The sequence below is a fragment of the Ylistrum balloti genome, unplaced genomic scaffold (genome assembly GCF_031769215.1).
Source record: "Ylistrum balloti isolate Yb309-2 unplaced genomic scaffold, AGI_CSIRO_Ybal_v1 Utg369782, whole genome shotgun sequence".
Classification (NCBI taxonomy): Eukaryota; Metazoa; Mollusca; class Bivalvia; order Pectinida; family Pectinidae; genus Ylistrum; species Ylistrum balloti.
The window spans coordinates 2,754,853-3,040,164 of NW_026781970.1; the positions used below are offsets into that span (position 1 = coordinate 2,754,853).

The 285,312-nt window shown below is 33.9% G+C and overlaps 12 protein-coding genes across 20 annotated transcripts in view; 7 read left to right on the top strand and 5 right to left on the bottom strand.

Moving 5' to 3' along the window:
* LOC132544197 (monocarboxylate transporter 14-like) overlaps positions 1-1,039 on the top strand; it is a 6,464-nt gene extending 5,425 nt beyond the window's left edge. Inside the window, exons 6-7 of the mRNA XM_060207765.1 lie at positions 314-439; positions 780-1,039. Coding sequence (XP_060063748.1) covers positions 314-439; positions 780-1,039 — 386 coding nt within the window. The remainder of the gene's footprint in view (positions 1-313; positions 440-779) is intronic.
* Positions 1,040-3,689: 2,650 nt separating this feature from the next.
* Positions 3,690-43,342, bottom strand: LOC132544212 (ubiquitin-associated protein 2-like). 6 transcript variants are annotated; one of them, XM_060207783.1, is made up of 26 exons: positions 43,304-43,342; positions 41,182-41,340; positions 40,242-40,322; positions 39,849-39,959; positions 39,372-39,729; positions 38,599-38,626; positions 36,065-36,147; positions 35,693-35,742; positions 35,380-35,480; positions 34,566-34,674; positions 33,610-34,119; positions 33,319-33,473; positions 32,897-33,113; positions 32,516-32,621; positions 31,087-32,123; positions 29,428-29,587; positions 28,954-29,039; positions 28,292-28,369; positions 27,857-27,947; positions 26,168-26,337; positions 25,495-25,591; positions 24,643-24,729; positions 24,092-24,159; positions 23,313-23,366; positions 11,925-12,101; positions 3,690-5,089 (listed from the first exon to the last, which is right to left on the bottom strand). In XM_060207783.1, the coding sequence occupies exons 2-26, from the start codon at positions 41,299-41,301 to the stop codon at positions 4,976-4,978; spliced, it is 4,248 nt and encodes a 1,415-aa protein (XP_060063766.1). In that variant the 5' UTR covers positions 41,302-41,340; positions 43,304-43,342; the 3' UTR covers positions 3,690-4,975. The 6 variants fall into 6 exon arrangements, with proteins under 6 accessions (XP_060063766.1, XP_060063769.1, XP_060063765.1 ...); XM_060207786.1 differs by having other exon boundaries at positions 33,074-33,113; positions 36,065-36,156; XM_060207782.1 differs by having other exon boundaries at positions 3,690-5,086; positions 36,065-36,156.
* A 2,475-nt stretch (positions 43,343-45,817) lies between these two features.
* LOC132544130 (AP-5 complex subunit beta-1-like) lies at positions 45,818-65,422 on the top strand. Its single transcript, XM_060207701.1, has 25 exons — positions 45,818-45,934; positions 46,608-46,702; positions 47,757-47,886; positions 48,947-49,078; positions 49,522-49,634; positions 50,007-50,052; positions 50,547-50,702; positions 51,168-51,242; positions 52,560-52,697; positions 53,038-53,191; positions 54,030-54,183; positions 54,813-54,902; positions 55,850-55,985; positions 56,826-56,961; positions 58,098-58,204; positions 58,740-58,809; positions 59,246-59,309; positions 59,904-59,965; positions 60,177-60,250; positions 60,508-60,583; positions 61,101-61,130; positions 61,652-61,715; positions 62,055-62,225; positions 63,648-63,760; positions 64,119-65,422. The coding sequence occupies exons 1-25, from the start codon at positions 45,818-45,820 to the stop codon at positions 64,271-64,273; spliced, it is 2,658 nt and encodes an 885-aa protein (XP_060063684.1). The 3' UTR covers positions 64,274-65,422.
* Positions 65,423-68,058: 2,636 nt separating this feature from the next.
* Positions 68,059-72,684, bottom strand: LOC132544140 (TM2 domain-containing protein 3-like). Its single transcript, XM_060207710.1, has 5 exons — positions 72,580-72,684; positions 70,221-70,498; positions 69,870-70,029; positions 69,154-69,229; positions 68,059-68,797 (listed from the first exon to the last, which is right to left on the bottom strand). Exons 1-5 carry the CDS (start codon positions 72,665-72,667, stop codon positions 68,632-68,634), a joined length of 768 nt encoding a protein of 255 aa, XP_060063693.1. The 5' UTR covers positions 72,668-72,684; the 3' UTR covers positions 68,059-68,631.
* Positions 72,685-72,808: 124 nt separating this feature from the next.
* Positions 72,809-81,489, top strand: LOC132544146 (6-pyruvoyl tetrahydrobiopterin synthase-like). The gene is made up of 6 exons (XM_060207720.1): positions 72,809-72,933; positions 76,969-77,048; positions 77,352-77,374; positions 78,067-78,123; positions 78,745-78,815; positions 81,037-81,489. Exons 1-6 carry the CDS (start codon positions 72,851-72,853, stop codon positions 81,164-81,166), a joined length of 444 nt encoding a protein of 147 aa, XP_060063703.1. The 5' UTR covers positions 72,809-72,850; the 3' UTR covers positions 81,167-81,489.
* Positions 81,490-83,383: 1,894 nt separating this feature from the next.
* Positions 83,384-87,358, bottom strand: LOC132544198 (uncharacterized protein K02A2.6-like). The gene has a single exon (XM_060207766.1). It carries the CDS (start codon positions 87,356-87,358, stop codon positions 83,384-83,386), a length of 3,975 nt encoding a protein of 1,324 aa, XP_060063749.1.
* A 1,618-nt stretch (positions 87,359-88,976) lies between these two features.
* LOC132544200 (uncharacterized) lies at positions 88,977-91,723 on the top strand. Its single transcript, XM_060207767.1, has 2 exons — positions 88,977-89,054; positions 90,577-91,723. The coding sequence occupies exon 2, from the start codon at positions 90,593-90,595 to the stop codon at positions 91,721-91,723; it is 1,131 nt and encodes a 376-aa protein (XP_060063750.1). The 5' UTR covers positions 88,977-89,054; positions 90,577-90,592.
* A 3,578-nt stretch (positions 91,724-95,301) lies between these two features.
* LOC132544201 (uncharacterized) lies at positions 95,302-132,792 on the bottom strand. Its single transcript, XM_060207768.1, is given in 31 exon segments — positions 95,302-96,408; positions 97,344-97,424; positions 100,117-100,178; positions 100,508-100,631; positions 100,975-101,112; positions 101,539-101,629; positions 101,932-102,052; positions 102,463-102,581; positions 104,997-105,184; positions 113,633-114,052; positions 115,376-115,558; positions 117,963-118,014; positions 118,148-118,308; positions 118,702-118,818; positions 120,303-120,404; positions 120,607-120,667; positions 121,644-121,744; positions 121,978-122,118; positions 122,204-122,362; positions 122,637-122,679; positions 124,374-125,358; positions 126,528-126,618; positions 127,010-127,081; positions 128,521-128,665; positions 129,260-129,341; positions 130,077-130,173; positions 130,730-130,801; positions 131,513-131,626; positions 131,875-131,933; positions 132,080-132,161; positions 132,649-132,792. Coding segments are annotated over 31 exon segments (4,587 nt in total). The 3' UTR covers positions 95,302-96,228.
* A 2,144-nt stretch (positions 132,793-134,936) lies between these two features.
* LOC132544153 (tRNA (adenine(37)-N6)-methyltransferase-like) lies at positions 134,937-140,679 on the top strand. The gene is made up of 4 exons (XM_060207727.1): positions 134,937-134,997; positions 138,805-138,983; positions 139,450-139,607; positions 139,717-140,679. Exons 2-4 carry the CDS (start codon positions 138,820-138,822, stop codon positions 140,562-140,564), a joined length of 1,170 nt encoding a protein of 389 aa, XP_060063710.1. The 5' UTR covers positions 134,937-134,997; positions 138,805-138,819; the 3' UTR covers positions 140,565-140,679.
* A 326-nt stretch (positions 140,680-141,005) lies between these two features.
* LOC132544128 (homer protein homolog 2-like) lies at positions 141,006-192,639 on the bottom strand. 3 transcript variants are annotated; one of them, XM_060207698.1, is made up of 9 exons: positions 192,566-192,639; positions 157,583-157,739; positions 154,480-154,611; positions 152,334-152,519; positions 151,355-151,497; positions 150,746-150,902; positions 149,642-149,761; positions 147,232-147,312; positions 141,006-147,000 (listed from the first exon to the last, which is right to left on the bottom strand). In XM_060207698.1, the coding sequence occupies exons 1-9, from the start codon at positions 192,574-192,576 to the stop codon at positions 146,803-146,805; spliced, it is 1,185 nt and encodes a 394-aa protein (XP_060063681.1). In that variant the 5' UTR covers positions 192,577-192,639; the 3' UTR covers positions 141,006-146,802. The 3 variants fall into 3 exon arrangements, with proteins under 3 accessions (XP_060063681.1, XP_060063680.1, XP_060063679.1); XM_060207697.1 differs by lacking the exon at positions 192,566-192,639 and adding an exon at positions 175,450-177,081; XM_060207696.1 differs by lacking the exon at positions 192,566-192,639 and adding an exon at positions 175,438-177,081.
* A 122-nt stretch (positions 192,640-192,761) lies between these two features.
* Positions 192,762-228,130, top strand: LOC132544117 (aryl hydrocarbon receptor nuclear translocator homolog). Of its 2 annotated transcripts, none has more exons than XM_060207684.1 (16): positions 192,762-192,872; positions 205,935-205,983; positions 211,429-211,500; positions 212,824-212,993; positions 213,550-213,629; positions 214,425-214,517; positions 216,293-216,410; positions 216,752-216,781; positions 217,643-217,837; positions 218,166-218,343; positions 218,688-218,794; positions 219,130-219,280; positions 219,498-219,688; positions 220,272-220,465; positions 222,017-222,086; positions 222,471-228,130. In XM_060207684.1, the coding sequence occupies exons 1-16, from the start codon at positions 192,830-192,832 to the stop codon at positions 222,821-222,823; spliced, it is 2,094 nt and encodes a 697-aa protein (XP_060063667.1). In that variant the 5' UTR covers positions 192,762-192,829; the 3' UTR covers positions 222,824-228,130. The 2 variants fall into 2 exon arrangements, with proteins under 2 accessions (XP_060063667.1, XP_060063668.1); XM_060207685.1 differs by having other exon boundaries at positions 212,824-212,981.
* A 1,879-nt stretch (positions 228,131-230,009) lies between these two features.
* LOC132544207 (protein FAM227B-like) lies at positions 230,010-248,416 on the top strand. The gene is made up of 17 exons (XM_060207775.1): positions 230,010-230,099; positions 230,585-230,726; positions 231,222-231,330; positions 231,489-231,632; positions 232,073-232,143; positions 232,633-232,782; positions 233,238-233,336; positions 234,324-234,428; positions 234,895-235,021; positions 235,328-235,453; positions 236,225-236,478; positions 238,296-238,450; positions 238,738-238,815; positions 239,577-239,727; positions 240,649-240,657; positions 244,931-244,963; positions 248,248-248,416. The coding sequence occupies exons 2-17, from the start codon at positions 230,595-230,597 to the stop codon at positions 248,320-248,322; spliced, it is 1,818 nt and encodes a 605-aa protein (XP_060063758.1). The 5' UTR covers positions 230,010-230,099; positions 230,585-230,594; the 3' UTR covers positions 248,323-248,416.
* Positions 248,417-285,312: the final 36,896 nt, after the last annotated feature.

Consider the following 285,312-nt stretch of genomic DNA (forward strand, 5'->3'; position numbering starts at 1 on the left):
CAACAATATATACTTTTCAGAAAAGATTGTAACGGATACAATAATCTTTGTGATAAGCTGACATTCGTTGCAATTTCATGCGATTTATGAAACTCGTCAAGTTAAATTGCCATGAAGTGGAAACTCCTGAAAGATCTTTCTATTTTTAAAGGGTCAGATACCGTTTTTGAAGATCGGTTCTAAAATTGTTAATGACATTGCTTAAAGTGAAATTTTTATTTCCAAAGTATAAACTACTGCAATATACTTGAACGTATTCCTTGAAGTTGTTTTTTTAAAGACAATACCTTACGATGGTTGTTTGACACCTTAGGGACCTACCTTCTTCTGAAACCGATAGTTTTGGTGGACATTGTTGGCAAAGAGTCATATGCTTTAGGACTAGGGTTTTACAGACTATTCGCGGGCACTGCAGTCCTCACTGGGCCCCCATTAGCAGGTAAACTTCAGAATAACTTTCTGCTCTTTAGAGCAATAATTTTGTCAAAAAGATAATCTAACAGACAAACAATGCTCCACAAAATTAAGGGGGATGAGATTAAGTAATGAAAATACATTTATCGGTCAGTAGAGAAAGAATATCCTGTTACAATATAACGATGATTCAATCTCGAATTGTTACCTGATCTCTTTAACCCCCTATTCGGGTATCTATATCTCAGTTTTTTTCCTTATTCCTTTATATATAGATATTTTAGAATTCTAATGCAATTTGTGTAGCAAATTTTCTTTTATTTCTAGTCGCAATACATTTCTTATATCATGTTCCATCCATACAGGCTGGATAATGGATATACGTGGACATTTTGACTGGCTGTGTTACTACGCTTTAGCAGTTTTTACATTTGGAGGTTGCTCTTTAATTATATTCAACATTTTCCTCAGAAGACGACATACTAAACCATATGAAGAAGATTACTGTGTTGTTTCTCAGGAGGACACGGTAGACAACCATATCAATACAGATATATCATTTACGACAGAAAAAACATCAAAGGTGTCCCTGAACACGGAAAAACAAGAGAGTACATCAATGTAAGATTAGGATACAGAGGCGCATGTGTAGGGATGCTGGCATCCACCTCTTCATATAGTGTATAGATGTTTTATACTTGATGTTTAGAAAACGATTTAAACCTTAAAAGAAATAACTTGTTCAATTTGTTCTTTTTCCTAAACTAAATACTAACGCATGAATAAGTACAAAAAAGCAATAAACATAAAAAAATCCACAACAGCTAAAACGAACAAAGTAATCATCTACACAGACAAGGAGGATAGCAAAAGAAGGCTAGATTTTTTTTCGTTTCACCAATGACATATGTATACGTTTAATCTTAATGATAATTCATATTCTCGAAATGTGGGTCGAGGTTGTAAGAACGAAATACCAAACATCAAACTTGTCTAACTTCAAGATTGCAGATGATAGAGATTGCGTGTGAACTTCTGTTCAAGCGGTTTACCGTAAACTGCAAACCACATTATAATTAATTCGAATAAAGGCACAAATCAGATGTGCTTTAAGTTCTTTAAAAACAATCCAATATCTAAAATTGTGGCATTTATTGATTTTTGACATTAGTACACCTCCCAATCAGGTTTTTGTCATTTTTTGGAACAATTAGGATTTCCCCCACGTCAACTCATTGGTTTCAACGATTTAGTCGTTTAGAATCACAGACGATTCCAAGAAGGACGAACTAACGGTTCAAGATCGAAATCTTATATTAAGGACGCATTAGAACGCTCCTTTCATAATGGGATTTGTAAACCTTCCCATATTGTTTTAGTCATTGTTTACTTTCAAATAATTTTGACCACCTTACATCTTTAAAACGTCGTAAATTTCCATCCTTTAGACCCTAACATCATTAAAGCGTCGTAAGTTTCCATCCTTTTGACCCTAACATCATTAAAACGTCGTAAATTTCTATCCTTTAGACCCTTACATCATTAAAGCGTCGTAAGATTCCACCCTTTTGATCCTTACATAATTAAATCCACGTAGGTTTCCATTCTTTTCATCCTAACATCATTAAAGCGTCGTAAGTTTCCATCCTTTTGACCCTAACATCATTAAAACGTCGTAAATTTCAATCCTTTAGACCCTTACATCATTAAAGCGTCGTAAGTTTCCACCCTTTTGATCCTTACATCATTAAAGCGATGTAAGTTTCCATCCTTTTGACCCCAACATCATTAAAGCGTTGGGAATTTAAGCCAAGATCTTGTTTTATGGAAAAACCGAATCCATAACAGCTTCATGCACCTTAAGACTCAATAGTTACTGTCCTTACACGTTTTTGGGCTATGTACATAGACTTTTGATCATTATGGATGTACCTAATGAAAAACCAGATACAAAATGTTAACAAGTTTATTTTCAGCAATACTAAAGCCCTGCTATTTATCTTTCTTAAAAAGATTTCTTGTAAATTATTACCCTCTAATGTATATACAGCTAATACCATTTAGCTCTGGTATGTCTAAAATTATAGATTTTAAAAAGATATCCCAGTGGGATCCTGGTGCCCACCATTGTATGATCTTCACTGGCTCTTTATCAGCTGGATCATTACCCATCTTTCCTCTTCTATCCGGTCTAACAAGAGATCAATAGGGCCTATATCGATTCCATTGACACCAAGAATGCCAAATATTTTTTTCTATAATCCAATACTTCTCAAGAAAGAAGTGATAACAAACTTCAAACTTCTGAAATTCAATTCGACTGCCATTTCTTCCTCTCTTTTCTGATCAGTTTGAAAAAGATTAACGAGCACAACTAGGGACAAAGGAGAGTCTATATATTAATTCTGGGCAAGATTAAAATGATGTTGGTGGCTAATAATCTAAAAATTAAAGATAGTGGCTTTCCTGAGCGATCTTGGCACTCATCCTTGTATTTCATTGGTTTTATACAGGTTGGATCTTTCCCCTCTTTCTTGCCTCATTTGTTGGTCACTTATGATACTTTCCATCCATTAAGAACATCTGATTCTACCATACCTCAGTGTTGAGATGATTCTTGAAATCCGAGTCAATATGACCCAATCAGCCAGGATCACAATGGGCATACTATCAAGCTGTCATCCTATACTTATAATTCTAGCCAACTTTCAAATATTTCCAATGAAAATTATGCTCAAAAATCAACTTTTCCTATGTAAACTATAGTAAAATTTGCCTCTCCCAACGGGGGAAATGTCGAGACCCTGGGGCCATGAAATTCACAATTTTGGTAAAGTACCTAGCATTCTACCATATCTGGGTGTTGAGATGATCTTTGAAAGTTTAATCAATTCAACCCTTTTGGCAATGCCCTCCAGGTCCCTGTAGGATGGGGACTGTACAATTCACTATTTTGGTTCATATTAGGTCAGGTAAGGTTTCTGTAAAATTTGATTGAAATCAGTTCAGGAGTTTTTGAGAAGTCAAAAATGTTAAAAAGTTTATGGCCCAACAAAGGTGATCACAATAGGTCACCATGAGGCTTTGTCTCAGATGACCTCAAAATAGCAGGAAAAAGAATTATTAAAGGACAGGTGGCTTGACAACAGACCATGGATGGTAAGCAATCATGTAATGATGGTGGGCTAAAAATAAAGAGCAATGCTCATTATCTGTTTCTATTTTATATCGAACCAAATTTTATCCCAGACAGATAAATGACAGACACAATAAAATCAGTATTTCATTCAGTTTTTTTTTTATTATTATGAGCACAATAGGAAATGTAAGTTACTTAATGGCTCCAGTTTAAAAAAAAAAAAAGGCAAATTCCTCTGAACATACTGGATGATAAAGATATATATATTTATATATTTACAATACAAAATCTTCAGAAACTCTACAATATTCTATTCACCAGGACAAAAAAAATCTGGAATTTCTTTGACTAATGTTCAATGAATTTGTACACATGCACATCTACTACAAATTATCATAATAATATAGTCAACACAGGTAAGTCAAAAAGGATACAATGATCATAATATTAATAATGAAAAACATTTTTTTTTGTGAGCACACATTTAAATAAATCAAATTAAGGTGATACACAAAACTAAACCTTGACGTGACCCTTTGATACCTTTCCTAGTTCCTTTTTGATATTTCAACTGTCTAGTTCAGCGAAGCTGATGGACCCTGTCCAAATTCATATATCATATATACATATTTTCATTAAGCTATTAAACATAATGCTTTCAATGGGTTATTTACATCTGAATAAAACATGATTTGGAAAAATATGAAATGGATAAAGAAGGAAAATAGACTTAATAACCTGGACCTACTTAAACGTGATCCTTTATATCGAACGACTTTGGTTAGGGTCCACCAGGTTCACTACGAACTTGTAATGCATCACCTTTAGGTGAGCCTTCTGTTATCGCTTGGTAAGGCACCATCTTTGACTTATAGTTTCAACTTAAATCCCTTTTAAGGAATCTATAGCGAGGAATTTATGTTACGAAATTCCTATTAACATTGTATCCGTTTCCAAAGGGAAACCATTTTTTCCGTTTTTTTTTTTTTTTTTTTAAACACTTTATAAGAGTGATTGATCTTAAAGACAAGCCCCACCATATATTTATATGTATTAATAACACATTATACAACCCCTAGGAGAGAAGCGTTAGATGATTGCCTTGCACATTCTTAAGGCTTGGCTCAGAATGATTTAGAGAGACATAGGTTAATCTACAACGCTGACACAAACACACACACATCTCAAAAGCCATGTACAACCGCAGAACAGCATTTCATAAACTGGGATTCTAGTATCAATGTTTAAAATATACCAACACTAGAAAGATACACAAGATTCAAAACTTCTCGCTACAAACAAACACAAGATTTGGTAACCATCATTAATCATTATCACCAGCAGTGGTGGCCTCCCTATTCCATTGTGACAGCAGTCTGCCTGTTATAACTGGAAACTCAGGATCCTGCTTCCAGCAGCTGTCTAGTAGTTCCAGTTTGTATTCCCGTATGCCTTGGCACCTCCAGCCTTTGCCTGGGTGCTGTTTTGTTGGCTATGTACATGGGAGCCTCGTGTTGACCCAGTTGTGGAATCCTGCTGAAATATTGAAAAAAGATGTTCAGTGACAAATTCTCTGAAGACACAAAACATTCCATTGCTGGACAGTCTACCATATAAACAAGTTCAAATTACATACAGCTCTGAAATCCACCTGATATGATTGATATATAAATGCACCATATTCAGCGGTCACAGAAACCACCAAATGGATTGGTTTTCATCCTAGAAACAGGTGCTTATACTGCAAATTTTCTGTGGTTTTCCTATATAGAGCATTTGAATGAGAGTATAAAATTTTATAAACCTGCATTTTTACATGCAAATTGAAAATCTCGCTGCAACACTGACATAAACAAAGATTTTTTTATCAAAAACAACTGAACTACTTGTGGTCATAATTTATAATAGATGGACACAGTAATACAATATACTCTCCACTTTTTGAAAAGCCTCCTGATCACACATATAAGTATTACCGTTATGTATTCAATTGGAAGAGTTTATCAGCTGATCTCAGAAATAGTTTGGTGAAATCAATGTTCATCATACGAACGAGACTATTTATTTCATCATTGTATCAGCAAATCTACAACTCTTTGCTTCTCTACAGACAATGAAGAACATAATTGATCAGTACACATGTAATTGCCTACAAGCTGATAACTGCTTACCTCTAAAGCTTCTAAAACATATGTTTACTACATATTAAGCAACCATCCTTAGAACAGCTATTCAAAATCTTATTCTTTTCTAGATATGAAAACAACTTCAATGAAATCAAAAAGAGTATGGCATCCTTTCCCTACTTCAAGAACTGTATTGTAAAATCTGACATGGATCACAAAACATTGCTAGACTTAACAAATCTTTTAGATGCTTTTTTAAAATCATATTTATTTCAAAACATCAAATTTTGCACCCAATGATCAATGGCATGCAGTCCCAGAATGAGTCAGGCACATTAAAACATACATCTACAGAGGCATCCTCCAAGACCACAGAGATATCTTTATCATAAAACCTGAAATTTCCATAGAGGAAACTACTCTGTACACTATGTTTGTTATATCTGGATTTTATCTAATTGATTTGGTATTGGATACTTTTTCTAACAATTCATCAAAGAACAGTCCCCACCAAGTGTCAAATTATATGCAAAATAAACGACTTCCATTAAGTGATTTTGATACACAAACATACTGCCCAACCAAAGTGAAGCCATATCTATTCCAATTTTATTTATCCTGAAAAAGTCAAACCCTTCAAAATGGAGGAAAGAGTTGGTGCAGAAACCATAATGCAATTGTAGAGAAGTTATGCGTGTGTTCTGACCACCACCAGGTTATATTGTAGAGAAGTTGTGTGTGTTTTGACTACCACCAGGTTATATTGTAGGGAAGTTGTGTGTGTTCTGACCACCACCAGGTAATATTGTAGAGAAGTTGTGTGTGTTCCGACTACCACCAGGTTATATTGTAGAGAAATTGTGTGTGTTCCGACCACCAGGTTAAATTGTAGAGAAGTTGTGTGTGTTCCGACCACCACCAGGTTATATTGTAGAAAAGTTGTGCGTGTTCCGACCACCACCAGGTTATATTGTAGAGAAGTTGTGAGTGTTCCGACCACCACCAGGTTATATTGTAGAGAAGTTGTGCGTGTTCCGACTACCACCAGGTTATATTGTAGAGAAGTTGTGCGTGTTCCGACTACCACCAGGTTATATTGTAGAGAAGTTGTGCATGTTCCGACTACCACCAGGTTATATTGTAGAGAAGTTTTGCGTGTTCTGACTACCACCAGGTTATATTGTAGAGAAGTTGTCTGTGTTCTGACTACCACCTGGTTATATAACAAGGTAGTAAGAGTCGTACATGTTGATATAGCATCACTTGATATGACCGCCAGTCTACTGTAGTCACAGTACGGATGCTTCTTTGTCACATTCTTAAAAGTACTTAAATATCCAAACAATGTGCAATCTTTTATCTCTGTAAAATACCTGGGCGACATTGACTTTAATCACTGATCATATAATCTGTGAATTAATTCTTGTTCTAGTTCCAAAGAAAATCTTCCAAATCCTCAGATATAATAATTTATTTGTGTTTAAGTGAAAACTGTTGAACTCCCATCAGGAAAATGCCCTCCTTTCTGACTGACCTGTTGTGGAGCATATAGTTATATGGGAGTTAAATTGGTTCATTCATAAATGGGGCAGCACCTTTGGGAGTCTGTGTGATTACAAAGACATATATTGCTAAATGGTAAAACTATTCCTTTATTGGTTACAAGTTATACTGGCTGATCTCAGAAATAGTTTGGTGAAATCAATGTTCATCATACGAACGAGACTATTTATTTCATCATTGTATCAGCAAACACACAACACTTCTCTACTGGTGGTTGATAAAAGCACAATTGTCTGCCTACAAGATGATGACTTTGATTCATGTGTCCACAAAAAATTGTTTCCTTTATATCTAGAGTAACTTTCTTTCAGAGCAGTTGTAAATATATCAAATTAGAAAAAAACCCCATTTTCCTTAAGAACTGCATCATCGATATATAGCCTCAGAGAACATGAAATATTGTGAGTCTATGATTAACTTGTAAAGTCCATACAGGAAGAATTGCTCTTCATCAATGGTGGTTATGACCTTGGACAATCCAATCATGACCAGCAAGGTTAAAGAAACTTTATTACTGTCTGTCTCCTGACTACCTTCAGATTACATAACCAGGAAGTAAAGAGTCCTACATGTTGGTATGGCATTGCCTGATATGACTGCCAGTCTACTGTAGTCACATTATGGATGCTTCTCTCAAACAATATTCAATATCCAATATGCAAATCTTTTAACTCTGTAGGGTACATGTCTAAATACAGCACACTAGTTCCAAAAACGCTGCTTCAAAGTCCTGAGACTCCAGACACAATTTTGTGTAACAGTAATTTACATATTAAAGAAATAATAGTGACCCTTTACAGTGAAAATCATAAAAACTCCTGTCAGGAAAATATCCCAATTTCAACTGACTTGCTGCATGTATAGATCAGCATAGAGAGTCTATTTTAACTGTATATGATCAGTAGGAAATCAGATGTCTTATTTTTGATAGGTGAATAAACAGTACAAATGTTCATGGTAAGAAGGTGTCTTGCTTATAATCTAAATGAGCTGATCTCAGAAATAGCTTGGTGAAATCAATGTTCATCATACGAACGAGACTATTTATTTCATCATTGTATCAGCAAATCTACAACTCTTTGCTTCTCTACAGACAATGAAGAACATAATTGATCAGTACACATGTAATTGCCTACAAGCTGATAACTGCTTACCTCTAAAGCTTCTAAAACGTATGTTTACTACATATTAAGCAACCATCCTTAGAACAGCTATTCAAAATCTTATTCTTTTCTAGATATGAAAACAACTTCAATGTAATAAAAAAAAATATAGCATTCTTTCCCTACTTCAAGAACTGTATTGTAAAATCTGACATGGATCACAAAACATTGCTAGACTTAACAAATCTTTTAGATGCTTTTTTAAAATCATATTTATTTCAAAACATCAAATTTTGCACCCAATGATCAATGGCATGCAGTCCCAGAATGAGTCAGGCACATTAAAACATACATCTACAGAGGCATCCTCCAAGACCACAGAGATATCTTTATCATAAAACCTGAAATTTCCATAGAGGAAACTACTCTGTACACTATGTTTGTTATATTTGGATTTTATCTAATTGATTTGGTATTGGATACTTTTTCTAACAATTCATCAAAGAACAGTCCCCACCAAGTGTCAAATTATATGCAAAATAAACGACTTCCATTAAGTGATTTTGATACACAACACACTGCCAAACCAAAGTGAAGCCATACCTATTCCAATTTTATCTATCCTCAAAAAAGTTGAACCCTTCAAATTGGATGAAAGAGAGTTGGTGCAGAAACCATAATGCAATTGTAGAGAAGTTGTCTGTGTTCTGGAACCACCTGGTTATATTGTAGAGAAGTTGTGTGTCCCGACTACCACCAGGTTATATTGTAGAGAAGTTGTCTGTGTTCTGACTACCACCTGGTTATATAACAAGGTAGTAAGAGTCGTACATGTTGATATAGCATCACTTGATATGACCGCCAGTCTACTGTAGTCACAGTACGGATGCTTCTTTGTCACATTCTTAAAAGTACTTAAATATCCAAACAATGTGCAATCTTTTATCTCTGTAAAATACCTGGGCGACATTGACTTTAATCACAGATCAAATAATCTGTGAATTAATTCTTGTTCTAGTTCCAAAGAAAATCTTCCAAATCCTCAGATATAATAATTTATTTGTGTTTAAGTGAAAACTGTTGAACTCCCATCAGGAAAATGCCCTCCTTTCTGACTGACCTGTTGTGGAGCATATAGTTATATGGGAGTTAAATTGGTTCATTCATAAATGGGGCAGCACCTTTGGGAGTCTGTGTGATTACAAAGACATATATTGCTAAATGGTAAAACCATTCCTTTATTGGTTACAAGTTAAACAGGCTGATCTCAGAAATAGCTTGGTGAAATCAATGTTCATCATACGAACGAGACTATTTATTTCATCATTGTATCAGCAAACACACAACACTTCTCTACTGGTGGTTGATAAAAGCACAATTGAAGATGATGACTTTGATTCATGTGTCCACAAAAAATTGTTTCCTTTATATCTACAGTAACTTTCTTTCAGAGCAGTTGTAAATATATCAAATTAGAAAAAAAAACATTTTCCTTAAGAACTGCATCATCGATATATAGCCTCAGAGAACATGAAATATTGTGAGTCTATGATTAACTTGTAAAGTCCATACAGGAAGAATTGCTCTTCATCAATGGTGGTTATGACCTTGGACAATCCAATCATGACCAGCAAGGTTAAAGAAACTTTAACTTCTGACTACCTTCAGATTACATAACCAGGAAGTAAAGAGTCCTACATGTTGGTATGGCATTGCCTGATATGACTGCCAGTCTAGTGTAGTCACATTATGGATGCTTCTCTCAAACAATATTCAATATCCAACATGCAAATCTTTTAACTCTGTAGGGTACATGTCAACAGCACACTAGTTCCAAAAACTTCAAAGTTTTAGACTCCAGACACAATTTTGTGTAACAGTAATTTACATATTAAAGAAATAATAGTGACCCTTTACAGTGAAAATCATAAGAACGCCTGTCAGCAAAATATCCCAATTTCAACTGACTTGCTGCATGTATAGATCAGCATCATAGAGAGTCTATTTAACTGTATATGATCAGTAGGACGTCGGATGTTTCATTTTTGATAGGTGAATAAACAGTACAAATGTTCATGATAAGAAGGTGTCTTGCTTATAATATAAATGGGCTGAACTCAGAAATAGTTTGGTGAAATCAATGTTCATCATACGAACGAGACTATTTATTTCATCATTGTATCAGCAAATCTACAACTCTTTGCTTCTCTATCAATGAAGAACATAATTGATATACACATGTAATTGCCTACAAGCTGATAACTGCTTACCTCTAAAGCTTCTAAAACATTTGTTTATTACATATTAAGCAACCATCCTTAGAACAGCTATTCAAAATTATATGCAAAATGAAAACAACTTCAATGAAATCAAAAAGAGTATGGCATCCTTTCCCTCCTTCAAGAACTGTATTGTAAAATCTGACATGGATCACAAAACATTGCTAGACTTAACAAATCTTTTAGATGCTTTTTTAAAATCATATTTATTTCAAAAAATTTTGCACCCAATGATCAATGGCATGCAAAGAGAGTCAGGCACATTAAAACATACATCTACAATCCTCCAAGACCACAGAGATATCTTTGTGTGTGTTCCATAGAGGAAACTACTCTGTACACTATGTTTGTTATATTTGGATTTTATCTAATTGATTTGGTATTGGATACTTTTTCTAACAATTCATCAAAGAACAGTCCCCACCAAGTGTCAAATTATATGCAAAATAAACGACTTCCATTAAGTGATTTTGATACACAACACACTGCCAAACCAAAGTGAAGCCATACCTATTCCAATTTTATCTATCCTCAAAAAAGTTGAACCCTTCAAATTGGATGAAAGAGAGTTGGTGCAGAAACCATAATACAATTGTAGAGAAGTTGTGTGTGTTCTGACTACCACCTGGTTATATTGTAGAGAAGTTGTCTGTGTTCTGACTACCACCAGGTTATATAACAAGGTAGTAAGAGTCGTACATGTTGATATAGCATCACTTGATATGACCGCCAGTCTACTGTAGTCACAGTACGGATGCTTCTTTGCCACATTCTTAAAAGTACTTAAATATCCAAACAATGTGCAAATCCTTTATCTCTGTAAAATACCTGGGCGACATTGACTTTAATCACAGATCAAATAATCTGTGAATTAATTCTTGTTCTAGTTCCAAAGAAAATCTTCCAAATCCTCAGATATAATAATTTATTTGTGTTTAAGTGAAAACTGTTGAACTCCCATCAGGAAAATGCCCTCCTTTCTGACTGACCTGTTGTGGAACATATAGTTATATGGGGGTTAAATTGGTTCATTCATAAATGGGGCAGCACCTTTGGGAGTCTGCGTGATTACGAAGACATATATTGCTAAATGGTAAAACTATTCCTTTATTGGTTACAAGTTAAACAGGCTGATCTCAGAAATAGCTTGGTGAAATCAATGTTCATCATACGAACGAGACTATTTATTTCATCACTGTATCAGCAAACAAAGACTACCGCTAACCCATTCTAAATACTATCCCATTGCAAGCGAAAATCTCTGCATAATTGTCAGAAAAATCCCCCTTTTCCAACTGACCTGCTGCATGTTAGGATGGAGCATCTGGTTATGTGGGGGCATCATTGGTACATTCATGAATGGGGCAGCACCATAGGGAGTTGTGGGGGCCCCTAGTGGTCCAGCCTGTGTTCCTGTCGCCAGGGGCAGATTGAATGGGGGTGGTGTTCCTGCATGGAATCCTTGTTTGTCAAATGCCTGAAATGACAAAAGAAGAACATGAAATCTACTATACACTGTGATAACTTGAATTTTTTATAATCAAATTTATAAAAGGTTTAAGACATCATTGTACCCTGCGTATACAACAAAGTGTTTTAAATATGTATATATTTCTGTATGATGTACTTGTGAAATAAAAACATGGTGATGAGAGAGGCATAGTTGATATCAATACTTAAAAACTTAATAAAACAGAAAGAAATTATGGATTTGTAAAGCTCACAAAGTACATTCAGGCATTGCACTCAAGTAAAATACTGAACTCACAATTAGAAACTTCAAGTTCAAATATCGCTTTTCAAAATCATAACTACAAAATGTGATTTAAGAGTTCCTAATGCTAGTCTTGCTTGTAGAGTCTATGTGAGATGTTTTACAAATCACTAACTGGTGCTGATATGTGCATTTCTGTGTGATAGTCACATTTGTCACCAAGTGTCTAAACATTTTCTACCAAGCAAATATGCTAGTGCAGTCCTATCTGGTGTTGGGAGGGGAAACCCTTAACACAAAATAGTGCTCTTTATTAATCCAAGATGACAGTTTTCAACTACCATCTATTGAATGCTTCATTTATTTTCAGTATTCATAGACTTAAATCAATAACTTAGTAAGTATACATTAAAAAAAAAAATGAAATAAAAATAAAAAAAAGCTGTACATATATAATTCCTCAATAAACAAAACACTATTGAGAAAGAAAGAGCAAATTCCCATATGAATGCACAACATTGGAATTTTATCAAATTTGCTTCCAGTCTTCAAAAATATTTATCAGATATTAAGAGCTAAATAGGTTATGAACTTTCAAGTTATAATTATTAATTTTTCATTGTTTGTACACTAAATGCAGCTTTCTGAGTCATCTTTTATTTTTCCCCCCATTTCTTGATGAAGAAAAAAAAAAAAAAAAAAATAAAACATCTAGCTCCTACCATTTGATAATGATTAGAGAGTCAATGGCAACATGCCACCTTTCTGGAACTTCTTTTTTGTATGAATGGAATATCTGTTTACATTCAATGATGTAAAAAATAAATGGACTTCAACATCATAATGTTCAAATATCTCACAACGTATATAAACAATAAACAATGAATAAATAAGGGGAGAAATATTTTTTTTTTTACACATTTTGGTTTGGAATGTGATGGGCCCACTCATTATTGAATTTTGAAATAAAGAAAATGATGGGAATTAGCTGTCAATGATGTCACGTCATGTCTAGCCTGCTATTGCATATTTGTTATAAAATAATCTGTCATTCAATTATCAAATATATACATTTATATGTTATTACTATGCTTGAAATCTATTATGAAATTAGCATTCATTCAATTTGCAAAAAGGTTTTTCTTTCATACCAGAATGAAAATAAAAAATATTACTATCAAAGCTTAAATAATTTAATTCATAATAAGCAATCTTTTTAGTGTAACAGTGACCTGGAACTCAAAATCACAGTGATCATGACTTAATTACACTTATTGGCACATTGCTAGTCAGTAAACATTGTTTTAAATATAAAGTTTCATGTCTTTGACACAACCATTCAAAATGCATAGTCTGGAACATACAACAACTTTCTGAATCATGAAATGTTTATATTTCCAGTTGCTTTAAACATTCTGAATGTCTAAAACATTACTGTAAAGCCTGGGTAAGGTACTAAATTTGATCTTTCGATCACCGAAAGGTCAAATCATTGATGTATTACTCCAATTTAAAACCTTAATAAGTGTTGAACTCAGAAATTAAAACATAGGTAATCACAGGGTTCATCCAAATTAGACTGTCATGTTTTTCTTCATCATTGTTCAAACACTTGATATGTATATCTGCTCCGAAAATACTAATAATTTGATTTTACTTGTGACAAAGTTTTTTGATCTGTGATGTGTTCTGTCCTGATTCAAATTTAACACGGTTAATAAATATGATAGGTCACAATTTTACGTGACAATATCAGAACCTTACAAATAGTTTTGAGAAAGAATATACCAACCATATCCCACTGCATGTATTTAAGTATATCTAAAGGTCACATTTAACCTTGATCTTTAACTTTCTTTCTAATAGGGACACATTTGCCACCTGTTGCAAGCTGTTGAAGGATAAAAACAAAGCACAGAACCAACACTCTAAGCTTAACAGTGATTCAACTTTCTAAATTAATATGTTCTCTAAATTTGGATAAAGTAACGAGTGCTGACCTCAGAAAAAAAAGAAGTATGAAATCAGGAAATAATCATACGAACGAGACATATATTTCATCATTGTACCAGCACTATTCATCGATCAAATCTTTACTATCTTGTAACTATAATATCACTGTAAAGGGAAACAATCAAACATACACAAGGGTAAACAACCGACAAAAAGGTGTAAAAAAAATCCAATTTCTTTGGTGAAGTTTTGGTCCAAAAACTAAGTTTAACTCAAGACTACTTTTCTAATCCTAAAATGTTTAACACTATGGCACAGTAGTTTTCTATCACATACAGTTCCTAGTTAGCCTATAGGCCAATAATGTTTTTATTTCAGTAATCATTGCTATCATCTAAATTAGACATCATCGATTCAACACCACCATTTATCCTTCTAATGTGTACATTACAAGTTTTTGTTGAAAATCAGGATATCATTTGGTTGCTTGAATTACAACTTATTACAAAATCATTTAGGGATTATATTCTAAATGAAACAAAGATTATTCTAACAAGAGGCCCATGGGCCTTAACGGTCATCTGACAAAAAGCAAGCCAAACCTAGAAAGTGGTTGAGGTCATTCATTTGAACAAACTTGGAAGCCTCTCCTCCAAGCATCTTACAGGCCCAATATCAGCACTCATGGACTTTTGCTTGTTGAGAAGAAGTCGTTTGTATATTTTAACATATTTGACCCCTGTGACCTTGAAAGTGGGTTGAGGTCATTCATTTGAATAAACTTGGTAGCCTTTCCTCCCAGCATGCTACAGACCCAATATCGGCACTCATAGACTTTTGCTTATTGAGATGAAGTCCTTTGTATATTTTAACATATTTGACCCCTGTGACCTTGAAAGTGGGCCAAGGTCATTCATTTGAACAAACTTTGTAGGGCTCCATGCCAGCATGCTATGGGCCAAGTATTAGCCCCCTAGGCCTTCTAGTATTTGAGAAGAAGTTATTTAAAGATTTTGACATATTTGACCCCTGCGACCTTGAAAGTTGCTCAAGGTCATTCATTTAAATAAGCTTGGTAGCCTTTCCTCCCAGCATGCTACAGACCCAATATCGGCACTCATAGACTTTTGCTTATTGAGATGAAGTCCTTTGTATATTTTAACATATTTGACCCCTGTGACCTTGAAAGTGGGCCAAGGTCATTCATTTGAACAAACTTTGTAGGGCTCCATGCCAGCATGCTATGGGCCAAGTATTAGCCCCCTAGGCCTTCTAGTATTTGAGAAGAAGTTATTTAAAGATTTTGACATATTTGACCCCTGTGACCTTGAAAGTTGTTCAAGGTCATTCATTTAAACAAACTTGATAGCCCTTCATCCCAGCATGCCACAGGCACAATATCAGCAATCTGAGCCTTTTGGTTATTGAGAAGAAGTTGTTTAAAGATTTTAACATATTTGACCCCTGTGACCTTTAAAGTGGGCCAAGGTCATTCATTTGAACAAACTTTGTAGGGCTCCATGCCAGCATGCTATGGGCCAAGTATTAGCCCCCTAGGCATTCTAGTATTTGAGAAGAAGTTATTTAAAGATTTTGACATATTTGACCCCTGCGACCTTGAAAGTTGTTCAAGGTCATTCATTTAAATAAGCTTGGTAGCCTTTCCTCCCAGCATGCTACAGACCCAATATCGGCACTCATAGACTTTTGCTTATTGAGATGAAGTCCTTTGTATATTTTAACATATTTGACCCCTGTGACCTTGAAAGTGGGCCAAGGTCATTCATTTGAACAAACTTTGTAGGGCTCCATGCCAGCATGCTATGGGCCAAGTATTAGCCCCCTAGGCATTCTAGTATTTGAGAAGAAGTTATTTAAATATTTTGACATATTTGACCCCTGTGACCTTGAAAGTTGTTCAAGGTCATTCATTTAAACAAACTTGATAGCCCTTCATCCCAGCATGCCACAGGCACAATATCAGCAATCTGAGCCTTTTGGTTATTGAGAAGAAGTTGTTTAAAGATTTTAACATATTTGACCCCTGTGACCTTTAAAGTGGGTCAAGGTCATTCATTTGAACAAACTTGGTAGTCCTTCATCCCAGCATGTCACAGGCCCAATATCTACACTCTGAGCCTTTTGGTTAATGAGAAGAAGTTGTTTAAAGATTTTAACATATTTGACCCCTGTGACCTTTAAAGTGGGTCAAGGTCATTCATTTGAACAAACTTGGTAGAGCTCCATGCCAGTATCCTCTGTGCCAAGTATTAGCCCCCTAGACCTTCTAGTATTTGAGAAGAAGTCGTTTGAATGAAAAGTTTACGGACGGCGCACGGCGGACGGCGCACGGCGGACGGCGCACGACGACGGACGAAGCATGATGACTATAGGTCATCGGACCCTTTGGGTCAGATGACCTAAAAAGTAAAACAAGACAAAACCTTGTTACCATAAAAAGATTATATGGCTGAACTCAGAAATTGTTGTCATTTCATGTTTAATCATTTTAACGAGATTCAATGTTTTCTTCATCACTGTCTCAGCAGCTTAATCCAAACATCAAGATGATTTACCAATTACTCCCAATCAAATGAAGGGTCATCTCTTATCAACAGCTAATATCCAAACCGTGATTATTTATTGAACTCCTTACCCTACTAACACCAAGGCATTCAGCAAACAAAACATTCTAAACCTCGAACCTCTTGGATAAGTTTGATCTTTATTCTCAATGCCAATGTTTAAAGCTAAGGTGTTGACTTCAGAAATTAAAACAAAGTAATCACAGATATCATCCAAAATTGACTGTCATGTTTTTCTTCATCATAGATTCAACACCTAGTTTCTATTCTCGACCCTCTAAAACCTATGGCGATTAGTGTTTTTCAGAAAGTAATGCGATTGTGCCATAGTAGGCGTGTCCTTGGGGAAGACAATTGACCAAAGTTGCTCTGGATGACATGAAATGGGCCTCCTGTAAGTTGCTCATTGGGGTAATCACCAGCTAATACAAGGAAACCCCAGCTCAAAATGACCCTTGCCAATCATTGGGCAATTAGACGAGCAAACAAAAATACATTAAATTATCAAATATATACATTTATATGTTGTTATTATTATGCTTGAAATCTATTATGAAATTAGCATTCATTCAATTTGCAAAAAGGTTTTTCTCTCATACCAGAATGAAAATAAAAAATATTACTATCAAAGCTTAAATGAGTAATTCATAATAAGCAATCTTTTTAGTGTAACAGTGACCTGGAACTCAAAATCACAGTGATCATGACTTAATTACACTTATTGGCACATTGCTAGTCAGTAAACATTGTTTTAAATATAAAGTTTCATGTCTTTGACACAACCATTCAAAATGCATAGTCTGGAACATACAACAACTTTCTGAATCATGAAATGTTTATATTTCCAGTTGCTTTAAACATTCTGAATGTCTAAAACATTACTGTAAAGCCTGGGTAAGGTACTAAATTTGATCTTTAGATCACCGAAAGGTCAAATCATTGATGTATTACTCCAATTTAGAAACCTTATAAGTGTTGAACTCAGAAATTAAAACATAGGTAATCACAGGGTTCATCCAAATTAGACTGTCATGTTTTTCTTCATCATTGTTCAAACACTTGATATGTATATCTGTTCCGAAAATACTAATAATTTGATTTTACTTGTGACAAAGTTTTTTGATCTGTGATGTGTTCTGTCCTGATTCAAATTTAACACGGTTAACAAATATGATAGGTCACAATTTTACGCGACAATATCAGAACCTTACAAATAGTTTTGAGAAAGAATATACCAACCATATCCCACTGCATGTATTTAAGTATATCTAAAGGTCACATTTAACCTTGATCTTTAACTTTCTTTCTAATAGGGACACATTTGCCACCTGTTGCAAGCTGTTGAAGGATAAAAACAACGCACAGAACCAACACTTTAAGCTCAACAGTGATTTAACTTTCTAAATTAATATGTTCTCTAAATTTGGATAAAGTAACAAGTGCTGACCTCAGAAAAAAAAGAAGTATGAAATCAGGAAATAATCATACGAACGAGACATATATTTCATCATTGTACCAGCACTATTCATCGATCAAATCTTTACTATCTTGTAACTATAATATCACTGTAAAGGGAAACAATCAAACATACAGAAGGGTAAACAACCGACAAAAAGGTGTAAAAAAAAATCCAATTTCTTTGGTGAAGTTTTGGTCCAAAAACTAAGTTTAACTCAAGACTACTTTTCTAATCCTAAAATGTTTAACACTATGGCACAGTAGTTTTCTATCACATACAGTTCCTAGTTAGCCTATAGGCCAACAATGTTTTTATTTCAGTAATCATTGCTATCATCTAAATTAGACATCATCGATTCAACACCACCATTTATCCTTCTAATGTGTACATTACAAGTTTTTGTTGAAAATCAGGATATCATTTGGTTGCTTGAATTACAACTTATTACGAAATCATTTAGGGATTATATTCTAAATGAAACAAAGATTATTCTAAAAAGTGAAACAAGACATAACCTTGTTACCATAAAAGATTATATGGCTGAACTCAGAAATTAAAAAAAAGCCGAGGTGTTGACCTCAGAAATTAAAACAAAGTAATCACAGATATCATCCAAAATTGACTGTCATGTTTTTCTTCATCACAGATTCAACACCTAGTTTCCATTCTCGACCCTGTGAACCTATGCTGGTTTGTGCTTTTCAGAAAGTGATGTGATTGTGCTTTAGTAGGTGTGTCCTTGGGGAAGACAATTGACCAAAGTTGCTATGGATGACATGTAATGGGCCTCATGTAAGTTGCTCATTGAGGTAATCATCATTTAATACAAGGAGACCCCAGCTCAAAATGACCCTTGCCAATCATTGGGCAATTAGTCGGACAAACAGAAATACATCCTCTTAAGATGGATCTGTATCAAAGAAGTGATTCTATTTTTTTAGACTGGAAACTCCAAATTCTATAATCTCACTCTGATGTCTACAAGCTATGACAAAATCAACAAGGTTGATAAAGTTATTCAAGAATTTAGATTTACCTTATTAGTTTGGATCATAAAAAGATTATATAGCTGAACTCAGAAATTGTTGTCATTTCATGTTTAATCATTTTAACGAGATTCAATGTTTTCTTCATCACTGTCTCAGCAGCTTAATCCAAACATCAAGATGATTTACCAATTACTCCCAATCAAATGAAGGGTCATCTCTTATCAACAGCTAATATCCAAACCGTGATTATTTATTGAACTCCTTACCCTACTAACACCAAGGCATTCAGCAAACAAAACATTCTAAACCTCCAACCTCTTGGATATGTTTGATCTTCATTCTCAATGCCAATGTTTAAAGCTAAGGTGTTGACTTCAGAAATTAAAACAAAGTAATCATAGATATCATCCAAAATTGACTGTCATGTTTTTCTTCATCATAGATTCAACACCTAGTTTCCATTCTCTTCCCTCTTAACCTATGGCGATTAGTGTTTTTCAGAAAGTGATGTGATTGTGCCATAGTAGGCCTGTCCTTGGGGAAGACAATTGACCAAAGTTGCTCTGGATGACAAGTAATGGGCCTTCTGTAAGTTGCTCATTGAGGTAATCACCAGCTAATACAAGGAAACCCCAGCTCAAAATGACCCTTGCCAATCATTGGGCGATTAGTCGAACAAACAAAAATACATCCTCTTAACATGGATTTGTATTAATGAAGAGATTCTATCTTTTTAGACTGGAAACTCCAAATTCTATAATCTCACTCTGATGTCTACAAGCTATGACAAAATCAACAAGGTTGATAAAGATTATTCCAAAATGAACATTTACCTTGTTAAGATAGGTTGGATCATAAAAAGATTATATGGCTGAACTCAGAAATTGTTGTGATATCACATTTAATCATGTTAACGAGATTCAATGTTTTCTTCATCATCGGTTCAGCAGTTTCATCCAAACACAAGATAATAAACCAATCAGTACTCAAAAACATCATATAGTGACATCAAAAGCAAAACAGGAATTCCACACACAACTACTCCATAAATTCATATGAAGTATTCAATGCTCTTGTTCAAAATGACTTGATTCTAATTCATCAGCTGATTTACATTCCCTCTACAATTTTTTTAAAATCAGAATTTGGTATATTTCTTGAACATCCATCAAATTAGTGAACCTTCATTTAGAACATACTAAACCACAGACCTATTGGGAAAGTTTAGTCTTTATTCAAAACACAATTTTTTAAGCAAAGGTGTTGACTTCAGAAATTAAAACAAAGTAATCACAGACATCATCCAAAATTGACTGTCATGTTTTTCTTCATCACAGACTCAACACTCAATTAATGCATCTAAACAGATTAAACACAAGAGGTTATGATATCTGGTCTACAATCTGCTGCATGATCAACCATTATCTGTCTGAATTAACACAACAGATCATGAAGGAATCCTCATACCCATCATCACATGGCCTATACATAGTTGGACCTCCCCCGTTCTTTTCTCTTACTAGTTTTCTTTTCAAAATCCAAGATGGCTGTCTGACAGCCTAATTTTAATGAATATTTTGCAATAATATTTTTGACTGTTGAAAGTCGGTGACCTATCAAAGTTCACTGCACATTTCTGAGGTTGAAGTGATCGTTTCAAAAGATTTGAACAAGATTGTGTGGTATCTGAAGAATAAGTACAAATATGTTTCCATTTTTCTAAAATTTTAAATACTGACGTCATAAAAGCTGCAGAACTCAGAAATACCACTTAAAATCATTTATTATCAATGTAAAAAGTTTTAATATCATCACTGTTCTGCTCCAGTAAAATTTTAAAGTGGTTATACAAAGTTTCAGAAATCAAGATAAAACCATGATTTAAATAGGAAACGGGTGTCTCTAGAGATTCTAAATACTGCTACATATTAACCATGGTACCATTTCTACCAAAGTGAGATGGTTGGGATCCAACATAACTTCAAGCAATATTCTTGTCATTAAAATGAAATTTACCTTTACTTCTGTCAAGTTTGTGAGAGTAATATCAGAATAATTGTCAATTAAAAAAAAAAAAAAAAAAATTAACACATCAGCTCAACATTTGACAACATGACCATTTGATATCAATGTAACTTACAAGATGTATATATTCATTAGTATGCAGAACTCAGAAATACCACTAACAATCATTTGTTATCAATGTATAAAAGTATAAAATCATCACTGTTCTGCTCCAGCCATGAACAGACATTTCAACTTTCATTTTCTTTACATAACTTTATCAATATCAGCAAGCAAAATACACCCCCTCCTTTTTGAGTAAGTAACATTTGCTTCTGACATGAAATTTGCCATAGCATATGAATTAGGGGTTGTTTCAAACATTTTTCTAGGAAGAATTCTATGTTTTGTAACATAACTGCCCGACATTGATAAGCATTCAAATGATAACAAGGTTCTGTAAATGAAATACAAATTGAGGTAGACAACAGCAAACATCAGAAGTGTGACTGTTACATATATATAAAAAACAACAACAATGATCCGTATACATTTTGTTGTCTTCCTAACACCAACAGTTAGGAAAACACTCCTTACCTCACATACTCTACAGATGTCACCATGTTGTGTCTTATCCAAAAAAAAAAGGCTCAAAACACTCCCTACCTTTCCTACTCTTCAGATGTCACCATGTTGTGTCTTATCCAAAGCCAAAGGCTCGAAACACTCCCTACCTTTCCTATTCTACAGATAACATCGAGCTGTGCATTATCCAAAGCAGCAGGCAAGGAAAACACTCTCTACCTTCAACACTCTAATTCTGCAAAAGCTAATACCTCTGGACCCTGTGACAATTCATCACAGCATAAAAGAAAGATTTAGGCTAAAAGAGACAAGGAATATATTGTCATTATTACCACTAAACTTGTTAAGTTTTTTTTGTTTTGTTTTAAGGAAGGGTGGGTGGGTGGGTGGGGGTTAGTTTTTAATGAATAGAACTTATACAGTCCAGACTCTTAGACAGTTCCCATAAGCCCTTAACTCTACCAATACCAATGATATTTCAATATCATGATGTCCTGAAGTTAAGTACAAAGAAAGTAACAAATGACCAAATTCACTGACCAGCCTATAACAAATCTAAAACAAACTACATCCCATACCATTGTGGTGCATTTATCAAGCTTTTTGGACACAATGAAGTTTTCTGGGGAACAAATGAGTATTATTGAAATCAAAATAAATGCTGTCGAAACATCTATTATCAAGTCCAAGAAGCAAGCACACTACTTTTGACATGGGATGGGCTTATTTCCAGATAATGGAAAAGAGTATTTGGTAATCTTCTGAAAAACAAGATATGGTTGGTTTCAATACCAGAAATAAGCTTATTGATGAATAAATACAGAAATTTCCATTGTAAATCTTGTGGATGATTTCCTTTAGCCAGTGAGAAGTTGGCTGAAGTTTTACATTCTTAAGAAGTTTTGCATTCTTGTCAAGTCACTTCAGTAAAGCCAACTGTTCACATAGATTTCACACATTTTGATTTCTTTCAAATATTGTACACACAATTCATTTACCAAGTCAGGCAGCGTGATCATTGAACAATAAGCAGTGAGTGCCAAATAAAACAGGAAAGCGACAGAAATTTGATCATAATACAGCAACAACAACCAATCACCAAGTTAATAAAGAAATCAAAGGAAATCAAAATTGAAAAAAAAAAAAACAAAAAAAAAAAAAAACACAAAAAGTACAATACTGTTTCTTTTCTTTCTTTGAATGAGAAGTTGGGGGTTTTATTTTAAAATCTGAACCCGACATAAATGAAAAAATGTTAAATACAGAGACAGGTCACCTTATAAACTGAAGGTGTGCAAAATGTATGAACAACAGGAGGGCAGCTATGTCTGCTACTCAGCTCTTAGTCTATATCACAACGTCACACATAAAACTTGGCAAAGGATGAAAATGAACATACTTCACTACTGCTCCGATGTGGATATTTCTTTACTTTATCAGTAAGAAGTATCATCTGAAACAATGTGCATCTTTGTGAAAGCAATGTCACTGACTGAACTATTTGTGAAGTTATGGCTCAAGAAACAGCAGTATATCTTGCATGCAACAGCCTTAGATATGATGATAACTATGTAGATTTTTCTTATTTTTTGTATCAATACCTGGAACTTCACAAATTCAAGCACAATTTCCTTTAATATTTAAATTTATGTTTCATTGCCTATTCAAACACAAACATTTTTCTTTTATATATTTCCTTTTTTTCTTTTTTTAATTTTCTGTTACAGCGAGTGGAAAAATAAATTTTTTATAAGGCACTTCTGGCTCCTTTATTTATCTATAGGTAAAACAAATGCCAAATATTTCCGGACACAATGGACTTGATCTATTATTCTGATTTCAATGCCCTTTACTGACACTGAATCTTATTATTTTTGGAAATCAACAATGAATAAATAACATATCCTGAACATGAACAATCTGGACATGAAATGTAGTAAGATTTTCAAACAATTCATAAATAGTAATTAAGATGACAGAGTATGAAAAAACATTTAAAATAAAGTCAATAATTTCCAGCAAAAATCGCAATTAGGCATTTTGTAAAACAGCAAATGAATGATTGTAAAATCAACTCACCTGATGCAGTAAATTGTTAATAACACACATGTACAACAGAAAACTTAAATAGATGTGTGCTAGGAGCCAGATATTTCAGTGGTATAAAACTATACAAACCTGTGTATGGGACTTGCCATAGCCTGATCCAGGCATATCAGCAGCTCCTGGCACAGATGCAACAGATCCTAAATGAAAATATAGCAAGTTCTTGACATTGGTATATGAAACTAAACCTTACATGCTGATATAAATGACACACTGGACTGTCTAACATGAATGGTCCCACCCAATGAATGCAAGTGTCAATGTTTGATAAGTTTCCATAAATAACTACGATGACTTTAACATTGAACCCTGAAAATTAAACTCATCCAAGGTATTTCCATAACTGACCTTTGCATAACTAATGTATGATAAAAAAAAAAAATTAAGAAAAGCAGGTGATATGGTTAGGGATAGGATGGATATGGGTAACAAAAACATCTGTGTTGTGAATACCTGGAATTTTCCGTAATATACCCCAGGAATATTTTGACCTTAGTCACTTTTACTGATGAAAGATGATGTGTTAATTAGCTGGTGTTAATTGTGTTCAATGAATTTATATAGATGCAAAATCTTGAAAATCAATAAAATCAGTTCAGTAAATAAACAACAAGACTATTTACCTGATACTCCTGAAACTTTGTTCTGTGGTGGGTTTCCATATGATGATTTGCTAAAATCTGTTCCCTGTGTCAGATCTTCATATCCACCTATGAACAGACATATGGACAAAGTATTTAAAAGTTGGCCACTTTAACTATTGTTTTCTGGTTAGGAATTGAACATCATCACAGAAGTTGAAATTTTCAGACCTTAGGTATGTATTTCTTGACATTTAATGAAGGATTATAATCAAATTTAATTTTGACACAGGAAAGAGTGTATTTTTTCCCAACCAAATTTTAGTTTTAAAGGATGATAAATCATGATTTCTGAACATATTTTGAAAAGATGCTTCAATTATAACAACTGATATGTATCAGCTGGAGTCGTGTTGCTACTACAGTCTGCTCTGTTTTGCAAATTGCCTCAGACATTTTTAAAATTGTTTCTTGGGTTATTAATAGCCCATCAACAGCCAAGATAGTTTTAAGATAGGGGTTTACTTGTAGTAGTTGATATTTACTTCACTGAACAACATGTGGGAGGCCCATTGCATGCCATTCAGATCGAATGAGGTAAAGTGTCTTGCCCATGGACATAAACATGAGCATAAACATGTCTGTTACTCAGCTTTCAGAGAAACAATATGCCATCGGTATGGGAAGTCATACTACAGAAACAGAGCTTCATCAGAGGTTGCATAGGCAAACACTACCGCTATAGCTACCATGGCCCTTGAATATTTGTTTACTAAGCCATAGATATGAAAAACATTACCACCAAAAGCATAGATGGAATACAGCATTCATTTACAATAAAATGCAGAAATTATTATCTAAAACTGCTTGCTTTTTAACACATTTCACCCCTACCTTTATTGCTGGCATAAGCATGTGATGCACCATAAGTTTTCTGGTATTGGGTGTTAGCTGTTGTTCCAGCATGGGCTGTATTTGTTACTGGTGGCACCTGCAGAAAAGAATACAATTTGTACATTATCATTATGTATTATGTGACAAAAAGATGAACCACATACATAAGACTGTTCAAAGAATCAGATATTCTTTAAAACATATAAAGGCAGCAAGAGATTGCAAAACATACAGAAGTTCAAAAGCGTTCCTTTTTTCAAATTTTGAGTAAATATCACTTTTAATGCTGTATTTATAAAGAAATGGGTATCCTTATGCAAATTTGTTATAAAACTCACAAAATCCAGCTGCAGTATATTGAAAATGCATCAGACACATACATATTATTTGAGTAAATTTCACAAAGTTATATAAAATTAAGCAGTATGTGTAACAGCAATAATAAATTTGTCAAATTCAGCAATATCATGTTGTCCTATACTCAATGTCTGATATCTGTTTCTCTTCTGTCAAATAGTCTGATCATTTATTGCATAGGGTCATAAGAACATCTAGATATGTTCTCCTTTCTGGCCAGTTTGTTTGACTAAGGGAAATTATATGCTTCAAGCATATAAAGTTATCAACACCTCATGATAACATTTTTTTTACTTTCTTTCATTTTTTTAATTACCGGAAACATTTGGGCAGGGTACTGGAATCCTGAAGGTAAGACTGATGGGTAGTAATAGCCATATGGGACATTGATGAAATGTTGCTGTTGATGAGCAGACTGTGTTGACTGTTGCTGAGAAGCAGGAATGGGAGACTGGGCATCCACTCGACCAATCTTGTTGTCTGCTGCTGTAAACAATAATCAATTTAATCATTATTCAGTTGAACACATAAAGGGGCTACACAATAGAAATTGTTGAATGCTAAGTAGATATAACGTAATATAATGGAATTGTTGCAGAAAACATTTAATTTGGTCCCATTTTTCTGTCTTCTGATGTGGTCTACACTAACTTTCAACATGCTGTGTCAATGGCTTTTCCAGATTTCACTGTGTGATTTGAGCTTTTGTTTTGGGGTTTGACCCACTAATGTAAACAACAGGAAATAACAAGAGTACCACAAAGCGTTACAAAATACGCCCGTGAATATCCACAACAAAGAAGATAATTCAAGAATTACAGTCCTCCACCTGGTGTACTTTGATGGAAGTCAAAGGTCGAAAAAAGTAGGAATTTATGAGACGATCCAAAGACGTTTTTATTTCACAGAGCCTTTGGCAAGGTAAAATGAAAAATTTGACACGATCATAAATCTCACATCAAATGGAAACCAATATAAGATCCTTTTCATCACATGATCAAATATTCACTAAAATTTATCATAAAAATATTGAGTTATTGAATACTTTTGGAATGGTTCTGTATATATCATCTAATTAACCTCCATTCAGAAAAATAAAATCATGTTATAGAGATTAAACCTGCAAAAGTTCATAAACATCAGTTAGAGTAAATATTCAGACAAGATTTTTATATTTCATATCAGGGTAATTAAGCATACAAACTTTCATAAAGATCGGCTGAAAAATGTAGGAGATCTCCGGACAATATTTCTATAGTGAAATAAACAAAGGGCCATAACTCTTGTTCAAATCACCAAATCAAAACCCAGTTCAGGAAAACACAACTTCATATCATGGTGTTAAGTCAACCAAGTTTCATAAAGATTGGCTAAAAAATGTAGTAGATCTCCTGACAAATGAAAGTTTACGACGGACGGATGGACAGAGCCATACCATAATGTATCTGCCTTTGAAGGGCGTATAAAAACCTGTATAGAAGCTGAGTATTTATGGATTAGAGTTCTTACCAGAACAGTAATAAATCCTGATATATCAAACCATTTTTCTAGTAAAATGGCTTCAATCTTTTCAACAATGATCGTCAAATATCCTTCCTGTATAATTCCCCTTTCCCTTTGATGTCATTAGTACTTTTGCGGTATGTATTGAAGGTATAAAAGATGTCATCACAACTGATGTAAATATGCAACTATTTCAATATCTTTTTAGTTAAGGACTATTCCAGTAAAACATCTATCCCTCCTCAGGATTCCAGGTTTTGTTTAGGGATGCCACCCACAGAATATCATCATTTGCTTCCAAGTAGAAGGCAGAAACCAAACCATGGATAAAACTTAATTTTTAAGTTCCAAGGTCAAGTAGATGTTTTACTGAAATAGTCGTAAGTGTTAATCCTAAGGATTATTGTACTGTAAATATTATATTTGCTGTATTTCCACATTTCTAAAATAACACTGTTTGCAAATACTTTCTATAATTCACTTTTCATCATAAACCTCATACCAGAGTATGGCACATTTGCTAGTGTGGTCTGTTCACGTCCAGTCATGGTTGTTGGGACACCAAATCCTGTCATATCATAGTTATAATTTGCCTGCAAAATAGTGCAATCATCAGAATGAGAAATAAATTGCATTATATTCAGCTTAATTAAGAGATGCATCATTTTCACAAAAGTACCACAACTTTTACAGGTAAAATGCAAAGACATCAAGTGTCTCTCCAGTTAAAGCAAATGATATGAACCTTAATAAATTGCCATTGACCAAAAGGTTTATCAATCAAAATGTAATTTTAATCAGACATTCAATATGCCATTTAACCTTAATTCTTTAAAATTATCTTGTATTTTAAAAAACAAATTATTTATCCTACTTACAGATCTTGGACACATGATTTACTTTACCATCATTACCCTCTAAAATGTCTTTCACTCACCAGGGTTGGGGGTAATCTCTGTTGGAGCTGAAGCTGAATCTCGTCTGTGTAACTAGCATAAAGCGGCTGTTGCAGTCCCTAAATGGTATAAATAAATAATAATTTAACAAATCAGTAATTACTAATGAACAACAAAATGTTTATTTTCCATTCTATTTGTCTCATTTTTCATTAATTCTCACATGAAATAATGACTTTTCTTCAATTTTTTCCCCTTTTCTCTTCCTCTTTCATTAAGTTCCTGCCAATTTCCTAATAATTTTGCACTAAAAGGCAGTGTATTTTTCTGCATTAAAGGAGTACTGAGCATTGCATAAAAAAGTGATGAAGTCTATTTAATAGTGTACAAAAAAGTGATGAAGTCTATTTAATAGTGCACAATTCACAAGCATTTCATTAGTCTAACAACTTTAACTGTCATCCTAATTTATATCATTCAAAAATAACACATCTAACTATAGGTTGTATTTTACTTGAAACACACCAGATCAAACCACAAGGAATATGATTTGAAGGAAATAAAAATGCAATACAAGTCCATAATATATTTTAACAGAAAACTTAACAAAATTTAAGATTCATATATATATTTCCATAAAAAATTAACCTTCCCAGGAAAGCAACAGATTACAAATGTGCAAATAAGGACAACGGTCACTTACAAAGTATTGTGGCATAGTTCCCTGTCCCATGATGTACTGGTGACCTACCAATACACCTGGAGGCAAACTTGGAGTGTTCTTTGTGGCTGTAAACATAGTAATATCTCATGAAGACAGCTTCAATAGTCCACAATGACTTACGACTAACATTTCAAACATTCATGAGTGTGGCGTTTACTTGAAACATAACCATTTCAAGTTCACACACTTCAGCATAAAGCATACATTCCTGCATGAAATCAAAATCACTCTGATCTATGGTATAATATATATACTGTAGAAAATTTCTTTCAAAAAAGTTTTTAAAATCTGTTGTTCAATCCACATTTAGTAAAAAAATTTGAAAAGACTTTTACTATGCAAAGGCAAATAAAGAAACAACATTTCAGTAATTACAACAAATAACAATCATCATAATAACATTTAAGATATTGAATTGATCTTCTCTATGTTCAAATTCATAAGCATACTCACTGCTTGTTGAGGGAGCAGTCATGACTTTGGTTGAACCAACTGTAGTTGTTAATGCACTGGTAGATGCAACAGATAATGGAGTAGTTGTTCCTGTTGCCAGAGATGTTGTTATTGTTGTAGTTGTTAAGTTACTCGTTGTTGTAGATGTAGAACTATCATACTGAAATCAACCAGAAATAATGACACAAATTACTTCTTACTCGGTGATCAATCTACAATTTATTTTCACAAGTCCTTTTCAACTTTAATACTAAAACTTTAAGGTCCCACAATGTAAAATTGAAGTATTTCCAGAAATTCTATTAGTCCATGGAAGTTCAATGAATACAGACTCAAGATTTGCATGTAGATTGATCATTGCATACTTCAAGGGATAGCTGAAGGTAGGAAGGTTGGTTATTAGAGGACATTATGTGCTTTCTTTCTACATTGTATAAATGTGGCATGGTTTAGAACCAGTCATTGTCTTCAAGTAAGATAAATGAAGAAATACAACCCCCCCCCCAATTCAAAAATATGTGTGAACTTTCTGATACACATGTATTTCCAAACCTCTCTTTGTATACCTCAGCTGTGCGTGGACGAAGTAAATTCTCAAGTAACATTTAACACCATTAGAATCGGTTGTACCAATAAAGATAGGAAAACATCTCAGGTTAATGAATTTCCCCCTCATTTGAAAATGTACAACTTTTTGAAAAAAAAACCCCGTCTTAGAATAAAATGGAATGCCACGAAAAATCATCAAAAATATTAAAATGTGTTGCCACTTGGGTGTATATTCCTTTTAAACGCAAAATTGATCCCTGAATGACATCATGAATAAATATCCATTCAGAAAACAGCAGATAATGGACAGACTTAACCATAAACTGACCATAGAATGATAAAGAACAGGGAAATAAAGCCGTCAGCGTAAATTAAAAAACCAGAAGATTAAATTTGGCTTGTTTCCACAAAATACATAGGCATTAATTGGGCACACACCAATAAAGGTTTCAGAGACTGATGTATTCCACAACAAATGAACCAATGGGACCTTGACACTCATCCTCAGAGGATCTTTACTTGTTCTATAGAAGTGTAATATTTTGTTTTCCTTTCCTTTTGATTATGTTAACAGTAAATCCATCATGGTCATTGACTCATTTGACATATATCAATTCTAAATCTTAGTGTCTGTTATTAAAACCACCAACTAATACTGATTAAACCAATTATATGTAATGATGAAAATATTTCTAATATATGTTTTGCTACTGATCTTGCAGTCATTCTCAAAACAAGAACTTCAAGAGGGATCTTTGAGTACATGTCTATGACTTTCAATATATCATAAATTACATGATTTCTCTTTTTTCCTTATATATACTTTTTGTTGTATGATAATTTGGTAAGATTGTTTGGCAAGGGAAAAATATGCATGAAACTATCAGCTTTTCTTCTTCAATCAGTATACAAACTATCCAAACAAAACAGTATATTTTGTGACAACAACCTGTGTAAACATGAAGTTCTCTTTCAGAAAATTAATCATTTGTTTATAATTACAGACAATTGATGTCAGATGGCTAAAAGACAGACTAAAAAATGATTTGGTTGAACTACAATGTGTTAAATATTTGAAACATGACTGATACAAGGTTTGACCAATATTACCTGGGGTGATTGCCTAGTATCCAAAGGCGAGTCTTTCACAGTCATCTTAGACAAAGTTTCACTGATCTTGTTGGCAGACACTCCAGAGAGTGGTGATGTTTGCAAGTTTGATGGCAAGCTGTTTTGGTGTGGTGATGCACCATACCCCTGAGAGGTAGTGTACACCGATTGTGTCTGTGTGGCAGGTGTTGACAGAGCCGACTGACTGTCTCTTTGGTAAGAAGTAGCACTAGACTGTGTTACAGAAGCCTGGAATGATGTGCCGGTCTGCGAGTCCCTACTCCCACTAGCTGGATATGACCCTGACTGGCTCACGCTGGCCTGAAATGAAGCCGATTGTGAGTCTCTACTAACACTTGTTGGGTAAGATCCAGCTTGTGAGTCCCGGGCACCATGAAAAGAGGATGAGTTTGTCTGTGGTTGATATGACGTAGTCTGTGATGAGTTACCTTGATGATAAAGTGAATTTTGATTGGAGTGAGATTGATACGAGTTTGTGGCTGATGACTGATACAGATTGCCTTGATTTTGCTGACTTGATCCACTGTAGGAGCCACTTCCACTCGAGTACGAACTAGCATTCTGGAATGATGACCCAGCCGACTGTCCATAATTCTGGAATTGAGTCTGACCACTATGGAACTGATTCTGGCCAGATTGATACTGATTTTGTCCACTTTGGTACTGAGTCTGCCCACTAGGGAACTGGTTCTGACTAGTTTGATACTGGTTTGAGCCAGTCTGATACTGGTTCTGATAAGAGCCTGGCTGTGATGAGGATGAATGTGAGAATCCTGACGCACTAGAAAGTCCAGCTGAATTTGAAAGACCAGAATTATTTGTAATTCCTGTTGAATTTGAAAGACCTGCTGCATTAGACAGTCCAGCACTACTTGAAAGCCCTGTGGCACTAGATCGACCAGAATTAGTTGATAGTCCTGTCTTTTGCGATGGATATGTTGTTGATGCATAACCCTGCGTAGATGGACTGTAAGAACTTAAGTTACTGGAATCTGGCTTGGATGTTGCCAATGGTCCTAGAAATAACAAAGAGCATAATTTCAGTTCAAACATGAAAGGAAATTCTATATCAAACTACCGATACTTCTTGATCTTTTAAAAGTACATCATTAGCTGTTCAAGACTAAGCAAAGATAATTCATCATTCAGGTAAACTTTAATCCAATCTGATGTCACCTTTCAGTTTTTTGTACAAAAAATTGATTGTTTCCTGATGGTTTCAATATATTTACCTCCAACACTGGGTGAAATTGACTATAAAAGGTCAATTTGAATTGGTACAATAAATGTTTCGAGTCTTATTATAAATAATATATCATAAAAATTATCAATGGTGTGTTGAATGCAAGACTTCAAACATTTGTTTTGCTGCAAATATTCAACCAAAATAAAAATAAACAGAACTAACCTGAAGTTAGGGAGCTGGAGGATCCTGGATGCTGAGAGTTGATCATTGGACTGGATTTCCGGTCAGACTGAGATGGAGGGAACGGTATAGGCTCTGGTGGACTCATCTGAAATACCAGAATCACATTGGATGGATACAAGTGAGACATCTGTGATAGCACAAATATTATACAAATCACATAATAGCACAACTTTTCATACTTCTGAACATGAAATATTAAACAAGTCGTTAAAAAGATCCATTATACATCTACAAATATTTTTATCAATGTGAGTACAAGGTCCTCTGGCAAATAATTTCTACATTTTACTTGCACAAGAGATACCATTCCCACAATGCTGACATAAAAAGAGAGGAAGACTTTTACAAAAAAGTATCTACCTTGTTCTGACTACGTGATGCAGAGTCCTTCTTGGTAGGGGTGGTGTAGGGAGAGGCTTGGAAAATGTTTGTCCTAGGAGAGGTCTGGTCACCCCCTGACATAGCAGAGGTACTGTTAGCAGGTGGTGTGGTCATTATGGAGGAGGAGATCACAGACTCGCTTGGTTTACTACTCACCTGCTGAGGGGGCAGGTGACCACTTATTGTTTGAGTTGTACTGAAAGGTAAATAAAGATTACATTAGAAATCCATTGTACCCAAATAGAGCTAGGAAACGGTCATTTACATTAAAACTGAAAGTAATCTAAATTCTGATTGAAAACCTACACAAATTCACATTGAATGAAAAAAGATTCCTTGGAAGTTGGATGGAAGGTACAATTTATGCAACTGGTTCTTTTAGACTGATAAAACCAACTTACCTACAAGCATCAGAACTGCTCATATTACTTGTAACAGAAGACTCTCCACCAAAACTAAAAGGTGAAGCATTATCAGATCCAAATTCCCAAGTCCCAAATTGAACATCCAATCTTGTTGTCATGTGTCCAGGCATTTCTACTGCTGAAGCTGGAATCTATAAATATACAGCAAAGAAATATGTATTCAATAGACTACTGATATGCAAATTTTTTGGAATAAATCTTGAAACACTTTCTTTTAATGTTATGTTAATTATTGAACAAGCATGATGCAATTGATAAGAATGGTACCTTAGATGGTGGTGGTAGTTTTGTTCTTTGGGACTTCGGTCGCTGTTGCAACCCTGACTGAGAAGAGGGAACTGGATCCACTTGTCCACCACTATTTTGTTCTAGGCTCGAACTGTATACAGATCCTGTGTTCTGACTGAAGCCGGATGACTGACTCTGACTGTAGGCTGATGATTGGTTCTGACTGTAAACAGATGATGGACTCTGACTGTATGTCGCCTGACCTTGACTAAATCCTGTAGCTGTCTGACTATACCCCGGTGGACTCTGACTATAAGCCGCTACACTCTGGCTGAATCCTGCAGGGCTCTGACTGTAAGAGGTTTGATTCTGACCAAATGACGACACCAATGCATTAATGGCATCAGACGAGGACTGTTGCGAAACCGAAAGCTGATTGGATAGTGATGAAGATGGCAGCTGGCTGGACAAGGATCCAGATTGCATGTGATTTGTCAATGCTGAGCCACCCAGCTGATTGGTCAGATTTTGTCGTGGTGATGATCCAATCTGTATTAAAGGTTAAGTCACAATTAATTACACAAATATCAGTATATGGATTACAACTCTCCAACCAACTGGAAAAGGAAAGAAATGAAAACAATCCAGTGGTATGAAGTCATAAATTAAATATTTCAAACAAATATTTTTAGACATAGATCGTTTTGAAATACAAAGTCCCACACAATGAGCAATGCAGTATATTCCAGAGGAAGTGTCTATCATTCGCTTTCACTGAAAATACTTGAGCTGTTGAAATTCCTTTGGTTTTCATTGCTTGAAAAATTGAAATTGTTTTTTGAAGATTAATGTTTTAATGTGAAAGGAAATGAAAACAAGAATGTCTTGCCTTTTCTGCTTTGTCATTTCCTAATTTCTGAACTTCTGTTACTTTTTGGTAATGGTAACATAAAAAATATCCTTCAATCAAATTTTCATCGAGTAGATATACATACCCCTATAGAATTTTTTATACTTTCTGTGGCCTGCTGGTTGTATTGTGTAATGTAAGCAGATTCTGGCGGTTCACTGGTTGGCTTTTGTAAAAGAGCACCCAGATCTAACCTGTGAAACAATGAACACTTTATGAACAAATGCAATTTCAAGTCCTTGCAAATTGTAGAAACACTGAATAACTAATGACATTGAGCATATAATCAGAAACAACATTCCATTCCATTTGTGTTCTCAACTGAGTCAAGCATTTGCCTTATCCAAACTTTCATTAAATTTCTTAATTCTAAAGTTCCAGAATATGTTGCTTTTGTTGTCTACCAATTACAAAACAATATTTATCTAGCAATACATTCAGAGGCCAAAACAAAACTCCTTCACAGACAGACAATGGGTTTATATACATGAATGGACTTATTACCAAACATAATTATAACTGGTTCAATACAGGAATTTGGGGAAAAGATACCCGATATATTTCATATGAAACAGTCCTGCTACTTTTTATTGCAGCATTTCACTCCTTTAACAAGCATTGACTGACATACAGGTAAGCCTATTTTTACAACCGATGCCTTTTATTAAATTGGAGGAGAAAATCTTGCTTGTTTCTTGCTTTCTTTTTAAATTTTTTCCTCATCCATACTCTTCATATGTATTCAGTATTAATGTGTAGTTTTAAATTTAACTTTGGACATAGTTTGCAATAATTTGTAAAGACATATGTTTACCAACCATTTTCTGCGAGTCTGTTCATAGACAGTTTATCATGTGACTACATTGAATAGAATCATCAAACAAAACTTTCAATATTACCTCTGTCCAAGAGTATTTGTTGTATCAGCCATTGGTGTTGTATTCTCAGATATCTGATCTTCCTGTGTGGTTGTTGCTGTGAAGACTTTAGTTTCTGATAACTATTTCAAAAAATACAAACAAAAATTTTATTAGGAAAACATAATCTTGCTTACAGGTACACAAAATACTATATCATGTGTCTTTTGGTGTTTTGATTTTTTGAAGGCATCAAATTAAATTGTCAATTCATTCTTCTAAATGCGTGAAATGGCCTTGATAGATTCACTGAAGCTTGATTCACAATAAAACAAAACAATGAATAAATTCTTACACTTCCAGTCCATGTATCATCATTCCAATCTTCCATAGACTCCCAGTGACCTAAGCAAAAAAAACCCCCATCAATTATAAATAAGATTTTTCCTGCACACATATTTTATCAATTCAAAATAACCAAATTGTAATTTCAAAGTAAATCATATCAAAATTTCTCATCAGGCAGTTAACACTTTTATTTTGTTCCAGAACAACCATTATTGTTTGTTCCTATAGATAATGTATTGCAAATTGTCTTTTCTTTTATTATGGTGAACTTTTTTCATACTACACTTGAGCTGTGGATGCAGTTACAGAAATATCTTTAAAACTTGCAATACACTGTATACATTAAAAAAACATATTTTACACAGAACAAAATTCTTACTTGCTGCATTTTCTTTCTCTGCATTGGCTGCCGTTTCATTTGTCCATGTATCTATTTGAGGCCCTTTGTCAAACCTAGGATTCCTGTTAAAACTATGGAAATAAGCTTACACTGAATTGTTAGCGATCAATTAGAAATTTTGACTTCATTACTGATTCATATCATTATTATTTAAATTTGACTCAAAGTCAGTTCTACAAAAAATTCCTAAGTAGTTTGAATTAATACAAAATGTTTAGGAAATCTACGTATCAAAGTTTGCAAATCTATAATTGGTATATATACAGTGGAACCCTCTTACTTTGATATTCTATTTTCTAGAAAAAAATATTAACTTGGATATCATAATAACTAAGAAAGCAATATTAAGATATAGGTCTGGTCCTTAAGTGGGATATTCTCCAATCATTAATCAATAGACAAACAACACCATGTTGATATAATCTCTGGATCGGTAAATTATAAACAAATTAATTCTCTATATATATATATAAAAAAAGGAAGTTCTTCTGAAACAGTAAATGTTGGTCAATACATAATGTGATTTGTTCAAACCAGTTGTCAACACAGTAACTAATCATATCATAATGGGAATCAATCTCACTGTCATATCTACTTTCAATTTTTTTTCTTATAGGTAGCAGTAGATTCTTAGTGTAGATATTTAACGAGAATGAAGTACCATAGGTCAACAAACATCATTTGGCAAAGAAATGTATGTGCTTTGCACATTGTTTTGGTGAAAGACAGGATGTGTAAATTGGTTTGGTCCACTTTGTGTATCTGCACATAGGCTGGCTGATAACTTTTAACCTTTTTTCATTGGATGACGTATATACTCATTAACTTGTTCTCGTTGGAACATATAATTGTGATTCATGTTGTTGTGTAATATGACAGAAGAAATAGCAAATACAATAACAATTCCCACCTTTTAACAATGCTGCGAATAATACAGTAAAACATGGATAAGTCAAAGTAGAAGGGACCTAACGAAATATTCAACTTATCCATGGTTGTATGAATGATGACATCGAAGATTGGCCTTATTTTCATTGGTTGTTTACCAGATACGAGTCTCATAGAATGATGTGACAGTAATGAATAAGTAATACATACATAAGAACATTATAAACTTTCATACACTAACGATATCTTTAATTTAAATAAGTAGTTATAAGTACTAATATAAAACAAAATGAAATAATGTGAAACACGTTACTAAATTGCAGCACATGTTTATCCTTAAGAGTAACAAATCCTGTCAATAATATTTAAAAATAAAACTCAATAAATACGTTTTCACGAACATTCTACATAACATTGATAACCTTGATGTGGTTTACCAAAAGGTACAGTACTGTACGAGGGTAACCGTATAATAGAGTATAAAACTTGCACTTTTTATGAGTAGATGTATATCCAGTAAATGTATTTAAAATCACAAACAAATGTGTCAGTTACAAACAAGTGGTTTTTTTCATCTGCATCAGTGCTGTAGTTATCATTTATTTTTTTCCTTTTGGTTTCTGGCAGCTATGTGCATAAAAAAGTAAACAAAACACATTAGATTTTGTTTTAAGATTGGCTGTCTAATTCTGAGTAAATTCAAACTTTCTCCTGTATACCTGTGTAAATGCAGGAATTACTGTTCAATCAAAAATTACAATAGGGCTCCTAAACATAGATACGACTGACCGATTAGATTCAGTCATGGGACGGAAGCCAGGAAATTTCTACCGGAGACAATGTGATGCCTGAATGTTGGACACAAAAATGGAAATTTTGGTAGAATTTAGAAGGGAAGGATCACAAAATATATTCGACATAAGCACAGTATTCGACTCCACAGTGTTTGAATCATCCATGTTTTAATTTACTCGGATAATGAAGAGAAAAAAACTGACCGAACAAAACATTCAACTTATCTTATGTATTTGATTCAAGCATGTTCAATAGAAGTGAGTTTTACTCACTGTATATCATTTGACTATCATGTGAATTTACATGCGTTTGAATCACATCAAGATATCACTTTCCAACTATTTCTACAGACACCAAAAGATGTGGTCCACACACTCACATGTGCTTTCCGAACAAATTAACCTGGAACTGAAGATAGTTATAAATCCCTTTGAAAATTATTAACAAAATAGGATAAAATTCAACAGGATTACGTCTGGGGGTTTCACAATGTACAACCTATCTTCTGTTAGGCTGCTAGAACTGGTAAGGTGGGCTCTAATGTTTATTGGCCCTATCGATCACGGGTTGCCCTTTGTGTCCACAGCATACCTAGACAGGCGTGCAGGGTGACCTTGGACAGTAATAAATGTCACTGTGACACATACTAGAGATTTTGGCTGATAGTATTTTTAATAAGCTGGATATGATGAAATACCACATTATAATAAGTGGGCTCCACTGTATAAGGCCTCCTTTATATCCTGAAGAGATAATACCTGTAAATTTTCTAAACATAGTCTTTGAAACTCAACACAAGTTGACAAACTAAGGAATCACAATAAGCTTACCTTCCTCTTCCTCCTCTTCGAGGCCCTCCTGTCAAAATAAAAATATAAATAAAAATAAAAATAATTGTTTTCTCTTGTTACTTAATGGAAAGAATTGAATATGAATAAGATCACTTCATAATTAACTAGATCCAACGATGCAATTAGCATCTATATAATTAATCAGAAATTTGGTAAAACAACAGCAACATATCAATCAAAAACTTTTATTATTTATTTAAACAGTTAAACTTCAATGTTTCAAAGTCCTAGCCCCCAGTCAAAAAACCTTTGATACATCAAAATTTCAAATCATTCATGGTGGGTTATAGTGGTGATTTCATGATCATGACTTTAGTTGATGACAATATTTCTACCTGAACAAACACAGAAAATACCAAAAACACAAATTTAAATGAAATGAGGAACTTTTTTTATCTTAAAACATTTTCAGATATCAATGAGAAATCAACAATGCATGCTTATGTTTATGTACAGCATCAAACTGGTCTTCACATGTTACAGTAATTATTTCAAGACTGTGATACATAAATGTTAAAGGCACTAATGACTTAAAAGGAAGCAAACTAATTGACAAATTTGAATCTTTTAAGTTTGATTCATGGACATTTGACTGTATATATATCATATGGGCACTGCAAAAACTAAAATGTGACACTTGAGAACTTTTCTGACAATTGTTTCTTGTAGTATGTACTCTCACCAAGTCTTATTATTCTTCATCAGCATTATCGAGTAGACATGCACACTTGTTGAAATACCATTTCACTTACCCCTCCCTCTTCCTCTGCCTCGACCTCGATTATCTGTATCTCGATCCTTATCAAAGGTCCCAAAACCATTCTCCTTATTGTCATGATCATTGGTATTTTCTCTGTTTCCTCTGAATCCACCATCCCCTCTCTCCCTTCCTCGCCCACGAGCCAATCTTGGTGGACGACTGTCAAATCGTCGACCTCTGCGGGAACTGCTTTCTGGTCTGTTGTCCCCACTTCTGTCTGGCCTCTCACGTGGTTCAAAGTTCTGTTCAGTTTTGTCAGGCTTTTCATCAACATTATTCTGTGGTGGTTCTGTCTTATTTGAAGGATTTGCTCTTTTCTTTTTCTTTCCACCTGTCTCTCTCCACTCACCCTGAAAAGATTTAAATGAATGAAGATACTGAGGGGAAATTTGCTATAAAACTCCATCTACTGATTATATTGTACCTTCCTTTTAAAAGAATAGAACATCATAACATCAAATCAATATACCTGATAATTTTCTCCCTCTAAGAGCATGTTAATTGCTCCTTCAGTATCTTGTTGGCAATCATGTAATGCTATTTCACATTCAACTTGGGCTTTGCCTGTCAAATCAATTATCTGGAAAAATACAAACAAAGAAATAATCAGTTTTATATATATTTGTAAAATCTCACATACCTTCTGTCACAAACTGAACATATCTTTCCATGGTATGTAAAGTATCTCTAAATTACCACCATCGGAATTTATACATGCCTTTTCTTAACTATAAAAATATTTAACCATTAAAACTTAAGGGGGAGTTGAAAAAATTGGTTTGAAATTAGAATTTGTAAAGTAATAAGACAAACATCATTGTAGTGACCTTAACCTCCAGAAGATCCATATTGGGATACTTACTTGTTGTACTTTCTGTCTGAATATAGTTTCATCCTCGCTGATCTGTGAGATCTGTGCTATTCGCAGCTGTTCTGGTGTTGCCTACATTGTACATTGAATGCTTCAATTACTTTTTTAATTTCAAAATGAAACACAAGACATTAGATAGATTGCGACAAAACATTTTCGTGGTTCCATCTGTTGTCAAAAGTAATTCAAATTGCTATTTAGATGCCAGCTCATAGATCCAGTATTTTTTCTATTGTATTTTTGAGCACTGTGCCTGTATCAATTCAATGGGAAAGTAATGAAATGCTTTTCTTCATTTGGGGCAAAATGGCAGTTTTTAACGAGTGGATCCAGTCTGTTTTTAGCTGTAAAACAGTTTAGAAATTCACCAACATCGGACATTTTTCTATTTCAAATAAGTTGTATTGGGCTATACATGTAATTAAGCAAGATGCATCTCTTCTTTTTTTTTCTAAAATTTCCTCTTCATAGAGACCAAGGCTAATGCAACTTACAACTTAATGGCAAATTCTGTTCAATGTATATCGATTAAATTGATCCTGCTTCTGGAGGAATCCATTCCTTCAGAAGTGGAACATTTCTTTGACACAAGGTAAGTTGATGTAATTCATTTAGTCAAAAGTATCAACCATATAAAAAGACTTTGTCAATACCACTCCAATCATACCTATAGTCTATATTCCTTGGAGAATACCTAATCTCATTTTGTTTAAATTCAAATTTTGTATAATTCTACTGAAAAGTAATCTTCACAGTGATGTTTACAGCTTCATTATATGTCAAGTACAATGCATTGCTAAACATTTCAGGAAAAAATTGGCCAGGTAAATTCCACATGCCATAAGGCTAGTAGCCAAACTGCTACTTAAAAGCTGTACTACTATATTAATCACACATATCAGATTTCCTAATTAGCTCGTTTTCTCTCTACCTGGTGCATCTTTGAAGAGGATTCATCTGTCTTCACTTGCGGCCGTGATGCAGCTTTTGCATTTTTGTCCTTACTGGGCCTATTGCTAGCACGGGATGCGCTCACCGCTGTGCTCATCATATACAGTATTTACACAACTTTATATACAATAACAGGTATCTGAAACAAATAGAAAATCAACTGAATGTTGTATGCTGATTGGACATAAATGTTGAAAAATTACTGTCATGAAAATATACACCATGTAATTTTGATCTGATACTACAATCATGCATTAAAAACCAATATACAATTATTAGAGTTACCATTCTTTTTTGAACTGACACTGTTATGTTTTCTCTCCTTGCAGTTTACACGTTTTGTTTCAAATTGGGTAGGTTTAATTGTTATGCATTAAAACATGCTAATCGGCTTGCTGTAGAAATGGTTAAAAAACCCTACCATATTACTGGTAAATGTTGGGATTTATTCCCTTATTTCGACATCACTTCATACAAGAATATAATAGTATCATCACAAACCATGTATACTCAATGTTTATCTGTCCGTCATTATCCTATCTCTCTTCTAAAATCACCTTAACAAACTATATGCATTTGGAGTCATGTTGTGGTTGTTTTCGAGAGTAACTTTGAGAATGGTACTGTTGTTAGTTGATATCACATATAATCTTAGTAGTCTTGGCTAGGGCCGTCAAAGTTGCAGAATTTTTACCAGGATTATCCAATCTTTGAAACATCATCCATATCCAGGTACTCAAAATAATCAAGAATGATTTTGTGCTTGGATAAAGTAGGGTAAAAAACTTAAAACTAAAAAAACACTTTATCCAAATAATGAAAATCTTACTTTTTCCTTTCATTACCCGACAGGTATAAATAGTAAACTAATATGTATATATCCCTCATGTTTACATTATTAGGGAAATATACATATTAGTTTACTAATACATGTTTACGCAAAGGTGACGCTGATCAACTAATCTTAAACAAGAAAAAGTGGTGGCCAGGATGAAATGTTACTGAAACAAATGTTGCTTGTAAACACATTTCAATAATATATCATTATTATCAACACACAAGGTGATTATGAACATTTCCTGAAACGTTATCTGTATAATCAGACTGTTGATACATGCTTTGAGTTCTCAATAAACCCAATACATATCTGGGTACACCTCAATTCAGGGCTGCAGGGCATTTGCCGTAGTCTACAGCGGTGAGATAAGTCCATATTTGATGGTGATGTGTCCAATTTATAATTTTTTATGATGAACGAAAACCCTACACTTTTGTTAAACAAATGTATCTAATGCACTTTTGATATAGTAACTATAGTAGTGGATTTTTTTTTGTAAAAACCAGATTACAGTAGCTGGTTCTCAACCCCGACAACCCTTTCCATGTTGCTACTGAAATTCAATCCATGAAGTATTTATGAAAGAAATTCCAAGTAATAGATAAGATCAAATATTAGAGATAAATTCAGTATATACAAGTCTATCTCAGCATTACAAATATTGTATGATGTTCGCGTTTGTGACAAGGGCATTGAAGTGCGATGTTCTGTGCGCAAGTAGCAGTTTTAAAAAGCGGCCTGTAACCAAATTTCCTTCATTTTCATATAAAGACTTTCACTGGAATCATCTCTTCTAAAATAAAACTGATTTTCACATCAACACGCGATATTTGTCGTCTAAACTTCGTCCGTTGTTTCTCGAGGGTGAGCAAATTCAGCAACACAAAACCATGCATGTCAACAGACTATAACGACAGATGATCTACCAGTAAAAACGTTACTTTTACCAGTAATATGTGCCCAAAGAGTGAAATATAACAAATAATTCTGCATAAAGTATTATACAATCAATAAGAGTGACTAGGTTTGCTGGATTTCGACGATTTGCTACGTAACAAAACACCTCGTTCGGCACCATGTGACGCCATGCTGGATTTCCTCATCAATTTTCTGAATATATTGGAACTGTTCTACGATATTTTCATAAGAAAGCTATGAATTTTCAAAACCATGATAAACTTATCTTTGGCAAATACTCAAAACAAATCATATCTTTGAATTAAATATAACGAAATACAGCAAATAGTCCGACCACATTCATTACCTAGGTCTGCTCTCACAATGGCATCGGGTCACGTGATTATACCTAGAATTCGCGCCGCCATATATAAAATTTCCGGAGATGACGTAATGAAGGAATCCCCCTTCACATACATAAAATAGACAGTTTTGATGGATATTGATTAGATGTGTTTCTGCAACAAAGATTATTCTATTAAATAAAATGAATTCTAGACAAAGTGCATGTGTCGTATAGGAGTATTTTGCTGAAAATACCCCTATTTCCGGTCAATCCTCCGAACGATTACGAATGTTAATGATATGTAAAGGGAAACAACTGCAAAAACGACAAGCGTGTACTTGCTAAAAAGACGAAGCATATTATGTCTGATCACTAGAGCATGATGTATTCCTGTGGTAAACAAATTAAGACATGCATGTCATTACGTGTTTGGCAGTGTTAATTTGTTTATACCATATACATTTCTGCACCATTGAAAAGCAAACATAAACCAAACGTTAAATACAAAAATATCACGCTTGATGTTAGATTCAAAGTATATATACTTATGGATACGAGCACTTGCTGTTTTTAATCAACTGATTCATCGTGTTTTTTCTATTATATACACCAGAAATTAATTGAAAGCCAAAAGGAACCAAGAACATTATCGTTATCAAACATGCAGGGCCCTTTTCTTGGTTGAAGGGATCAAGTTTGATAACAGACCTATCCATATAAACAGAACCCACAAATCTCAAAATTTATTTATTTGAATAATTTGTATCTGATAATTAAACTTCTCGGAAATTAAAATGACATTTAATTTCATTTTAGAGAGATTTATTAATCCGGCACACATGAGATGGAACTGATTGTTCAACTACTATCGGATCCTGATATCACAGTAGGTTGCATTCATGATACAACGAGACAATACCTATTTTAAACATATCCTTTTTTTTTTGTTTCAAAATTTGGCAAGCAAGAGAATTGGGCACAAGCCAAAATGACAACTTATTGAAGACCTCTCCTCCACAGTTTAATTCAACAAACAGCAAAATATGCGTTTTGTATTATAGAACGAGTTTTGAAATCAGAAGAGTGAAGGAAGAAAATACTTGTACACCATGTTATTCCCCCGCCTCACAAAAAAGAAAACGGCAAAATTGGTGTGTTAAATTTGAATGTGTAGAAGTACACAACTCGTCATTTCAGAATTTTGACACACAGCTTTTTGTTTACATGTAGTGTTAATTTTGATACTTTTTAATGTGTTTTTAATTTTTTTAATGCAATAACTTATTTATGTAACTGAGGTTTGACACCTATGTGTTGGGATAGTATTAACTTAAGTGATACTTTTAAATCGATTCGATCCCACATTTGTCTGTGACAAAATCAAAATATAATATATATATTTATGAAAAAACAATAATAAATTCTGTTGCGATTAGTCTAGACTTGAAACGTTAAGTGATTGGACTATAATCAGAGACATACGTCTCTGCTATAATGAAGACCGTTTTTGGACTCGCGTTCTACCGGCGAGTTTCCCTATAAGAGCCTCGATTTCTTGCAATCTGTTTGACTTGACATCTCAGGAAAATTATGTCCTTAATTTCTAATTCTTATTCTAGTTTTCTTTCCGCCTATAGAATATTACCATAATCTATAAGCTAATAATCTCAGGGAATATTCATTGAAAGACATTGATAAACGCCGAAAAATGTTTTTTTTTCTCTCTCTCGATGACATCACCAGACATACCTCGGACATGATAGATGTATATGAGAGAGTATGTTGACATATATAGGGATTATCAAGGTCTAAGCAGGGACGTATAACACAGTTTTATATGTTCTTGGTATCAGATGTCCCTTGCATTTTGCTAATTTGGTGAATAATTAAGCATTAACGAATAATTGGTACATGTCGCTTGTTAAAACTGAGCAGGTGTTATCACTACTATACTATATGATATAACAGGTGCTATTGTTACAATGAATAGGTGATATTATCAAATCGTTTTATTGGTACCACTAAATGTAGCTGCTGTCTCTGTTGAGCGGTTTTGAAATGCATTATTTAAACATTTCAATGAAACAGTACAAGCATTCGACTACACCGTAATATGGTTGACTGCCGACAATCATTGAATCATTTGGAAGCTTTCCCCTGTATTTTGAAATATGACATCTATCGTTGTCTTATTCTTGTTTGAGGTTTCAGCGTCAAGACAGTACCCCGAATTCAACTTATTTTTAATGGCTAGAAGCTGACACTATCTGCGTTTGACCTTGCTTTGCATAAAGAACGGACATTTTCAAATATTTTGCAAAATGAGATAAGGTATCAATAAAATAAATGAAAACAATGAAATAAAAACAGCTATCAGTTTTACATGTTATTGCCGAATATTTGTGAATGATAATGATAATACTTATTTTTGTCATTTGCATAGAAGCGTATACTCCGGATTTCTTACTGTGGGTTTATAGTTTAGAATGGTCTAGTCTCTTTTTACCTTCAAACGGAGGAGAGGACCAAATAAAAATGAGTGGGGTGTCAGCAGACTGGGAAAGGAAATTACAGACCATTCGGGCAAACATTGCAACAGGCAATATTGAAAAACTGTTTGGAGAAGAATATATCGTCATTGATCTCTTGAAAGTAATATAGAAATGTTTTAATACATATCAGTGGTATGGAACAACCATTTTTTGGTGATTATGATATGATCACAAGACATTCATGATTTCTGTCGTCTGCACATGTCTAGTTTTTTGTTACAATAATAAGGAAATTGATATTGTTTAGAAAATATTCATCTCTCATTACCCTTGATTTTCAAGCACTCTCTTGTATAAATACTGTGTCAAAGCTGTATGTCTGGTTTCAATTTTAAAATACATGGGAACATTGATTATTCTTTACCTGGCGGTGTTTTTTCTGTGTATATGTGCTCATATGTGCTTGATAGAAAGACATTGCACATTGTCATTGCTAGATAAACTGCATAGATCAAATTTAATGCAAATAGCTGGTATGTCAAAATATTTTGTTGCCACATTAAGGACTACAACCATCATCAGATGGTTGGCTTTTCAAATTGGTCTTTGTTTTTGCTTGGATGCCAGGTTATCCTAACATAGAAACTGAATTATTCACATCATAGAAAAACGAAAAATATCAAAGGCTCTTATAGCTAATCTTTCATGTATCTAAAAATTCAATAATTCTGATATTTTGTCTCACTTTGAGAACCGAAGAATCAAATATATTATTGTGGAACTTTTACAAATGATGTTAACATGAATTCATTATTTGCATTTTGATTTCCTAGGTCTTGTATGAAGACTCATTAGATGTGTCATCCAAGGTAGAGCTGCTTGTTTTGCTAGAGAGCTATGGTGGATATGGAGGAATACAGTCAAGCAGGTTTGTCTTATTTAAAGGACTGAAATTTGCTGTTTGTATATTAGTTTTTTATATGCCTGTCAGAATTGTGGACATGATGTAAAATGGTACAGCATGTCCATTCTTCCACCATAAACTTTTATTTGTGTTCTGATCTCCTCTATCAGACTTCAATCTCTTACAAACTTCCATTCTCTTTAGAGCTTGGCATGCTTCAAAACATCAAAACATCAAAACATATAGCACTCTGTTCCCTCCTGGCATTTTTACTCATAGATGTTTTTACCATTTCCATATTTATATTAGATTTAATGCAATAAATTATGAATATTTCTTTGGCATGGTATGGGCAAATATCATTCCACTTGTTCTAAAAGGGAATAATGTTATCATTGGTTGGTTGGTTGACAGGTTTTCCATCTCCGTGACTCCTCCTGTGTCTGGGTATTGTCTCACCAATGAATGTGGGATTTTACTTATTTGATTAGGAGCATCCTTTTGTTGATGCAAACACAATGCTACATTTCAGGAGAGAGTGAATAATCTTTTAAAGTATGTGGAAAAGATGCAATAGGGGGAATGAAGGAAAATTAATTTTGGAAGTATTTGTGTTAACATATAGAAGTCAAACTGCATGTTATATTATGGAAGGGCAGAATTAATTTTGTGATCACATTTGTCTGGTGTTGTGCAATTGTAAACAATTTTCGACTTCTTCTCAAAAAGCCCTGAATCAGTTTCATTGAAATTTTGCGGAAACTCCCCCTGGCCTAAGATGAACCAAAATATTCAACTTTAATATTATTTTGATAGAAAAATTAGCATTTTTGAGCATAACGTTTATTAATTATTTCCCATCTGAAACATCTTGGTAAGAATGATTAATATAGGATGACTGTTTTACTGGTATGCATGTATTGACACTGGCTTACTATTTTCATTGTCACAAATTCTTTTTCATGACATTTGAAAGATACTTAACCTTTAACCTTTATATGCAATATTGCTTATCTCAGGGCCACTAGGCCTCTCGGTAGATATGTGGGATGGATAACCATTATATATGTTCATTCAGTGTTGACCAGATTGTTGCTTCCTTGTTGGATGTGTTCCACCAGTACCATGGTAGAATTGATGGACAGTCCTTGTTCTTGGAGCAGCTTCTTCTGACCATTACTACACTGCTTATCCAGTATGACCAGCTGGTATGTTGACTATTTTTGTGAGATAGAAGAAAAAGATTATACAGGCAATATACTAGGCTATGAGACCAGGTAAAAATGTTAACTATGCTTTTAGAAATATAAATCGAAATTTGCCCAAGCAGATGTTAAAAAAGGCAGAAATGCCTGAACAGAATTATATATTTTATTCAAAATGATAATTAAAAAAAAGATATGGAAAAATGACAGTGCATTCTGAGCTTGCCTGTAGCCAAATTTTGTGCGAATATACAAAAATTTGAATGTGACCTGCACAGTTAAACTTTAGAAATAGATAGGAAACATATGAGAGACAAATGCTCCTCCTGCTACTTGTTTCAACAATTTTTATATGCCGGTCGAAAGACAGAATGTATTATGTTTTCACGCAGGCTGGCGGCCGCACATAAGTTTCCATTCAATAACTTGAATGATTTTTTTTACAGATTAATTTGAAACTTCACATGAAGATTTATTACCATAAAAGCCAGGTCAGATTTGATAACAAAAAATTTTCACCCATTATTTACAGAGTCATGGCCCTGGGTATGCTTGCAAAATAGGTTTCCGATCGATAACTTGTGAAATTTTTTACAGATTAATTGGAAACTTCACATGGATGTTTATTACCATAAAAGCCAGGTCAAGAGTGATAACCAAAATTTTTCGCCCATTATTTACAGAGTTATGGCCCTTGGTACATTTGAAAAATAGGTTTCCCCTCAATAATTTGAGTAATTTTTCATTTATTAATTTGAAACTTCATATGAAGGTTTATTCCTATGGATGAAACCTTTCTGCCAATTGTCAATGTCAGTTTGTATAAGAGTTGTCAGTAATCCTTCCTACGAATCAAAAATATCCTTTCCTACAAATCGTCTTAGCAGTTTTTGCACAAGCACTGTTAACTTTATAGAAATGCAGTAGATAATCTTGGAAATGAATTTTACAACCTAGAAACCATACTTATCTGCCTGAAATTCATCCAGTTACGGTTGCTCAAATTAGGACGGGCATATTTTGTAACACCTTGTTTTTACTTGTTTCTTTTTAATTTTTCGAGGATGGTGACCTCTTCAAACAGTCCTGTGATTCTATTATGAATGTTGCCACATCACCAAGCAATGTTTCTGACACCAAGAGACTCCGATCATGTGCTTGTCAATGCCTCATACAGTTTGAGGAATGGTTGCCTGTGAGTAAAGTGAATGTTTTAAATGTGAAGATTGCATACCTGTCACTTTACTTGGGAGCTACTGAGTTCAAAGTTCAAGCATCAAGGTCTTTTAAGTTCACACAATAACTGACCTTGATATATTTTCAAGATCAATGAACTGAGGTCAGATATGTTAAAAACCGTTTAGAATCATGCCAGCTTTTGAACAAAGGATATATAACACTCAGTGATGATTGAAGCTTTATTATGTTAATGTTCATGTGAGCAATACAGGCTTTCTGATCTTTTCGCTTTTTAAATTCTTAACATAGTATCATATCATGAAAATCTACACCTGATAAAATTTTGATGGTCATTGGTCATCATGAAAGATTCAAAGTTATTTAACACTACCATTTTTTATGAAGAAAGGAATACATATATATTCATTCGTTGTTTTAAAACAAATTTAATGCTTTAAGGGCTGTCTTTGGAAAGGAAAGGAAACACTTAGGAGGATTTTGAAATTGGAGCGATCAGATATATACCAAGACTACCTGCTGTTGATCGTCAAGGTGGTGGAAAATGCTATATGGTCAGTGTAGTAGTTGTATATCAGTGGCAGTGATTCATTATTGCTGAGTGAAAAATTTTAAAAATTGAAAGTTGTTGATAGCTTTAAATTTTCGAAATGTCAAAGGATTGATATATTTTGTGACTATCTTAAGAATAAGAGTTATTTTCATTACTTAAAAGTATGTGTATAGTTTCCAGTTTGACAAGTAGTATGGGATAGTTAAAATATCCTCTGTAAGGTACGTGTTATCAATGAATGATAGAGAGTTATCCTCTTAATCTTAGAAAATAAATGGAATCAAACAAGTGTTTTTATTTCTCATTTGAATTTTAGATTTAATGCTACAGCTGTATAATAGTTGTAAAAGACCTTGTATGCTTTCATTAACAGTTCCAATGGTAATGATTCACCAGACATGAACAGTGGTAATGGACATGTAAGTTTGAGAGAGAAAATGTATGGTAGTCCATATTGATAACCATGAAGTACAAAGCCACTGTTTTGTTTTGGCTTTCTGTATTTCTGACTGAATAGCATAATGTAACTCTTTTGTTTGATTGTCTTTAATTTACTTTTAACAAAAGAAAAGGCTCATTAAAAAAATTCAAGATGATTTGGGAAGGCATTTATTAATGATATGTCATTTAAACATCATTCTTACTAGGTAAATAGGAATGACTTAATAATTTTCAAGCTTTAGCTTCTATCAGTCTAAGAAATAGTATTGTCAAGTCTGGATGTTTGCAAGGTATACATACTACAAAATGTACCAGATTGCAGCAGGTGGTAAAGTAAATTTATGTTGTTCCCTAAAATTGGCTTAATAATCAATTTAGTGGTGAAATGGTCCATTAAATTGAAAAATTCAAAATGTTATTTTGTAAAGGTCCTTAACTTCATTCTCTGATGCAAACTATTTTTCATTGATAGAGATTGGATCGCCAGTTTTCATCTGACCCCCAGGAAATGCGCCAAATGGTATCCATGGTGATGGAAAATGTGGTAGTGCTTACACCAGGTGGACTATGGCATATTGTCTTGTCATTGATCAACTTCATTCATCATTTACCAGAGATGACTGCTATGGTACAGAATATTCAGGAAAATGTCCTCTTTATGAAATTGTGAAAATCTTCTCCTCCATGTAACTTGTTGTATAACTTTTATGACATGCCCCCAGCCATGTCACTTGTAAAAACTTTCTTCCCAAATAAATAAAGTCTTGTGTTAACATTTCCCTCCCAATATATTCTTACTTGTGAAAACTTGCTAAACCCCTGTATGTACTGTTTTGTGGAGAGTTGCTATCACTATGCTTGGCAACTTGCTGCAGTGATTTATATGTGAAGGAAATAATACCTGTTTAAAGGTAAAATTTTTAATGTAAGTTTTTCAGAAATCACAAAGTTTACTTTCTTGGTTTAAAAATCCATTATGTTTATTAGGAGTTTTTCAAGTTAAAATTTCACTCCAAAGTTTTCTTTCATCTTAAATGATGTTGTCATGTGAATAAATATTGTGTTTTTTAATGTTATAAACATTTATTCTTAGATATTCAAGCCACTGATGCTGCATCATATGGCCACCATGGATATTTGTATATTGCATCTAATTCTGTATCTACAGGTAACTACCTTTTATGATTTCTATCAATATTTGAAATGTTATTGTGAAGTATTTATACAATATTTGTGTAAAGGAAGTAAAAAACTTGAAAATCTGAAGACAATATATTTTTGAAATGTTGTTTATCAATTTGAGAAAAAGAACCCCTGAGAGAATTTCCTATGGAATATTGTAACTATAAATAGAAAATAAGTTTTTTTTGCAATAACTTCAGTTCCCTGTGGCCAATCAACCTCAAACTTTATACAGTTCTTCCTTACCAAAAGTGCTTGTTCGAGATTGCTTTCAAAGTTCGAAGGTCAAAGGTCAAGGTCACTGTTACTATAAATAGAACATTTGTTTCCTTACAATTACCTTACCAAAGGTACTTGCTTTGGATTACTTTTCAAGTAAAAAGGTCAAAAGTCAAGGTCATCGTAGCTGTAAAAAGAAAATTAGTTTTATGTGATTACTTGAATTTTCTTTGGACAATGAAACAATGCATTGCAAATGACATTTATTTCCTTGCTTTTACATCTGCACATTACAAGTATTGATACACATACACTGTACATACAAATTATTGCAAATTAACATTTTCATATCTTTAACTTTCTATAAAAAATTGGAATTGAAATAAAAACATTATATTATGTCAATAAGGAAAATCTATCCTCAGAATTTGGTTCCCTTTGACACTATACACCTAATCTGCAAGTTTACTCATCACATCTCAAACAAATGGACAAATTATATAAATACAATGAATACAATGAATATCTATGTCTATTGTTTCATAAATCTCCAGAAACCTTGCTGGGCAGGTGACACATCTGCTTCCATGCAATAAATACTGTAAAATCATTGATTTTTATAGGGGATTTATATTTGTTGAATTCACGGATACTCTTAATTGAAAAATAAATACATTCATGAAATGATACACAGATAAGTGTTGACATGAATTATAGTACATGTACAAGAAGATTTTGCAAGCCTGATTTATCCATGAAATCATGTGCTAAAGAAAATGTACGCTTTTTGGGAAACCATAGAATTTACAGAATGAAGTTAAAAATAAAACCCTTCTGTAAATCCATCTCTCCAACACAGCAGAAAGCCAAGTCAAAGTAACCAGAGTTATCTGATATCAAATTTAGAATAAATTGATATCATTGAAAGTGAAAGAATAGAATATCATTGTTAAGGATGTTTGAATTTATTTGTAGTTTTATAGCAATTGGTAAATTTCTTTATTTTCTTTTTGATTTGATTGAATTGGTATTGCATAAAAATGACTAAAAATGATATAAATTTTCTATTTTAATTCAATCAAAGAGAGAGTTTGAGAAGGAAGTGTTGATGGAAGGGGAAGAAAAACAGTTGATTCAGAGCCTCTTAACTTCTATCAATCATCCCTCATTGAGCCCTGCTCACAGACTTTTTGTGTGTCATTGGACTAGACATCATTCACTGGTAAGTATATCTGAGGTAGACATTATTATGTTGATATTGACCTCTGAGAATACTGTGATAGAAATTCAGTTAATGAGAACTTAATTGTGGTAGGGAGTTTTAAATGTGGAATCCTGATAGAAATGATCTGAAGATTGTCTCTTAGATAGGTTCCAATAGATATTTCATAGGTATTTACCTAGATAAATATAGCTTATCAAATTTGAAATAAAAGCTCAGATTTGATTAGAAATGTTGATGGATATTTTACATTTAGTTTGAAGTAGTCCTCCTTTACTTGACTGAAGCACATCCCATTTCATGGTAGAAAATGAGTGCAAAATTTCTAAATGTATTCCAGTCATGTGATGAAGGCAGTTACTTGTTACCTGCGGTGATGGCAGAGAAGTACCGGCTGTGCTTCTTCCCTAGTGTGTTTGATCCACCGGACTGTCAACTTGCCAAGCTCTGCCTTTTTAATCTGTGCTTCTCTCCTCTACCTGAAGAGCCAAGTGGTAAGTAGATGTTGTTATCACTTAGATATAATAGTACTGTGTATTTGCTTGATTTTGTAGATATGCACTTGAAATAAATGTCTACAAAGTAACTGTGCTACTATGTGATGAGAGTGATTTTTTCTTCAGAATTCATGATGCTGATGACAAGACGAGAAAACTTTTATCTCTGGATATTTACATACCACTTCAACCTTTTCTGAAATTGTTAAAACATAGTAATTATTTTAAAGCAGCATTGTTACTTTCCAATATCACATGCTCAGTTAACTTGTGAAAAGATCAAAACCTCTAATTTTTTGGGTGAAATTTATCAGTTTGGTATTTTTTAAAAAGATGTTTATCTTGGACACAGAGAGTGAAATGAAAACTGTGTTTGTAAGCATTCAAAAGAGATTGAAGGAATGAAACATAAACCATCCTGCAGACTGCCTGTTGTATAATAATGCTATTGAGATGAAAAAAATTGACATTTGATTTTTCACTTTCATCCATTGTTGAATAGTGAACTGTTGATTCAATAATCTAATCTCTTTCATTGACAATTGAAAAAAATGTTTTCTGAAGCTCACAAACATGGTTTTCAATGGCTGTGTTAGAAATAAAACATATTTTTAGATGAACTCTATTTTTACATGATAGTTGTTAAGTGAGATAGATATGCATGAATGTCTTAATGTCATTCCTGATATAGATAATGTAGTTTAAATTCACTTCTCGATGTTCTGAATTCATGATACCTAATGATGCAATACATCCAATTGGGTAATCATACACTAGACATCTTAGTATCTGTTTTCTGACCAACTACTTCTACATATCTTTATAAAATGTTCAGGTGTGGCAGCAGCATTGTTGCTAGGCAGTGTTGGATACCTTCACAAGTTGGTGTGGCACACAGGAAGTGATCGTGTGGCTGTAATTCTATTCCGTGCTCTATTTCACATGTATCAGCGGCACTGTAGCAAATCCTTCTCTCAAGATATTAATCGGTGGGTATATATAGCAACTGGATATTTAATGTTAATGTTCTTTACTAGTGCTTTTAAAAGCCTGAATTAATCTACAGCAGTACATTAAACTTGATTGAGTTGGATTAAAATCAGTGGTGTTTAGGAAAAAAAGCACTTTTTTGAGATGCCTTATTCACACATACATTGTACAGAGTTTCAAACTTCTGTTTTAAATTTTTGATTAATTTTAATGATACAAAACACCTGTACTTGCTATTTTAAATGACTGTGTGTATTAATAATTGTGTGAGAATTAATCACTTGTATGTATTTTATACAAAAGGGATTGGTTCATTGTATGGTTCTCAGTATTTCAGTTACCAGTGTGGCTTTGAAGGCTATAATTATACAGTATATTTGTTATACTCAAAATAGCAAGTACGTTTCATTGAAGATTGCTTTATTGACAAGCAGACAAAAGATCTGTGTAACAAGGAATGAGATGAAGTCACATGCAAATTCACCAAAATTTGACAGAGGATTGATGGAAATGCCAAAATACCACAATAAACCACCCTAATTTGTTGGAAAAAAAAAACCCCATCAAAATTTGCTGATGCCAAAATATTCAGATTTATGGTAATATTTTCTGTCTGTAATGATTTCAGGTTTCTCCGAGGCCTGATCTCTGGATTTCCTTACTTTATACCACATGCTTTAGACTTCATTGAGTGTTTGAGAAATACCACACCTGACAGGTGGGTACCTTCATGTCTTTATCTTTAGTGCTTTCATTTTAGGAATGTTTGAGCTGAACATTTTTGATGATGACAACTAAAGTTATGTAATAATCATTTGTTATGGAATTATGAATTCATTAGTATTTTGAATCTATTCAACTATAAAGTTTAAATACACTTCATTATGTAATTAGGTGAAAATGTATATTTTTGTGACTCCTTTTCATAGTGCATTCTAATTCTAGGATTTTTCCTTAAATGTTGCCAGTATTGGCAGATATCCTTTGCATTTTATCAGTGCTTTTATTTTAATATTGACAGAAATATGTTTTACTGCACTTATCTTTTCGTTATGGTGTGGTTATTTTTTTTTATTAGGAGGCGTTTAGTGTTATTTATGTATGTCCACTCCATTCCATTCTATCCTGTCCCATTGCATTGTGTCATGTTGTCTCCCATCACAACCCGTTGAAAATCTGTTGAATCTGATTTGATTCATATTTTTCCCATGGTATCATGACATCAAGTTCTACACCTTGTCAGATTCTAGATTGGAAGCATTCAGGTCTGAAACACATTTTCTTGTTTGATATGATCTGAGGCTGTTTTTCATAATCCTGGACTTTGTAGAACTAATAGATATAATTGTTAAACACATGAACTCTATAAAGTTTAAGGGAAACTTCTTTTGTTCTAATAAATACACACATTTTTAAATAGGATGAGATTACACAGAAACCTGTCTTTTTTTCTGACACCCAAATATTTAAAAATCCTGTGATATTTTACACCTATTTTGTAATGAATCATGCCAAATAAACCACCAGTTTATTTTGAGATCCTGCTTTGTTCTAGGTCGACATTATGAGCTATAGATCAAATAAGTTCTGTTGTTAATCATTTTAAAGTATAAATTATGAATCATTGAAATAATGAAAAACATGCATCTTTTCAATATTGGACAGCCCTGTTTACACAGAGATACTGAGTTTGCTCCACCATCAGATTGTGACCACACCAGAGGATCAGACTGCAGCCTACTTCTATTTCTACCTCCTGGTTATGAAAAGTGCTTCTCTGCATACAGAAATTGAGCCCAAGGTTAGTCAGTTTGAATCTTTCAGGAATGTAAAAATTAGGATCTTGCATCCTTAAAAGGTAATAATTCAATTCCCCTTGGTCCCCTATTGTGCAATGTCCCATTTTCAGACTGATCTGAAAAACAAGCTGGCCAGCAGGTGACCAATTTCGATTTTGACAGTTTGGAAATAGATCAATTTCATTTGTATATACCTCTTGGTCCCTAATAGTGCCCTTTTGAGTTTGGGACTGATTAGAAAAACAAAAATGGCTGACAGGAAAGGAAAGGAAAAGAATAGAAAAGATTCAACTTTAAAGAGTAATTAAAGATCAATCAATGGTCGGCACCAAGATACCACTAGGATCTCTTGTTATCCCTTTCCTACTAAAAAGCTTGTGTATTAGAGATCTGGTTGAACATATTTAGTTTGCATTTACACCATAGGGACATTTGTAATTCTACAGCTTTATAAGTGATTGTCTGTATAGTTAAGAGGCTTAGATCACACGCTGTGTTCGAGTTCAAAAGCTTGTGTAGAAGACATCACTTTATTGGACCCGTTGATAGATGTTTATATCAGAGGGTATGGTAACATAAAAAAAAAATGTAAAGGTGCAAAGGTCAAAAGTCATGCAAATCAATCACAACCTGATATAGTATTGCATCATTAAGAAAAAAAAGATTGTTGTTGTCATTGGTCAAGTTGAAAGGATCCAATTCTTGCAAGTTATTTCCTTTATTCAGATGTGTTATTATCAGGAGTTATTAAGATCTACTAACAAAAGTATATCTATATGAGTCCTTCTTCCTTATCACAGTCATAAATCATTCATCTTATTTAAAGAATGTTTATTTTCTAGTCCACTGTGAAGTTTCTGAGCTACTTGGCAAACCATTCTATCATGATAGATGATGGCAGCTGGTTACTTGGTAATGGAATCTTGTCTGTTGTTCAAAATCTACTTATATGTCATGGAACAGAGGACCTCTACCATGGTAAGTTTTTATCACTTATGCACAGAAATTGTTAAGAAAGACTTGAAAGTTAGAAACACACTGCAAATTAATTGTGAAGTGGTGTAAGGTTACCTACCAAAGGAGCATGCGAGTATTTCTTTAGAAAAGGCATCCCTCCAAAGTCAACTTCTTAATAATTAAGAGGTCAAGGGTCATGATATTGGGCCTGTAGCATGCTAGAATGAAGAACTGCTATGTTGTTCAGCTAGTGACCTTTATCACTTTCAAAGTCACAGGGATCAAATGTGTTAGAATCTTCAAATAGCCATGCTTTGAAAATTGAGAATTGAATGTCATTATTTTACCTTTAATTCAATGTATGTAAAGAAAGGGTGTGGTGTTTGGGATGAAGATGAAAGTTACTGAAATAAGTTCTTTAAATAATATTGCCTCTTTATAATAAACTCATTTAATATCATGATGTCTTACATGTCTCTTCACATTAAAATAAGTATAGAATTAAATGATGTAAGAAAACATCACACATTTACAACTGGTATAAGTTATGACAAGACTATACTTTTATGAAATCCTAACGCCCATTTGTTTGATCAAAGTAAAATATACATATTTAAAGCTTTACCATTTTTAGTGTTGTTCCAAATTAAGTTCATATCTTGAGAAGTTCTCAACAGATATGGCTCATATTTACACCATAGTATCATACCATCAAGTTCCACATCTTGTTGTATTGAGATTGTCATTGGTCAAGGTGAAACAGTCACATTTAACAGCTCCTGCCACTGAGCATTGATACCTATATGGTTGACTGCAGGATCATTTATTTCTTACAGGCATTTTCTAGGCTCAGATATGTTATTGATTGTTAGAATCAAATGACTAAAACATTTTTAGGTTTTGATTTTTATTTGAAATGTGTTGAGAGGTAAGAGAGTTTTAGCCCGTCATCCTCAGATTCTGGGATATCCAACTGTCCATGTCTGAAAATGTCCATATTTTATCATTTTTGAGACAATATTCCTTACCACTATTCTTGGGGATTCTTCAGTTGTTTCTGCCTAAATTGAACTCTTTGATAGAACATACTGCTGGTGATTTGTAAAAATACTTTTTAATACCTTGTTTTTGGTTGTAATCAATCTCTTTGTTGACAGCTGTAGGTGACTTGCTGTTCTACATGATGACATGTTACCGAGATATAGATGTTCGTGATAAATCCTTGTTCCTTTATGCCTTGGTCACCTCCTCTACTGATGACAAGGTATGGAACTCAACATGTAAAGGCATTGAAGATTTCATCTGGTGCTTGTTCACTTGATTATGTGTCATATGTTATTTGCTACAGTAGCTGTTTTTCATAAAATTGTCATATTTATTTCCCTGCAGTAATTTCTTTGTTGATAATGCATGTTGTGAATTTAAAATGTATATATATATCCCAATGTTTCTAGTTTGGTAAACATTACAGTAATTGCAAAATCAGTTGTCTAGTCTGTCCAGGTGGTATATAGTGCTCTGTAAACACAGGTTGTAGTGAGCTTCAACTCAATGTCAAAGGTCAGATTTCAATAAATCTAGTTCAAAATATAGCTTTTAAAGATATGTGGATTAAAAAATTAACCATACGTTGATCTGCATCTTCATCAGGAAATTGTTGATTGCACCATAAATAAGACACTGTTACAGATTTTACCATCTTAATAAGATTAAAATGCATGAGTTAATTACCAGACAACCACTTACTGGGAGATTTATAATTTTCTTGTGAGTGACTTTACACATGATTTCACCTACAGATCAGAGGACTCCTGCAAACTATGTCCAGTGCTCAAAGTGTCCATGAGGCATTGTCAACAATACTTCCTGGTATGTTGTTTATTTCTCTGTGCATATCATTATCTTCATACAAAGATAATAAGATAATGATCATAACCAATGTAAAATGTGCAAAAGAACCAATATTTTGATTCAGTATAGCGAGTTATAAAATATCCTTGACAACTAAGAAAATGTTTGCTTGAACATAAATACAAAGACGGTAGTTGTTTATATGCCATTTATATTAAAGTTAAATGTTATTAGTACAAAGTTTTCTTTTTGTATGTATATTGAACTTGATCATGATACAATTAACTGAAATCTAATTACCATTAATTTATCTATGAAGCCTAAAACAAGAAGTACTTGTGCAAGTGGATGTTGATTAATTTTAGTGAAAATATGGCAGTTTAATTTTTGGAATGGATGCGTTTTAACTTTCTTAAGTCGCCCTTTAAATGTGAGAACTATTTATATATTATAGGTGCATTAGATAAGAACAAAGGCCAGATTATGGTTTTGGATACTCCAATCTTCTCATTAGACAGGTAAGTAGAGAGAGGGAAAAAAATGTTGGAGATGTAGTGGTAAGAGGGAACAATCTTTCACCAAATCTCAATTTAGGTAGAGATGCTAAATGGGTGAAACTGAATCCCAGTCACTCATTGGCTGATTTAGTTGTGTGAGTCTTTGTTATAAGCTGAACAGTATGAAATATTTGTGTTAATTATAAAATAAAAAAAAAATAAACATAATGACATAAGGAGATTGTAACCCCAGCAGAAATGTTGGTGAACAGCTAGCACACATATGTATTACCCAATACTCTGAATAAAATTAATGATTCAGTGACTGTACAGCTCTGGATGTCCTGATACACTGTATTTAGATGGTGTGGCTGGGAATATTCCCACCAATTTCACCTGTCCAAATTGACCACAGGAGAGATATTTTAATGCTAACAACAGTTTTAAAAGTCATTAGAATGAGTTCTTATAAGGCACAGAACAGCCAGAAATTTTGCAACTTGGATTGAATATGCCTTTAAAAGAAACCATTATACTATAATGCAAAACAAAGTTTTGTGACATAAATAAAAGATTTAAATGTTACAAAATTAATCTTACATCTTATCCCAACAGGAAAGATATCAAAGCAGAAATAGACAAATCAGCATTAATAGATGTACAGTCAGAAGTTAATGGTAAGTCATCTGTTTTCTTGTAGACTTCAAAAGCTTCCATCAACAAATTTCAGATTAGCCAAATGGATTTTAAGATTTACGTAGAGCTTAGACACCAAATGCAGTAATGAAATATACATGCAAAGTTAAGAACATCTGTGACAGGTATATTCTACATAATCCCTTCTCCTCTCAGTATGCAAGTTCATTGTATTTTTTTTTACTTGTCCAGACACCTTTGAAGACTATATACAGAGACTACAGAAATGCTCCACCATTCTCACCGCCTCATATAGCTTGTCACTGGTTAGTCTCATTAATATCTTGGGCAAAATGTTGCAACAAATGTCAAATCTATCTGGTTATTTAGAACATCAAAAGTTCATTTTAATGTAGTCATTAAGAAAGATAATTTCCTCAAGCCAATATTGATGATATTCAACAATAATAATAGTTATACTTTATCAAGAGCATGAAAAATTAGTTTCTTTTAAAGTAACGTTTTGTCTTGAAAAATGTGTACATATATGAAATGAATTTTGTGAATGACAATCATATTACAGACTAAAGACAATCTTGAGAAAGTATATGCAGTGACTGTCCATATAGAAACAGCTGATACATTGGAAAAAGTCAAAGGTAAAACATTTTGTAAAGAACTATGTAGGAATACTGAGAAAGACACATGCTTAACTTCCTGAGAAATGGCAAAAACTAAGTTTTTTCATCAAGATGGTCTGCTGTTGGCATCTTAACCATTATGTTGTTCTGATTAGTCTCAAAATGAATCGTAAAAACTAGGTGCCAAGGGGAACCCAATGGTTAATAAAAAATTTGAGAAACTTTTCAGGAAATACACTGTAAATGCACTTAATTGGGTGCAAACTGATTTTAGTGTTATCATTTTGTGACAGATTAACACACTGATGCCTGCAGAAACTGCAATTAGTACAGTTATATTTTAGTAGAAAACTTTCAGTATGAAAAGTGGTGAAATAAATACCTGGTAGGTATGTTAACAGTGATTATAAAAAAGAATTTTTTAAGGAAGAATGGAAATCATTTATTATATTCACGTTTTATCATAACTCTTTGTTGTTAGATAAAAAATTATGATTTGTATATGCTCAGATCTATCTATTCAACTGTATTTCAGACCTACACATTTCCAGATTAAAGAAGAGAGGTAATGTATCAAAAACAGTTTTTTTTCATATCATCCAAGATGAACTCTGATGGATTATTATTAAAAATATTATTTTTAGTCTCAGATATCAGGAAATCTGTAACCCCCAGATCCTGTGGAGAATGGGTAAATTTAAGAAATGTAAAGAAATGATTTGTTTTGGTTTGCTCTCAAGGGTAAATTTATGAAATGTAAAGAAATGATTTGTTTTGGTTTGCTCACAACTGAAAGTAATTAATTTCTAAGATAATTAGCATGGGTCATTTGCATTGATTGTAAGATACTTGGTATCTTCTTCCTATGAACACTCCCTCTTGGCCCATATGATGGGACTAAAAGAGATGGTTAATATACATACATAAGCTAAAACTTGTGAGTCATCATATAAATCAATTAAATAGACTTCACTATATTGTCATGGAAATCATTGTGGGTATCAAAAGGGGAAAAAATGTATATTCAGTCATTTTTTGACTTCATAATTAAAGAAAAAAAATGTAAATTTTAGTTCTCATTTTCAGATTGTCACCAAGTAACACTCACTATGTCGCCAATAAAACCACTTCCTTGTCCTTGTCAGGTTTGGTAAGTCACATGTCCCGTTATAATTATTACTGTGTTATTGCTTCCAGTCCAGAACTCACTGATTTATTAAAGACCAAATATGACTTCTACACTGATTTGGCAATAAAGACAGACTTTTGTGTAATTGAAAGGTGTGACCTTAGCTAGGATACAGGAGTAAGATCCAAGATTTTAAATAAGAGATATTTTCTTTATGAATTCCCCCATCATTATGTACCGATATATTGAAAAATTGACTTCATGATTTCAAAGATATTGTTCAAAACTATAAATATTTTTTTGGTACAACAGAGGTCTATATCTATGTAATTCTTTGAAATTATATACATTTGTCTGCAGGATTGAGTTTCTGGAAGGAAAGCAGACTTATAAGTGCCAGACTGATGCTGTGATCTTGACATTGGATGATTTCATGCTACCTCTACAGACCGACCTGTCAGCGGGTGGGGCCAATGATCTATTTGACCTTATATGGCAGTGGTGTACAAATAACAATAACCAAGATGATGGGTGAGATTGTCACATATATTTATTGAAAGGTCATTGCCCGAGTGGCAGAAATCTGCTATGCTTTTGTTTGCAAATTTATACCTAAAACAGGATCATGCTAATACCTGGTACATGTGGCTGATGGTAGAGAAATAAGAATGGAAATTGAACAGTAAATAATGTATTATGCGTGAAGGCTTGCTTTATGCATCATGGCATGAATATTCCATCACTCCTGCATCAGTTTCATTTAGGAAACATGGGATTCTCCTCCCAACAACTATGTGTGTTATATAAACAAAATGAAATGTGGCCACAAATTCACTGTAAAGTAAGGCAAAGGGATGCATAATATCCTAAAGGGGTTAGAAGAGTAAATTAAAGTCTTCATGTCTGGATGGTAACAAGTTTAGCTTTGAGGAAAATGTCTATTATGGATAGTTGTCTAGCTGGAGCAGAGCCAATATTTGCTGTAGTCAGAACTGAAGCAGCTCCATTTGCTGTCTTCTACCTTTCACTGGCCTTTCTAATGCTGGTCTGAATTATCAGTCTCTTAATAAACTATTCATTTACAGTAAACTCTCCCAATGAATTGGACAACTGCTACTGTCAGCCATTTGTTTGGTGTTTATAAACTACAGTAACTTGACTGCTCTTGCTACTACATGTATTTGAAATTGTTACAGGGATAAATCTTAGTAGTTCTGGGCACAGTAGGAATTTAAAATCTTTTTCTTATTTATGACCATTGGATTACCAAATGCCATATTAATGTGAAAATAATTACTTTCACTACTGTGGAAAACACTTATTTTCCATTTGGTTTTATTTTTATTAGCCCACAAACTGTTATTCAAATCATTCTGCATCCGTGGTCCACCGTCCATTCGTAAACAGTTTTTCTTATTTCTTGAGGAGTACTGAATAGATCTTTCTCAAATTACATGTGTATGCTCCATGTGATCTCTAGTTATGCATGTTTGATTTTGGGACTGATCATAAAATAAAATGGCTGACCTTGGATTTTTTCAATGAAGTTCGTTATCGCTATTTCTTGAAAAAGTAAGAGATGGATATCTCTCAAATTTCATATGTAGGCTCCCCTTGGTCTCTTGTTGTGCCCATACTATTTTGGGACTGATCCAAAAAAACAAAATGGCCAAAAAGCAGCCATCTTGGATTTTGACTTTGAAAGTTTGTTATTGTTATTTCTTGAGAAGTACAGCATGGATCTTTCTTAAATTTCTTACGTAGGTTCAGTTTAGTCCCTAGTTGTGCCCATTCAATTTTGGATCTGATCAGGAAAACAAAATGGCATAAAAGTAGCCATCTTGTTTTTTTTAAACAGTTTGTTACCGATCTTTCTTGTAAACAAGTTTACCCCAATTTTTAGTTCACTAGGTTCAATGATTTTTTTTACTTTTTATATTTTTATTTTGATAGAAATAACCAAGGCATTGAATCTGTCAAAGTTCTCCACATGTCGCTGTTCGAGTTCAAGCAAAGAACCAGTCAGAAGCTACACCATTATAAAGTATTGGAAACTGATAACAAAGGTAATGACAGTCATTGTTGATATTACTGATTTTAAGCATATGTAGTTAAGATACTGAGTAAAGATATGGTTTTGCATATTTGTACAAATCATCCAGTTTTCTACAAGAATCTAATACTTCAAGAAAATAATTTTGAAATCTGAGAATTGTGAAATTAATTCAGAAGTTTTCACACATCGTCTCCTTAAAGAAATTGTGAGTTTTGTGGTAAAAACTGTATTTTTCTTGTCAACAGTAACAATTTAAAAACTGCTTTATTGAAATCAGAATATTTTACAATTTTTCTTTCTTGCTATATTGATGCTTTTTGTTTTAATCCAATTCTGGTCTCATAAAATGGCATTTACTTTATTTACAGATTCTTCGTCAGTATTGAAGTTTGCGATGTTCCTTCCAACACAGTATCATTTGTTGCTGAGCTGTTGTGAAACGAATGATAACATTTGTGTCTCCATTGCAACAGATTTTTACCCCATTTTGCCCTATGTTGATGAATTCCTTACAAAACTTTGAAATTTTCTCAGTACAAATGAGATTGAAATGAGTGCAGAGTTAATTAAAACTTATATATACATTGTTTAACATATTTGATAATTTTAAGATAAAAACAAACTTCCACTGACAATACAGTGTACCTGGTCAAATGAAGATGGAACTCAAATTGTACTGATACTGCTTAATATATAGAATTTTCTGTGTGTACTGAAAACGGTTTTAATTTCTTCTACCAAAAAATTAAAAAAAAAAACATTGTGCCAATGTGCATTCAAGTAGATCATGCAAAACAATTTCCAATTTCCAAAGCAGAAATGAAAAATTAGAACTTGATATCTGTTTTGTAAATGGCTGTGTGGTTGTGCAACACAATTTTGAATAAAATTATTCGGTGAATTACAGCCCCCAACCAAAACACTACCTTACCATGGTGAATCCATCCATCAAGTATGAAGTTCAGGTGACAAGAAAGGCAGGAGATGGGGCCTGGACATACTTTTAATTTGATGTAGGTGAAAGGTCAAACTATAGGTCAGGGTGACCTACTACTGATTCCTAACACACTACCTCATCAACATAAACAGATACCCTTGAAGTGACAAGTAATGTAATTCAGGGACTAGTGAATCAATTTTCCATGATAAAATTTGGATTTTCAGGGAAACATGAGTGCTCATCTAATAACAATGGCAGAGAAATATTTTGATAATATATATTCATTAAAGGAGTATCGTTATAGCAAAGCAGTGCTGACATTGTATAATTTTAACACATTCTTTACTCAATTATTTTTCATCAAAACTCATATTAAGGTCTTTTGACATAAATTCTGGAGACTTTTAAGTAAAGGAGATTTATCTCAAATCAAATATGCATCACAGTAACATATATTTGGAATTTTATTGACTTTGTAAGAATGATACAGAAGCTAGAATTTTACTATTTACTATGGCTGCCACTCCTATTTTCTGGTTGAATGTGGTCCATTGAAATTTGTCTTACAAGCCACAGAGGGAGATAGACAGATTGATGTAAATTATTATAGAAAGTTGTTAATGTTATAACAGGTCATATGTTACTGTTTTAAATTTGATTGTACAAGGTAACAGTCACAGTGTATAAATCTATTTGTATGAAAGGGTAGTGCAATAAAACAATTATACATTATACTGAATTTCTGATTATTGTTAATATTCTAATGCATTCCTGATATAAATCCAAAGCAGCTAGAGTATAGCAAGGTTTCTCTTCAATAATTAGTGTATATTTTTAGGCAGTCTGATTCAAAGGTAGTCATTGTGTTTAGATGATCATCTTTTCACCATTTAGATTAAGCTAAAAAATGTCATTGGTTCTGAACAAGTGTTGCTTTTATTTGAATGTCAGAAATCTAAGATGACAATGTTAAGGAAAAGATGCTGAAAAGTGTAAGTGTACAGTTTACACTTCAGCAAGTTTGTAACAAGATTGGTCAATCATGACTTCTCTGAAAAAGCACTTATTTCAAGCTTCTTCTAAAGTTCCACCAGTGAGCTTTTGCTCGAACTTGTTGTTTGAAAGACTCTTTAATTATCCTTACCTAATTTAATTTTTCATCTTGGTATCAAACCAAGGATGGCAACCATGGTTGGCATTTTGAAAAACTTAAAACTTCTTTGCTGCCATTACAGCTAAAAATTTGTGGGAATGAAACTGAAATCGAGACAATGTTGTTTTTGTCTCCTTTACTACTAAAATCCATAATTGTTTTAATCATTTAATTAGAAGGTGAAGTATTGTGAGCTATTCGTAGCATTTATCCTCTGGACTACCTTCAATATAAAAAGTGAACCAAGGACCTAACTCTTTCACAAGAGGGCTACAAACTCGTTTTTATTTGACAGCACACTATTAGATCAAGTGATACTGTGATGCAGGGTAAGAGATTCTTACATAGTGGAGCATGAGATCTAGAATGACAAATGTGAAAACTGCTTACTTCATTCATGATATTAGTGGGGACCTAGGACTTAAGTTTACAAGTAGCTATTAGGCAATTGTTAGGAAAATTCATGACACTTTTCAACTTTGGTGGAACAATATAAAATGAATAATAATAAAAAAAATTCTATATCAACCTTATTGAAAGAGTTTATATCTTGATGTAGGTCCTGTGTGTTTGACTGTTGATATTTGAAAAGAGCTTGGTATTATCCATGAACAAATTTATGCAACATTGTATAAACTCTGGAGTAATACAAGAAGTCACAAGATGTCCAACAAGAGGGCCATGGCCCCTAACAGTCATCTGATAATCGATGAATGGATGGGAGAATCACAGACGATGAATTCCTGCGATGATATTTCAGACCACATTTGGTATAAATCCATTCAAGTATTAAGGAAGAACAGCGTTTTGAAGCAAAATAATTAACTAACTTTCCCTTGAGGGTCAAATCAATTTTCTGAATTTAAGAAATGATTTTCCATCTTTAATGATGTTTCAGACCAAATTTGGTTGAAATTCATTCAACCATTAAGAACAAGAGGGCCAAGGCACTTAACAGTTATCTGACAATCGATGAATGGATGTGCAAACCAAAGGATTCGCTGATGGTGGTCTGACAAATATGATGAATTCAAAGTTTGAATATTCCTTGAAAGTATCCGAAAATCATAAATGGTAGGTTCTGTGCATGAAAAAAGGTTGCACCATCATGTTACAAAATAACTCCTGTGGTTACCATGTTGGAAGTTTTGATCAGACTGAAAAGTAACAACAAATCATCTCTTTCTTATCTTCAAAAATATCAAACATGTTAAGAAATTCAGACTATTTGTTCTAGATGAGTTATGTTGGATTTTGGACCAAAGCATTAAAATACAATTTGGTCAGGACAATGTAAGCATCACTTCATGCATGTTTAATATCATTGCCACTCCCTGTTAACATTTAAGGTCAAATTTGGTTGAAATCTACCAAGGCATTGAGGAGGAGTAGTGTTTTGAAGCAATATATTGTCTAATTTCCCCATTTGGAGCCCCACCCCAAGTCCCTAGGTGTCAAATTAACTTTCTGGATTTATAAAATGGTTTCCACCCACAATGATGTATTGTACCATGTTTGGTTTAAATCCATGTGGGCATAAAGCAAGGTGGTGGACAATGACAGACAATACACAACAGCAATGGGTCATCTTGACCCTCTGGGTCAGATGACCTAAAAAATTGATGGTAAAAGATAAATAATATCAATATATTAAGGCACAATTAGAGCATTAACCTAATATATACAGAAAGTTCTGTCGAGTTCAGTGGAATGCTTTTGAAGTTGAAAGGAAAGTTAACACTAATTTTGTGGGTTTTATTTTTTACTATATTTAGATGGTAACAGAAAAAATATGAAAAATGAAATGTCATCAATAGTAAAAGGCACTAACCTAATATATACAAAATGTTTAGTTTAGTTAACGGGAATGGTTTTGAAGTTGTAGTCTGGAAATGAAAGTAAACATTAATTTTGTGTCTTTTGGCTATGATTCCATGGTAACAAACACAAAAAAAAAAGATCTAAAATAAAATGTTGTCAATAGAAAAGGCACAACTAGGGCACTAACTTAAAAAAGCAAGCTTTGTGAAATTGAGTTCAACGATTATGAAGTTATAGCTTGGAAAAGCCCTTGGACGGAAGGAGCCTAAATTTATATTCCCGCAAACGCATTTTGTCAGAGATAAACATCATACCTGGTACGTGTAATACTTGAGCAAAATAATCTTTAAAAATATGTCAAAGATCGGAAAGAATGATAACAAATACTGTAAGGTTAATAAACATGACAAACTTTATTAAGGTTATGATATTCCTCTTACATTTTCAACACAATTCTAATCATTCATAAACACTATAAAAAACAATTATAGTAGTAGCTCCATTCTCTCGTAACTATTAACCATTTACTCACATTTTTCAGTAGCTATATAGATCAGTCAGTAAATCTGACCAGTCAGAAGCAACCAGAAAAATCTCATCATCAGGAAATTATCTTTTGATATGATTGTTTAAATATAGACATTATTGTCAATTACTTCAGACATCAAAGACAGTCAGTCTTCACCAATTCAATGACTTTTCACACTTTACATATACCTTCCCAAAAATGTACACAACAATGAAAAAATCATGCAAAACATCATCTTATGGAGATCACAGCTTTGGGCAAATAAAAATAAAAAGTTTTGTGGAAGAAGAAGACGAATGGATTTGAATAGCCTTGTACCCCTATGTAGCATATAACTCACTGGTATCCTAAAATCCTTAAATCACATTTGTAGAATGTGGGATAATTTTTCAAAGAGCCATTTTAGCATCAAGTTTGAAATTTTGGTCCACCATATTGTCATATGTAGAGTGATCCATCTGAAGGGCCTACATAACCAATGGCAATAAGAATTACGTCCACAAGGGTCCATACACCAAGACCACCAAAGCTAAATAATTTACCGATCCCTTCTCTCCAAAGTCCAAGATAGAAGCGATCAACACCAAATCCACCAAGTGTCACACTAAAAACAAAGCAGAGAAAAGATTTAATTGTATTAAAAGCCCTCCTGATCCTTACTTGCTGAGGAATTATATAAAGATCTACAACTATGTAATTAAAGGAAATTGATCAGTGATTGGTTTGTACTAAATACATAAAATATGTACCCAGGTATATGTTTGTATATCCAACACTTTAAACGGACAGTTAACTTATTAATGTATTACATAAAGTTTTATAAAATCAATTAAAAAAACTAATTTGGGGTCTGAAGTATCTAATTAAAGAGGACAAAAAAATAAACAAATGATAACATTTGTAGGAACCATTTTTATAAACATGATATAAAATGATTTTTTATCATAAAGGAACTCTCACCTTAGTAATAGAGCTGTAGACCATTTGTATCCACTTGTCCAGTTGCAGGGAAGAGACTTGTGAAATTGTCTTTTACCTTTGAATATTAACATACATAGCTATAGACTACAAATCTCTGTCAGTGGAAAAATTGTCTTTGTCTTGACCCATATTTAAATTTTTTCAGATAAACTGCAAGGCTGATTCATTACATTTGGTTGTTCCGTTTGTGGATGAAGCCTGACAACAGTTGAGAAAAGAAATGACCATGACTGATATTCAAGGCCCTTGGGTTCATATTCATTTGAACACTCTAAAGGACTTCCTCTGAATAACTCAATGGTCCTTTTTTAAGTGTGTGAAGTTTGATAACAATCTCCAAAGAAATGAAGCAGCTACAGTGCTGACAAGGATTTTCAAGGAAGAATAATGGTTACTTGGACCTTAGAACCACAAAATTCCAATCCAATAAATGATAGTACTTTATAAGTGTGAAGATTGATGAAAATCCCTCCAGCAATGAAGCTGTTAGAGCATTGACAATGATTTCAAGGAATAGTAGTGGTGACCTTGGCCCTAGAATCCTGAAATTTTAAATGGTCTGAGATTGGCTATTATATTGAATATTATAATTTTAGCTTATTGAAAATATTTAAACGTAAGAAATTGCATTCAAGATTGGATAATAATTTAGTGAGGAAGGATTGGGGTAAATAATAAGAGTTGTCTCCTCTTACCCAAGCAGATAACTTCACTCTTCACCTGACACTTGGCGATAAATGTCTGACTGGGTGCTGTAACAACTGTACAGGTGGAAGAAGAATTACAGGTGTAGAGCGAAGGGTCCAATTGGTAACAGTACTTGCATTCATACTGAAGGTTGAAGGTCTTCTTCCCCTGTAAAATATCATATTGTTATATTCTTCTTTAATCTTCTGTAAAATTTCAAAATTATCAACAGACACAGTAATGAAAATGTGATCAGCTGGTGGTGAGACAATAAAACTTTGTTATACAAAGAACAATTATTTTAGAAAAAATGCTTCAGTAAACATTTGACATCATAAACAACAAACTAAACAACTTACTGTACAATTTATTTCACTCTTCACAGTGCATTGTGCTGTTTCTTTATTTCCATACTGGCAATTAGTGTTGAGGTTACATTCAATACATTCTGCTCCTAGTTTATGACACTCGACACCATCAGGGCAGAACTCGTTCTGATTTCTAGAAGAAATTTGGTCTTCTGAAGAGGGTTCGATAGACTTTGGAGTAGTAACATTTATCTGTACCTGAGGTGAAGCTCCTGCTTTCACAGTGGTATATTGTTCTGATGAAGTTGAAGTAGGTGCAATATTGTTTTCTGAAATATCAAATTATATAGCATTATTACTGCCACTAGCACTTCGATAATTTCTGTGTAATCTGCTGAGTCTACAAACTGTGCCCAATCCGACTATTTTAAGTCCGGCTGTATATGGAAAGCATAGGAATATTAAACACTTCCCTAATTTTCTTTTCTGACCAATAAAATTTCATAAATCAAATATTAATGTGTGATCTGCTAAAACCAATTTAACAGTTGCAGATATGTAATAAAACTATGGTTAAGACACGCCTCTCTTTCTGCTATTGAGTTAAGGCTCTAAACAATTTGTTAAATAAACCAACTACTTAACAGTCAATGAATTTATCATCAGTAATGGCACTTGCATGAAATGTGGCGTCCAAGCAAGGCTCTTCAAATATTAGAGTTTGGCAATTAATATTGGAGACTGGACAAAGTTATGTCCCTTACCAAATGTGGTGACTTTACAGAAAAAGTCCCAGTTAATTAAACCCTTACAAATTTTGAATTGTAATTAGCATGATTTAAGGAGACAAGTGAAGAAACCAAAATGAAATGAAGTTCTGGAATATATGAATACAAACAGATAAAGAAATTTATATGTTCAGTTTTTGATTTACATTTTGTCATCAGGAAAGCAAAAAATAAATAATCAAGATGCAGAAGTGTATCTCTTGTCATTTTCTCATGAGAGTGAGTACATTGCAAATTGCTGCTCTGGTACCAAGATATTTGCAGTCAACGCAAATAAATCCAAATAATAATATATCCTGAAAAGTGTTCTCAAGTTGGTTGTAAAATAATCTTTGAATTATATACATATGCCATTGTATATATTTATAGATATACCAAAGGGTAATATTCAATCGCAACAAGTCCAGGGTACCAGAAGAGTAATTTATTACAATCTGTCTACAGGTTTTGCCCGAACATGTGGGCTTCTTCAGGACCAAGAATTTGCTGAAATTTTAGTAGTTTGTTACCATGACAGTGTTGTTGCTTTTAAGACAGGTATTTAGAAATAAATTCCTTCTATAAAGTTGTAGTGTTAAGTTGGAATTAGCAGTATTTTTGCATTTTTAGCATTTTTTCAGTCCATGACCATGCCAATCACATGTCAGAAATCAGCAAACTTTTTTATTTACACAAATTTTATCTCTCTACTATTAATGTGATAGTTATGTATTTTATAAATATATATATTTTTAATGATGCGTTTTTCAAAACTAAACTGCTATACCTGTATATCTCAAAAATGACCAATAATTTCAGGAAAAATGCAAATTAGCTGTTTCTTGCGACAGTAGTACATATTGTTATAGGGGAGATAATAATCAGGAAATAATACTTGTGCATAACTGACTTTCATCTTTAAGATGATAACACAGCCATGCAGGAAAACCTCAAATAATCAATCAACCAATTGATAATTAAATACAACTCCTGATTTACTTCAACAAAGACTAAGGCCCACTATTCCCTTGTTCTGATTGCCTTGTTCAAGCCTCTGTCAGTTTCAGTAATTGCTACACTCCTGTAAGGCTTTGCTTTTTTCATATTTTTTTGTAATGTTTTCTTGATTCAGTAATAATTGGCATGACATTACAATCATAATCGAGAAAACAAATATTATGTTTTTTGATACATAGACCTTTAGACGGTATGAAAATGAATTTTTACATTTATGAATTCAACAAATAACATCGGTTCCTTAGAGCTTGGATCATGATGCAGTGGAAATGTAAAATTCTACATCAACAATTTTTTATGTATAACTTGACAATCTGGCCCCATGCAAATGTTTTACAGCGTGATAACCCTATTGGAAACAAGCTGTCGACTAACAGTTATCATGGAACATCCAAAGTAGTAAAGGTCCAAGACATATGATCATGATCGTAATTGATTATTTGTGTGATGTTGACAATTTCCTCCGATAATAATAGACCATACAATCCCTACATCTACTCTCAGTACATTATCTGCCTAGTAACAATTCATACTAAATCAGTATCGGTGTTTCTATTATTGTCAAAGAGGCTGGACTAATGTATTCGTCTTAATTAATTCAGCTTGTTAAGTAAACCGATTTTTACCATTAGTTGCTGTATGTAGACAAGGTATACTCGACAGAGTTAAAAAAGTCAATACAGTCCATTTAACCCTTAATGACAACAAATCCATCAGATCTTCGGCATCGGCAGCAACATCACGGAAGTAAACAGGGGTTTACCGGAAGTAAGATGGAAAAGTAACAGCCAATCAGCTCTTTTGTTATATTACAGGGAATTCCTGCAGACGTATGAAGAGGAGAGGGTAGTATGCCCGTCTACTTCTTTTCTGAATTAAAATCAGTTGTGTGTCAAGATGAATGGAACGATACTGCAGAAAAATCCTGTTGTGTATATCAGCAGAACAGAATCGTTCTCTGCCTGCCATAGACTCAACAGGCAAGTATTGTTATGTTTTTTTTTTTGCTTATTGTAAAATAAGGGGCATGTGATGATATTTCTTTATATATAACTGTATCATTGAACACATTAAAGCTTGTGAATGTTTAGATTTAATTCAGTTAAATTCAAGGAAAGTGTCTATTTCATTTTCAGAAGTTAAGCTAGCCATCATACTCGCATACGAAGATCCCCCTTCCTCCAGAAACTTGTATCTGAAAAAGTAATACAAAATTGAGGAATGGATATAATCAATTTCTCTGAACCATTTTTTGTGTATACAGGAAATTCTGTTCAGTGAAAATGTCTATTACTCAAATAATTTCGTTTTCAGAAGTTGAACTGGCCACCATACTCACATATGACGAGAATTTTTTTTTTACATTTCAATTAAATGTTTAAAACTTTTTTTTTTATTTCTTTTTCCAGAAATGTCTGATATAGTATTATATGTCCCTGCTTTTCAAATCAATATTTTTATGAAAAAAAAATCTATGTCATGTGTGTTCTTTTGATTTTGGGACACTAGATCAGAAAATCAAAGTGGCCAACAGATGGTCATCTTAACGCACTGAACCATTTTTTGTGTATGCAAGAACTATAGAAGTGCATATCAATTCTACTCTGTGTTTACTTTAACAATTAAGAGTTCATTAACACAAAAAAATGGTTCATGAGCTTGGAATTTTCTTGGTACTCATTGTACTTGTAAATATATCATATGTACATGATCAAGGCTTTTACACTCTGGATTGTATTAGGCGCTGGTACCATTTGGAACCCCTTGCTGCACAACCAAATGTATTTGGTAGAAAGATGAATGGCAAGTGTTTTCCATTTTATTTTCATGGTTTATAATTTGGATAGATATGCTAATTCAGTATCCTCAGGTGAGAGGTTGATCTTTTCTTATTGTCAATAAAGGTCAGATGATGTTGGTCTTATGTACAGTCAATGATTCAATCATGGAATCTAAAATATCTGCTTTTTAGGTCACCTTATCATATATATCAATCTCTAGACCATCAGTAAAGTTATTGCCATCTGCTTTTAAAACATCAAACATTCGATTGTACTGGGGAAGTCTTATATTTCAAGCAGATTCCTTGGTTTTATTGTCTGTCTTGATAAAACTTTACAACCTGAACCTACACATCTACCTCTCATTGTCAGAAGGGTTCTGTATTATGTGTTTAAAGTCTCTGTCTCAGTAAAAGATGTAGAAAGTAATGTCAAAAGAACATGGGGTATGTAATATAATGTTGGAAGATTTGTATAGTAACTATCGGTCATATAATATATTGTATTTAATGTCCTAATCATAATTGACATATAGTTATAGTATAACATCATGGAAATGTGATACATGTGTATCACTATTGCACTACAAAGGTGTTGAGGTATTTGAATGCCCTTGAAATCTCCGTGTTAAGGTTTGCCACACAGTCTATATAAAACATTAAAGTGATATTGTCAGAGTAGTGTCAGCTGTTTCAAACCTCTAGAAATATGCTAATTTTGCTATCTCCTTCGTCGCAGAAATTCAGTTTTGATCATTAAGATAAGCAAACCATAATTAGCATATTAACTTGTGATAACAGGGACGTATAATACACATATATATAATATTATACGTCCCAGGTGATAATGAGCAATTAAAATATATTTTATATATATGTAGTACTGTATATGACCACTTTAGGGTGCATGCCTTGGCTGAGTGTCCAGTTGCATTCAGAAATGATGAAAAAAAATGACAACACCTACTTTTTTATTTAGGATATATAATTAGTCTATAAATAATATCAAATGGATTCTTGGAAATCACACTATAGTCTGTTTCAAATTTCTACTTACTCTCAGTTGAACTGGAAGCTGTCTGCTACCCAAATATCCCCTATAGTCTGTTTCATAAAACTCGAATTTAAGTCTTATTAAAGTGTACGCTGAGAGTAATTTTATATTTAAATATAATGTTAAGAATGCCGTAAAAATAATAATGATGAAAACCCCGTCAAAATCCGTCGCCCCAGTGTCGAGTTATTAAAGCTCAAAGTTGTCGATTTTCACCTGTCCGCCCAGACCTAATCAGCCGAATCGTCATTTCCGCGGAATCGAGGCTCTTCTACTCGTGACGTCATAAGTTCAACAGAAATGGCAGTCAACATGACTGACAGTGACAACGACACCGCAACTGAGAGCGATTTGAGCATGAGTTTTGAGGAGTCTGATTATGGTGTGAATGGTATGTCTGAAGACGGAATCCAGCCCTACCGATTTGAACTGGAATTACAAGACGATGTATCAAGTGAGGAGGAAAATGACCCTTCGAAAAGTGACGATCGCTTGGGCAACATAGATTGGCACGTACTTCACTGGGTCTCACCAGTAGTCACGATAGTAGTCGAACAGTGAATCGTCGTTTCAAAGAAACAAAATAAAATTGGATGTGGTTTTGGACTAATTTTACTATCTTCAAGTCTCGATCAACAATTTCTGACGTCGGGAAATCGTGTTTGTGCAAGACCATGCATACATTCACGAGGTGTCGGGAATTTTTCTTTCCAGGGAATTTTCGTAGCACTTTGGATATATATAGATAGGGTGTCAACAACCAATTATAACACCCTCCGCTGTGTTAATAATAAAAATTTGATGTTTTAGAAGTTTAAACAATTATTTGACTGGTTTTTACCCTAGCATTGGTACACGTCTGTTGTTAGCCGACAGGCGTGTCGCCTCACAGGTGTCACCATTGTTTTTTCCAGCCACAGAAGTGCTAATTACCTAACCTGGCACAGGTGTGATTATGAGTTATGAGCGCTAATTCACCGACCCCTCGTTCACTACCTTAGATATTGCGAAGATGTGAAGTACTTTCACGTAAATAAACAAAGAAATTACCACGGAAAATCCCAAAATAGATCACAATCACATGTAGCACAGTAAAGACAATGTGGCTGCATCAACAGAAGCATTGAACTTATGACGTCACAGGTTTGGGTGCCCGAAAACGAGGTCAACGCCTCTCAGCCAAAGGTGTGTTTTTCAGAAAATTCGCAATTTCTCAGTAACGGAACATTCCACGGCATTCGCGTTTTCGGCATAGTGTATTTTATGTGCAGAACTATTTTTCAAGGTCAACATAGCTGACCTCTCAGGGTACACTTTAAGGGCGCCATTGCCTTTAATTATAATGATCCACTGAAAGACCAAAAGGTCATAATAGTGGACGTAAATGTTGTTAAAATAAATAAATTCAATTACCTGCGCACTGTGCCCTTTTTAGGTCATATACGGTAAGTTACACACAAGGGAAGAAATAAGTTCCACGTCGAACTTTTCAGTGAGTATCTTAGAGATAATATATATTAATATATATATATATATAATTAGTGAAATATCAGTGTATCAGAGAGATTGATCTATATATGCTGCCTGTATGAATATTGACCAGTCTATAATGATTTATTTGTTAATATTAATAGAGGTCTACATGACGAGCCATTTTGATATGTTACGCATGCTACTTCATGGCATAAGCATGAAAAAATGTTGATTTGAGTTGATATGATTTCTTAAATTTTGCAAAGACCTCTCCATGATGTAATTTCCAAATTATTCTTGCCAAAACCTTGTTGAATTATACTTACGATACAACAAATTGAATTAAAGACCAACTTATTTTTGATCCCTTGTCAATTTCCAAAGTAGAGGGCTTTAATTTCACTATGTATCTCATATTCTTGTCAATAGAACACTGATGTTTGTTGCTGAAACAATACCTTATCATAGTATCAATTAGCAATGTATATATATATGTATGTGTTGATTGAAATATTTCAGGTTTTTGTTAAGGTTACTCTTTGGTATGTGCTAGCTACACTATGTTTATCTTAGGTGCCATATTCAACAAATTATATAGACCTGAGGAAAAAGGTCCTGTTCACAGTACTAGAGTAAAATTGCACTTTGAGATTTCATTGTACATTGTACTTGTTCAATGAAGACATTACATTTTGTTTTTGTTTCCAGTTCAGAATTGAGTAAGGAGGAAAATAAAGAGATATATGGGAAATGTAACAACCCAAATGGACATGGACATAACTACACAGGTATTTGTTTTTTTATTGTAAGATAATCATAATACATATACTAAGAATGATGAGCATGGAACATTTAAGCTTGTCTTTATAGTCATTCCATGATTTTGTTGTTTTCAACTGCAATATGTTAGAAGCTTGTAACTTGGTTTAAACATTATGTTTTTGAGATATCTATTTTATGAATAGTGGTTAAATTTTCCCAGGGGAGAGCAAAACATTATTGTACAGAGATAAATCACCAAAAGTGTTTCTTTATTGTATATCAATATTACTTAGTAAAATCTTTTCAAACACGGTTTTGTTGTATTCCAGTGGAAGTTATTCTACGAGGCCCAGTAAGTATTGAAATTTTTAAATTGTATACCCTGGTACCTGTACTGTATTTTCAGTTAGATATGGAACACAGATATCAAATCAAAGGTACCACTTCTGTTGGTACTTTTAAGCATTTTATGTTAAAAACCTGTCACATTAAATAGGTCTACATTTACAGCAGAAATTCATACATGAATCAAACACTGATATTTTGTTTCTTGGTATGTACGATGCTAAAATGTCACATGAGATCCCCACAATGGTATAATCCCTTAATCAGCTCAGGGGCAACATGTCAGTTTTACTCGAAGTTGAACAATATTGAAATAGCATGTGGTAGATTTGTTTACTGAACTTGTTTGATATGACCCATTGTAGAACATGTAGTAGACCATTGATTGAAAAGAATAAAAAATGAGTTAAAACATTTAAAAAAATTACTAATCACATGTTTTAATTGGTGTAAAAAATTGAAAAGCCAAATAATTGTTTATGTTAAGTAGCCATCCTTAACTTCCATCTAACTTTTGAATTTTGAATGAAGGTACCTTGTTTTCTATACCTACATTGCAGATGACATTCCCCAGTGTGGGATGCTACAGCATCCACACTCAACTCTAATTCACAAATATTATCAGGGAAGGCCTCATGATGAAAGTTATCTGTTTTGACTTTTGAGTTGTTAAGTTCAAAAACAATTTTTACTTTGTAGGTAGATCCTGTCACAGGAATGGTGATGAATTTGACAGACCTGAAAAAATTCATGAATGTAAGTACTAATGTTTTTACTAAAGATCATGTGTTTATGGGATAGTGTGTTACCCATCCATCCCAAAGTATCAAGAACTCCGATGTCATCACTTCACTGACATTATTTCTTTAAGCATTGTGATCAAAGGTGATCAAGGGTTCTGTCTCTCCTTAATTCCATTTTTTGTCTTGGTTGTGGTTAAATTTAAAGTCATGGATAGATAGAAACTTTCCAATTTAAGTTGAAGTATATTTTCTAGGTAGCTGTAGTGGATTTTGATACTGAAAGTTTTTAAAATGATTTTGAAAGGTTGTGTAGGGAAAAATCATAATGGACAATGAGCCCACTTAATAAATTTATTCATAAAGCATCTGGCTTTGACCTCTTAATGAACTTCAAGACAAGCATTTAAAAAAATTATTTTACCCCAAAAGTATATCAAAGGAAATTCTCCAGAACAACAAAGAGGAAAGAAGGGAAAAGATCTACTTTATAAAAGTGGTGGGAACCAAGAAAGCTCTAGGGTCTGTTGTTGGGTTGAGGAGTAACTAAGTTCCATATAATCCAGTAAATTCAGATTAACAAGAAGTTTCTGCTCTCGCAAAGATTTTATTGTATTATTTTTTTTTTTCATTTCAGATGGCGATCATGGATGTAATGGACCACAAAAATATTGATAAAGATGTACCCTACTTTAAAAATGTTGTCAGGTAATAGCTAAATTCAGTATACAAACATGTCTTGCAGATAAAAGCTTAATATTTGTAACTGCCGCCCCCATTTCATGATTGCAATATGCAACTGTATCATGGCTCTATTCTCTTCTTTGTAAACAAATATTTTCCTAATGTCTCCTCTAACTCTGTCTCACTTTTGGCCTTTAGTTGAGCGTTCCCCCAATGGAGGTATTTCTCCAAGCTGAGACATACCTGAGTCTATAGACATCCTAGTGATAACTCTCAGTGTTTAGTGTGATAGTACTATAACAAGGAGGCTTACACCAACTTTTTGCAGCTTTCCACAAACACTCACTCAACATATGCTATTAGCTTACATACATGTATACAGGAAAAGTCTATCCTTACTAAATATAACTGATCAAAGATCTGGGGCATACTTTTTTTGATTTGTCAGTCTGTCTGTTTTGATGTTTATGGGGTTTCATCGGATAACTTCACTTTAACTGCCCAATTAAGACCATGTTTGATATATTTCTTTCTATCAGTAATATCTGGGATGAGTTTGGTATTGTCAAAATCTGTCAAAACTTACCAAAGTTATGGGGATCAAAAAATCTTGAAATAGATCATTTCTTCTTTTCCATCAAATAATTTAAATTTTTACTGTCTAATTTGAACGAAATTTGGTGTATTGCTTTGTATTAATAAGATCTCACTCACTCTGACTTTGGTCAAAATCTCAACATTTGACCAAATTATGGCAATTTAAAACCCATAAATAGACCATTTCTTCTTTTCTGTCAAATAACTTTTATTTTTGTATTGCTTACATGCTCCCCGAACTGAGAGCATACAGTTGCTGCTTTGTCCACCCGTGCATCTGTCATAATTTTGTCTGAAGCAAAAAGGTATCAACATAAAACTATAAGACTTCATAGGTAGATAGATCAAAGGAAGGAAAAATGCAATGCACAAGAACCATAACTCTCTTTTGCATAATTTTGGAGTTGTTGCCCATTGTTTTTTTTTCATACTTAAATTTTGTCCCAGTTGAGCTGCATAACTGTCTCAGATGGCCCTTGTATAAGTGAAATCTCAGATGATATCAATATCGTTCAAGATCTATCTGTAGTTGCCAGAACTATGGGATTTTAATGATGAAAATAAGAGAGATTGTGTAAAAATAATGTTAACAAGACCCACTTTGTTTGAAAGACTGAAACATCTGCTTTATTGGTATTTTTTTCCCCTTAATTTGTTGAATATGGCCCAAAGTTGCCATTGCAATCAGTATCTTATACCCTTGTGGAAATGCTTTCTCATATAACATATGCATTCCTAATGACCTTTCACTGTTTTTCACGACATTTGTTGACCTACACATTTGATGTACCAGGTATTACAAAAATGCCTTTCAGTTGAATGTTCAAATCCTCATATTTGCTAAGCCTTCATGAATCGCTTACCCACAATGCAAAGTGTTTCTCAAACATATCAAAAATCTGTTTCAAAATATAAAATGTTTTTATATTTTTTTGTATAAGTATGCAAATAACTAAACAGTGAAACAGATACACCATAATTAAACTCAAAACATGCTACAAGTAATTAACAATGAAAAACGCAGATTGCTTGAAGTACAACAGATTTCTCCTTGCAATGTATACTTGGCCAGACATCAATAATAAACAGAATTTATAGTCATGATTGGCTAATTGAAAATGTACGATGTGTTATTGATTATTAAGTTTATCGTTCCATATTCTATTGATATAATCCATGATTAAGCAAAAGTATGTGTTACATTTATAATTACATGTTATTATAGTATGGCCTGTATCGCAATATGATTTGTATGTATATTATAATACACCACCTAATATGGACTGTCTTTAACCACACTAAAAGGAAATACGATTTATATGAGTACATGTATAAATAACATCCATCACATAAAATCTTATTTTAAAACCATCAATGAATATTAAAAATATAGAAAAGATCCTGTAGAAAGTTACCTGTTCAGTAGAATAGAAATTCTTATACCAAATGCAGTAGGGCATACTTCTATTTCATTAGCATTACAAACCTGAGGAAAATATTCTGAAATATCTGGTCAGTACTTTTATAGTTTGTCATCACACTCAGTAAGTTCTATCTTGGTGTTAATCACATCTGTATCATGAGTATCTGCAGGACATTTTTCAGTAAACTAAATGTTCAACCTGATAAAGCGTCTTTTACTTTACAGCACAGCAGAAAATATAGCAGTATTCATTTGGAGAAGTCTGTCCGAGCATCTGGATCCAGGGCTTTTATATGAAGTCAAAGTTTATGAAACTGGAAAGAATGTTGCATTTTATAGAGGAGAATATGTGTAACAAGTTCTTTAGAGAAAGTTAGAAAAAAAAAGAAGATATGCTAGAAATATCAAAAAGAACTGTCACATGGGTGAGATTTACTGGCAAGAGATTTATACGTTTTATTCATTGATGTCTTTGTTAACATTATGCTATTTTTTGCTTATCTGATTATCTGGTTTTGAATATTTTCCAATCTCATCAAAAGAGTCTCTTTAATTTTAGTTAGCTTTATGATATATAGATTTATTTTGACATTTTATATTGAATGTTCTAAATTTATGAATTATTTGAAGATGATATTTTTTGCATCCTATTACATTCCTCTAGATAATGATATTGATTAGGTCTAAATATTTATCATTTGTATGATTACCAATTTATTTATTGGATGCATGTCGGTCCCTTCAATAAAACTTGCTATAATCCAAACATCACAAGGAGAACTATTATACATGGATGTTTTTTTCCATTCAAAGCTGTTTTTTCTTTCCATAGATACTGTTGGAGTTATTTGTGACCAATGATTGTACAATGTCATATTCAAGTTATGATCTGGGTTTGTCAGAAATTATTGTGATATTAGCTGGAACATGATATTTTGAGATGTTCCCATTAATATAACTTGATGTTTGTGGAAAGTTGATGTGATATGAATTGGAACATCACAATTTGAGATGTTTCCCTTAATATCAATTATTATTTGTCAAAAGTTGACTTGATATTAAGTGGAACATGACATTTTGAGACTTTCCCCTTAATATATCTTATTGTTGGTCTGAAGGTTATGTGATATTCACTTAACATGGCATTTTGAGATGTTGGGTACGTGAGGACTTCTTTATCTTAAATCAGTATTTTATGATAGCACGTATGATAATAGAAAAATATGTTCTAAAAAGTATTTAGTTGCATACCGTCTTAAAAATGTTAAATATTGATTCTTCTATAGGTAATGATATTGATCGTGTTTTATCAGCATTTCTTGTGATCATTAAATGCTTGTCTCTGTATACTGGTACTCAGATCTATGTAGCCATGGATAGAGATCTTGTTTTAGTTAACTTATATATTTTGGTTTTTGGTTTTTCTCTAGCTTGTTGTGTGTATAACATTTCAGTTTTTGTTAGGAATAAAGAAATATTCTCTGATTGTTTGTTGTTTGTATTATATTTATTTTTAAAGCTGTAAAGCATCATGGAAATAATGATAAATTTTGTATCTCTGCATACATGTAACTAAAGGGTAATATTCAAGTGCAACAAGTCCAAGTATATTTATTACAATCTGTCTACCAGTTTCGCCCGCACATGTGGGCCTGAAGAAGCCCACATGTTCGGGCGAAACTGGTAGACAGATTGTAATAAATATGCTCTTCTGGTACCCTGGACTTGTTGCGATTGAATATTACCCTTTAGTTACCACTATCTCTCAATCGCCCTGCATACCTGGAGGTATATCCAAGCTAGGGACCACGGAACCTACAAACACTACGAAAAGAACAGCGTTGGCTCTATACCCCTACGGATCAGCATACATCTTGTATTTGCCATATCAGTATAAAAATTATTTGTGACATTTCACTAACTACTCTGTCACCTTCATCAGACTGTGTTAAGTGTATTATCACTATGATAAAGAAGGTGCTTTGCTTAGACGTTTCAGCGATAGACTAAACAACACGTTTCTTCTCAGCTCCATGTTTTTTTTTATTTCCAGAACGAGGCTGTCCTATAACCAATACAGGAGAGGATCTAAGAGAGATAACTCTTATGAGATTACAACTACTATAGATCATTACAACTCCCCTTTTGAAAATAGGTATTTTATCTTTAAAAGTTCAATTGTCATTGGAGGGAGCATATGATATATATGTAACTTGTATTTTGTGGTTAATTGACCATACTGAAACAAAATAGCTCGAAATTAAACTGCATGTTGATACATGTCTGAAACTTAATATTTCTTTGTTGTTTATAATATTGTCACAGTTTCTAAGTAATAGTGTATATCCAACCCTCTTGATTGAGAATTATATGTGGAACACAAGCAACAAATAAAATGTGATAATTTTGCAATTATGAGTGACCAAATTCACCAGAAGATAATGGACCAAAAATAGTTTTGATTTTGAACTCTTTACTGATGAATTTTATCAAGCATAACTACCAGGATCAGGATAGACTGTCCTGCCTGAGACCTAACATTAAAAAGGGGATTATTCTGCCCCTGTGCACTTCACATCTCATAATCTTTGAATCGTGCTGGCAGTTTCACACTTCTGCCGTATTTTGTCTTCATACTCGGAGAGTTTCCGGTGGGCATTGCTAGTGCTGTCGCCTTATGCGTTGGCGTGTCACTAGGTTTCGTAGTTGATTCTTGCTCCATGAAATCAGGAATGTCCTCTGTGTTTCTCCTGAATGTTTCCTCTCGTGACTGAATGATGTCTCGACGATTTCGACGAAACTTCTCACCATCAGGTGTCACTACTGTGTAGGACCTCGGGTATTCAGAGTGATTATAAATGTTTCCTGGAGTCCATTGTCCTCTGTGTTTAAAACGAATCTTATCTCCGTCATTTAATTCCGACAGGCGTTTGGCTCCAATATCAAAATATTTTTTCTGCTTTTGCTGCGATTTCTGTCTGGTTTTCTGAACGTGTTCTGAAGACACTACACGTGGTTGAAGTTTAAGTTGGGTAACTGGTAGCACAGATCTAAGCTCTCTGCTCATGAGTAGTTGTGCTGGTGATTCTGTATCCGTAGGCGAGTTCCTGTACTCGAGTAGAGCAAGATACGGATCTTGCCCATTAGCGTTGGTTTTCTCAAGGATGCGTTTCATGGTTTGTACAGATTTCTCTGCTAAGCCGTTCGCTTGAGCAAAATAGGGACTTGATGTTGTGTGTTTAAACTTCCACTTTGTCGCAAATGTTTTGAATTCGGATGAGGAATATTGTGGACCATTGTCGCTCCTCACTTCAAACGGTATTCCATGTCGTGCAAAGATAGATTTCAGGTGTGTTATTACTGTTACACTTTTAGTGTTCTCCAACTTTGCTACCTCAAAGTATCGGGAATAGTAATCAGTGACTATCAGGAAGTCTGACTGGTTCCATGAGAATAAGTCGGTTCCCACAACTTGCCACGGTCCACTTGGTACAGGTGTTGGCTTCAAAGGTTCTTTCTGATTGTTGTTCCTCATATCCATACAGGTACTACACCTTGATATCATGTCAGCAATATCAGTGTTCATGCCATGCCAATAAACAATACTTCTGGCTCTGAGTTTGGTTTTTTCTATACCAAAGTGACCTACATGAAGATCTGACAGTATTTCATCTTGGAGACTTTCCGGAATTACTATCCTTTCTCCTTTGAGCACTATGCCTTCGTTGATAGTTAGTTCATTTCTAAGTTTCCAAAACTCTTGTAGGTTTTTTGTTAGAACATTTTTATTTTCTGGCCAGCCATTCTCTATCAATGCCTTAACTTGACTGAGTTGTTCATCCTCGTCTGTTCGAGTGCGAATTTGATCCATTTTATTGACAGAGACAGGTAGACTGTTCAAAACAGTGTGTACATGACAATTGAGTTCTTCATCCATGTTCCCATCCTTGTTGGGAAGATATGCACGAGAAAGTGTGTCCGCTACTACTAATTCCTTGCCTGGCCTGTAGATTAGAGTGAAATCATAGCGTTGTAGACGTAGAAGCATTCTCTGTAACCTAGGTGGCGCTTGAGATAGGGGTTTCTTTAGTATGGCTTCCAACGGCTTGTGATCACTTTCTACAGTTAGTGCCTGCGATCCACAGGTGTAGTTGTTGAAGCGTTCTAAAGCAAAGGTAACTGCAAGAAGTTCCTTCTCTATTTGTGCATATCTTGACTCTGTGTCAGTCATTGCTCTAGAGGCAAATGCTATGGGCTTATTCCTCTGTAGAATTACAGCACCTAATCCGGATTTTGATGCATCTGCACTTACGGTGGTTGGTAATCTTGGGTCATAAAATGCTAGTACTGGCTCTTTTGACAATATGCCTAGTATTTGCTTGAAAGCGTCATCCTGACTTTTGTTCCACTGAAATGCGACATCCTTTCTGAGCAACTCTCGAATCGGCTGTGTGATGGTTGACATGTTTGGTATGAACTTGGCTAAGTAATTGACAGTTCCAAGTAGTCTCTCTACTCCTTTTTTGTCAACTGGTCGGGGCATCTCAGTAATTGCACTCAGTTTTTCTGGATCTGGTTTTACACCAGCGGCAGACAGTCTGTGACCTATATATGTGACCTCATTTTCGCTGAACCTGCATTTGTCCTTGTTCAAGGTGAGATTTATCTGTTCGCAACTACGCAACACACGATCGAGACGAGCATCGTGCTCCGCGTTATCCTTTCCAAACACAAGTATGTCGTCTATGTCCACTTCGACACCTTCAATGTCATCGAAATGTTGTGCTATACGCTTCTGAAAAACTTCTTGCGCACTCTTTATGCCAAACGGCATGCGTAGGTAACAGTACCTGCCGAAAGGTGTATTAAAGGTTGTCAAGAGTTGGCTAGGCTCATCTAGAGGGATTTGCCAATAACCACTGTTGGCATCGAGCTTAGTAAAGATTTTAGCACCTGACATTCGCGTTGTGATATCTTCAATTGTTGGTAACTCAAAATGTTCACGCTTTATGGCCTTGTTCAAATTCCTCGGGTCGAGGCACACTCTTAACTTGCCTGACTTGGGCTTTTCCACTAGCACTATGGAGCTGACCCAGTCAGTGGGTTCATCAACTTTTCTCACGACACCATTTTTCTCCATTTCGTTGAGTGTGATTTTTAATTTGTCGCGTAGATTTGCAGGGATTTTACGTGGTGGGTTTACAACCGGTGTTACACTTTTGTCAACTTTGATGGTGTATGGCTCCTTAAGGCAACCTAATCCTTTAAATATTTCCAGAAACTTGCTAGTAGGGTCCTGTTTATCCACTGACGGCTCAGTAACCTTTTCAGTCATCATGACCACTTTTACTAGCCCAAGGTCTTGACATGATTTGAATCCAAGTAATGGGACTGTGTCTTCCCTTGCGACGTAGAATTCAACGTTTTCATTTAGGCATTGGAGCCTACACTTCCCCTTTATGGGTATTTTGTTGCCAGTGTAGCTCGATAGTCGCGTTGCCGTGTCCGATAATTTGATTTTTGGTTCTACATTTAGACAGTTAAACAACTTGTCCGATATAATGTTGGCCTGGGAGCCCGTGTCTAATTTGAACCTGACATTTGTTCCATTGATGTTGAGATTTGCGAAAGCTTCATTAGTTCCAACCTCTGTTTTGTGATTATGTACTGCACCAATGAACAAGTCTTCGAATCCTTCCATGTCCACTGCCTCATTCGCGTGTACCACTTTAGTTTTACACTGTCGAGCGAAATGATTCATTCCCTTACATTTATCACATATTTGACCAAATGCTGGACATTTCCGATATCCGTGTTTAGTGCCACAACGTCCACACTGAAATAGTTTTTGTTTTACATGTTGTTTGCTGTGGTTGGAGTTGTCTCCCCTGACTGACTGTTTCTTGTTACCTCCCCTTGCACTATGTGGTCTATTTGTATAACGTTCCTTGGGGGGTCTGTTTTGTTTATCACGATGATTTTTGTGTACTGCGTTGACTTCTTCTGTGTTTAGATTTTTTAACATTTGTTGTGACTCCTCACTGGCTCTGCAAGCAGTTATGGCCCTTTCAAGTGTGAGTTGATTGTCTCTCAAAAGTCGTTCTTTCACCTTTTCTGAAAATACACCACAGACAATACGATCGCGTAACATTTCATCTTCCAGTGTACCAAATTTACAGTTTTTTGCAATAATGCGTAGTTCGGTCACGAATTCATCAATAGTTTCTGTTTTACCTTGTGTACGTGCGTAGAATCTGTGTCGCCACACAGTTATGTTTTCCCTCGGGGCACAGTGAGACTTAAATTTGTTTATTAAAACTTCAATTTTGTCTTTTTCTTCCTCTGTGAATGTGAAAGTGTTGTAAATTTCCCTTCCGTCTTGTCCTATTATGTATAGGAATGCACTACATTTTTCCTTTTCAGATTTATCTGACATCGCTATATCTAAATATAGTCGCATGGATTGTTCCCATTTTCTCCATTTTTGTGGGAGATTTCCCTCAGACGCCGAAAAGTCTAATTCTGGGGGTGGGCGGATATGTTCCATTATGTTGGATTGGGCTGATAATGTCTATTTGCCTGTATTTCGGTATTTTACCGGTCTGGGTAGGGGGTTTTGGTTTCTGGCGGGTAGCACGTGTTTTATACAGCGCACACTAGATGTCATCGATTCGACAGTTATTGACGAGTTAAGCGATATGACATACTATATTCATTCCGCCGATATCTGGTTGGATATGTTGCCTTACCAAATACCCATATTTCCATCAGTATCCCGCTGTCTGACACCATGCTTTGCTTAGACGTTTCAGCGATAGACTAAACAACACGTTTCTTCTCAGCTCCATGTTTTTTTTTATTTCCAGAACGAGGCTGTCCTATAACCAATACAGGAGAGGATCTAAGAGAGATAACTCTTACGAGATTACAACTACTATAGATCATTACAGAAGGTATTGAATTGACAGGGCTTTTCCTTGTAATGACCTTATATAGATATGTATAAAAAGGTGGAAAATAATGACAAAATGGCGATAAGATTATACTGAAAAGAGATTGAATGGGTAGTGTTTTATATGTATATGAGGTGGTCGTAGTCTGTACAATCCCAAGAAAGTTGATATAGCTAGGCTTTGACCTTCTGCTTAAAAAGGTTGTTTTCTCTGTCCAACTGTGGAATTGTCCCAGACATTAATATGGTGTGTCATGACATTTTGGCACTGATTTGTTGCTCTGTGACTGATTGTTTTCGCTCTGATCTGGAGGTGACACATTATTAGTGTATTTCAAACATAATTCATAAAGTTGCAAGTGAAGTGTTAATAAGATATATATGTATTTTATTCCTGTGACCATGAAAATAAGGCCAAGGTCATTCGTATAATTTGAATTGAGGATTTAGGTCACAGTTGCAAATATCAGCCACATTGAGATAAACACCCTGCAACCTTAGCAGAATGATTCATTGCCATTGGATTTCATTTAAATTTTTTACTGATGTTGTTGAAAAATCTTCTTTCATCTCATCTATTTGGGATAACTTTCACATATTTAGCACCTTTTAACACCTTCCCAGATCTTTGATTTGATCAGACACTTTTGTAATTGCCACTCTGTTGTATGTATACAACTTTTGATGCTGAACAGATCAAAAACTTGTCAACATGTATAGAGATCCCTTTGTTGATGGGCAAAGGTAATGGGTTATGCTGATTTTTATTTGTTTGTCATGTTAAATGATTGTTAACTGATAGCATAAATAGGGGGCTTGTAGCTGTTGTAATATTTTGTTATTTGTTTTTTTTAATTTTCAGACCAACATGTTGCAGTTGAAAACTTAGCTGTTAGAAAATCAAAATTTAGAAGTTTGAATGCTTTGATTTTATAAACCAACTCCTTTTCATCTCTTTACTTCCTACAATTTAGATAATTGCATCCATTTTTGTAGGGGAAATATTTCTAGCAAATTACCATTTTCTCCGGAATTATGGACAATATTACCGCTCGAAAATTAGCTTTTGATTGTAAACTTCCGGTTGAAAATGTTTTCTGCTTTCGCAGCAGAAAGTTTAAAAATAGAAATGGTGTAAGGTGTACCTAGTTTATCTTAAAACCCCGGCCTGCGGTCAGTACCTTAATGTATTGAATAAATATCGGCGTTGTAGGACGTGAACCAGCTGTACAAGGTTGGCTAGGGGCGTATACTCTACTTACATTGTACCGGCAGACGATACTGAGTACGGGTAAGTAGAGCGCCTGTGATCTAAACGAAGGGTACAATGTATGTTTATTCATGATTACCCATTGACTAGCATTCTTGAGAAAAGTTCATTTTGTAAATGAAGATGATGTGATGATTAAGTGTTCCCGCACATTTATCTTTGAGGACTAGCTCAACACTTCGTAATGATTGTGTCGTCTACGAAATTCTCCTCTTGTTATCCACATAACGGTAGTCTGCTAACGCTGACGATAAACGCAGGCTTCAACTTTCGGAACCTGTGATTATTTTAAGTTTAATCGGACTATTATAATATCAACCTGTAACCTATGACCATAAAGCGATGTTACTATATGTAGCTTCATACTGATGATATATTTAATATAACTTATCTCGTGCGTGCAGACACTGTTTAACGTTTGTCACAGTTACTTCTGTAAAACCCAATACCTACCGGCCCAGCTTACCTACCTCTCGCAGTGAATTTCCTTTCCTATCATCCATATCCCTTAAGGCACAAAGTTTAAAATGATCCCAAATACTAATTCGGCCAATAAGTAACCTCATAAAAAGTCTATTTATTAACCATTTAGTAAACTCCTACTAAAACCTCCAACCTCTTTCAATACGAACTTCACAATAAAAAGATTTAATCATCGGAAAATGTTGAAAAGTGAACAGCAACATGGAGAAAGGAACAGTGTGGATTTAAATAAAGTATAGACATTGATAAAGCGGGAGTATATAGAATGGCAGATAGAATTATACCTGTATGGAAACCAAAAACAGATCACCACCAGCACCTTACTAACAACTAGCTCAAAGTCCATTGGATGGGACTTAAAATGGTGACCCATGTGAGAATGTCCAACTTGTACGATAAAGTTCCCTCTGCGGCTTTTTGAAAAAGAGCAGGTGTGATAATGCGGGTCAAGAGGTTAGAGTTAGGTTAATAGCAATAGGGATTATTTATTAAGTAATTTTGATGGAATTCCCAAATACTTTCCACATATCAGAATTTATCTAGTGTAGGACCCCTTGCTCTGCTACTCTGTCCTTTACCGGTCCTCTTGTTGGGATATAATAATATAATAATATACAACATTTATATAGTGAATATCTATTTTGACAAAATACTCTATTGGGCTTCACAATTACATAATAATCTTACTACAAAATTTACAGAACATGTATAACACAGTAATCAACATATGTAGAATGTGTAACACAGTAACCAAATCAAGTGCTTAGAGTTAGGCTAGGTCTACAATTAGGCTTGGTTTAAGAAACATTGACCGCCCCTCTCTCCCTTATCTCTGTATCCCAATCTTTCCCATTGCTTCCTATTTTTCCCCTTCTACTCATTTTCTCTTATATATTAAAGGACTAAACCTGTTAGAAAAAATAAATAAACTTCAATAATTCACTGTGTGTGTAGGCACTGCTTCATGTTTTGTCACATGCACAGAAAGTGCACATGCATTTGAGTAGTCTATGCATTTGAGTAGTCTTTAGTTATTTTATCCTTTCATTTTCATTCATAGGATTACTGCCTGAAAAATGCCAAAGCAAAAATCAAAGAAGAACAACCGTCATGTGCCTTATGCTGTTGGTTTCAAACCACCCCCTGAACAGGCAAAGATCAAAGCAATTGGATCTTGTCCAATAGTTCCAGAATTAGATCCACAGTCCTCTGATGGTTTTGAATTTTTTCCTCCCATTCCCCAGCCAACAAGCATTGATGACTGGCTTGCCCAGTATAACGAGGAAGGACAGTCGTATTGGGATTATCTTAAACAAAGTCCTTGGCTTTCAAAGAGAAAGTTGAAGTACATGCCACAATTATTTGTGCACAATGGAAGAACTATTTTGGAGAAATATCCAAATGGTAAAATATACCTGCTGCCTCTTGGTGACTTTACTGGTGAAAATTGTGTTAAGTTTAAATACTTGATTGAATTTTCTCAGATCTACTTGGGTATACCTGTGGTTGAATTACCAGGAATTGCCCTTGAAGAAGAAAATCATAAAATTTTCTGGACAGAAAATCCTGAAGATCGACCAATATATGGCAAGAGGTCAAGTGCTCGAAAAAGAAAATTTGAAATAAATTCCAGATTCCATCCAGCAACAAAACGTATACAATTGAAAATGGATGAGACATTATTGCGTTTGAAGAGCCTTATCCCAGCAGATGCTATCTGCATGGTTGGCCTGACAATGTATGATCTCTACGGAGATGACACAGACCTTTTTGTAGCAGGAATGGCAGCTGGGAATCATCGCGTTGCAGTGTTCAGTTTCAATAGGTATGACCCAGCTCTTACTTTTTCCATTGAAAAGTGGTATGACATCACTTGTAACAGCTCCATGAGTTCTAGTGAACGAAGAAAACTGATTTTGCAACGAAGCTGTAAGCTGTTGGTTCATGAAATTGGACATCTGCTGGGCATCGATCACTGTATATATTATGACTGCTGTATGAATGGATCGGGCCACTTGACTGAGGACTTCAGACAACCCATGCACTTGTGTCCTGTTGATCTTCACAAGCTGCATACACTAGTGGGATTTGATGTTGTCAGCAGGTATCAAGCTCTCGCTAAGTTCTACATGGATCACAAAATGGATGAAGAACATAATTGGGTAATTAAGAGGATTGAATTCATCTTGAACCAATCAAAAACATGATGATATCGACCATACCTCAACATGGTTTAATATGACTTCATACAACTGGGTAGCCCTGTGGTCATTACTCTAATTTTTTTATGGGTCTAGCATAAAAAGTGTCAACAAATTACAAGAAGTTAGCAACATCAAAAGATATGTTTTTATGATCATAATACACCTTTGTACTAAGTTTCATGTTGATATTTGTAAAATTAGTTGAGTACAGGAGATTTTAAATTCCCTCCCTGTCATTTCTTGACACTTTTTAGATAGACCATATTGAATTATTTGTCTTCAGGTCTTCATTTAATTCGTGTATCGGCTGTGTTTTATAATATTTTCTGTATATTGTTGATGCTGATGGCAATTACATATGTTTTAATCATAATTGATTATGTATCAGACTGTGATAATCAGATTTTGCAATTTTATTTATGTATCAACTTATTTATTGCAATTGTTATGTTTTTCTATAGAATTTATTGTAATTGTTATTTTTTTCTAAAGAATATATTTTAAGGGAAATTTTTTTTTCTACAACCAATTGACCATAAAGATACATGTACGACACTATAATGTTCATACTAAACTATGACCTTGATCATACAAAAGTGTGACTTTGATCATACAAATATTTGACCATGATCACACAAAATTGTGGCCTTAATCACGAAAAACAGAAAGGTTGATCATGTAAAACTGACCTTGATCATACAAAGCTGTGATTGACCTTGGTCACACCAAACCAAACTTGACCATATGCAGGCTGATAAATGTTACCTCACACCAGGTCTACTATATGCATGTACACAAGTTTCATTACAGTTGTCAAGAACATGTGTTATTAAAGGTAGACTTGAGTTTCTGTGTTTCCATGTTTTATGCAATGTATCAAGGAGTACTAAATGATTTAGACTACAAATATGTTTGGAATAAAGATTAACTACATTTGAACATGTTGATTAAAAGCTGAAATCTAATTAAGGGTGTAAGCTACATTAATGCAACATGGACTGAAGACAAAAGAAGCAAACTTACTATGAAATGCATCTCCATTCCAAAAAAGTTCCTAAATTGTATGTCATCAAAATAAATCATTGAAATAATTGCATTAAATATCTTCTGTTTAATCAATGGTACATAACATTAAGATTTTGATTGAGTTACCGATTTATCAATACATAACTGCATCTAATTTTACAACTACCAAATCTTAGACTATCATAGAAAGCACATTGTACACTGTTGATATTGAATGAAACCCAACAAAAGGGGGAGTATATTGAGCTTTTTCTCAACAGCATTTAAGCAGTGACAACATTAAGTACCACTACAACAACGACTTTCAAATTCAAGCTTTTGACACCAGTAACATTTGCTCATACAATTGACTACTTTATGTGATTTCTCTGTTAATCCTCATCTTTACTTCTAATGAAAATGAATGTATTATGCGGGAGGTAGTATTCATCTATCATTAACAATAATTCTATACAGAACACAGGCTGTAGTGTATCAGTAACTTTAGTACTATACAGAACACAGGCTTTAGTGTGTGAGGTAGCAGATATATATATATCAGTAACTTTAGTACTATACAGAACACAGGCTGTAGTGTGTGAGGTAGCAGATATATATATATCAGTAACTTTATTACTATACAGAACAGACTGTAGTGTGTGTGGTAGCAGATATATATATATCAGTAACTTTAGTACTATACAGAACACAGACTGTAGTGTGTGAGGTAGCAGATATATATATATCAGTAACTTTAGTACTATACAGAACACAGGCTGTAGTGTGTGAGGTAGCAGATATATATATCAGTAACTATAGTACTATATAGAACACAGGCTGTAGTGTGTGAGGTAGCAGATATATATATCAGTAAATGGATAATGTGGGAGGTAGCCTTAACTTTTGCTTTTACACAGACTATACAGAACATACTGGTAATCCTCAAATTCATAAAGTAGCTGCAAGAAATTTGAAAAAAATAACAGAATACTGGAGTCAGTTGTATTGATGAGGTTTGTGAGGTCCTTCTGGTAAAATGGAAAACAAATGCTAATTTCTTTATATCACATTTATTTTTTGCATGAAAATAATATTGAGAAAATGTGACAGTGCGTTTGTCACATTCATATATATACACACTTATGTATTTTATAGAAATGCATAAAAAATATAAACAAATATACTACAATGGTAAAGGACGGTTTTTAATGCACAACTTTTGTATTTTAAAAAAACCAGTTGAAACACAGCACATTTTTAATCTTTAACATATTTAAGATCATTGTAACAGAAATAAATAATAAAATATCAACAAATATTTAAATGGTAGAAAAGGATGGTTCCTAATGCATGTATTCAGCAGTTTTGTTAGAGAATTATAATATCACAGACTTTGCAAATTCCTTGCATTGGATCTATAATAAGCAGAAACCAAACAAATATTGAAGAATTTATGCAAACTATTTTATATACATAGGGAACTATTTTGCATACATTGGGTCTTAAAAGTTTTAAAGACACATAGTCTGAATGGTTATTTCAATAGGTAAAAACCATTTAAAGTTTATGGAGCGGTTCCCTATGACAAGTAGCTAAGTCTCTCTAGAGAGTGTTCTCACAAGTCACTTTTTTTTTCTTCTTTTGTAACGCTCAAAACAATATCTCTTGATTATTAGATTACTACTTCTGTTGGTGGGTTGTACACAGACTGATTTATTTTTAAATATTTCATTTAAATCCTAAAATTCCATTTTGATATCATTTTCATATAACTTCTTACAAGGAAATTGAAAATAGAATCATGCTCTGAATATTTTACATTCATTTACTCTTTTCAACTGGTTACAAAATATTTGTCCACTTCCCATGTACTTGTATATGTTGTACCAGACATGCTATCCTGGACAAGAGAAAACAAGGCTCTGAACTTTAGTTCATTTATAATGCTTAGCAAGGGTATTGAAATGGATAAGCCATAATATTGGTTACAAATCAAGGTAATGACAGTACATGCACATAGGTATTCAGCATTCTTTCTGTAAAACTCCAAAACAATTACTGATGTTTACAAAATACTGTGCATGTTTATCTAATGAGTAAACAACAAACATGTTCATAATTTTAGATATACATGTACAGGATATTAATACATATTTACCAGTATCCTACCTGTAAGTGAGAAAGATTCCATCTTTCTTTTGAATGATGTAATGGAAATGTTTGACTACCTGTGATGTCAGCTATTACAAACATCTAGGAGACTGACAATTTTCTAGTCAGAAACCACTTACATTATTCAAATTTAAGAGCACAAACAAAACCTTTTAGTACTTTGCAGCACAAATGAAATAAAATTCAATGGAAAACCATTGATAGTTTGTGAAGACATTTTCAGGCAGAAAAAAAATGAAATGTAGTGAATTGTTGAGAATGTTGATTAAACAGGAATTGATAACAAAAGATAACCAGAAATTCACAAACAAAAAATACTGCTTTGGAAAAATGATTATCCTTCCAATAAATTACATTATGAAAGAAAAAAGCAGGTTTTTGTTTTCAATTAAATATTTCTCTTAACATACCAACAAATTGTACAAAAGAAATTTGGAATCAGGAATGGAGTATGTAACAAATCTTAAAAGGAGATGAAAATGAAATGAGCTTAATCATACAATCTTCTGGAAATCTGTAATCTAGTATGCCTAATTAAATCATATTCATTATACTTTCTGCTTACATTTTGTTTTAACAGATTGGCAGAAATAATCTATGTAAATATCACAAATTTGGATATAAAATATATTCAAATTTACACACAACCCAACAAAGATGTGAGTTAATGGTTGGTTAAGCTAACTGCTGGCTGATAAACAAGAAATATCCAAAACAATTTAACAAAGTATAATCTGGAATGTTTTTCCGCATCTTTGGTCTGATTACGCATCACCTAAATAGCCAGTGGTGTATATCTGCCATTTTAAAAAATTCGAACAATCTCTTGAGTTCTGGTTCTGAGATTTATTTGACCTTAATTATATGTTCAGGTCAACAGTCATCTATATCTTTTGGTTTTTCGAGATAACTGTGCAATTAGCTGGGGCTATCCATCTTTTATATGCCCTGATTCTTCAAGAATAAGTTTGACCTATATATTGTGTGTTCAGGTTGATGGTGCAACCACACCTTGGCTGTTCTGAGATAACCTTGACCTTATTTGTGTATTTATATCAAAGGTCATCAAAGTCAAGTCTAAAACATTGACCTATTTATGACTTTTCCTTGATGATACAACCATTCCAATACCTGGTTTTTTCTTTTTTCTATCAAACAGTACCAAATATGATCAATTGAAAACTATCTCTGACACTTGTATGATGGTGACGAGTCTGACACTTGTATGATCACTTGTGTGATGGTGACAACTCTGACACTTGTATGATGGCGGCGACTCTGACACTTGTATGATGGCGACAACTCTGACACTTGTATGTAGAGGACAACAACTACTTGACTTTAGCTGTACTAGGTGGTGTAATTGGGTCAAGCTGAGCTGTCTTGACCTTCATAGGCACAGCCTGTTTCATCATGGCCTCATATTTGAGAGCATTTTGTTTACGTTCCTCTTGCAGCCAGTACAACATCTCAATCCTATCCCACTTCATCTTTTCTTCATATGACCGTCCCTGAAAAGGACAGGAATCAAAGCATGCATGATCTGGAGTGTAGTGGTATCAACAAATCCAGCAATCATAGATAAAATACATGAAATACCATTCCACCACCCACAATATCCTAAAATTTTTTTATTCTATATCAACAGCATCCTTTGAAATATACATTGGGACTAGGTAAATCCTAGAGAGGTAGTTATTGGAAAACAAATTAAATTCATGTAGTGAATATATTCAAGGGATAAAGAAATGCGGTATAGAGATGAGATTCTCTGACCCCATGTTGTCCCATTATTGCAGCAAAACTACCTCACATTCCGGTAGGATAATGCTTGACCCCATGTAGCGAGGATCTGTTGCGACTTTCTCACTAACAACAATATCCACCCACTGAACTGGCTGCCATACAGCCTCGACCTATCCCCTATTGAGCACTTGTGTGACCAGCTGGAAAAACAGGTTTGATAATGCCAGCCTCTCCCTGTTACTCTGGCCCAACTGAGTGCAGCCCTCTTGGAAGAACGGGCCAACATCCCAATGAGGAGGATAAACTCACTCATGAACCCCATGCCTAGGAGAATCAGGGCTGTGGAAAGAGTAAATAGGGGAAGCTCCCACAATCAGTCCATTTTGGTTTCTGATTACAGAGTTCTCTTTCAATTCCCTTCAATTACTCCTAAATCACTTACCAATTAAAAACCGTTGATTTTGCAGTTTGTTCTATATGGATAAATCTTCATGTTTACTTAAAAATATCGAACATTATGCTCGACATCTTGCCTAGAATCATCTTCAAAGTTTACCCTGCATTTCTTTATCCCTTGAGTATAGTTTAATTTTCACATTTTTGAACAAACAATTAAATAAAAATGTCTTCTCATAAAAGTAAGGAAGAATTGCAGAAGTCAGCAGAAATTTGAAACAGTATCAAATCAATAAGACCTTACCTTGTATGTGATGATATCTTGAAAGTGTTGCGTCATATAATCTATCTCAATTTTTATCTCTCGGTCATAATAATCAATTCTCTGTGAAAGAAAGAATTATCACTTAGTACAAGCTGAAGAAAAATTTGATAGTTATTCCTAAATTTGGAAACTTGACTTAAAAAACAAAGTCTCACTGGCCTTGATGGCTATCTGACTAACTATGAAGAAACAGGTGTACATGTACCTGCAGTATCACATGATTTTACAGAAGCAATACAGTGTAATGTGCATCAAAATGTATCCAGACTCAGAAATTTCACAGTTTAACTGCCTTGACACAAGGATGGCTAGTTAACAGATGTCAAATATATACCTGGTCATTTTCTTATATACACTATAGTCAATTTCACCCCCTCCCCAGTGGGGAACTAGATGCAGGGCAACTTGGAACTTCACAATATTGGTTAAGCCCTTGATCGCTGTGAAAGAATTTTAGTTCTGACATTTCTAATCATTGGGAACAGGTGTCTTTTTTTTGGGCCCCTAATGGCCCCTTCCCTGGCTTCCTAGAAGTCCAGATTTATCAATTTCACAAACTACTTTGCCCAAAATAATGTTTGGAGCCAAATATGATTAAAATTAGTCTACTAGTTTTCAAGATGTTGAAAAATGTGAAGAATTAAGTTTACATTCAGTGAACGGAACACACTGATGATTTCTTATCCTGACCCTTTGAGTCAGATGATCTTAACATGCATTTAATGTGTATATATCTAAATGATATAAGTTGATGAAATTTGATCCTGTTTGCAAAGTGTTTCAGTCTCATCGTCATATTTTGATGAGATAGCAAAACATCCTTGTGACCCAAATCTATTGTCATTTATGAATGGACGTTTAGGTAAGATTTTCATAATCAAGAGAGATAGCTACACAACAATATGTGGGTTTATACTTAGTTTGTACCAGTGTGTGGTGAGATCGACTGCTGCTGATGATGAATGTTTTATATCTGGACTATATATGGCATGCACTGTAAGGAACTAGTAATTATGTGGGAACATTAAACAAGACAGATTATCAATGACAGGTGCTTGATTAAGTTATACATTACACACCATCTGGGACCTAGTTTTTATGATATACTCATACATCAGCTCTCCATTGCACTGACACAATTATTTTATCACATATTTTTTTCATCTTTTTTACAGTCTCTACCAGTAGGTTTTATTCTGTAGTGTATGAACACGTAATTCAGTTAATACTGTCAATAGTTATCAGATGTTTCTGTTATGGGGATTGCTACAATCTTAAATGAATATATCAACTTGTTATTCAGCCAATGCTATCCTTAATATTCTAGTCTATAACAACCTGGTGCCTATCACACTGTAATAGTGTAAACAGATTAACAAGAGTCTGGCTGAACAAGTCTAATGATATCCGAGTGCCAAACAATAGAGTGAGTTGTCTTGATCCAACTGGCCAAATGAGTAAGTTACATTGGGTAGTCTAAATGATGATTAATGCCCCTATGTCAGCAACTCTCACTTGAATATTAACTTATCTGAGAAATACTCCAGACAATGATCGTGTGTTTTTATTGATATAAAAGCTTTAGAAGTTCACTCTTTGTAAAAAAGTCTTTATTTATGATCAATTGCCAAACCAAAGTTGGAAAATCCTTTACATGTTTATGTGAGAGTTCCCTATTTACCATAAACATGTATACTACACAGCAAGACCTGGAATAACTACACACCTGCATTCTTCCTACGATATGACGACACAAGTGTACAGCACATGCAACTTAACACTTTACCTGTAAAGGCATCTACTACACCTGTAAATTTCAATATGCAGATTGGTCACATCTATTTCTTTTGTGTCGGCCTTGTGAACTTCATATAACATCGGTTTGAATGTTAAATGGGACCCTCTATTATTAATTTGTATTTGTATCGATATCCTGACAAAGTGTTTCTTTATAGACACTACTCAGCTAAAGTATTTTTTAATCTTATCTTTGCATAATTACCACTAGAATGTTTTCTCCAAAATTTTCTGAATCTTGTAAATTTGCCAAATGATGCCATATTAGGGGTTTAAACCCAGGATATCCACCAATTTGTTAACATTGAAAAGGGTTGACTACAACAAGAATGTTTAAGATACCTACCTGAAGGTGGTACTTGTCTTACCATAGAGAGAATGTTTGAGATGCACACCATAAGATGGTACTTGCTTTACAATGGAGAGAAGGTTTCAGAAACACACTTTAAGATGGTACTTGCTTTACAATGGAGAGAAGGTTTCAGAAACATACCTTAAGATGGTACTTGCTTTACAATGGAGAGAAGGTTTCAGAAACACACTTTAAGATGGTACTTGTCTTACAATAGAGAGGTTTCAGTAACACACTTTAAGATGGTACTTGCTTTACAATGGAGAGAAGGTTTCAGAAACATACTTAAATATGGTACTCCCCTTACAATGGAGAGAATGTTACAGAAACACACCTTAAGATGGTACTTGCCTAACCATGGAGAGAGGGTTTCAGAAACATACCTTAAGATGGTACTTGCCTAACCATGGAGAGAGGGTTTCAGAAACATACCTTAAGATGGTACTTGCCTAACCATGGAGAGAGGGTTTCAGAATGTTTCAGATACCTATCATAAGATTGTTCCTGACTACAAGATAGCTAGGCTATGTACTCTCCTTACAATGGGGAGAGGGTTTCAGAAATATACCTTAAGATGGTACTTTCCTATAAGTTGGTACTTGCCTTATAATAAAAACTGCGCTGTTTGGCTTCCTGTAGCCTTTTTACTGAACTCCTTTTGCTACCTAAATGGAAAAATAAAATTAAGAATTAAGACAACTTGTGATTACACCAGAAATATACTTCGGTGTCATTCTTGCATTACTGTGAACCACTTCAGTATAACCATTGATACATAAAGTTTTCTTCCATGTGTATGGCAGATACAAAAAAAAAAAAAAAAAAAAATACACCTCTAATTAAGGACAAAAGAGCTTTCTTAAAATATCTTTGATCAGGAGGATTTACTATTTTTTAGCAGCTTTCAACACATGGAAAGGTTTAAAAGCCATTTCTTCTCTGCTACCATTACTTCATTAATAATATACATGTATACAAATTCTATCTATCTTGCCAGATATACCTTTCTCAAAGAATCTGTTGGGGTCAGAAGCGTTTCGTTCAAACTTTTCTAGTTTTGCCAATAAATCTTCCCTCTTCAAAATGAATTCTGTCACTTTCTCCCATCGGTCAATCACCTGCAATATACAGACAAAAACCCCAAACTATTTTTTTCTGTTTCACAATTGATATAAACAGGACTTAATTCATGTATCAGTTATACTAGAAAGATTAAGCTCAGCATGTTTGAAATCCTGGGAATGTGGCCTGGAACATTTTCAGATTTAAACAAAATCTGTTTAATCTTATTTAAAAGTCTTTGACAAAAATTGATCCTATGATTTGGTACAACAAATGGAAAGTAAAAAGCAGCTTTACAGTTAGTTATGTTTGTTCTGCTAAATGAATTATGTACATCAATTATGTATCAAAATAACAAAGAAACAATCTATTTTGTCTCATAATGGATGTATACTATACCTCGAAGAGACGTGAGTAAAACTCATTACAGCTATATTTTATTGCCATGTCGAGTCGGTGGGAATCTGGCATTTCCAAGGATTTCCAAACCTTTTCCAGTCGATCCTGAGGCGTGAGAGGCATTTCCACACCAGCACTCTGTATGTAATACACAAACAGATAGTCAACTTACACAAAAATAGACTGCTTTCAAAAAGAATGAAATTAAAGATAAAAAACAACAAAGTTTCAAATGTAAGTATGGAAATTAAAGGAGATTATTTTTTTATTTTGTTTTAGTTTTTTATACAATTATACTTCCAAAAGAAGTCCTTTCCAAATTTAAAACAGGGCACTATACAAAATTTCAAGAAAATAAGGAGCAGGTATTCCATACATATCAAAAGATCATTATCTCCGATACAACAAACTTCAAGATTATTACAAGAGATTGTACAATAAATTTGTTTTCATGCAAATTCATACCAAAGAAATATTTGCCATAAATGGACATCTTCCAAACTATTAGAGGATTAAGTTAAAAAATAAAGGTTTCTCATGCAGGAAAATTTCAGACAAGTCTACCTCTTCTGACCGCTCTGTATCCATCTTGCTCATTGTTCCTGTCACAGATGTAACCTTTGACTGCCGTGACTGTCTGGATTGTATGAAGTCCCTGTGAGAGAAAAAAGTAATTTAATGAGGTAGCAACTTGTGAAAACATATTATATTCTATTTAGAAGAATAACATCAATCCTAACCAACAGAAAACCAAATTAAATTGGAAAAGATGTACAAAATCCCAACAGCAATTCCATTCTACATCTCAATGAGCACATACTTTTGATACAGTGTACAAGTTAGTATGTCAACTGACATCGACATGCTATGTCAAATAATTTTATGTCACGTACTCAGGATATCATACCACAGAAAATTATTTCAATTTCAGTTACCATACCAACAACTAGTTTGTACCTTGTTGAAGTCTTCTCCTGTAGGCGAGCAGAGTGACGGGCTGCGGCACGTTCATGCAAGGTCTTGGCTGACTTAGATGTATCTGCAGACTTCTGTCTCTTGGATGAAGCATCGTCATCATCTTTTGACGTAAAAAGAAAACAAAAATTTATAAAATAAAGCTTGAAAACATGGAAAATTAATCACAAACACATACTTCAAGTATAATTTTTTTTCGTTTAAATTTGTTTAACGTTATTTTTAAAGATCAGATTCTTTTCAATATTTCTGAAACTCCCAGTTGTATCAAGCTAACTTTCTTAATGAAACAATCAAATAACATTGTTTTTGCATATTTTCATTTTGAATTGAATAACTGAAATAGAAAATACAATAATGATATTAAAACATTTAAAAAAAAATGGATTTAAGAAAAATACTAGATATATTTCTAAATATCAGTAAAAAAATATAAAAATCTGGAATACAAGGGATATGGCAAATATATTTGATAAGCTGAGACTTTCAAACTGAAAAATATTGATATTTTACCATCAATAATAGCAGGGTCCTTCCCTAAGCCACCCATCAGAATGGTGTTTACATTCCACATCCCTTCTTCATATTTATTCTTCACTTCCTTTAGTTCATTCAGTTTCTTCTCTCGTTCTCTGTTGAAAAAAAATGACAAAGAATAATGCAAAAGTTTTTTATTCCAAACATTTTAGCAACATAACATGTATAGTGTCATATTTAAAAAATGCATTTGAGAAATTCTTACTTCTAATCACCTCGATACATTATTGCTAGCTATAAATGTATTAGGATTTGAAATGTTTGTTTGAGCAAATGTCAAAGGATTTACGGATGAAAATGGATATCTTGATTATTGTAACAAGCACAATTTTTGTTATTTGAAATCAAAATCCCCTGGCATATTTTGATCAAATATAAAAAAAGAATTAACATTAAGGAAATATTTAAAAAAAATAAGCAACAAAAAAGATTACCATAGCAACGAAATACACAACATACATACCATTTACCCTTCAGAAGCATTTTGTTTTAATGAATTAAAATACTAAGAATCTAATGCAGGGTTTTTCCTGGGACCCTCAAATCTTATGAATGTATGAGTCCAGGTACTCAAATCATACATAGTAATGAGTAAAACCCTATAAATTTTGAGGGTCCTTTGTCAATTCAACAAGTCGGGGAAAATACTGCCAATTTTTTTTAAAACATTATATTTGAAATATACATTATTTCAGTAATCTTAATGAACCTTCACTCATAATTATAGAAAACTACTCTAAATTTTTCACAAGCAGATACATTTCATAATTTCATTTCACTTCTTAAGTGTTAAACACAATGCCAACCAGGAGTTCCTGTACTCACAATTTTAAGTACATAGCTTGCTTTGTATGGCTCTATAAGTTTGTATTGTATAGCTTTAACTATCTGTGAAAGACAAACCTTATTACATAGTTTTTATTTCAGAAAATTCACAATAAAAATTTGAATAAAAGTTTGGATTAAGTTTACAACATAAAGAACAAATAAAAAAAGAATGACAAATATTCTGTCACATAACACAGAGAGAATATTTGTTGAGTAACCAGGTATGTGATTGTGACAGTAGCTGATGATAAAATTTTACATTTTTGGTAAGCTGAAAAAAAAACCCACAAAGTACTAGGGAACAGTAATACAAGATGAACATGCCAGAAAAGTGGAAATAGTTACTGGATATAGAAACACCCCCTAAAAAACATTAAAAAAACATTATGCAACAATTTTTAAGTTAACCATCCACAAGTATTAGATATCACAGCAGAACATTCCATACAAAATGACAATATGCATATTACTGAACATATAGGCACCAATCCTATCTGAGGTTAAGGCTGATTTTTATAATGTAAAAACAACACAATGAAAATGATTCATCCATGTAAAGTCACTCATGCAGAACGGAGTTGTCTCTCTTATTATAAATCAAATCAGAAATATAGCATTTGAATACATGGGTGTTTTATATTGAGTGAAATCTGAATATGTGTCTCTTAACTTGAAGCTTCTAGATCACAAAACCACGGGGTGAAATTTAAGAATGTGGAACTACTTGAAGCTTACAGACCACAAACCAAAAGATGAACTTCATGAATGTTTTATTGTAACTATGTAATCAATGTATTATCATAATGAACAGTGATTTTTTAATGTCAGCACTACATTGCCTAGTAAATACAGATGAAGATAAAAAGATGATGATGACGCAGCAGATTAGCACTGGATCTATGTAAAAGAAACTACTACCAGTACTTACACTTCACCCTTCTGTCGTTTCCTGTAAGTAACACATGGTGTGGTTCTTAACCCTTAACAGATCTTTTTAAACAAATATTTTTTTATCTAATTTCCTTATAGGATGAAAAAAAAAAAAAAAAAACAAAGCTCAAGACAATAGTAAAAAACACAACATGCTATTAATATATTGGAGAAAAACATCAGACAAATTTCAATGTGCTGGTGTCCTGTAATCAACTTTTTATATGCTATCTACTCAATGATATGGATAAAACTTCCCTAAAGAACCTGTGTACATGGAAATGTTATTGAGATGTAATTCATCATTGATTTGGGCTGGAAATAGGTATGGTAGGTCACATTTTTTTGATGAAATTAGACACTGATTAAGGTTGAATTGCAGAAAAGGATTTAATTTCATAAGTCAACCAGAGAATCAATTTTTTGTAGGCATGTCAACTACCAGGCCTGATCTCTTCAAAAATCAAATGAAAAGTCACTTAATTGGGAAAAATGATTGTTTCTTTAATGAAAAAATACTAATTTTTCATACTGCAGTATACATTCTGAGAGAAATTACTTAAAGTCAAAGTAGAAAAAAATCTTAATTATATACACAAGTCATGTCCTGATACACTGCAAAGCTTCAACTTACTGATTTTTAAAAAGACCTTTAAAAGCAGCATGCATTTAATTCCATGAAACAAAAATGAAAACGATCAATTAAGGAAAAGTTAAAAAAGATATAATTAATAGGTTAACATCTTTCCTACCTCATTTCTGACACTTTGCTAGAGTGTGGTTTGGGGACTTTGGGAGCGTTGACATGGTTTATAAGGGTTGGCTGTTGAATGGACTGTGTGTACATTGATATCTGTGGACCAGCTGACTCTTCATCATCATCATCATCTTCATCGTCAGAATCAAAAAAGTGGAATGTTGCACCAAGATAGTCATTTTCCTAAAACAAATTTTGTTTTAAAATCAAGGATACAGCATTTATTTTTTTTATTTTATATGATAAAGAAAAAAAAACACATACTTAATTGCACTTTTCAATTTTTAGTTTTGCATTACCAGTATAATTACAAATGCAATTCAAGAAGGGCTATATTTATATTGTTAAGGGTTTAAACAAGAGACAGTATATATTTGTTATATTCAGGGATCTATTTGTGAGAAACAGATATCTTGAAATCTATCCATTATGCTTCATAATTTCATTTAAACAACAATGAATTTGAACCAATGAAAAAAATTTCCTTTACAGCACCTTGAGTCTGATTATTACTGATAGTAAGTTGAGATTGACTGGTGTCTACCTTCTGTCATTCTATTCTACTTTAATAAATCAATTTCAACATTTGAAAAATGACATTTAATCATCCTTTTTCTTAGTCATATACTCACATTATATTACAATTAAACAAGACACATTTAATTCAAAGTCATTAAATCTACAGAACTTTTATCATTATTGGAAAGATCAAAATAAATATCAATTATAAACATACACAAATATCAGTTTTCATTGGATCACAATAACAAAGGTCAATCACTTACCTGGTGAGAAACATTTACAATTTATAATATATGTACAACATTGTAACACAAGGACTACATAGCTAGCATCCTATTCTAATCCGATTTGTTTTAAACTTTAAAAATAAAATGTACGAGACATTACTATAAGAATTAGCCTCTTTAAACAGCTAATGTCAGTAACTACTTTCTGGTGGTTGAAGATGAAGGTTGTCTGATTTCTGTAGACGTGGAAAGTGATAGTCCCTGCTACACCTATTTTTATATGATGTATTGGTAATATCAGATATATCTATTCTTACTGCTAGAATAGAAAATATTTTGAATAAATCCATTCTGTAGATCAAACACATGAATGAAAATAAAGAAAGTCTAACTAATGTCAACAAAGAAATTTTAACCAATGTCAACAAAGAAATTTTAACCAATGTCAACAAAGTAAGCCTAACCAATATCAACAAAGAAATTTTAACCAATGTCAACAAAGAAATTTTAACCAATGTCAACAAAGTAAGTCTAACCAATGTCAACAAAGTAAGCCTAACCAATGTCAACAAAGGAAGTCTAACCAATGTCAACAGAGAAAGTATAACCAATGTCAACAAAGTAAGCCTAACCAATGTCAACAAAGGAAGTCTAACCAATGTCAACAAAGTAAGCCTAACCAATGTCAACAAAGTAAGTCTAACCAATGTCAACAAAGTAAGCCTAACCAATGCCAACAAAGTAAGTCTAACCAATGTCAACAAAGTAAGCCTAACCAATGTCAACAGAGAAAGTATAAGCAATGTCAACAAAGAAAGTCTGATCAATGTCAACAAAGTAAGCCTAACCAATGTCAACAAAGAAAGTCTAACCAATGTCAACAAAGTAAGCCTAACCAATGTCAACAGAGAAAGTATAACCAATGTCAACAAAGAAAGTCTAACCAATGTCAACAGAGAAAGTATAACCAATGTCAACAAAGTAAGCCTAACCAATGTCAACAAAGGAAGCCTAACCAATGTCAACAAAGTAAGTATAACCAATGTCAACAGAGAAAGTCTAACCAATGTCAACAAAGAAAGTATAACCAATGTCAACAAAGAAAGTATAACCAATGTCAACAAAGTAAGCCTAACCAATGTCCACAAAGAAAGTCTGATCAATGTCAACAAAGAAAGTCTAACCAATGTCAACAAAGTAAGCCTAACCAATGTCAACAAAGTAAGTCTAACCAATGTCAACAAAGAAAGTATAACCAATGTCAACAAAGAAACTCTAACCAATGTCAACAGAGAAAGTATAACCAATGTCAACAAAGACGGTCTGATTAATGTCAACAAAGTAAGCCTAACCAATGTCAACAAAGTAAGTATAACCAATGTCAACAAAGAAAGTCTAACCAATGTCAACAAAGTAAGTATAACCAATGTCAACAAAGGAAGTCTAACCAATGTCAACAGAGAAAGTATAACCAATGTCAACAAAGAAACTCTGACCAATGTCAACAAAGTAAGCCAAACCAATGTCAACAAAGAAAGTCTAACCAATGTCAACAAAGTAAGCCTAACCAATGTCAACAAAGGAAGTATAACCAATGTCAACAAAGTAAGCCTAACCAATGTCAACAAAGAAAGCCTAACCAATGTCAACAAAGTAAGCCTAACCAATGTCAACAGAGAAAGTATAACCAATGTCAACAAAGACGGTCTGATTAATGTCAACAAAGTAAGCCTAACCAATGTCAACAAAGTAAGTATAACCAATGTCAACAATAACCAATGTCAACAAAGGAAGTCTAACCAATGTCAACAGAGAAAGTATAACCAATGTCAACAAAGAAAGTCTAACCAATGTCAACAAAGTAAGTATAACCAATGTCAACAAAGGAAGTCTAACCAATGTCAACAGAGAAAGTATAACCAATGTCAACAAAGAAAGTCTGACCAATGTCAACAAAGTAAGCCAAACCAATGTCAACAGAGAAAGTATAACCAATGTCAACAAAGACGGTCTGATTAATGTCAACAAAGTAAGCCTAACCAATGTCAACAAAGTAAGTATAACCAATGTCAACAAAGAAAGTCTAACCAATGTCAACAAAGTAAGTATAACCAATGTCAACAAAGGAAGTCTAACCAATGTCAACAGAGAAAGTATAACCAATGTCAACAAAGAAAGTCTGACCAATGTCAACAAAGTAAGCCAAACCAATGTCAACAAAGAAAGTCTAACCAATGTCAACAAAGTAAGCCTAACCAATGTCAACAAAGGAAGTATAACCAATGTCAACAAAGTAAGCCTAACCAATGTCAACAAAGAAAGCCTAACCAATGTCAACAAAGTAAGCCTAACCAATGTCAACAGAGAAAGTATAACCAATGTCAACAAAGACGATCTGATTAATGTCAACAAAGTAAGCCTAACCAATGTCAACAAAGTAAGTATAACCAATGTCAACAAAGAAAGTCTAACCAATGTCAACAAAGTAAGTATAACCAATGTCAACAAAGGAAGTCTAACCAATGTCAACAGAGAAAGTATAACCAATGTCAACAAAGAAAGTCTGACCAATGTCAACAAGGTAAGCCAAACCAATGTCAACAAAGAAAGTCTAACCAATGTCAACAAAGTAAGCCTAACCAATGTCAACAAAGGAAGTATAACCAATGTCAACAAAGTAAGCCTAACCAATGTCAACAAAGAAAGCCTAACCAATGTCAACAAAGTAAGTCTAACCAATGTCAACAAAGTAAGCCTAACCAATGTCCACAAAGAAAGTCTGATCAATGTCAACAAAGAAAGTCTAACCAATGTCAACAAAGTAAGCCTAACCAATGTCAACAAAGTAAGTATAACCAATGTCAACAAAGGAAGCCTAACCAATGTCAACAGAGAAAGTATAACGAATGTCAACAAAGAAAGTCTAACCAATGTCAACAAAGAAAGCCTAACTGATGTCAACATAGAAAGCCTAACTGATGTCAACATAGAACTGCAACAATGTCAATTAAGAAGGTCTAAAGGTGTCATTAAACTAATCTAACTAAACTTACATCATTTTAAGAAAAAAACACAGAATGTGGTTATCATGTAAAAATTTATAAGTCACAGTGATGTTCATGTCACATGATGGTGTAGCCCTCCTGTGACCATGTCACTTAAGAGTATCACAAAAATGGAGCTAAGCATAACACTGAACAAACTAAGGTGTCAAAGACATGAAACAACAGATCTTAGGTAAAATGCAAACCCTTAATGACATGGCATGAGGTGCATAAAAAAAATTCTTGTTCAACTTTGAGTCCTGTAGATGTCAATTGACATTGCAGCAATTATTTATATGATAATGACCTGAGTAGTATTTACAGAATGAAAAGAACTAGTGTAAAATCACTGTATTTTTATTCAGAAGGGACATTGAGATATGTATCCAGTGACAGGTTAACACAACAAATTCAAGGACAGTGTAACCTTGTGTTAATCTGGACTCTGAAAATCTGGACAGACATTGATGTCCAAACATTTACGGAGTGATCAATAGTTATGATTACATACATCCACATAAATATCAATTCAAAAATTGATTTCTCAATTTAAAAACAGATGACAGTCAATTTCATTCATTCTGATTCTATTGCAACTCTTACCATGATGATGAATCTATTTTCAAATGATGCAGTTCACCATAGACATTACAACCAGTATATAATATTTAGGTGAGAATGAAAAGTTATGTAGTTTTTTATTTCTTCTTTTCTATTCTTTTTTAAATATTGCTGTTGTCTCACCATAATATATATATATAACCTAGTGAATAAATATTATTTGAAAAAAATTTTGATTTTTTTTTTTTTTTTTTTTTATGAAGACACTTCTTTTTCTAAATAAGGCTATTGAACAACAGCTGATTTAAAAAAGAAACAATTTTCCCAACACTAAAATGTCCAGAATAAGACTGGCAGACACTGTACAGATATTTCCAACTACAGAACACAGCCATAACCTATTATAATCAACCAAATACATGTACAAGTTTCTCAAGTGCAACAAAGATGTTAAAGAAACGAGGACAATAAAAATCTAGTCACAAACTCTGTTACACATAAAAATGCACCGTATGTGACACCCAGCAGGAATTTAATTGGGTCAAGAGTCCAAATTAAAGAAAAAAGTTTAAATCTAAGATAAGTAATGGAGGATCTTTCAGTGATTTCTCTAACTTTTAAGTCTTTAAAGTTGACCTAGTCACTTTAGCTTCTAATTCAGGCATTTCATCCATGTAATGAAATCTGCTAAATTTTAATTGGGTTAATTCATAGCAGATTTTTTTTGTTTTTTTTTCTTAATTGGTTACAGAATTTACAAACTGCATTGGATTTTTAGTACGGCAAATTTTACTTACAATGTGAGTTACAAAATTATGCAATAGTATCTAATATGCTTTTTCAGAATTTATTATTACATATTTGGGAGACATGGGTCAGTTGAAGTCAGATCTGTTAATGTGGCCTTAAACAAATTAAATTGCATCCCTGTATTAAAGATGGTTTTAATAACGGAGTAAGCAAGTAAGCTTGTCAGTATAAGTGGACACATGACATGGTAGTTACTTCTAGTATGTCAGCTTATCAGAGACAAAAACAGAACTATATACTGAAAGAGCCTTACATTGTCCTGAAAATAGGAGAAAAAGAAAAAATTATAAAATAGCATTGCATTTTTTTTACTGTATTAATGAAGTCTTGAAGAGATTTCAACAATGATAACCATAGTTCACACAGACTTTAAGAAAACAAATTCCAAAACCTTTCAGGGACATTGATTAAAGTTTTTGTTTACTTCAAATGACTGAATTTTGAGAACAAAGTTTTAATCAACATTTCAGCTTTTAAAGCAGGTATTCAGCACATATACAGGTAAAAATTGTAACAAAGAGAAAAACAAACAAATAAAACTCATATTTTCATCAAATATTTTGGGGACTCATTCTTATAAGTATTTTTTGATCACACATTTCAATGCTTCTACAAAAAAATAAAAGACATAAATTCAAGGCATTACGTGAAGTGATAGCCAACATTAACCTTTAGGACAGAGAATGCCAACAGTCAGACTTTTCCAACCAAGTGCTGAAATTCATTTCTGTATGAACCATGACAAATGACAATTTAATGAATGTAGTGAAGATCCTTGTCAGCCTGACACTAATGAATCTATAAAAGATGAGGGTCACTTTTGTCCAAAAACTTCTATGTGATTTTGTATATAACATCGACATGAACGTAAACTATCTAAAAATTCTAAATTTTTCAATTTGCAGGAGATAAAACTGGGGTTACCTTACAATATTTCTTATTTAAGTTTTCTTTTAGTTTTTATTTAAAGCATTTTTGAGCTGGAGATTACATTAAATCTTTTATATTGAAATATCAAATTACAGTAAATGATGAGGAACTCATAATGTCTGTGCAAAGACAAACATAAAAAAAACTTTCTAGGCTTTCCTTAAACATAGAACTAATTGGCAAATTGTTTACATCACAATAAAAACAACTGAAAATGGCACCTCCATGTTTCAGTTTACTACAAATAGGAGGATGAAAATTCATGTTTCTTTTTCACTGTAACAATTTTAGAAATTTTCATTTATTATCCATGTGTAAATTCACAAAATAATACAAGCAACAAATTCAATATATTGTTAGTGTTGTAAAATAAAACCACCAAATGTACTAGTGTGGAAACATGCAATCAGAACAATCAAATATGGATATTAAAGATGTTAGTTAACTTACAAAGGGGAGATAACTAAGAAAAGAAACAGGGTTTAAATTAAAGAACAATAATAAACATGATTGTTCAAGTCTTCTATAGTTCTCATGATAATTCTACAGTGAAATAGGACACACTTAAGACTTGGGCAACAATTTATCAGTAGTTTCCATGGTAACACTTCCTTTGGCCTATAACTTATCAGCAGCGAGTATACACTATGTCAGAAAACACACATTTTGTTTGGTAGTTAATAGCAGAACCTGGATTATCCAGTGTCAGATGAAAGAAGTCAAATAACTGAGCATCAACACCAGGGATTCTGTAAAGATGGGGTTTTCATCTTCTTTTGACATGTTTTGGATGGCTAGGCTATCTGTCATCAGAACAACCACAGACCCATAAAGTCTCATGTCAATAGTGTGTAAAACAATGGAAAAGCTAATCAGATCACACATTACCAAGCACATGTTCACTAACTATTTACCAACAAGCAGTATGACTTTATGTCAGGATGTTCAACAGCTTTGCAGCTCTTAAATGTTTTAGAAGAATAGAACTGAAGTCCTTTGATAATGCCCTAGATGTGGAATGCATATACTTAGACTTTAGAAAAGTCTTCGACACAGTCCCTGACCACAGACTGATGAACAAAGGACATATAGGAACAACGGAGCAGTTCCCACTTGGTTGAAAGACTTTTTTTACAACAGACAGCAACGAGTAGTCGTAAATAGAGCAACATCTGATTGGGGCAATGTAACATCTGGCATACCTCAGAGTTCGGTGCTAGGGCCACTCTTGTTTGTTATATACATAACTGGCTTGCCAGAATTTGTGGATTCAACTGTATACTTATTTGCTGAAAATATTCCAAGCTATGAAGTCTGAAGAAAATGAGAAATATTTACAGGAAGATCTACTCAGACTTTCTTAGTGGAGCAAGACTTAGCTGCTCACAATGAATGAGGACAAATGTAAGTTCATGCATTTTGGAAAGCACAAGAATAAAACCACTGCTTATGTACTTAATAACACAATTCTTGAAGAAGTTGAAGAATAGAAAGATCTTGGGAGTCACTTTCGACAAAGAACTTTGGACAAATCAGTGAAAAGGTACTAAAGCCAACATCAATATTTGGCATGGTAAGAAGGATATTCAAGTTTACAGATTCTAAATCATTTATCCCACTTTACAAATCACTAGTAAGAATCCACCTCGAATACACCAATGCTGTTGGGAACCCTACAAAATGAAACATTGAACAACTGGAAGGTGTACAAAGAAAGGCAACAAAACAACTACCTGGAATGGAAAACCTGACATATTCAGAAAGACTACCAACCTTTACTACAGGTGTATACAAGATGATATGATAGGGATGTACAAGACAGTGAGAGGGAAATATGATGAGGAGGCCATACAGTTTATAAGGATGTGGTTGCATAACTCAGAAAGAACCAGTTCAAGGACAAACTCATTGAAAATATTCCCAAAACATGCAAGAAAATCACTATGAAAAATTCATTCTCCAGAAGAACAACAGCAGTATGGAACTGACCACTGTCTGATCACATAGTAACTGCAAACACACTAAACAGCTTTAAAAATAAACTGAATGACTACTGGAATTGACAGGAAAGTTTAACAACTGGAAGTGAAATTTATTATTATAATAATAACTCTTATGAGTCCAGTGATGAGGATCCCTAAAAGAACCTGTGCTGGAAAATATCATTAAATAAAAATAAATTACTTTAAACCAATATTGACGGAGCCAAGATGCAAATGTGGTTCATAAAATTACGTCATGGTAATATTTTACAGATCCCGTGACTTACCATACAAATCTTGGGAATTACCATATTGGAGAAGACTTGGAAATATCTTAATGCCTCAGATTATATGGGAAGTTTAATTTGGCAATAAGGCTAAGAAAGGAATTACAGCATTATCTAAGGGTTTGTCAGATTAGACAGGATGTCAAAATACTCAAGGTTTGCTATTACAGATTTTGCTATATGTTTTACTGGAAAAACGGTCCCAGTTATGTTTCAAATGGCAACCAAAACATGAACTGACCAACAGAAAAATATGTTGACATGTTACCTGGTGTGTGACCCGGGCCGCCATTAAAGTTGACACACTGTCTATCAATGGTATCTTAGGTAGACCGAGGGTGCAAGCATCCTTGTGGCCTTTAGATTTCATATCATTATGTTGACTGCTATAATCGTTGTGGTCACTTTTAAGACAAGACTTTGACTGCTTTTTGCCGGACTTGACAGATTCTTGGTGACTACTTTCAAGAGAAGATTGTTGTGGGAGTGTACTTTGAGTGAGATTTTTCTGAGGGACATTGTATGAGCTTATATGCAATGGATAAAATGTCTGTAATTCTTTGAAATCCAGGGAAGGTAGACTAAGGATGGCCAATATGTCTAAGGACACACTTGTGTTGCTGTGTTGGGGGGAGGGGCTGTTTGTAGGGGTTGCAGCAATCTCTAGTAGACCTGGAACAATGTCCTCCTATTGACAGAAATGAGAAAGAAAGAAACACAAAGCAAGAAATATTAGTTGATTAATTATTTCAGGATTGCAAAAGGACATACTCTTTGTCACAACTAAGCACAAACCCTCACTTTTCTTGCACCCATAATTTTAAGTCTGCAAGCAGCAACCATTTTCTTAGATGCAATAACTTTGTGTTGCCGAAAATTTATTAAGTACCAAAAAGTTAAAAAAAAAAGGTCTATCAGACTACATCTATAATTGTAAGTTTTAATTTTTCAAATGACTGTATTTTATTAAATGAGAAAAAACCAAAAGTTAGTCAATCACCAAAAGCTTCAGTTGATTTCTTGGTATGATAAATGGTACCCAAATAAGAATCCTGAGGGTGTGCTGAAGGACAAAGATGTCTTATCTACAGTACACACACATACTAGCTAGAAGTGTAATATGATTATAATGAACAAATAAAATACAGTCAAACCCAATTGAGAAAACATCTATGGGAAAAGATAATATTGTATACTTTTGCTTTTTCTTTTTAGTTGTCTTTCGAGGAAAATGTGCAGAAACCAACAAAAATGTTCTATTTTTAAATGTTTTAGATGTAATGCCTGGGTTGACTGTATTTTGACTATCACTAGATACTACCATGAAAATATCTAGAGGGCTAGCTGAAAGAATAGATAGAAAACACCCAGCTGAAACAAAGACAAGGTTAGTCAGGTCACAAACAGAAATCAATTCATCATCTTTAAAATCAACTCCAAACATGGCAATTTAAATGACTTAAACACTGATGTAGAAAATATCTGAAATAGCAGGACTTATTTCCCTGTCATCTTTATCAATTTTCAAAATTGGAATTTTTTGTGCAACTATATAACATGGAGGAAATTTCCAGCAGTGTTGATAGTTATGTCATTGTTGAAGTAAAAGTCATTCCAAATATCCATGGAATGTGTTGTCCTAATTTCTTGGTATGTATGTCATTAGTGTAGATTTGAATTTAAAGAGAAATGGTGTTAATTTTTGTTTGTGATGATGAGCTATGATATACCCGATAATTTACTGTATTTATCCAGCAAGAAGCCACAGTATCAACACACAATCACTGAATTAAAGTGGAGTATTGACTGATTACGGGACAAGAAAACAATGTGTCATTTCCCAAAAGCTGAAAAAGATTGAAGTCATAGGCTTATTACCAGACATTGGCTTGTTAATGGATAAATACAGTAGGTTTGAAAGTAAGTAGAGATCACAGCAGTCAGTTAGAAGCAGGTGCTAGCTAGTTTAAACACCAACACCACCACACCCTAAAGTCTACAAGATCTGTACCGTGGTAGATAGGTATTTCATGTAATCATCGCTGGTGATGGTACTCTTCCACCACTGAAGCCAAGACGCATAAGTGCGCGCCATCTTCTCTGCTACAAATTTTGGCATATTATCGCCCTGCAGCATCTGTGACATCTTGCCAGGATTATGCATGGCATCATGAACACGTTCCATATTTGGAGTCTAAAACCAATTTGTAAATTATTTCAACATTTGTTTATAGATCTTTTCTGAACTTACATGTACAACGTATATAAAAATAGGAACAGGCGTAACATGTAAAATCTGACATATGAAAATCAGTTCTGGTCAAATTTGACCTTGTAATGGATTCCCTTTTTCCACAATTACGTGAAGCAAACAATTGCTTGCAAAGCACATTACAATCAAGAAAAATCCTACTTCATATTTCTTTGAAAATTGTTAAAAATAAATAACTGTCATTTTTGCAATTAATGACAATAAATGATGGTTTTTATAGTTCACACCTCCCCTTCAACATGTCAGATGAAACATGGGAAATACTATGTCTTCATTACCAGAATAATTCACATCTGATTAAAACTATTGATGGAGGTGGTTCTCAGAAACTCTTAAACACATTGTTAATACATACATGAAGACTATTTCACACAATATCTAACACATCACATCCCTGTACAAAATGGTTCATTAGCTTTCATATGAATCCTTAATGAATATTCATGGTATTTAGTGACAAAATAGTGTCATGTTATTTCTTATGTTGAGATACTGATGAAATCCTTTTATCTTTTTTCAGATAAAACTAACCTTACTGAACTTCCTCTATCAGATCTGTCATTATCAACCTGCACCAGTATACTGATACCTTGCTAATTTCCACACTGTTAACTTAATTACATCGTCCATTTAAAATCATCTTTCAGAAAGTCATATTCCTCACCAATTTTTGTGATCAAATTTTACTTATTTTAAACAATTTCGTAAACATTCTTAACAAAACAACAACGAAAGTATTTATTCCACAACACACACATGCTCTCATAAATGTAATGCTCAATTTCAAGAATAAGGTTAATTTATATGTATAGTTTCAAGTCTGTAAGAGCTAATTTTTAATATATCGATTGTTTGTCAATTTTCATAGTTTATTTTATATTTAATTACATGTACGTGTACGTGTTTCATCTACTACAGGTTATATCTGTGGTTTTTTCCTTTCTTTTTTTTGTTGATATCAAAACGTGAGAAATATTAGGAAAATGTTTTTATGTGGCAAGTGGCAGTTTTAAAAAATATTGAATATCCGATTCTTGTGGTATAAGTCTGCATGATGACATGTAACAAGCTTATGATCGGTCAGCATAATCAAAGAAAACTTAATTGTCTGTAACCGACGTGCACAATTATTTGGTTTATGTAATTTGTTTAAAACTTTCATCATTTTCCATTTAGCTGACCTGTACAGATTTCTGGTAGATCCAAGTATTGGAAAGAATGGATCTGTTAATCTTTTATCTTTAAATAAATGTATCAATTCAAGAGTGGAAAATTGTTGATGAAACAGTTGGAAATAAATATGTACACAGTAAACAGGTAAACAAAATAAACAGAATTTATCATTTAGGCTGGGTTGTAACTAATTAAACTAGGTTATTGTTAAATGTAAACTAGGTTATAATTAGGTAATTTTCAACAACTCATCATTATGTAATTAGAAAATTGACATTTCACAGAAACAAAAATTAGTTTCGTATTGTCAAATTAACACTATACTTGGTAACACAACATTCCATGCACACAGACACACTTTGACACTTTTATAAATCAACATACATGACTTGAAATGATATATATGATATTTACAAAAAATACAGTAACAGATCTTTCTCTAAAAACACTTGAACAACAAAAACTTCATCAGTAATGCCGTTACATTCATAAAATCCAGAGTCAATTTATTTCTCTCTTTCATTTTTCTGTAAGAAAACTTAAGCGATATTCTCAGGAACATATGATTTAATCAGCTCAATATCTTACTAACTAAAACCTGTAAAATAGGAACATGTATAATAAATTAAAACAACATCAAAAATAAGAAAAAATCAGATAAACTATGGATATATGAGGTGAGTAGTCATGCTCAATCAACTGTTATGTATTTATCTATACACACATCTTTCTTACTTACTACGTTGCTTAGCCACTGTTATGCATCAGAGAATAATAAACACATTGTCAAAATAATAGTGCTTAACAAGTCCTGTTTTTCTCTCAACAAAATCACAGTTATCTTGTGAGTTGATAGCAAAAATTCGTTCAGAATAAACGAGAAAAAAAAATACATAAAAAAAAAAAAATGACTTGAGGATACTCTTCTATTTTAGATGTGAACAAAGCAAAAAACAATACAGAATTTCAGATGAATAACTCAATTAGAAAAATAGTGCACAGAGTTAATTTTAATGATCAAAATGAAAAAAAAGTGATAAAGACTCCATACTCTTTACAATCGAAACTTTGAGTACCACATACATATACAAGGAATTCTGTAAATAATGATATAATAACTCCAAAACAATTCTCCAGGTATTTAATTACTTACTGTTGGCTGGAAGATATCTTCTCCAAGGAAATTTTTAGGAGGATTATTGGGCCTGTAATAAAGACGAAAGAAATGACAATACAATTGTTTCAGCTTTAAATGAAAAACAATTAAACTAAAAAATCCATGAAATTTAACCTTTGTAGATTGGATTAACATTAAGATTATATCTAAAAATAACATACGTCTTCACCCAAGTTTTGGGATCTTCTCCTCCCCATGGTGGCTGTTTATCTGTCCTCAGTTTGGGGTTGATGACACGTTCTGACTTGCGTTTATTAAGGGTTGCTGATGCCATTGTGCCAGACAGATTTACAGTGTCGGCAGCAGGCACAACATAGACATCCTGTAATTTAGAGTATGAATGGAGACTGCATCATTGTATGATTCTAAGAATAACTCAAATCAATTCAAGAAAAGTGTACTAATTTATGATTACAGAAAATGTAATGAAATCATTAGACTTCAGCAGACTTGTGTAATTTTTCTGAGAAACCTTCTACCCACCACATTTATACAGAGATAGCTTGTTTTAAAACAAAGTCATTTTTAACAAAATTTTTTATTTATTCAAAAGACAATTTTTGTTATAAGTTCAGAAAATGTCAGTTATAGATCTGAATACAGCTAACTCTTTGAATAAGGTGTCATTTTTAGAAAATAAATCAATATTAGTAAAAAACATTAGCACAACTGTTGATAGTTAAAGTGATTCTTTTAGAACTGCTGATTCACTTACATCATCCAGTCGTAGATGTGTTGTTGGGACTGTCTTCATGATTTCCCTGTAAACCTCAGTGATCTCCTCACCTAGAAATAAGTTCTTGTCAAGATTCTTTACTGTGACAGGGTCAATCTAGAATGGATATAATAATCATAAATAAGATACAAACTGAATGTATATGATTATTCAAAAGTATATTTGGAGTAAAAATTGGTTCATTTATACTTGAATAGTGTGACTTTCTCTAGAAAAACAAACAAACATCTTTAATACATGAATGCCCCAAATCTTGTGCATGTAGGTATCCTTGTTTGATAAATATTCAGTAGTTATAAAATGTGTCAAATGTGATATTTGATTCCTTAATCTGTTGTGAATTATGGGACAGTACAGACATAGATATGGTCTTCTCATGAAATGATAAAAGTGAAAAAAGAAAAACCAACTGTAACCTCACCTCAGGTAACCTGCCAGCTACATCAACAGTAAACCTACAGTAACTTCACCTCAGGTAACCTGCTAGCTATCTCAACAGTAAACCTACAGTAACTTCACCTCAGGTAACCTGCTAGCTATCTCAACAGTAAACCTACAGCAACTTCACCTCAGGTAACCTGCTAGCTATCTCAACAGTAAACCTACAGTAACTTCACCTCAGGTAACCTGCCAGCTATCTCAACAGTAAACCTACAGTAACTTCACCTCAGGTAACCTGCCAGCTACATCAACAATAAACGTACAGTAACTTCACCTCAGGTAACCTGCTAGCTATCTCAACAATAAACCTACAACAACTTCTCCTCAGGTAACCTGCCAGCTACATTAACAATAAACATACAGTAACTTCACCTCAGGTAACCTGCTAGCTATCTCAACAGTAAACCTACAGTAACTTCTCCTCAGGTAACCTGCAAGCTATCTCAACAGTAAACCTACAGTAACTTCACCTCAGGTAACCTGCCAGCTACATTAACAATAAAAGTACAGTAACTTTACCTCAGGTAACCTGCTAGCTACATCAACAGTAAACCTACAGTAACTTCACCTCAGGTAACCTGCTAGCAACATCAACAGTAAACCTACAGTAACCTCACCTCAGGTAACTTGCCAGCTACATCAACAGTAAACCTACAGTAACTTCACCTCAGGTAACTTGCCAGCTACATCAACAGTAAACCAACAGCAACTTCTCGTCAGGTAACCTGCTAGCTACATCAACAGTAAAACCTACAGTAACTTCACCTCAGGTAACCTGCCAGCTACATCAACAGTAAACCTACAGTAACTTCACCTCAGGTAACCTGCCAGCTACATCAACAGTAAAACCTACAGTAACCTCACCTCAGGTAACCTGCTAACTACCTCAACTGTAAAACCTAGAGAAACTTCACCTCAGGTAACCTGCTAGCTACCTCAACTGTAAAACCTAAAGAAACTTCACCTCAGTTAACCTGCTAGCTACATCAACAATAAACCTACAGTAACTTACTTTCTCATATGTTTCATATAAAGTTATACCTAACTTATTACATATAGGGAAAGTTCTTGTCTGTTTCCTGTAATAATTCTCCTACTCTCATAATCAATTCTGTTTGTTTGGTAAATGTTTGACTTACCTCGTCCATGAGATCATTGAAGACTGTGGAGAACCTGTCTATTGTGATGGAGGACATGCAGACTCTCTCTGACACACGAATATCTGATGCTCTCACGGTCATCTGACACAAGTAAATTTAAGACTTATTGAGGTTTTAATTTTTCAAATTACCTCCCTTTTTCCTAATTTGAGAGCAAAAAAAAAAAAAATATATAAGCCAACAACGTTGACATGCCATAAATACCATGTTGAAATAATAATGTCATAATTACAACACAGAACTCTCATGTGGTTGAACATTATCAGAACCAGCCTATACCTACCCCTGGGAGTTTGGCACTAACAGTGGCTGGCTGTGGATGTGTGGGCTCACGAAGAGGTATTCTGAAATACAGGACACATAATGACACATCAATACACTCAAGTTGTTTACATAATCTGGCAAATGAAACAAATAAATAAACAAGAGATCCCAGAGGGATCTTGGTGCCAATCATTGTTTGATCTTCATTTGCCCTTTGAAAGTTGGATCTTTTCTCTTCTCTGTTTTTGCTCTTAATGATGAGAAATTAGGACATTTCTTTGCAGAAATAGCGATAATCTTTACCTGCCAAATCCAAGATGGTCATCTGGAAGCCGTTTTGTTTTTTCTGATCAGTCCTAAAACTAAACTGGCACAACTAGGGACAAAGGGAACATATGTATGAAATTTGAGAGAGATCCATTTAGTACTTCTTAAGAAATAGGGATAACAATCTTTACTAGGCGATATCCATGATGGCTTAATGATTAGAAATTTGAACATTTCCTTGCAGAAACAGCGATAATCTTTTCCTGCCAAATCCAAGATGGTCATCAGGAAGCCATTTTGTTTTTTGATCAATCCAAAACAGACACAACCAGGGACAAAGAGGAACCTATACATGAAATTTGAGAAATACCTTTGCAGTATTTCTCAAGAAGTAGCAATAACAAAACTTTCAAAAACAAAGTTCATGATGGCTGCTTATTAGCCATTTTCTTTTTCTGCTCAGTTTAAAATCAAACAGGCATGGCTAGGAATCAAGGGAAATTTACACATGAAATTTGAGAAAGATCTATGTTGTAGTTCTCAAGGAATAGCGACAACAAACTTCGTTGAAAAAATCCAAGATTGCCACCTGTCAGCCATTCTGTTTTTCTTATTAGTCCCGAAGTCAAATGGGCACAACTAGTGACCAAGGGGAACCTACATATGAAATCTAAGAAAGATCCTCTGCATTGTTTCATTTGAAGTCAGCAATGAAATATGGAAACTTCAATAGATAAATTTATAATCACAACTTTAATTTAACATGTCCAAAAATATCTGTATGCTTACTTTTCTTTTTCAATTTCTTGTTTTTCTTTCTCATCAAGTTCCCTTATTTTCTGCTGCACTTTCTCTTTCATTGTATCATGTTTAGCACTTCTAGTCAGAGCCTTGATAAAAAATAACCAGAGCATTTAGTCACATGATACACAAACATGATGCACAAATAAAATATCATTAAAATCACAAGGACTTCATTACATACAGATTACTTTTTAGAAGTAAAATTTCCATAGCATATATAATGACTTTATAAAAGTAATAGTCAAAAAAATTGTGCCTAATTTTTCAAGAAATGAGAGAAAACACTGCTGTCATGAGAACTACAAGAACAACTGTTTACCTGTAAGAGAGGGGATAGATCTTCATCTATATTGCCCACATGTCTGTCTTGGGGGCGTGACATTAACTTTTTAAGGTCATTCTGAGCATACTCTCGTGTACCAGGCTGGGGCCCTCTCTCCTCCAAAGGATGTTTTGCCTTCTGTTTAAAATCACAATCATAAGTGTAAATATAGATACAACCATCAGACTCCAACAAATATTCTCTTTAGAATGTCAATAATAACAATTTGTCACAACCTTACCATTTCTAGAGCCTGGTTGTTCCGTTTAAGCATGGCTATTTCCATCTCCTCCAGTTTATCCTGTGAAATTTCTTTTGGATCTAGTCCAATCTCCTCTAAGATAGTCTCACCAATCTGGAGCTCAGGCATTGACTTTGACCTCTGACAAATGCAACAATAATAAAACCATGTTAATTCAGTTACATATATATGTTTAAATGATTCATTTTCATGAAAGAGGAAAAACTTTGTAATTCAGGTTAGAAAATTGGCAACCACCCAAAACCACCTTTTTGTCCATCAATAGGTTTAATCTTATTATGATATCTGTTGTCTTTAAACAGAAATATTAGTACAGTCATGCAATGCTGTCCCTGAACTAGTGGTCACAAAGTGATTATTACAAGCAATACAATTATAAAATTAACTGCCTTACCTTGAGCACTATTTTCTGAAATGATTTCATCTCCAATGAAAGTCTGAAAGATCAAGAATGATAATATAACTGCCTGATTTAACACTGGAAACTATGATCATTAAATTTCTTCAATGAATCATCAGCTTTAACACTATAAAAAAGGGGACATTAACAGCATAGAAGTTTTTTTATAAACAAATCATTCCAGTAACATATCTATACAATTCGATGACTTCAGAAATAAACAAATTCTATGCATGGAAATAATATATAGAACTGTTTTTAGAGAATAATATCCTGGTAGTTCCTCTTTAACAAAGCTTGTAGACATCCCTTATAGTAGATATTTTAATGAAAATATCCCTTACTGTATAGACATATGAAGTGAACTAATCACTCTGATGTCTGATGTTACTGAGTGTAAAACTCAATACTCACTCCGATGACTGATGCTACTGACAGTAAAACTCAATACTCACTCTGACGACTGATGTTACTGAGGTAAAACTCAATACTCACTATGACATCTGATGCTACTGACAGTAAAACTCAATACTCACTCTGATGACTGATGTTACTGAGGTAAAACTCAATACTCACTCCGATGACTGATGCTACTGACAGTAAAACTCAATACTCACTCTGATGACTGATGTTACTGAGGTAAAACTCAATACTCACTCTGATGACTGATGTTACTGAGGTAAAACTCAATACTCACTCTGATGACTGATGTTACTGAGGTAAAACTCAATACTCACTCTGATGACTGATGTTACTGACAGTAAAAGTCAATACTCACTCTGACGTCTGATGTTACTGACAGTTAAACTCAATACTCACTCTGACGACTGATGTTACTGACAGTAAAACTCAATACTCACTCTGATGACTGATGTTACTGAAGTAAAACTCAATACTCACTCTGATGACTGATGACTGATGTTATGCTATTGACAGTAAAACTCAATACTCACTCTGATGACTGATGTTACTGAGGTAAAACTCAATACTCACTCTGATGACTGATGTTACTGAGGTAAAACTCAATACTCACTCTGATGACTGATGTTACTGAGTGTAAAACTCAATACTCACTCCGATGACTGATGCTACTGACAGTAAAACTCAATACTCACTCTGACGACTGATGTTACTGAGGTAAAACTCAATACTCACTCTGACGTCTGATGCTACTGACAGTAAAACTCAATACTCACTCTGATGACTGATGTTACTGAGGTAAAACTCAATACTCATTCTGATGACTGATGTTACTGACAGTAAAACTCAATACTCACTCTGATGACTGATGTTACTGAGGTAAAACTCAATACTCACTCTGATGACTGATGTTACTGAGGTAAAACTCAATACTCACTCTGATGACTGATGTTACTGACAGTAAAACTCAATACTCACTCTGATGACTGATGTTACTGACAGTAAAACTCAATACTCACTCTGATTGTGGATGCTGCTTTGCTCCTGCTCGTGACATAAAACCATCTGATTCTGAAACCAATACAGACAAGAAATGCTCACATTGACAAATCTCCATGGGATGGGATGGGATGGGGAATCACAGTACGATAACAAAGATATCCAGGTCAACATGGTGTATCTTTGGTAACCATATATAATATTCAAGGTTATAATATTTCTATCATCAGGTTAAAGCCATGACTTCTATGATATATAGGGATTTAATGTTGTACTGCAGATAATAAGGTATATAGAGAGTTAGAGTTGTACCCAAGAATCTCTGGTGTATAGAGAGTTACAGTGTTGTACCCAAGGTTCTCTGGTATATAGAGAGTTACAGTGTTGTACCCAAGGTTCTCTGGTATATAGAGAGTTACAGTGTTGTACCCAAGGTTCTCTGGTATATAGAGAGTTACAATGTTGTACCCAAGGTTCTCTGGTATATAGAGAGTTACAGTGTTGTACCCAAGGTTCTCTGGTATATAGAGAGTTACAGTGTTGTACCCAAGGTTCTCTGGTATATAGAGAGTTACAGTGTTGTACCCAAGGTTCTCTGGTATATAGAGAGTTACAGTGTTGTACCCAAGGTTCTCTGGTATATAGAGAGTTACAGTGTTGTACCCAAGGTTCTCTGGTATATAGAGAGTCACAGTGTTGTACCCAAGGTTCTCTGGTATATAGAGAGTTACAGTGTTGTACCCAAGGTTCTCTGGTATATAGAGAGTTACAGGGTTGTACTCAAGGTTCTCTGGTATATAGAGAGTTACAATGTTGTACCCAAGGTTCTCTGGTATATAGAGAGTTACACTGTTGTACCCAAGGTTCTCTGGTATATAGAGAGTTACAGTGTTGTACCCAAGGTTCTCTGGTATATAGAGAGTTACAGTGTTGTACCCAAGGTTCTCTGGTATATAGAGAGTTACAGTGTTGTACCCAAGGTTCTCTGGTATATAGAGAGTTACACTGTTGTACCCAAGGTTCTCTGGTATATAGAGAGTTACAGTGTTGTACCCAAGGTTCTCTGGTATATAGAGAGTTACACTGTTGTACCCAAGGTTCTCTGGTATATAGAGAGTTACAGTGTTGTACCCAAGGTTCTCTGGTATATAGAGAGTTACAGTGTTGTACCCAAGGTTCTCTGGTATATAGAGAGTTACAGTGTTGTACCCAAGGTTCTCTGGTATATAGAGAGTTACAGTGTTGTACCCAAGGTTCTCTGGTATATAGAGAGTTACAGAGTTGTACCCAAGGTTCTCTGGTATATAGAGTTACAGTGTTGTACCCAAGGTTCTCTGGTATATAGAGAGTTACAGTGTTGTACCCAAGAATCTCTGGTATATAGAGAGTTACAGTGTTGTACCCAAGGTTCTCTGGTATATAGAGAGTTACAGTGTTGTACCCAAGGTTCTCTGGTATATAGAGAGTTACAGTGTTGTACCCAAGGTTCTCTGGTATATAGAGAGTTACAGTGTTGTACCCAAGGTTCTCTGGTATATAGAGAGTTACAGTGTTGTACCCAAGGTTCTCTGGTATATAGAGAGTTACAGTGTTGTACCCAAGGTTCTCTGGTATATAGAGAGTTACAGTGTTGTATCCAAGGTTCTCTGGTATATAGAGAGTTACAGTGTTGTACCCAAGGTTCTCTGGTATATAGAGAGTTACAGTGTTGTACCCAAGGTTCTCTGGTATATAGAGAGTTAGTGTTGTACCCAAGGTTCTCTGGTATATAGAGAGTTACAGTGTTGTACCCAAGGTTCTCTGGTATATAGAGAGTTACAGTGTTGTACCCAAGGTTCTCTGGTATATAGAGAGTTACAGTGTTGTACCCAAGGTTCTCTGGTATATAGAGAGTTACAGTGTTGTACCCAAGGTTCTCTGGTATATAGAGAGTTAGTGTTGTACCCAAGGTTCTCTGGTATATAGAGAGTTACAGTGTTGTACCCAAGGTTCTCTGGTATATAGAGAGTTACAGTGTTGTACCCAAGAATCTCTGGTATATAGAGAGTTACAGTGTTGTACCCAAGGTTCTCTGGTATATAGAGAGTTACAGTGTTGTACCCAAGGTTCTCTGGTATATAGAGAGTTACAGTGTTGTACCCAAGGTTCTCTGGTATATAGAGAGTTACAGTGTTGTACCCAAGGTTCTCTGGTATATAGAGAGTTACAGTGTTGTACCCAAGGTTCTCTGGTATATAGAGAGTCACAGTGTTGTACCCAAGGTTCTCTGGTATATAGAGAGTTACAGTGTTGTACCCAAGGTTCTCTGGTATATAGAGAGTTACAGTGTTGTACCCAAGGTTCTGGTGTATAGAGAGTTACAGTGTTGTACCCAAGGTTCTCTGGTATATAGAGAGTCACAGTGTTGTAAGTGAGGCTCTATGATGTATTGACAATTATGTCACCATGTTCTGGGTATATAATTACCTTGTGAGGGAGTCTGGAGATCCCTATCTGGCATGTCAGCCACCAAGCCCATTAGTTTATTGGTGTTCAGTGCAGGCATTGCTTCAGAGATCTAAAAACCAAAATTGAATCTCAACATTAAACTTGTTAAATCATTATCAACGTATCTATAGTGATACCAGATTCACAAAAACTACTTTTATTATATGATACTTAACACTGTAAACTCAGAATCAGTGGGGAAGGACTTGACTGACCTCATTATTGGATACAGTCTGACCTTATACATTGCTATCAAACCTAATTTGGAAAGAAATTTGGACAGTATTTGTGATTTGAAAGTAAAAGGATCTCTGTTATGTTGAAAAGTACATGAAACCAACTATCCTGGTAAAATACATGTTATTCGCTGGACCAGGAGAAATTTTATCACATCGATCTTGATGTTTTTTTTCAAAGACAGGATGAAAACCAGTTTTAATTAGAACAGATAAAAGTCCTACCTCCTTGGCTTCCTGCTCAGCAGTCTTGTAACGGTACTTCTTTGTCTTTGACTTTGGACGGCTACTCTGAATCTAAACAGCAGAAATTTTCTCAGCTAAAATATGTATAATAAGCTGATTTATATAAGTTATTTAAATAATTTTCAAAAATTTCCCCCTTATAGGCCCCAACTCTCTCGTCACAGGGATGCCTTTCACTTCATTTAGATTAATGTTAACTAACTATCTTTCTTCAGCTCCAATTTTTTGTAGCATTCAGAAGTAAATATAGTTTAAAGAAAATTATTACAAATAGATGAACAACTGAACCTGTTTCTCAAACAGGTGGGAAAAAAGGCCTAGATTAGACAGGTTCTAGATATGGCAGGGTCTAGATTAGACAGTCTAGGTATGGCAGGGTCTACTTCGTTTAGATTACATAGTGTCAAGGTAAGACTTGGTCTAGATGAGACAGAGTCCAAGTAAGACTTGGTCTAGATAAGATGGAATCTAGGTAAGACTTGGTCTAGATTAGACAGAGTCCAAGTAAGACTTGGTCTAGATGAGACACAGTCTAGGTAAGAATTGGTCTAGAATAGACAGAGTCCAAGTAAGACTTGGTCTAGATAAGACGGAATCTAGGTAAGACTTGGTCTAGAATAGACAGAGTCCAAGTAAGACTTGGTCTAGATAAGACGGAATCTAGGTAAGACTTGGTCTAGATTAGACAGAGTCCAGGTAAGACATGTTCTAGATTAGACAGAGTCCAGGTAAGACATGTTCTAGATTAGACAGAGTCCAGGTAAGACTTGATTAGACTAGATAAGACGGAATCTAGGTAGGTAAGACTTGACATGTTCTAGATTAGACAGAGTCCAGGTAAGACATGTTCTAGATTAGACAGAGTCCAGGTAAGACATGTTCTAGATTAGACAGAGTCCAGGTAAGACATGTTCTAGATTAGACAGAGTCCAGGTAAGACATGTTCTAGATTAGACAGAGTCCAGGTAAGACATGTTCTAGATTAGACAGAGTCCAGGTAAGACATGGTCTAGATTAGACAGAGTCCAGGTAAGACATGATCTAGATTAGACAGAGTCCAGGTAAGACATGATCTAGATTAGACAGAGTCCAGGTAAGACATGATCTAGATTGGACAGGTCCAGAAATATTTAAGCCAATTAAAGAGTTTAGAACCAAGAATAGACCGATTACATTGTATAACATATAATGTATTACTTTATGAATCAATCAGTCCATGAAAGTCTGAGGCTTTTTCACATTCCTTTTCTGAAAAGCTGCCAAAGCTGTAAAACTGGGATATGGCAATCCTTTTACACAGTGTTGTATAATACCACAACTTGAGAAGAATCAAAAGATACCCTTTCATTGTGATAAACAAAGATGCTAAGAGAGACTACCTGCTAGAATCTTTCACCTTTGAATGGTTGAAATAGAGGAATTTATATACATGTAAGAAGAATCAGACACAAAACCAACAGTAATACAGAAAGCTGCTACACATTTCTCACCATTCCTTGAAAAGACAGAGGAGGGTGACTAATTTCCTGCTTCCCAGAAAACTTGGCAGTAAATGTATCCATGTCATCTCCATCTGAGTCTTCCTTCCCTCGAATATCAGCAACAATATACCGCCGGATCATCAGGATATTCAAACTAGGGACAAAATAACAAATTTATGAGTGGAAGTTGGATATACTAAACAAGGGTTTTTCCTTTTTTCCCCCTTAATCAAGAGTACATACATTTTTATATACATCATAAGAAACTTTGCTGCAAATGACAATTCTTACGTTTTGAATTCAATTTTTTTTTTGAAAACGTTTATGTTACATGGTAATGTTGTTTGTCTCAATGCAGTTTTTCCTGCTTTCTAATTTCAAGTGGGTCCAAATGTGCACTTCATTACAAATAATTCTAAGAAACATCCATGACCTTTTGAAATTCAATCTGCAGCTTAAGTTTGATGTATAACTTAATCACTTAACTAGGCCACAATTACTCCAGCTACAGGAGTGTATAATCAGGTGATATGACGAATAGTTTTCAATGACGTACATATACATACAAACAAGAATTTCATCATGTTGGCAAGATTATACAATCATATGTATATTCTCTTCTTTATGTATAGATTTTAGCATATTAGAATACTGAACTACTTTAAAAAAAAAATGGTCTCAATTCTTCCCTAGAAACCCCCTCATCCCCCTCCTGCGTCATAATGATAGCAGTTTCAAGATCACTTACAATTTATTAGCATCCAGTGCCAGTTGTGCCTTTAGTCGACTCATGTTAGCAGGTCCACTAAATATTCCTCTCTCATTCAGCACTGCAAAAAGAAAGAAGTGGTGAAAAGGATATATTTTGAAAAAAAAGAATTCCTGCCATTTTGTGTTATTTTTCTTAAAGTACAGCAATTCAATCAAGCTATGAGATAAGGATCAAACTCAAATCAAATCAATTACAGGTTTTAACACTGGAAGATGAAGGTTAAAATGACAATGGAATTTTGAACAAAGACCACATTTCTTCTCATACATTGTATAACTACATGTGTCTACTGTTTATTTTCAATATTGAAAATTTTTAGGCCAAAGCACAAGATATCACAAAATCTCTGAGAATGTTTTACCTTATTAACTAGATAATGTTTGAAACAGGTAGTTAATGAAATATTCTAGGGACATCAGGGAAATCTAGAGAATATTGGAATATAAAAAAACAATAGTACTTTTCTGCTAAACACACAACTCTGGTAGGGGAATATATTTTGGTAGCATGTTCTACTTTGTTTATTTTTAGATTACTTCTAATTAACATAACTGATCATAAACTTCCATCTCAATGTGAACTTTTCCATTCTATTCTCGTATCACCGGAAGATGCGATGCAAAATCAGAAACAATCATCAAACGTTGTCACAGAAAGTCAAGTCCAATCTCTACAGACAAAGATGTTCGTAGAGTCGATCCCATATCAACCAACAAAACAGACAATTGTGTTTAAACATAATAAAAAGGCAGGATTAGTATATCTTGTCTAGTACATGACTTAAATAAATTACCTTGTGCTTTTTTTAAGTAGTGATGAAACAGTTTTTCACACACAGTAACAATATGCACAGATATCCGTCGATTCAGTTCTTTATTTTCCAATGGCGACTGAAAAAAGGAAAGAGTTGGTTATTTTAGCTTTTTCTATATCAACATTAGGGGTATCTTAGCTTTTTCTTTATCAACATTAGGGATATCTTAGCTTTTTCTATATCAACATCCCAGGAATATCTTAGCTTTTTCTTTATCAACATTAGGGATATCTTAGCTTTTTCTATATCAACATTAGGGGTATCTTAGCTTTTTCTTTATCAACATTAGGGATATCTTAGCTTTTTCTATATCAACATCCCATTAGGGATATCTTAGCTTTTTCTATATCAACATTAGGGATATCTTAGCTTTTTCTATATCAACATTAGGGGTATCTTAGCTTTTTCTTTATCAACATTAGGGATATCTTAGCTTTTTCTATATCAACATTAGGGGTATCTTAGCTTTTTCTATATCAACATTAGGGGTATCTTAGCTTTTTCTATATCAACATTAGGGGTATCTTAGCTTTTTCTTTATCAACATTAGGGATATCTTAGCTTTTTCTTTATCAACATTAGGGGTATCTAGTATGGGAACTAGACTAAGAAATTGTCCTTAAATTACTCACCAGGAATGGGTCATCAATCTGTTTCATGATTTCAGGCCAGATAAGAGTGACTTCTCCAATCAAAATTCCTGCCTGTAGATTAAAAATACAAAACTTTCACATTAAGAAACATCATGTAGCAAAGCATTCTAATTCCTGTTTGATAACTAAATGAAAACCAAGTAAATAATGATCGTCCTGTAAGATAGAAGTTCTTATGACATTTGAGTGTGATGTTTTAATGACTAGAAGGTCACCTTCATCAGATAAATAACCAGTGTGCAGTGTATAGCGTACTGGCACTGACGTACACATAGTACTGGCACTGACTTACACATAGTACTGGCACTGACGTACACATAGTACTGGCACTGACTTACACATAGTACTGGCACTGACGTACACATAAGAACTGGCACTGACTTACACATAGTACTGGCACTGACTTACACATAGTACTGGCACTGACATACACATAGTACTGGCACTGACGTACACATAGTACTGGCACTGACTTACACATAGTACTGGCACTGACATACACATAGTACTGGCACTGACTTACACATAGTACTGGCACTGACTTACACATAGTACTGGCACTGACTTATTTTTTTAGTTTATATTCTGTTTACCAACATTTGACATTACTAACCTGAAGAAAATGTTCTGAAGTATTGTTTGACATGGAGGGGAAATAATTTATTTGTTTATCTATACGGTAGTTTGCCATGAAGAAAGTTTACATGCCAATAGTTCTAAATAAGATCTACTTCTTTACTTGAGTTACTTTTTTGTACACACCAGATTTCTCTGATCATCCATAGATAAATACGGAACATCAGGTTTGGCAGCAATCCGACGTCTCACATAGTTGGCAAGTCTGTCAAAATCTTTGGGCTGAGTCTTTATTTCCTCCTACACATAAAAAGAGGACAAATGAAATATTATGTACCATGAGGGTGTTACACAAAAAAAAACTCGTCATAATTTAAAGCTATGTCGAAATAAGATACTTGAACCAGGTCAAATACAATTTTTTGAAAAATTGTTTGTGTCATACAAACACATGTATGTATTTAAACATAAGTACAAATATACATGTATATGTCGAAAAACTGTTTTATCCTATGACATACGAATATGTAAAAAAAAAACCAGCTTACATCAATTGGAGTTACTGGCCTCTCAAGTTCAAAAGATTTTTGGCTTTTATTATCAGGTACTGGAGCTGAAAGAAATAGGACATTATAACATATTGTTTATAATCAATCATGGTTCAGGTACAGCTTATCTTAATATCTTATTTTTTACCAAATACAAAACATAGACAGATGATGGGTAAACCTCCAGCACACTGATGATACATACGTTCTTTGTGATCCTCATGTGGATAGGGAGCAAACAATGAGAGTGGCTCCAAAACATTGGTAATCCTTGTCTCCACATCATTCTGTTAAAGCATTAACAAAGATTATCATTACTCTTGGACACCAATTTATTTCTATCATAAAATATAAATCAATAATGTTACAAGGACAGACAATATTATTCCTACTACAGTAGAGGAGTTGTTATTAGCTAGAGTACCTACAATCTATATCTCACGACAGACAAAAGGCTTATACAGTATCATTACAGAGCAGTGATTCAGTGGACTAACTTTTATTGGCATGTCTTATGCTCTGTGTTAGCTATGACCAGGCTGGTTGTAGATATGCTCTTACTGTCAGATAAATACAAAAATCCTCAAAATATTGTAGGAATTATTCACACTTGTTCTATATATAAACTATATTTTCTGAGTGCCATAAGCTGAATAAGTGCAATTTGCAAAGAATGACGTAAGCAAGATATATTTCACAACTACTGTGTCATACAACGCAATATATAGAAATTATGAAGAAAAAAAGCATTTCTTCTCCAAATTTAGATCTTACATGTGTGTAAGTTGGCCACTTCTCCGGATACATCTCATCAGCCTTTTCTGGCCTCACTGGCTGTCTATGCTGATATTTCGGCAGCCGGGGCTCTGACTCCGTCATGAAGCCCTTAAAATGCACAGACTTTGTTCCTGCTGGCATTTTGTGCCTATGCATTAAAAAGATACAGGTAAGTTTGTGAGACATATGACAATGATTCTAGAAGGCTGTAGAAAAACTTTTGTGAAAACACATACAGTAACAAGAGTATGTCATTTGTATAACAGAACATACAAATCACTTGATACAGTTAAAGCTAGTTACATGGTGACCACATACTGGTTGTGATATTGTGGAAACAAAGGTCCTGTAATTCAATAAAAAAAGAATTCTTGAAGATGGAAATATTGCAGAACATTGTTTCAGTAATTACTTAACTCCCAACAAATATGAGTGCAGAATTACCAAATAATGATAATCACATGCAGAGATCGGACTTGAAACATGACTTCAGTTGAATAGTTCATGCACAAACATAATTTTTTCCTATAAATTTCCCTGAATTAATTTGCAATCTAATTTGATATAACTTGACACACTGTCAAGTAAACAAAATGACTCTTTCCTTTTACTTTAGTCACTTGTTGATACATTGTCCCAGTGATACAATAAACTATTACAACAAAATATCTAGCTGACCCATCAAAATGATGTTATAAAACATCTGTACATATACACATTTTGTTTGGAATAGCAAGTATTTAACAACATATTTTAATATATATTTCTCTGTTTCTGTCAATTACATGTAATTTAGTACATCATTTCTGAGATAAAAGAGCTGTCTGAAAGCTAACTCTGGTTCAAATCCTCAAAGGTCACCCATTGCATATTCTTAATTGTTTTACAATTTGATAGTTTTGCATTCATGACTTAACTACACATGATGACCCTGATTTTACAATGTCAGTGACTTTATGATGCGTTTCTATAACACTAGGATATAATATTTTCCTTAATAATAGAGACAAAATATGTTCATATAAATGTATAAAGTAGATCAACACACTATAGCAATACCTTTTTTTTCAACTTTCAACAAAGTTTAATGTGAATCATTACAGCAATAATTCTTTTCAATGAATTTCATAGTAAGTCATGTATTATTAATTAATCTAACTAAATTTTGTGCAAAATGCACAAATATGTAATAAGGCACCCTGGAAGCCTTGACTTATTATGGTGTGGTTGCTTTAAGTAAGCTGCTAGTATAGCATGTCGATATCCACAAATATAAAATTGACAGACTTCCGATTGCCATATCAACAATGAATAAATCATGTATTCAATACAGCAAATATGATAAAGAGTTCCAACTTGTAAGATTGTTGTAGGTTTGATAGAGTTCAAACATGAAAGGTGGTAATATCATTAGAATGGAAATTCCCAAAATATACTATGCCTTCAGTGCCTGAAGACATCCCATGTTGTTGTAAATCTAAATTGCTGCAAAAAGGGTTTTTTGGGAAAAAAAATCAATAGCTCTCTGGGGTAATATCTTCCAACTAGTTGTGCAGCTATCCTCTGCCTACAGTTAGTGTTTTTCAATAATCTATATACTTTTATCGTGTTTCTTCTGTATTTCAATGCTGGTAAATTGTAAATACATACTTGATTGTTGGTGTTCCTGACATCCTGATATTTTACAGAGGTGACTTTTGTAATTATATTCATTACTTTTTAATAAATAGTAATATTACCTGGTATAAACTAGTTCACTGATTGTACAGCGGCTTTTCAACCATAAGCACTAGTCTTTTCTTATATCTATACATTGAGAGACTGTATGATATCTTAGTAATATAATGGGTGTTTCAACAAACGAATCCTGCCGTATTCATCTTATATACTTAGCAAAGACTCTATTTCACACTGATTTTGTCAATTTACGATGCCATTTGAAGTGGCAAGACATGTCGATATTGACTTATCAGTTGATAACTTTTTTGTGAACGAAACATCGGCCATGTTTGTTTACTATCGCGACATGGCATAGCACTAACCTATTTCCGTATAATGAGCTATATTACAAGAAGTTCTACATACCTTTGGCTACTTTTCAAGCTATGTATGATGTTGCATGATAACAATGGTGTAATATTTCCTAATAAACCAATTATAAAGCAATGAACGTTGTTTCCTTGAATTTCACATTTTTGTTGCTATGCGCTCTAATGATTCGGACTCTGAAAAATAATCTCCCTCACATAAATGTTTGTCAGCGGCGGAAGCTCATAAACTTGTGGCACCGTATAAAAATGCTTCTTATGTGAATTATTGATTTACGAACTTATTTAGCCAAGTAAGGTATTGTATATTTCACTAATTTTTTCATTAAAATATGTGACAGCTTGCCAACATGTGAAAAGATCTTGATTCGGGTTTCCGATAAAATGTGCTGTCAATCATGTTGAACCAGCGAAAGGTGATTACAATTAGCAGAATTTACTACTGCCACGACACTGGACACGAATATGGACGTAGCAATTTATCTTCATACACTGATTATCCTGCTGTTTAATGTATTGGTTGGCCAGTTTCCGTTAGATTGTAAAATTGACAAATAAATCACATATCCAAGGGGGACAACTCTGTAAATGTTGTTAGAATGAAATAGAGACCTTTTCGATGAATAGTTTAAATAAGTCTGGTTGCGAAAAAAAAAAAACAATGCAACAAAGGACTGGGAACACGTTACACATTATTTCCCGTTTAGGAGACAACTGTGAGAATATAAGAATGTTTCATTACCTTGAACATTAGATGCAAGTGTTTTGTCATAATGAAGATTATACTTTAAAAAGTTTTAGTAATTTATGTGATGCAAATATATATTTTTTATAAAACATATTATGTAAGTACTTGCAAACCATTATACTTGTACCATATACTTTGAGATATGTGTAAAGTAATTTTTAGATTTTAGCTGATACATAGTTTGTGTTAAATTTTTATTCATTGTTTCAAAATTTCCAAAAAAGTTTATTTTTTCATGTCATTTTAATACATTTAAGATATTTTCACTTACAGTTTTTGATAAATATTTTTACTTATTTTCTTTTTTTATTTATCATCAGCACATGCAGTTATGCTCTACTTGATGGTGATTTTATTGAATAATTTTTGGAAAAGTTATTGCCATTTTGCCCATTTGTACTTTGCAAAGATTTTCAGCTCAACTAGGTATCTCCTCCTTCAGTTTTTTTTTACATATCTCATTTAACTTTCCAAAGCTTTTTTGTAATGATGTAAAGTACTGTTGTTTTCCAGTTGTGGTTTTATTGAACTCTTATTGTTGTATTTTCATATTGTGTTCAATATTGTATGCGACTTTTGTATAGGTCACTTGGGTATAATGTTCTGCCTTGCAATACACCTGTTCATTATTACATTGTGAGTAATTGCACATTTTCCATTTCCAAATATTTTCATTTCGGAATTGCTTGATTGTATAGATGTATATTGAAATTTTAAATATTGTTTCATTGTCAAAAATAGATAATCAGTACCCTCAAAACTTATAACTATCGATTTGATTGACTGATCAATTGTTAGATTGATTCATCGGTAAATCTTGTAAATTGTAAAAAACTACTTACATTTGTCTTAATTAAATTTATTGAACAATTACTCAAGAGTACTTAAGACAATCACAGACAATCTTACATTATTAAAGTAGGTCCACACTACACTACAAATGGCAAACATTTGAAGAAAGGCAAGTCAAACTTAAGCTGTTTGTTTAAAAAAACATACATCCTCATGGATGTTTCAATGTTATGATTTCCATAAGAACTTTTAGTCCTTTACAATATGTTACAAAGACAAAATCACTGTAAGAAATAATATCTTTGATAAGTAGATATCTTACCTAGGTCTTCGGTACGTTGTTACACGTTTGTGTACCATAGTGATGTGTTTGTACACAATTCTTTTGTAATTGAAATTTAGTAAAAGTTATGTTTTAAATCCCAAACTTGTGTGTAGAAATCTCAAAATGTTCAGTTCTTCATGGACACACATAGTATCCATTGTTTCTTGCTAGTAGCTATGCAGTTTACAACTACATTCTACATTCGATAGAACTAACAAAAATACACCCGAGTCCTAGTGTTATGTGTATATGCCTTTTAGAATACAATGGTAATTCTTTAACGTTTGTGCAATCTTTCAACCAATCTAGTTTGATGTGTTCTGACGATATAACCTTTATATGACAGACAATGTGTTATCAGGAGATCTTTGTCAGCTATAGTTGTCACAAGTATTTTAAATGGCTCTCAACTTTAACACTTCAGCTACCTGTAGTACAAAATCTAAAAGTATCAAAGAATTCAGAATTGTTAAGCATAAAGGGAGGTAAGTCATGTCTTTAGAGAAGTCTGAAGATGATTTTATCTGTGAAAAAATATATTACCAAAGTTTCAATTTACTGCCAGACAGCTATATATTAGGAGTTTTTATGTGCTTTGTGGTAAGTACTTACAGAGTAGGATATGACTGTATAATGTCTTTGGTAAAGTCTATTAGCAATCATCGTTGTCTCCTATCAGAGTTAGTATGTGTATTAGTTCCTTTCATTAAATGACTAAATGTATATCACACATGTCCTTATCCAGACACAATAAATCTATTAGTCCACATTACTGGTAGATAAAAAAAAGAGAATCTCTTAATGTAATCAAATATATCTGATTGAATAAATATCAATCTTTTTTTTACTTTCCAGAAGAAAAATGATTCTTTTCAACTTCTCTTTATTCTATTACTGTGTCATGCTTTGATTCATAACTTAGTAAGTGTTTGGAAAGCACAATCAGGCCATCATTTTTCATGTTTTCTCTTTAAACTGCTGTAAACCTTATACAGACTTTGTAGAGGTAGCTGTAGGTCTTGTGTAAATGAACTCTGTAGATGGCGCTGTAAATCTTGCACAAATGGACTCTGTGGAGGTCTCTGTATGCACAATATAAATGACAAAAGCACATTGAAGATCACATACAAATAAAAATTCTCTATGGACATACAAGAGTAATTTAATTAATCGATGTAATTTGTTTTATGATTGTTGGAAAATGAGAAGATTTCTTGATAGTTTATGAGCCATTTTTGTCTCAAACACATGATTGCACTCTCCTGGACTCCAGGACAACTTCTTTCTTTTAGCATGACAACTACATGTATACCACATTCATGATTTTCCTATAGTTGTGGTGGAGGGAGTTTTCCATAATTTCATTTATAGATAATTTTGATAAAATTAATGTTCTGTTTCCAAGGTTCACATCCTAGTGCTAGCTTTCAGAATAGACCATTACACTTACTTTACAATAAGTTTATTTGCTTATGTGTAAAAACTTATACTGGTTGTGTTGTAAGAACTTATATTCTATTGACATTACCAACCCCAAGAAAATGTTTAGAAATATTCATTTGTGTATCTTTTGTACCATATTTAAGACTGCAAGTGGTAGACACTGCTGGTAGATTTTTGGTCCCCAATATTTGCCATAACCTGCATGCAACATTTCAATTAATTCAAGTAGTGGCATAGTTCAGAATATACACATACTTGACATTCTTTTAAAATTATCAGACATAAAACAAATAAGGAATTTATTGAATCTAATGTACCTCCTCATCTTGATTTTGATATTTCTTACATTCTTTTTAAATTTTCCTTAGTGGACTCCTTGGCTTCAAAATTTCTGCCTTTATCATCATTTACATAGAAAAATGAAAAAGCTGTATGATGTAGTTGAATTCATGGTTTGGCTCTCTTGTTTTCCATTCTAAATTTGTATGAAGTGGTGATATTCACTTGGGAGTATTTGGTGCAATCTTTAAAAGTGAAGTTGCTTTAAACTGATATTTTGATTTTTTGTTATTTTGTGATGAAACAGTAGAAATTACCATATATATTACAATGTTTTACCATCATTCTTAGATAAGCTCACCCCATAAACTAAAGAGTTGATGCAGTAGCTTGGGTTCTAATTATAATAAAAACTAATGGATATATATGCATTTCTGATCAATCTGATTTTTGTCATCTTGTTAATATCTTCTTTCTTAACATATTACCAGGTAATATGATTTTTCTATTCATTTTAGTCCAAACAAGTAAGGATGAAGCACATAGGAGTTGTGAATTCCCTGTTTACCTATAAAAATGGAACGCCTCGTCAACCCTCTGTTTGTGACACAGCTCGGGGCAGTATTACTATCAGTAAAGAAATATTCAACAATCCTGAACACTCCTTAGATGGTATCCAGCAGTACTCTCATATTTGGTAAGGCCAGAGGTGAAGTTCTTTATTTAGTCATTTGAAAATTGAAATATTGCCTTGAACACTGAAACCATATTAGTTAAATATGATATCATAATACATTTGTATAGTGTATCAATGATGCCAAGTGAAATGAGATACCAGTTGAACTTAAAATACTCCACCTGCCTTGATAACTCATAGATGTTGACATCATACCATTAGTCAAAGACTATGATGGTTAGGGTGGTATGGAGATACAATACAACACTCATTCTATTAAGTAGACTTCAAAGGAGACAAACAAATGACAATAGACACACCAAAATTAAACAAAAAAAGAAAAAAAATTCATACCAGGTCAACAAATTTGCTGTCTCTTGTTCAGAATTTAGTTTAAATATTTGGTTTAGATTATGATTTGGTTGTTGGTGAATTGTTGTTATCAGGCCTAACAAAAACTATGACATAGTCTGTGTGATCATTACAGGATAATATTTGAGTTCAACAAGAACAACAACCAATACACCAAAGCGAAAGTCACACCACCAAGACTTGATGGCCGCAGAGTGGGATTGTTCTCAACCAGATCACCATACCGGCCTAATCCAATCGGGCTCACACTCGCCAAACTGGAACGAGTTGAAGGTGCGTTTTATTTCTAAACTTATTTCCTTTACATTTCACTTAGATAAAAAATGATACACAATATGCTATACTTGTATTTTGTAAATAAAAGGATATTCTCTGATTTCAGGTGCTACACTTCATATATCAGGCATAGATACTTTAAATGGGACCTTGGTCCTGGATATCAAGCCCTATATACCCAGCTACGATTGTCCAAGATCTTCACTGTTGTTGGCCACTCCCACTACATGCATGGGAAATAAAGACCAACCTTCAGACATCAGTGATGACCAAGTCTGCGATAAAGATCCATTAATTGATGATCACAATTCTCTTCAATCTGTGGATGGTGCCAGGCCATTGTTGAATAATCAGGAACCAAAGTTTGACAACACACTGGACATTTGTTCTACGAAAGCAGAAAAAACTTGTATTCAAAATGAAATAAAAATTCAGGGAGAAGTAGTAAATAATGAGCTAACACCAGCAAACCAAGCCAACGATACTGCAATAGCTTTATCTAGTGATGCTATAGCTAACAATGTGCCTATCAAAGCATCCACAAACTTGAATGATTCAGAGGAAATCTCTATAGCAACAAGCAAATGCGATTCCAAGTCTTCTGTTACGAGTAGTGCAATAAAAACTGCAGACTGGGTCAATAAACCGCCTATTGAAAAACTGACTGTGCGATTCACACCTACGGCAGAGCAACAACTTGCCCACTTCAGTAAGAATACAGAAGACTCTGATCACAGGCTTGAATTTTTAGAATCATGTAACGAAGCCCGTAATGCAATATGTCAGATTTTGGTGGAGGACCCTAGGTCTGTGTACAGACGACAGAACTGTCCAGATCGTTTGTATTTTTTTGTTGTAGATAAGGTACATGTGACATGTTGGTTTGATGACGGCATGGTGGAAGTTGTTAGAATCAAACCTGTGTCACAAGTGAAACATTTACAGCCAGAGTGACACGGTGAATCCAATCTCAACCAGGTCAATGCTACAAATACTGATAAACTTGCCTGTCACTTTGTTAGAGGTGTTTGTTTGTGAAAACAAAAGAATAAAATGTGGTTGAAGCTGTTGTTAATATCTATATTAAATTCCATTTCCTTTATCACTAGGATGTTTAAATTACAGTATTTACTGCTAAAACTCCAATATTTGCAATTTTACATACTGACTACCTTTATTTGATCAGCGATATTTACATATACAATTGGTTACATGATTAGTTTAGGACCCAGTGTTAGAAAACTGTAGGTGTCCTGATCACTTGGATCCATTATACCCCTCTTTTTCATCTCATGCACATCAGAGTTTAGACATAGGTAACCAAACTAGACCTTATCGCTGACCTGGGCATCAGTACTTGAATTTTGCTGGTGTACAGACAAAATCAAAACATAATACTGTTTTACCTTTTTATTTCATACATGTATTTTTTCATCTAGAGCATAGTCTGATGATGATGACTTTAACTTCACAGTTTGAAATAAATTTTTTGTGTATATTGCATAGATATATATCATAAATAAATAAAACTTGTAAATATGTATATCTATTTATCTACAGAGGCGAAATAAATGCTACATATTTTGGCTACTCTGACCTTGAAAGAAACATATCAGTATTTCTCTCTTTATCAAATAATTAAAGGCTCTTGTAATAACCAAATTCACTAACAAATTTCTTTGGGCAAACACCAATCTAAGAGATATGAAGTTTTTACCTATACCAAATTAATGGCATAAACTCAAATATATATATATTACATAAGTACACAAGTTAAATCATCTACCTGGTAAAATTCACTTGCAAAAAATATCAGTTGTATCTAAGAATGTTTTCTTTTTATATATTTTTTCAACTACCTAAAAATGTCACAGCTTTTAAAATGAAATCACATCCTTGAGTCAGCGTGATGTGTAAAAAGGGCGTGATACAATTTAGCAAGGTTCAACATTGACACAGAGAAAGTGTAAAACTACAAATCTAACAATTTATCCACCAGATATTACAGATTATAAGAAAACAAAAGTAATTTAAAGAATTAAATCTGGTCACTTCAGACTGAAATAAAACCAATCTCTGTGTGATACAACATCTGATAAATGTTTGAGAGCGTTCCTGTATCAGGTAGTTGCTATCAGCACCATGTACCTACCCTCTACTATGATACATGAACACAGGAAAAAGGTTTTAAGAGAACTTAAAGGTTGTCAGCAACAGTGTTAAAATGTACACAAGGCCCTGTGTCAAAATATGTACAAGTCCTTGCCTCACAATCTTCACCAAGTCCTGTGTCAAAATATATACCAGGGTGTGTGTTAAAATGTAACACAAAGCCCTTGGATTAGACCTTGATTATAAACTGCATGCATTTAAAATGAAGATGAAAAATGTTAAATGCTCCAAATAGTAAAATAAAATGTAGTTGCTTTTATCAGTCAGATCATACAGCAGCCAAAAGACTTAAAAAAAATTTGAACTCTAAATCTAAAATATACCTTTCTTGAGTTTCACTAGGTTTCATCACTCGGCATTCAGTTTCCAAGGAAATAATATATTATGTGCTTAAAAAGAATAACATACAGTGTATTTTTGATAACACAGAACAAACTGAATAGTTTTAAAACATACTGAAAAACATAAAGCAACTTTCTAAAATCTGATTACTGCTATAACATACAAACAGTACAACCAATTGAATTTAACAATAGCATACCATACTGGTCCAGTATAGTCATAAAATGTTTCAAATTTTCATTAAGAAGAAAAATAAAAACAGACTAGTTCACAAAGAAATTCACCAGACAAAAACAATACTCCTGTTATAAAAACAACCAATCAGATCACACCCTAAACGAACCTTATACCATTATATGATGATTTACGTAATGAAAATAAACAAACACCAAGGTCAATAATTTAACATCATACAGGGTGTTAACAAAATCACTTAATCAGCAGCTGGGTTTACATGGGATACTAGATGGAAATCCTAAGGATTTTTGTTGACTAAGGCAGTGTTTTGAGTCTTCAGGTTGGGAAACTAAGGCAGGTGTTCAGATCTTGGGTCATATATGATGATCATAGCTGAAATGGGGTCACTTAGTGGTCAATGGAGGCGGGAGCAGAATGGTCAATATTTTTTATATTGTAGACGGGACGGATAGGTCAAACACATTACACACTAACACCAAAGCCTAGGTCAGCTGTACATATACGATCGGAATCAATGGCTAGAAACATTTGTTTCAGGGATTCAACATTTACACAATATGTTAAATCTTCACATCACACAACAAATAATATTCTTGGATATCTACTATTTGCTATTGTCATGGGTAATTATACCAGGTTTGTAGAATGAATTGATAAAATATGTTCTATTCCTACAAAAATTGATTCTAATCTCTCAATGAAATATCATCACTGGTACAATGTTGTCAGGTTCAAAAATAATTAAAAAAATAATGTTCTTTGTAGTTAAATTTGAAAAAAAAAAAAAAATAATTGTAATTGTAGATCAAAAATTTTGTACACAGTTCGGGTCTTGGATTTCACACCAAAATAAAGTGTTGTTATACTGGAATTACTACTAAATGTAAGATTAAGCACCATATACATATAATTTTTTTTCTCATATAAGGGATTTAATTAAACAGGACAGGATTTAATTAACGTAATAAATATGTCTGATTCTAAGTATCAAGAGTATCTTAAAATCTGATTACTCCAGCAAAATGAAGTGTACAGTGTACCTAAAGAGTCTGCCAAAATAACACACACACAAAAAAGGGTTCTATTTCAAGAAGACTGATAGTCCTAATAATACGTTAATAAGTTTTTTTATTGACTTTTAGATTACCATTTAAGAATGAACTTCAGCAGTTCTTACTTTTTCCATACTGTTTTCAAGATTTCAATGATACCTGCAAGTCTTCATATCCTTACTATTTTTGCGTACAATACTACAAGGTAGGAACATCCATACAACACACGTCGTCTTACGATGATGAGTTAAGACTCTCTATACTGGCCATTACAATGCTTTTTATATCCAAATAATCAAGGTCCATTTACAGAAACAGTGTTCTCTACTCTATTAAAAACTGTTAGAAAATTAGTAGACAAACTGACGTCTTTACTGTCACAGAAGACAATTGAATTATAAAAAAAGTAAAGATCCGACTGTGAGTGTTGTTCATAAGTAACTTAAAATAAATCTTTATTTGTCGACAGTCCTCTTCCAGATTGAAAAAAGTTTTTTTTTTTTTTATATTTTTGTTATCTTGATGAAGAGAATGATAAATCATATGATAAAAACAACATGTAATTTTTGGTTTAAAAGTCATATTCTGCTAAAATAAAATAAAAAAGTATTTTTTGTTTTCTAATATATAGCAACAAACACAAGGGCTAGTCATGTTCTATAAACCAGGAATTCTGAGGTGTTATTCATGGTTTAAAAGTCATATTCTGCTAAAATAAATTTGAAAAGTATTGTTGTTTTCTAATATAAAGCAACAAACACGGGCTAGTTATGTTCTATAAACCAAGAATTCTGAGGTGTTATTCAGGGTGTCCACAATTTATCAGCATCTGGTCTTATCTCAAAATATCATACAACCTTGGCTACAATTTTCATGCCAAAATATAGCATGAAAGTTAATACACATAATATGTATTTGTTCAAGGATTACGTCATACTCTAATGAGTGACTTCAATGACCATAGTCATTTTGTAAAACTAATTATTAGTCATCAGGAAATTTAAGAACATCATTTCAACATTTCATTTCAAATATATCCACTAATCATATTGATACTGGTATATATTATTGATATATGTGTACTAGATTCAACATCTCAAAATATCGTTTTCCCCCGAGTAAGGGATCAAAAAATCTACATGAGAAAATAAAAGAAATACCACTGAAAATGAAAAAGAAACAGGTTTTAGATGAACTTTGATCAGATCTATCTAGATGAATCAACATTGATAAAATTTAATCAGACAATATCTAAAACGAAATGATACAAGACAAAAACCAGGAAAGAACACAGACAATATCATAACAATAATTTCAAACAAAATATATGACAACAAAAACTTAACACACTTTAATTAACAGGAAAATACAATGAATTAGCAAATTTTTATGAAATTACAACTCTTTTTTATCAATATTTAATATTTTTGAAAATGTTTTGAATTCAAATATAATTTTGAGGATGAAAACTGAATGCTCATGGTACAAACCCTTGTGCATAAATATGTTTCAAGGTACTTTAAACATGAAATATCACAAGTGTACTTATTCATTAATATCACAATCCTTTTTCTTTCAGAAATATTTTTCTAAATTCAATAAGGATTTATGCAAATATTTCACAACCTCTATGATACTGTATAGAAGTAGATGGGTGAATATCTGTCTAACCATCAGTAAATGCACTAACAGTGTTGGATTGATTTGAAACATCAGTAGTCTAGGTGTTAATATGGGAAGGAAATTAAAATTAAAAAAAGAAGAAACTGACCTTTATCAGAAATAATTTAAGCCGCAAACTTTTTGATTCACCCTCCTATTTCCATTCAAAAGTTTGACATAAAAAAACATAAACAAGAAGGCTACAATGAAATCCCTATCTTCAGTTTTACATCTTGTGTTCATTTGTAAGGAGAATTTTTCAAGAGAAAAAGAAACAAAAAACAAAACGAAGAAATTTGAAATAGCTTTTGAATTTACAAATGCTGTTAGATTCTCTCATCTCCATACCCTGATTAACAATAATATACAAGATTGGAGTTTAGATCCTTTCATCCAAAACCAAATTATCAAAGGACACAGACTTGATGAGAGGTTTCTATGGTGACATATCAAAAGCACCAGAATAGTGATGATGCAAGGTAATACTTAGGACAACCAAGGTACCCGTAATACTTGGGACAATGGCGTGCACTGATACCTGGGAAAGGAGTGAATGGTAAAAATACCATTAATGATTTGCCAACTATGGTAAAATTCTGAGGATACATTTTTCTTCTCACAAACTGGTACTGAAATCTTATAAAATATTTCTCTGAAAACAGATGTTTATCTACAAGGAATCATTCTATTTTTAATCATCATCATCATCATCATCATCGTCATCAAATTTATGCATGAAAAGGTTCACTGATTCTTTAATGAATTTGACAGACAGATGACATCATTAATTAAGTAATATATATTTTTTAAATGCGATTGTACAGCCTTCAAATAAAAAGATTAAGAATATGAAATGACTTGCTGGTATTTAAACAATCTTTTATAAATAATTTTCTATCAGATCATATCAAGGTAGTGCTTGAAATAATTGGTGCATTTCAAGGTATCATACCTAATCAAATAATCCATCATGGATACATAAAAACCTGATGGCTCCAGAATGTTTCCTCCACAAACAACATTTAATAGAACGATTCCTTGTAAGAAGGTAAGAAAATATTTGTACTAATGTTATTCAATGGTAAGACTTTTTTTTACAATTTCAAATACAAATTGATGAAATAAAATTTAAATTTTTGAGAAATAACTTTTTCAAAGAATGTTCCCATAGTCCAATTGCTGATGTTGAAAGAGATGCGAGCTAGTATGAAATGGTGTTGTGAAAACTACCTACAGGAAGAAGTGTTACAGAGAAGTAGACCTCTTAGTCCCAGAGTCAAGGACAGCCTGGACTATACAGAAGGGAACAAATGAAGATATCCAATCATAATGCTTCAAGTACATATTCTTATTACCGGTGATACAAGTATTGTATTGAAGAATAGCTTGACAAGTGGAATATGATCCTGTTTACATCAAAGTTTGTAACATGAGGAAACACAACACAGTTGTCTGGCTGGTTGTCTCCCTTTGGCTTCCTGGTTGTCTCCCTTTAATTAATGTGTCACAAACAAAATGATTATATTGGCTGACTGGTTGCCACCGTTTGGTGGTCCAGCATACACTTCCCTGAAACACTACTGACATGGTGCTACCGAAACTCTATCGAGAAATCCAAGTTCCAAACAGTAACAACCTGTAACAAATGGCGACTTCTGCACTGGCATCAATTGAAATTTTGCAACTTTAACATTGAAAACTGGCGAAGCAAAAATAAAATATGACAATATTAGGAAGACTTTGACAGTCAGAACTATTGCTAATTATCAACTCTGGGACTCTTTGCGTATTAATGAGATAATCTGTTCATGTATTTCGTACATTTCTGTCACTTTTGAGCCTAGCTGGTCCTGTAGGTGTAGGAGATCGTTAGAGTCCTGATCACGTGACATACGACACTCCTGTAACTGATGATGGAAATCCTCCACTTTCAGTGCTAATGATTGGTTTTCCTCTTCTAAAGTCTGAAACCAAGCAAAAAAGAAGTCTTGAAAATATTAACCTAGACAAAATAATCGGCAGATCGCCTAATGCCACAGGAATTTATGTCCAGAAGCTGATAATATTTCACTACTTTTAGCATGCTAAAAACTAAATTCTGACTATAAATGTTTAATACAAAACTTACTGAAAAAGAAATTTATTATGCCAACAAATAGTTTTGAAATCCCTACGTATAGTTGAGGTAGATTTACCTGTATTCGAGTATGTAGACTAGAGCTTGCCGTTTCCTTCACAGCCATATCATTCAATCTCATATTCAGTTGATTAATCTCCTGTAAACAAAACACACATGTATATGATCATTGTTTGCACTATCACTATGAACACTTCAATAGATATCACAGAATTATTGTATTTGGATCCATTTTGATGATAAATCTTACATATATATATATAAATATATATATATAATGAAGACTTTTATTATGTTCAAATCAGCAAGCCAGTAACATATATTTCATTCATGATGAATTTCAGAGATCTTTACCAATGTGGATTTCAACGAAAGAATGGAATATTAATATGCTACATGAAATAATTATATGACATATCAGCAGCATTACATGATAAAGAAACAGAAAAATATATCAATATTGAAACATTATTGGAAAAATTGCTACCACAGACACAAAAATGTTTATCACTTTGTTGCAAATTGAACATGAATGAAGTTTGATGCAAAGGAATCATTCAAGAATTCATGAAAGTGTTTAAGATGGAAAATAGTACTGATCATATTCAGAGCAAGCAGTATTTAGAGAAGTATATATGGTTACATCATATTGGGACAAACAGATAATAACAATAAATAATTAAACACATAACCATCCTTAAGTGATGATCACAAGCACCCTGTATTATCAGAATTGGTCAAGAAAGTAGCATTATTACCTAATAATATCCTACAAAATGTCATCACAAGTTAACTAATATCAACAATCTTTCACAAAATCTGTTACTTTTTAATGTCAAAATGATGAAGCTTTTGCAGGCAGAGTGGTATCTCTGAGCTAAAGCACTACTTCAAGTGTAAACAAACGTTGTACATGTAGCTGATAAAACTATATTTGTGTGACCCTCTCCTCAATAAAAACACACTAAAATATAAAAAAAATAACACTGTATTAGCTGAAAAGACATGGATAACCCTGCTCCAATGCAAACCACAATCTGATCAGGTGTAGAATTTCATATGATGCTATTATAGGGTAAAATATGAACCAAATCTGTCCTGATGTTTTCAAGATGTGACACTGATTCTCACCAGGACACTATGGGGATGAATTGATATTGGTAAGACTTAAAACCACCCAAGTTGGTAGGGGTGTAAATGAGATAATGATAGTGATGACCACAAAGATGTCAAAGTCTTCTGCAATTTCAATCTCTATAAACCCTCATTTGTAAATTTACCTGTCAGCTGTCAACAACTTTCACAGAAAGAAAATTTCAACATCTCAGAAGAAGATATTTTTCCCATTTAGATAGCAATTCAAACTTCAACATGTTTTCAAACACAAATTAATGACATTGTTTCTTCACACAAGTTAGATACATATAAAAAGAAAATACGCCATAATAACGCCATTAAATTCAAGCTTAGCAGACTTGGGAGTTAAAATTGTACCATTTTTCTAGACATGGAAAGTCACATCGTAAGCAAAAGGAATAAAAATCCCACTTAAGCCTTCATTTTAGTTATTTGAAACCTTGGTTTTTCCTGGTGACTAAAAACAAGGTCAAATTTCTCAACTTCCCCTTATGTATTTGTAATTAAGTCATTTACATAAAATAAGGATATTCCAGAAAAAAAAGATCATTCAGAAATATTTAGAATAAACAAGTATGTATTTTAATTGTTATAAACAAGCACAACTTTGCAAACAGATGTAAATAGACAGAACATCATATTTGATTAGAGTGACCAACTCACTTTTAAGACCTTACGAATAGCAGAACGCTGAAAAAAGGTACATCATAAATAATAAGTTGGACCTGACATGAAGACATCTTAAATGTCAGTGTTATTGTTTGCTGATGTCTGAAATTTGTAGTCACCATCTTTTACCTCTTGTTATTCTAGTCATTAGGTTTATCATGAATTGAATGGACGACTTCAACCTCAACAATCTATTTTTTCAATGTTACCACTTAATCATTTTTAAATTAAAAATAATCATAAACACAAACAATGATTGATCTTGTACCAATGAAAATCACTTAAAGTGGATGCCAAGATCCTTCTGGTATCTCTTAATACATCTCATGTATTAGAATTTTTCCTTCAATAAATATCAAGAATTATTTATATTCTAGTTAATAAAGTTGCTACACTTCTCAGTGTACTATAAGATAGAAGAGGCAGTCTTTACATGTTAGGCATTTCTTATAAAATTACACAAATTATTAGATTTATTTGAAGAATGATTAATTTTTTTCCTTTTTTACGAATGTTTTTTAGTTTAGTAAGAATAAAAGAAATGAAATTTGTAGAAATGTAAACATTACAGGTTTTGTGAAAAACAAAATTGTGAACATCATCATCTGCCTCCTAAATCCCCCCAATCAGTAAGTAGAAATGGAATGGTGCGAGTGACCTACATCTTGTTTGTCTTGGTTGTCAAGTTGTACCCGTTCGAGGCGTTCAGTCAACTGTGATAGTTCCCCCTGAAGAGCCCCAACTTGGTCTGATGAATTTGGCTGCTTCTCCATCTCAACAATCTGTACACATACAAACAGACATATAGTGTATTCATTCTTATCAATTTTTAAACAGAAAATTGGACACAAATACACACTCTGCCAAAATAGAACATTTTTACCATTTCTGTGAGGGACTTTCCAAAGTGTAAAATCTGCATCATAAACATATAACTTCTAAACAGCAGCTGAAAACTTGAATATTGATGTAATATTCCAGACAAAATGCTGATTTCCTGATATTCTGTAACATTTGGAACCCTTCCTTACTGCTTTTCAAAGAATCGTCAGCATTAATACGTATTTCCTGTGGCGAGTTCCAACAAACAAAATTGATAGAAATAGCCCTGAATATCTTTACAAGAAATGACACAAAAATCACTTGTAGGTACCTAACAAAGACTGAATTTATGACATCACCATATTTTTTCACAGTGTATTGTGTAGGTGTAGTTGTAATGCAACTCAACTATATCTATATAGAATTTCTACAAATCAAATATTGTAAGTTGTTTTTTAATGTCAGATTAAGATTTACAACTGAGAATATAAGGAACTTAATAAGATCATGTGTAGGAAGTTATGTACTTATTTTTATAAAATATCTAATGAGATTCTCATTTGTATGGAATATCTCTTTAACCATGGTCAGGAAAAATAAGAAATCAACACCCAATTTTGTATCATAATGATTCTTGTTAAACATTAAAGTTGTGCACATGTAAAGGTGAATACTGTAACTGTCTTGGCAAAGGACATTTCATCTCAGAAAAGTGGACGAGAAAATGAAAATGTAATTTTTTTCCAGTTTTGCCGTAAGTCTGAAATATTGTATTTATGTCATTCATACACCATTTAGCAAATCTATCTAACATATATAAACAATTGATATCTAAGTTGAAAAAAAGACGCAGAGCCCAGTGACTATACAATAATGCTATCAGATTTGGTTTTACAATGTAAAACAGATCATGGTGACTATTGCTACTCCTACATCCCTGTTACCTTTTTCTTCATGCGAGTACTCTCTTCCTTGTAAGCAGCTAGCTGTTTTTTCCACTCCTCCACGTTGGCAGTACTTTCTTGGAGTGCAGCAGTCAAACGAGCATTATTATTCTTCAGTGTTTGTAGTTCTATTTCCCATTTTTTGGCATTTGCAGAGCTGCAAGTTGCATCACAGAATCATATCATGTATGTTTAAATATGAAATATCAAATAAACTTATTACTGATAGAGGGAAGAATGAAAACCAGGGTTGAGTCCGCATCAACAATACATTTTTTATGATACATGCTACTTTATATTTGTGTTCTGATTGAACCTTCTTTTCAATAACATTTCAGTGACTAGTAAAAACAAAAGATAATGTCAATTTCTGTACTGGCCACTATTAGAGCTTCATTGTGTCAGAGGTTTGGTAAATTCTGTCTCAGATATGTGATGAATGGTGTAAATTATGCAGCTACATATTAAGAGATATTTGTCCCCAAAATTATGTCTTTATGGTTTGTACATAGTATGATAATACACACTAAAGTCAGCATGACTACACTTGGGTAGCAGACATTCTGTTGGAAAACTTAGCAAGTCACATATAAATAAGCAGCAACAAACCTTTGTGCTAGTGCTAATTTGAGTCGGTCATTTTCGTACTTGAGTTGGCCATCTGCTGAGTTTGGCTGGGGAGAGCCTGGAGTATTGAAGGAGTTTCGGCGTTCTCGTAGGTTGACCTGTTCTCGATTCTCTTGTCCCTGTCCCTACAAACAAACAAAAATCTGGTTAACAAAACTAAAACAAACAATGTAATGTCCGTCTAAACATCAAATGATCATGTAAGTCCATCATTAACACTTTCCTTTCTAAAAACAGTATTTCTACATAACAGAGTGAAACAATTAGCATACCTGATATTTCAAATTTTACTCAAATCAATTTTTTCAGCAGGAGGTTTTTACTCCAAACAGATAATTTTCTATTGAATCTTCCTCATTTTCCTCCGTCACATTTTGAACATAATACCACAAAGGGCCTATCTGATTAATTTCCGCTAGTCATGACCACCAAAATGGCTGGCTACTTTTTACGTAAGCATTAAATTTAACAGACCCACCACATCTTGTGGTTATGGTAGCTTCTTTTCATCATGCACTTCTATCAAAATGTCTATCCATATAAATATACATTAATATTCTCTGTGAACAACTATTAATACATGGTTATTTTTAGATTTGTATGAATACTTATCAAAAATTAAAATTAAGTCTCGCTATTTCGGAAATACTTTAGATGATTATGCAAGACATGGAGAAGTAGTACTTCAGATTTGTGGTGAATTTGTAAAAATAATCTTATATACCGGAAGACAAATGTTGAAACAAGAATTTTAAATGCATGTATGGTCAAGAAGTATCATATGTGGGCACTATTTCCAAAGATTCTCCATAGTTTATGTGCTCAATTTTTCATTTCAAAAGAAATAGGAACCTATTGTAATTTCAGAAAAGTAGCAGTTTTATGGGTACATGTCATGGTCTTTTACAAATTGTGGACCAGTTTGGACCAGGTTCACTTTACAAAGTGATTGGTGAGTTACCTGTCCATCTCCCACCTGCATAGCAGACAGGCTAGAGCTGCGTGTGTGTAAGAATTGTCTCCCTTGTTGGGGTGTCCCTGGGGCCACAAGTCCATCTTCACTGCTTCCGTTACCATTGATCTGTGCATTTTGTTGTGTCACCTGCTGTCTGGTCAATTCTTTTACTTCCTTGAACTTCTCAATAAACTGAAATGTGATTTAGAATCTTACTTTTCTGCATGGCAATAGGAACAAAATGTATTCTTCATCTTTTTTTTAATAAGCATATCTGTTTATACAACCATGGCTTTGTTATAAACAACATAAGTACAGGTATGTTTAATGTAGTAAGCATAAATTATAACTTTACAAGCAAAAGAATCTTCAAATACTTATAAACATATACATGGCTGCACTCAGCTATATACATCTAAAAAAAATACAAAATAGGACCAACTCGGTAGGTGAATATTGGCCAAGTCTCCCTATTTTCTTTCAAGCCGAATTTTAAGTCAATAGAATGCATCCCTATCGCTTGTTTTTAATAAACTCAAAGAAAAACACCAAACAACTTAACTGTTAAGATGCTTAAGAAAGGTAAATTGTCTAGATATGTATCACTATAATTTTCCTGCAGTATTGTCCTTAATTTTTTTTTGATACCATCCAGTAAATTAAAAAATTCATTACAATGCCTGATTTAAATGTATATGATATTTTCTTTTACACCTGACATTTAATCCAGACTGCAACAAAAATATCAAATTTCTCATCAATTCACACCTTTGAAACACAACTGAGTTAGTAATTGTTCTAACTGAAACAGCACATGAAAAACACTTAGGATCTTTGGTAATCTTGATTGATGGTAAAACTAACTTAACTACACAGTCACTGGTATTAAACCATCCCAAAGTCTGCCAAAACAACACTAAAGCCTTGTCTACTTGAGAAAAGGGTTGGTCCTTGACATTTGTGATGGGAAATTGTTTAAAATCCACCATTAATAATCAGTAAAAATCAAACAGCCTTTCTCATGTAGTTAACTGATTATATAATCAGCTGACTGTTTACTTAATATGTGAAGTAAGTAATACTTTCTTTTATGTATTTAATATAAAATACCTCACTCATCTAGAATTATTGGCAATAAGCATTTTTATTACTCAAAATATCAATTTGGTTTTTGCTCAAAAACACAAGAAAATATTAAGGTATTAATGATTGCTTGTAAAATTACAATCCTGCATTACATCAGATGTGATTAAATGATTAGATATTGGTAATATCTGATCACCGTGTCATCACTATATGACATCACTACATGACAAGCAGGGAGTGTATGTCTGGGATATCAGTAGCTCCCTTCAGCTTGTTTCACATGTACAGCTGGTAGTGTGACCTACAGTTAGACACCTGTATTTATGTCCTGGAGGATACAAGATTAATTTCATACTTGATTACCTTCTAATCATCAGGATGGATGGACACCAACCTGGACATATCTATCTCGATACAACCTTGGTAAACAATACTGACCACTCTAGAACTGACCACTTTCTTTCCTTAATTGAATGAACTCAGGTGTCAGTTTCTCACTATCTCTCAGTCAATGATAATGGTGAACAATGCAGGATGACATTCCAAACTGACAGGTATTCTACCTGATAAAATCTGTATAATATCAATTATAACTTACCTGTCACAAGAACACAAGAAAGTGACCTTAGGGTATGTTTATGTAAATGACATCATTTTAAAAATTCCTTGACCATGTAAAATCTCAACTCCGTTTGTTACTTCTTATTTTCCTATATACTAGACATGTTGTTATATCATGGAACAGCCTTCCATTTTAACCAGTTTTATTATGTTTTACGTTACATTATATTTTATATTACAATCCTTTGTATGGGCTCATTATCAGATATACTACCACTGACCCTACACTATTAGATGCTATATACCAATAGCACTGTACAGTATGTTCAAGATAAAAAAACATTTGCAGGCCTTCAAAAACAAACATGAGATATATTACATGTCTTGTCAAAACTATCATAAAGTAACCGAAATAAAATTTCTGCAATAAATTCATACCTCGTATTTGAAGTTTTCTTTTGACTAGATCAAATCGGTTATTTTGTTTAGTCTAGATATATCTTACCTTGGCAAGATCTGCCTCTGAAGTAAAACCTAGACCATAAACAGTGTTGGCCCGAGGATCTGACCATTGTCCAAACTTCTGTGATGTCTTAGTGAAGGTCATGCCTGGTGTGATGGTACTGTTTATTATCGCCTGTAAATCAAAATGAATGAAGTTGAAAAACATGATGTATACCATGATGTCTTGAAGTCAACAAAATCCTTAATTACAAGCTGTCCTGGTTCCAGTTGAACACTTTCTCCCATATCTGTGTGTGGGAGTAAGTCAACTACCAAAGAATTTCTTCCAAAGACTTGCCTGGTTGGACAGGGAAAATGTTACTACATTAATCAACATAAGTTTATCATGTAACATTGTATGTTTAAAAACTGTCTACATGGAAACAGATTTCATTAGAATGTAAAGCATTATTAAGTCACTTTGATGTGATACTTCAATATTTGATTGAACAAGATAACAAATCTAATGCCATCTTAATAAGTAGGTAATAGTTTTGTAACACAATGAATGATAGATTACACAGGGACAAGTCAGAAAAAGGGATACAATAACATTTTATCTCTATTTGATATTTAGCAGAATGAATTTTCAACAAACCACAATTCTATTGCAACTCAGGATTGTGACAACTTGCAAAACAACGAAACACAATCAGTACCAAGTGATCATATAGTACTATATGTGAAATGTAACCTGATTGTGAAAACAATATAATATTATGTACAATGCTAGATATAGACATGTGTAGCTACTGTTGTACCAAAATTCCTTATTAACATGACCATAATTACCAATTATCCTAATTGCATATTCTACCTCATCAGGAAAATCTCCTAATTACATTTTCTACTTTTAAATTACTAAATTAGCATTCTCAGAAAGACCCCATTTACCATAATGGTGAGAGTATAATGAAATTGGATGGAAATGTGTGCCCATTACTGTAACATTGTGTATGCAATAGTGTTCATTGATTCGAATATTGATTCTAAGCCTAAACAGGAAATACATTATTCCTACCCCAGTGTTTAAGGAACACAGGTTTTCCCCTCCCCAAATTCTTAGTTAAAAATAAATCTTCATTAACATAAAAAAAGAAAGAATAACTTTATACTCTCTTGAGATCACAAAAGTGCAAGGAGCTTAAAGTATTTTTTTATTGCTGGTACGGCAGGAAACGTTTCACAGATAACAGAAGATATAATAATAAATTGCTACCTGCTCCCCAATCCCATTCCCCCTCTCCGAGTCTGACTGAAAACTCAAACCAGTACAAATTGTAGTATTTGCCAAAAGAAATAAAAGCCATTCAAATTTCAGAGGCATGAAATTTAGGTGAAGTGGTAATCTGAATGGGATTTCACAGATGGCATCTACTTTATCAGGAAGGGGAAATGTGAATATAGAGTGTAAAAAAAAATAGGGAAATGTTTAGGGTAATGTTCTATCTACAGCTTCATTGGGATAATATTACCGGTGTTGTATAAACAGTATGGCCATTTGTAAACAATTTAAAACCTACAACTTTCTCCTGTTGTCCATATGACTCATACTATTATGCCAAACCGAGCCATACTTCATTGTGGATTTATTCAAAAACTGCTTTTGCCTCTATTTCTGTTAACAAACTCTTGGATCCCAATGTTTGAAATGAATGTAAAATTACCGAAAAAGAAAGTTTTCCTGCAAATGAACATTAATAATGCTTGATTGGAAGATAAATAAATACTAGTACAGCCAAAAATGATTCCATAAATTTTGAAGTGAATGAAATGTACCATGTGACAAGCTAGCAAGACTTTGGCTCGGATATCTATCCAACATTTCTGATCAACCTTGGCATTTTTCCACTGTATAGTATATGTGAAATGTGATTGAAGAAAGTAAATTAACTGCACATGGAACTAATGCTTTTACCAAAATTGAATAAACACAGAATTAGCTAACAGATTATACGCATGAAACAGATGTGAGAAGTTACTATACATTTCACCAGAAATTGGTAACATACAATGGTAGACATGAGGAAGTACAAGCGTGCTATCTTTCGAACAATCGATTTTTAAAGCTGGTAAAATGACCAGCAAACACAACTCTCAGACAGATTAAATGGATCCATGAACATCCAGAAAGAAACTGAGAAGTATTGTTACTGACGCTGGAGACGGATGGGTGATCGCAGGTAATTGAGGATGGGATTGTTATTGGTGCTGGGGAGAGTGATCAATATTAATATTTGTGGAGGTAAGGGAATATCATTATTAAAATAGAGAGGGAGAGATCACTGTTCAGATCCTAGGGTAGGAAATATTATCAAAAAAGGGGATTTTTGTAGGTAGTGGGAAAGGAAAGATCAATATTTATGAAGGTATGGAAATATCATTATTAAAATAGAGAGGGAGATATCACTGTTCAGATCCTAGGGTAGGAAATGTTATCAAAAAACGGGATTATATTAGGTAGTGGGAAAGGAAAGATCAATATTTATGGAGTTATGGAAATATCATTATTAAAATAGAGAGGGAGAGATCACTGTTCAGATCCTAGGGTAGGAAATGTTATCAAAAAAGGGGATTATTGTAGGTAGTGGGAAAGGAAAGATCAATATTTATGGAGTTATGGAAATATCATTATTAAAATAGAGAGGGAGATATCACTGTTCAGATCTTGGGGAGGGAAATATCTTTGTAGACCTTTGAATGGAAAATATCCTTACTCATACTTGAGAAGTTAGATGTCATCACTGAAATTTGGAGGTAGGCAAAGCATTATTATCTTTAGGAAGAAGGAGGTCATTATTGATATGTAGTTAACTACATGTCATTAAATGGTATATTGGGAGTGGAAAACCAGGAGGAAGGAGAGATCACTGTTGATATCACAGAAGGAGATAATGATTTTTATCTCAGTGTTACTTATAGTGGGAAAAGCGACATAGTGATTGATATTTTTGGAGAGGAAAGTCACGATATAATGTTTTTGGGGAGACGAATACACACAACTAAGATGGTAAATTGACATTTGGGAGAAAGACACTATTGTTATTGACAATGGAAAGAAAGAATAAAGATTAGGAAAGGAGAAGTGATTATCAGTGCGATACCTTGGATCCATCAACACTGATGATCCTATATGTGTTTCTTGTACTGTCGTAGTAGTAAGACACACTGACTGATGACTGACATGCTGGCACCCAGTTCTTCTTTGTCTCAGGGTCAATCTGGAACACATGGGCCTTGGTAGTGAAGAAGGGCTGCTCCCTAAAATATCAGAAATCAAAGAATAAACATAAATAACATTTAGAGTTAAAATATAATCTTATTGTATAAATCACTTTCCCAGTCAACTTAGAATACTCAAATCAGTAACGCCTGACCAATAAAAAAATATTGTTGAACTTTTAAACTTCTAACCAATGTATCATTTACTTTCTCATTTCAGAAATTATTTCTTGTATCTTTAACTTTCACTATGTTAACCTGGGAAATCAGTAATAACAGTTAACAAAACGTTTATCCTGGCTTTCACAGCCTTCAATGAAAATCAGGCATCTCTTTCACTACACACCAGTATCTTTTGCCTATACACCTTAAAGTGTTAATGTGTGAACAATGTGAGTTAATATGAACATACAGATGTGTTATTCCTGTGAAACGTGTCTGGATGGACCATCATAATTCAATGTAAAACTTTCAGATCAGTTATAAATGATAGTATTGAATACAGTTAAAGTGTCTATTCTCAGTAATATGTGTAAAGCTGGTGTTCAGTGCCCAATATTTCAGATAAATATTGATATACACATGCCACATATAGTGCAGTCAGACCTCACATGGACATCTGATGAGTTCCAGATTCCAACTCCAAATTATCAAATACACCTACCGTAACACACTGAGTACAGCTACAGGGGTAGACAATGTCCTTACAACTCTCCTACGTGACATCTTCATAAACTAGCATTATAATTTAAACACAGGACAACAGTAAGTCCATCAGAACACATTCCAATACAGATATAATATTAGTTAGCCTGTCAGTCCAACATTATCACCACCCAGCGAACCAATCGACATTCCTGTATAATCCACTCTGATTTGCCACTGAAAGTAACATTGCAGGCTCCCACATAATACATTAGCTCCAGAACTGATTATTATTCTTGGCAGAATTGTATCCTTAAGTCAAAATAACTGTACAGGTGTTTTATCATGGTACAACATGGACTGTCAATTTGCAAATGCCTTTCATTTTCATCACCGGATTTATAATAGACTATAGGTAACAATTTAATGTTGAGATTACATGAGGTACAGACCTGAATACACAGTCAACATTATTTATTGGACCTGGTAAGTATTTTATAAGGCCCATATATAATTTTGCCAATATTAAATGGCCGCTATACATGTGACAGAATGACAATAGGGGACTTTGTTCTCAAAAATGTTTACTCACACTTAGGGGTCTACATAAAAATGTGGCCTGGGTCACCTGAAGACTGACATCCAATATTTGTTATCGATTACCAATTTACCAGCCCAGTTCAGTATCTCTCCACTCAACACCTCGCCTTACTACACTAATCCCTCAGTTTTCTCCATTCCCTCCCCCTACCCAATCAATCTTCCTGGCCAGGCTATCACTTGTGAGACCATGATAATTAAGTGTCTGTACAACATACCCTACCTTTGTATAATAACTATAAATACTTTCTTGTATGAAGGTACATATAGAAGTATACAACTTTTCAAAATCAAAATCATTTTTTTTTTATCTTATATCATGTCTCCAATCTTTATTTTAGCACATTTGTTCCTGATAGCAAAATACAAAACACCTACTCTGAAATCAAAAAGTGATGTGAGGCCTGTTTCTCTGCTTATAGGATTTCCATAGCATGAATTCCAACCCCAAGAAAGTGTCTAAACTGTCTGTATTGATTGAATTTTGGTAAGATTTTTTGTCATATCTTTATATATTCACAGAAAGATGTGTGCTTATCATCTTGTTATGCACTGAATTGGCCCTGGTAATATTTTTAGGTATGTCACCAGTGTAATACCTTGTGCGTTTCTCATTAGCTGTGTCTGTAAGCAATCTATTGTGATGTCATGATATGGACAATGAAATTACATCATGAATGACAAACGACACAACAAAATGGCTTTCTCCATTTTCATTTTGTCCTTCATACTATCACTTTAAACTTGTCAATATGTACCTTTTATGATTCATGTGATAAAAAGTATCTTAAAATTGTTTTTTTTTCATTTCCAATGCTTAGTAATAATAAAAACTTCAAAGATTTGTTTCATATCTCATTTGAAATGAAACCTCGAATACATTCTGCAAAATTTTGAGTACATAATACATATGTATCATCAGTAAAACCATGCAATATGGAAACATGAAATCATGGCCATATATCACTCAGAACTGAAAGTGACTGGGAACTTCATTTTTTCATTAATAAGGGCAACTCTCTCAAAATAACTACAAAGAATGCAGAATGTTAGCAAACATTTAACTTGACATCTAAAATGGCCATGAACAAATATCAGACAAGTATACTCAAGTTTATATAAACTATTCCCCAAATTTTAAAATCATGAAAATTGTAATAGATGATAAACACCCAATACCCCACTTAATTATGAATGTATTTATTCACGGCGGGCACCTGTAACCTTACACCAAAAGGTAAAACCGGGGAATATAGACCAGTGATTAAATGGTGAATATTGATTAGACACTGCTCCTTCTATCACATGAAAACTGTGTCAAGCTTGATATACACCACACAAAACCTGTTTTATCAGTTGTTTTGAAAAGTGCCATTGTCATGCAGGTATGATGTTGCTATGAATTTACAAATAATTATTGTTAAAACCTGTTAAACAACATAAACAAGTCTATACAAGATTTTTTATGTGAACAATAATGTCAATAAAGTTCAGAGAGATGACACGTGTATTTCTAATTGGTACAGTTCAGAATATACACATGAACTTGACATTATTCTAAGATCATATGATAATTACAAAATTTATTGAATTGTGGGGCTTTGTGCACCTCCCCATCTTGGTTTTAATAACTCAAACGAAATATAAATGCATCAGATGATTGAAAAATCCCATTAATTTTTGGTCCAATAGTTACTTATGTTACATATATTCATTATAAATGGCTACAAGTAATACAAAGATGATGTCAGAATATTTTATAGCATGTATCTTGTTGTAGATTTAAGAAAGCTAGGTTTTGATTTGGTGTTTTGTACAGCAATGTTCTATTATTACAGACAAGATACAGGTAAATAAAACTTCTACCTAAACGTCATGACTGAAGCAGAAATCTTCATCAACATTAACAAGAGCAAATATGTATAAACTGAAAATGAAGAGCTTTCTATAAATTAGACATAATGTGTCTTATACAGTTTTACGTTTGTGATGAAAATGAATGCCAACTAAGTCATCTCTGAAAAATCATTGTCTATCATTCCTTACCTTCCCATAGGATGTTTCATAGGAGGCATGGATAACGTCAACAAATTCCTTGAAAAGTCAGGTAATTTTGTTTACATCAAAAATTGTGTAAACAAATAAACATTACAAGATAGACATGAGGTGAAATGAGACATGCCTAGATCAAACTCAAACCTGCACCTACCACTTACTGTCTCAGACAGGTAGTAAGGTACACAGGTATATTTTGTAACAACAGAACTAATCCATGTATGACAATAATTGACCCCATTCCTTGCAGTTTTTACCTATCCCAAAAGAGTGTCTGTCCTTTTAGTGAATTTAAAAGTCTTAGTAATATTTGTAAGAATGTAAAGCGAGCACTAGTGTGTTAAAAGCCTGTCACAATAAATATATGTTTACTCAAGTATGATTCAAAACAGTTCTAGCAGCTTCATGAAGCCAATGCAATTTGATTTTTTTATTTCTAATTATCGAAGATGCTCTGAACTAAAACTGGCAAAAAAAGAAACAATTACAAAAATGTTTACAATTTGTTACATTTGTTATATTATACATGTACTGATCATTAAGTAGGAGCTGCAAACCCTTGAACTTGAAGTGTATGCCAAGCTATGCTGTCAGTTAGAATAATACAGAAAAAAATAATATCACTTCATAATGTCATTCTTAATTTGTAGTCTAATTCATATTAACCAAAAATGCAGGACTACGATGACAAAAATTCGGGACATTAATATAACCTGTAGGATATTTTCACTGTACGTTGTGTATATGAGTACATTCTGAAAGCTAAACCCCATTGTATTTCTATCTATTGTCAAGTGTGGTGTCGACTTCAGTTGTTGTTATTTTCATGAAAGTAAGTTTAGAATGTGTATAATGCATTGGTCAATGGTAAGATTACACAGAACCATCAATATTTGACTTATTTACAAATACGTATACCTTTAGAAGATCTCTATAATTTTCTAACAGATCAACCACTGCTCTCTGGTTTCAAAATAAATGCCTAATAACGTGGGGACACAAATGGAAGTCTGTTCCAGGGATCCATAAGAGAAAATAAAAAGATTTTTTTATTGAGGGAACTGAACTGATCTTGCTGGAAAACAAGACTTGTAATTCAATATTTCCAATTAAATCTTCAAATAGTTTCCTTATTTCTGATCTTTAAATAAAAAAAGTGACCATAGTAGATGTTTAAACAAGGAAGTTACATTATCTTTCTTGAAAAGATTAACAATACTTAGTCATTGTAATTTAATACTTCAAATCAAATTATGTCCCTTTTTTATCTTGTCCATGAATTAGTGTTTTTAAAGGAATGTTTGCTATTTGAGACCCCATGCAGCTACCTAAATCAAACTATTGACAATCTGACAGGAGTAATTGCTTTCTAGATATATTTACTTAAATCACATGAAGAGTAAACTTAAAAATTATATGTTTACATTTAATCTTTATATTGAAACCAATTAATATCAATCACACGTAATTATCTACCAAATCCTAAATCTTGTTTACCGCAACAGGATACCAAGCTTTTGATACAGACCTGAAATATGTAAAAACACAGTATTTTTTAGGCAACTTTGTCACCAAACCTGATACTTCATTTTCAAATCATCAACAACTTACTACAATGTAGTCATTATTCCTTTGTTGTCAGTTTAACATCAGTAATGTTTCTGATCATCATCAATGAGTACACTGTGACATTTCTTCAGTTTTATACCAGGCCTTTATAATATTTAATGTATAAGAGGCTCAAACAACCAAAAACACTGAGGACATTTAACATTATAACATCAAAGAACGGCAGTGAAGACTGCAAAATCTTTTAAGGAGCAGGGTAAAATTCTAGTCCTTTGATATATGGCTTCAAATGTTCGTATTTTGATTTTTAATGTTAATAATTTGGTTATTAAATATTAATATTATTATTGAACATCAATATTGAATATTTGATTTATGATAAATGTTTGAATCCCAACATAGACCTTAGAAGTCATAAATAATAAGACTATCAGGTAAAATCCCTCCTTAAATGCAATAAAACATGTGTAACAACAGTCATGTATCAGGCATGTCAGCTTATCATGTCTGACAACAATAACCATTGTATCAGCTTAATACACTTCTCAAGACAATAAATGACACAAACCCAGCATTAAACATCTTTGGACAACCAGCTAGTGTATATTTTACCTGATCTGTAAACATTTTCAAATGGAAAGATTTTAAAATCAATCGTAAATCAATTACTAATAAACATCCTGAATTTCCCAGCAACTCTGAACTACATGTATGTAAAGAAAATGAAAAAAGGCATATACTGACAATACTGGTATTTGTTCCAGATAACCTGTCAGATTGTATTGGCCACTCAAATGCATCCTAGACCTGTTTTAAATATCTTCAAAGACCGATATAAGTTTTATTGGCAGGTTGGCTTTGTACACCCAAACAACCAAATTCCTTATCTCTGTACTTTATAGCGTAGCTTGGAAAATACACCTTATCATAAAAGTTTTAGTTTCAATATATACGATTAATAAGTGCATGTGATTTCTAAAATTTCTGATGGCAAGGTTTTTCCAGACTACATCAATACTTTCACAGAATGTTAAATTCCTCTTTTTAGGATCCCAATGTTTTGTGATAATATCTATACCTAATTATTTGCATATATTTTCACCAGAGAGTTGAAGAAACTGTTCTATGCAGCCTTTACAAAGTCTAAGATTCCATCAAATGAGTGACAAAGACTGTTGTTTATCATTGTTTACTGATAGCTGAATATTTTTATTTTTAGATAGAAAATAACTTTCTGTCTGGCTACATAGGAGTTTGTTTCAAGAAGCATGCAAGATTTAAACAAATAAGTTTAAAAATCCACCCAAATTAAACTGCTTGAGCCTAAACCTTAACTGCCGCATTCTAGAGCCTTGGATTGATAATGATTAGGTCAGATGACAATGATCTAACATGTAACAAATGGCTTGGTCATTTTTCTCTTGTTTACCACATTTCTTCTATAGGGTAAATCTCCAGTTAGTTTGAATTTTTCAATAAAAACTAATTTCCTGTCTCATTATAGTTCAAACCCTTTCAATTCTTGCTTCATCACAATTTGAATCTTAGGCCTTCTTATTATTGATATGGATATTGGTGTCAGGATTATGTGTGACCAATATTCATATTGATAGCAAATGCAGCAAGTTGTGAATGGCTATTGTAAGCAATTGATACCACAAACATATATATAACATGTCACTTAATCGGTATTGATTCAGTGTGATTTCTTTCATCAGCATTGATTCAGTAAAATGGGGCAAAGCCACAAATGGCAGGTTGCGGGATGAGTGCAATGTTATATATCATGCTCAAAACAATGTTTCAGCCAATGAGAGGCTAACATGTTCAAAACAACATCTCAACCAATGAGAGACAAAGGCTGTCATCTTGTCTTTTCCACGTCAGACTAATGACTAAGTTCCAAAGCCTGGAAAATCAAGAAAAAACGTCCGGAATGAATCCTAAATTAATAGGTGCACATCTTCAATATATATGTGAACATCCTACAAAGTTTCAAGCTCCTACATCAAAAATTCTAGGAAGAGTCAATTCTACAAAACTGGTACCCCTTTTCCCTGCCCACCCACCGACATTCACCATACTATAATCCAGATTTGCACTATGTGCAACCCGGCCAATAATTTCTTTCATCAGCATTGATTCAGTGTGATTTCTTTCAATGCTGTGATTTCTTTCATCAGCATTAATTCAGTGTGATTTCTTTCATCAGCATTAATTCAGTGTGGTTTCTTTTATCAGCATTGATTCAGTGTGATTTCTTTCATCAGCATTGATTCAGTGTGATTTCTTTCATCAGCATTGATTCAGTGTTATTTCTTCCATCAGCATTGATTCAGTGTGATTTCTTTCATCAGCATTGATTCAGTGTTATTTCTTTCATCAGCATTGATTCAGTGTGATTTCTTTCATCAGCATTAATTCAGTGTGATTTCTTTCATCAGCATTAATTCAGTGTGGTTTCTTTTATCAGCATTGATTCAGTGTGATTTCTTTCATCAGCATTGATTCAGTGTGATTTCTTTCATCAGCATTGATTCAGTGTTATTTCTTCCATCAGCATTGATTCAGTGTGATTTCTTTCATCAGCATTGATTCAGTGTGATTTCTTTCATCAGCATTGATTCAGTGTGATTTCTTTCATCAGCATTAATTCAGTGTGATTTCTTTCATCAGCATTAATTCAGTGTGATTTCTTTCATCAGCATTGATTCAGTGTGATTTCTTTCATCAGCATTAATTCAGTGTGGTTTCTTTTATCAGCATTGATTCAGTGTGATTTCTTTCATCAGCATTGATTCAGTGTGATTTCTTTCATCAGCATTGATTCAGTGTGGTTTCTTTCATCAGCATTGATTCAGTGTGATTTCTTTCATCAGCATTGATTCAGTGTGATTTCTTTCATCAGCATTGATTCAGTGTGATTTCTTTCATCAGCATTAATTCAGTGTGCTTTCTTTCATCAGCATTGATTCAGTGTGCTTTCTTTCAAGTCTTTTTGCTTTGACATTGTGCCAAATGACACACTCTAAGGCCAAAACTTTGTTTAAAAAGTTATGTTTTTCTGATTGTTATAAATGCCAAGCACAAATTTTTTGGCATCTGGCATGGGTATACATTAAAGTCACTTGTTATATTATATACCCAGCTCACAGACTGATTATGCCTATCTCTTATGTCAACATAATGATTAAAAGACTTATTGATATGCTTTAGCATTAGTTTGTGTAGTTATAGTCTCAATATCAGGTTCCACTAATATAAGCATAAATACATGTCTTCCTCATTGCAATAGCCCGAGAGTGAGGAAAAACAAAATGAAACATGAAATTTCTTGAATGCCTGACATTTAGATTTTATTTCATTTGGCCCCTACCTGTCTGCCCCAAAAACAAGCCGGTTCATCCCATAATGGAAATTTGTGTGAAACATGAAATTTCTGCACCATATGTGCTGGTAAATCATTTCAAATTGAATGCTGGAACAGTACAGATCAGCAATACAACATTTCTTTCTGAAGTTATTGTAGAGCGAAATGCTGTGATTGAGTGAAGTCGATAGTGGTAGGACCACTGATCTAACAATGCAGGTGCATTTGCAACGTCATGCTGTCCAGTAATATGGTGTACATGAGACAAAACTCTCCCATTCAGTTCAGCGTCTCAGAGCCACAGGGAGATAGAGTGACCATCCCAGGTGCGGGCGCCTGCACTTGTCGGCACTTATGGTTGGCCAGTGCATCCAAGATTGGTTATGAATCGGTTGTGAGGGGGGGAGTTTCATTTAAAGCCACAACATCCTTATGTTGGTCCACCACTTATGCAGAGGCAATGCCAACGTCAAACGCAATGGCTGCTTGCACATGCACCTAATCAGTTTTGTTTGGTCCATTGGAGACATGTGCTGTTCACCGATGAGTCTTGCTTCACATTTTACAGGTCAGATGATGACAATGTGTCTTTTGAAGTCATGGTGAGCAATATTCTAACCCTTGCATAACGGAAAGTAACAGGTTCGAGGGAGAGTCTATTGTGGTATGGGTAGGGATATCTCAAGGCATGAAACATCTCTCTCCCATGGAAATCCTACAGCAGTAACATATTAGGATCTGGTCCTGATACCAAATGCAGTCTGTGATTGATGAAAAAAAATCATCAAAATGTGTTCCAAATAATCAATGTATCGAGACAAACAATGTTTCTTTTTTTGCTTGTAATCATCATACCGCCTTCCTTTAACCTTGCAGCCCCATGTTGCTAAGGTTTGTCATAACTTTCTGGCTCAAAACAACACCCTAGCTCTTGCCAGGGCTAAACGGTTGGAGTGAAAAGGCAAAGGAATAAACCAGAATTGGCTAAATAATTGCTTGTCAATTGATTGATAATAATAAATATGTTTTTAAAATCTTGTAGTGGATGGTTTCAGTTGACTTTGATAGTTTGATCTCCCATTAACTTCCACAAGCAGGATTTCGTATAATTTAAACACATTCAATATGTTGATTTAATTTTGTTTGGACTGACCAAAGGTTTACGATACATCAATAAGATCATTTATTTTTTAATTTTAAAGAAAGTTTATCTTGGATTAATGGTTGTGTTTGTTTCCAATTTATTGAAACAAATCTAACACTAAATATGTACATAAAGGTTACCATGGGAGATTTGAACAGTCAAGTAATTAACAGGTTTCAAATCTAGCTTTATGAAGTAAGACAGGCACATAAGCAGAATTTTCAAGAGATTTCTAAGTTTCTAAGGAGAACAATTGAGGGATTGACATAAGGGTAAGATTCTTTTAGAAATGAATTAAGCCACTGAAGAAGAAATGGATTTAATTGAATTTAGGAGTAAGTCATCCATTTACAGAAATATATTTAGAGAAAAGGGGTAACTTGTAGGTAGTAACACATATAATAACCGGTTTATGGACAGCTGAAGTTGAAATTTTGATTGCATTTCATTATTTTAGAAGTCACTCACATAATCATAGTGAAATGTGAATTACAGTTAGCTTTATACTGATAAAATTGTACAGGCATATATACATTCATACATACAAAACATTAACGCATGACGCTATCTTAAAAACTTATGACCTCAATGTTCATTTCTTCATATTTCATATGATATAGAATACATATGCATTAATTTGCCTGGCTAGCTGGGCAGTTCTGTTAGTTTAACATCGTAACATAAATGATGCTTAATACTGAACTGAACATTTGTGATAGCCATCCCAAATGTTCAGTTAAGTATATATTGCGCCCAATTTTTTTTGTTTTCTTGATATTTTTCTTGTAGTAATAAGATGAATGAAAACATGCATCGTGTGTACATGTACACCATTAAAACACAAATTTATCACCATTAATTATGACTCTAAAATATTAATAAATTATATGAGACATAAGAAGCACTACATACTCTTCTTCTCCTATATCAAGGTCCTCAAAAAACACTTCGTCATCTGATGAAGAGGCAGCATCCGTTCCATCGAACGAGCTGTGAAACACAGAATCCTGAGAAGTCTCAGACAGAGTTGATGATGATGCCAACATTTTTATCCAACTTTGACTATACATCAACCAAGATCAGTTAGTTTTTGGATAAATCAACCTTGATAGGTTTTCACAGCCTTAACAGGATGTCGACTTCCACTTCCCGAGGCACTGAGAAAATTACTGCTATTTTATCACAAGAGACAAAACCTATATACTAGAAACAGTAGAGAATTTATCTGATATAAACACATTCAGCATGACTAAAAAAACTGAATCAACATATCTCTCAGGTGTAAACATCAATTCCGCTTACAACACTTTGCTTTTAGGTGTCAACATCAGAGTGAGGTGCCTTTAGAGGACAGACCACAAATTTCCATTAAAATGCATTATCTGCCTTCCATTTTATCCCTTATTGGGCCCCTGAAGACTAAATATGGATAGATGTGGACAAGGTGACAGGTGATGTCCATTGCAATAAGTCACCCTGTCAATCAACTGGTCATCTATTACCTACCTACACTCACTGGGTATGTCTGGGAAACCTGTTTACCTTGTCATGGCAAAAACTTGCCAGTTGTAAATATTAAGCCCTGTAGGCTTCAAATGAACAGTTATGATATCATTTTTATATTTTATCTTCACATGTATATTCTCTGACTGTATGGAGATGTTCTCTACACCACTGGTGATATTATCTACATACATTTACACAAAAATGACTTTCAATCCCTGGAGGCAAAAATGTATAGCTAGCGATACAAGTACTTTGTATTGGTATTGAGAGTGTTTTCAAGAAAATCTTCTGCATTACAACACAGAGTCAATTTTATCGTTTAAATAAGGTAAAATAAAATTAAATTGAACTATAAAGTTAATTAATTCAGAAATAAATAACTGTTTACATCTTATAAGTAATCAGTTATATTTTATGTTTCTATCTACAAAAAGCAATATGTTACAAATATTTATAAATGTCAACTATTCATTGCCTGAGCAAACAAATTCTATTGCTTTCTCTTTCATCCTGAAACAGAATCTTTTCACATTGAAAATTTCACAGGGGCCAGGAATTAGTTTATCCTAAGTAGAGCATTAGACAGTGCCAACTGAGTCGGAGATTTGAGGTATGCAATTCAATCCCTATATGCAGCATATGGGAACACCAGGAAACTCAAAGTGAGTGACTTTCTAGTGCTGTCATGGTTGTATCATGACACTTTACCCGAACTGTTCTATACAGTAAGTGATGGGCCTTCTGCATAACATTCAGTGAGGCAGAACTGAAATTCTGCCTTCCAAGTTTGTACCAAGAATGAAGTATAACTTAATACTATCACTGCACATCATCGTTGAAAACAACATCAGCTTCTGTAAAGTTTGATATAAAACCACACAAATTTGAAATGAACAAGAAAACCTTTTCAACGGTCTTGCGTGATCTTAAAGTGACTAAATAGATTTTTCATTTCGTAATTGATAAAAGCATTAATTACTGACCTAATCTAGGAATACCACTATCAACCCTTAAAGATTGAACCACGTTCTTATACTTTCTTTTCTCTCCCTAGTTTGCATCCTATTTCATTTTAAGCTTTATTTTTTCTTATGAATAGAAGGAGAGAAGATGTGAAAGTTGGAAAGGGAGGTGGGAGGGAGGGGCAGGCATATCAAATGATATTAGGATAAAGCACCACTTGGAGACTGATGCTGATAAGGTGTCATATACCTCCCAGTATACACAGGTCTATTACAGTAAGGTCTGAGTAGAAAAGTCTACCTTGTACTCCTGGCAAGTTCAGCAGGCCAGATAGCGGCATGCACAAATTTGTGGATTGGCATATTGGCATGATGAACCAGCTGGCAATTATAATCACTGTACTACACTTGTATATACATATGATTATACACTTAGTATTAATTGATAATATGTTTGATTCTGACAAGTATGGAGATACAAAGAGAAACCATTATCTATAGAAGTACACCAACACACAGCAGTATATATCAGAAATATGTACATCTGTTCTGTACCTATCAGACTGATCTGTTATTCAAATATCAAGGTGTTGCAACCATCACATGTGGTATTACACAACACACTTATGGCCAGAAATCTTACCATACCAAGAAACACATTAACCCTTAGCTTGCTTCTTCTGGGATTCTTTCCTATACAACTGTAGTATATCGGTGTTACATTAATGTATATGAGACAACAATTATCTGCTGAGGAATTCCTGTCAGACAATGAAGTATACACAATGCATTCCTGCAAAAACCACCTGAACCAGAGATTCTCAACTATAAACATACAAACAACCGATAAGTCAAAGAATTTAAAATGTCAGATATTTCATGTCTGAGAGATGCCAATAACATTCAATAAAACAGAAATTGTCCATCCATCATATGCCCACTATAATTCAAACATTAGAAATGAAAGTTAACTCTTATGTAAATCATAGGAAGTAATGTCCATGTGGGAATATAATGGAGAGGAAGTTTCATTCTCGAACAATAAGTAAACATCTTGTGTGATATGTAGATACTGCAAATTTGTAGTTTTTCAAAAATTTCTATTTCGTGGACACTTGATTTCATGAATAAGTATAGCTTTATCAATCATTTTGGCAGGTTGTGAAGTAAGGATGGAGGTTTTATAGTATTTGTTATAGAGAGACATATGGGACACTGAAAACAGAAGGATTGGGGCCACTTCTATGGGTAGGGGTTATATTGCATGTTTCATAGAGAGACATATGGGACACTGAAAACAGAAGGATTGGGGCCACTTCTATGGGTAGGGGTTATATTGTATGTTATAGAGAGACATATGGGACACTGAAAACAGAAGGATTGGGACCACTTCTACAGGTAGGGGTTATATTGTATGTGTTATATAGAGACATATGGGACACTGAAAACAGAAGAATCAGGGCCACCTCTATGGGTAGGGGTTATATTCTATGTGTTATATAGAGAGACATATGGGACACTGAAAACAGGATTGGGGCCACTTCTACAAGTGGGGGATAAATTGTATGAGTTATAGAGAGACATGAGACACTGAAAACAGAAGGTCTGGAGCCACACTAGGGTGTAAGGTTGATATCATGTAAATAATGGTAAATTTTCAAAAATAAAGTACTCAATGCTACTACTTTACTGACACAAAAGCGAAGAATTGTTACAAAAAGGGGAAAGAAAGCTTCATTAAAAGTTGGTTTTAACTGAAAGGCAATTAACAAAAGCCATCACATCAATCTTAAAAGTAAATGATATCCTCGAAAGTAATGAAAACTTTCCTGCAATAAAAATTCCAAACAGACACTTTCAACATTTTCCCTGGGGCGGACATTTTGGCAACATAGGCAGGAAGTGCTGTTTCCTGTTCGGAGTAAAACAGATTCTCCATCGTTTTTATCCATATTTTATGCACACTTTGAGCTCTAATTTAAATTTTTAATCAAGGTCTATTAAAATAAAATCTTGGCAGACATGAGATCTTTGAGTATAATCATGTACACAAAGTGATACCATGTAGCTATTGCCAGAAGCTGTACAAGACAAAGTAATTAAATGATAAAACACAGTGTACTAATTTAACAGTGACTTACATAGATAACAATCATACACGTTATCTAAAAACTGAACAAGCATCACATGACTGTACATCATTAAGGGGAAAAAATAATAACTTGCATTTATCAGGAAAAAAAATAGATACATGACCTGGAGGTTTGTTTATGAGTATGCCTTTAGAGTTGTTATAATGATTAGAGAACCTAGAGTAGTTATGTTTTAACATTAAAACATGAACATAAAATTCAATATTGCTATTGTTTCACCATTAGTAGTGTTTTAATAAAGCTAATTGCATCACTATGTTTTAAAGTATCCATAATGAGACACTCCAAAATGAAATCCTGCAACACAAAGAAAAACAGAAGAAAATTTTTATACAATAAGCCCAAAACCTATTGTGTTATGGCATATACTGTTTTAAAGGTTTGTACACAATTGAAAGTCAGCCTGCAAATTATTGAAGGACCTGTCAATGGGCCTCGACATCCACTTAACAAAATTTTTTTTAGTTTAAACTTTTTTTAAAACTTAAGTTATGTCTCAATTAAAATTACAAACCTACGACCAAAATGTATTAAATCTTTATGAGAAAGTGGACTAATCTCAACTTCTAAAGGTTAATGTAGGCAGAAAAGCAACACCTAAAAATTGCTTCTGTTGCTTTGTAGCTGCTAAATATGATTATACTTGTAATATCTCTGCTGAGAATTTATTACATCATAAGGAGACTATACATCAGTTCAGACACTTTGGAGATCTGCTATGTGTGCACAACAGAAGTAGAGACTGTCAGTTAAGGCACCTCTTAATTCTTTTTTGTGTGTTCAGCATTGGCAAAAACTTACTAAAAGACTGTCACTCTTGGTTTCTGTTTTGTTTGTCTTTTTTTCATATACAATAGAAGTAAGTTTTATTGGTATATTGTCAGTTTTGATATTCTTATTCATGTTTTCATCTGAAAGCCAACAAATTCCATGGCGTTATCTACCTATTGTTTATGTACTTGAAGACATCAAAGAAAAAAGGTATTTGGTTGAGAAAAAAAGGACATGTGCACGTGAGTGAGGTTTTAAATGTCTTGATATCAACCAGTTTTACATTCTTAAATCTTAATGGATGTTTTGTTTATATTTTAATGTAAACACAGACATGTAACAGGACAAGGAAGTAACATCACTACAAAAATAATATGATTACTGGTGACAAGAAACAGAAAATGGCATGGCATTAAAAGTAAAACAGCTGAACACACACAAAAAAAAACTTTGACAGCCTTTATGCAGACCCTAGTTGGTACACGTAGGCTAGGAGCTAGAAACACATGTAGTAGCATGGGTAGTACCATATTTATCCAGTAGTAAGTCCACCCATTCATTCTGATAAAAGCCCAACCCCTTACTGTGGTTGTAATTTAGATATATACTGACCACTAGACTTAATGCAGGAACAATTTGTTAAAGCATGAAATAAACAGTTAATGTATGGCTAACACATGAAACTAACAGTTGATGTATGGCTAACACATGAAACTAACAGTTGATGTATGGCTAACACATGAAACTAACAGTTGATATATGGTTAACACATGAAACTAACAGTTGATGTATGGTTAACACATGAAACTAACAGTTGATGTATGGTAAACACATGAAACTAACTGTTGATGTATGGCTAACACATGAAACTAACAGTTGATGTATGGTTAACACATGAAACTAACAGTTGATAACATATGGTTAACACATGAAACTAACAGTTGATGTATGGCTAACACATGAAACTAACAGTTGATATATGGCTAACACATGAAACTAACAGTTGATGTATGGTTAACACATGAAACTAACAGTTGATGTATGGTAAACACATGAAACTAACTGTTGATGTATGGCTAACACATGAAACTAACAGTTGATATATGGTTAACACATGAAACTAACTGTTGATGTATGGCTAACACATGAAACTAACAGTTGATATATGGTTAACACATGAAACTAACTGTTGATGTATGGCTAACACATGAAACTAACAGTTGATGTATGGCTAACACATGAAACTAACAGTTGATGTATGGCTAACACATGAAACTAACAGTTGATATATGGTTAACACATGAAACTAACAGTTGATGTATGGTTAACACATGAAACTAACAGTTGATGTATAGCTTACACATGAAACTAACAGTTGATGTATGGCTAACACATGAAACTAACAGTTGATATATGGTTAACACATGAAACTAACTGTTGATGTATGGCTAACACATGAAACTAACAGTTGATATATGGTTAACACATGAAACTAACTGTTGATGTATGGCTAACACATGAAACTAACAGTTGATATATGGTTAACACATGAAACTAACAGTTGATGTATGGTTAACACATGAAACTAACAGTTGATGTAAGGCTAACACATGAAACTAACAGTTGGTGTATGGTTTACACATGAAACTAACAGTTGATATATGGTTAACACATGAAACTAACAGTTGATATATGGTTAACACATGAAACTAACAGTTGATATATGGTTAACACATGAAACTAACAGTTGGTGTATGGTTTACATATGAAACTAACAGTTGATGTATGGCTAACACATAAAACTAACAGTTGATGTATGGCTAACACATGAAACTAACAGTTGATGTATGGTTTACACATGAAACTAACAGTTGATGTATGGTTTACATATGAAACTAACAGTTGATGTATGGCTAACACATGAAACTAACTGTTGATGTATGGTAAACACATGAAACTAACAGTTGATGTAAGGCTAACACATGAAACTAACAGTTGGTGTATGGTTTACATATGAAACTAACAGTTGATGTATGGCTAACACATAAAACTAACAGTTGATGTATGGTTTACACATGAAACTAACTGCTGATGTATGGTTTACACATGAAACTAACAGTTGATGTATGGTAAACACATGAAACTAACAGTTGATGTAAGGCTAACACATGAAACTAACAGTTGGTGTATGGTTTACATATGAAACTAACAGTTGATGTATGGCTAACACATAAAACTAACAGTTGATGTATGGTTTACACATGAAACTAACTGCTGATGTATGGTTTACACATGAAACTAACAGTTGATGTATGGTTTACACATGAAACCAACAGTTGATGTATGGTTTACATATGAAACTAACAGTTGATGTATGGTTAACACATGAAACTAACAGTTGATGTATGGTAAACACATGAAACTTACAGTAAATGTTTAGCTCTCTATTGTTAATATGTTGATATACTAGTCAACATGCACTGTAACTATATCAACATACACTGTAACTATGTCAACATATACTGTAACTATGTCAACATACACTAACTATGTCAACATGCACTGTAGCTATGTCAACATATACTGTAACTATGTCAACATACACTAACTATGTCAACATGCACTGTAGCTATGTCAACATGCACAACATGCACAGTAACTATATCAACTGTAACTATGTCATATACAGTAACAATGCCATGATATACAGTTACAATGTATTTACTAGTTGTAACTTTGTCAACAGATACTGTAAATATGTCAACATGCACTGTAACTATGTCAACATGCACTGTAGCTATATCAACATATCATATAACAATGTCATCATGTATATACCGGTTGTAACTTTGTCAACAGATACTGTAACTATGTCAGCTTTGCAAGATGACACACATTCAGCATGAAAACTAGAACACTGTGTTATATCAAGATGCAGAGTATATATAAATAATCAACTAACAAGGATCCTTGCCTTTCGGACCAAACGTTATGGTGCTGCAGCCAAGACAAGTCATGGAGCAAAGACTCATCTGGACTGGGAGGACGGTTCCGTAGCACACGTGGGCTATCCGGAATGGCCTTGACCTTTCGTCCTGACCTTGGGGATGGTGGAATGGTTTGCATGTTTATATTGACAGGAACTGGGTACTTGATGACAACTGGGCTCTGAGGCCGACCCCTGTCAGGTGTACTGCTGCGGCCCCTGACACTTCGAATCACATCCTGGCCATGGTGTGCTCTAGGGGTCCGTGGGGTTGTACGGGTGCCAGAGTCTGGTGGAAGATCAGACATGTTGACTGGAAACTCTGGAGTTGGAGCTCGCTTTCTATTATCATTCGAAAATGTTGATAACCAAGATGTCTTCATATTTATAAATCCAGAGAAAATACCTACCACAAAAGTTGAATCCCAATTTGTTCAAAGATAAATTCCAAGCAAATACCTACATCCAAAATTCCAAACACAACAATTAAAACAGAATGTTCTCCAGAAGACTTAAATCCAAATTCTTGTATTTGAAGACATTGTTCCATAAAAGCTAATCTACCAATTAGATTTGATCAGACTAGGAAACCGATTCAGATTAATTCTTTTGGCACTGATGTAATGAAATGAATAAATAAAAGCTTTCTCCTAACAAAACATGTATTTGAAATACATGTAACACAAAATTACATGCTATTAAACGATTCCAGTGAAATGGATTGCATCCTTAGGATTCTACACGTGAACACATCCAAATAGTAAGTTGATAGGAATGAAGACTCTCAAGTTAAGGTTTATAATCCAATGTATTCATGAATGGCATTCCCCTCGCACACATAACATCCGAAATCACACCGCTAAACAGAAACTGCTGTTAACTGCAAAAACTCCGTAATGGAATATCCCATAATTGTGATACCCAAGAAACGAGTATAACTTGCAACTTCTTTGCAATGGATTGTCATGTGTTTCCAAGACAACCTATAGTTTTCATCGAAAATACATCTGCAGATTTTGAGAAGAATTTAGAAATGTGTGGCTGGGAAGACAGGAGGAATGTAACTAGGGGTGATGGTAGGTTTCTAATTGAGATAATGAGCCACTTGGTAGCAGATACACATGGTTTATATCTTACAAGTTCACTCTAGTAGTGTGTGGTTGTGGAATACTACCAGGAAAAACGCCACACCACAGCAGCCAACATACGATCTTAGAAAAACATCCCAGAAATACTAATGATTTCAGATAGTTTCTGTAACAAATGTGAAAGTGACAAGTCTCTCCTGCTACAGTTTATATACACTATTGGTCAGTTCTACTCCATCTGCACTTAATCCAGTATGAATACTGGTCAGTTGATGCCCATTTCCATACCATCTGTAGTTAATCCAGTGTACGTATAACTTACAATAAGTGTTTCCACGTATTCCTCCTTCTTGTATCTCAACAGTATCCTACAATCACAGGATACTACAGTTGTATTCCCCAAGTTGCAGCAATTATTCTTCTCAATATTTTTTTTCCGTTTTTGTCATCCAAGTTTTTCGATATCGAACAATGCCAGATAGCATTTTTCTGTGTTTTTCCTGGTAGTATCCTCTACACAAACATCACACTACTGATTTCCAACAAGTCTCTGAATGTATATATATATATACTGACAACACAAATAGATCACAAAAACATGTGTTGATGATGCAGTCGGTCACACACGTTAGTATAGCACCTCAAGTCTATTTTTGGTTCAATACCAGTAGTAGATATGAAGATACTGAACGTACCACAATGAGTTCCTCTAATGAAAACAGAAAAAAATCACTTTTGTGGGAAGAAAAAAATTATGGGACTCATGTCAGGACAAGACTATTTTAAGTCCGGCTTACAAACGACACAAACATCCAACCTCTGAAGACTAAGCATTAAATCACTGTCCAGTGTTCCTTTGTGAAGATTACTGCTGTAGGGGGAGATATTTGTTATGACTATATGTTCCTCAGAACACAGTATGATGGAGATGATATATAGATTTACTGGTTAAAAATGAGCTAGCAGGGTCTCCAGTCTCTCTGTTCTGCAGATGTTACTCCTACCTGGGGCCAGTGGAAACTGGGTGTATGTCCTAACTGGCAGGGACTAGATAAATAAATGTTTATAACTGTATCCCCTACAACACATACAGTTGTAGGTACCACATATAAATGTTTATGAATCTGATAATGACCTTCCTTCTTATCACTCTTTCTCAAAGTCAGCACAGTTGGCTACAAACAGCTCCAGTTCTTTTTTAAGCTTCCATATGAATACAGCATGGAGCAATATGTAAGTACTAGTCCACAGAAATAAATATCGTTATACATAAATAGAAACCAAATTTTTTTAGTTCTCAATTTGATTTTTATAATATCCTAAATTTGTGTGAGTCTAGAAAATTTTTAATGCTGTCAGATGTGTTTTATATGTTTTCTGTAGACACCTGAAAAAGCAATATCATGGTCGACTGAAAAAAAGCAACGCCCTTAAAGTTATGTTATCTCTGCATATAATTCTCAAGATAATGCACATGCATGATGGGCTGCACATGTATCACAGAAAGAGTCTGCGCCAAGCTTTTTGTTTTCTTATATGCTTTAGGTAAATTGACTTTTCTCACAGAAATAAATCAATTTCCCAGGAAAATATATCAAATTGCTTAAATGAAATGAATTCCAAGTTTGAAATTTCAAAATATTGGATACACTTTCAAATTCATATATTACATAACTCTTTACATTTGTTTTGATATTTGAAATTTTCTTGAGAGTGAAGTCCTTGGTAGCTTCTAAAATCTCCTAAAAACCTTAGCAGCTGCCTAGTGTTTAAGAAACTATGATAATTCAAATCTGCTTGTGTCTGATAAGCTGCCGAGTCTCAAAACTAAGGGGGTAATGCACCAGACAACATAACCACAATCCCTCCAATCTAAACAAGGCAGACTGGATTTTAGAGTGTAAAACATACACATTCTACAGAAAGGCTGTGAGGTGATCTTTTATATACAGAGATATGAACTATCTGAGGCTTGTTAGCAAGCTTTTTTGTTTGTGATAAGTTAAATCCAGTCTGTTGAAGAACACTATATGTTGTAATAGAGGACTTAATGCAATTGCACATCTCCCTAAAATCCTGTCACTATACTTTCACGAATGTGGCATTTCAGGCCTTCAGCACTTCACACTATGTTGGCTAAATACAGACTCCATCAAATCCGGAAGTTTACACATCCCATTTGTTCAACACCCGAATTGAAAAATATGGATCCAAATATCCTCAATGAACACCAAATCACCATAAAGTCACCGCTGTATATTTAGGTGTCCCATTAGAATTATTTTACATATATTCTGTTAAATTCTTGTCAACGTTGTTAGAATTGTCATAAAATTAAAGTTAGTAAGAACTTAATTCCAAGCCTTTTATAACAGTAATGAAAGCTGTTGCTATATTTGCAAAATTGGATTTCACAACTCCAGAAGAACAAAACAGTTTTGGAGAATTTTAATTATCCCAGTGTAAAGTCAACTGCAATTTAAACCAACACTTTTTATTAATTAGTCCATAAATTTGTATTGACTCAAGTAAAACTGATATCAATTAATTCCTTCTTACATTCTGCAATGCATACTTCCAAATGAAAAAATAAATCTCCTAATAAGAAATCTAAAGTTTTTAAGTCCACACAGTTTCATTCCCCAATTTGTTATTCTTGAAAACTGTCAATGGTAACACAGTGGTAAACACATGTATAAAACAAGAATCACATCTGATTTCCCATCAAATTTAAATTTCAGTGACACTTGTCCTCCAATGGAGCTTATTAGTACTAATCATGTAAACCCTGTCAGTCTGACATTTCCAAATTTCCTTCCAAGACAATGTCACATCAGCCCACCAGATATAGACATGACACATCAAAAGCTAGGCCGCTCCTTGGTCTGGGGGAAGCACAGTAGTAGAAAACACATGGGGATATTAAGTATCAACATTAACTCTGTTAATATGTGATGACAGGTGACAAATGAGGATATGAAACACAATATGACAGTTCTGACAAAGCAACTTCCCTTATTTGTTGGCAAACCCTCATTGTTAACAAAATCCCTTTTATACTGGCACACCTCACAGCCTACGCAGCCTTGAGAACTGCCTTTTTTCTCTTATTCTGCATCAAAATATTGGTTAAATAGTTCTCTTACTGTTGTTGGATATGGAGGTGAATATTTGCTTTCTGTGAAATGTAGCTCTGTTAGTGTGAGGAACCAATTAGTCAATATTGTCAACAACACACGAACTTCTCAGACACATAAAAATTATCTATCCATTCCCGAAATATTTCACTATTGTTTCCACACGAGATCAAGTCTCAGACAGGTTAAAACACTTTCATTTGGTAAAGAAAGAAATACACACAAGTAGATATATCAGATATCAATTGATACATAGAGAACAAGTGACTCCATAACAACCTCTGTAGATATAAATCTCCAATCACATATTAAACCATCTGTTGTTATTGCTTCCTGTTCAACAACTAACACCATTACCATTTTTTGCCTCCGAGGATCCAATTATTCCTGAGTTTGAGATCAGCTCTGAGACATACACATTGTTACTAAAAGAATTGAGTTCATCACTTTGTGACATGCACCATATATCTTCATGTATCAAAAGTTTTTCAAGTCATGAAATAAACCAGGTCATAGTAAAGTTCCTTACCAGGAACTCACAGCAAGAATCTCTAACAAAGTAAAGTTCCTTACCAGGAACTCACAGCAAGAATCTCTAACAAAGTAAAGTTCCTTACCAGGAACTCACAGCAAGAATCTCTAACAAAGTAAAGTTCCTTACCAGGAACTCACAGCAAGAATCTCTTAATCAAAGTAAAGTTCCTTACCAGGAACTCACAGCAAGAATCTCTAACAAAGTAAAAAGTTCCTTACCAGGAACTCACAGCAAGAATCTCTAACAAAGTAAAGTTCTTACCAGGAACTCACAAGAATACCAGGAACTCACAGCAAGAATCTCTAACAAAGTAAAGTTCCTTACCAGGAACTCACAGCAAGAATCTCTAACAAAGTAAAGTTCCTTACCAGGAACTCACAGCAAGAATCTCTAACAAAGTAAAGTTCCTTACCAGGAACTCACAGCAAGAATCTCTAACAAAGTAAAGTTCCTTACCAGGAACTCACAGCAAGAATCTCTAACAAAGTAAAGTTCCTTACCAGGAACTCACAGCAAGAATCTCTAACAAAGTAAAGTTCCTTACCAGGAACTCACAGCAAGAATCTCTAACAAAGTAAAGTTCCTTACCAGGAACTCACAGCAAGAATCTCTAACATAGTAAACAAAAATTACCATGTGTACAGAGTGCAAAATATTTCACCATTGTTAGTTTAAAATTGTTATTATAGATATCAAGTTATCAAATAGAGGTAATGGAAATTAATATAATATTATATAGTATTTGATATTCACAAGAAATGTCTATTTGCAGTTTAGATCTTTGATTACAAGAAGTTTCTTGTGAGCATCCTTTGAGCAGGTTAAAACTACCTGAATCAGTTATGATATAAGTAAAAATATACCAGTGCATAGGCATTCTATCCTTCAGATATAAAGTATTATTCCCTAAATCTCTTACTCATCATCCAACATTTGAAAGAAAACCCAGCATGAAACAGCAAGATTGAAAAATATCAAAAATAGAACTCCATTGCTTTACCGGTACATAATCTTAAAGCCGGATCATGAATTACCTCATTTTATAAATGTGAACTTACAGCAGACTAGGAAAATACCCTCAATAGTAAGTAAAGTAAAAAGAAGCAGTTAAAATTAGGGTGTCCTACAGCGGATTGACAACTATCCATCATACCACAGGAAATGGGTACTGAGTTGAACTAGATTCCAGATGGAGAGGGATCCAAAAAGCATTTAAATAGTAGCTTTTTGTGGCCACTATCTTATCTAGTCATGATATGGGTCAGATAAGATTAGTTGCCCTACCTCCCCCTAATTCTTCCATAAATATACTATGTTTTTACTTCTACTTTACACCAATTTCACCAGCCCCTAGTCACACCTGCTACAGCGCTAGTGCTGAACCTATATTCAAGCAATCAAATAAATATGTTTGGTTTATGGCCTTCACAACAGCCAGGGTCATGTGGAGGCATGGTCTCCTTGTAGTAGCTGGTGGCTACATATACCTTACTGAACAACATATGAGAGGGGAGCCCTATGGTAAGCCATCCAGAGTAAAGTATCATGCCCAAGGATACAACTATGACAATACAGACCAGTCCATTTTGCACCTTCCCAAGGAATGCATGGTAGGGAGCAACAGAGAAACAAACATATCTTATTCTATACTCCCAACCTATCCTTGCCACATTTTCATACATATTCCTTATACTAATTTTTCTTCAAGATAGCTGTATGCTTTGCAAAGTTTTTTTTCCAAAGTTTTCACAAGTTCTTTTTACAGATAACATTAATCTCTCACCTTGTTTTGGAATGGATGGAGGGTGGGGAGGATGGGGGCAGTGGGGGATGGTGGTGTTGTTCTGTTATCAACATTTTTTCTTCTTTAAAGTTTCTAGATTCTTTGGTACTAAAATGATCAAATAAGAGGCCTAATGGGCCTTTATCTCTTGCCTATTTATTCAACTGTTTTGAAAAATATTACCATGAATTAATTAGATTTAATTCCAACTAAAATGAGCATTATCATCGGATCTTATCATCAACATCATTCAAAAAGGAATCTCTGATAACAGTAGTATAAAATATACATAAAACATAGCCCCGAAGAAGTCCAACATAGGGGCAAAACTGGTTGACATTTCCAATAAACAACAAGTACTTCTTACTCCTTCGTCTGTTGTGACTGAGTCTATTTCCTTAATGTATCCATCTTAAACTCTGAGTCCCCTACACACATCAGGGTATCCAGACCAGGAGCACAGGACCAAATTATATAAACATTGAGGAAAACTAGAATGTTGGCTCTGCCGTAGCCATGGTTTAGTAGAGCCTGTTTCACAAACATACAGTGAATAAAATTTCAACTGTTTCACCAACTGGAATAAGGTTGACATTATTTTCACATTCCTATGTGTTGTCAATAGGCGGCATAATGGCCTGAGATTTGCACATGCAAATTCATAATGCATGTTACCTGTACATGTGACTCAGGTAGTAGCAGACAGACATAAAATTTTACTGAGATGGAAGGAAATGAAGAAAGTACTGGAAATGCAGGGAGCAACTTTAAATGATATACTTAAACAACTGAGGGAACAGAGGAATCAATTTAGGGGGTATTTGGAAGCTAGGTTGTTTAATTCAGAAGCAAATAAGGATGTGCCAAATGAGTTGAAAAAGTTGAAGGACATGGAGGATATAGTATGGAAGTGTCAGGGTAACAAATAGCAGTATTCTCTTAATGTTTTTCTTTTTGAAAATTTGAATCAAGTTTTGTGGACCATATAGTTCAGAAAGCTCCTGTACTGTGAGGAGATCATTACAATTGTTGTGAAGATTAACAAATGCAATAAATGAATAAAAAAGCAGATTAGTCTGATGCTGGCTGGGATACAGTGAAAATATATGTGGTCTTTTTTCAGTTCAAAGCCAGTTTCACAAACATACAGTAATTGTATGCATCTAACCTGGATTAAAATGATGAAATGTTATAGCCCCTTCACAGTACATAAAATGTGGATCTATTGGTATTTTTTTTAATATCTTTATAATGTTATGTGTTTGCAACCAATAGCCTGATCATTCATGTATCCAATTAAGATCCAGAGGCTACTGCCTTTATTGAAACATACGTTTGTAATTAATGAAATCAATATGTTCCTGGTCTACTTCCCTAGCTGGTTAGTATTAAAGACTACCTATAGATTTATAATCCAAGCTCTGACAAAAAAGTAGCAGATGATGAAAAGGTTGTTTAAGTAATACATAAATCTCATCTGATGATCCTACAGTAAGGAAATAATAAAAAAAAATACTTTCAGTCTTTCATCACCAAGGAAATATAAGAACTAGGTCGATATGGGAGTCAAAGAGTACAACAAAAAAAGAGAAGAAGTACAGGTTGGGTTGTATACAAAACCTTAGTTACTAGATAAACGAAATGCAATCCCTTCTTGTGAACCTCTTCAGTTTGTGTTTGATGTCTGATTTGAGCAGAGCTTGCAAGAATTTTGAAAAGGGGAGTATCTGAAGTAATCTTTGGTACAGAAGAATCATCAGAAGCAGCTAGTGTAGCCCTAGATAATCCTGTAGGGTACACCAACATACCCATCTGTGGTGGTAAACTCTTCTTTTTAAATTCCAAAATAGTCTGATAGGTTTGCCATTTTTTTAAATGCATCACACACCTATAATTTGTATCACACATTTTTTAATCACAGATAATTCAAATCTATATGACCTTTTGAGTTATCTCCCATCTTTCATCAATCTTTTTACAGAATGTGTAGGAAACTTTCTAAATATCCCATTACTGCTCCATCAATCCACAGATGCATGCCACGCTGAGGTTACAACATTGGAGCACTGAAAAAATCCCACATCTGAAAGGTTGGTAATACCTCCCTTATCAAAAAAACCCCCATCTTGGTTTTTTAAACAGACAGCCAATCACCTATCCTCAGTGTTTTAGTATGGATGATCCAAAAATAGGGCTACTGATCATTTCAAGGTTTGGTTAGTTTTATAAAAAAAGGATAGTGAAAAATTTGTTGCATTACACTGTCTGTTTAACATACTCAAGTGGTAATTTCTGAGATTTAACCGTCCCCCCCATGACCCCAACCATCCACACACTCCTCTCCTCACTCACTTTAATCAGATTAAAGCTCTTTAATAAGACAAAACTTTTTTTTTAATTTTTAGCGTTAAAGATGCTTAACAGAAATCATACAGACTTTAATATACATCAGATCCCAAACTATTAAAGCTACATCATACATTACATTGATTCAAGTTCATAATAGTTGATAATTGCAACTGAAATGGATGAAATTAGAGAGTCAACAATATAAGAAACTCTTGTAATACTGTCAAATCAATATCAATGGTCAAAGTACATTACAAGTAACTTCCTTATGTTAGTCTATTTCTTCTGTTCATCTGAGGATCACAATGAATGCTAACTTAATTGTCATTTTTGTTGTTCAAAATCTTGTTTTTTAAGTAAGTTAACCTTTTTTAGTTTCAATTACATTGTTTACGTTATGCAAATTAAGAAATATTTTGTAAAGAAAATTATATTTTACAAGACAAATAAAATGTAACCTCTATAGACACATGGCCTATATATGTAGAGTTAATCTCTATAGTCACATGACCTATATATAGAGGTAACCTTTGTAGTCACATGGCCTATATGTAGAGGTTATCTATATAGTCACATGGCCTATATATGTAGAGGTTATCTATATAGCCCCATGGCCTATATATGTAGAGGTTATCTATATAGTCACATGGCCTATATATACAGGTTATCTATATAGTCACATGACCCATATGTAGAGGTAATTATATAGTCACATGGCCTATATATGTAGAGGTTATCTATATAGTCACATGGCCTATATATACAGGTTATCTATATAGTCACATGGCCTATATATGTAGAGGTTATCTATATAGTCACATGGCCTATATGTACAGTTTATCTATATAGTCACATGGCCTATATATGTAGAGGTTATCTATATAGTCACATGGCCTATATATATAGAGGTTATCTATATAGCCACATGGCCTATATATGTAGAGGTTATCTATATAGCCACATGGCCTATATATGTAGAGGTTATCTATGTAGTCACATGGCCTATATGTACAGGTTATCTATATAGTGTCACATGGCCTATATATGTAGAGGTTATCTATATAGTCACATGGCCTATATATGTACAGGTTATCCATATAGTGTCACATGGCCTATATATGTAGAGGTTATCTATATAGTCACATGACCTATATATGTACAGGTTATCTATATAGTCACATGGCCTATATATGTAGAGGTTATCTTTATAGTCACATGGCCTATATATGTAGAGGTTATCTTTATAGTCACATGACCTATATATGTAGAGGTTATCTTTATAGTCACATGACCTATATATGTAGAGGTTATCTATATAGTCACATGGCCTATATATGTAGAGGTTATCTTTATAGTCACATGACCTATATATGTAGAGGTCATCTTTTAAGCAGGCTTACCTTTATACTTCTATTTATTTTAGGCTTGAAGATTAACAAATCATTAAAAGCTGATTTCTGCACAGGTCTTATTTTCATCAAAAGATTAGCTACAGCAAGAATTATCAGCTATCAAACCCACCACACAAACCACATTTAATTACTGTGTGTAAAGGCATTTAATGTGACTTCTGCTACACATGACCTTATACATGCCAATAAAAATACTTTCAGGGGCTGATAACCGTTCATCAATAACTCTTCAACAGTCTCAAGTGTGGATCTATTGGATTCAAACCCATGGAGCAAACATTCTACTATACATACACATATGCTTATCAATACAGTAACCACAATAAGACCGTACCAATCATCTGTCTATCAACTGATCTTTACATATACTTATACTATTAGAGAAATTAATTGGAAATAAAAATTCATTGATCCTTTATTTATTCATTAGAAGTTAACCTTGCTGTGTGTTATAACAAAGGATAGCTCAGGTATTAAATAAGATGCTAAAATTCAATGTACAGGAAAAAGCTCTAATCAAGAATGAAAAAAAACTGCAGAAAAAGCTCAGCTTCAAAGTAAAAAAAAAAAAAAAAAGGGAAAGATTTGTAATGTTGTGTTATCTTTATTGTGTGTATCCCCACTTGGCAAAGATTGTTATTTTCACCATATATTGTACACTGTAGTATATATGAACTAACAAAGTTTTATTTAATCATTAACATACAGGGGCATAGCTCTGAAAAGTAGGTACGACATGCAACTGCACAAGACAGATACTGCAGCCAAATAAATCATATATAGAAACATTTGAATAAGAATTAATTTAAAGATCTGAAAAGTTTTGATAAATTTGTTATGTACATATATGTAATGGAGTATAATTCTTTCAAAAAAGTTAAAAATACAAATTTGGTTAAGGATGGACAGATGGACCACAGAGGTAAAACCATCTAAATAGCCCATTTGACAATGGTGAGTTAAAAAAATCCCAAAACTGGAAAATTAGCAAATACTATTAATAAAGGATTTTTCTTACAGAAAACTACAAAAAGTATGTTTATATTTATGCTTTGGATGTAAATATAGCACAAAATTTGTATATTAACACAATAACAGTTTAAGCCATAGATAGGTTTCATGCCAGGAAACGTGATTTCAAACATTCACGTTATCTCACCGAGGCATCTGCAGAAACCATTCCCATCTACACTGCAGAGCAGACAGAGATAGGCCTAACTTGACCTCACATAACTCTGAAACCCAAACATATCCAGGATGTATTTCTCTGTAATTACTTCTACATACATCAGAGCATAAATATCCAATCCAAGATTAGAATAGAGAAATTTGTCTCAAGGACAAATTTTTTCTCTAGTACATTTTATCAATATGCTGACAATTATGGCACCTAACATTTTTGCAGTGAACTGAAGAAAATTTTCTAACATAGGACACAACTGGTATTGATTTAGCACTAATTTAGTAGTTATTACATTAGTTCAGATGAAATCTTCTAGCTAAACATATAATTTTAATGTCATACTAATTTGTTAGTATAAAAGCTGATGTTAGAGTCAGAATTTATCTGTATTTCCCCTAAGTAACACAACCATATATCAAGTAGTGTAAAACTAGTATACTAAAAAATGACTCACTTTTATAGTAATACAAAAAAATGTACCAGTATACTTTTATAAATGCAAGTATGGCAGGGGACACCTGAAAAAAGGCAGGCAATGAAGAGTAAAAACTAAATACAAGTACACAATTGATAATTTGCTGAGGAGACAGAAAATCAGGTGGGTGCTACAGCATGTACTTCTTGATCTCTGTAGTGAACAACTTCAACACTTTTAGTAATGTGACATAACAAAGCCAGGGGCTGAATCATAGCTCCCTACATCAGACCACCTTTAGTGACATGGACTGATTTAATTATGGCATCCAATTCCCAAGTTGGGAAGGAAAAATAGCAATATTTAACTGCTGGCAATATATAATGAATGACAGCCATGTTACAAATTGGTCTAGGTACATCAAAACCTTTTCAATTTCTGGCAAGCAGAATACATTTGCATCAAATATTTTGTAGTTGCTTCCACTGCACAAAAAACCAAAAACAATAATGATAAAGTATCACGCTGGCATTTTATAAAAAATGACAACATCTTACTTAAGTTATACCAGCCATATTGGAAAAAGGCTTTGCTTTCATAGTAATAATAGTGTAATTCTTGCAAAATAAATTCCTCGATGATCAGCATTTTCACAAAATAATTTGAGAGGAAAATAGATCTTGGGGACCTAGAATGCCTAGTTCCATACAACATAAATTGTTCTCAACATTTTTGAGTGGTCATGGATTATTTAAGGCTGCATATAACCTGGCAATACACATTTATCACTTATTTTTATGAAGAGTTATTTCCCTTACTATAAATTCTATTTGAATTAAACTTGTAAACATTTCAAAGATAATCTTGAATTCTATCTTACAGTGTTTATACTTATTCTTCAGCTGTGAAAGTTTTTTTTTTCATTATGGGAAAATATGCATTTTTTTAAAGAAAAAAAGAAAGAAAAAAAAGGGGGAACTGGGGAACTCAAATGCTTTTGACAGATTTCAACAATGTTATTTTTTTCTTTGCTCTACCTCTTTAAGGTAATATATGCTCTGCTTGAACAAAAAAATAATGTCATTGAGTAAGAGTTCAATGATATCAACATTAGCCTACATATAGGTTTGTACATGTATCATACATGGTTGGTCTTTAAACAATCCTTGTCTATTTATAACCCTAGCATGTCTGAATTGATTATGTAAACACATTTAATATCCCTATCATTTAAGGGGTTACTGTTAATAGATTCAACTTTGTCAATGCTAATTTTGACCTAATAAAGACACTTGTCTATGTGCTTACAACTACAATATATGCTAAATGCCTGGTTTTTACTGATGCAGTTGTTTCAAAACAGGCTCAATCATGTTCATGCATAACTTTCACTTCATCGTGCATTATTACGAATTTCACAAACAAGAAGACAACACTTAAATACATGACCTGTTTACGTACCTTAGGATAATCCTGAACATATCCTGTGGTTTCCTGTTCAGATTCTAATTAGTCTCATTTCACCAAACCACTAGTCACCTCTACTAGTGAAATTAATTTAGACCCAGAAGAATAAATAGCCAATATAGGTGATAGGAACACTGATAATATGACATGGTGTGTAGTTTTATATATGTGTCCTCCACTTGAAGCGTTGCTGTGTATAAACATACACCACCTCCGACCTTATAACTAACTCTATCTCACAAAATACTTGGACCATTTTTTTTTCTGTTTCTTCAATTATGTGGAAATGACAACAGCAGTTTTGTATGTCCAGTGTTAAATGCTATGATGAGAATTTCCAGCTAATATCTGCATGACCGATTTAGTACCGTATCCGTTTCACTTATAAACAAACCTGAAGGGCACATGTTCGGCCATGCAAGTAAAGATGTTCTTCTCAAATCTGAAGAACAATCTTTTCTTATATTTGCACATGTGTTCATATAACTTTATCAATAATGGATCTTTTTCATTGTAAAGTTTGGATGCATGGCAAACACGCACATACATATATATAACAAACCAAATGATCAGGAACAGCAGCATCATGTATAATAAATATACACAAAGAAGAGCCAAACATCCATCTATAATGGACTTAATGAACTCCAGCAAGGTTAGCTATAGGTAGAAAGTTTGTATTCAATCCAATTAACCCCGGCCCCCACAGCATGCCTGCTTATATTAAATTATGAAATCTTTCATGAGTAATAACAGACGTTTACTTGAATCTTATGTCAAGATAAGCTACACATAGTTTTAATTACCATGATGATGTAAGTTATAGTGCATATTCTATAAATTACACTACAACAGTACAAGACTAGCCTACAATATTGTTTCAAATTTCTAACAGAACAAACCACAACATGTGTAGTAAATGTACATTTTTATGTTTTGTTTTTTCTTCCAAACTTTAGCTAGTTATGCGTGATGTCCATGGTAACTCTTTTTCAAGAACTATTGTTGTAAAGTGGCAATCCATGGAAATAAATTTTAACTATAAACAACGCATAGAAATCTGTTGAAAGAAAATATGTCCGCCTTTTAATCTTAAAGATTGACTCTGATTATAAATGCAAGGGGAGTCATGGGCCAATTGGAACAAAACAGAAATTTTAGTTGAATTTAAGTTCCCCAAGAAGCAATTAAAAGTCTGGCTAAAATATTACAGAACTTAAGATAAATCCTAGATTGATAGTCATGGTCACTGGTGTAATATTTCTGTGTTATAGATTTCAATATTATATTATTGTTTCATAATGCACGTAGGTGATATAGATATGAAGGGCGTAGTGTACTTAAGACTTCATGAAAAATTCTATTTTTTAAACTTCAAAATGATTGATATAAACTTGAAATACCATTAATTAACCAATACCCTATCTGTTAAGAAAAACATATCTAATATATAGGCATATATATAAATTTATACCTGATTTTCAATAAATTTCTGTTAAGTAAAACCAAGCAGTGCAGTTAATTTAATCAATTACCAAATATTGCATTGACATATTTTTGATTAATCACTGGCATTTAAAATCACTGTACATGCAAATCTACTTACAACTATGTGCATGTGCCACCACAATGGTTAGTATTGTTTATTTTCAAAGCATGCAACTACTTTCTCATAATACAGTCCTTTACCAATCATAGATATTTGAAGTACCGGGTATGTAAATTACCCTTTTAAATATTCATGTGTGTGCATTCCTTGGTAAATAGTTTTGAAAGTGTTTTTTAAGATCAATCAATAATAAGGATAAATAATTAAATATTTGTTTCCTATTTCCCAACAATCAGTTATTTACAATCTCAATAATATCCTTAATGAAATTTGGAAAGACATATATAGTCTAAATGTTCTAAAATCAATTGTGATTATTTTAAAAATGAAATAAAAATAGGGAAACATTACTGTAATTTTTTTTAATTACTTTTGAAAAGTAATAAACGTTTGATTGGAGCTTTTTACCATAGTATAAATTACTTGCTTAGAATTAATAATCAATATAAAGGAAAATAATATGTTGTCTATATATCTAAAGGGACAGAAAACAGGAAGCAGAATTAGATATACTAACAAATAGCATATAAATTTTGCAACCATTAAATGTTTTTAGTGACTGTTTACACATCATGATAGTCAATGAATGATTACACAGCTTTCATTTAGACCTTTAAATCCTAATTAGAAAAAAATAACAATTCTGTAATAATTCATGATTAGCAGTAAGTAGTTTATGATGTGAGTATTTTGTATACAAATCTATATGAAAGCAGTACATCACAATGCCTATAATTAAAAGGTATGAATAATATAAGTAACTGGAGTTAATATACTACATTTTACTAATGATGATGATGCATACCGCTTTAGTTGTGAAAAGTCACTATCACTACCACTGGCTCTGGAATACAAACAGTTAATAAAAATGAATGAATATAAGACACTAAAGAGTTATCTCCCATAGATCACGACTTGATTACTCAAAAATGAAGCATTTGTTGTTTCTATACATTAATGTTTGCATCAGTGACATTTGAGATAATAAAATAAAAGAACAATACACAGTATTGCAAGTGCTTTCAATAGTATATTTCATCATTCTTCTTGATCATTGCATGTAAAACAATTTATATGTTTAAGTTTATAAAATGCCTGTAAATGTATAATCATGAGTTTTCTTGGTTAGCTGGGAATTTGCCTGTTTTTAAACATACTTTTTATTCAAATAAGCACTGAAGAATCCTAACTTAAGTATCAAACAACTGTCATTGATTTGTAACTTTGAAAATAAGAAATGTAAAATAATAAAAGAAGTCATGATCCTTGAGAATATAAAATCTACACAGCCAGGAAACACTTCTGAAATAGCATAAAAATTAACAAAATAAAACCATGCAAACAAGTGTAAAATTCATAGGAAAAGACATAAATAGTGCAAGAAAAAAATGAAGGTTGATTCATTAAAAAACACTAAAGACTATTTTCGCCAAATGTTTTGTGTATGATACTAAGATTAAATGAGCCTTTCCTAAATATCTTTTCATCAAAACCTTGAAGTGTAAAGGAGCGTTTGTTAGATTTAAATTGAAGGAAAATATAACAACAGAATTGCATATACTGTCATTATTATTTTTAGCAATTTTTTATAAATACAAATTCAGATTTCTACACAAAAATATTTTCTTTCATCTCAAATCATTTTAAGCATAAAACTGAAAAAGTGAAGTACATTATTTCGTCAACAAGTGGAAATAATTTATACAAAACAAATGTAAGATATCTCCTGAAACCACTAGTTAAAAGGAATATACACTGAAGTTTTTATTTGGGCCTACAGACAAGCACTGTCTAATGTCTTTTAATTTCGATTATGATCTCAATTATTACTTGAACCATATTTGTAGTTGTTTATTTTTTACGAATATTTCATACAGATAGCATGCTCATTCATCTAAAAAATCAATAGGCGAAAAAAACCAAACAGAGTAACGTTGAGAATAGTTCGCCTTATCCCCTAAGGAAATGCATAACAAATTACCAGCCTAAAGGAATTTGAGGAATTTTTAAAGAATTTTTCATATGATTTCAACAGTTGACAAATTTCATGATCATAAGTAAAAACACACGATATTCAGTGTGACATGAATTGCGAACAAACAACTCGACATTTAACTATAACTCACCCCAAACTCATGTTGGCCAGTTATGGAATCTGCATTCCGCCAATAGACGATCTTATCTTGATGTGAGCGAACTTCAAACACTTTCAAGTTTCTGCAGAGAAACTATACCGGAAGTAACAGGTACTTTGGGAAATATTTTGATCTCGTGAAATCTCATTCATGACGAGACTGCTTTGTTTTCCTGTCAGAGTTTCAGAAATCGCGAAAAATTATACTATATCACCATTAGAAGAGAAAACAAGCGAACAGCAAGAATAATAGCCCATGGCGTCGGCTCCTACGGTTTCGCCGGGACCCTCAGGAGCAGGTAAATATTCGACTATCCTTCTTTATGAACCGATGACTGAAGTAACAATATGTCGAATTTCATATGCAAGGGGTTTCCCAGTTGAGTGTGTGTTCAGTTTCAGAGGAAAAGAAAAGAGGTAGGCCTATCCGAAGAGTTTTACAAAAAAATTATTAAAAAAACACTTTGAATTACACTAGTGTAAAAAGTACTTTGCTGTTTTGAAATTTCTGTATTTCACAAATTGTTTTTAAGTGAGGAATAGGTCTAAATTTCACAAATTTATTCATTTTAAAACGTGGTGCTAGTTGGCATAGCTTGTACTATTAACTTCATAAGTGTTCAGACCGTCACACTATTCCAGCTGATGGAATAATCTTCCTGTAAATGACTCATTAGGTAGAGACAAGGCCTACACACGGTTTTATAGTATGATGACGAACCTTTGTTTTAGAACAAAGTTCGTCTTCAAGCCAGCTATAGACTCGGGTTTGATTCATGACAGAGTGCTTGCAAATAGTGATAGTATGATTTTCTCTGTTCTGTACACATACCTGTTTAGTCAACGATTTTTGCTTGTCATACTAAACATTTTCTTTGAAATCACCTGCCCAAAGACATTTGCCCCGAGCAGCACCCTTTTCTTCACATGATTTTAAGAAGTTTACACCTTGGCAAGTGAAAAATTCTCATACTTGAAGAAAAGGTGTATCTGTAAACATTGTAGTTGTCAGCTTGAAGTGACCATCATCATATTTAAGCAATATGTCATAAAAATACTGATAAACAAATTATTTAGTAAACTTAGTAAAAAGGTAAAAGAAAGGTTCTCAAAACATTAATGGCAAATATCTCATAATTTTTATAAAGCTTGCACAATATATTACTTCACATATTGATTGAAAGTCAAACCTATCTGTGTCTGTATCAATTACTTACAATTAATGACTTTAAAATGATAACATTTCAAATTTTGGAAAGTTTTGTACATTATTAATTAAGGGAGACATGACCCTGCATAATACACAAGTAATGTTTCCAATATTGTGGTGATGTAACTTCCTGTTTGTGTACCAGGCATTTTGCTAAAGGGTGTAAAGTTTGTGTTGCGCAAGAGAACTTGTTTATAGAAAATGAAAAGTATGTCATGATGACAACAATGGCAAGCGGAGACGAGAGAGGATGGTTTACACCTTTTGAAAGTGATCATCATGAAAGTTGTAGCTGTTATGTCTATTCCTATTCCAAGCCAATGCTGTTAGTTGACAAAAAAGATACTAGCACTTGGTGAAATGATGAGAGTGAAACATGACAACAGTATCTCTACTGGATTCTCGACTAGAAAGAGGGATATCGAGTGTTTGGAAAGGCAGTTTATGATTAAAATTAGGAATGGTGGAAAGAATCGAAAGGAAATAGGGATAGAAGGGAAAAGATCCATGTTTTTAAAGAACAAATAAAGATCCCCTTTAGGTCTTCTTATTTCTTTTCATTGTCAAAGATACATATTTCAATTCATAACACACAGTGAAACTTGTAAGCAACTGAACGAAAAGTTATAACAGTTGATATCATTAGACAGGACAGCACAAGTTATTCTTTGGTTGTTTGACACCAGGAAGGTGGCCTCTGTGTAATAGAATGAATTTATGAATGCCCAATCAATACATAGGTATGTGTAAATATCATTATATTGTTCAAAGTGTCCAAAAGTGTATTTATATACATAGTGTATGTGTTTTCTGATAATACTACCAACTCTAAGAGTGTGATAATTGCAAGGGAGACAACCTACTCCAGGAACAATTCTATATGTAGATTTACAAATGTAAGATAGAAAAACATTTTTGTGATATTTTGTTTCAATTTTTTACTTGCGGTTTTTACAGCTTCATGCTCATCATGCTTCGTCCGTCGTCGTCCGCCGTGCGCCGTCCGTAAACTTTTCATTCAAACGACTTCTTTCAAATACTATAAGGTCTGCTAATACTTGGCACAGAGGATACTGGCATGGAGCTTTTTGTTCAAATGAATGACCTTGACTCCACTTTAAAGGTCACAGGGGTCAAATATGTTAAAATCTTTAAACAACTTCTTCTCATTAACCAAAAGGCTCAGAGTGTAGATATTGGGCCTGTGACATGCTGGGATGAAGGACTACCAATTTATGACCTTGACCCACTTTAAAGGTCACAGGAAAAAAATATGTTAAAATCTTTAAACAAGTTTTTCAATAACCAAAAGGCTCAGATTGCTGATATTGTGCCTGTTTTTTGAAGGGCTATCAAGTTTGTTTAAATGAATGAAAAAAAAAGTCAAATATGTTAAAATCTTTAAACAAGTTCTTCTCAATAACCAAAAGGCTCAGAGATATTGTGCCTGTGGCATGCTGGGATGAAGGGCTATCAAGTTTGTTTAAATGAATGACCTTGAACAACTTTCAAGGTCACAGGGGTCAAATATGTCAAAATCTTTAAATAACTTCTTCTCAAATACTAGAAGGCCTAGGGGGCTAATACTTGGCCCATAGCATGCTGGCATGGAGCCCTACAAAGTTTGATCAAATGAATGACCTTGGCCCACTATCAAGGTCACAGGGGTCAAATATGTTAAAATATACAAAGGACTTCATCTCAATAAGCAAAAGTCTATGAGTGCCGATATTGGGTCTGTAGCATGCTGGGAGGAAAGGCTACCAAGTTTATTTAAATGAATGGCCTTGAACAACTTTCAAGGTCGCAGGGGTCAAACCATGTCAAAATCTTTAAATAACTTCTTCTCATTAGAAGGAAATACTTGGCCCATAGCATGCTGGCATGGAGCCCTACAAAGTTTGTTCAAATGTGTCACAGGGGTCAAATATGTTAAAATATACAAAGGACTTCATCTCAATAAGCAAAAGTCTATGAGTGCCGATATTGGGTCTGTAGCATGCTGGGAGAAAGGCTACCAAGTTTATTCAAATGAATGACCTCAACCCACTTTCAAGGTCACAGGGGTCAAATATGTTAAAATATACAAACGACTTCTTCTCAACAAGCAAAAGTCCATGAGTGCTGATATTGGGCCTGTAAGATGCTTGGAGGAGAGGCTACCAAGTTTGTTCAAATGAATGACCTCAACCCACTTTCTAGGTTTGGCTTGCTTTTTGTCAGATGACCGTTAAGGCCCATGGGCCTCTTGTTACAGCTTCATGCTATGTGAGTATTTAATATGGTTTTGTATAATTTTTTATCAATAAGATAAATTTGTAAAGTAGACATTGATTTTTTTTATCGGTTTATTGTTTCTTTAAAATTTATAAGACTCTTGCAAGAAAAAAATAAGAAAATATTAAACTTCTTGAAACATCATTTGTTTTTTTTTTTTGTAATTTAAAAAAAAAAAAGTGAATAACTCTTTAGAATGCTGAGATTTTCATATTCACTAGGTCACATTACCATTATGTAAAAACATAGGGGTTAATTGTGAAGTGTTGAGCCTCCTTAAACCAGTTTTAATTACGATAAACCCTTCAGTCAGTTTGAATAAAATATTGTTGAACCTGTTCAGTTATACGAATTTATGCTTGTGAAATCAATAAGACTACCAGGTTGACATTTCCGAAAACCATGTCGAGGTTTCTGAAAGTGTCATTAGCAGGAAACTACAAATGGGAAATGGCGTTTTGCTGGGTGTGTAGGGGGCAGTGATTAAAATAAAAAAACCAGCCTGGAAATAATTACTGATCACTTAACTTGTAATACAGTGTTGGGGTCTTGAGTTGTGTCAGATGGCACATGCACAATATTATGGCAAGATGTGAAATCGCACTACACATCAATGCTAATTAAGTACCGTGTATGTGTATAATCTGATGTTATCAATTGCTTACGGTGATCATTTACAGCCTGCGTTCCACATTGTTTAACATTGATGTGAATAGTGACCACATGGAGCGATTATGGAGCCAACACCTTCATCAATAGTAAGACATGCAGTCTTGCAATATGTTTGAACAATTTGAAATGTAACTGAAAAATGTATTGAAAGAGTTCGAACTATCATGAAATTGAAAATTATAGTTTCTTTTTTTTTTTTTTTAAATCACATGATTTACCTGTCTGTTCGAACTGACCAAAGGTTTACCATAGTCATGATTACATCTTTTTTTTCTCTACTCAAACTGCAAAAGGACAAATTCATATACTGGGTTTTTTTTCATTTGGTTTCTGAAATAAAAAAAAATTCACAGACTATCATTCACATGTTATGACCAGTTTTGGCACCTGTACTTTCATGGTCACTACCAGAAGTGACTTCCAGGTAAGCTCTCTATGCAGGATGCTTTTCAGAACACATGGCTGTAACTTATATATATTTTAATTTTTTTTCCTCATCATCTGTTCCTTATAAATTGAAAGTAGAATCTGTGTTTCCCATTTTGTTGTCAGTGTAAACAACCAGATGTAAATCAGCTGATTCCAGAGCAAATTAACAAATTAATAAGCTTGTAATACTTGAAGTTATTATCATTATGATCTAATGATTGATTATTGATTATTGATTATTTGATATATACACTTTTCTTTGGCCAATTCCTACACATGACCATGCCTTACTGGCGATAAACACAAATGTGGCTAATTAAGGAAAGAAGGCTTGTTTTCAGCAACATCTCAAAACATGCAAAAAAAGCACTTATTGTGACATCTTAGAACGTCATGAGTATGGAAAGAGATCATTCTTTCTGCAGACATATCTGATTTATATTAATAATCTTGGCTGAATTGCAATCATGAAAAATTGAAATATGACCTTTGTTTTCTAATTGATTATCAAGCATAAGAGGGGGGGGGGGGCATATCATACATTTCTTTTAAATATCGGATACCACATGAAAATGTATTATGTAGATAGAAATATCTTTTTTCTTAACTTCGGACAGTTTTCTTTATTACAAAATGTCCATTCAAAATTAAGGAATGTTGTTTTTGTATGTAGAGATGCAAATGTCCTTATCATTCAACATCAAATTTTCATGTGGTTTTCGAAACTGCCTGCATTTAACTGGTTATCTCCCCTGCACTAATTCTGTTCATGCTAACATCAAGATAGAAATATGTCCCTTTAATCTTCATGTTATTGCATAGGCACTAAATTACAGTAATAAGGCAGTTGCCAGGTAATTATCAACTTATCTCTTTCACTACATCATGGTAAGTCACTAAGTACAGATATGTGTCTGCTATCAGCAACATGGACAGGGCTATACTGTATCATTTTTTCTCACTTGTATACTGTAACAAATGAATTTGAAAACACTCATCCTACAGCTAAAAGCACTTCTGTTCCTATTTCAAACTTGCAACAAACTGGGAGAAGAATGTTTATATTAAAAAGATAGACACCGTAGATTATGATATTCCCATAGTATCAAAAATTTCAACTTCATCTTTTACTTTTTTCTTCAATGTTTAATCCAAACTTTGTTAAATCCATCTTGTAGCTATTGTAATCATGCGTGAAGTCTATAGTATTCCATTTTATAAAAATACATTTACCGGTACTTACAAAAAAACCTGTAATATTTATGGAACAGATGATATAGAAGATTTTACTAAGAAGACTTCTGATTTAACACAAGTAGAGTAAATCAGCGTCCTGTATTGTTTGTCATAGTTGAATCACTTTTTGAAGCAATAAAAAAATTATATTTAGAATAAAACAAATGTCAATGCAAGAATGTATTTTTAATTTCCTTATGGGAACTTTTATTTGCATTTTGACCTTGGACCTATACTGCTGGTAATTTGAACTAAATATTTGGAATATGAATTCACCTTGATGGGATGGGATGTTGCTCCAGAACTGTAATTTTGCATAATTTTCTTGTATTTATTCTTTTTTCACTTTCCAAAAGCATGTGTGAACTAAAACTCCCAAGTGAATGATTTTTTGGACTTTGCAATTGAATGGTAAGAATGAATGTGGAGTCCTGATTGATTTTGTCAATCACATCCCTATCAATGGGAATAATGGGAACAATGTGTTAGGGTGGGGGGGAAGGAAAATAGGAATAGATTATAAACATAGTTATTGAAAACATCAAAGGAGGAAAGCAAGGAAATTTTGATTACAACACAAATCATTCATGATCTTTTGCATATCTGATCTGAGATCTGAATTTTTTGTCTCATTTGTGATAGAAAGTTCCAAAGCAGGACTAAGGTATTGTGGCAACAAATGTGTTTATTAATATTTCAGTTTAGGTCCGTGAATCAAGACTTATTCTATGTAAACTTGAAATATATATATGATCAGTGAAAAAAATAATGACAGTACAAATGAGTTGACAGATTTTTGAGGCAATCTGCCCCTATATCAACACACAAAATAAAACACAAATATATTAGTATCTACATATGGTGTAAATGTATTGTATTAGAAAGGAGGAAATAGATTGGATCAATTTCCATGAAAATGTGAACAATGCCTGACTAATTTATACAAGTATAGTTTATGTTTTGAAATGTGTCAGGCATCCTTGTGAAAAGCATGCACACACTTGGATGGTTGACGGAATGCACCTACATATGAAAATTTGAAAGACCAACATTTTTGCTACAATTAAGATGGAAGAAAATGTAATATCCTTACTAGTATTCAAGTTTTTTCCCCAAAAATCCACTGGTGATCCTTAGCAAATAGACTGTATATTAGTAGTGAGTAGTATATTAGTGTTATAGTAAATCAACACAGTGATAAGATGTATTTTTAGGATTATTTTATACTCTCAGACAATCTCATTATAAATCTGAAGTATTTTGTGGTGTTTTAAGCCCTTAAAAATTTAATTTTGTATTTGTTCTATGCATTAATATGAACTTGTGAAACGAAAAGCCTGAAAAGTTAAAACAACATCATAGCACCAGCGTTTCTTGAAAAAGTTTGAGAAAGGATTATCAATCACACCATGTCCAACAATCAAAACTATCAGTTTTCCATTTTCCTTCAATATGTATATGAGAAACACCAACTGTCAAAGCAAGTTATAATTTTTATTTCTTTACAAATTGTGACTTTGAAAAGACAGGGTTGTGGAAATACAGCTCTCTTAAAGGACACTTTGAAACATGAAATTAGGGGATTTGAATTACTGATGTAGGCAAACTTGAAAATAACTTGAGTGTGTAATCATGGTTTCAAATCACTGTAAGTGTGATGGCTCCAACTCCGAGAGGAAAAGCTGTCAGATTGCTTTATTGATAAGCAGATATCAAGCACAGCCAAAACCTGACCAAAATATCTGATCAGCCATTTATTCATAAATTCTGTTTGTGTCTGACTTCTATAGACGTTATAATACTGCTATGGTGTGTACTTAATGATGACATATTGATTTAAGAGAAACCAGCATACTCTGACAAGAATAAATCATTTTTCATTTTGTAGAAACATCTGCTGATGTGAATGTCAATTTGTGTTACATCAGTGTTAATTCCTGACCTTTGTTGCCAGATGTAAAAAGATCACTTGTTTAAGTATTGAGTACAAAAGAAATGGCAATCAATTAAGGAGTTATCGAATTAATATTATCAAAACAACAGAGAAAATACAGACATGTCAAAAGGATTTTAATTTAAACTAAAACTTCAGACAATGTAATACTTAAGATAATGTTAAATAATACAATTAATTTCATGCTTAAGCAAACTGTTCCGAATTTTATTTATTAATTTTTTTTTCAAATGTCTGTCATTTATATTTGTAAAATTAAGCCTATGATAGTTTAAACTATTTTATTTGAAGTGATAATTGAATTTTCACTGTTTGGCTGTATTACATATATTTCAATCTGCATGTGATTGATTGTTTTTGAATAAGGATGACATACATTTCTATTCCAAAACAGTTCAAATGTGTTCAGTTTGAGATTGAGAGGTGTCCATCTCAGATTTAGATGGTTAAATTGTTATCAATAATTTTCTCAAAATACTAAGAATTGTTATTGCATTTCATTTGTAGGTGTCTTCATTTGTGCTTGTTCAATTTTGTGACTGATTTGTGAGATAAAATTGATAGATGGCTATTTTGTTAACAATCTGTAGATTCACAGATAGTTAAAACCCAGTATAAAGACAGGATGGAGATATTTTTTAGTTTCCTTTGGTTTACCGTGTAACCATATGATGAATTTGCCTGTCAGTATAACATATAACTAAAATCAAATAACACTTCAGTAAACTGAAAAGGAAATAAGGAGAAAGTTCCAAATTATACAAAGAAGAGATATTATGTGGTGGGAAGGTATCCCTCTAAGATCTCTTGTTCTATCTATTCAGTATTACAATCATTGACCAGCAAAACATGATTCCAGGTCTGAATAATTGTTATAGATAGGTCCTAATTTTAAAGATTAAGCCTTAGATATATTGCAATCAATCCATATATGTTTATATCTGAAAGATAAATATGAAAAATAAAAATAAACAAGGGAATAGAGGCAATTTTACAGGTATTTTTATTTCTTAAATATGCAGAATAACTATAGTTTGATTCTATATATTGCGTGACATATACATCTGCAGGAGGGAGCTGGTAATATGCTACAAACTCTAACAAGGTCACATTTAGCCTGAAGTCCAATATAAATCTCAGGTGTCTATAAATATATATATACAAATGTACACAATATTATGTTAAAACAAATGCCTAGGTTGATGATGAGTAAAACAGCAGGTGACATTAACAGTGAAATCTGACTTGAATATGAAAGTAGAGTTGTAAATTTAAATTTTAAGGGGAAAACAACCTACACTGTCATTATCTAAGAGGTAACAAATTGATACCAGTGTTTGCTGTCATTTCCTATGCTAATGAGGTGGTATGATCTAAGTACTGTACATTAATATCACTAGAATTTATTTTACCTTACGTACGCATGAACGCAGCAGGTATTTTGTAGCACAAGCTGTAGGTGTTGAGTAGGATTCAATTGTCGTGACAACCAATCTGACACAACAAGATATTCTTGCTGTAGTCAAATTGTGTTGCGAATGTAGAATGACACTCCTGTTGCTGGAAAATGAACATGATGTTGATCATGAATGTTTGTTCTGGGGCTGTGCTGAATGCTGAAGGAGAACAAGAGATTTCAAAGATATTTCTGTTTGAAAAATATTGCAATATGGTGAAAAGTATTCTATATTGAGGACATTTAATTAGGTTGTACATTAATTATTCAAATTCTAGTACAAGTTAAATTTTCCAGGATATATATAGTGAAAGGAGGATAATTACTGATTAAGTGTGCTAGACATATATTACTTCTAACATTGAAAATGGATTATTCTAAAAGTGGATTTGAATATTCAAATATGCAGAGATCAACGATTAATTATCCAACAAGTCCGGAGTCTCATGGACAACTGTCACCAATGTACAGCCATTTTGTTAATCCAGGATATAACCATATTCATCATGGTAAACATTTTCTTATTTAAAAAAAAGATCAATATGTATTATTTATTGAAATTAAAATCAGAAATGGTTCAATGAAAGGTGCTCGGAGAAATAATATTAACAACAGATCCTGTTTTGGCAAATGGAGAACTAGCAGTAAATTGTATTATATCCTGTTTCTAAAGCATAGAATTATAATTAATAAAACATGTATACTAAGCCCTGTCACTCCTGTCAGTTCGTACATGCTTCACATGTTTAATGTCATATCTCTACGTCATATATAAAATATATAGATGGTTGAGTGAGGCCATTTATTTATAAGTGTTACTGTGTCCCCATTGGGTATTTAATTTGTCAGGACTTGATCTGAAGTTCCGTCACCTGATATTATAGGAAAGATCCAGATTACATAAAGTACAGTAAATGGTTTGAAAACCGCCATTTTAATGCATTTTTGTAATAGTGTAATAAGAAGTGGCATGATTTCATGTTGGTTTTTGTTTTTTTCTGCAAATAATTGTTAAATATGATTTCAGAAGTGATTTTGATGAATCTAAGAAATACCTATTTTGTGTGCTGTACAGCTGTTAATATATTTACCACTTAGGATTTTTGGTCTTGTGACTTCATTTTGACAGGTCATTCTTGACAAGTGAACATGCAGTTTAAGCATTAGGCAGCTAGTATTTACCTGGCAAATATACACAACACGAGTTGCTTAATGACATGGCATGGTTTAAACAGCGAATTAAGAAAAATGAGCTCCAATTTCAAGACTTTACATTTATAACAGTAGGGTTTGTCACTTTTACAAGTGATTCTTTGACATATGCTTTGGATGTGTGTTGGTTTTATTGCCCTGTGAAGAGCCAGAGCCATTTTGAGGCTGGCTCCCCTTTTAGTAACTAATGGCTGCCTCACAAAACAGCATATTGGAGACTCGTTGCCATTCAAAGTAATTGTCAGCTTCCTGAGGAACACAAGGTAGGGAGCATCAAACCTCACATCTGATCTTCACCAGAGGATACCTAGGCCAACACTCTAGCTGACTGAACTATCAAGGCACTAAATTTCAATTCCATTTCTTTCCAAAACTGTAAGAATAAATGGTTCAATCAAGATATGTACAAAAAAGAAAACATTTATTTTAATAGGGGAGCTTCCTATGTAATTACAGGTAAATTTTATAATCAGAAATTTCATAAATTGTATGCATGTTTGATTAAGGATATTAAAATTAGCAGAGAAAAGATTAGTCACTGTTAAATCCTTTATGGTTATTATTTCCAATAAACCATTTATATACTCATTTTTGTGATTTATGGAATGTAGACAGTATTGCTATTGAAGAAGACTATTGAAAACTTCATGATTTTGATTTGTGGGGATAGTTGCAGAGTGTGAAATATGTGCAAGAAATTACCCTGGTAGATTTATTAATTGTTACAATGAATGACATGCATCAGCATCAAAGAGTTCAAATATGTGAAAATATTCAAATTTCTTCTCAAGATGAAAAGGCCAAGAGCCAGAAATTTACATAAATTTCATAAATGTACATACATACATACATATCAATGAACAATCAGTGTATTATACATTGGCCAAGTTCCTCTCAGGATTGGCCTACTTTCCAGGTAGGTCACTTGCACCTGAAATAAACTTGTTTTTTTTTATGCCTTGGCCATTTTATGAAGAAAGAGGAATCTAATGTTATCTTCATCAAGTGAGTCCCGTTCTGAATCAGTGTCACATCTTTAAAACCTCTGCACAGAGTTGGTTGGTAAATACCCTATAGTATACCCTATCATATTGATATGGCTGCATCGAGTAAGATGAGTCAAATGTGACATTTGACAACCTTCTTTGTAGAATTCAGCAAAAATTATACTGACATGAGTCAAGTGAAGACATCCATGTCTGATAGATGCCTTCTTGTTTAAACTTTCATCTGAAATGTATTGTAACTTGTTTAGTTATGTCTTTTCAACAAGTCAAATAGCTCTTGTTATTTGTCTCCATGAAAAGTCATTAATCAGCTAGTTTCTTGCATTGCCCTAGATATTCCGTGGAGGTCAGAAAGATGATTACTGGAGACCAGGGGGCTCTACCTAGCTCAGTTTTGTAATTATTTAACTGGGCAGCATGAAATCCTATGAATATTACTACATGTATTTCGACAAAGATATGCTCTTACTTCAGTAACAGAAGTGAGATGAACTTGGTTGAATTAAATTTTATTGTTCAATAGAACACTTTAATTTACATTGCATGGTAACCAGGTATATGTATATTGGTCATACATGAAATATTTTGTGTTTACCTTCATTTTTTCTTGATCCTTAACTTAAAACATAAATTTTCATAGATGTCACAAAACTAGACTCAATTTTTTCACCTGTCATGGTGTTTTATTTTTATGGTGTGTTGAACAAGAAACTATTGTGCACAATGAATATTTCATGTTATACAACATTAGTATTGCAAAAAATACCTGGTACATATTTACATGTATAGGTAGAGAATTAATGGTATGATAATGACAGTATTCTGCCTACATTATGCACAACAGCAATTTGAAACTATTTAGATGTAAAACATAACAACTCTGTTATTGTTGTATAGCCATCATTTTCATGAGGATGATATCTTGGCTATATCACCAGGGAATAACATGATCTCAAATATTAGATCCATGAAATAATAAGACACATGTAAGTATTATCTGTGATATGAAACTAAAATTGTAACCAAGACTTCTGCCAGGAAACCAAACATATTATCGCAAATACAATTGATGAAATGTATGCATTACAGAGTATTTGTTACATGATACAGAATATATGCATTCAAATCCTAAATCATTATCATTTAATACAGGTAAATACCATGTCATGTATTTATTACTTGTCATCAGAAGCGAAATTAGATTTCCTCTTAATATGTATATTCCGGTCACAAAATTTTAATTTGTTTAAATTTGTTTGTTAATATTTAATTCTTTCATTTTGAATGAAAATTGTGAAGAATTTGACCCACAAAAATAACCAGCAATATGGTATTGAATATATGTATTTACATAGCTTGCTTTTAGCAAAATTGAAACCAAGACTTTAATACCTATAGATCAGATATACTGTAATCTATCAACTTATTCAGATTTTTTGCAAATATTAATTCATTAGATAATTTCCTGAATAGATTTAGAATCAGCATCATACTAGTTATTGCATTCATGAATCACATACATAATTAACAAAATCAAGTGAATACAATAGATGGAAACATTATATTAGAGGAAGAAAATGAGATCTCCTCCACAGAAAATGTAAGAAATTTTAGTGATCATAATGTCAGCTGGGATTTCTTTATGTTGGAGGAAATACAGAACGAAATACCTGTTAGTGGTCACGATCATATTAATGTCAAGGTATTGAAAGTTAGGAAGTAATGAGTTGTTGTGTTGTGCTGTTCTAGGTATTGATAATACTTAGATTTGCCAAAGTATGGTTATTCCAATGACTACAGCACAATTGATGAATTGTTAAATAGGTTTTCCAATATTGGAATGATCCAGTTTTGACTTTTGATTTCAAGCCCAATATATCTAACAGTGATTTGCTTTTATTTGTACAGGAACCCCAGACAGTACAAAAAGAAAGCGAAAGGGGCCATCAGGAAAAGAGTAAGTATATGTGTACATGCTGTTGTGGAATATTGTATAAAGGAAAATATGATTTTACAATAATGGCAAAACAAAGTAAAAGATTACATTAATCCCTTGTTGGCCAAGATTGAAGCGTGAAAGGGGACTTAATCCCTTGTTGGCCAAGGTTGAAGCGTGAAAGGGGACTTAATCCTTTGTTGGCCAAGGTTGAAGGGTGAAAGGGGACTTGATCCATTTTGGTCAAGATTGAAGCGTGAAAGGGGACTTAATCCCTTGTTGGCCAAGGTTGAAGCGTGAAAGGGGACTTAATCCCTTGTTGGCCAAGGTTGAAGCGTGAAAGGGGACTTAATCCTTTGTTGGCCAAGGTTGAAGGGTGAAAGGGGACTTGATCCCTTTTTGGTCAAGATTAAAGCGCAAAAGGGGACTTATTGTGGGAGGAAAATGGAGTAACCAGGAAAACCCATTTCATAAATAAGATGACTTTATACCTTATATATATATGGCTTGGATAAATGATGATTGCATTAACACTGCCCAAACTATCCACTCAAAATAGGGAAATTGTATAATATGTAACACCTGAGCTTAACGTTTTTCCTGAAATATTATATAACATGTAACACCTGAGCTTAATGTTTTTGTGATATATTGTATCACAGATAGTATCTGATGTAAATGTTACTGTGGAATATTGTATAACAGATAGTATCTGATGTAAATGTTACTGTGGAATATTGTATAACAGATAGTATCTGATGTAAATGTTACTGTGGAATATTGTATAACAGATAGTATCTGATGTAAATGTTACTGTGGAATATTGTATAACAGATAGTATCTGATGTAAATGTTACTGTGGAATATTGTATAACAGATAGTATCTGATGTAAATGTTACTGTGGAATATTGTATAACAGATAGTATCTGATGTAAATGTTACTGTGGAATATTGTATCACAGATAGTATCTGATGTAAATGTTACTGTGGAATATTGTATAACAGATAGTATCTGATGTAAATGTTACTGTGGAATATTGTATAACAGATAGTATCTGATGTAAATGTTACTGTGGAATATTGTATAACAGATAGTATCTGATGTAAATGTTACTGTGGAATATTGTATAACAGATAGTATCTGATGTAAATGTTACTGTGGAATATTGTATAACAGATTACTGTGGAATATTGTATAACAGATAGTATCTGATGTAAATGTTACTGTGGAATATTGTATAACAGATAGTATCTGATGTAAATGTTACTGTGGAATATTGTATAACAGATAGTAGCTGATGTAAATGTTACTGTGGAATATTGTATCACAGATAGTATCTGATGTAAATGTTACTGTGGAATATTGTATAACAGATAGTATCCGATGTAAATGTTACTGTGGAATATTGTATAACAGATAGTATCTGATGTAAATGTTACTGTGGAATATTGTATCACAGATAGTATCTGATGTAAATGTTACTGTGGAATATTGTATCACAGATAGTATCTGATGTAAATGTTACTGTGGAATATTGTATAACAGATAGTATCTGATGTAAATGTTACTGTGGAATATTGTATCACAGATAGTATCTGATGTAAATGTTACTGTGGAATATTGTATCACAGATAGTATCTGATGTAAATGTTACTGTGGAATATTGTATAACAGATAGTATCTGATGTAAATGTTACTGTGGAATATTGTATAACAGATAGTATCTGATGTAAATGTTACTGTGGAATATTGTATAACAGATAGTATCTGATGTAAATGTTACTGTGGAATATTGTATCACAGATAGTATCTGATGTAAATGTTACTGTGGAATATTGTATAACAGATAGTATCTGATGTAAATGTTACTGTGGAATATTGTATCACAGATAGTATCTGATGTAAATGTTACTGTGGAATATTGTATCACAGATAGTATCTGATGTAAATGTTACTGTGGAATATTGTATCACAGATAGTATCTGATGTAAATGTTACTGTGGAATATTGTATCACAGATAGTATCTGATGTAAATGTTACTGTGGAATATTGTATCACAGATAGTAGCTGATGTAAATGTTACTGTGGAATATTGTATCACAGATAGTATCTGATGTAAATGTTACTGTGGAATATTGTATAACAGATAGTATCTGATGTAAATGTTACTGTGGAATATTGTATAACAGATAGTATCTGATGTAAATGTTACTGTGGAATATTGTATAACAGATAGTATCTGATGTAAATGTTACTGTGGAATATTGTATCACAGATAGTATCTGATGTAAATGTTACTGTGGAATATTGTATCACAGATAGTATCTGATGTAAATGTTACTGTGGAATATTGTATCACAGATAGTATCTGATGTAAATGTCACTGTGGAATATTGTATCACAGATAGTATCTGATGTAAATGTCACTGTGGAATATTGTATCACAGATAGTATCTGATGTAAATGTTACTGTGGAATATTGTATCACAGATAGTAACTGATGTAAATGTTACTATGGAATATTGTATCACAGATAGTATCTGATGTAAATGTTACTGTGGAAAATTGTATCACAGATAGTATCTGATGTAAATGTTACTGTGGTGTATCACAGATAGTATGATGTAAATACACAGATAGTATCTGATGTAAATGTTACTGTGGAATATTGTATCACAGATAGTATCTGATGTAAATGTTACTGTGGAATATTGTAACACAGATAGTATCTGATGTAAATGTTACTGTGGAATATTGTATCACAGATAGTGTCTGATGTTAAATGTTACTGTGGAATATTGTATAACAGATAGTATATGATGTAAATGCTATTGTGGAATATTGTATAACAGTGGTAATGCATTTGTCTGCCTTTCACTAAATGATTCACTGTTTTGGTGTGACAAGGTAGGGGTCAGGATCCTCTGTCTGACCACATGGGTTTTCTACAGATATTTACGTTTCTTTTCCACAGTAAGACCACCTTTACCTACAGAGTCTTAACTTGTTTACTTTTAAATTCTTTGTGCATTTCTATATTTGACAAACCCTCACTCAGCAAAAAATTTTAAACAAAAGAGTCTGTTTTAAGGAATATTAAAGTTTTTTTATTGAAATTGGGATGAATGACATTCAAGAAAATTTTTAAATATTAGGGTGTTTTTATAGAAAGCAGCTTCAGAAAGAAAACTGTTAATTTTGATATGTATATCAGTTTAGTTGATATTAATGACTAAACTAATGTTGGTTAGAAATATTCATTTACAATGCTAGTTTCCAAAATATTTAACAGTTACAGGTAATATGTATATAAAATATTAATCAGATTCTTTAATTTCTATAAACTGATCTGTTTCCAGTCAAGTACACATATCTGATATGGGGATGAAAAAATGATCATTATTATTATGCAGTCTCCATGACTAAAATCTAGATGCAGATAATTGAATATAGCAGACAATATAGGAATAAAATGTTGGCCTGATATACCTCCTTCATGTCAAGGTTATCTTTTATGGCAGTAGCAGAAACATGCAGAGTCTGTCTAGGAGTCAGTCAGCCTTTGCCAGTGGGTGTAGCAGTACATGCATTAACAAACAATAAAAGTCATGTAGATGGCCTTTGTTAGCATGTGTTACATAAAAACTGTAATGGTAGATACATCTGTTACTCTTACATGTTAACTGGTAGTGTTTTATATATAATTCTATGTAGGTAATGGCTGGTAATATAAACTTTTTTGTATCAAAATCATGTTTAACTGCTTTTATGTCAAACGTCCAAATTTCTAATCAGTAGGTGAGTGAAAATTCCTGTATTGTGGTGAAGAAAAATATCAAAATGCAAAAGTGTGTAAAGAAATAGACATTTACCACCATTTTCCTTTTGTTTAACCTAATGTTAAATACAGCACCATAAATACAGTGTGGACAATATCACTAGGCACCTTGTGTTAGAGGTTAAATACGGTACCATAACTACAGTGTGGGCATTTACCACCAGGCACCTTGTCTTAGAGGTTAAATACGGTACCATTACTACAGCGTGGACATTTACCACTAGGCACCTTGTCTTAGAGGTTAAATACGGTACCATTACTACAGCATGGACATTTACCACTAGGCACCTTGTCTTAGAGGTTAAATACGGTACCATTACTACAGAGTGGACATTTACCACTAGGCACCTTGTCTTAGAGGTTAAATACGGTACCATTACTACAGCCATTACTACAGCGTGGACATTTACCACTAGGCACCTTGTCTTAGAGGTTAAATACGGTACCATTACTACAGAGTGGACATTTACCACTAGGCACCTTGTCTTAGAGGTTAAATACGGTACCATTACTACAGCGTGGACATTTACCACTAGGCACCTTGTCTTAGAGGTTAAATACGGTACAATTACTACAGAGTGGACATTTACCACTAGGCACCTTGTCTTAGAGGTTAAATACGGTACCATTACTACAGAGTGGACATTTACAACTAGGCACCTTGTCTTAGAGGTTGAATACGGTACCATCATTGTGATACAAACATGAATATGAGATACACAATTGAAAGTCAACAGATAAGATTTATTAAGGGTAACTCAGATAACAGTACATGAATAGATAAAAAGTAAAAGAGAGAAAGTGTGTGTCTAGACCCAACAATGGAAACATGATCACTGTTTAGGGAATAATACATGAAATATAAAAGTAACACAGTTTAACTGTTTCAAGTCGCTAGGCTGAGTTAGATGACATGAAGATAGTTAAATTTCATGTTTGAGGTCAATGCTAGAGAGAGTTTAATACAAAAAAATGTCTGGTACAGAATACTAATAGTTCAGGAAGGCATCAACTAAAATGTACATTTTCCTCATGGTGTACAAACATGATATCACGATATGGCTCTACTTTGACAAAATGTAAAAAGAAATATACTGATGCTTTGTATAAAACCTGTTACAATTAAATTTTCCTGTATTTACTGCAAATGTTTTATTTCTAAATAATACACTGAAAGACAATAAATATACTAAATAGAATGAGAAATAAAATATAGTTTTTATATGTTGCCTCAGAATTAAAATATGTTCTTAATTCAATTCAATTTAATCAGAGTTCATGGTGTTGTCTTCAGAACAGGGTTACCTGAATGATCACTGGAATTACCTTATAAATGAACTCATCATAGTCATTAGCGTTAGCTTTGGATTACTGTGCAAGTCAAAATTTTAAAGGTTGGAAATAAGAAACCAATTTTTGAATTTACAATAACTATGACCTTTATGAAAAACTAATGATTATAAATTTGGTATCTGTTCTCCAAACATATAACACTTATTTTTCTGTTCAATTTTTACTCATGTTTATTTTGAAGTCTTCTGTCATATTTGTCATAATTCTTTGTTTAAATCCAGCAATGTTCTTCTTAAACTACAATGCATGTGATGTTCATTGTCTACCTTCAGATCAGACGATGATGACAGTCAACAGGGCGGGTCCTTTACCCAAGACCAAGTGGACAAGGAGCGGTTTGCCAGGTTGTAAGCTGTAACCAGGGTCATCTATTTATCTGTCCACAGAACTTAAGAAAATTTTGGTTCATAAATAGATAATTACTGTAAGGTCAACATAGATTCTGACCAGTTTTCTACAGTGATACAGCTGAGGTTCTCATTAAGAGAAATCCTATTACACATATATGGGTGTAACTTTAAAAGCCACATTGATTAAATTTGCATCAATGAAAAACCAGAAGTAGACATTACATGTGTTTACACCTTTTAAACTTATCGTCAGTGAATATAGAAATAAGAATTTGTATTACCCAATGCCCTATTTAACACAAGTTAATAATTTCTGTCTGCTTTTTGTTAAATTGTGGGTCAGTGGATAAGACAATTTAAACTGTTCTGTTTCATTGGCAAATGAAATACCCAATGAGTCATAACAATGTTTGAATGTTGTAATTATTTATATAAATGAGTCTTGTTTATGCCAGTAAAGTTTAATGAAAGTACTCCCTTTGAGTAGGAAAACATTCTTCTTCATGGCTGTTTCAAGATAATGGTCCCTTGGTAGCACAAAAGACCATGCGAACTGTTTTTAATGTTTCCAGCATGGTCATGACATACTAGAAATGTTAGTTACAGTGTATGAATTTAAATTTGTCTACTGGGTTAGCGATATGTAGGTCACATCTTTATGTATAAGTCTTAACCAAATAGATATTTAATTTATGTGACTTTAAAAAGACACTTAGGTAAAGGTCATGTTGCCATAATTTCCTCTCAATTATTTGATCTAGTTCATTTGGCATTAAAAAGTATAGTACCTGTAATTGTAACTTATGCTATCAATCGCAGCAAACTAGGGACTGGTATTCTCATGTTTATTAGCTAGGTTTACTGGTTTCGTCCTGAATATTGGGCTTCATCAGGACAATTAGACCACAATTTTTACACATGATATTGTAAAATTATGGATGAGTATGTACATGGGCATCATACAATAGGATATTGTTCCAATACCCAATAACTCTTTATTGACAATGTTCAAAATTTTGATAAATTTAAAACATGGAACTTCAATCATAATCATTCTTTCCATTAGGGTTATAGTATATTATTTGTATTCAAACTATCTAATTGCCCTGCATACTCTCAGCTATCCAAGCAAAGGACACTGGGACTCGCCTATCTGCCACTTTTCTCCACTCTAGGTTGGCTCAATGTTTGACTTCAATTTTGGCCTGTAGTAATAAAGGCATGGATAGTAGGAAGCTTCTTTAAAAAGGAATTAGAGATTTTGAATAAATATGAGTCCAACTGTATACATTGGTTGAGTTATTCTGTGTATTACAGGGAGAGCCACTGTGAAATTGAGAGACGCAGAAGAAACAAGATGACAACCTATATAAACGAGCTTTGTGACATGGTTCCCACTTGTAGCACTCTGGCCAGGAAGCCTGATAAACTAACTATACTTAGAATGGCAGTGTCCCATATGAAAACGCTTCGAGGTACTAGTATAGGTAATGTGGGTTCCAGTGGAAACTGGGGTCAAAGCTGAAACAGTTTTTGGTAGATTTTGCACAGCACAACTCTATCACTACAGAGCATTGTTTGTAGATAACAAAACCGTACTCTTTATCTGGATAGCTGTGCACTCCTAACGACCCCATCCTGAATATATACAATTAGTCTTATATCTCTGTTTAGGTAGTGCCTCCATATAAGAATCTTTTGACCATGTAATCCTTGATGAGGAAATTTTGGATTTATGAAATTAAGGACATTTCCAATGTCCTCTCCACTTATTAGTCTGGATTATATGAAAACCATTCATTTTAAATTGCCAGTTTTTATATTTATGATTGATTTTTAATGACCTACAATTAGAAAGCGATTTTAACTTCAGTTTTATCTACCACTATTGTACTTTCACTCCATCATATGAAGTAGAGAATCTGAAATCTTTTGTTCTCCATTGAAGGGTCTGTGTTCAATTTTTGTTTGGCTGAGACTATTTTACTTTCTCTACAAATACAAGTATGTGTAAATCCTTTAATATATGTTTTACTTTCCAAGGAACGGGAAACACCAATTCTGATGGTTCCTACAAACCTTCTTTCCTTACTGACCAGGAACTCAAACACCTAATACTAGAGGTAAGTCTATGTGTAGACCAATGCAACAAAGCTGAACAATTTTATACTCTTGTCATTTGAGGTTTTTTCTTTGTTACACATGGGACGTAAAGTAAAGTGTCTTGTATCTTGTATCTGGGAGTGGTAGGGCATGTCCTGTTCCAGATCAATGTTATATCTAGAGAACATCTCAACAGTTGATTCATATTTACCCAATAGTAGATATAATATTTAGTTCTACACTTTATATTATTAAGGCGGTTATCGGTCAAGGTTAATGGGTCAAAGGCTTACTGCAACTTCATCAAACAATTATACTTATATACAGAGGGGTCATTTTTATGTTTTACAGATATTTCCTAGTCTTTAGACACTATGACTTGTTCTGTGACCAAATGTTATGTTCCATAGCTACCTGCTGGTCAGAAATTCTGTTGATAATTTCTCCGATTCTGATTACATATTCATGATGAAATTCAATATTCTCTGTCGATAGTTGTGCAATATCAAACCAGCTACAAATTAGCCATTTTGGAATGTATATGTGAAGTTGTTAGTCATTTCTTACAAACTTTTTATAAATTAGATTTTGTTCAACACCTAAGTTGTACTTATTTCAGAAAAATGAAAACAATGCAATTTTGCCAACCTTATTGTGCATTTAGATAACTGCATACTGGGAAGTAATCCCAGGGAAACTGGCATCAGTTTCATGTCTTGTTAAGATTAAAAGTACCAAAAGAATAATCAGGTAATGGAAACTTTCAACATAAGAGAAAAACAGATATAGAAATGTTTTGTCTTTGTGTTTTTAAGGCAGCAGATGGTTTCCTGTTTGTGGTTCAGTGTGATTCTGGACGGATCATATATGTGTCAGACTCTATCACACCAGTGCTCCACCAATCACAGGTACAGTACTTTTAACATGTTCTGAAGAATTTAACATATACTCATATTAATATTTTACATGGACAAATGATTCATGTATCAGACTTTCACACTGGTACCCCACTTTTCACAGGTATAGATTTGTCCTCAGGGATTTAACACATGCTCACATTTACATCTTACTTGGATAATATTTGTGTCAGACTCTACCTCATCGGTATTCCACCAGTCACTGGTACAGTATTTTTGACATGTTCTAAAGTATTTACACTCATTTTAATCTCCAACACTCCCTAATCCCAAAATATCATTACAGTTATAATCTTGAGTCAAATTTTCTGTTTTATATTCATTTAGTTGCAGGTACAGGCAGGGTTTGTTACTTACAATATGTGGTATATAATGTAGATTTTATGTCATTGCTAATGAAGTAAAAATTTCAATAGAACTTATCCATAAGCTATATATACAGAAGACATGAAATCATAATCTTAATCAAAGAGCTAAATAGAACAGTTGTATTAATTTGTATGTTTGTTACTGCTACATAGAACAGTTGTATTAATTTGTATGTTTGTTACTGCTAAATAGAACAGTTGTATTAATTTGTATGTTTGTTACTGCTAAATAGAACAGTTGTATTAATTTGTATGTTTGTTACTGCTAAATAGAACAGTTGTATTAATTTGTATGTTTGTTACTGCTAAATAGAACAGTTGTATTAATTTGTATGTTTGTTACTGCTAAATAGAACAGTTGTATTAATTTGTATGTTTGTTACTGCTAAATAGAACAGTTGTATTAATTTGTATGTTTGTTACTGCTAAATAGAACAGTTGTATTAATAGAACAGTTGTATGTTTGTTACTGCTACATAGAACAGTTGTATTAATTTGTATGTTTGTTACTGCTAAATAGAACAGTTGTATTAATTTGTATGTTTGTTACTGCTAAATAGAACAGTTGTATTAATTTGTATGTTTGTTACTGCTAAATAGAACAGTTGTATTAATTTGTATGTTTGTTACTGCTAAATAGAACAGTTGTATTAATTTGTATGTTTGTTACTGCTAAATAGAACAGTTGTATTAATTTGTATGTTTGTTACTGCTAAATAGAACAGTTGTATTAATTTGTATGTTTGTTACTGCTAAATAGAACAGTTGTATTAATTTGTATGTTTGTTACTGCTAAATAGAACAGTTGTATTAATTTGTATGTTTGTTACTGCTAAATAGAACAGTTGTATTAATTTGTATGTTTGTTACTGCTAAATAGAACAGTTGTATTAATTTGTATGTTTGTTACTGCTAAATAGAACAGTTGTATTAATTTGTATGTTTGTTACTGCTAAATAGAACAGTTGTATTAATTTGTATGTTTGTTACTGCTAAATAGAACAGTTGTATTAATTTGTATGTTTGTTACTGCTAAATAGAACAGTTGTATTAATTTGTATGTTTGTTACTGCATAACTTCATTAAGATAAAATATTGGTTGTAATTTTTCATCCTAGACTATGAAAATCACTCATGCTTAATCACTCATACATTAAGATATCCAAGTTGGTTAGATCATTGGCCTTCATAACCTCAGATGAAGATCTGAGGTCTGTAGGTCAACACTCCATGCCACAACACTTTACTCTATTGGTCTTGATATCATGTGACAGGCTCAGGTATGTTTCTCAGTGAGGCACTCACCAGCTACTACAAGGAGACACTGGCTGTTCAAAGGGTGATACACTCAGCCAACAAACTTATTCTTTGAAAATTATCTAATTATTGTGGTTACAGACGGAATGGTTTGGGAACACCTTATATGAGCTAGTCCATCCTGACGACCAGGAGAAAGTACGGGAACAATTGTCCACAACAGAATCTCAAAACACAGGTCGCATCCTTGACCTCAAAAGTAAGTCATTTTACAGTTATCAGTCCTAGTATTTCATCTCATGATTTCTACATCATTTTGAGGTTTCAGAAATTGATCAATCTGGATTTAGGTGAAAATTGGCAATATGTCTCTATTTAGCATAATGTATTCTAAAACATGTTATTGCTTTTTTGGTAGTATTTATAGATAAGTACAAAATAAACCAACCTACATATCTTATATATCCTGTCAGAGTATAAAGAAATTGCATTTCATTGTAGGTATAAAGATAATCATTTAGTTGAAGTAATATTCTGTAATTATTTATATATTGCTGGATAACCAAACTTTTCTATGTAATTTGTATTTGTGTCTTGCAGCTGGAACAGTAAAAAAAGACAGCCACCAGAGTAAGTTTTCTCTTCACGCTATCTCTAACAACATTCTGCTTCTGTCTATGTACATAGACATGTACATTACAAGTTACCTGACCTAACTTAACCCTAATAGGCTGCAGTAGATTAGTCAATAGATTGTTGGACCTTGGAAGACCTCAAGTGAAGATCTGAGGTGTGTGGTTTGACACCTGACCTAACTTAACCCTAATGAGCTAAAATAGCTTAATCAATAGATTGTTGGACCTTGTAAGACCTCAAGTGAAGATCTGAGGTGTGTGGTTTGACACCTGACCTAACTTAACCCTAATGGGCTAAAATAGCTTAGTCAATAGATTGTTGGACCTTGGAAGACCTCAAGTGAAGATCTGAGGTGTGTGGTTTGACACTCCATACATGTTGTGTTTTGTATTTCGTGGAAGCTGGTTTTGTCCAAGGGCAAGACAATGCTTTACCCATATTGATCTGGATAACATGCGACAGGGGATGTAGGTGGGGAAGTAGGGGGAGGGGAGTGGTAAACCTAGTAAAAAAGAATTTTCTGGTAAACTACCAACCACTTTAAAGAGTAAAAAAAATCCTTTTGACAGAGGAATAGCATAGAGAGAAAAAATCCTTTGGATAGAGAAATAGAGTAGAGAGAAAAATCCTTTGTTCTGACTCTCCCAGTTGGTTGTATGTCCTTTTATTTATCATACTCAAATGTAACATTTCAAATGAATTTTTTACTGTGTTGTATAGATAAAAACAAAATTTAACACTCTTAATAAATAAAAGGAAGGGAACAGAATTAAATTTAATGGTCATAGAATATCCCCTACATTATCAGGAGAAATATATCTTTGGGTATTTCTGATGACATCCTCACCATTGCAGCCTCTATCAGGTTATGTATGGGATCCCGACGAGGGTTTATATGTCGTATGAAGATGGGTAACGTACAAGTGGATCCAATGACAGCCAACCATTCCATACGTATTCGCCAGAGAAACACGTTGGGGCCTTCACTCGACGGAAATCACTACACTGTTGTACATGTGACAGGCTACATAAAAAACTGGCCTCCATCAGGTAAATAGCATTTATTTATTCTTGAAATCGAACATTTATGAAGCACTTATCTGCATCCAAAACAAATATGAGCTATATCTTATCATTATGGTGTAATGAATAAGAACTGATCATTTGATGGTGAAATTTTTGTCATTTTTTATGTTTTTGACTTTTAACCTTTTTATGAAAGTTTTGAAACTATGAAAAAATTGAGGAAGGTTTTAAATCTTGAAACTCATTTCACAGGTAAATTAATTTGCAGTTATTTATACTGTTTGCATGTAGGTTGTACTGTGTACAAAATGATTACTAAACAATTAATGTGATTAAATATGTAAATTTTCAGGTGTACAGATTGACCGTGACACAGATGAGAATGGTGGTGGTCACTGTTGCCTGGTGGCCATTGGTCGCCTCCAAGTGACCAGTACACCCAACTGTAATGATCTTATGGGACCAAATGCAGCAACAGAATTCATATCTCGTCATAGTATTGAGGGAAAATTCACATTTGTTGATCAAAGGTAGGTTTTGAAATAGGTCACAGTGAATTTAATAGAAAATTGTTTGATAGATTCTCAAATATACAATATCTCAAATATTCCCAATTTTAAAGATTTGCCATGCTGTGTATTAAATTAAATTTCTTGCTTCAAAGAGCAACATTACTGTTTATATACACTTTGGTTGCTGGTCAATGACATCACAGCCTGAAGGAAATGTACAAACTTTCTGACAGGCTGGAATCTCAGGTCAATACAATAGATAACCTTTCAACTGTCGCAGTTGTTTCCTCTTTGATCATAATTGATGGTATTTTGATTAGAAAGCAACTGAGTTTATATTGCTTTCTTCTGTATGTTTACAGAGTAACAGCGGTATTAGGTTACCAGCCACAGGACCTCCTGGGAAAGTCTGCTTTTGATTTTTACCATCCAGAGGATAAGGGTCATATGAAGGACACATTTGAACAAGGTAATGCTAGTAGCTAATGTACATGCACTTTTGTAAAACAGAAGTTTGCCTTATATTTATTTTTCTCAATGAACTGGTCAGATGTAAAGAAACAGGTTTTTATTTTCACCTCAGAACAAGCGGAGAAATCTAACAGAAAATAGATTTTTCTAATCAGAGGTTTACTACATAGATTTACTTCTCAGATGGTTTATTATATATCTGAATCATATGTACTTTCTTCTCTGGTAAAATATGGTCCTAAACCAGATAACAATTCAAAGTTTCCAGGTCATATCTATTGCAGAAGTTGAATGATCCCATGTTTATTGCCTATGTGATGATTTTGATTGCAGTGCTGAAGTTGAAGGGACAGGTCATGTCTATCATGTACAGATTTAGGGGCTCCAATCATGACTGGGTATGGTTAAGGACAAGCAGTTTCAGCTTTCAGAACCCCTACACAGACGAGGTGGAATATATTGTTTGTACAAACACATCAGCCAAGTAAGTACCTTGTGTAGAGTATCACTGAAAAGCTTCATGTACTTTCAAAAAAAAAAATTGGCATGATGAATTGAGAGTAAATTTTTCATTCAACAAGAATTAATTTTGCACAGACACAAATTTTGAAGCTTGAAGAAGCTATAAAACTATATAGAATTAGAAAAGAATTTCCAAGAAAGGCTGTTAGTATAGTTTGTTTGAACTGTTTTATTACTAGAAGTGTGCAGCAAGGCGCTTCGAGTGCTGGACCTGCCCCCAGTCTGAACACACCCCAAGAACAGGTGGCAGATACCAACCAGTCAATCACATACAACACTCCACCCCGCCCACTGGCCTCGGAAACTATCAACAATATGCCTACCAAACAGCCAGACTATGAATCATACAACTACAACACTGTCATGGGAGGTAGGTATTACATCTAACCAGTCAATCACATACAACACTTCGCCCTGCTAACGTGCCTCCGATTCTATCAACATAATGCCTACTAAATAGCCAGACTATGAATGTGAGTTAGATAGTACATGCAACATGTTAACCACCTACAACACCCTACCCTACCTATTTACTTCCAAAGCTATCAACAAGAAGTGCATCTTGTTTCCAGTGAAAAATCATTTTTCATCTTCCAAACAGCAATTTTTTTTCAATCAGCTCGGTCATGATTTGCATTATTCCTAAGGCTCAGCAACCAAAAAGTGAAGTGTGCTATTATTAAAGCTGTTTCCATAAGAATTTTATGTCTTCTCCAACATACAGCTTTTCAAAACATTTCCTCTCAGATGTAAAATTTGGATATTTTCTCTCATTAATTTGTGTCGTATACCAATTTACTATCGCCATACAAGAATTTTAAACCTATAATTTTCAGATAGTTATACAATTATTAAATAATATTTTCATTTGTGGGAGGGAGGTAACTCTTGATTCCCGGCACAGGTTTAATTTTTTCATGCTCAGATTTGACTTTGATGATCTGTTGTTGAAGCTGGCAGTCGACAGGTTGGTAGACAGGATATGTATTCCACATACAACTCCCCCAACCAGCAGATGAAGCAGTACCCCTCCCAGAGTGTAGCTGCAAGTATGCCGATATCCCAGCAGACTCAGGGATCAGGGGTCAGACGTAGCCCAAACCCTTCAGGAAGCTGGCCTTCCCAAGGGGGCTTCAATCAAACACAGGTGAGTATATCTGAAAAGTAAGATACTGTCCTAACCCTTGAGGAAGCTGGCCTTCCCAAGGGGGCTTCAATCAAACACAGGTGAGTATATCTGAAAAGTGAAATACTGTCCAAACCCTTCAGGATGCTGGCCTTCCCATGGTGGCTACAATAATCCCATGGAGGTTTCTAGTACATTTCAAGTAGTCCAGCATAGCTTTAGATACATAGGGGCCAGTAAAGGTCAGAAACCAAGTATACAAATGATCAAAATGAAATCATTTAGATAATGAAAGAATTGTAGTGTATTTTAAAAAACAACTTCAATGGTTGATTTGACAGATTTATAAGCAAGCACCTTGGTAATAAGTAACACAAAATCTGTTCCCTTGTGATTCCTTTTGACTCCAAGAAAATGAACTTTGTTGTTGCAACCCCCCCCCACCACCACCACCACCACCACCACAAAAAAAAAAAAAAAATTCTTATTTTTACATTAATGTTTTATTGAATATCATTTAATAGATGGCCACCTAAAACATTCAGTTTCACAAATACGCTGATCTGTCCTAACTTAAAACTTCAATAATTTTTCGGTTAATTTGATTCAAGTTGTCGAGATTCATTTCCCCTTTGGCCTGTTATTAAGTTAAATGTATAGAAGTGTATGATTTATTGTCCTCTGTATAGGGGACTCATGTCCCTGTCCTACTTACTATGGTATATTGTCCTCTGTATAGGGGACTCATGTCTCTGTCCTACTTACTATGGTATATTGTCCTTTGTATAGGGGACTCATGTCTCTGTCCTACTTACTATGGTATATTGTCCTCTGTATAGGGGACTCATGTCCCTGTCCTACTTACTATGGTATATTGTCCTCTGTATAGGGGACTCATGTCCTGTCCTACTTACTATGATATATTGTCCTTTGTATAGGGGACTCATGTCCTGTCCTACTTACTATGATATATTGTTTTCTGTATAGGGGACTCATGTCCTGTCCTACTTACTATGATATATTGTCCTTTGTATAGGGGACTCATGTCCCTGTCCAACTTACTTTGGTATATTGTCCTCTGTATAGGGGACTTATGTCCCTGTCCAACTTACTATGGTATATTGTTTTCTGTATAGGGGACTCATGTCCCTGTCCTACTTTTATATTTTATATTGTCCTCTGTATATGTTGGATTTATGTCCCTGTCCTGCTAATTGTTTATGAGATATTGAACTTCACTGTATCAGGGACTTATGTCCTTGTCCTATGTACTAATCATAATATATTGTCGTTCTTTTATATTTTATTTGTGTATATGTTGGATTTATGTCCCTGTCCTGCTAATTGTTTATGAGATATTGAACTTCACTGTTACTTATGTCCTTGTTTGTACTAATCATAATATATCTTGTGCCTCTTTCTTACTTATTGTTTGATATCTTGTCCTTCTTCGTTAAGGAGACCCTATATATTGTTTTGATGTATTGTCCTTCTCTGTATAAGGGACTTGTGTCCCTGTCCTACTAATTGTCTATGCTATCTATGTTTATTGGTGTATTTGTTGTGTTACAGGGTGGAACTGACTTTGGGGGAAATCCAGCAGCAGGCTACTCACAGATCAGTCCTAACAGTTCATCTCCAGGTTTGTACTTACATGGTGCTTCTCCCAGACTCAATTATTATGAAACATTAAAACATGCTGTTGTCTCCTGTTCCTTTCTAAGGTTAACAATACTTTGAGAAATTTTCTGTTTAAATTTCTTGTGGATTTAGTTGGCAGGAACAACGAGAATAAGAAAAATAAATATCAGGTAAAGTGTATATCCTGTGTTCTCCTCTTCCAATTAGCTGATCACTTGGCCTAAAAGATCATGAGCTTATAGAATGCCATAGCTTTAGTGATAGCACTTAGCCTGTTGTCTCTCCTCAGAATCCGTCTGTATTGTCTCTAACTGTGATTATTCATGTTAAAAAGTATACATTATATTAGTATATTGTTCCATCTTAAATATTGTTTTATTAACAGCTGGTGGACCTACCTACACACAGCTGGGTGGAGGATCTCAGGGAGGTGTCCCTAACTCACAGTCCAACAGTTTCACCCACTCCTCCCCCGCAGGTGCTGCAGGCACAGGCATGTGGCCTCCTTCACATTGGCAGGCTGGAGCTGGGGATGCCACCCAAACTCAGCCACAGACAGGACCACAGGGACCCACTCAAGGACAGGGGCAAGCTCCACCCAGCCAGACTCAAGCTACCAACCCTCAGCAGCAACAGCCTCAAAATGAAGAATTCAGTGATATGTTTCGAATGCTTGATCAACAGGGAGGACCAGAGTTTAGTGATTTGTCAGGCATGTTTAACACATTCACAGACTAGTACACGTTCCTCTGAGTGTTATAGTAAAATCTTCGTAATATATTTGCAAAGATTTCTTTATCTCAAGTGTATAAATAAAACTTGTATGATTGTGGGATAAATTTCTGTTCCTTCACAACATCAGTGCGATGTCTTTTCAGACATCAGAGCATCTATATATGTTGTAGCAATGATTTTGCAATGGTCATTCATTTTGTTGGTACAAGTTGTCGTTTTGTGCACTGACAGGGCCAAAAAATAATTTCCAAAGTATAGAGTCATTTTGAGGTTTGTTTTATGTCACACTTTTATTTACCTAGTAGGTATTTTAATGTCCTTCTTTTATGTGTACAAGTTTTCAATAATTTTTGGACTGGATGTGACGCACACTCTTAAAGAATAGTTTGTGTATTTTTTTCATATGTGGATAAGTTTTTAAAAACATTATGCATAATTGTCACCTTTCCTGTTGTATTGTAAGGTTGTAATTGGAGAATCGTTTGATAAATAAGGGGTAGAGAAGTACAATATAGTCTTGTGCAATCTATTTGTTTAACTTTTTCAAGACCGACACCTTAGATTATCAATAATGCATTTATGGTCATCATACTAATCATGAATATTTTCCTTTAATTTACGAAGATTATTAAGTTTTGTTTATTTTTACCAATGAATTGATGCTGATTTGTTTGATATTTGATATTGTGTATAAGAAAAATTGTATTGCTTTCATGAAATCTATGTCCGCTGATGAAAAAAATTTGATTTTGTCTACCATATTTTTAGTCCACTATCTTCTGATGACAGGTTATTCAAATCACCTTTTGTCTGTTATTAGTCCATCTGCTAACCCACAGCCTTGTAACAGTTACTGTTATAAACGTTTCTTGAACTTTCTCAATTTGATAATTATGTTCCTGTTGGTCTGCTATTGTGTCTTTTCAACAGCAATATAGGTCAAGAAAACAAAAAAAAAAAAAACAACAGCCACCTTTATCAAGTTTTGACAGTTAAGGTTTTTTTTCATCATTTTTAAGAAGTACGAGATGTGTCTTCTCAAATTTCATTCTCCTTGGTCCTTTATTCCATGTAAATTTTAAGGCTGATTAGCTCTGAAGAACTACTTGTTTCCGTTGTTGGATCATAGTACTATATGATTCATTTACCTGTCAATACAACAGATAATCGGGAGTAATCTAAATAAATCAACATAAACCAATGAAGATCAGTGATGGTGGGCAACACGATCTGTCTGGGATCTTGTGTTAATGATTGCGAGAAACATCATACAATGTTATATACACTTGTCATAATGCTAGAGTTCTTGCTTTATAAACCATATATTTTTAGTCTGCATTTCAGAGTTACCTCCCTCTTTTATATATAGATGCTTCCAGTTTTAGTGTTATTTGACATCATTCTATAATTTACTGATCATTTGATTGATGTGTCTCTTTACTTGTATGGAGAGAGTTTGTAGGGTATGCCCATTGCCCATATTCCATTTGTCTTTGAGAACCTGAAAATTAAATATTTTGAATTAAAAATATATATTTAAATGCTGACATTTTATAAGGTTCTTAATGTGGAATTATCTGAAGTGAAATTTTTAGGTAATTTGTATCTCAAAGATATTTTTAGGATTTCAATAACACAAAAAATGTTGTAGGTTTGTCGATACGGTATCCTAACAAGTTAGTACTATATTCTAGGAAATTCATCTCATTTAATCCATTGATGGTTTGTTTCACTTCAAAATCAGGCAAGCCTTCTTGATAGAAATTAACATATTGATGTTTGGTTATTGCATGTTTATATGGACACCTAAATATGACAGATTGTGACAGGATCTTAAACGACATTCTGTCTGATTATATCATATTTCAATATGGTTACATTCTTTTGATGTAAATATTACCTGATAGTATATGTATTGCACCTATGAAGTGGTTATAAATCCATAGAATACATACTCATCATCTATGAAATTACCCTTAATGTGTGAATTTCTATCAAAAGGATAAAAAAGCATTGTCATCTTTTCTTTGAAAATGTCCATTGCTTTGACATTGTGCAATTAGCTCTGATACTTTAAAGAAATAAGTGGGGGCTCATGATAAATAACAGTTGATTCTGTCACAGTAATTGAATAGATTAAAATATGGTACTTGGAAGATTGCATTGTCCAGAAATAATTTGACAATAGCTGCAATAACTCTTTTAAGTGCAATAGGGAAAGAAACATTTGAGTTGGTTTTAAATTACACAGGAAAGATAGACTTGAAAAAAGATGTAATTGGATAAACTCAGATTTGAAAAGAACTTGGGGCACTTTCACGTAAGCAGTTGAAATGGTTGGACTGGTTAAACCTGCAAGAAAAATGCAAGGTACAGATCAGGACTGAGGCTAGACTGCGGAATATTTGGCATGTGCAGTTTGAGGAGTCCAGTTGTACTTGTCCGAAACTAACTTGCTGAATGTCCTTAGTTTTCAGAATTTCAGTATAAAATGTAGGGTCAGTGCACTCGCATATTTCCAGGAGCATTGTTAACCATTTCAACTGTGTAACACGAATGCAGCCATTTTTTTTTTTTTTGTGATTGTTGCAGTTGTTTAGATTTTGTTATTGCTATAGAGAAAATGTGCCATATTTTATAAAAGATTTATTAAGAAGGAAAGAAATGTGTTTTGAAAGAGGCTCTTTCAATTCATATTTTATGATTTGTTTATGATTGCAGAATTCAAATCACTATTCTGTTTGGTGTGATTTCTTGTTTATTTTGAAAAAGATTGAGAATTGAGTTAATGTTTAGTTACTGAAAAAACATTATTACAGTCTCATTGACTATTCAAGTTATAATTTGCTACTTTTCACCATGGTTTTCCTGGTTTTCTTTAGACAATTTCAGGGTTGCTGAAAATGTACCAGTTAGGTATTGAGTACTTAAGCTTATTTGATAATATGTTGATGTAGTATACATTTTGTACATGCAGTAAAATGTGAACCCCTTAAACATTCATATTGAAATCTAGAATATTGTTTACAAGCAGTTAGATTTTTGTTCTGAAATTTTAATTTATGATATGTGTTTGGTGCTTGATAGAAATTACTGTAGTGCTTGTACACGTTCTTTGATTTTAATTGTTGTTAGCCATGCTTATTATTCCCAGTAGATGATGTTAGAAGTAGACACACACAGTGGTGTATGTATCCAGAGGAATTTGTCCATAGTTTGTTACACAAGTTGTTTATGGTATAATTTTAGATTTGTGATATATGTGAACTTATTAGAGATAACATTGTTGGTATCATGATATATATATATCCATTTTATACAGAATTTTATGCATTTTTTTGTCCATTCATCCATCATCTTTGATCAGATTGTTGCATTGTCTAAACAGATCTAAAGATATCAGTTTGAATTTGGTAGTAATCTAAAGAAATATATTTCCTTTTATAGATATCAATTTTACCTCATTTCTGTGAAAGATTTTTGATATTGAAAGATGTTGAAGACTTTAACTCTCAGATTTGATTCATGCAATCCATATCTTTTGGATAATAATCCACCTTTCTTACTCCTGATGGAAGAGTTTCATTATGTATATGACTGATATTCTAATTAGTTTTTGTTTATTGACGTATAGTGTTTGTAAATTAAAGTGGCACCTTTCTTTCAGATTCATACCTATTTTAGAACAGTGACAGAAATCAATTTATTATTTTCCAGGAAGATAGAGATAGATCATTTACATTTTACCTTATTCGTTAAGTATCATAGTAGGATCACATCATCAAAATATCTCATCCAAAGTGTGACCACATTTTAACTGGATCACATTATCAATTATTGCAGGCATGTGTAAAAATGGCAGCACTCATGTTGATATGGCGGCTTTCTTCAACAAGGATTTTTCAGAAAGTTTTCAGTGTAAGAGGACAATAATGACTAGATGGTTTAAACGGTTGGTCTGTGGATGTTTTACTTCCTTGTCACTGCATTCATGGAAACTGCAATCATTGTGATCTCTGATTGAAATTCTGTCCTTTGGCACTCGTTTCTATGTCTTAATTCTCAAAATAACAGGACCAGCTTTTGTCACTTTCCAAATGAAGATTTTGCAGATATTGTTTTGTAAGATGCTCAAAGCAGATTTGTAGAATTTCCAATCATCAAAATGATTATTCTTTCTAGTATAAACTTTATTTACAACAATGTCGAAGAAAGTTTATCCAACTTATATTAATCACTCTTGTTGGCCCGAATGGAAGCGCATTAGGGGTCCTACTGTGGGAGGAAACCGAAGTACCCAGGGAAACCCATGTAGTTGGCCAGGTGATCCCATACCTTTCACATCCATCCCTGGAATCGAACCCCGGATGGCTAGGTGAAAGGCGAGTGTATTAACACTGTGCCACCCTACCACCCATCCTTTTACATTTCGATTGTAGTTTTCTTGCCATCCTTTTATTGTTATAAATAAAAAAAATGTACTAATTTTTCAGATTTACAATGAGGTGTTTTGTAAATCATTAGTTTTTAAGACAACAAATTTTAGAGTTAAATGACAGGTTAGTTAGCCACAAGAAATTATGTATCATTCATATGAATTTAAAAAGACATTATTATGAAAACAGGTATAACACATTTTACTGTAAACAATATGTACAGTAAAATTTTACTATATTGTAGAAAAAATTTGGATCTTTGGAGTTACCAATATAAGATGGAAAGTAAAACAGTTGATTTAAATAAAGGTGAATAATATCTTGTACACATTGTATATATCTTTAACATTTTATATTAACTTTACAGTGTGACAATGTGAACCTGGACTACTATAATTAAGGAAACAAAAATTGTACAAATATGATGAGAAATTTTTACAAAGTTATTACTAACCTTTGAAAAAAAACCAATCAGAACCAATTTTCTTGTCTTATTTTTTTTCCACTTATCATTATTAAAAAAATTGTCAACACTCCTTGGATTTTTGTGAGTGAGGGGTGAGAGCATTTTAAACTTACAGATTGACCTTTGACAATCCAATGCAGATATTGGAAAGTTTTCTTACTAGAGTGAATAAAAAACATCTCTTACAGACAACCAATGGACAATAAACCATAGGACAAACAGGGTTTCTTGTGTAGAAAGTAGCTCTGTCCTGTATACCAAATTAATCATCCTTCTTTTTTGTACATCATTTTTATTGTGATCCTTTCACCTTGAATATTTTGTGTAAACAGATTGATTCTGTTGTCCTTCGGAGTACTGTAATTCTGTATAATTGAAATTTTGCTATTAAATATCATAACAATGATATGTTTTGTTTTATCTTGTTATATGTTATCATTCTGCTGCAAAAAGCACACTTCTCATTACTTATAGGTACATAGTGATCCTATCAAGATGTTTTCACTGGCATGCAACACAGTATTGTAAACAGGCTTGTTTATGTACAGTGCAATATCAATTTTCAACAAAACAGTGCATTGTGCTTTAAATGACATACAGACACAGCATTTAACAATACTCCTAACAGAGAAAGAGAGAACCAGCGTCCAGATTGTCTCCGGTCATAGATCAGGTGTTGCAGGAATCAGAGATGGATATCTAACAGTATTCAATTGAGCCCCAGCAAGGAAGGTTGATACAATTGAAATCCATGGAATCCGTCTTCTTTGGCAATGTTATATATTAGCACAAAAAGTGCTTAAATAAGGTAGCTGCTATAACATGTACATATACTCTATATTTGTTTGATCAGTTGAACCAGGATTTGACAGAAGAAAGGCCTACCCATGTTATTTTGTTTCTAACAAGCCTCAACTAAACATTTTTCAGGTCAGTATTAATATTTGCTGGTCTGTCTTGACATATTCCTGAAATGTTACTTTCAAAGTGCAGACAAATAGGTTTATCTACATAGATTAACAAGTCGCAAATATATATATGTGGTAACATTTCTTATCGAGTAGTGATCAATCTTCACGGTATGAGGAAATATTGGAATACCTGAAGTTTACTAGTCCGTGTCACTTTGGATAATTAAAGCCAGCACTAGAGAATTGAGATTGTCAAACTTCATCCAGTGTTCAAAATGAAATAGGTCATACGTGTCAGTGATTCGTGATGACATCATGGCTGGAGTCAAGGTCATGCCATCAACCTGTAGATTTGTCAAACTTCTCGTCAATTCATCTTTACTCCTGTATTACAGTTGGCCACATATATAAGATTGGGTTTTATTTTTTTCTGTTTCGAAGACCAACATTCATATCAAATTCAACAGGAATGAATAATGCAAAATCTCAACATTTGGTGTCATGTGAACAAGCAAATTATGTCTGGGTATCCTAACAGGAATTGAACCCTGATTCTTGATGTGATAATCCACAATGCTACCAACAGAGCCGGAAAGCCCTCTGAGCTGAACAACTGAAGCTGTTTCCAACACTTTTAAGGTACTCAGATCTGCTCCCATTGCACAACAGAACACAGCCAGTTTCCACTTCAAAGCTTAAGTCCCTTCAACTGGGCTGGATCAAACTCCATGCTTTGCTTTGATCTATACATTAAAGTTCTCACAATGATAGCTGTCATAGAGGTGTTCATGAAGTGACAAACCAAGCTAGCAAATTCCAAATAGGCATAGTTTCAACATGTTTTATTGTTCATTGTATAAAATTAAATATTACCATTGTTACAATAAATGCATTATCAAATAGATAAGACAACAGTTTGTGTCTACATCAGTCCTTTCCAACAACAAAAAATGTCACTAACTGTAAAAATAAAATTTTTCCCCACACAACAGCTGTTACAAAATGAGTAGCATTGTATAGATTCTGCTTACTCCATAAACTGCTTTGATTCTTTATTGAAATAAATGTTTTGTGACAACAATTATTGTATTTGTGGCAAATAAGTTCATATATTGCTTTGTGATGCTGTGTTTCCATGCAAATCAATTGAACTTTTTATATTTCCAACTTTTCATGCCATAATAGTTAGTACTTTTCACAAAAAAAATGTATTATATGTCATAGAAATTAAACTGATTATGAATATCAACAGTCATCCATTAATTATATCATAATATTTGATGTTGCAATCGAACGAAACGGAAATATCACTCGAACGCACGCACTTGCCCAAGGGAAGTAACCCCAATATTAACATAGAAAATGGCGACGGAAGGCGTTCATAGCAACGAAGTTGTACGCTAGATTTACTTCCGTACATCATTCTGCTTGCTATGTATTATATGTAGATACGCGGAAAATATCAAGTGAGTATATGGGGATTATTCACAAGATAACCATGTGGCTTATAGATTGGCGAGGGAATGATCTTGTACTTTGCAATAAAAATGGCTGTTCGCATCATTTTAGTATGGTACTGTAGCACAGTATCCGAATAAGCATTGCGAATATCGCCATAGGCTTAGGTTCTTCTGTAGGTAAGCAAATGCCAAAACTAATGCCAACTCGATTAACGTATTTGTCTGCTCATTGTTTGGTTCATTTCGATTATCAAAAGCCGTTTTACGTGTAAAACGTATCCATCTCTTTAACATGAAAAAGTTGCTTCCCTAAAAGGTTGGGAATATTCGTCTTAATGCTTTACTTGAACAGCCAATCGACCAGATCAGTCAATCATATAGTATATAATGATTGAAAACGAATGAAAATATTTCAGTGACCATTTTAAGTCTCGAGGGAAGGTTTCAGTCAACAATGAAGAAGTTTTGGTGTTTTTAATTTAAAACTTCAGAGTTCAGATAATGGATCCACGTGTAATGGCCATTATGGCTCAGCTAGAGCAGAAGGAGGAGGAAGATAAGAGTCCCGTTCCAGCCCCAGACAAGGAAAAACCTCCAACAACATTTGAAGAGTTTATGAAAATTGAAGGATTGGTGAGAATAATTCTTACATATCATATTGACATTAATAAGAACAAATTCATGTATGACCACAGTAGTACCAATTTTGACAGAATGAAAATGTAATGGGTCGTGAATAGACATACATTTCATACTACAACAACAAAGTAGTAGGGCTTAATTGTAAATAGGAAGCCATGGTTATTGTTGCATTGGCAGGAGATGCAGACCACTCTCTTTCATAAGGACTTCTACAAAGAGCAATGTCTGTTTGGGTGTGCTGTCACAGGAAAGGCACAAAGGTTGAATGTTCTAATTGCCAAAAGTCCTGAATACCTGACACTATTAAATCTGGAGTATTTAGTAATGGATCTTATAGTGATTGTACTCAACACAAGATTTATTTGTAACTGTTTGGTGCAATTTATGTCTCAATAGGGTCTAAATCAACTGATGATGAATGTCATTACATGACTTGTGACCAATCAATACAAATGACTCTAAATGATTTGTAATTTGTGATTTTAGACGGAATGGCCCCAACGCCTTACCTCTGAAGGGGCACTAGACCTTGAAGGGGAAATCTTACTGCTTGGTTCACAAGAGGAAATTGCAGATCTCCTTAGGGAATCAGCTCGTATCCTTTATCATCTGTCCATTTGATTGTTGTAGGATAATTGTGTGCTGAATATGAGCCTATAATAAATGTGTTAAGAAATTATTAAAAAATTATTAAAAAATAATTATTAATCAGGTTAAGAAACTTTTTCATTATGAATCCTTAAGAGAAACTAGCTCTGGGACTTAACAAACTTGAGGAGTTAGAACTTCGTCTGGATGAGTTAGAAGAGAAATTACACTTTTACTCTGACCAGATAGTGACAGAGGGAAAACAGGAGCAACAAGGCCAGGACAGGCTGTTTTTCTCCCCATCAAAAAGTGAGTTCCAAAATAACCAAAAGAAAAATAAATTCATCTGTCTCCTGAACATAACTATAAATTCATGTGATTATAAAACAAATGGACATGAATTTACTCAGTAAGCTTCATGTGAAGTTTTTCCAATTCTACAGTTTAAAAACACTGCAAAATTTAGTTTTTGATCATCTTACAACGTGAATTTTATTTAACTTTGTAATTCTACGAAAGAAACACAACAAATAGAACCTTTCAATACAAATTAAAAATTAGATGTAGTGAAAGCTAAAATATAATGAATTTAACTACACCATTATAGCTGTTTCATCCTTCTAAAAACTCGTCATTAGTACTAAGGGCAAAAGTTTTAAAACCATGGAGGCGTTTTTCTGGTTTGATCACAAAATTGGAAATCTAAAAAGCAAAAGAATACTTTTATTCATAGTTGATCTACTTTTCAGCTTTTCTCACGGAGATGTCAGAATCTGATGCAGTCAAATCCCATCACAGTGCTAGGGGTCATAAAACTATGGTAAGTCAAATGTATTTTCATTTTCCGTAATTTTCCTGCTAAAATGGAAACAGATGATATAATTAGAAATTTTTTATTTTCCTAGTTTCTGAATATACCTTAAAAACACTCAAAATACCAATTACTAAACAAAACCTTGTGACTTATTAATGGCTGTTGATTTCATGATAGCTCAAGTATTTTCCTAAATTAAACAGTCCCTTTTAAATTAGTTCCATCCTTGACATATCTACCTGGCTGGGTGATCTGAATGTCCTTTGTTTTCCTATGTAAATTATGTGTTGTTCTATATTGTTCCAAGACATTACATGCCTTTTTACAGTAAAATTGAACTCTTTTTTAAGACTCTCATTTTAGAAGTCACTTTGATTTAACTATGGACAGATTTCGTCACAAGATCCTGTATAATATCAAATTTTGCTGGATAAACAGAGCTGAGGACAGCAAACAAAAAAACACAATATATAATGTTATTTTCCTGTACTTCAGGACTTTGCTGAATCTATGATGGAAACAAAGAAGAAGAGTCTTGAATACTGTCAGTTCCCTGGGTTCCGTCATGGAGAATTGATAGAACTTCCTGGACAAATGGAATCTCCGCCCATCCTTCATCGGGTCACAAAAGCTCAAAATTTTAATGTATGTCTACTTTCTCCATACCATTACTAAATCTACTGTGAAAACTGAACAATTCATGATAATTTTGCAATTTTTGATCCAATCTTTAAAACTAGTAATTTCATCACCGAACAAAACATTTAAAAAAAACTACTGTTAAGTGTAAATAAGATGATAAATCAATATAACCATGAGTTATCAGTAAGAGGCATTCTAAAAGAAAACAAACTTATGTATTTGCTTTGTTACTTTAAAATCCTTCTTTTGAAGATGGCACCTGAATTTATGACATGGTTTTAAGTAAAAAAGACAAGTTGTTCAACAAAAGAAAAAAATATATACAAGTTTATGGTTTGATAGATGGAAGAATTGATTAAGTTCAAATATTCTTAAGTAATGTTTTGTTTTCAATTTGATAAATTGAATTGAACAAACATATCAATACATATTTTACATATGTTTTATTTCTGTAACAGCCCGGGTTCAAGAAATTCTGGAAGAAACTGTTTTTGTCTGAGGCCTCAGTAGCTATGATGCAGGATACTTTCTGGTGGTTCTTCTTAAGTAAATATGATGTAAGTACATTATGGCTACATTTTATAACAAGAACATGTTGTTTTCTTTAAATTTATAAACATGTATTTTATTGTTCACTTTCCAGGTTATACAAAATGAAAAATTTGATTGGTGATATGTGAGGAACCCATTGTAGAATTCTAAATCACTTCAAGAGATGAATTGGGAAATTACAAGTCCATAACAAATAGGAATGAATACAAATGTTAATGAAATTTCAGTGAATACAATGCCTGTCTTATGTTTATTATATTACATATATCCCTGCTAAAAAGTAAGTCGAGATTATTTGACAAAAAAATTATTTTCATATTTTATTTTAGTTATCTCACTTGAATAGGTTACTATGTATTTACTGAGGATAAATCTTATGTACAATTATTTCTTCAGGGGTGCTTATTACTGCTTATTAAAGATTTCAGATCGGTATTTGTTGAAGTGAAACTCAGATACTCTTTTTGAAAGGAAAGACATAAAGTTGTAGCATGGCATATAGCCTTAACTTAATACATGTATGTTGTAAGCTTGTCTGAAGTTTATTAAGGACACTGTTTTGTGTTTCAGTATTTTTGTAAATCTGAAATTCTTTCAGTTACATTGTAACCTTTTGGTGTCAACAACAGTATGAGAAACTTTACTTGCCAAACAATCAAATTCTTCATGGGTGTTGCAAATTAAAAGTGATCTGTGGAACAAACTTATCCTGTTTTTGAGTTTGGGGAAAAACAAATTTTAGGTTATTCTATTTGTTTAAAATGTGGAAAAAACATTAAACTATATGAGACACCCTTCAAAAAATGAGACTTGGCAATTTCAAAATGGTTAGTTTCTATCATAAATGTTAAAGAATCATAAGGACTTCTGTAGTGAAAGCATAAGTTGGCATTGGAAACTATTTATTAGAAGTAGATATTATCAGTTAAATGTTGGCAGAGTATAAATTTTCCCTCATGTTTGTTACTACCTGACTCCATTGTGTATTCCAGCCTAATCAGCAGGATGACCTTGACCTGCTATTTGACAGAATTGCAGACAGTTTTGTTGGCCTTTTTACCAGTATCCACTCAGATGTCAAAGACAAATTTTTAGCTGTATGTATCTTCCTACACATTGCCTGTGTGTTAATGTTAGCAGAGCAGTTTGAGATTCTCAGGAAGCTGAGATGCGGACCAGTCTGTGGTGATGTTGTTGTGTCCTTTGGCTAGAGACTTAACCCTGATTGTTCTGAATGATATATGACAGGCCTCTCTTATGTTGTTCAGTGAGGTAGTCACCACTTGCCTCAAAATGACCCTGCCTGTTCATGGGATGATAAACCCAGAAAACAGATGAGCAAGTCAGTATGTTATCAAAATTAAAATTTCATGTAAAAAAAAAACCTGTTGAATTTTTCAGTTTTACCAATGATTTAGGGCAAGGAATGAATTTTGAACAAGTCTTATTTTTAGCAATGAAATTTGTCAAGGAGTTGGATATCTGACCTTATTTAGTTATTTGTTCAGTTATATAGCTATAATTATCATCTGTGATGGAAAATATATTGTTTTTTGTCTATAGGTATATCCTGATTGCCTGGCCCAGGCTGTGTTTATGGCATATTGGGAAGCTTTCCCAGAATCTCGAGGAAAAATGGATGAACAGTTCAAACAGGATCTTGTCAACACAGTAGTCGAATGGACTACAGGTATTTTGTAATGTCATCTTCACTTGCTAAGGATTACAATCCAGTACCTTCAGGACAGGATTGTGTCAAACATCCTCGATGAACAAAGATGATGTGAAGAATACTGACTGACACGGAACTAGCATCTGCTGTAAAATGATTCAAAGACTTAACTATTTGCCATAGTTTGCAGAATTTTTTTTTCATCTCCTTGCAAAGAAATGCTCTATCTAAATCCTGAAAATATTTCACAGACTTTGTAAAATTCTTTTTTACTACTAGGAGAGAACATTTTGAACTGTTAGACTCTAAATTTCTATTTTTCAGGCCTCAGACCCATGCCTAGGGTTTACAAAAGTTGGGATATCAAAAGAATGGAGGCCAAACACAGAGGAGTGGAGAATCAGGGCAAGGATGCCAAAAAGATGATGGTCACTTCCTTCAGCAATGACAGTCAGTACTTCATTTCATACCTTTCCCATTATATGAGGAACATATACCAAACTTTTGTGTCCTATCTCATCCCATTTCAAAACAACTGAATTTCTTTAATGATTTAAAAAAAAAAGTTGAATCACAGGACATGTTTGTGTTTAATGGGAATTTTATTGAAGGAATTTGTGGACAAACAAAAGAACTATTTGATGGTGAATAGGAAACCCATCTGTATTTCTCAAAAGCTGGTGGTCCATCAGTATCTTACAGAAGAGCTCCATTATTTTTTCTTTTCTTTAGATAGAAATCTTTTCCTTTATTTATCAGGTAATTCAGTTACATCTTCAAGCAAATACACAGCAGGGTTCGCTGGCAGGAAACTTGCATTTATAAGATTTTGATCATTACTGTGTCATAACATCTGTTTGTCCATCTATCTATTTATCTATCTGTCCCATTTTCTGTCTGTATGTGTGTCCTTCCAACTGCCATACCAACGACTTCATGTCATTCATTCTGTCCACATTTTATTTCTGGGATTACCTGGTACAGTATTCATGAACCCAAAACTTCAAGTTCCTAAGGTCAAGGTCACTATTTCTAATAATAAAAATGGTGATATACATCAATGAGCTTTTTCTACATTTTACAGATGATAAATCTAACACTAATTTTACTTTATATATAATTCTGTAAAGTTGTTTTTCTTGTTAATATTCATCCATATTCCTCAGTGCATTTTGTATGCATTAATTCATTCTTAATTTGAGAATTTATGATATTTTTCAGTGAAGCTTTCTTTAGATGTTGACTCCTTTAACAAGCTGATAGACAAACTTTGGGGTGAAGAGAATAATGGTAACAATGGTGTGTCCAATGGCCCCACCCCTCTCCCTTCTCGTGAAGTCACTAAAATGACAACTGCCAGCAACATGACTGTACAGAGTACAGGAATGATAAATCAACAGTTGGAGCCAAAGTTTTCTCGAACCAGTCCTTCCCGCATGGCCACCTGTGGCACTCCACGGCGTAAACCTAAAGAGGTGAGTTCTCATGAACCAGTCCTTCCCACATGGCCACCTGTGGCACTCCACAATGTAAACCTAAAGAGGTGAGTTGTCATAAACTAGTTCTTCCTGAATGACTACTTGTGGCATTTCAAACTGTTATGCAATAGAAGTGGGTTCACACATAAACCAGTCCTGCCTGTGTGGCCAAGTATGGCATCCCACACTGTTAACTAATAGAGATGAGATCTCACAAACCAGAACTTTCTAAATGGTCCCTTGTGGCACCCCACACTGTTAACCAATAGCGATCAGACCTGTCAGACCAGTCCTGTCTGTGTGGCTATGTATGGAACTCCACACAGTTAACAGATAGAGGTGAGATCTCACAAACCAGAACTTCCTAAATGGTCCCTTGTTGCACCCCAGACTGTAAACCAATCAGTGCTTTTTTGGAACACCACACTATTCACTGATAGAGGTGAGGTCTCTCAAAACAGTACTGCATCTGTGGCACCCTACACTGTTAACCAATAGAGGTTGGTTCTCATAAACCAGTACTTCTGACAGGACCCCATTTGGTACCACATGCAATCAATTTTAGATAGTCTTAATTCCCCCCTCTCCCCCCACCCAATCCATCCGCCCCTACCTCTAAACCCCCCCAACCCCCCCCCCTCCCAACACAATTTTATTCTGATTATTCTTATAGTACATTTATGATGTGATAGGATGGATAACATGAATCTTTGCTGTACATGAATTTTGAATTTATATGTATGTTTAGTTCTCAATAAATGATTATATACTACAATTACAAAAAATATTTTATCTAGTATGACTATCCTGGAATTTGCATAAAACGAAAGCGCTTCGTAAGTATGCCTTAAAATGACTTGATATTGTTAAAGCAAAATTTCCTTACTGATTTCATAAAAGCTAAAACAGCAGAACCTCATTTTTCTGACAACTTTTAATTGTTTTTGAAAGACTATTATTTAGCCTAGTTCTCAAAATAAAAGAATCAAAATAAAAGTGTCGGATGAGGTTGTACTGTTTTTCTCGAACATCCTGTTGTTGTTACAATAAGTATTTCTTGGTTTTGAGTTTTTAGTTTTTGTTAATTGATAAATTTTGAACATGTGTTACTACAAAAAATTGTTTCTATGATAAACTTTTTCTACTTGTTCCATTGAATGGTTGAAATTCCTGTCAGTACCAGACATTTGTTATGTCTTTAAACTATGCCAGTCTACCAAGCTATTTCATTGAATACCATGTTTATTGTATTTTGAAATGAGAAGAGTTTTAATCTTTTAAACATATAATGGATAACTGACTTAAACAACTATATACTACCATAAAATGTTAGTCTGCCTCAGAAATACATCCCTGTGTTTATAAACACGAATAAAAAAAACCAACATATATCTGTTATTTATTGTTAAATGATACAGCTTAAAACTTGTATTAAGAGATTCCATAGAAGTGATTAAAATGCGCTGTTGATAAAAAGTGGCCTCTTAATACAGGTTCATTTAAAATTAAAACTTATCAATTGAGAAATTTTAAACTGGTCTCTCTACTCAAGTTCAAGAAGCATTGCCGTTTAGATTCATTATCAAACTTTGTTTTTCTTATCTCATTGCTTTTATCAACTTGAAAACTCTTAAGACATTTTTTACCCACTGATTCCAAGGTTGATAAAGATAATGTAAGAACATGTTATTTAGAGAGGTATTTTTCCAGTATCTTGTCGAAAGTTCAAAGTTAGAAAGAAGAAAATAGATATGGGCACACAATATTAAATCACACGTTTAGTGTGGTCCTGATTATGTATATTTGATTCACAGTCACACCAGATAGGACCAGGCCCTAATTATGAGCGTGTGATGTTCAACACCTCTGGAAGAAGTCCACTGATTTCACACTTCCTTCATATGAGACAACTCAAGGATTTCCATCAACCTGGTCGAAAAGTTCGTCGCACAGAAATATCCGGACTCCCATATCCTTTCAAGTTTTTGTGTCATATTTTCTAATGATGAAGGTGATAAATATTTTCTCTATAAATTTTTACAATAGCGCAGATATCTGTTGGACATTTGATGTCGGTGTTTTATGATTTCACTATATAAATACTGGTATTTTCTGTTAGAATCTTTCTCTTTTTCTGCCATTGATCCCCTTTGTCATGCCAATCAGTTATTCATTAAGTAATTCCACAAAAGCAAACTTTTACATCATATATGTATATATCATAAATTTACCTATTTCATCCTTGACATCATGCACAAAACCAGGTCCTACATATAAACAGCTAATCCAGAACTCCCTGGCTATGTCGGACGCTCTGAAAAAGGAATACCAAAAGTAAGAACAATCTGATCAAGTTTAAAAGAAATAACTTCTAAAAATATCATTGTATTTCATGCTATTGGTTTGGTAAATTGATATCTGTTGCTAAGTGCTTTTTCCATTGGCGAATGACTAATAAGTTTATCTTACCTTGAAAAACAACCTACTTCAGAGTATTGGGCTTAAAAAATATATACATATGGTAGGTTATTGGTATGGAAATTTGGATATATATTAAATATGTTCATGAATTCTAAAAATAAACATAAGTAGATATATATATATATGTAAAACTCGTCATTACTTCTGATCTATAAAGCATAACCATTCTCATATCAGATCTTAAGAAGCTTTACAATTAATTTTGCTGGTTAGGTAGGCCTATATGTATGCCAACAAGGTTACGCAATATGGAGTCATCAGTAACGGCTTGATTGTCTTATGACGTCAGAGAAATGGAAGATAACAATGTATATGTTTATAATAGTCAATGTGTTTGTAAAATCTTTCTCTTTCTCCTTCCATTTGTTAGGATTTTCAGAAAAAGGTTTATAAAAAGAAAATCTCACAAGTTTTTTGTCCAAAAGTATCAAAATATTCACTTAATCTAATTTATCGTATTCTGGTGCAGTAATAGGCTAATAATTGTAAAAAAAATTCCCGAAATATCGTTTTCAAATCATGGAAATTTTCTGTCTCTCTACCAGTATGAAGTATGAGTCAACCAGTTGTAAAGAAAAACTTCAGCTTTCCAATAAGTTTTTCTGTTGTTGTAGGATTTGTGACCAAACACATCAGGAGATCATGGAGCTGGAACGTAAACAAAGAGACACAAACCGGGAAATAAATCGTTTGAAGCGAGAACTTATGCTGACTAAAGATCCATATCACCTGAAGATTCTCAGTGAACGCATACTGGGTCTCCGGGTGAGTGTATAAATCAATACATGAAACATTGTTGATTTGATTTTTAATGCTTTTTAAACATAATAGTAAAACTGTTTAAACATTTGGACCCAGTTATATATTTGGATCTAGTTTAGCTTTGTTAACATTACAAGACCACTAGTAATATATTCAAATTCTGACTTTTGTAATTTGTACAAAAATTTGAATTTTGATTATTATTACAAATTTAATGAGGACATTTTTTTTATCTGAATTATGCTAAAATGTATTGTTACTTATACCAGGCTGTACATTGTTGGGTCTTGATCTTCTGAAAATTAGAAAATCAACCAGTGAAGTCAAAAAGATTGAGATCTTGATCTTGAATTTGTGTGTTTGTGCCCGGTAAATGCAGAGTTATAGCTCTTTGTCTATTTTCATGTATGATAGTTTGTCCAGGCTATGGATTGCTTCATGTACAACTTATATTGCCTTGCTGTATAACTGTCATGAAATTTGAAATAAATTTCATTATAAACTGTCCACCCTAAATTAAATATTTCATAACTATTTTTTTTAGATATGAATTAGCAACATTAAATTGATTAAATAGATTGTCATGATTCACAAAATCAAATACATGTACCATATAGCTGGATTATTTTGCAGGAAAGACATTTTAGGTTTTTTTGTAATACATGACCTGGAAATAATTGAACATGTGTGTATTTGATGTTTTACATCCAGATAGTGAAACTTTAATTTGTTGTTATGTAATTCAACCATTCAACATTTTGACCCATGAAAATTCCCAGTTATATTGTAATTGCCAAAATTAAAAAAAAAAATAATAATATTTAATTGATGATTGAAATGAAATATCTGTAGAAAAGTTGTTTTTCAAACACACAAAAGTTGCCATTAATGATAAATACATTTGAATTATTTTGTTTGTCAAAGGATGGAAAGGTATGATTTTCATTATGACTGTGCGATATATCTACCATATTTAATGTGATATACCATAATACCTATTTAAAATAACTTTATCCTACTGGGAGTTAAACTTATCCTTACCATATTTTACCTGTCATCAGCCCAAGTGTATTATACCTTTGTGAAAAATAGAGCAAGAAAAATGTATAGAGATTGTGTACGAATATACATGTGATACTTTTACCAATACTAAGCTCTTCATAAGTGACAATATAGGTTAGTTACTAATTTAACTGCAGATTGTATTGAGTGTTATCTTGATAAGACATGTGAAGTTTTATTTATTTATTTTTTTCATCCTACAATATAATTAACCTTATTTTCTTGGAATCCTTTTGTTATATCTTGAATTATCAAAAAATGTTCTTGAGATTGACAATCATTCTGATATGTTTTAATGATATGTTTAAGAATTATTCACTGACTGCATGTTTTCTTAAAATATTGGAAAATTATTTTGAAAAGTAATTGAAAAACGGAAATATTTCAATGGTCATGGGCTTATTACAGCTGAAGTATGGTTAAAAATCAAAATATAATACTCTCCATCCCACATTTAAATATCTTAAATATTGATTAATGTGTTCATTGTGTGGAAATTCTTATACAACAGTACATGTTGTACAGACTTTGCCAAACATGTGACATATTTAGAACTTTCGGAAAATGATTATAAATTGTCTGATCATGCGATGAAATTGACAAATTTTGTGGTAGCTGTACAAGAGTATAAGACTCTGTTTATCATATGACAAATTTCAGATAATAAACTACTAAAACTGAAAACAAGATGAAGGAGATGTTATCACACTATCACTACAGTGAAAGTCACTTTAAACCGCTACAAAAAGTAAATAACAAAGTGTTAATTGTAGAAAATAAGTCATATGATAAATTGATGTTACAGAAAAATTCATAGTTAACTACAGGAATGCTTAATATTGCATGATATGTGGTTTGTGTTTATGGTTGTGAACAGTAATTGTGTGATGGTGCTTGGTTGTGTGGTAATTCCCAGGATTATTGCATGTTTATATCAAAATTATTCCTGCCTTCTATATAACATGATTGGATTGATATCTGACACAAATTAATGACCATGAGTATCAGGGATACTCCTCAGGATAGGAAGTATGAGAACTTGTTTATTTTCAGGTTTATTTTTGCCATTTAATACCCAATATAAATGTGCCAGTGTAAAAAAAATCCATAAACCGATCAAATGAGATCAACAAAAGATGTGAGGTTCAAGCAGTGCCAAGCAGAAATCTGCTGTGTTCTGAAAAGTGACTGACTTCAATCATATAATTAACTTAATATCTCTGCCTTTGATATGAAAACCATATGTATACTTTTCAGAAATATGGTTCCGTCGAAGAGCTGTAAGTGACTTAGACTACAAAAATAGGCTATGGGCTTTTATTTCTTCTTTCAGGACAGCAAGCCAAACTATTTGTTTAATATATCTTTTCTATTTCATTAAAAAAGATGACAATACAATCTAACATACAATATCATCGGTATTTTATTTTCAGAAGCAATTTTTGATACAATCAAATATTAACTAATAGACTATTTATTCTAAAGTGGAAACTAGTTTGCTAAGATTCTATTCTTTATTTCTATTCATTTGACATTATATCTATAACTGGTATGGTTAACACTAGTTAGATGGACAGCTCTATTAACGCTCAATTTTTTCCTCTTTATCTTCCAATAAGAGATGATGTATTTAAATGTTGCTATGTACTAGTTGAAATTATTAACAATGGAACTTTGGTAAAATGGAATTTTTGTTTCTGAATATTTTCAAATAGAGATTCTTTTAATATCTGTAGTGTACTGGAATTAATGACTTTTTAGTTATATTGATATTCACTATACATGGGCAAATATTGTCAATGTTATCCTTGGGTGGCACTCTTATGCTCTCCAATTTGAGAGAATTTCCACCTTGTATCACAGATAACTTCATACTAGCATTGCTATAGAGAGGGGGTTATCATAGGCAGAGAGTAACTATAGATAGCCAGACAGAGAGTAATTATAGACAGCCAGTAAGTATAGTCCCTATTGATAAGGAGACACTCTAGACAACAAGCCACTACAGACAGGGGGTAACTATAGGCAGTGAGTAACTATAGACAGTGAGTAACTATAGACAGAGAGTCACTCTAGACAGTGAGTCACTATAGACAGCCAGTAAGTATAGTCAGGGGGTAACTATTGATAGGGAGACACTCTAGACAACAAATCACTACAGACAGGGTGTAACTATAGGCAGTGAATAACTATAGGCAGTGAGTCACTATAGACAGAGAGTCACTTAGACAGTGAGTCACTACAGACAAGGAGTAACTATAGGCAATGAGTAACTATAGACAGAGAATCACTTAGAGATTCACTACAGACAGGGGTAACTATAGACAGGGGTAACTTTTGACACTGAGTAACTATAGACAGAGAGTAACTTAGACAGAGATTCACTACAGACAGGGGTAACTATAGACAGGGGTAACTATAGGCACTGAGTAACTATAGACAGAGAGTCACTTAGACAGTGAGTCACTACAGACAGGGGTAACTCTAGACAGGGGTAACTATAGGCACTGAGTAACTATAGACAGAGAGTCACTTAGACAGAGAGTAACTACAGACAGGGGTAACTATAGACAGGGGTAACTATAGACAGTGAGTAACTATAGGCAGTTAGTAACTATAGACAGAGAGTCACTATAGACAGTGAGTCACTACAAACAGGGGTAACTATAGGCATGAGTCACTATAGGCAGTGAGTCACTACAGACAGGGGTAACTCTAGACAGGGGTAACTATAGGCACTGAGTAACTATAGACAGAGAGTCACTTAGACACAGAGAGTAACTACAGTAACTATAGACAGTGAGTAACTATAGGCAGTTAGTAACTTTAGACAGAGAGTCACTATAGACAGTGAGTCACTACAAACAGGGGTAACTATAGGCATGAGTCACTATAGACAGTGAGTCACTACAGACAGGGGTAATTATAGGCAGTAAGTAACTATAGGCAGTGACTAACTATAGACAGTGAGTAACTGTAGACAGCAAGTCAATATAGGCAGGCAGTCACTATAGACTGTGAGTCACTTTAGACAGTGAGTCACTACAGCCAGGGAGTCACTATAGACAACTAATCGTTAAAGACAGCGAGTCACTATAGCCAGGGATTCACTATAGACAGCAAATTACTATAGAGTGGGTCATTATAGATGAGGAGTAACTATAGATATTGTGATTAATAGACAGTGAAACACTATATATAGTGAGTCAATATAGACAGGGGATAACTATAAATAGTGAGTCCTAACAAATGTTGGGTAACCATAGATAGTTATTTACAATAGATGGGAGTAACTATAGACACCGACTCACAATAGATGGGAGTAACTATAGACACCGACTCACAATAGATGGGAGTAACTATAGACACCGACTCACAATAGATGGGAGTAACTATAGACACCGACTCACAATAGATGGGAGTAACTATAGACACCGACTCACAATAGATGGGAGTAACTATAGACACCGACTCACAATAGATGGGAGTAACTATAGACTACAAGTCACTATTGACATTGGTTCCTAAGAAAACAGTATTATCATAGAAATTACTACAAAAATGAACATGTTTAAAGTAAAAATATATGTTGGACTAAATTTCCATGTATTAAAGTTAATGCAAATAAATACAACACAAAATACCCTACATAACACATTTGATATTCTATTTACCACCTGTTAGAGCCTATTTTCCTTAGTAAATTCTTAACAAACTCGTCAGTAAATACAATGAACATATACATGGTACCCTTGTTTTAGATTTCTTTGTAAAGTACAATACTTATACTGACACCAAAACAAGGTTTTTTGACATAAAGTTTCATGAAAACAGTTTATTTAGATATGAAAATCATGTTTCTTAAATGGGTATTATTGTAACAAGGTGGCTAAAGACTTCAATCTGTTTAAAAAATCAGAAAGTCATCAAGATTTTTATATCTTTAAAAGAAAATAGAAGAGGTAGGTATCAGGATGTTTTCATACAGAAAAAACTGGTAAATTTTATCAGAAAAACTGATTACTTCGTTTTATATTGTAGATGGCTGTGTGCTAATGACTGTTTCCTATTTACCTATGACAAAGTATCATAAGTAATAATGTTGCCATGAAATCACAATTTTTTGATATGTTTACTTTCACAGGAAGTTTCCCGACAAGGACGGAGGGCGTCAAGTGTAATCAGATATTTTATTCTTTACTTCTTCACGCATATACCCTGTGTTTTTTCTTACCCAGTTATCTCCCTTGTACTCATATCACAAGGTTATCTCCCTTCGTGTTCTCACAAAGCTGTCTTACTCAATCATCACCTATTGTGCAATTTCACCAAATGATCTCCCTTTACATGTTTCTTACCTAATTATCCCTCTCTGTGTTCTACTTAAACACTTGCTGCTTTACTAAGAAATTTGGCGATAATATTATTATAAACCACTACAAACTACATATTTTGTCTGTGTAACAAAGAATTTTTCATCAAACATTACCATTAGTTCATTTTGATCAACTGTCCAGCATATTTACAAATCTTATCTCATTTTTGTAAAAACTACATATGGGACATGTGTATATGTTTTGAGTAAACGTTTTCATTCTCAAGTCCCAGATGACATATCATTCCAGGAAAATATTCTTTTACAAAAATTTTACATGCTAAATTTTGTGTGAATCATATCACTCCTTGTCATATCATAAACAGAGCTTGTATAATTTGACTACAAACATTGTTAAGTTCCTTCCTTTTGTCATTTATGGATGCTCCACTTCACTTCTCTTGTGTTTTCCCCCAAGATTCTCTGTTTTCGCTTACTAAATTACCTTCTGAAATCTCAAAATATGATTCCCTTCTCTGTTGCATTTCTTTCTGTTTTCACCATTCCTCTGTTGCATGTTGAATTTTTGTCTTGACTTGTTCACACTTCTCCTCTGTTTGCATGGCCAAATCTACATTTGCATGCCATCTAGGTATATATAGACAGAGCATATGCATGCCACTGATTTGAAAATTTTCCATCAATTCATTTTTAACGACTCATCAAAACCTAACTATTCAAAACAGGAGACGAGGTAATAAGTTGCTTAGAAACAAAAAACAAGTTGTGTTGTATTATTGATATTTCAAATTTATTTATTTCTCTTTTAAATAGGTTTTAAATAAAAAAAAAAGGCTGTTTTAACATGTGATCACAAAATATAGATATTGTTCTTTGAAATAAAAAAGAACTCTGACATACGAATATCATTTATAAGGCCCCTGCCACACCTACTGGTATTTGCCATTGTTTCTATTGACATTCCAACAGTAAGCATTTCAGAGGTTAGACACGTGTAAATATTATGTACATGAACCTGCAAATTTTGAGAGTTGTATCCACAATGTATATCTGATCACAGCACACTTTGATTAGAACAAGGTTAAAGTCACTACATGTGACACATTTCTATAGTTGTTACCTGAGAGTGGACCTGCTCTAGTTAAAGATACATTTAAATTTTACAATAGAAAAATGACCCTGTTTGATCAGTCTCACGATTGGTCAGTTTAGATATCTAAAATTAGTGAAAAAAAAACAAAAAAACAAACAAATTCCAGCCATTTTTTCATGACATACTTTGAAGGATAGATGCAGTCTGGCTTTATGGGAATGCAATCTAAAACATTTGAATTTTATTTTAGTTTAATTAGATAGAAGAAACTTAATTAAAAGTCAAGCAATTTCAACAATAAGCAATGCCAATATTTTGTCTGCTTCCAACTTCTAGTGTTGGGAAGGTTTAGAAATCTTTTCAACGTTAAAGTCATCTTTGAGTCCTAATTGTCCCGATAGCTTTAAAACAAGAAACTAGAATAATATCTTTATTTCATCTCATAAATTAACATGTATATTGATATCACCTGCCTGCTCTTTGAACTACCGGGATAAATTAGGATACAACAAATGAGGGCTTCTAATGATCTCATACTTGAGATAGCAATAATTATTTTGCACTTTTGGAAAAAAGAACAGAAAGTCATTGTCATATCACACATCTTTTTATCCATACTTACAACAATGTACATATTGTTATTAGAATGCTGATATCATGTTTTTTCATGGTTCATATAATAACTTCTTTATTCAAGATGAAAAGTATGCGTTTCAGTTTACGAGAAATCCATTAAAGAACAAAGCATGATGTGATATATTCAGTCTTTGAAGATCCACTTCATGTTATTTTCACGAATTATCACAATTTACAAGCGAGTAACATTCTGTGAAGTCTTAGACAGAAATAAATGTAAAATGGTCTTTTAACACTAAAATTGTTTCATATAATTTACAGAGGTATTTCCAAGTTACTTGCAATGGACAAAAAGTTGTTTCATAAAAGAAACATACACGATGCATATCTTATGATTCTGACTATATTTTTTTTAGAAAAGTTTGCTCTGGTGAATGTTACAAAACGTTATTACCTTAACATCACAAACCATGGGTATTGCCTGATTAACCATCTGTTTGTAAACCTAGACATACCAGCTCTTCAGACAAAATAAATCGGTTATCATGTCAAGGCTGACACTACATATACCACTTTAGCTATGATGTAGCCCACACGCTATGTACTAGTTTTCAGCAATTTCTAAGATAAACAGAGACGTTGAAAAACATATTGGTTATGTATAAATCATGACTAGATGTGGAAAATAATGATTGGAAAGTGTCAAAATATATAATCATCCTGCCTCAGAATTTCAAAAATGCTGACATTCATTATAGTGTATTTAGGTATTCACATAACATCTCACTGACATGTAACATGTCTGTTGTAGAGAGGATATAAAGTTCATTAACCGGGTGACCTCATTGTTACACTGGACATGTCTTATTCATCTTAAGTAGAAGTCTTTTTATAAGATATATATCATTGTGTCTTTATATCGAGTCAGAAAGGTAAACACTACTTATCCTGTTTCTTGTATTTGTATACGTTGTGGTAAGCTGTCTCTAGTTCAGGATTAACTATATTTGATCTGTACTTCTGCTAGTTTTGGTTATTTGGATACAAAGACCATTATTTTCAGTTTTTTTTATGTAAAAAAGTGTTCTGTGTAAGTTTTAGCATGGAAGATAAGTTGTGTTTTCATTAGAAGATAAAATTCATTTATCAAATGTTTCATAACGTATGTATCATTGGAAGGTCCAGTTATATTCAAAAGAAATATGAAGAGTTCATTATATTACATACTGTTCAGTTGTTAGACCTAAGTGGAGTATTTGCTATTTTTAGAGAACAAAATTTCATATATATGCTTTGTATATTTGTTGTTGATATGAAACTTTTTTAAAAAATGCTTTAATAATGATGAAACTGAAACATTTGAGTAGAAATAAACTGATTAGATATGACATTGTCACTGTTATTGTAAGTTGTCATTGGTGCCTGATTTTACCTGATCTTTTTGTGGTATTTACAGGATAGGGAACGAGAACTGACATTGCTAGATGGCGATGGGGATGGCAGTTTTCATGGAAATGAAGATGAAGGTTAAAAAAGATCGCTGGTAGCTTCTATACCAATGTTGCAGAAATGGTCAACATACAGCTAAAACCTTCTGCTTGGGGACAAAATGCTGCAAATTTCTTCCTGGGGACAAAATTCTGTTGCAACTTCATATATGGAGAAAAAATACTGCTGCAGCTTTATTCCTGGAATCAATATACTGCTGCAATTTTATACCTCGAGAAAAAATACTGCTGCACATTTATTCTTGGGGACAAAATACTGATGTAAATTTATTCCTGGAGACAAAATACAGGTGTAAATCTATCCCTGGAGACAAAATACAGGTGTAAATTTATTCCTGGAGACAAAATACAGGTGTAAATTTATTCCTGGAGACAAAATACGGCTGTGAATTTATTCGTGGAGACAAAATACTGCTGTTAATTTATTCCTGGGGACAAAGTACTGCTGAAAATTTATTCCCAGGGGCAAAATACAGGTGTAAATTTATTCCTGGAGACAAAATATGGCTGTGAATTTATTCCTGGAGACAAAATACTGCTGCAAATGTATTCCTGGAGACAAAATACTGCTGTGAATGTATTCCTTGAGACAAAATACAGGTGTAAATTCATTCCTGTGGACAAAATATTGCTGTGAATTTATTCCTGGGAACAAAATACTGCTGCAAATTTATTCCTGAAGACAAAATATAGCAGATAATGTCTTCCTTGAGATACACACTGCTGTGAGTTTCCTTTTTGAGACAATACTGATAATAACTGATTCCCAGACAAAATGCTTCTGAGAGCTTATGCCTGTGGACAAAATACTGCTGAAAATCTGTCTCTGAATGGAAATAATTTTGACAATATCTTTATAGGCAATGTACTTTGCTTTTTGGAGACCAAAAATTAGGACATCCTTTTTTCAAGCAACACTATTAACGTTTTTCTGCAGACAAAAAGAACATGCCAAAGTCATGCCAAGGCCAAACTACTATGAATAGATTGATTATATACTTAGAATACTGCAAAGAGATAAAGACATACAAAAGATGTATGAAATTCAATGTTGAATGATACGTTTTTAATTTATATGTGTGTGTGAGAGAGTAATAAACATACTGTGAAATTCCATGCCGTTAATGTTTTCAATATGTTTTATACACATCCACCGTCTTTAATGTAAACTCTTATCTGTTTCATCTTCTTGTTAATTGTTTTTTCTATATTTACAATCTAAACTAATTATTAAAGTATATTTAGGCTGAAGATGGCGAACTAATGAAATTTAACATAAGATAACCATAGCAAGATAAAAACTGAAAATAGAGTGTGTAATTGGTAAATAGCACTATTCAGTCATTAAAGAGATGATGCATGCGTAACCTGTAAACTTAATTAGGTAAAACCATGGAATTAAGAGGTTAAGGAGTTAACGATTATAACACAGTGACCCTCCCTCAACCTGTTTGGAAACTCTCAATAACAATTGAACTTATGGTATCATGTTCTCTTAGAAACTTTCCAGAACTACTGGAAACACAACCAATGAGACATTGGTGATTGAATATATTGTTGGATGAATTGAAGTATATACGTGTGAAGTGATTCCTGTCTGTAGATAATGGTGTCATGATTGATTGTTCCAGGTATATATACAGACTTCTGTAATACCATTGTTATTTTACAACGATTTTTCTCGAACTTAGACAGAAATGATTACTTGTGTCAAGCAGTTTGTTAAGGTCACGAAACCACCTCACGCAATATCGGCTAACATTCGCCTTAAATCGGAAAAAAATACAGCTATTCGAAAAACGTTACTGTTACAGAAATAGGTTTTAAAACAAACTGTTTGAAAGTTTTTATTTTTTTAGGAACAGGGAACATTTTGAAACACTTATTTCTGATGGAGCGTGTGGTTGCTTTCCAGCAAGTGAGAGAATACACAATTTACCGGTTGTACGTTTGTATTGCAGTAATCTACGTAGCCAATGGTCCCGGTGGCATTTCTGCACTGACGTGATTAACATGGCTCCGTACTCTCTTTCTGTGATATGTCTGCTTCCCGTAAATGGTGCTCAACAATATCCAATTGTCAATTATTTTAAGAAAGGATAGAACAAAATCGATCATTGTGATAAATTCTGAATATATCATGATTACTTCTGAATAATTATTGCTATATCAAAATACTTTCTCGACAGAATGGAATTGAAATGTAACGATCTTTTGTATAAGATCGTACTGGTCTGTCCCCGTTGCACTCCTGACGGATAATTACATATCTTTTAACCTTGATAACGGCATCGCTCTATTAGCGAGAAAGCAATACAGATACAAGTTGTCAGAAAGACTTTTTATATAGGGAAACATATAATACAGCGAATATGTACACTTTCATACAGTATTGATGGAAGGAGCTGCCTAGCTATAGACTAAAGGGTTAATCGATTACAGCACAGAAATAGCAGAAGCCGAATTAGTTTTTTAAACTTAAGTCTGAACCAATTTCCTAATTTGAAAATAATTTTTTTTCAATATGTACTAAAATTGCACATTTCCATCAACTTTACTGCACATTTCCATTTAATTTATTATAGAATTCTCAGTCGTGTTTTTAGATTGTCTCATTTGCTTCACATTTATTTACGGCTTTGATAAGAATATCTCTGTGTCTAATTAAATGAAACCCTTTTTGTGATTAATTAAAGACAAAAAGTCAATAATTATTGTATTATTGAATTTGGGAATGGCATGGTGATTTCTAGGCAAGTTCTGAAAGCATTCGGTTTTTGTAGAACAAGATATGGAAAAATATGTAAAGTCTGTATTGAATAAGAATTCACAGACAAATTTATTAACACACTCCACCTTCTACATAGAACGGGCCATCTTTAGTATTTGATAAAATGGAGTGCAACCACGTCAGCCTGGATATTTTGTTTCAAGTAAATAACGATTGTCGGAGTATTTCGTGTTTTGGAACCCATTCAGATATTCAAAATTAGAAGACACATCCATCAAAATCCATATTCTAAGGAGAGTTAATAATGGGTAGGTCTTCAAGATAAAGCTCCCCTCAATATCTTCTACATGTATTATGTCCGATTTAATTAATTCGATTTTAGGCTATAATGTGTGGTAGTTTGGATAGAAACGTGTGTTTGGTTATAGAAAGATTTCCACCATGTAGGACATCCACCGTAAAAAGGAAGGGATCGGCAAGGAAAAGTTCGGGTCAGTCGTTTCCAGTTCTATTTGGGGCCAATAGGTACATTTTGATCCAATGATAGCCTGTAGGAGAGGAAACGTGTACAAGAAATCAGAATACCCAGGAACAAACATTTATATCCAAAGCTGTAGCGTATCATTAGTACGGATCCTGTTCATATAATCAACATTCACTGATTTAATTACAATTAACTTATCCGGTTCTCTGCAAGTCTTACAAAGAGTTACCTCGCTTAGATTATCAAACTTTTTACAGTATCCAAGACCTTGGCTGTGGAGATTCAGCCATGTATTTCTGACCTGTTATGTATTGAGTTCAAAATTATAGATCATAGTAAAATGTGTGCGGAATACTGGTGTGCATGCGGTGTTCGGATTAGCTGTCGTCTACAACATATGTATGTTAACCAGGTGTCCGCACATGTAAGTCATTCAATGTAAGTGAATCAGGCTTCTGCATCAAATCAGACGGACAAAACTTCATCTCTGCAATAACGATTTTCGAAATTCTACAATTCGTTAAGCACATTTGCTGTCTTTCATAAACCGGAATAGATCAGTGAAGATTCTGTAATATTGATTCATACAATACATACTTCAGTGTTCGTTGTATCGAGGTTCTGAAATGAGTTCACAAATATATATATACTGAACCCCATAAAAACGCAATTACATTTTCACGAGAAATTATTTTGTGACCTTTTGTATACTACTGATAATCTCGATAACATAAAGACTAGGGTGCAAATGATGAAATGACGTGCTTTTGTTCACTGCTTACACTGTTCAACCGACACATGCGCAATGCCTAAAATCGTGAATTCTGCGCGTGCAGTCACGGGTGTAGCCAATACAAGTGAGTTTTCACCGAGACATGTCCTTTATAAAGTGGTTCGACCCAAACATATTCATTCACTGATGGTAGAGCGAATAATGTTCATGAAATACGATGCCCATTAACACAATTGTAGTGAGGAATGGCTCTTGGAAGCTTGCAGGCGGGTACCTTCACCACTTTTGTAGCCAGACGCTTGGGATTTCATGTTAACACAAGCACAAGGCTTGCTGGACGCTTTCAACATATCGGTTCTGTCTCTGATCGTCCCCGGACGGGGAGACCAAGTGTGACGACTCAGGCACAAGTTCGCAACATCCGGGTAACTCACCTTCGTAACCGGGTCCAGCCTGCAACCAGAACAGCAGCTGCTATCAGAGTTAGAAGACGCCCAGTGTCCGCGGAAACCGTCCGGAGTAGCCTACGTAAACATGGCAGTAACTGCCGATGTCCTTACGTAGGGCCTATTCTCACTCAGCGCCATCGACTGCAATTCCTTCAATGGACAAGGTTTGATGAACGAAGGCGATTTGTTGTCTGGTGACAGTTCTCTTCTCAGACGAGTCTCGGTTCCATCTTTCACATGCTGATGGCCGATTGCGTGTGTGGCGTCGACGTAACGAACGTTAAGCCGAAGTTGTTTCCTGCAGACTAACAGATGGGGTGGAAGCGTGATGGTATGGGGAGCCTTCAGTTACCACCATCGAACACCTCTTCACGTCTTCCGTCAATGTGTAAGAGGAGTGGTGTACAGGGATGACGTTCTCAGTAAAGATTCCTCCATGAACGGAACCATTTGCCCCAGGCATTCTTCAAGACTCTCAGCAATTCCATGAGACGACATTGCACACTCTGGATCAGTGCCTAAGGCGGACACACGCATTATTGACTGATTTGTGATTTTATTTTCATGGGGTACTTCATTAAATAGACAACAGAACTTGTAAATTTTATGAAATGAAATCTAACTACATTTTTTTTTAAATTGCAATTTTAACAAACTATTGCATAAATCGGTAAAAATTCAATTTCTGTTTTTGATTTCTTACAAAGACGTATCTTGAGTCGGACTTGTGTTTCGTTTAGGGCTCAGTATACCTTAACTGTCGGGAGTGCAAGTGAACTTTTACTGTGATATGGCGTCCGTCGTCAACTTCTCCTTCAAAAGATCTGTAAATAACCTAAAGACCCAGGCTACTGTTGAGTCATTATATGTTAGGATGCAGGGATAAAAGTGTATTAAAAATAAATCACGTTGATTTACTTTATGGGTCACGGGTTAAATGTCTTAAATTCGTCAGACAACTTGTTCTTCTTATCCTCAGAATATAGGATACAGATCATGCTGGGATGAAGTTTGCTCCAATGAACGACCTTGACCCATTTTCACATCACTGAGGTCAAATGTCGTTTTACCGACCTCTCAAAAACAAAAGACCAAGGGTGCTGATATTGCTTTAAAATGGACTTTGCAGTTGGAAGAAGTTAAACGACCAAGTCTTTTTTAAGCAAAACTTGCCAATTAAATATGATAAATCGGAGGGTTCCCTGCAGTTAACACATTAAGCTTCGTGAAACAGGAACGCAGCCGGAAACAGTCGGACTATATAAACACATATATCTTCATCTTACCTAACTTTGGTCGTTAACGTTATATTTTAAGTTTATTATGCTAGTGCCACATGCTACGTTTAACACGACGCTATACCTTTGTCAGTTGCATCAAGCGTTTTTACTGTATAGTTTCTGTGGGATCTACAAAGACACACTCGGTAAATACAGACCTAGTGGGGCCGTAACCGTTACACTCAAGCCCCCATTTCTCTATTATCCAAACCTTTCAAAGACAGAAGAGAAAATTTCCATCCCGTGTTCAATACCACTCTGTACTTTTATTACCGCGGAGTAATTCTCTTTTCTTTGTTTGCCAGAACAGCTTCACTCATCTTGAAATGTTTGATTTTACAACATCCGTCATAACAACGAGAATCGATAGAATCAACAACAAGGAGCAGATGTTAGAACGGAAGTAATGCGAACGCATGCGCATAACAACGATTCCGGATTTTATTAGACAGATGGTTATGTTTTTATCAGTGCACATCGTACATATAAGATGTGTTAATACTAGATTTATAGCACCGCCTTTCAAAACACGACGAAATTATTGCTTGCACCACGAGGACCTGGCAAATATACATAGTTATTTCAATACAGAAACATGAACGGTACTCGCTGACTTGCACATATATTCCTCCAGAAAAAAATAAACTTTGATATTAAATGCCGAAGTGGTACTTTCGGAGCGGCTATCAATTTGCGCTATGTCCATAAACAATGCTTCACTTAAATCATTAGTTGACATCTGCTGACCAAAGCCAAAACGAAAGTGTATCTTGAAAAGTTTTCGATGCTTCAGTGACTCAATGTAATATCTACTTAGAAAAAGTCAAAGAAAAAGAATTTTCACGGTCTGGTTTCTCTAGGCGTCAATCTTTCACGTTCTGGTTTCTGCAGACGCCAACCATCGACACCCTTGTTTCTGTAGGCATCAGCCTTGCATGTACTTGTTTTAGTAGGCGCCAAACCTTCCAAGCTGTGATAAATGTAAGCACCAAACTTTCAAACTCGTGTCTCTGTGTTCGTTAACTGCAGGTCAATGTCCTCGAACATGTACCATAGCGGGAAATACTTGTCCTTTGAGATATATACAGAGTTACTGTTCTTGGCGAGTGAACAGTTTCTTGTGCATGAAAGCCCGAGTTTGTTGAGTTTTCCGTCCGTTGTTCGCTGTCGATGAAAAATTAACTCTATTACTTTCGGCGAATTATAGTTGAAGTATTCATGAAAATGTACAATTAATTTCTAATTTAAAAGCAAACGGAATTTCACTGTCAAAAAAGGCTATCGTGAAGTCAGGAGATAGTCCGTGACTAGGATATCAACGCAGGTATACAGTGGTTGTGGTATTTATCGTTAAGGGAAAAAATCGCTTCTGAAGCTGAACCTGGATTCAATTAATTGTCCTTCCTTTGTTTCTCTCTACCGACAGCTCAACTTTAACATTTAGCGAAAAACGGCAAAATTTTTAACCCTGTAAAAAGTGCAGGGTCATAAATCAATATTTGTACAAATGTTCTCGCTGTTCTTCGGGAATTTACGAGAACTCCCACATCCTATCTAATTGTGATTAACTCTCGTAGCCATACAATTTTTACCCTTTTCGTTAGGAGCTACTTTAATCAAGATAACCGTTTCTTGAAATTAAATTTTGCTCTGAATACTGGAATACCCTCCTTATAACATATAATGCTTTACTCTTCCTTTTTTCGATCAATCCTTCTTCATTTGCACTGTTTTTCTATGGTATTTTGTGGCGAGGACCTGGACTGGAGCCCTGAAGAGCATACAACTGCAGCTGAGCTTTAAGACTTATTCGGACAACACGTCTTTTATTATATTCATTTCTTGTAACCTTGAAATCAGTAAATTTCTATAAATGTCTGAATGTTAACTTGAATATGTCTACAGGATATATCATGTCACACTTATGTATAGATTACCTTTTATCCCTAGATCTACATTTCAGGATGTTTTGTAAACAAGGTTACGGTTCGATGTCCTTTTTTCACTTTTAATTTTTTTTTGCATGCTTGTTAGGTTTGTGCCTGTGTGATGGGTAGAGCATGCTAGTTACATGTTTGTGGAACTGAACGTTAAGATTATCTAAACATCGCACCAGCCTTTTAAAGTCTATGTAGACGTTGTAAATTTCGATCTCAAGATCGACATCCATATTTCAAAGAATAAAAAAAAGTTCTTTCGAGCATTTGCTATCTCGTACGTGTCAGATAAACATTTGTAACATGTAATTTCATTGGCTTAGCTCCTAAACACTCTAATTGATTGGCTGCTCTCCCATTATGTCTAATTAAGAAATGAATGGTTTGTGTTATCAAAATAAACATAAATCTAAATTTGTACCCTGGATTAGCATCATCCTTGCCCGTCTGAAAAGGTTATGGTTACTATTAAACTGATAACGATTCATAGATAAGCGTGTCCAAAACTCCCAATGTGTTTTGGTTTCTTTCTTCTAAGAACTAAGAGTGAACGAAGCCAATCTTTGATCTCGCAAAAAGTCGCCATCGACGCTAATTTTGTAGATCGGTCATGATATCTCTCTTTGGCCTGCCGAATTTAAAGATGGCTCTTTTCAACATCTACGGAACGTTTGAAACAATGTAATCTGTAACGACAAACAGGACTTGGTTAACCTGGCAAAGCAGAAATTTTACGATACAAATACATTTCTGGTGAAATCACATTACTTCGATGCTATCTAATGAACGATGCACCTGTTAACTCACCCATTCCAAATATTTACTTCTGTTCTTTTGAAGAAATTTGTGTGTATGAAACCGTTGATAGTAAGGATCCATATTACACATCGAAACATATTGAGTTATTTATCTGTACGAGTTAAACAAGAGATAAAATGTATTATAGCGAAATGATGAGGAACTGGCGTAGTATGCCTTGTAGACCAACTATTTCAGAGGGTTGGGAATTCAAAAAAATATATATAAGTTATTATTCGAGGGGTTCCGAGTTATTATTGCGGTGTCTTCCATGTCCTTGTTCTTTAGGTCAATTCCTTTCGGAGCACCCAGATGTTGCTATCTGGCATTGCCGCAAAGCACCACTGGGCCTTTCTACTTCCGTGTGACAACTTTATGATAAAGAGTTTGTGTTAATTTTCTCATATTTTCCTTGTGATGTGTTGTCTTTAGAGCTTGTTGTGGGGCCGCTTCAGCTACGCTCGCTATAAACGAAAGTATCGTGTGATTGTCCAAACTCAGTCTGAGATAATGTCATTTGTCTTTCCTTCGCTTGGTTGAAGCTTCCTTTGTATGTTTTCTTACTTGTTTATTTATTAGTTTGAGCAGTTGAATTTCACTTCCATGTTTGTCAATGATCCGGCAAACATTAGATAGAGTTGTCTACCGGGAGTTTTATACTCTGCATCTGGTTCTCGTTGACATAAAGGAAAGTAATTTCCTTGCAAAAACTTGGAAGCCTGCTCGTTTCAATTACATGTTTTCAACCACATTTCAACAATAAGACCAATTTCCAGCTGAAGGCATGGTTCATACCGATATCGATATGTTTATCATATTATATCCATACTCACACCAACGCCTTGTCTTACACGCTTTAAACACAGCACCAATTCAACTTGATTGACTTAACTGCAATCTTGCGGAGAGGATTGGCTTAAGGTAACAACTCACGGATGTTTTGTCTTTACGACGTATTATTGTTGTCTTTTGTTGCTCCTTTTGTCGATGTATTGTTTGACGTTTGTCCTGTAAGCTTCTCCTTCCGGGCTCTGAGAAATGTGTCATCTCTAAGCGTACGTTTGTTTACCCAAAATGCTTTTACGTTCAGGGGCAAAACTACAACGCTGTTATTTTTTGTAAGAACAAAACACTGAAATAACACCAAGCTACAGAATGGAGTCATTTCAACTAAAATTCATTTCATGGTTTGTTATTACGTCAAGTGCTAGGGTTGTTTTGTTTTTTTTTTTTTCCGATAAGTTACCCAAAGGAAAAATTGAAACATCCGGGTAAAGGACCTTCACCAAACCCATGCAATTTCTCTCACGTGCTGGTCAAATTCTTTTTCAAGAATGACCTCCATCAATCATGTAGTTATCATTCCACAGGTTGTATTGTAATTCGTAAGAGCGATTTAATCACCACAAGCGTGCCGCTGTTATGAAATGTTACACAGACGCTTGAAACTATCCGACTCAATACATATATACATTTATCATCCGTAATCACGTAGAGCAGACTCAAGGCCATATACATTGATCTCTTCTCGTTGTGAAACATTTCGTTTTTATATGAATTATTCAATTAATAGTTTAAATGAAAGCCAAGCCATTCTCAGAATATAAAATTACAACAATTGGCAATGGTTTTATAATTCAGGAGTTGCGGGCCCTAAATTTGGAACATTATATAACAAGATTTATTAAAGCAATGTTACACAGAACGGAAGTCGAGAGTTGACAACAATCACTTGGATACCCAATAAACATCATGCCTTGAGTCAATGGTTAAGTGGAATGGCACACTGAAATTGTCCGTTGTTTTGCCCAAAATTCGGGAACCATGTGACTATACTTTGAAGAGCGCCATGAAATGTAAATGAAGAAAGATCTACCACAACGAAAGAATTAAAGTTTATGCCATTTAATACTATGTTTTCTTACCTCATACAATTGTTACCTAACACAAAGACAAACACCATTCAACACTTTAACGAATTTACTGATATCGGCCAGGAAGTGTCGTGGAGAACTTTCTGACAAAGAAATAATCGGGCATATTTTGCATCGGCTATTTCCATGGAGGTCCCATGTGGATGATTAAATCATCCTATTTATCTGCATTTTACCATAATGCATTACCCAATTATATAGTTTGCCTGTTTGGTTTTATATTTAGCACATGTAGGTAATCACATAAACAAATTTAAATCTATATTAAAGTACATTTCGTTTTAATAAGGTCACGTGAATGAAATTATGAGAGTGAGTTACCATTACATTGTAAACTTGAAAATATCCAGTAAATAAAGTAGATACGTTGTTATTTTGTCATTTTGAAGACTACAATGATTGAAACACAGAGGAATAGACTGTTGGTGGTCGGGTGCTCAATAGTAACACATTCACCTTCACCTAGACATCCGGAAGGTTATGGAGTCACTGACAAGACCACGTGGGGTTTCCAAGAGTACTCCTGTTTCCCCAGTAAGACTCCTTGTGCGTGCATCCGGGTCAACAAGAGTGATTAATATAAGCTGAGAGTTTGGTTCGCATTTGTTATAAATAAAAAGCTATATTACGTGTATATAACTGGGGAAGAAAAACAGACACGAGATGAAACCAGTTATCCTGAGGAGCGTACCACCTTTCCAATTGTCGTGGTTAAATGTCTTCTTTTACCGACTGTGTCTCATCAACACTCCATGTTGCCAAATCACAAAGATCTTCAGGTCATCATGATACAACTGACATCTACCCTTTTCCTTTGCTTTCAAGTAGCCAATGTTCTTCACGTCATTTAATTTTTAGGAGAGAAAATCGCTGTCCTCGGGTCAATATTGCCAGCAAAATCGTTGGATTAATCTCTTTTCAATTGTACAACTGCTAAATTCTATATCATCTATGAATTCAGGAGAATTTCGTTCTAAGCTAAAACTACTACAGACCCTTATGATAATTTTTCTTTATTCCATCATCTATACGTGATCTGTTCTTATTTTCCCGGGTTTCTTAATACCGATTGTATTCCACCAGCAACCAGGTGTTCTAGGGGAGGATTAAACGAGACGGAATCAAGGCTTCATCCCAAGGTGGCATACAAATTATCAAATACCTATATTATACAGTGCACATTATCTGATGGCTTTATGGCCCATGGACGGAAATGAATATATTGATATAAGATTTCAACTCCATGTGATATGGACCGATTTATCTCAGCTCGAGGATAATATTTTTTACGTTCAGCGAGAGAATTTACCTTGTGCTAAACTTTTAACTGTGAGAGATTTCAATGTCTCGCCCTGTAGTTGAGACCTGATATGGTTACGTAAAATAATGACGCGACTCTGCTACCCGTCATGCAACGGTAGTTACAGATTGCACGTGCGCTAGAAAATAAAATGTTGGTCATTACTTGTCAGCACTTTGAGATGAAGTATTCAAGTCACATATCTGAAGGAGTCACCTGGATGTTATACAGGTAAAGATATATATATATGTACTAGAATAAGGCAGGCCAAGAAAGCCAAACCAGTCATTATCAATTAGATATCGTGAAGCCAGACCATGCAATATTTCCTGCACAACTGCACCATATTCTATGAAACATAATCTGTCCAATTACGTTATCATATAATTCAATTCATTATGACCAGAATTATAATTGCACGTGTAATTTGATTGCTAACACGAACAGCATAGAAATAACGAATTAAGGTCGGCATAGTACTCAAGCAAATTGGTTGGATGGCTGTCTCAGTTCTAACCACTATAAATAATATTTTGATATGGAATTTTCGGAGGTTCTACATTTTACAATTTCTGTGCATTTGCAAGTTGTGTCCACAGTTCACTTCATTGTCAAACATTAATTAGGATATTTAATTTACGCCGTATAGGATAATGAAGCAGCTATTTTCTAAAATATGGTGTTATAAGCACTTTTAAGCAGACCGCTATCATTCATTGCTGATGGAAGGGGGCTACCAACGACATTTCTCACACACAGGAGAAACAATACATTGGCAAATGTATATCGATTCGACTAGACGTCATGGGATTTAACGATCATCAGATCTGTCATAGATTTGTGTTAAGCGATAACTTTCATAAGAGTTTAATAACTATGAAACATTTTCAGTTTTGATATTACTGTGTCTTGGGAAGTTTTTTTTAAAAAAAATCAATTCACTAGCTCTACCACTTTTTTGGAGGGGGTAGGGGTGGGGAGGAGGGGGGGGGGTGGATAAGAACTCCGAATTTTGCTATTTTAAATATGATCGATGATCGAAGTCAAACTTCTGGTTTAATAGAAAACAGACATTTCCTATATGGCAAACCTGAATTGTACAATTTTGTTAAAGCTCCATGCGAACTCCTCAACTACCAGGAAAAAAAATTAGCTCTGACGTTTTTAAATCTCACGAGAAAGATTGCTGAATAATCGACAATTAAAGAACCCCCGCCCTTGGCAACCCTAAGGGGTCTGACTCCCAAACTTCACGATTATAAACACCCTTGCCCCAAGGAAAATCTGCTAGGTAGCTTTACAGATTTTCAAAATGTGAAGATTTCACTAAACAGTGAACGACGATGGACGGAACACGACAGCAAAAGGTCACCCTGACCCAGAAAGTTGACATCATATATTATCACTTCAGTTAAAAAGAATTTGGCTGTTTATACAATCACACTAAAAAGCCACGGTAACAATTGTAGTGACAATGGTCAGACACCACCTTCTCAAATCCGGAGCGACAATTTTTTTCATTTCCAATTCTCATATTTACAGTTATATGTGATTTCATATAGACGATTTAAGTTATATACTGTTGAACGTGTGTCTTATTGTTTTCGTGTAAAATGCTTGTGTCTAGTAGTGTTTCATACAAAAACTAATTTGTCATAACTCAGACTGGATTTCCAATTCTAAACAAGTCTTTATATATACATCTGTCTCTAACAATTAAATAATTAATATGTGTTAATTTGTTAGATTATATCTAATGTTTGTTGTCATATATATAGTTACAGTATAAATATGTATAGATATTCAATTTCATTGTCCTTCGGCTGCTAATTGTTGTTGGGTTAATATTTAAGAAATTTAATATCTAATCCAAATTCGAATATCATCTGTATCTTATTCTCAATGGATTTTCACCAAGTTAACCAGGCCTGTGAAATCATTGAGCACTGAGATTGGAAAATCTTACAGAGATATATATCATATCCTACGCAAATTTATTGTGTCTTCAGAGCGAAGAAGAAAAGTGTTTACGTCATTTGTCGGACAGTGAACAAGAGTTTTATTGTTTGGCCATCACAACTCTGGATTAAATATGCTAAATATTGTCTTAAATTAGCTGGGGTCTTGACCCTTGTGGTTATAAAGTGTTCAATTAGGAAAGCATAATGTGTAGCGAACGCTATACACAACCGCGGTTTGAAAATCTATACAGGAGTGATATTTTACCTTCGTAAATAACAGAGAATCAAAATATGCGCATAATTCTGCACTTAAATAGACTTGTCATCATATCGTATACTATTTAACATTTATTTTAATGCTATTTCACTTGTATTTCCGTCATGCGTACAATACACTTGAATGATCTCTCTTATTATCTCGTCGAAATGACTTTGATGTAGCCCTTTCTTAATTGTGACGTTTTACTTGTATTGAAACAATCGGAATACCTCGGCGCGTTTTGGAACCATTTTGTTCCGAACAAGATCAAGAAAAAAATGGGAAGTAATTAAGCCCTGAGGTATTTCCTAGCCAAAGTCTAACGGATAGTTAACAGGAAGCTAGGTAAGCACCTGATGTGTTCTTAAACAGTAAACTCGAGTAGAGGATTTAGCAATCGCAGCTAAGTGTACTTAATTATCTTATATACAAATTATTCTGATTTATTTCAGCATTTGCCACTATTCAATATTTTAAAAAAAAATCATCAATTTTCACTTTACGAATCACGACCTGTTTCATCTGCAATTTATGACAAACTATCGACGTCGGGAATCCTACATCTGCCACCGCCAGTTGGAATCCTACACTTTCCACCTTCAGTTACGGGAATCCTACATACAGTTCCCCGCCCTCAGTTACGGGAATCCTACATACAGTTCCGAAACCCTCACTTACGGGAATCCTACATACAGTTACAAAACCCTCAGTTACGGGAATCCAACCTACAGTTCCCCATCATCAGTTATGGGAATCCTACATACAGTACCCCATCCTTAGTCACGGGAATCCTACATACAGTACCCAACCCTCAGATGTGGGAATCTTACACTTTCCACCTCCAGAAACGAGAATCCAACATACAGTACCCCGCCCTAAATTGTGGGAATTTTCAGATACGGGGATCTGACATAAATACCCCACCTTCAGTTACGGGAATCCTACACACAGTACCCCACCTTCAGTTACGGGAATTCTACATACAGTACCCCACCTTCAGTGACGGGAATCCTACATACAGTAACCCACTTTCAGTTACGGGAATCCTACATACAATAACCCACTTTCAGTGACAGAAATCCTACACACAGTACCCCACCTTCAGTGACAGGAATCCAACATATAGTACCCAACCTTCAGTTACGGAAATCCTACATACAGTTCCCAAACCCTCAGTTACGGGAATCCTTCATACAGTACCCCACCGTCTGTTACTGGAATCCTACATACAGTACCCCACCTTCAATGACAGGAATTCTACATACAGTTCCCCATCATCAGTTACTGAAATCCTACATACAGTTCCGAAACCCTTACTTACGGGAATCCTACATACAGTTACAAAACCCTCAGTTACGGGAATCCAACCTACAGTTCCCCATCATCAGTTATGGGAATCCTACATACAGTACCCCACCCTCAGTTACGGAAATCTTACATACAGTTCTCAAACCCTCAGTTACGGGAATTCTACATACAGTACCCCACCTTCAGTGACGGGAATCCTACATACAGTAACCCACTTTCAGTTACGGGAATCCTACATACAGTAACCCACTTTCAGTGACAGAAATCCTACACACAGTACCCCACCTTCAGTGACAATAATCCAACATATAATACCCCACCTTCAGTTACGGAAATCCTACATACAGTTTCCAAACCCTCAGTTACGGGAATCCTACATACAGTTCACCACCTTCAGAAACTGGGTTCCTACATACAATAACCCAACTTCAGTTACGGAAATCCTACATACAGTACCCCACCTTCAGATACTGGGTTCCTACATACAGTACCCCACCTTCAGTTACGGGAATCCTTCATACAGTACCCCACTGTCTGTTACTGGAATCCTACATACAGTACCCCACCTTCAATGACGGGAATTCTACATACAGTTCCCCACCTTCAGTTACTGAAATCCTACATACAGTTCCCAAACCCTCAATTGCGGGAATCCTACATACAGTACCCCACCTTCAGGTACGGGAATCCTACATACAGTACCCCACCTTCAGTTACGGGAATCCTTCATACAGTACCCCACCCTCAGTTACGGGAATCCTACATACAGTTCCCAAACCCTCAGTTACGGGAATTCTACATACAGTACCCCACCCTCGAGTACAGAAATCCTACATACAGTACCCCTCCTTCAGTGACGGAAATTCTACATACACTACCACACCTTCAGTTACGGGAATCCTACATACAGTAATCCACTTTCAGTTACGGGAATCCTACATACAGTACCCCACCCTCAGTTACGGGAATCCTACATACAGTACCCCACCCTCAGTTACGGGAATCCTACATACAGTACCCCACCTCAGTTACGGGAATCCTACATACAGTTCCCAAACCCTCAGTTACGGGAATTCTACATACAGTACCCCACCCTCGAGTACAGAAATCCTACATACAGTACCCCTCCTTCAGTGACGGAAATCCTACATACACTACCACACCTTCAGTTACGGGAATTCTACATACAGTACCCCACCTTCAGTTACTGGAATCCTTTATCCATTTTCACCATCGGAGATCTTTCTTTCAGATACCTGTTTTAATTAAACAGATTGTGACGTTGTTAGTCTTTGGGAAACACTTGAGGCGGGAATCCTAGAATTTTAGAATAAACTGGTTCATGATATATGCGTTGCCATGGAATTCTACGGTAATTCGAAATCAAACCCACTAGTTGGTCAATACAATTAGAGCAAAAACTACCCGTGCTTAAACAGAAAAGAGATTTTTTAATATGTAGAATCATTAATAATTCTTACCAACAAGTGAACTCTCTTTATACCACCGATCTTTTGATTACTGTAACAGCACCAGAGTGGAGAATCTCAAAAATCAAAGAGAAATATCTTTGGCATCAGAAGTGATCTATACGTTGATTCTCAACCTGAAACATCATCCTTCATATTACCGTATACCAAGGCCACACGTGTATAAGATAATACTAAATGTCATTTATCAAGTTTAAGCTCCGAAATGCAGTAATGCATAACTTCAAATCGAATTAAGTTAATTAGATTAAACTCGAAACCAAAAAGGTTAAAGTAGATATGAAACAAAATAACTCTAGAACGTTTACTTGTTTTGAGATGAAAATTAAAAATTTAAAGGTAAAATGATGTTAGAAATCTAACAAATGTATGAACCAACATTTAGTTAATATTTTTAAAATCCGCATTTTATGTTATCGTGTAGTTACATGGCGACTTAACACGCTCTAGAAGATTTCCTTTCAAGATTTTGACACCTTTGACCCCGTAATTTTGAAAGGGGTTCCAACACATTCATTTAAATAAACTTGAAAGCCCTTCATCCCAGCATGCTACTGGTCTGATATCGAACCCTCGGCATACAGGTTAAGTTGACAGACGCCGCACCATGCCATAAGCTCATTTGCCCTTCCCGTGTCGTGTCGTCTTCGTTCCCAAATCCTGATTGAGTCGACCCAGCAGGGTTAACTAGAATATGCCTTCCTCTCATCTGCTTAATCATGCCCTAGTTTGGTTTTCCTTTCTTCGTTTCAATCTTTAGTGTGTTACCATCTTCCTTATTACTTATTCGGAACATTTCTTCAGGTTGGTAGTTTCAATATAATAAGATGGAGGTCATCTGGATACGCTGTAGCAGGCCATCACTAAACAGGGACGAAGGGGGTGGGGGCAAAGACTCTCGCACATCGGTGACCAAGTATTGAACAAAGCGAAGCAGAATCTACTGCAATATTGTTACCAATTTTGTACCTTTATTTCTGTAATCTGCTTACCGTCTCCTCACACTACCTTCGACTTTAGTGCACATAGAATTATAGTACAATCTAAAAAATACCATCTCGTGCACTATGTACGTCAGTGCTAGTCAGCTTCACACCGGTCATCTCTCTGATGAAGGTGACCCTGTTGTCATCAGAATGTCACATTCCTGTCCTCTACTGGTTGTGTTATAAAAATTAATTGTATATCCTCATTACCAGATCATCTGTCTTCTCTTTCTTGGTACAAGATGTTGTGTCGGGTCGACCTCGTTTCCAAAATATCTTGTCCTTGCAGTCTTGTTATCAGATGTCATTGGTTATGACGTTAATCCCTTCTAGTGCCATTTTCCCGCTTTTTGTGTCTATTTTTGCCTGATGACAGAAACTATCTGACTGTTTTGAGCATGAGGGAGAATATCTAAATTGCCACAAAACACGGAGTGGGACATAATATCAAGCCAAATTGCAATCGATGGATACAACATTAAAGTGTATCCAGGTTACGAGTTCGCCAGAATTTAATTCTGTCTCTGCTACAAACATGCATGTCTGAGAACGATTTAGCCGAAAGCGGCCGGTAAGCTGTCCTAGTAAGATTTGTGTATATACAGCGGATAATGACGTTTCGGTCGAAATAGAGGAGTAAATAACATTTTATAGGATAAGTCTTAAAGCACGTGCGATTGTTTGAAACAAGTATTCTGATTGGCTTATATTGGTATAGGAGATAGCGTGATTGGATCTTAGTTTTTCTAGAGTGAATCAACTTTGACACATTAAGACAATCCGAAACGACATAATGCTACTAAATTCTTATGGAACTTTTATATTTATCCCGAGATCATTACTCTTTACCTTAAATAGACGTTTCTGTGCGACAGGGTCGATTACTTCTATAGAATTAAAGAAGGAATCATGCTATTGATACTGATGACCGAGACAAGCAATTGTTTACTAATAGTGTAGCTAGTCATACCAGGCTAAGGAAGCTCTGTAATGATGATTATATCGTTAAGGTCTTCACCATCGTCGTCGCCACTGTCGTCTATAACGGTGGCGGCGGTGTTCTTGATTCAATCGTTTTCAGTGTTCTCTCAGGATCCAATCTTCTTTCAAAACAACCCAAGTGCACAACCAATCATTCGCACTCATAACAACTTAGTATAGTTGTGTATGGTCATATTGATACGACACGTAACACAAACTCATATATCCTGAGTAGAAGTACCGACTGGAGGCCATCAAACTCTAACTGAACCCACAAAGCCCATTCACGCCGGGTCAGTTAGTTCAATTTGGACCCAGGGAGAGCATTAGGTCATACTAGTAATGACCAAAAACGGCCATCTTCATATGAATTATTGCACCAGACCTGTTGCCCTTGCATGGAAATTTATGGTGATTACCGATCGGTACCAAAATACACCCCGGTCAGTATCACGATAGAAATAAACGACATTGCATGTTGGGATTGTTTTTTGACGCCTTTGAAGAATGATATTGAGAATATTTAAACATTGATGTATGTCTGGCACGTTAGACCTCTATTTACACATAATACTGATGGAGTTGGTATTTAAATTTGACACCTCTTCGTCTACACGGCGTCTAATCTATAGATACTTGAATTCTGTTTCCAGTAAAACCTGAAGTCGGACCTCCCTGTTGTATCCCACGTATTATTACATTAATATATCGAAATAATACCCCTCGTCAAAAACTATATTTAATCCTCCAAATAATGCACCTTTGTCAAGAACTTGAACACATTTCGATAAAAAGGCCCTCGTTTGTAATGTCAGTAAAAACATATAATCCCACGTCTGTAATACCAACACGGTACATGCATAATGCTCATAGTCTTGAACGACATCACAATTCGAAAAAAATACCCATTGTCTGAAATTCAAGGAAATCTCTGCAAAATGCCCCTCGTTCGCAATTTCATTAAACACTTATATTTTGGTATAATGTTCTGTCGGCTGACTCGAAAGAATGTTCTTCCTCGAACTCGTACACGACAAAAAATCTGGTCACGAAAAAAGCTGGAAACGAGGACGGTATGACAAAAGATATGGTATTGTACAGTCACGTGGCTGATAGGTAATTACATTATCTTTCACAGAGTACATCTCGCAGTTTTTTGCAAGTATACATTATAGGGACCTCAATGAAAAGCACGAAAGAGAGTTTTTTTTGATCTTCTCAAAATTATCAAATTTTGGCTACATTGATTTCGACCTCTTCACAAGAATTGAACACAGGATTGTAAATTCAAAGAAAGAGACAAGTTTGAAATAAAAAGGAAAAAATAAACATAAATCGATTTTCTTGGCAAATTGCTTCCATGCAAGTAGAATAGATGCGGAGGAAATGTGATTAATTTAGAAGTTATCACAGATACGAGACTAAATCCACCACTTCCAGGGCCACAGGAGATTACAAAAAAACGGTTTCATTTACACACCATTTAAATCTTCGATAATTTGATTTTAACATTTTGAATTGTTCTGCCTACTTGTATTCATTACACGTGAAGAAAACCATTCCACACAGAATCAACAAAAAACGAGATGTTAGAGTTGGTTGTAAGTTTTATTAAGTGTTTCTGTTAGATTGTCAAATTTGCTATTTTTTCTTTACTAAAATAAAAAACAGAGACCGAAAAAATAGCGGTGTGAAAACCGACTGAAAACAACAAATTTCTGAAAGGCCTGAACAAAAACTTAATCCCACAGGTAAAGCATGTACAAAATTGTTTGTCGCATTGACAAACTTCCGTCGTAAATCTATTTTGGAAGTTCTCTTGTTTCAAATTTATTCAAACAAGATCCCTAACTGGCCTGTATTGTTAATATAAACAATTTGGAATAAGAATGGAAATCGTCCAAGTTGATAGTAGAATTGATACAAACTCACCCATTTTGAAATCCACTCTTCAGCCTCGATATAAAATACCGTTCTTTGATATTTTCTCTATATCGCGCCGTCCTTCAATCATTAATCTATAACGCTATGTTTTCTCAATCTTAATGTTATCTCTGTGTATGGTTGATGAGGTCGGATGTTGATTCTGTGTTCCTTTATGAGATCGGGTGTCATCTCTGTGTACGGTTGATGAGGTCGGGTGTTATCTCTGTGTATGGTTGATGAGATCGGATGTTGATTCTGTGTTCCTTTATGAGGTCGGTGTTATCTCTGTGTATGGTTGATGAGGTCGGGTGTTATCTCTGTGTATGGTTGATGAGGTCGGGTGTTATCTCTGTGTATGGTTGATGAGGTCGGGTGTTATCTCTGTGTATGGTTGATGAGGTCGGGTGTTATCTCTGTGTATGGTTGATGAGGTCGGGTGTTATCTCTGTGTATGGTTGATGAGGTCGGGTGTTATCTCTGTGTATGGTTGATGAGGTCGGGTGTTATCTCTGTGTATGGTTGATGAGGTCGGGTGTTATCTCTGTGTATGGTTGATGAGGTCGGGTGTTATCTCTGTGTATGGTTGATGAGATCGGATGTTGATTCTGTGTTCCTTTATGAGATCGGGTGTCATCTCTGTGTACGGTTGATGAGGTCGGGTGTTATCTCTGTGTATGGTTGATGAGATCGGATGTTGATTCTGTGTTCCTTTATGAGATCGGGTGTCATCTCTGTGTACGGTTGATGAGGTCGGGTGTTATCTCTGTGTATGGTTGATGAGGTCGGGTGTTATCTCTGTGTATGGTTGATGAGATCGGATGTTGATTCTGTGTTTCTTTATGAGGTCGGTGTTATCTCTGTGTATGGTTAATGAGATCGGATGTTGATTCTGTGTTTCTTTATGAGGTCGGTGTTATCTCTGTGTATGGTTCATGAGGTCGGGTGTTGATTCTGTGTTCCTGTATGAGGTCGGGTGTTATCTCTGTGTATGGTTGAAGAGGTCGGATGTTATCTCTGTGTATGGTTGATGAGGTCGGGTGTTATCTCTGTGTATGGTTGATGAGATCGGATGTTGATTCTGTGTTCCTTTATGAGATCGGTGTTATCTCTGTGTATGGTTGATTATATTAGGTGTTATAATCAGGATAAGGTTCAATGTTATCTCTCAGTATGGATGATAAGGTCAGGTGTTATATTGTGTATTGTTGATGTTATCTCTGTATTATCAGAGCATTCGGGTGATGAGGTTGGATGTTATCAAAGCATTCGGGTGATGAGGTTGGGTGTTATCAGAGCATTCGGGTGATGAGGTTGGATGTTATCAGAGCATTCGGGTGATGAGGTTGGGTGTTATCAAAGCATTCGGGTGATGAGGTTGGGTGTTATCAAAGCATTCGGGTGATGAGGTTGGGTGTTATCAAAGCATTCGGGTGATGATGTTGGATGTTATCAGAGCATTCGGGTGATGAGGTTGGGTGTTATCAAAGCATTCGGGTGATGAGGTTGGGTGTTATCAAAGCATTCGGGTGATGAGGTTGGGTGTTATCAAAGCATTCGGGTGATGAGGTTGGATGTTATTAGAGCATTCCGGTGATGAAGTTGGGTGTTATCACAACTTTAAAGAAGGTGCAGTTTTATAGAAGTAAACGCACCTCGATCCTGCTATAAAAACAGTAACATTACCATGTCCTTCGAGGAGAAGTAGTAGTATTAATGTTGAAGTGTTTTCGTAATGGACCTAGATATCCACCATCAGTGAATTACTGTCATCTTGTTGACTCGTGTAAAGTATGCTGTGAAAACCACTTTACGCTGATAACAGGAAGCGTAATACACATGCCTTGCGCAATGTGGAAGGCTTGAAAATTGTCAAAAATAATCTTATTTGTTGCTCTCTTTGCATGCTAATTCGATTTGGATTTAATTTCATGTTTCTAGTAATGAAGAAATGGAAAGTAAAAACACTTGTATTACAAACAGAAACAGTGGATGAAAATTGTCTTTTGATCTTCTAAACCTAGCCTTGTTAGATGTAGAATGAGAAATGAATAACTTGAGGAAAGCCCTGTCGATTCTTTATGGATAAGATTTAATTATACGTAAAAGTTTTTATGAGCATGGCATCTCATTTTCCCCTTTGACGTTGGAGAGACTGGAAATGGGTGAAAACAGGAGTCTTAATTGGTGGAATTTATGCCTCATACCTTGATATCATTTTTCTCAAAGGCGTGTGTTACTTTTATAGTTTCGTGCGAATGAGGTAGTGCATACACACATTCTAAGTAATTGGATGGTAATGAGGGCGGAAAGAATGTTTACCGCTTGTTTTTCGTGCCACATAATTATCATTGTTGTATATTTTGTAAGTATGCGAGTAAAGAGAATATTACATAAGCTTTTATTTCATAAGAACTTCACAACAATAAATGACATTTAGGGAGAGGTGTAAGTAGAGTGTGTGGCGAGTCCTATATGTGTAACATTCCTGCTATTACACAATTAAGCTTTGTTTAGATATCCCCTAAAGAAACAACAATATCACTGTTTTCAGATGCTTTATGCAACAACAACAACACAAAATATACAATTTATTCTTTAATTTTGATTTAAAACAAATATGTACCTTAGTGATACATTGATTTTATTTCAATAAAATCCGTTAGATGAACAGATATATCTTTCGTTACGTTGTTTATCTATTTAATGTGTTTTTCTTTTCACGGTTTTTCTGGCATGCTATCGGCAGGAATCGAACCCACGGACCAGTATTGATCACTTGGGACAAAACACCGGAAATGTGCCAGGAATTATTGATATAAGAATAGCTAAAAGTTTCTGTTTAATAATTTATAGATGTCCGTACAATTTTTTTACCTTTAACATATTTTTGTCCAATTATATACCAATACGTTTTAGCACTAGTTTTAATTACATAAGATAATCCACATTAACATTACATTACAGATAGATACATAGACTGATAGAAATAAGATATATATCATTCGCAACTTTCATAAACATTAAAAAAATGATTAAAAAATATCAAAGATGTTTTTTCCCGCGTGTTAGTGTAAATCTTTTTATTGTTTGGAACAGCGTGTTTACTGTTGCTGGTTTTTATATTGTACATTGTAAACTTCACAGGTTTTTTTGTCTTTTATGTTTCTTTCAGAAGTTATCCGAAAGAAGTAATAAAATCTGTTTACAGAGAGAGGTATCGACTACATGGTTAAAAACTGACAACTTGATCTGACGTACAGCCCTGTACACATGACAACGGGCTGCGGAATCCGTCTGGTATTTCTACCTTTTTTAGAACTAATTCATTTTACTAAATCTGCATTTATGGTACTCACATAAAAAGTCTACAGAGGACGACAAGTAATTAATCTTACGAGAAGCGCTTGATAAACATATCGGTGCCCAGTACATTATTCCCAGCATAGTTTTATGCATGTCGCTTGACACTGTGTAGGAAGGGGCGTGTTTGTCAAAATACGAGACGTATACATAGAGAATACATGATCAGTGTCTTAAAGCATAAGCTGTATTTTGGCGAGGGTAAAGAAAGAAAAAAGAGGCGAGCTATTTTTTTTTCTTTCGATCAGGAGCTAAAACACAGCTTATATATTCATCTGCAACATTAATTGAAAATCAGACTATTGAATCTTAAACAGTTTTGTTGTTCAATCTGTGTTTACCTGGTGTTGACGTTACGCTAAATTTTGCCTGATTATGGACACCGAAGTAATTGCTCCGCACGGAAAAACAGTTTCAAACTTCATCGGATATCATAGCGATTCTATGCAGTTTCTTAGATCAACATGTTCATTACAACTCGTTTATTTCAACAACTATTTATATTTCTAAACGTAATATTAAAGTAAATTCAGAGTGTAATTCTGTCGAATTACCGCACGTGCTAAAACACAGCTGTTTTTCGTCACTGCCGAAAAGAGCAAAAATAAACGTGGCAGGTGTATTCCAACAACGGCATTGCCAGTTGCAAGATAAATATAGATATACATAGATATGTTAACGTAATCTTAATTTCAACTCAAAGCGACATTCATTCGAGCAATGGTGTATGGCATGATGTAACAAGATGTACTCGTAGGCAGTGGGGATAGGTAATCCAAATAAGGAATCGCTGTCAGCACCGGATTGGGAATTTAAGATTTTTAGTATCTTATTTGTGTCTTTTTGGAAAACCTATCTCCGTTCATCGCTGTAGTACTTCCATTTCCATGAAAGAATTTGTGCAGGCAGCAATTTGGGGATCCGCTGCCAACGTCGAATGTTGTCATTTTGGAACGCTTATCTTCAACTATCTACAAGGTAACTTTGGTCATCCTACTGATACAGCTTATGTGAGCAGAGCAAACCCTATCTTTTAAGGGAGATTCAACACTTTCAAAATGTTACTTGGTTTTAATTTCAATCAATAGCAACTGAACACCTGAATAGAATACGTTTCGTCTACATTTATCTATAAGCTGAAATTTTTCAGTTTATTATCCTCTATTCTTATCTATCACGTCATCCTCTTTTCCCAGGAATGTTTCTGACACACAGACAGTCATAACTGAACCAGATTCCTTTGGTTTCAAAAATCATTTTAAAAGATGCTTTAGATTATTTACTGTGGAGCTAAACAGCTGATACATATAAAGAAATTCATCGTCATGACGTATATATTGAAGGAATATATAAACCTTGACCACAATGGAGAACTAACGGAAAGACATCTAAGATAAACGATGAAGAAAATACCAACATGTCATGGTCAGCATAATTCAAATCAATGGAACTGAGGGAAAATATTAACAAAAGATAGATTTACACGGAGATTCGTAAAAAAAAGTACAAGGAGTATTAAACCAGGTGTTCCGGAACAGTAAACGTGCTCTGCTTCATCGACGACACCCGCCATGTAAACCTTGGTCAATCCAAGTAATTAATGTCACGTTCTCAAATGAAAATGACGTATAAAGCAACGGAACCAACAGGCAAACTACCGAGCATCAAATACGTCCAGATTCATAAAAAGAAATGTAATATTTCTCTAAGGGATCACTATGACGGCCGATAACTTCATCATAAGCAAGTAATTTAATGCATGATTCACAAAAAATAACTAACGTAACAACGCTAATTTTAAAGACGGATGGACTGAACAGGGTTCGTTTTACGTGGAAATGACAGAGAAAACTGCACCTTGTGACTCGTTCTTATAATGAAATGAAAAATCGTTCTAACGAACCAGTGTAATGGGTTTTGGAAACAGGCTCTAAATTATTTTTTGGTGAAAGAGGGTACAAAAAGGTGAAACCCGGTGGCTACCTTGACCTCATGTAACAAAGGGAAAATTAAGGATATTTCTGAAATTTCCCTCAAGCCAACATGCACCAGAATTAAATAATCTTTATTGAAAAATGCTTTTATTTCAATGTTTTTAATGTCAGTAGCCCCGGGTCATCTCCTTCCTTGGGAGAAGGCAAAGTTTACTACAATTCATTAAGGAAGCGATTATTTTTAAAACCGTTTTGCTCATTTTTGGCAAACAGTAATTCAAGCTTAGTTTGGGAAAGTGATGAGATTGAAATGAATTGATAACAAAATGCCACTTTCTGACCTTTTCTATGAGGTGGCGGCCAAAAAGGAAAATCGGCAAAATATCATTATATCACTCAATAGCAAAACAAATTCGTTGAAAGGCTGTTAATACTTCGGTTCTCTTTGTTCACATAAAGATTTCCATCCCCCAACAAATAAAACAAAATAACCAAACGAAAAAACAAACAAACAAAAATGCAGGGCAGCTTAAATTTCTAAAGCATCCTTCACTCAAGGTTACAAGCCATTAGCATCAACTAGATGATGTAATTCAATTCATCATTTTGTTCTAAATTTAGATTAAAGGTCCTATACATTTGTTTCTTTTGTACAATTTTCGGGGATGCTGTTTCCAATACTGCATGGCATCTTCTGGTGTTGGAGGGGGGATGTCTTTAAGATAAGACATCTTGTTTGGTTATATTCACTATCTATCTATCCAAGAAAGACTGTTTTGTAAAGTAACATGAGTTGTATTTATAAAAGGTATTTGGTAAAAAAAAAAAAAAAAAAAACATTCGTTATATTTGCTCTCACGATGTTTGGAGTATTTCTAGTCCACATGATTTCAGATTTATTTACATAAAATTCTGCACAATCTAGCGGTTTAAAATAGATTTGGTTAACTACACTACATGCAGAAATCAAAAGTAATCATTTAACCGACAGGAAAGGAATCACGTGTAAGTATTGTTAAAAAAATGAATAAAGACTGATCAAATTGTTTTCACTTTAACTGTCCTTGTTCTGATAGTAACTTGAGCCAAAAGAGTTGTCGGACATAAAATGTTGACATATATATTATTGTTCTGTTCTCCGAGATTGTTAGTACATTGACATCAAAATACATCTTCAGCGACGATAATGCCATCTCTTTTATATATGTCTCCAGTACTAAATGTGTGCTTCTTATGATCAAAAGTTAAAAACTGACGTTTGTTTATTTGAGTTTTTTCATTATCATTATAATTTCAATGAAATGACTACAATTACCACAGTGAAAGCTGCAGGCAAGTTTTCCAAAAAAGACACAAATTAGACTTTAAACATCCTAAATCCGTCACTCGTTTGTTAATGGAATCTCCAATATGCTGGCAACAGATTCATTTTTCGAATCATCGAACCGTTCCTGGCATAAATTCATTGAAAGGACCAAAGTTACTATGTTGATGATTGGATATGAGTTTTCACAAAAACCACACACATTAGATATTGCAAAGCTTGCATCCCCATTCCTTATGCGATCCAATCCTATTGTCAGCTTATTCGTTATTAAAATATCTTATCTGCAATCTATCTAAATTCCTGCTAATTTCAATCCCCTAAATTCTCCCCGAATCGAGGACTTCTAGCTCATTTCTAATTACAACCTCTTCATATTTTCTAGTGTAAATAAACAACCATTTTGTTAGAAGATTATCGGTTCCATGAATCTGAAGAAATTTACATCGCCTAAAACGATGGTATCATTGGATCTTTATAGAGAATACATGGTCAATATCTTAAGATATAATCAGTGTTTTGTGGTGTGTGAGACAAAAGTCACGTGTTTTTGGCGAGCCACGTTTGTATCTCGGTCCCGAGACAACGTGAAGTTTATACTTTCAGACACTGCTCATGCTTTCTATTTATCCTGAAATTCGGTTTATTGAATCTTCAGCAATTTGTTAGGTCTATTCACGTCTTGTTAGGCTGTGTTGTGCATGACGTAAAAATAATTGTTCCGCGTGGAAATATAGTTGTACACTTCGATGGACATTCGAAGCAAATAAACTTGTTTGTTGCAACAAATATAATCTATTATTTTTGGAAATAAAGTTATTCATATTTTTATATGATATATTCAATTAAATCGGTAAAAGAATTCTGTCGAATTAATGCACGTGCTAAAACACAGCTGAATTCCTTCACTGCTGAATACAGCCACAATATATGTGGCAGGTGTAATCCGACAATGGCAGCGCCGGCTGCAGGATAAAAATCAATTTGAGAAAATGCGAAAATATTAAAGACAGATTACTTGCCTCGACACATATTCATAGTCTGAGGCACAGCTGGGAATATCGCCTCGTTTTACTTGGGGATTTTCTACAGCCTCGATAGTGGTCATAATAGTCAATTATGTTGTTCGAAGGGACTGAGTCTGGGTGTATAAAGAATTACCAGAAACAGATAGTACCATTGCAACGACGGAGCTTAACACTGGAAACATCATGGACGATAAAAACGGCCATGAAATTAGATTTTAGCGTTTGACTTCCTATCGGTATATATGATATCAAAACAGTTTGATCTAAATTTTATCAACACCATTTATTGTGTACCCATGCTCCACATGATTGGAAAAGTAAGCTAACTTAATCTGTTGTGTCCATGGCAGCATTTAAGACTTTCATCGTTTGCTGCATCACTATGTTGGCTTTTAGGCATTTCAACTCGTGGGAATTCGTTCAGTTAAGGAAAGTTATGGTATCTGATCTACCGCCGAAACATACCAGTCGTTATATATGTTACTTAAACTGACATATTGTTCTTTACTGTACGCAAAATTAACAAACAAGAATTGAAGCAAAAACCAAATACCTAAAACGACGATTTATACCAGGTTTACATATATGTAAATCGTATCCTTCTTTGTACTGCATAATTGAAAACTTTGATGTGAAACAAAAAAGAAGGAACACAGAAACAATCTATAGATTCCACTATTTTAATTTTCAATGTATCTTTTTCAATATATGTTATTTCCTCATAATAAAAAAATGAAAAACAAGAACATAGCAATATTAATGTTAATGAATTCCTATATTTAGACTATGGAAAAGTGGGTTTGATGAAGTAATCTTCATAAATTCACAATTTTTCACTGAAACCTGTACCGAAATTGAATTACCTTAGGTTACATTAAATATTACAGAAGTCATAGATCTACCTACGCATTTGCTATGAGGCATCATAATTACATCAATGCATAACCAAATTAACGTAAAATACGGATAAAACGCGCCTTAAAAGCACAACTATTATCGTATCTAAAATATGATTAACCTGTGTATAGTTTATTACAACTATTTTAACATAAATAAGTTTGATTGTATAACATTAAATTAGATTTAGGTGCTGAATATTGATTTAGAATATAGAACTGGATCCTACCTGTGACTACACGTGACTTAGAACTTGAGTTAATTGATCCGCGATATTTAGGTGTAGATATTCAGGTAGAACTAAGGTGGAATGGATTTCACTCCGTGCTTCATTGATATTTCTTTCCTCTTCACTACACAATAAGTTAGAATATATTATATCACATTTTTGTCAGTGAAATATCGGGATTTATCAGATCGATAAAAAAAATTGCTGCAGTAACGATATAACGTTGCAAGTGATGATACAACTTTCGTAATTTTGACCAACCAGTGCACTGGTCACTACGCTGAAATTCGACGATTACTAGATTGTGTAGATGGAACAATTTGGTTTTCCTTCAAATAACTCTCATGTACATTTCTGGTTTTCTCTAATTTGGCATATAAAACAGTTTTGTAAGTGATTATTACCAGAAAACAGCATAAAATGATAGAACAAAACGTAAATCAGTCTATTCAATATGGCCTCGTTTTGTAAAGTACAGCATCAAACTAGATCTGAAGTCAAAGCGACCGCAAATATTTTCTTTCTGTTTTGACACGGCCTTATTTTGTATTTGGATCGAATTTTTTTCACATGCTTTTCCTTTAAAAATGTATTAAAAAGAAAATTTAATTATCTCCCGTCAAATATCATACGTATTCAAATATAATCAATTACAGATATATTATCATACTCGTGAAATATATATGATATTCAACGGGGAACCATGATAAATCCTAAAATTGTTAAAACACGGCGACATGACTACTTATTATTTCAGATGTAATTGGACCTATTTCGACATCTTTATAACATAATTTACCCTTTTGGGGATAGCTGTATGTCAAAGGGACACTTCTATATAGGGTTTAGTACACTCCATTCAAATGTTTCATTTACGTGTCAAGCATATACATGTTTATACCATCATACAACAATACATGCCTGGTCAAACAAACAATGGCTTGACACAATAGTTAAATTTTATAACAAGCAGCCTCTTAACTTGTAGATGTACAAAGAACATTTGACAGAGTTGAAGACAATTTCATCTTTTATACATAAAATACAATGGGTTCGATAAAACTGTTTGAAACTCAGGACAGTGTGTAATAACTGCATATATATTCCTGTCATCTAATCAAAAACGTCATTATGTCTGAATCTTTATTAAAAATAAAACATCCGAATTATTGACACTCTCTGCGTATCATCACAAAATGATATTCACACAAAATGATATTCATCTACATAATCACATATATGTAATACAAAATTGGAAATTTCGTTGTTTCAAAGGAATACCATGTCTAGAGTGTATGTTCAGTCCCACAAAGCGTCTTAAACACGTCGGGTTATATTGCATGTCCATATTCACCTGTAACACGTTCTCGGGTCTCTATGGCTGATACAAAACCAGACATCATCTTTAATTCTGTTCATTATATGTGTTTTTATTTACCTGAAATCTGTCATGGTTAATTAGATTGCTTTAATAGAAGCCTACGACATCGTATCTAATGAATGTATCATAAAGGATAGATTCGGCCTAACCAGTGTTATTCTCTTAAATGAATTGTACTATATGTCAAGGCATTGTGACGCCTTACAAACCTCTGAAATGAAGACTCGGCACGAACTCGGTTCAATGCATGTTTGTGTTAACCAATCAAATTCAAACATGAAACAATGAAAGATATAAAAAAAAGTTCAGTTCGGGTAAATGGCTTAAGACACGATTAGCTTCGATAAGGTAATCAATTTTCATAGAATAAAACCGTTCTTAAATTTCGTTTTAGAGCCTATCCGAACCCTTGACTCTGCAAAACCAGCGTTGTTGATTTATTGCCATCTTAAAAAACTAAATCATGAAATAAAAATATTTACAATGATTTCCCTGAAAGATATTTATGGCATTTTAATGTTATCATGAAATATCCGAAAATAATTAGAATTGACATATGTACGCAGGTTTTAAACCCGGAAGTGAATAAACAACTGGCAATTAATACGATCATAATTTTGAAAGAGCTCGTTAAAGCGGAGAAAGTAATTCGATATCATTTAATTGAATTGAACATTTGCTTTGGACACTTAAATGACATTAAAGTCTTATGACATGTACACATATCCTTGAAGGAACATCCGTTTTCATTTCCCACTAGTAGTTTCACCTCATGTTTTTTTTTTTTTTTTAACTAAATCTGTTCCAACCTTTTCTCAAGTACATAACTTGATAACACCCCTTCCCAATCATGCCCATCACAATTAATTTCTTTAATAAATGTATATGTGTTTTATTAGGACATTTTGTTATTTCTCTATAGCTAAAAGAGCTTCAGTTATTGTAATGCTTTGTTTTTTGTCTCTCTTTTAACACAAAATGACCACGCCTTTGGATTAAGAAATAAACTTTCGGGACATGAGTGTTTAATGAAATTAAAATACAAACACGTGTCGGGTGTTAGGCTCTTATTGTTTTTCTTTTCCATATTGTTACATTAGAGCTATTGATCCACAATTTATCAAAAGTTGCGTCACAAATGTTAACAGCACAATATAGACTACAGGTAGCGGAACAGGTACGATGGAGAACAGCCATGTCATACTGCAAATAAATTTTTCATAGTTCTGAGATAATTAAATAACAATATGTAGACGGTACCTAGGCATATGAAATTTGCCAAAATTTCCCGACAGTGATCGATTTAAACATATCTATTGTCAAGCTTAGAACAAAGGATAAGGCACAAGTTATTACAACTTTACGTCTTCTCCCAACATACATTTACATATGGAAAACAATTAGCATGGAAACATGCATATATTTACATTGATTATTAATATTAAAATCAAAATATTACTAGATTAAGTGAAGGAATGCACATGTCTGAAGATATCTGAATTAGGGTCCACGGCAAAATGAGGATTTTCTGAAAAAAAAATTGTATCCAATTAAACACACCATTTAAACTAGTTCAATTTTAGATCAAGATAGTCCTTTAAATGGTATTATGATGACACTATGAAAAGCAGTGAAAGTCGTTGTCAAAAGTACATGAAGCATTATTTAATAGCGAGTCTAATTGGAGCCAAACAGACGACTCAAGTTTCATAAAGCCATGTAGCTTTCTATGCATTTTTGGAGCACTGATAAGGTATCTCGTGCCAGAAGTTCTATATCGCTATATATATGTGTGTGTGTTAGGTATGCAATTAGATTAATTGATTTATTTACATTTTTTATCTATGAGATGCTAATTTTTTATCGCGGACTAAGTACATGGATTTCTGCAAAAACATAAATAAATTCTGAAATTCCACCTAGACATGTAATATACACAAGTTATGACTGATCATTTTGGTTTATTAGTGAAATCATCTTAGTCCACACCCATAGTCTACTTAGGTGTTAAAGGTACAGGTAAATACTAAACATGTCACGTGCTGTTACCTCAAGAGGCCAAATATACACCTTTATACCCGTATCAAGGTATGAGATCACCTGGATGTCAACAGGTAGATCAGAGGTAACCTGTGCTGGAAGTAAATATTAGGAAAAATGACATCTTCTCCATTCCCCATACCTCTAATTCATGTAACTATTCACGACAGCTTCTGTCACAAATACTACATCGTTGCCGGCTCTGGTAATTGCAGATTAAAGCTCACCTGTCTGATCATTGTGAGTGTGGATTTCTGTACTGATGTATTTGTTTCAATAGTATATCTCCATCTCTAAGGAAAGCGATGGAGGAGGTGCTTTTGATAATTTACAGTCTCAGATTCTGAATTATGAAAGATAAATTAAGTTATCATCATAATGTGTGACATCCACATACATCATTTGCCTATACTCAAAAAGCACTCAAAATATAACATATAAAAGTAAGCGTCATTGAAATGTATCACATAAAAGGCTAAGAAGTTCGCATATTAATTTCTATTGGACTGTTTGGACAGCGCTGACACCGAGTCAAAGTATGCATTTTCAGATAAATCCCAATATCTCGGAAACAATTAACGTTCTCGCATTCTTGGCTTTTATTGTTTATATACAAAACGTTGAGGGTAACTTCAAAATGTGGACGCTAATGATGCGGAGTTCTCAATGAACAATAAAAACTGAACACTCATTATGTGACCTAAAAATCATGTGGTCAGTGTGTGTATATGATAAATTAAAATGGCATACAGAATATGGAATGCAAAACGACAAAGAACGTGAAGACTAGACACCCAGTTTTCGAAAAGACGGAAACCCGACAAAGCGGAAAGACGGAAGGACGAAAGGACAGTACACCTTAACAAAATGAATGTAATTTTTATTTTACGGTTTAGCTTCTTTATGTTATTTCGTTTTGGTATTTAATTTTGATATTTTCTTTTGCCGATTTGCTTTTTTGTTTTGTTTTTCTTTTCGCTTTGGTAGGGTTTTATCTAATCCTTTTCGTCATTTCGCTTTGCTGCTTGTCGTCGTCTTTTCGCAACAACAAAGTAAGAAATGAAAATTCACATATTAACTACCAATGAATGAAACATCATCTTTGCTAGTCAAGTTTAAATATATTTTATTGCAAAGGAAAAGACAAAAGGATTGGGCACAAGTCAGTATAACACAATTAACGTCCTTTCCTGTGATACATATTTCAACGGAATGATTCAACAGTATGATGAAAAGATTGAGACCAATAAAAGACCCATACACATTTGAGTTAAAATTTATTTTCAATAAAACCACAAAGTAACCGTGATATTTCGATACTACGTACGGTAAACTAACTCAAATAAGGTATGTAAAAAAAACCCCGTTAACGTACATTTATGAGGTCATCGTGACACCTGTTGTAATCAAATAAGTAACGTGAGAAGATGGTGAAATAGAACGAAATGTCACATTATAATAAAACACTGTCCACAGGAAATATATTTGTGAATTAACGAAAAAGAGAAATCGTCAATGAGGTTTAAGTGCATAAACTATATACATTTCAAACACTAAAGGAATGTCGAGTTTGCCAATCCCTTTTGAATATCGATACTTAATGCAAACCCCCAGATGTGAACTCATCGCGCTCGCACTTTTTTATAGGCAATTAATCTTTATTTAACAGTAAACTTAGGATTTCATAGAGAATTAATCAGATTTACTTACAATATAAGTGGTATTAAAAGGAGGAAAAGAAAATTCGGTCTTAAAATCGTGTAACAATATATGTGCGATGTGAGCGGTTTATTTCTGTTTAAATATTCAGCCTATCGCTGGATATCGTTGTTAAGTTGTTCAATTGTCTGGTCGCCTAGTCCTTGGATCGCAGCTCCAGTGAAGCATTCTATGTCACGTGACACTGACAGGTTTCGCATAGTAAACGACTGGAGACAGACTATTTGAAAGAATTCAAACTGCTATATTTTTTAGTTTCTTTTAATTTTAAGTTATTTTTTAGATATTGTTTTATCCTAATTTCGGATGAATTTCTGTTTCTTCACCAGTTAAATCATTTAATCAAGAGTTAATAGGTGTATTGTTCCGTTCATATTGAGTACCTATACACTGTTGGCTAATTGTACGCGAACAAACCGGAAATATTCGATATAGACACAAACCAAATGGATACCTATAAATGCTTTTTCATAACGAACATGATAACATTTTCATGTATAAGGTTTCTCTCAAGCAACAGCCGGAATTCGTTCAGGACCGGAAATCCATAAAATTCAGAAACGAGACTGCCACCAATTAGTGTGAATTTGGCCCATCTACAGGTATAATGTCTTAACAGATATTGTCCATAGTAAATAGAATGGTAAAACAACTTGTGGTAATACGTTCACTTTGATGCCAATGACACTACGAGACGCAGACAAGGGGTCACGGACCTGAAGATGGCACAAGAGAAAGTGAAATGTTACACACAAGAAAGAGACACGTGATACGTGAACATTAAAATCAACCCTGGATTATTTTGTTATGTACAAGGAAAATAATGAGGAGTATTTTCTGGCTTCTGCATACAGCTTTTAGATATCATTTACTTTGTTATGTGTGGCATAACGTACTTCGTGTTATTTTAAATCTGATTACAAATTACCGGTATGATGAAAAACACCCTAAATTTGTTCGGTTGTGAGAAGAACTGGAATGTGTTTGATTTAAGGAAAACATTTAGTCTGGAAGGTGAATATCAATCAGCACTAAAATTATGCGGAGAATAATAAGCAAAGATGTAAAGGTGCCTTCATAGTGTATTGATGTGTTTACAGGCTCGAGTTAGCATCTAATTTTTATGTATATAAGAATGTAACTAACACTTATTCTCATAGGCAAAATGGGTTTCGAAATCGGTTTTTATGCATTTTTAAAGCTGCGGTAACTTCAAACCGTCCATTTCACTGTTAATCGTTTTAATTGACATGTCTGAAAATCATGTGTTCATATGGTATTCAATGTTAATACTAGGACTTCAGAAGTTTATAATCATCTACCTATAAATTACACGTGAGAGATTAAATCAATAAAGTATTTTCGCATTGTTCCCGTTCAATGGTTTATGTGAATTCAACTGTACCGACATACCAAAGATATTCATGTATATAAAGTGTTTACCTGAATCACATCCAGCTGAATCCTAAAGATAAGTCAAAGACGTGTCTCAATTCCGCAGAGTGTGGACAGGGCATGACCAACATGGTTCCGGAGCACCTGCAATGTCTTAACACTGTTGAAAGATGGTTCGAATTCTGGCGCAATATTCAAATGATCTATGGTTCAAATTTGACATCTTTCCCTGATATCATTTGTCTAAAAATTCAACTGTATACCTTCTAATTCTAATACTTCAAAATAATTAAAAGATTTTTGAATGATTTTAAAAAATTAAAGAAATAGTCCTTTTTCATTCAGAATTTATAGTAAGTAGTGACAGGCATAAGTTATCGTAGGGAAGTGCTGTATCACACACATAACAGTTGCCACGTCCCGAAGACATTCTCTGTGGATGAATATCTGCACCATGCATCATAAAGAATTTGGTAGAATCCAATATGACGTATGATTAGTATATTTCCAATTCCTGTTCAGCACCCCCGAAGTTGACCACACTAACATGCAATCTGCTTATGAAGTTGTGTTTAATATCACGCAATCTATTCAGTATTCATCCGTTTGGATAAGAATGATCAAATATATAACAAATTATAAAGTTTGTTTCGATTTGATTTAGAAAGTGAATAATGTATCAAATATTAAACCTTACAACATGACATCATAATGGTCACTTTAAGATCGGATAACAATGTTCAGCTGACATACCTTGGATCGTCTTCTGGTGATAAACACAATTTGTGAAACGAATATTGCTTTCATTGTGTAATGAATCGAGACGGTTTTAGACAAATCAAATGAAGACCGAATCTTGTCTGTTGATTCTGTAAGGTAATGGATTGAAATGTTTTGAGACAAATGAACTGTGAACATTGTTTTGTTGATTATATAGGATCGAATAATATGGCCGAGCATGACTTTAAGACAACATGCAATGTCTTCAAAACAACCTGATTCATCGTCTCATAAAACCGACAAAAATCGAAACACAATTCTGATATAACAAGGAGAGGTAATGGTGGGTAATAGAGCGCTAATTTATTTCATTTTACATTATAGATGATACATCACGTTCGTTAGACTAGATTCAAGTCTTCTTTTGTT

What these genes read in the sequence shown, in the direction of transcription:
- LOC132544212 (XM_060207781.1), bottom strand. Translation starts at nt 41,301, where the DNA reads ATGATGAGCACAGCGGTGAGCGCATCCCGTGCTAGCAATAGGCCCAGT. An exon ending in ACAAATACTCTTGGACAGAG is followed by an intron (nt 34,675 to 35,379) that starts GTAATATTGAAA and finishes ATTGTTTCACAG; the next exon opens with GTTAGATCTGGGTGCTCTTT. An exon ending in CAAAGTTTCAGGAGTATCAG is followed by an intron (nt 24,160 to 24,642) that starts GTAAATAGTCTT and finishes ATTTTCATTTAG; the next exon opens with GATCTGTTGCATCTGTGCCA.
- LOC132544130 (XM_060207701.1), top strand. Translation starts at nt 45,818, where the DNA reads ATGAGTGGGGTGTCAGCAGACTGGGAAAGGAAATTACAGACCATTCGG. An exon ending in GGACTAGACATCATTCACTG is followed by an intron (nt 52,698 to 53,037) that starts GTAAGTATATCT and finishes AATGTATTCCAG; the next exon opens with TCATGTGATGAAGGCAGTTA. An exon ending in ATTGGAAACTGATAACAAAG is followed by an intron (nt 63,761 to 64,118) that starts GTAATGACAGTC and finishes CTTTATTTACAG; the next exon opens with ATTCTTCGTCAGTATTGAAG.
- LOC132544140 (XM_060207710.1), bottom strand. Translation starts at nt 72,667, where the DNA reads ATGGATTTGTTGTCATTAAGGGTTAAATGGACTGTATTGACTTTTTTA. An exon ending in AGAGTGAAATAAATTGTACA is followed by an intron (nt 70,030 to 70,220) that starts GTAAGTTGTTTA and finishes GATATTTTACAG; the next exon opens with GGGAAGAAGACCTTCAACCT. An exon ending in GAGTGAAGTTATCTGCTTGG is followed by an intron (nt 69,230 to 69,869) that starts GTAAGAGGAGAC and finishes TAATATTCAAAG; the next exon opens with GTAAAAGACAATTTCACAAG.
- LOC132544146 (XM_060207720.1), top strand. Translation starts at nt 72,851, where the DNA reads ATGAATGGAACGATACTGCAGAAAAATCCTGTTGTGTATATCAGCAGA. An exon ending in AAGTTATTCTACGAGGCCCA is followed by an intron (nt 77,375 to 78,066) that starts GTAAGTATTGAA and finishes TTTACTTTGTAG; the next exon opens with GTAGATCCTGTCACAGGAAT. An exon ending in TACTTTAAAAATGTTGTCAG is followed by an intron (nt 78,816 to 81,036) that starts GTAATAGCTAAA and finishes TTTACTTTACAG; the next exon opens with CACAGCAGAAAATATAGCAG.
- LOC132544198 (XM_060207766.1), bottom strand. Translation starts at nt 87,358, where the DNA reads ATGGAACATATCCGCCCACCCCCAGAATTAGACTTTTCGGCGTCTGAG.
- LOC132544200 (XM_060207767.1), top strand. Translation starts at nt 90,593, where the DNA reads ATGCCAAAGCAAAAATCAAAGAAGAACAACCGTCATGTGCCTTATGCT.
- LOC132544153 (XM_060207727.1), top strand. Translation starts at nt 138,820, where the DNA reads ATGAAGCACATAGGAGTTGTGAATTCCCTGTTTACCTATAAAAATGGA. An exon ending in CAGCAGTACTCTCATATTTG is followed by an intron (nt 138,984 to 139,449) that starts GTAAGGCCAGAG and finishes TGATCATTACAG; the next exon opens with GATAATATTTGAGTTCAACA. An exon ending in CAAACTGGAACGAGTTGAAG is followed by an intron (nt 139,608 to 139,716) that starts GTGCGTTTTATT and finishes CTCTGATTTCAG; the next exon opens with GTGCTACACTTCATATATCA.
- LOC132544128 (XM_060207696.1), bottom strand. Translation starts at nt 175,844, where the DNA reads ATGAAGACATCTTGGTTATCAACATTTTCGAATGATAATAGAAAGCGA. An exon ending in TGCAGGTGGGAGATGGACAG is followed by an intron (nt 151,498 to 152,333) that starts GTAACTCACCAA and finishes GTTTGTTTGTAG; the next exon opens with GGACAGGGACAAGAGAATCG. An exon ending in GTCTACATACTCGAATACAG is followed by an intron (nt 147,001 to 147,231) that starts GTAAATCTACCT and finishes GCTTGGTTTCAG; the next exon opens with ACTTTAGAAGAGGAAAACCA.
- LOC132544117 (XM_060207684.1), top strand. Translation starts at nt 192,830, where the DNA reads ATGGCGTCGGCTCCTACGGTTTCGCCGGGACCCTCAGGAGCAG. An exon ending in GACAAGGAGCGGTTTGCCAG is followed by an intron (nt 211,501 to 212,823) that starts GTTGTAAGCTGT and finishes TGTGTATTACAG; the next exon opens with GGAGAGCCACTGTGAAATTG. An exon ending in TGTACAAACACATCAGCCAA is followed by an intron (nt 219,281 to 219,497) that starts GTAAGTACCTTG and finishes TTTTATTACTAG; the next exon opens with AAGTGTGCAGCAAGGCGCTT.
- LOC132544207 (XM_060207775.1), top strand. Translation starts at nt 230,595, where the DNA reads ATGGATCCACGTGTAATGGCCATTATGGCTCAGCTAGAGCAGAAGGAG. An exon ending in TCTCCTTAGGGAATCAGCTC is followed by an intron (nt 231,331 to 231,488) that starts GTATCCTTTATC and finishes AAGAGAAACTAG; the next exon opens with CTCTGGGACTTAACAAACTT. An exon ending in GTTTTTCTCCCCATCAAAAA is followed by an intron (nt 231,633 to 232,072) that starts GTGAGTTCCAAA and finishes TCTACTTTTCAG; the next exon opens with CTTTTCTCACGGAGATGTCA.